This window comes from Erinaceus europaeus, chromosome 12 (genome assembly GCF_950295315.1).
Source record: "Erinaceus europaeus chromosome 12, mEriEur2.1, whole genome shotgun sequence".
Taxonomy (NCBI): domain Eukaryota; kingdom Metazoa; phylum Chordata; class Mammalia; order Eulipotyphla; family Erinaceidae; genus Erinaceus; species Erinaceus europaeus.
In genome coordinates, this window is record NC_080173.1 from 32,066,770 (window position 1) to 32,310,562 (window position 243,793).

The window sequence follows — 243,793 nt, forward strand, 5'->3', positions numbered from 1 at the left end:
AAGTCTCAAGTTTAATAATTTAGGAAAGCAATTATATGAATCTATATAAGCCCACATTTCTTAAAAAGCACCTAAAAAACCACTATATATATATATATATATATATATATATATATATATATATGAAACACCAAAATAAAACAAAGTTATTTACTGCTTGTCACTTCCAGTAACAATGATTAAACTATCCCCCCCCCCCAAAAAAAAAACAGCTTACTATTCATCTATTCATTAAAAAGCCTTAAGGGAAAATACTGAATTAATTAAACTGTATCTCTAAACTTCCATGGAGATGTTTAGATTCAGCAAGGGAAAAAAATAAAACACCAGGAAGTTTCCAGGCTATCTATCCAAGAGCTGGATAATCAGCTTCTGAATTGATGACTATTATGAAGATCTCTGCAACAGAGAAGAAGAATGGTATTAAACATAACCCAACAGTTTCCAGAATGGTTGCAGTCTCTTCTACTAAATCATTTCCCAGAGCTGTTAACAATTAGAAAATGATTCATCTGCTTTTCATCTTCTCCTCCTTCTGGCACAGTCTTCGGTACAGAGTCTAATGAGGAGTTAAATGACCACAAGACAGGCAGCAGGAGGAAGATCTTAAAAGAGGGCACCGAATGGACCTGTTTGTCTTGAGGAAGACAAAGAAAAATTGCCAGGAAGGACAATTACGAGGGTAACAAAGGAGGGGGGAATTCCTTTAAAGTAACTTTCTTCCTGAAAGATCATTTTAAACAACAGTGACCAGTGGTTCCACCAACCCTATGAAATCAGCTCACCTGAAAACATCCAACTGTTGGTGCCAGTGAAATTCATGTTAGAAACAAGTGGCTGATTCAGAGAAATTTATCCACGTTTAAGTTTCAAGGATTATTTATGACTAGTATAGATTCTGACAATATACTGCTACCAGACAGTTCTGGAAAATTCTCATAGGAGCCAGGGAAGTGGCTTGCAGTAGAACACATGGAAAGTATACATAAAGTCCTGGGTCTGGCCCTTCTGCCCCTTGATCGTTGGTGATGTATACGCCAGAGAATTACTGCTACTCTCTCATGTGCATTTTCTCTCTCATAAAAATAAATTAGTATTTTAAATAGTATGTGTAAAAATTACATTCTAGAGAATTCAACAGTCTTAAAAGAAATGACTGAGAGTATTCTAAAGTAGAAAATCCAAAAGTAGCACACTGCAGCTCTTGATAATAACATCAAGAATAAGCAAAGAACCCCGCAAATCATTTTCTCCTCTCCCCTGAAGGACTGCAGTTAAGAGGTTTATGGTTGCAATGAACTAATTTAACATAAATACTCTGAGTTTTCCATTTCTGCTAAAGACTAAGAATTCTCCTGGGCATACATCCTACTCCAGTGTAACAGCCAATACACTGCAATACACACCTCCAAACTTAAATAAATAATAATAACCTTTAACTACTGCCATCCCAGTGTTTCCATGAAACCCTGGCGGGGGGGGGGGGGGGGGGCACGACCTTTTTACTGAAATTTTTATATCTGGCATTCAAAAAAAAAAAAAAACCTCAACAAATCCTACCTACACATACCTTTGAAATTATCTTTATACTGAATTTCTCTACTCTTGAAATGTGGGAGTTTAAAAATGAAATACTTTTTATAGTAACTAGTTTAGTGACAGCTACAGGAGTCATTTAGGTTAACATTATAGGCTAGCTCAAGAAGCCAGGCACAGAGGAGAAAGTAACTGTGGTATTAGGTTAACCTTAATCACAACACCGCAGAAATGAATTGGTTTGGTTGTTTGTTTTTGTTTTTTCTAGAAACAAATTTTCTTCTCCTTCTTTTACCCACTGGCCTAGAAGGAAGGTACTCAAGACTGAAAAGTGACCAGAATACTAAAGAAGTATCATCAGGAGTCATGAAGTCATAAAATTTCTTGTAGCTAGATTTTCTACAAGATAAAACATGATACTTCCCAAGACTGATTATACTACTTAGACACAACACAAAGGCAGCAAACTGACCTGCAAGGAAAGAGATCAGCAGGTTGCTGATGTCACATGCAGGGTAGGGCAAAGGCTAGCTAGTCGGGTCTGTACTCCAATTAACTTTTTTTTTCTTTTCTTTCTTTCTCTCTTTTTTTTTTTTTTTTTTTTTTGCCAACAGAGTTATTGCTGGGGCACTGGGCCTGAGTGATCTGCTTTTGCAGAAATATATATATATATATATATATATAATACAGGGTAAGACAGAGGAGAGACACCACAGCACTGCAGCACCACTCATGAAGCTTCTCTGTGCAGGTGCTCCCAGGTGGTAGCCAGGAACTCAAACCTGGATCCTCCTAAATGCTAAAATTGTGTACTCTGCCTGTGTGAGCCATAGAGTAAATCATTTGTACTGCCCAGCTTCCTCTTTATGAAAAAGGAGAAAATGATCAAGATCATCCACATTTGTAAACTGGCAAGTATTTAAAACATGTGAAAATACTTGCGGCAGCGGCATAAACAAAATTTCTGTGGCAAGTGGAGAAATTTAAAAGTGTGAACACAAGTCCTTTAGAGCCCTGGCATGAAATCAAGGCAAACATGGAAGACACGCTTTTCTAATGTGCTTCCAGGCTCCCCAGGTCCTGCTTCCCCCGGCACCCCAGCAGGGAGAAACTACAGGTAAAGGGGAGCCCTCAGCCTTTCTATAAATTGCCAGACATCCGTGCTCTTAATCAGAAGGAACTTCTCTAAAGCATGACTCATGATTCTCTCCAAGGGAAAGCCATATCCTAATAAATAGGTGTGCTCTGTGTTAAACAGGATGCAAATTATCAAAATCCAAAACACCCACGGAGGGAAAGCATGGAGGGTCCCCCCCAACCCCCCCTTAAGGACTCCTTTCTCTAGCAATGCTTCGGTTCAAATGGGGCTTGTGAACACTGAAACCACACAAGCACGCCTGGCCCTCCTGTCCACTGTCCTTGACATCTACATCGATGGCATCAGGCAAAATGAAGCGCCAGTGTGGACATCTGGTGCTCCAGCGGAGAGATGCAAGTTCTCCCACTGCCAGCCCGCAGCCTTCCCCTTCCTTCCCGGCCACACATTGGCTCATCTGCGCACATTTCACTCTCGGGCTCAGGCCTTGTGCTCGAGGTTGTCGTCCCCGGCTTTCCCGCCAGACCTGGGATCCCTCGTGCCACTGCAGCACGGGTGACAGCGAGAGCCTGACCCCACCCGGGGGCACCCCCCACCCCGCCCCAATATTCTCGGGCAAACCAGGTCACCTCGAGTCTTCACCACTCACACTTCTTCTACCATCAAGTCCTGAAATTTGGATGTGATCAACTTGGTTTGGAGCAGGCACAGGACAACTTCAGCAAGAGAGCCTGGCGCTTCCCCGTCACCCCAACCCCCACCCCCGTGCTGCCCAGCAGGTGCCTCGGGGGCTCGCAGGACCACCGCCATGGCCGCCCTCTGACAGCAAGCGGAGACGGACTGGACCCCGAGCCTCGGAGCGCCCAGAACCCGGCCGCAGGCTGAGTCGGCAGGCAGCTCCCTCCCCGCCGGCGAAGTTCCCCTCCCCGAGGCGCCCCGAGCGCCGCGGCAGATGCCCGCGGCCGGGCTGGGCGCGCGCCGCAGCTGGGAAGCCGAGCGCTGAGCCCCCGCCCGACCCGGCCCGGCCAGGCCAGGCCCGGCCCGACCCCTCGGCCGCGGGCACTGCGCCGCCGGCTCGTGCCAGCCCCGGAGCGCGCCGCCGGGCTCCCGCCGGCCCCTCTGCGCGCCGCCGCCGCCTCCATTCTCCTCAGCCCGGCTCCTCCGGCCGCCCCGCGCCGGCTTCTCCCGCCGCCCGGCCCTCCCCAGTCCCCGGCCCCCAGCTCCGGGCCCGCCCCCACTCACTGCACGGCGGCGGCGGCCGGGAGACGCGGGCGGCCAGAGAGCGCGAGCGCGAGGACTAGCGAGCCCGCGCCCGGCAGTGGCGGCTGCAGCGAAGGGGACGACTGAGCCCGCGCCCGGAGTTGCGACTCCTGCCGCCTAGCGCGGGCGGTGCCTCCCCAGCACCACCGCGGCGCCGCGAGTGCGGGCACCCCCTACCGGTAGCCCGGGCGGAGCCGGGAGGGCAAAAGTGTCCAGAGGACCGCAGGCGGGCGCAGCCTGGGCGGCGCGGTCTCACCCACTAGGCAGAAGCGCTGCAGCCCCGCCCTGAAGCCTCAGGCCCGCCCCACAGGCCCCGCCCCTAAATTCCGAGGCCCCGCCCCGCAGCCCTCTCCCGCGACTTCCTCGGCAACCTAGTGCACCAGCTGGCTCAGGGTTGAGTTCCTGGGCTGAATGTTAAACTATCATGCTCAGACAAAAATTACTGAAGTCATGGGCCCCTAGAAACATACCTATAATAGACTTCCTAGATTACCACCCTAAAGTCCCTATTCTCATTTGTTCTAGCCCTACTTTATGGCTCCTATTTATTTTTAATTTTATTTATTTATTTATTTTCCCTTTTGTTGCCCTTGTTGTCTTTTTTTATTGTTGTTGTAGTTATTATTGTTGTTGTTATTGATGTGGTTGTTATTGGATAGGACAGAGAGAAATGGAGAGAGGAGGGGAAGACAGAGGGGGAGAGAAAGATAGACACCTGCAGACCTGCTTCACCGCCTGTGAAGCGACTCCCCTGCAGGTGGGGAGCCGGAGGCTGGAACCCGGATCCTTACGCCGGTCCTTGCGCTTTGCGCCACCTGCGCTTAACCCACTGCGCTACCGCCCGACTCCGGCTCCTATTTATTAAACATTGTGTCCTGCCTCATAATTTAATGCCTTTCAGACACCAAGTTACAGATGCTGCTATGATTCCATCCTGAACTCCATGGGCAGATGACCTCACCAACGTGCCCCAGAACCTCACCTCTCCAGAGACCTACTCCACTACAGAAAGAGAAACAGGCTAGGGGTGTGGATCGACCTGCCAATGCCCATGTCTAATAGAGAAGCAATTACAGAAGCCATAACTCCCACCTTCTGCACCCCATAAAGAATTTCTCCCAGAGAGGGAGAAATGATAGGAGATGATCAGAGGGCTCCTAAACCCAATTCCATCAGGACCCAGAGAAAGGAGAGGAAAAAACGACAGACTTATTCGCAAGTTCCTAGACTGAGGTGCCTCTCTGCTGTTTCTCCTGTGATTTCACAAATATGCATAGGACCCGACCATATGGCAGCCCTGAGGGGTGTCCACCAGCCACCAAGACAGTGAAGGGTCCTTATGACAGAAGAGACCCAAGGAAGCAGACAACGCAAGGACAAGTTTTGCTCACGTGCTGCCAGAGATGCAATTAAAGGAAGAATACAAGAAGACGACCTCTGCTTCTATGCCTTGTGCTAGGGAAGCCACCAGGGCTGCCGCCACAGCATCTCCTAGCCTAGCACCCCCCCCCCCCCCACACACACACACACACACACACACACAGTAATGGCTGCAATGCCACCTATTTCATGATCTTGTTAGAAAGGGGAGAGAAAGACAGGGTAGGTCTTAGGGCCAGTGTCGACAGAAAGAGAAGGGGGGAGCTGACTTGAGCCGAAAAAGTGGCCCCAGCAAAGGTTCTGTTACCTGCAGGATGCTTGCTGGTCCTTGCTGAGGCTGGTAGGAAGACTGTCCTGGATTCACCAAGACTTCAGAAGACTGTATTTACCTACAGTCTCCAAGCACAAGCCTTTTCCAAAACCTTTGGCTTTCTGCTAAGCGAGCAGAGTGTTATTCCCTCCCAGATGGAGCATGATGGTGGCTTTTGCCATTTTCCCCTGCTCCATCAGGGTAAGCACTAGCCTTAGAAAATCACCTGCAGGGGAGGGGAGGGGATACAGAGTTCCGGTGGTGGGAATTGTGTGAAATTGTCCCCCTCTTATCCTATGGTTTTGTCAATGTTTCCTTTTTATAAATAAAAATAAAAAGTTAAGAAAAAAAACAAAAGAAAATCACCTGCAGGGGCCAGGCAGTGGTGCACCTGGTTAAGTGTACACATTATAGTGTGCAAGGTTGCAGGTTCAAGCCCCTGGTCCCCACCTGCAGAGGGAAAGCTTCATAAGCTGTGGAGCAGGGCTGTAGGTGTCTCTGTCTTTCTCCCTCTCTGTCTCCCCCTCCCCTCTCAATTTCTCTCTGTCTCTATCCAATAATAAATAAATAAAAACAAGGAATAAAAGAAAAAGAAAAATCACCTGCGTGCAGACATCTATTGTGGAAAGATGAGAAATTGTACCCATGTGTCAACAGCATCACTATAAATCATTAACCTCCAAAGAAAGAAAGAAAAGGAGAAAGAGAAGAAAGAGAGCAAGAAAGAAAATCACCTGCACTGGGTCCATAAAATATTGGGTTGTCATAAAAGTCATGACACAACTTTGCATAGAAAAATATGTCATGCCTTTTCCAACAACCCAATAGTTCACTTGAATAGTGCGCTGCTTTGTCATGTGAGTGACCCAGGGTTAAGCCCAGCCCCCATCCCATCTCTTTCTCTCTCTCTTTCTCTCTCTCTCTCTCTCCCCCTTCTTTGTCTCTACTAAAAATAAAGAAACAAATAATCACCTGCAGTATGTGAGCTGAGCTGAGGAGACTCTGGAATATAACTTTGATCAGCTTGATCATCATCGTCTTATCTGGGTTTCTGGTTGGCTGGAGTTTTTTGTTATTGTTTTACCTTTGCAGAGGTTTCACCACACTGGTCAACTTTTTCAGATATATATATGGAAAGAGAATGACACTTGAGCTACAAAGCTTGTCATAGTACTCCCATGTGCACTGAACCTGGTTTGTCCACCTTACAAAGTAGGCACCCTCCCAAGTAAGCTATCTCACTGCCGCCTGCAGACATACCTGATAACTGGTTTTTCTCTGAAAGCTCAAGTGGATAGATTAAATAAATTTTACATGGCCAGATGGGCGCACATGTTGCAGTGTGCAAGAACCCAAGTTTGAGCCCCAGCCCCCAGTCCCCACATGCAAGGGTAAGGCTTTGCAAGGGGTGAAGGAATGTGGCAGGTGTCTCTTGGTCTCTCATCCTTCTCTATCTCCCCCTTCCCTCTCAATTTCTGACCATCTCTACCCAATAAATAAATAAAGATAATAAGGCATCTAAAATAAATTTAACAAATATTTCAACATAACAGTCCCATGTAAAATAGTCAAAAAGATTAGGTGAACTCAGGGAAATGTATGTGAAAATAAGCAGTACACAAAGTGGCTTGGCATTATCCTCAATTTTTCCCCTGAATTTATGTTTTTTCCCCTCAATTTATGTTTTACAGCATACATTTACATAGACAGTGGGGGGTAATTTTTATTACATTTATTTATTGGTTACATTTTTTATTTCTTTATTGGGAGATTGTTTTTCAGTCGACAGTAAATACAATAATTTGTACATGTATAACATTTCTCAGTTTTCCACATAACAATACAGATCCCACTAGATCCTCTGTCATCCTTTTCCAGGACCTGTACTCTCCCCACCCACCCACCCCAGAGTCTTTTACTTTGATGCAATACACAAATTCCAGTTCGGGTTCTACTTGTGTTTTCTCTTCTGATCTTGTTTTTCAACTTCTGCCTGAGAGTGAGATCATCCCATATTCATCCTTCTGTTTCTGACTTATTTCACTTAACATGATTTCTTCAAGCTCCATCCAAGAAGGGCTGAAAACAGTGAAATCACTATTTTTAGTAGCTGAGTAGTACTCCATTGTGTATATATACCACAGCTTGCTCAGCCACTCATCTCTTGTTGGACACCTGGGTTGCTGCCAGATTTTGGCTATTACAAATTGTGCTGCCAAGAACATTATGTGTACACAGATCTTTTTGGATGGGTGTGTTGGGTTCCTTAGGATATATCCCCAGGAGAGGAATTGCAGGATCCTAGGGTAGGTCCATTTCTAGCCTTCTGAGAGTTCTCCACAGAGGCTGGACCAATTGACATTCCCAGCAGCAGTGTAGGAGGCTTCCTTTGACCCCACAGCCTCTCTAGCATTTGCTGCTGCTACCTTTTCTGATATATGATATTCTCACAGGAGTGAAGTGGTATCTCATTGTTGTCTTCCTCAATTGCTATGGAACAGGCCATGGCCGGTGCGCCGCTATGTTCCATCGCTGGGGAGCCAGAGACACCTGAACTGCCCCTGCGGCTACAGACAGACTATGACCCACATAGTCAACGACTGCCACCTCTCCAGATTCAAAGGAGGTCTCGAAACTTTACATCAGGCTCAACCTGACGCTGTTGACTGGCTACGGAAGAAGGGCAAACGCTAGAAGAAGAATTGTTGTCTTTATTTGCATTTCTCTGCAAATCAAAGACTTGGAATTTTTTTTATGTGTTTCTCTGCCTTTTGGATCTCTTCTGTGGTGGATATTCTGTCCATGCCCTCTCCCCATTTTTGGATGGGGTCATTTGTTTTCTTGTTGTTGAGTTTGACAAGATCTTTATAGATTTTGGTTATTAAACTCTTGTCTGATGTATGGCATGTAAAGATCTTCTTCCATTCTATAAGAGGTCTCTTGGTTTGGGTAATGGTTTCTTTTGCTGTGAAGAAGCTTTCTAATTTGATGTAGTTCCACAGGTTTATACTTGCCTTAGTCTTCTTTGTAACTGGTTTCCTTTCACTGAAAATGCCTTTAAAATTTATGTGGAGAAGAGTTCTGCCAATATTTTCCTCTATATCCAGGTTCTTGATCCACTTGGAATTTATTTTTGTGTTTGGTGAAAGATAGTGGTTCAGTTTCATCCTTCTGCATGTTTCAACTCATTTTTTCCAACACCATTTGTTGAAGAGACTCACCTTTCCCCCATCTAATAGTCTGGGCCCCTTTGCCAAAGATCAGATGTCCATAGGTATGGGAGCTTACTTCTGGGCTCTCAATTATATTTCACTGGTCAGTGTGTCTATTCATTGTCCCAGTACCAAGCAGTTTTGATGACAGTGACCCTCTAATACAATTTGAGACCTGGGAGTGTGATGACTCCAGTTCTGTTCTTTTTTCTCAAGATTGTTTTGGCAATTCTAGGTATTTTCTGGTTCCAGATAAACATTTGTAGCATTTGTTCTATTCTCCTAAAAAATGTGGTTGGGTTCTTGATGGGGATAGCATTAAATTTGCAGATGGCTCTGGGTAGTCTATTCATTTTGATGATGTTAATTATTCCAACCCATGAACATGGAATATCTTTCCACTTCTTTGTGTCTTTTTCAATTTCCTTAAGTAGTGACTCATAATTTTCAGTATACAAGTCTTTTTTGGTTATGTTTATTCATAGATAATTTATCATTTTTTGTTGTTATAGTAAAAGGAACTGATTTCTGGATTTCATCTTCTTCTAACTTAATGTTTGCATAGAGGAATGCCACTTACTTTCAAATGTTAATTTTGTAGCTTGACACCTTACTGTATTGCCTGATGATCTCCAAAAGCTTCTTGTTGGATTCTTTTTTTATATATATAAAAAGGAAACACTTAAAAAAACCATAGGATAAGAGGGTACAGCTCCACACCATTCCCACCACAAAAACTCCGTATTCTATCCCCTCCCTTGATAGCTTTCCTATTCTTTAACCCTCTGGGAGTATGGACCCAAGTCATTGCGGGTGCAGAAGGTGGAAGGTCTGACTTCTATAATTGCTTCCCCGCTGAACATGGGCATTGACAGGTCAACCCATATTCCCAGTCTGCCTCTCTCTTTCCCTAGTGGGGCAGGGTTCTGGGGAATCAGAGCTCCAGGACACATTGGTAGGGTTGTCTGACCAGGGAAGTCTGGTTGGCATCATGGTAGCATCGGGAACCTGGTGGCTGAAAAGAGAGTTAACATATAAAGCCAAACAAATCGTTGACCAATCATGAACCTAAAGGCTGGAATAGTGCAGATGAAGAATTGGGGGCGGGGGGGGGGTGTCTCTGTTCTGTAGATAGCTAGTAGGCATATTTTAGTTATATTCCAAAGGGCCTGTGGCTATACTAGTTTTTTGTGTGTGTTTTTTTCTTTTTTTTTCCCCCTGAGCCTGAAATCTGATATGAAGGTGTATCCAAGTTACTGTCTAGAGAGATAGTGACATAGATGGAAAAAGGACCAGAAAGCTGGATCAGGGAAGAGAGTAGCTCCCTAATACAGGAAAGGGGTATAAATATTGTTGACTGTAAAACCCATCAATTTGATGTGATCTGGGACCCATATTCAGCTTAGGAGCCTATGTGACCTCTGCATCCCTATAGATCTGAGCTCACACTGTGTGGTCATGAGTAGGAACATTCCAAGATGCCCCAATTTCAGGACCCATCTTCCTCAGGTGTAGCATAGAGTATGTTGTCCAGTCTTCCTTTGTAGGATGGAACATTCTCTACCGTTGTTGATCCAATTTGAGGGCAAGGTCTTATGGGGGCCCACAAAGGGTTCTATTCTGTTGTTCCTGATAGAGATGACTGGTAACATTGGGGAGAGGGATTTATTTGAGATCTAGGTCTGTCATGTCTGTTTGGGAATCTCAGGACTCCCCGACTAGGGCCCCTGTTGATGGGGTGGCCTGATAATGACTAAAGAGTTATCATTAAAGTATGCCAGTCTCTTGCCCTTATTCAGCTTTTGCAGTCCTTGCTTTGATAAGGTTAGCTTTGGAGTGAGGGAAGTGTAATAGGAAGTAGATGAGGAGGGTATCTAAGTCTAAGTAGACACTATTTCATTATGAACTTTATACTGACTCACTGCAGACTATTGTGCACTTTTGCTTTCAGGTATATATTTTGCCCTAGTTTATGGATACATGTGAACATATGCTCTGTCTCATGGGACCTGGTCTATATCTAGGTTTTGGGACTTTGTTAGGAAGTGAACCACCTGGAATGGAATTAGAGAATCCCATGAAAGGAAAGGTCTCCCCAGTAATGAGGCTGAAGGGTTGACACTCCATGCCTGATGTCTCTGGACACTGTCTGAAGTGAAGCATGCTAAGGTGGTACTGGTTTTATTAATAAGGTTGGGATCAGCAGATGTAATATCATTTGGTATGTACTGAGAGAAGCATGCAGGAAAGTGAACCCCACTTAGAGGTTCCAGTACTGGGGGAAATATAGGCTCTATAGTGGAAGCAGGAGGTTACTGCTATCTTAGGGTTTACGAAGACAGTAGATAGTTATTGCTATAATCACATTATTTGGCAATTGGGTTAACTTTGAAATATCCCTTTGTCAGGATTTGCTATATCGTACACAACATCACCATAATTTATGTCCTTTGACATTATTTGTATATAGCTGTGCCACCAGTTGATTCTTTTCTCCCTGCTCTAATCTTTTAAGAGAGTCAACATATCAAAGACTCAGCCTATAGTCTGTCCATTAAAAAGTTTGAGACATTCAATTAATTTTCCCCTTGCATATTAAGTAGTGATTTATATGACTACAAATTAGTAGGAGTGTATATAAACATCATTCCCACCACCAAAAGTCTATGTCCCATCGCATCCTCTTCTTTTCCCCCCCGCCACCAAAAGCCAAACACCCACCCTCACCCTCAACCCAGGGTTTTTACTTTGGTGCCTTATTCCAAATTCAGTCAAATCCTGCTTTGAGTTTCCCTTTCTGTTCTTCTTTCTCAACTTCTGTCTATGAGTAGGATCATTCCATACTAGTCTTTATCTTTCTGACTTAGATCACTTAACATAATCCCTTCTAGCTCCATCCAAGATGGGTCAGAGAAGGTAGGTTCATTGTTCTTAATAGCTGTGTAGTTTCTTGCTGGATTCTTTAGGTTTTTCTATGGATACTATCATATCATCTGCAAGTAGGGAGAGTACTTCTTCTCTTCCAATCTGTATCCCTTTAATTCCTTGCTCCTGACTGATTGCTATGGCAAGAACTTCCAACACTATGTTGAATAGTAATGGTGACAGTGGGCATCCCTGTCTAGTACCTGATCTGAGGGGAAATGCTTCCAGATTTTCACCATTGAATATGATGTTGGCTGTAACTCTGCTATATATGGACTCCACTATCTTGAGGAATTTTCCATCTATTCCCATTTTTTGTAGTGTTTTGATCATAAAGGGATGTTGTAGTTTGTCAAAGGTTTTCTCTGCATCTATTGATATGACCATGTGGTTTTTGGTCTTGCTTTTATTGATGTGGTGGATCACGTTGAATGATTTACATATATTAAACCAACCTTGCATGCCTGGGATAAACCCCACTTGGTCATGATGAACAATCTTTTTAATATACTGCTGTATCCGGTTGGCTAGAATTTTGTTCGATATTTTAGTATCTATGTTCATTATAGATATTGGTCTGTTGTTTTCTTTTGTTGGATACATTTTAATATTTTTACTTATTATTGGATAGAGACAGAAAGATCGAGAAAGGAAGAGGATATAGAAAGGGAGAGAGATAGGGAGACACCTGCAGCCCTGATCCACCTCTTGTGATGCTTTCACCCTGCAGGTGGGGACCAGGGGCTTGAACCTGCCACCCTGCACACTGCAATGTGCACTTAACCAGTTGCACCACCGCCTGACCCCCTATTTATTAGATACAGACAATAGAAATAGAAAGGAAAGGGGAGATACAGAGGAAGAGAGACACCTGCAGCACTGCTTCACCACTCACAAAGCTTTCCCTCTGCACGAGGGGACCAGGGGCTCAAGCCTGGGTCCTTATCTATAGTGATATGTGTGTTCAACCAGGTGTGCTACCACCTGGCCCTCAACAGCAGATTTTTAAGGAAAGACACTATATCAACAGTCATAGCTCCACACAGTGAAGTGGGAATATTAGTCACCTAGTCTCTTTTTTAAACTGATTTTCTTTTTTTTTTTTGCTAACATCTTTTCTGTACTTTATATCTAACTTTCTATAATAATAGCATTGGATTAAATATTTTGAAGGTAATTGATCAAGTTATACTGTGTTTATTATGGGCCAGGGGAGACTAGAAAAACATTCAAAATCCTCAAAGATAGAAACTGCCAAATAATAGTAGTATGTCTTGCAAGTCTTTTAAGATTCCATATACAAGTGATAGCATGTAGTATTAGTTCTGTCTGACTTAGTCTACCAGAGGAACACCCTACAGTTTTATCCAAATTGTTTACATAACATTATTTCTTTTGTGTTTAGTCTGAATAATATTATATTATGCATGTGAAAAATGAAAAAAAGTCACATTTTCTTTACCCTTTAAAGTATATGGGTTCTTTTTATATATTATCACAAATAATGTTGCAATAAGCATATGAGTACAACTATCTCATGAAATACTGACTCTATATCATTTCTATTTTTAATTTCTTTAGTAAACTCCATGTAGTTTTTGTAGTACCTATACCAGTTTACATTCCCTCCTGGTAGTGTTATTGGGTTCCTTTTTTTTTTTTTATAACTCTACCCCTATTTGTCTCATCTTATACTTCAAATAGTAACCATCAATGATAAAATGTTTTTTTTTATTTATTTTTTAATTTTTTTATTTAAGAAAGGATTAATTAACAAAACCATAGGGTAGGAGGGGTACAACTCCACACAATTCCCACCACCTAATCTCCATATCCCACCCCCTCCCCCGATAGTTTTCCCATTCTCTATCCCTCTGGGAGCATGGACCCAGGGTTATTGTGGGTTGCAGAAGGTAGAAGGTCTGGCTTCTGTAATTGCTTCCCCGCTGAACATGGGCGTTGACTGGTCGGTCCATACTCCCAGTCTGCCTCTCTCTTTCCCTAGTAGGGTGGGTCTCTGGGGAAGCTGAGCTCTAGAACATATTGGTGGGGTCTTCAATCCAGGGAAGTCTGGCCGGCATCCTGATGACACCTGGAACCTGGTGACTGAAAAGAGAGTTAACATACAAAGCCAAACAAATTGTTGAGCAATCATGGACCCAAAGCTTGGAAAAGTGGAGAGGAAATATTAGGGAGGTACTCACTGCAAACTCTAGTATACTTCTGCTTTCTTACTTTGGTGCCATACTCCAAACTCAGTCAATTTCTGCTTTGCGTTTCTACTTCTTCTTCCTTTTTTTTTTTTTTACATGCATAACATTCCCCAGATTCCCATTTAACAATACAACCCCCACTATTTCATTCATCATTTTTCATGGACCTGTATTCTCCCCACCCACCCACCCCAGAGTCTTTTACTTTGGTGTAATACTCCAATTCCATTTCAGGTTCAACTTGTGTTTTCTTTTCTAATCTTGTTTTTCAACTTCGGCCTGAGAGTGAGATCATCCCGTATTCATCCTTCTGTTCCTGACTTATTTCACTCAACATGATTTTTTCAAGGTCCATCCAAGATCGGCTGAAAACGGTGAAGTCACCATTTTTTACAGCTGAGTAGTATTCCATTGTGTATATATACCACAACTTGCTCAGCCACTCATCTGTTGTTGGACACCTGGGTTGCTTCCAGGTTTTGGCTATGACAAATTGTGCTGCCAAGAACATATGTGTACACAGATCTTTTTGGATGGATGTGTTGGGTTCCTTAGGATATATCCCCAGGAGGGGAATTGCAGGGTCATAGGGTAGGTCCATTTCTAGCCTTCTGAGAGTTCTCCAGACTGTTCTCCACAGAGGTTGGACCAATTGACATTCCCACCAGCAGTGCAGGAGGGTTCCTTTGACCCCACACCCTCTCCAGCAATTGCTCCTATTACCTTTTCTGATGTGTGACATTCTCACAGGAGTGAAGTAATATCTCATTGTTGTCTTGATTTGCATTTCTCTGACAATCAGAGACTTGGAGCATTTTTTCATGTGTTTCTCGGCCTTTTGGATCTCTTCTGTGGTGAATATTCTGTCCATGTCCTCCTCCCATTTTTGGATGGGGTTATTTGTTGTCTTGTTGTTGAGTCTGGCAAGCTCTTTATATATGCCACCAAGCTAGAGAACCTGGAAGAAATGAATGATTTCCTAGATACCTACCAACTTCCAAAACTAAGTAAAGAGGAAGTGGATAACATGAACAGGCCCATCACAGCTAATGAAATTGAAACAGTTATCAAAAATCTTCCCAAAAATAAAAGTCCTGGACCAGATGGTTTTACAAATGAATTCTACAAAACTTTCAAAGAAGAGCTAATACCTCTACTTTTAAAAGTCTTCCAGAAGATTGAAGACACTGGAATACTCCCTGCCAGCTTCTATGAAGCCAACATCACTCTGATACCAAAAGCAGACAGGGACACAACCAAAAAAGAAAACTACAGACCAATATCTCTGATGAACATAGAGGTGAAAATATTGAACAAAATTCTAGCCAACCGGATACAGCAGTATATCAAAAAAATTGTTCATCATGACCAAGTGGGGTTTATCCCAGGCATGCAAGGTTGGTTTAATATACGTAAATCAATCAATGTGATCCACCACATCAACAAAAGCAAGACCAAAAACCACATGGTCATATCAATAGATGCAGAGAAAGCCTTTGACAAAATACAACATCCCTTTATGATCAAAACACTACAAAAAATGGGAATAGATGGAAAATTCCTGAAGATAGTGGAGTCTATATATAGCAAACCTACAGCCAACATCATACTCAATGGTGAAAAACTGGAAGCATTTCCCCTCAGATCAGGTACTAGACAGGGCTGCCCACTATCACCATTACTATTCAACATAGTGTTGGAAGTTCTTGCCATAGCAATCAGGCAGGAGCAAGGAATTAAAGGCATACAGATTGGAAGAGAAGAAGTCAAACTCTCCTTATTTGCAGATGACATGATAGTATACATGGAAAAACCTAAGGAATCCAGCAAGAAGCTTTTGGAAATCATCAGGCAATACAGTAATGTGTCAGGCTATAAAATTAACATTCAAAAGTCAGTGGCATTCCTCTATGCAAACACTAAGTTAGAAGAAATTGAAATCCAGAAATCAGTTCCTTTTTCTATAGCAACAAAAACAATAAAATATCTAGGAATAAACCTAACCAAAGAAGTGAAAGACTTGTATACTGAAAATTATGAGTCACTACTCAAAGAAATTGAAAAAGACACAAAGAAGTGGAAAGATATTCCATGTTCATGGGTTGGAAAAATTAACATCATCAAAATGAATATATTACCCAGAGCCATCTACAAATTTAATGCTATCCCCATCAAGATCCCAAGCACATTTTTTAGGAGAATAGAAAAAATGCTACAAATGTTTATCTGGAACCAGAAAAGACCTAGAATTGCCAAAACAATCTTGAGAAAAAAGAACAGAACCGGAGGCATCACACTGCCAGATCTCAAACTGTATTATAGGGCCATTGTCATCAAAACTGCTTGGTACTGGAATATGAACAGACACACTGACCAGTGGAATAGAATTGAGAGCCCAGAAATGAGGCCCCACACATATGGACATCTAATCTTTGACAAAGGGGCCCAGACTATTATATGGGGGAAGCAGAGTCTCTTCAACAAATGGTGTTGGAAACAATGGGTTGAAACATGCAGAAGAATGAAACTGAATCACTGTATTTCACCAAATACAAAAGTAAATTCCAAGTGGATCAAGGACTTGGATGTTAGACCAGAAACTATCAGATACTTAGAGGAAAATATTGGCAGAACTTTTTTCCGCATAAATTTTAAAGACATTTTCAATGAAACGAATCCAATTACAAGGAAGACTAAGGCAAGTATAAACCTATGGGACTACATCAAATTAAAAAGCTTCTTCACAGCAAAAGAAACCACTACCCAAATCAAGAGACCCCTCACAGAATGGGAGAAGATCTTTACATGCCATACATCAGATAAGAGTTTAAACTGATTTTCAAAAATATTTTATTTCATTTATTTATTTTGAATACAGACAGAAAGAAACTGAGGGGGAGAGAGAGGGAGACAGAGAAGGGAAGGGAAAGAGAGACACCTGCTTCAGCACTGCTTCACCACTAGTAAAATTTCCCCCTGCAGGTAGGGACTAGAGGCTTAAACCCCAGTCCCAACATGTCATAACAAATGCACTCAACCCAGTGTGCCACTACCCAACCTGTAAATTGATTTTTATTGAGGAGATGTTTTATGAGGCCATTGTTACATTCCTTCTTCTCTTTCTCCCCCTCCTCTTCTTCCTCTTCCTTCTTCTCCTTCTCTTCCTCCTTCTCCTCCTCCTCCTTCTCCTTCTTCTCCACCTCCCTTCTTGCAAGAGCACTACTCAGCACTGGCATATAGTGATGCTGGAGACTGAACCAGAGTCATTAGAGCCTCAGGCATGAAAACTGTTTGCATAACCACTATGCTATCTCCCCAGATAGAACCTTTTTTTTTTTAATATCCTTTATAACTTCTATATTTTGTATAATACATGAATATTGACATTAGAATCATAGAAAACACACTTTTTTTTTGTCCCTACAGAAAGATAATGCTGAAGTTTCTCAGCACTGTCTTCTGCAGAATTTGATGCCACTGACCACACAGAGCTGCCCTAGCCTCCAAGGTACCTTGGGAGAGTCTGTTCCCTGGGGGTTGCTATTCCCTCCACGGGAACTAAAAGATAACCATTTGATCAGTAGTTTTCGCGTAACTATTTATTCATGTCTCTGAGAAGTTGGTATTGTTGGGGGGCTGGGTGGTGGCACATCCACTGAGCCCTCAAATTACTATGACTATGGACCCTGGTTCAATCTCCTAGTCTCCACCTGCAGGGGAGAAGTTTCAAGACTGGTGAACCAGTGCTTCAGAGGTGTCTCTCTTTATCCCTCCCTTTGTATTTTCCCTCTCCTCTCAGTTTCTCTCTGTTCCATCAAATAAAAAATATATTTTTAAATATATAAAAAAATAAAAGGATATTGCTGTTGTGAACTGTATTTCAGATTTATAGATTATAATGTATTGGGGCCTTATTGAGAGGTGGTTGGCATTATATAATGCTGTTACAACAATTCTTGGTAAACAGTTGGAGCATCTGTGAGTAATGACAGTTTGGTGTCTTCCTGTGAAGTCTGTGTCTGATTTCCATTCCCTTGTCTCCCTGCACTGAAACTTCCAGCATGATGTTGAATAGCAGTGATGATAGTGGGTGTTGTCATTTTGTTTGTTTGGTTTGTTTTGCTTTAATTGTGAAAGACAGACTAGAACACTGTTCCACCATTTATGACACTCCATTTGGTTTCTTTTAAAACAAAAAGAGAGAGAGAGAGAGAAAGAGAGACTAACTTATGAAAGTGAGAACTAGAGTATCACTCTGGCACATGTAAGGCCAGGGATCAAGCCAAGCCTGTGACATGGGAGGGCAGATCACAAGGACAGGGACAAAGAAAAGGACATGCAGACTCTCACCTCACACCCACAACAAGGCTGGGATCAAATACTCCATTCCTTGGGGCAGAGGAGAAAAGTCAGAACAAGGAGAGGTAGTCATTGAATCCAGCTCTGCCTGACTGCCCCCCCCCCCCCCAAAGTTGCCTGCTCCTTCTCTATCCTAGATGGTCCAGCACCAGCCTCCTCCCATCAGCTGTGTGCAAGCTGGGGGCTCTCTTGCCTCAGTGCCACCCCCAAAGTTCCCAAGTCCCAAGCTCAGCTCACAAATGATGCCACCATTCTCCCATCTGTCCAGAGCAGAAGCTTTGAGTCATGCCCGCCCCCTCACTTCCCAGTGCCAGCAAGCTCAGCCCTGCCAAATCCTCCTCCTCTGTTCAATCCCAATCCATTTCCCCTTTCCTCTTCGTTCACCTCCACCACCAAACTACCTGGCTTGGCCAGTCCAGGTCCCTTCATGGGTCTCCCTGATTCCATCTACCTCTTCACTAGACAGAACCACTTGCAGCTCTAGTGAGAGCCACCTCAAAAAGAGCGAACACAGTGCTAGTTGTATCTCCCTGTCGGCTTTCACATCCTTCAGAGGCACCCATAGCCTTGGCCATCCAGGCCAAGTTCTCACCACCTTTTTCTAGCCTCATCTCTCTCCTTCTCTCCCTCCCTCGCCACCTCTCTCTCTCTCTCTCTCTCTCTCTCTCTCTCTCTCCCTCCCCCTCCCTCCCTCCCAGTTCCTTCAACTACATTCTCATTTCTAGGACCCATGCACTTTTTTTAAATATTTATTTTTTATTTTTATGTATTTTTTATATTTTACTATAATGAAAAAGCAAGATACAGAAAGAAAAGTAAGTGCTTATTTCTAGTTTTTCACATATAGGTATACACATTTTTATTAAGTGCTTATTTCTAGTTTTTCACATATAGGTATACACATTTTTATTAAGTGCTTATTTCTAGTTTTTCGCATATAGGTATACACATTTTTCCAGTTTAAATAAAGGCTTTTCTTCCCTTAAGAAAAAAACATACAATTTTCTTTTTTTGTTTTGTTTTTTTGGTGGGGGAAAAAGATTTTTTTTAGTACTATTTTTTTATTGGGGAATTAATGTTTTACATTCAACACTAAGTACAATAGTTTGTACATGCATAACATTCCCCAGATTCCCATATAACAGTACAACCCTCACTAGGTCCTCTGAATCCTTCTTGGACCTATATTCTCCCCACCCACCCACACCCACCCCAGAGGCTTTTACTTTGGTGCAATATGCCAATTCCAGTACAGGTTCTACTTCTGTTTTCTTTTCTGATCTTGTTTTTCAACTTCTACCTGAGAGTGAGACCATCCCATATTCATCCTTCTGTTTCTGACTTATTTCACTCAACATGATTTTTTCAAGGTTCATCCAATATTGGCTGAAAACAGTGAAGTCACCATTTTTAACAGCTGAGTAGTATTCCATTGTGTATATATACCACAGCTGGCTCAGCCACTCATCTGTTGTTGGACACCTGGGTTGCTGCCAGGTTTTGGCTATTACAAATTGTGCTGCCAAGAACATATGTGTACACAGATCTTTTTGTATGGATGTGTTGGGGTCCTTAGGCTATATGCCCAGGAGAGGAATTGCAGGATCCTAGGGTAGATCCATTTCTAGCCTTCTGAGAGTTCTCCAGACTGCTCTCCACAGAGGTTGGACCAATTGACATTCCCAGCAGCAGTGTAGGAGGCTTCCTTTGACCCCACACCCTCTCCAGCATTTGCTGCTGTTACTTTTTCTGATGTATGACATTCTCATACATTCTCAGTGAAGTAGTATCTCGTTGTTGTCTTTATTTGCATTTCTCTAACAATCAGAGACTTGGAGCATTTTTTCATGTGTTTCTTGGCCTTTTGGATCTCTTCTGTGGTGAATATTCTGTCCATGTCCTCCCCCCATTTTTGGATGGGGTCATTTGTTTTCTTGTTATTGAGTTTGGCAAGCTCTTTATATATTCTGGTTATTAGCCTCTTATCTGATGTATGGCATGTAAAGATCTCCCATTCTGTGAGGGGTCTCTTGGTTTGGGTAGTGGTTTCTTTTGCTGTGAAGAAGCTTTTTAATTTGATGTAGTCCCATAGGTTTATACTTGCCTTAGTCTTCTTTGTAATTGGATTTGTTTCATTGAAGATGTCTTTGAAATTTATGCAGAAAAGAGTTCTGCCAATATTTTCTTCTAAGCATATGATAGTTTGTGGTCTAACATCCAAGTCCTTGATCCACTTGTAATTTACTTTTGTATTTGGTGAAATATAGTGGTTCAGTTTCATTCTTCTGCATGTTTCAACCCGTTGTTTCCAGCACCATTTGTTGAAGAGACTCTGCTTTCCCCATTTAATAGTCTGAGCCCCTTTGTCAAAGATTAGATGTCCATAGGTGTGGGGGAATTTCTGCATATTTTAACAGATGTTCTGTTTATAAAACTGCAAATGGATTTAGGGGATTTTGACTAAAGCCAGGAGACCCTGGAAAAAAAAAAGATTGGGATTCGGGCAGTAGCACAGTGGGTTGAGCGCATGTGGCACAAAGTGCAAGGACCAGAATAAGGATCCCCGTTCGAGTCCCTGACTCCCCACCTGCAGTGGAGTCGCTCACAAGCAGTGAAGCAGGTCTGCAGATGTCTATCTTTCTCTCCCCCTCTCTGTCTTCCCCTCCTCTCTCCATTTCATTCTGTCCTATCTAACAACAACAACATCAATAACAACAACAAGAATAACTACCAGTACAATTAAAAAAAAGACAACAAGGGCAACAAAAGAGAAAATAAATTAAAAATAAATAAAGATTAGCATCAGACTTCTCCACACAAACATTAAAGGCCAAAAGAGAATGGCAAGATATTTATCGAGTGCTCAATGAGAAAGGCTTTCAACCAAGACTACTGTATCCTGCTAGACTGTCATTCAGACTAGATGGAGGCATCAAAACCTTCTCAGACAAGCAACAGTTGAAGGAATAGACTATCACCAAGCCTGCCTTTAAAGAAGTTCTGAAAAGTCTCCTATAAACAGTCAGACCACCAAAATAGGCCATATATCAGAACACTCTAAAACTCTACAAGAATGGAATTAAAATATCTTCAATCTTTGATATCAATAAATGTCAATAGCCTGAATTCACCTATTTCTTCTTCTAGCATTTGCCCTTCTTCTGTAGCTAGTCAACAGCATCAGGTTGAGCCTGATGTAAAGTTTTGAGACCTCCTTTGAATCTGGAGAGGTCGCAGTCATTGACTATGTGGGTCATAGTCTGTCTGGAGCCGCAGGGGCAGTTCGGGTCGTCTCTGGCTCCCCAGTGATGGAATATAGTGGCACACCGGCCATGGCCTGTTCGATAGTGATTGAGGAGGGCCCAATCATAACGTGCTAGGTCAAAGCCAGGTTGACGCTTGCAGAGGTCTGTGATGAGGTGTTTGTTCTTTACCTCAGCTGACTGCCAACTCTGTTTCCAAGAGTCTGGAACAGACAAGTTCAGTGTAGGCGTAGGGGACCAGATTGGATGATGAGACGTCAAGCGTTGGACAGGGTGGGCGAAGATATCCGCGTATATTGGCAGGTCCGGTCGAGCATAGACGTGGGAAATGAACTTAGATGATGCCGCATCCCAACAAATATCTGGCTGGGCGATGTTGCTAAGAACTGGCAGCCATGGAACCGGGGTGGAACGGATGGTTCCAGAAATGATCCTCATGGAGGAATATAATTTGGAATCGACCAAGTGGACATGGGGGCTACGGAACCATACTGGGGCACAGTATTCTGCAGTGGAATAGCATAATGCCAGAGATGATGATCATAGTGTGGAAGCGCTTGCACCCCATGAGGAGCTGGCCAGTCTTGCAATGATGTTATTCCTCGTGCCCACCTTTGCTGCAGTTTTTATGAGATGTTTGTGAAATGACAGGGTGCAATCGAGAGTAACGCCAAGATAGACTGGCTGGGCTTCATGCCGGATTCTTATATCGCCAAGCTGCACATTAAGCTCATGCGAGGCCGAGGCATGGTGTAGATGGAAAACAGATGATACCGTTTTTGCAGTGCTAGGGATTAGTCGCCATTTTTTACAGTAATCAGATATCAGAGACATGTCTTTCGTGAGTGTTTCCTCGAGGATGTCGAACTTTGATGCCTGAGTTGCACAGCAGATGTCATTGGCGTAGGTGAACTTCCTTGAAGAAGTTTCTGGGAGGTCATTGATGTAAATATTAAATAGCGTAGGAGCCAGAACAGAGCCCCGGGGGAGGCCACTTGAGACAGGTCTCCATCTGCTAGACTTGTCACCCAGATGCACCCAGAATCTTCTGTTTTGGAGAAGAAACGATATAGTGTTGGCCACCCATGGAGGCAGGCATCTTGAGATCTTGAACCACGTGCCAGACCGTGTCATAGGCTGCTGTGAGATCAACAAAGACAGAACCCGTTTTTAAATTCTTCTGGAATCCATTTTCAATGTAAGTTGAGAGGGCCAGGGCTTGTTCGCAGGTAGATCTTCCTGGGCGGAAACCAGCTTGGGCAGGTGATACGAATTTCTCTGTAAGAGGAGAAATATGTGACAGAAGCAGCCTCTCAAGGAGTTTGTAACACACAGAGAGGAGAGAAATTGGTCTATAGCTGGCGGCCAGTGTTGGGTCTTTCTTTGGTTTCAAAACCACTATAATCTTCGCACGACGCCAAACTTTGGGCATAGACTCAGATTCCAAGATGTGGGACAGGAATGAAGCGAGCCACTTCTTTGCCGCGGGACCCAGGTTAAGAATGAGTTCTGGGATGATGTTATCATAGCCAGCAGCTGTTCCCGGTTTAACCCTCTTCAAAGCGTCTTCCAGTTCAGACAGTGTAAAGGGAGAGAGTTTTGGAGATGGACAAGATAAACGGAAGTGGGATGACCACTCATGGGAAATTTCTCTTTTCCAAACTGGGTCGATCTTAGCACGTCCAACTTGAGTTAGGTGACTGGCCACTGAGTTTGGAGATACGGGAGGATGGGAGACGGGAGGGGCGTGGCTACCGGCACCCAGTCTGTGAAGAAGCTTCCAGGCCTTCCTACTTGAGTGGGTGAAGTTCAGACTTTCCGTGAGTTGTTGCCAGCGGGCTTGGCGTGCTGCATCCAGGGAGGCAATGAGATGGTCAGCCACATCTGGGTCGCCCGACTCATCATACTGCTTTAGTAGTTGCTCACATTCAGCATCAAGACAAGGCATATAGTTAGCACGTCTCCCACGAGGAATGGCTTGGGAAGCTGCTTTGAAGATGGCTTGGCGGAAGCGCCTGTAGGAATCTTCAGAGGGGATAGAGTTAATTGGAATTGCAGGAATAAATTTGTTGGTAAGATCACTGAACAGACGCCAGTTTGCTTTCCGAAAGTTCTATCTTAGTTTCTCCGAGCACAGAATCAGTGGGAACTGGAGACCAATGTGGATGATAGCTGGGCGGTGATGACTGTGTGGGAAAATCTTGAGAACTTGTCTCATAGCAGGAAAGGCTTGGCCGTTGACTGTGCTAATCCAGCACAGGTCGGGTGATGAGTCTTTATTCCATCTAGCACTGTGAAAAGAGCCTGGCTGTTTGGGATCATATAATAGGGAGAGGTCATTCACTGAAGCCCAGTCGGCTAAGATAGAGCCGTCAGCACGAGTGGAGGAATATCCCCAGTCTTGGTGATGACTATTAAAGTCTCCAACGTAAACGGCTGGGTGATTCGGGCTAGGCAGGACCTCATTATCCCATGAGGCACTGGGAGGCTTATATACGTTGACGAGCTGAATAGTTCCAATAGTAATAGAGTCGTAGAAGGTCGAAGAGGCCGTGTGGTAAACGTCCATAAGACACGATTTGGTGTAGATGGCTCGGCCGTGTTTAGGATGGAGATTATAGCATATTAAATCGAATCCACTGATGGTGAATCGAGCAGCTTCATCGACTGATATATGTCTCTGATATCTGATTACTGTAAAAAATGGCGACTAATCCCTAGCACTGCAAAAACGGTATCATCTGTTTTCCATCTACACCATGCCTCGGCCTCGCGTGAGCTTAATGTGCAGCTTGGCGATATAAGAATCCGGCATGAAGCCCAGCCAGTCTATCTTGGCGTTACTCTCGATCGCACTCTGTCATTTCACAAACATCTCATAAAAACTGCAGCAAAGGTGGGCACGAGGAATAACATCATTGCAAGACTGGCCAGCTCCTCATGGGGTGCAAGCACTTCCACACTATGATCATCATCTCTGGCATTATGCTATTCCACTGCAGAATACTGTGCCCCAGTATGGTTCCGTAGCCCCCATGTCCACTTGGTCGATTCCAAATTATATTCCTCCATGAGGATCATTTCTGGAACCATCCATTCCACCCCGGTTCCATGGCTGCCAGTTCTTAGCAACATCGCCCAGCCAGATATTTGTTGGGATGCGGCATCATCTAAGTTCATTTCCCATGTCTATGCTCGACCAGACCTGCCAATATACGCGGATATCTTCGCCCACCCTGTCCAACACTTGACGTCTCGTCACCCAATCTGGTCCCCTACGCCTACACTGAACTTCTCTGATCCAGTCTCTTGGAAACAGAGTTGACAGTCAGCTGAGGTAAAGAACAAACACCTCATCACAGACCCCTGCAAGCGTCAACCCGGCTTTGACCTAGCACGTTATGATTGGGCCCTCCTCAATCGCTATCGAACAGGCCATGGCCAGTGCGCCGCTATATTCCATCGCTGGGGAGCCAGAGACGACCTGAATTGCCCCTGCGGCTACAGACAGACTATGACCCACATAGTCAATGACTGCGACCTCTCCAGATTCAAAGGAGGTCTCGAAACTTTACATCAGGCTCAACCTGACGCTGTTGACTGGCTACGGAAGAAGGGCAAACACTAGAATAAGAAGAACTCAGTGATGCGGGAGAGGAACAAGGAACTCTCGTGGCTGAGAAAGCAATGCAATGCCTTAACTGATCAGAGAAAAATGCCTTTATATCTTCTGAAGTGGAAGTGACAGGTCGGAAAAGCAAACGCCTAGGCGAGGGGGTGGAGTGGAAAAAAGAGCACAAAGGTAGCAAGCTTCCATCTAAGCAGTGGTGATTAAACCAATGCCCTGCAGGCAGGGCGGGTCTCAGTCAAAACAATGATTATGTAAATAGACCACAGCGTTAAGCAATGCAGGGGGCCTGGCATAATGACCAACAGGGTGGGTGGGTGGGGAGAATACAGATCCAAGAAGGTTGACAGAGGACCTAGTGGGGGTTGTATTGTTATATGGAAAACTGGGAAATATTATGCATGTACAAACTGTTGTATTTAATGTCGAATGTAAAGCATTAATTCCCCAAAAATGAAATTAAAAAAGAAAAAGAGCAAACACAAGTACAACCTGAACTGGAATTGGCATGTTGCACCAAAGTAAAAGACTCTGGGGGTGGGGGGGAGAATACAGGTCCTTCAGAGGACCTAGTGAGGTTGTATTGTTTTATGGAAAACTGAGAAACGTTATGCATGTACAAACTATTGTATTCACTGTTGAGTGTAAAACATTAATTTCCCAATAAAGAAATTTTAAAAAAAGAATGACATCTGATTCTTTCTCTCTCTCTCTCTGTCTCTGTCTCTCTCTTTCTCTCTCTCCTCCTCCTATCTCTCCTAAATAAATTAAATATTTAAAAATATTTAAAAATAAATTAAATATTTTAAAAAATCGAGAGATGCTTTTCATTCACAAATACAGTACACTTGACTCAATATGAATTTCAGATGTACAACAAATATCTTTTGTATATGCCTGTCTCAAATATTGTATTATTACATTATCTTTGATGTATACACAGTATATACCATAAAAAAGGCATTTGGTATTTCATATTTTACTCATTTACTTATTTATTTATTTATTTATTTATTTTACTTTATTGGCTAGAGACAGAGAAATCAAGAGGGGGAGGGAAGATAGAAAGGGAGAGAGACACTTATAGCACTGTTCTACCACTCCTGAAGCTTTCCCCTTGCAGGCAGGAACAAGGGGCTCAAACCAGGGTGCTTGCACATGGTATGTACGCTCAACTGGGAATGCTACTACCTGGCCTGGCATTCTGTATTTCACCTGGGAACTCTAGCAGGAACTCACACCACACCCCCATCCCTTTGTGAGGTCTCCTGGCCTCCCCCCACACCTCCATAGATGTGTTCACTCCCCAGCCCTAGTCTCCTAGACATCCCCCTGCCTGCCCCAACTGAATACAATTGCTCACTCAGTTTTGAACTTGAACATGTCCATGGTAACCACAGTGTTTCCTTGTTGACAAAGAGGACTGGGCCTCAATCTATAGTTTCTTTTTGCCTGGGACAAGCTTAGGCCCCAGGAATTCTCTGGAACGCTTACCATTTACCTCAGGAGAAATGAAAGAGACAGCATAGGAGAGAAGAAAGGAAGGAAGCTGGGGAAGTCAATAAAGCTTGGCCTCCAAAGTCCCTGGGGTGCCTACTTGCAGTAAGAGTTCCCCTCCTCCTTACTTCGGGGAGTCCTTGGAATAGGGGAGCAGGGTGCAAAATAATGATAAGGTCTGTGTCCCTTGGGGATTCCCAAAGCAGCCTCTGGTGCTTTAAGAGGAAAGGCCTTTTTGGGAACAGGTGGGAGTTTAAATCTAAGTTACAGATTAGAAAGAGGTAGTAAGGATCCCCTGAGAGAAGGAGGAACTCCCAAACTTGGGGGGGGGCATACTGGAGGGAAGGGGCTCAGGCTGCCCTACTACTAAGAGAGCCATCAAGTCCATATAGGTCATCTGGGAACCTGGGGAAGAACACACCTGTAGCTCATTACCTGGGGATGAACACACCTGTAGCTCATTACCTCCCATAACCCCTCCCAAACTGGGGGCAGGGGGGGAGGGGAAGAAAGGGGGGCAAGCAGCAGGAGACTCCAAAGCATGAAGCTACATTGATTTGCTGGCCCCAAGTCCTTAATGACATCCTTTTTTTTTTTTTTTGCATTTTTGCATTTTAGTTTTTATTCTTCATTTTAATTCTTTTTTAATTTTATTTATTTTATTTTAATGAGATAGAGACACAGATAGAAAGACCAGAGCACTGATCACTCTGGCTTATGGTGATGTTGGGGATTGAAACTGAGATCTTGGAACCTCAGACAAAAAAGTCTTTTGCAGAACCATTATGCTATCTCCCCAGCCCATTGGCATCCTTTAATTTCATTAAGCATACTGAACAGTGGAGAGCCAGGCCACAAGAGCCCCGTGGGTGGGAGCTTCTGTCATTTCCATTTGTCTTTCTCTTGTCCCTACCCCCACTATCTTCAGTCCCACTGATCTTTGTGTCACTAACTGAGGTTTTCTTGTGGCACATAAAAGGCCTTTCCTAGCTTTTCACTCACTAGCCATTCCATATAGGAAAGGTTTTGGAGGGGTTTTGTTCATTGTTTTTTGTTTTTACCAGAGCATATAGTGGTGACATATGGTGGTGCTGGGCATTGAATCTAGAACCTCTGAGGCCTCAGACCTGAAAGTCTGGTGCGTCACCGTTGAGCTATTACCCCTCCCCTGAAACTCAAGAAACACATTTCTGAGCCATCTCCTCCCTCCATCCTTAGGGACCAACCTCCACTTTCGTGCCCAGCCCCAGGGCCATGGTGCTGGCACACGCAGCCCTAACAACCAGCCATGCCCAGCACCTCCCCCATTTCCAGCCACAGAGACTCCTTGGTAAGGTTGACAGAGCATTTTCCCTTTTTTAAAAGATTTATAATTACCCATTATTTCTGATCTTTCTCTTTAATCAGCTTCCAGCACTCTGTAGGGAGCCACAGCACCAGGGGGAAGAATCTAGTTCTACCAGAAGGTGAGAGAGCTGCCCAGGGATTCCTGTCCTTGTCACCATTCTGATGCTGTAATGACTGAACATGACTCTCACGTGCCATCAGCCTCCCCCTCCTGGTCCTTCCTGCCTTCACTCCCAGGAGTGTCTCAGCATGCACATCAGAAATGTTGGTGGGCTTCCAGGGTCCCGAGATGTCAGATAGGAAAGAGGCTACAGGATTGTCACATCACCAATGCGACAGATCCATCCTGGATTCCTATCCACCCTAACAGCTCAGGTCCCCAAGTTCTTGGCAACAACATGGTCCAGGCCTGGGCTGTCCTACCCTGAACTCCTGCTTGCGTTTGCTTTTGTAGCTTCTGCCTGAACCCTCCCAGGCTGAGTCTCTCATTCCTAACATTTCCAAGGCCTTTGTTTCTAGACATCCCCCTACCTTGATGCCCAATCCCTCTCTCAACCCAACTGAAGAGGCACAGGTGCATTCCTCACCAACTCCACCCCAACTGAACCCACTCAAAAGCACAGCTTGTGCAAGTAGCTCTGCAGGCCCCTCTCTGAACTCTAGATGCACTACCTCTGTAGAGCTGCCTCATTTGACACAAGGTACAAGTGAGCCTGTTTTCTTTGTAAAGCTGCCAACTACAGGATCTGCAAATGTTCCAGGGGCTTCTGAAATAAAAGGTGTGATTAAAAGGAAGAGGTGTTACCTTTAAAACCTGTGAAATTGCCCCTTGAGTTTCACAGTGGTGGTTGGGTTCAAGACACCTCAGTGGCTAACAGTAGATCCATTATCATCATCGTGAAAATAATAATAATAATAATAATTTAAATATCTAGAGCTTCATAAAGAAAAGTAACTATAGTAACCGTGTGACAAGCCGTGTTTGGGGGTTCAGGAATTATGTGACATGTGTCACTTCCTGTTGCTGGTGACAGGTCTTGAGACTAACAAAGTTGCCTGGGTGGGTCCCCCACTGCTTCTCAGACACAGACCAGGATGTCCTCAGGAACCCCACAGCCTCAGTTTCCTTAACTATCAAATGGAAGGAGACAATTCTTTTGCAGGGGTGTTGTGACAATGAAATAAGACAATTAAAAGTATGAGAGACTCTGATAAGGCAGTGCCTGGCATGAAGTCAGCACACAATAAGCTGGAGGCTCCTATTATAATAACTAATTGCTGCCCTGCTGATTTGAAAAGATAAATATAGAATTGGCACTCTGGCAGGCAACAGGAGAACTGGGCTGAAAGGGGGCCTGGTGGAGACTGATTGGATTGTTCCATCAAGGCCTCTTGAAACATCCATTTATTTTGGTTGCTAGTTGAATATTGTCCACCTTGCTAATTGCTGGGAACACTTAAGGAACACTAACTTCCACTTGCATTCTCCCAGCCCTTGTGTGATTAGCTAAATATATCTTTTGATAACCCTTATGTTAAGACACATGAACTCTTAACAATGTGAAACACAGTGGGCAAGGTGAAGTAATTATTATAAAATAATAAACAGGAAAGTAATAATTATTACTTGGAAAGAAATGGTATCACCATATTGGGTGTTTTTTTTTAAGTATCTTTTGTTACTGAGGAATAAGGTACATATAGCAATATGACCAGAGCCTAAATGAATGCCTTGATGAATTTCCACAAAGTGAGCATATTTTTATAACTAACAGAACAAGAAACAAGATTGGGCCAGCAAAACTGCTCACTTTGATAATGTGCTGCTTTGCCATGTACACAACCCAGGTTCAAGCCCGGTCCCCACTGCACTGAAGGAAGGTTTCATGTTGTGGTCTCTTCCATTCTCTCTCTGTCTCTATCTTAAAAATAAAAAAGAAAGGAGAAAAAACAATCACCAGATTTCAGAAAAACCCTCACTTCTCTGCCTGTATGACAGTGGTGCCAGGACTTGAGCCTGGGACCTTGGAGCCTCAGGCATGAAAGTCCATTGTGTAAACCATTATACTATCTCCCGGTTGACTTTTTTTTTTTCTTCTTCCTTTCTCCCTCTCCCTTTTTGAGCTACAATTTACTGGACATCAAATATGTACATTTTAAAGATAAAATCTTTGATGCTTTCCCCCTTAACTTGATACCAGCATCTATGTCCAGTTTTAGAATGCTTCCATCTCATCAAAAAGCTCCCAGGTGCCTGCTCAAGGTCAGCCCCCACTTCCATCTTTAGCCCCAGGCAACCACTGATCTGCTTTCCAACTGAAGAGTTTTGCCTTCATGGAAAAGCTTCTTATTAATGGAAGTACACAGTGGTAGGCATACAACAGTAATCTTTTCTGTTGTGACCTGTTCTTTGTCATAAAATATGGAGATACAAGATTAGAATTTTCTGAATGTAAATATGAGATAACTTAAGGTTATTATATTTTAAGCACAGAGATTTTGATTTTTTTAATTATCTTTATTTATTTGGATAGAGACAGCCAGAAATCGAGAGGGAAGGGGGTGATAGAGAGGAGAGAGACAGAGAGACACCTACAGCACTGCTTCACCACTTGTGAAGCTTTCCCCCTGCAGGTGGGGGTGGGGGCTCGAACCCAGGTCCTTGTGCACTATAACATGTGCACTCAACCAGGTACGCCACCACCTGGTCCCAGATTTTGATATTTTAATTGTATATTTCTTCTAAGACACATGGAAATAACTAGCACAGCAAGCTCCTGGTGCTACAGATACTATATACTTGGATCTAGAATAGGTTAGAGGCTTGAGAGGTGGCACAGTGGATGAAGTGCTGGACTCCTGTGCATGAGGTCCTACGTTCAAACCCCCCCCCCCACACTGTATATGCCAGTTTATAGTTTTTCCCTCTCCCTCTCCCTCTCCCTCTCCCTCTCTCTCTTTCTCTCTCTCTCTCATAAATAAATAAACAGAATAGGTAAGAAAACTCATCAATTTAAGGAAACACACTAATAATAGTAACTAAAAATTGCAGATATTTAAAAAATTGTTAAGACTATAAAAATGACTAAAACCAATTTTGAAAAGTGACTTAGGATAAGAAAGAAAAATCAGGGAGTCGGGTGGTAGCACAGCGGGTTAAGCGGGTGGCGCAAAGCGCAAGGACCAGTTTAAGGATCCCGGTTTGAGCCCTTGGCTCCCCACCTGCAGGGGAGTCGTTTCACAAGCAGTGAAGCAGGTCTGCAGGTGTCTATCTTTCTCTCCCCCTCTCTGTCTTCCCCTCCTCTCTCCATTTCTCTCTGTCCTATCCAACAACAACGACATCAAAAACAACAATAATAACTACAACAATAAAACAACAAGGGCAACAAAAGGGAATAAATAAATAAATATTTTTAAAAAGAAAGAAAGAGAAATCATTTGTGTGAATCTTGAAATTTTCTACATATCTATGAATATTCAACCTTTTAAAAATAATAGATAGATACACAGATAGATAGCATAATGGTTATGCAAAGAGACTTTCTCATGCCTGAACCTCTTATGCAGGTTCAATCCCCTGCATAAACCTTAAGCCAGAACTGAGCAGTACTTTGGTAATAAATAACTTAATCAATTAATAATATTCAGGCAACCCAGGAAGTTGCACAGAGGACAGAGTATCAGGTCCTGAGTTCTGGCACTACATATGCCAGTGTCAGAGTGATGCTCTATTTTCTCTATCTCTTTCTCTCCCCCCTTTCTTGTGTTAATAAATAAGTCTTATAATAATGTGGCTAGGTGACGAAGCACCAGGTTGAAAGCACACATAATCACGTGCAAGGATCCAGGTTAGAGGCCCCACTCCCCATCAACAGGGCGGAAGATTCATGAGTGGTAAAGCAGATCTGTAGGTCTCTCTCTCACACACACACACTCCCTCTCTACCAGTCCCCTCTTAATTTCTTTCTTTCCTATCAAATAAAGCAGAAAAAAATCAAAAATAATAAATATATAAATACGGTATTCAGAATTATAAAATCATTCTGGTGTTTTGTTGACCATCTTGTCACCTTATGAAGGGCCTTCTACATGCTAGATGCTAGATAAATCTTTGTTTAGTGAGTCTAGCTAAACTGCCTTTTTAATTTACATCAGAAGTATGTTGAAAGGACTTAAGTGATCTACACTGTCAGAAAATCTCTACAGAGCCTCAGGAGCTTGATAAGTTGTTCTCCTCTCCATAATAGAGGAGATGTGAGGGCGTCAAGGAAGAGCCCTGACCCTCAGAGAGTTCACGATGAGGTTGATGAGAAAAAGATGCAAATGAGGTGAGAAATGACAGTTAAAAGTGAATTAATGGTCCCCCAGGATGCAGCTGACACAGTGTGTGGCTCGACATTCACACAGCAGTTGCCACAATGAGTCCTGGCTGACAAGAAGAGCCAGCATGCAGGGAAGAGAGGGTAGAAAAGCTTGAATGGTGAGGAATTCAACTTAAAGGAGAGTAGAGTTTAGACAAGGAAGGGAGGGTGAAAGAGATAACATGATGGTTATGCAAAGGACTTTTATGACTGGGGCTCTAAAGTCCCAGGTTCAATCCCTAGCACCATCATAAGCCAGAACCGAGCAGTGCTCTGGTAAAATAAGTAAGATGATTCAGACAGAGAAGAGAGACTGAATCCAGCAGAAGCAGAGTTGAAAATAATCAGATTCTAGACCCTATTCTATTAATAGACTCTACTGCTTTAGACCAGCTTTGAGAAGAGGGGAGAGTTGATGACCAGACTGGAAGGATAATGAGTGCTGACCACTCACAAATAATTATGAGCTGGATACCATAACAGGAAGAAGATATGTTTATGTTGCCTCAACCCTTTGTGATAGGCACAGAGGATCGGTGGGTGGGTAGGTAGGTGAATGGATAGACAACCTTAGGGGACTTAGGTAAACGGTCACCTCACCCATAGTTCAGAACTAAACCCTAGATGTTTTAATTCTGTGTTAGGTCCCACTGGACTCTAGCAAATGACCCAGTGAAATGTGAGGACATATTTGATGGGAGATTTCTGAAATACTGTGAGGAGTGGCTCCTTATTCATTGACAAATTTGTCGCCTAGGTTTTAGGAATGGAACCCCGTCACTGAGGACTACCTGCAATGTGTTTTCTAGTCATTCATGTAATTTTGGGGTTAGCATTTCTTTCCTTGCAACTGAGAACATCTTGTAAACACACTGTTATTTTATTTTATTTGTCTTTGGCTAAGTTTTTCAGACAGAGAGACTGAGGGAAAGAGGAAAAGACACCTCAGCTTGGAAACTTCCCCCAGTGCAGTGGGAGACAGACTATAAACTGAACTACATGTACAGTATAGCAGGGCCCTCCCAGATGAGTTATCTTAACTGCCCAAGGCACTTTTTTTTTTTTTTTCCTTACCAGAGCATGTTCAACTCTGGCTTGGGCAATTAAGACTTTGGAGCATGTGAATATGTCAATTTTTCTTTCTTTCTTTCTTTCTTTCTTTCTTTCTTTCTTTCTTTCTTTCTTTCTCTCTTACTTTCTTTTTTACCAGAGCACTGCTCAGCTCTGGTTTATGGTGGTGCAGGGGATTGAACCTTAGACTTTGGAGCCTCAGGCATGAAAGTCTCTTTGCGTAACTATTATGTTATCTACAATCCTATTTAAGCCATGTGGGTGAATTCAAGTTCCTAAAGACAACCAAAAGGATGGCACTCTTCATTTACTGAGTTTTCAGAAGGGTCTAACATGGGACATTCAAATCAATAGAATACTTTGATGAGGTGACTTCACTGGCAACAAGAATTAGGACTGCCTCCCCTGTACTCTTGTCACATCCCCCAGGGCCAGTTTATTATTGCTTTCTTTTATGACCATTTTATGGAGGCTCAGAGAGGCATATGACCCCCGAGGACACACAAAATGAACCAGATTTAAAAGCCAGGCCTGTCTGTCTTGCTGACCCCTGCAGGGCATCCCACCCTCCCTGAGTCTGGGAAACCCAAAGGAAGAAAAATTAAAGGATTCTCAGTAGATAATGATTTGGGGTTTTGTTGTTTGTTTGTTTTTTAAGCAGAACTACAAGGATCTTTTGCTTCTTCTTCTTTTTTTTTTTTTCTAAAGAGATGACAAAGCCACTAGCATCCTCTCACTTTTTTCTAAACCAGACTGCAAGTAGCTCAAAGTGCAAAATTCTCTGTAAGAAGCGCAATCAATCAGTCAGCAAGTGTGGAGTGACTGTAACACGGCTCAGCTGCTGCAGCAATGCTGGGTACTGCTTCAAAGGTCCCCCTGAGAGAGAAAACAGGCCACAGCAGGAGCTACATAAAAAATGAAATTTTAAAATGCTACACTGGGATAAGGGTTCTGGTGTTTTTAAGCTGTCACTGAGCTCTGCTTACAAGAAAGAACTTGGATGCCAGTGCCAGGAAGGTTGGAATTCAAACTCCTTGTTACTTGTTCTGTGACCTTGGGCGAGTTCTTGATCTCAGCCAGCCTCAGTTTTCTGATCTATACAATGGAAAGAATAACAGTCCTTCAAAAGGCAATTGTGGGTTGTTGGAAAACAGCAAAGTGGTTTATGCAATATGTTTTCATACCTGAGGCACCAGGGGTCCCAGGTTCAATCCCCAGAGTCAGCCTAAGCCAGAGCTAAACAGTGCTTTGCATTGGGGTAGGGGCTGGTGGCAACTGAGTTGATTAAATCAAGGTATGCCTGATTCAGCTTATACTCAAAAGACATTAGAGAATATCACTTTCTAGGGGGCCAGACAGTGGCACACCTGGTTGAACACATATGTTACAATGTGCAAGGACCTGGGTTCAAGCTCCTGGTCCCCACCTGCAGGAGGAAAGCTTCACAAGTGGTGAAGCAGGGCTGCAGGTGTCTCTCTGTCTCTCTCTCCTCTCTATCTTCCCCTTCCTCTCAATTTCTGGCTATTTCTACCCAATAAATAAGATAGTAACGATAATAAAGAGAATATTCTTTTCTTTTAAAAAGTCATTCTATTATTATTTTTGAAAAAGCAATGCCTGTAATATTCTGAGGTGAAGCACAGAGCTGGAGAGAAGCTGGTTTCCATTATGCTGGAGAGTGCTAACTCACACTGTTGGGTCTTTCTTTCCCTTCTCTAGTCCTCCCTTTCAAGAGGGAAGCTACAAGCTCTGAGAACCCTGTTTGGAGTCTGGAAGCCTGTGGCAGGTGACACCACCAGGAACAGAAACCACAGCAGACAGAGTCTCAGGGATCCCAGAAGCAGGGAAGCAGCAGCCCTGGCACCAAGGGGCCACATGGCACGGCCTACAGACCCCTCAACCAACTGCATGGACTGATGACACAGGGTCAAACTATCCACTCCCATGCCTGGGTCTTGCTTAGCTCCCTGGGTACTGTATAATACTCAGTATGTATGTGTTTGTGTATGGGGGGGGGGGGCAACATGGGGAATCTTCCTAAGAAAAGCTACAGTTGGAGGTCTCACCCACACCTCCAACTATAAGTTGAGTACAAGAAAAACTGAGTACAAGAAAAGAGAGCTTTCTGGTCTACCTGAGGTAACCTGAGACTCAGATCAGTTACCACCTCTGGTTGCACTGCTCCCGGGAGACTAGGGAGGAAAACAAGTTCACAGGTGCTAGCAAGGAGTAGGAGAGGAAGTGAACCTCCTGTAGCACCCACTATAACCCTCCCCTGGCCCCCCACATCCCCTCCCTAGGAGAGCCAGTGGAGGCCAGTGTCCAGAGGCATTGGTTCTGGGTTTGAGCACAGACCAGGAAGACAGCTGGGGGGGGGGGGGGGAGGGAAGGCACAGATGAACACACCCGTGGAGAGCAGCCACTGTTTACAGGCTTTCATGCCCAATTCTTACTCAGTCTAGAGCTTTGGGTTTGCGGCTGAGGCAATTAAAACTGTTAGGTGGCGACACCTTTCCCGGTTAAAGGATTAGCAGGCCTGTGAATCTGTGGATTATTGACACCGCAGCCTTCTGTTCAAACATCTGACAGGCTCAGGGCCCCTCCAGGAGGCAAGAAGCCAGCTCAGGTTTCCCCATTAGCCCCTGGGCCCTGCTGGGAATGTCAGAAGCAAATGGAACTACCAGATCCCTTTAAATCAGTGCTGACAGCCTAAACCGGGTTTATGAAATCTCAGGCCACAGAAGGGGCTGCCTGCTCCATGGTTGAGCCCACAAAGGGGCCTGGGGTTGGGGGTGGTGGGGGTGGGAGGAGGGGCAGCTCTGATGCAAACAGGTCAGAGTCTAGATTGCACTATTTTCATCATCTTAACATTTACATTCCTTGAGCCTTGGGGGAAAGGATCTTTAAGACACAGAGTATTAACCTTTGCAAGAGCAAAGTCTTGACTCTTTCCAAACTCCAAGCAAAAAAAAAAAAAAGATTTCTTAGCTCTAGCCTCCAGCCTACTGGAAAGGTCACAGCATAAGAGGGGCTCTGACAGCGAGGGAAATCTCTGGAAATCATAGAGCTCACAGGGCCTGCAGTGATCACCTAAGTTCACTCTGGCATTTGCTGCGTAAGTAAATCCTGCCTGAGCAGAAATGAGGAAACTTTGGCAAAGTCACACTGCTGCCTGCTCAGTGAGCTGTAGCTACAGCCCCCATTCCCTGCCACAGCCTGCACTTTCACTATAAAGAACATGCCGGTTCCTATTTGGAGACCTCTGCTGATGTGGGTCAACTGAGGCCCCAGTTTACCCTGCAGAAACCAGGGACCCAGGGGCAGAGCGGGGTGGGGGTACATAGCACAATGGTCATTCAAAGAGTCTTTTATGCCTAAGGCTCCAAAGTCCCAGGTCCAAACCCCCCCCCCCCCGGCCGACCATAAGCCAGAGCTGAGTTAAAAACCAGACCCCCTGAATCTCTCTACCTCCTAGAAGACCGACACACAGAGAGAGAATCTCAGCCTAGACTCAGCCAAACACACACTCCCATCCAAGCCCACTTCAATGTCCATTCTACCAAACTTCCCATGTTGGCTCTGCTCAAGGAAATGCTACTCTGGGCAGACTCACATAATTAACTTATTTAGCAAATGGTTCATCCATTAATGTATATAATGAACTATATGTAGTTCAAGCTTATTCTGAATATTCTTGCACTCATTCAGCTGCCACTCTCCCTCTCTCTCTCTCTCTTTTGGAGTGGGAAAAGTGCATCTTTTGGAGTATTTGTAAAGAATTACTGTCTCTTATTGAAGCAGTAACCTCCTAGAGACAGAGCTACCTACCGTGGTTGACACATTGGGTTAGGCAAACAATAACAACCCTCTGTTTACAGGAACTGTTGTTCTTGTTTTCTTTCAGAAACAAGGAAAACCTACTATAATTCCTAAGGGCAGATCACTCTATGGCCTGAAGACTCACTCTTGCTCTTGTTCCTGACTCTTTCTTTCTCTCTATCTCTTCTTTCTTTTTCTAATTTATGATTAATAGTAGTTTACAGGATTATAAGGTCACAGTATATACACACCACACCCTGTGTCCACACCCTCCCATCTCCCATAGATAACCACCACACTGCTCACAAACCTTAGAAACAGTTTCCTTGCTTCTGTTTTGTTGTTTGTTTATTTTCCTAGTTCATGTGTATCAGTTCTCTAGATTCCATAAATGAAGGAAACTATACAGAAGTGGTCTTTCATCTCTCATTTCACTAAGCATAATCACCTCCAGTTCTATCAATTTTATCCCAAAGAACACAATATCATCTTTTTTTATTGTTCCTGTTTCCCTTTTTGTCTTCAAGGTAAGCAGTTGAAGGAGCCCTATTCAAAGCCTGGTTCTTTTCATCACCAAACTCTCTATTTATGAAGAAATAGATGCGTTAGACATTCCCAGTTCCTCCTCTTAGCTGTATGAATGTTCTCTAAAACAAAACAACAGGTAGACTGAACTGAGCACCTCTGTGGCCTCCATTGCATATTTGAGTGGCAATAAAGGGTTTTCCCTTCTTGCAGAAACTGGTGTGATAGTGTTTGGCATTCTGTGGCACCAGGCTTCATAATCACTTTTTTCCTTGCTAAATGTTGTGCTTCAAATAAAGCCTTTATTAAATGTGTGAGATTGCTATTTATTTATTTATTTATTTATTTATTTATTATTGGATAGAGACAGAGAGAAATTGAGAGGGGAGGGGAAGATACAGAGGGACAGACACAGAGAGATGCCTGCAGCCCTGCTTCACCACTCCTGAAGCTTCCCCCACAGGTGGGGACTAGGGGCTTGAACCTGGATCCTTGCGCATTGTATTGTGTGTGCTTAACCAAGTGCACCACCACCTGGTCCCAGATTGCCATTTTTTTTTTTTTTTTTTTTTTGCCTCTAGGGTTATTTCTGGGACTCGGTGCCAGCACTACAAATCCACTGCTCCTAGAGGCTATTTTTCCCATTTTGTTGCCCTTGTTGTTGCCCTTGTAGTTGTTGCTGTTGTTGTTGTTGTTGGATATGACAGAGAGAAATGGAGAGAGGAGAGGAAGACAGAGAGGGGGAGAGAAAGACAGACACCTGCAGACCTGCTTCACCTCTTGTAAAGTGACTCCCCTGCAGTGGGGAGGTAGGGGCTTGAACCCCTATCCTTCCGCTGATCCTTGCGCTTTGTGCCTCATGCACTTAACCCACTGCACTACTGCCCAGCTCCCAAGATTGCTCTTTATTGTTGAAGGAGTTTTGCTAATATATGAACCTTGAAATCCACCACTTCCAACAGCCTTTCTCTTTCCTTTTTTTTTACTTTCTTTTCTCCTTTCCTCCTTCCCTCCCTCCCTCCCTTCTTTCCTTTTTTATTTGATAGAACAGAAATAAATCAAAAGGGAAGGGGGAAATAGAAAGGGAGAGAGAAATAGAGACATCTGCAGCACTGCTTCACCACTTGTGAAGTTTCCCCCTTGTGGGTGGGGACAGGGAGTTTGAAGCCAGGTCCTTGTACATGATAACATGCATGCTCTAACAGATGCACCACTGCCTGGCCCTGAAAAATGTATTTTTTTGTGCAGGTGTTTTTTTAAATAATTTATTTATTTATTCATGAGAAAGACAGGAGGAGAGAAAGAACCAGATATCACTCTGGTACATGTGCTGCTGGGGATCGAACTCAGGACCTCATGGTTGAGAATCCAATGTTTTATCCACTGTGCCACGTCCTGGACAACTTTGTGCAGGTTTTTATAAAGATTCTTCAAAAAGTCTCACATTTATGATAAGAAGCCTTAACTGAATTTGATATTTGACATTTAGGTTCAGAAATTCATCCTAGGGCTTAAATACAAAATGAACACCACTAGTCAGCAAATAATTGACGTCAGCAATGAGATGACACTGTTGCTAACTCTGGGTTCTCAGATGCAATAAGACTATTCAGTCATGAGATATAAAAAGGTCTGCATATGAAAGATAAGAATACAGAACAGTAAGGTGGCTACTCTCTTCAGGGAGGGAAAGCACTAGGTATGTGTGCAAAGTGGATTTACACAGAGTTGGGGACAGTTGAGAGAGGAAGCTGGAAGGCTCCTTTGAACTGTGTTCAACTTGGGAGTTCTTCTCCCTTCTGGCTACCAGCATTATCCTAGTCATGTCACATGAGTGGAAATGTGTGCTAGAGGCTTGGGATGCTTTGATTCTCCTGGTTCTGCAAGTTCTGCAAATTCCTTCCTATCTGTTCCTCTTATCTTGTGTCTGGAGAAGTCTTGACAACAGGACATTGCTCAGCTGAATCTTCCTTAATTATTTTACATGCTCACAGCTACAAGCACCTCTAGTGAATTTAGAGTGTTAGTCAAAATGGTAAAGCCCCCCCTCTCCTTCTCTCTCTCGTCTCTTTTTCTTCCTTCCTTCTTTTCTTGTAATTAAATTTTTAAAACTGTATATATTTATTTTATTTGATAGGACAGAAAGAGATTGCAAGGGAAGGGGAAAAGATGGAGAGAGAGAGAGAGAGAGAGCGAGAGAGAGAGAGAGAGAGAGACCTATTTGCACTTGTAAAGCTCCCCCCCACACCCACAGGTAGAGTGGGGGCTTGAACCCTGGACCTTGTGCATGGTAACACATGCATTTAACCAGGTGTGGCACTGTCCAGCCCCTCTTTTTTTTTTGTTTTTGTATTAGTGATTTAATACTAATTTACAAAATTATAAGATGTTGGAGGGAGTAGATCGAATAATGGTTATGTAAAGAGACTCTCATGCCTGAAGCTTCAAAGTCCCAGGTTCAATCCCCCACAGAACCACCCCCTAAGTCAGAGCTGATAAATGTTCTGGAATAAAAAAGAGGGGAAGCACACTGAGTTAAGCTACACAGTATGAAGCGTAAGGACTCAAGGATCCCAGTTTGAGCCTCCAGCTCCCTACCTGCAGGGTGGTTACTTCACAAGTGGTGTAGCAGGTCTGCTGGTGTCTATCTTTCTCCCTTTCTATCTTCGCTTCCTCTCTCAATTCCTCTCTGTTCTATCCAAAAAAAATTGGGGGGGGGGGGAGGCCATAGTGTTGTTAAAATTTCGGAGGCTCTAGCTGGCCGGGCTAGCTTCACGGGCAGGTAACAGAGATGCGGAGACAACGGCTGGGCAGGGAAGCTGTATTTCTTTATTCAAGAACAACAATTCATAAACTAAGACAAACTAATCACCAAACAGAACTCTGCTGTCTCTTTTCGGCGCAAGCACTCTCTCATACTCTGCAACTCAGGAACCCTGGCGGGGTTCTTAGGGGCGGGGCCAAGGGGCCTGCGAAACTAACTGGACTGATCCAATTCTCTTGGCGGGGGAGAACTACCCAATGTAAAGCATACAACACCATAGGATCAGTGGATTCGTAGTACAGGCACTGAGCCCCAGTGATAACCCTGAAGGGGAAAAAATATTATAAGATATCAGGGATACAGTTCCATGCTACACCCACTATTAAAGTTCTGTCACCCCCAGTAAGGTGGTGAGTTTTCAAGAGCCTTACACATATCCTACAACTCTGACTTTCTGAAATAATTCCTTTTCTTTATTTAGTATCATGACTCTCCTGTGTTCCTCATCTGTCCAGCTAGCTTGACTCTAGACCAGCACTGCCTCTATCCAAAAATAAATAATAAAAACGTTTTATTTATTTATTGCCAGCAGTGTTATCACTGGGATGTGGTGTCAGCACCACAAATCTACTGCTCCTAGAGGCCTTTTTTTTTTTTTCTCTCTCTCTCATTTCTATATTATTAGCTAGGACAGAGAAAAATTAAGAGAGAAAGGACAGAGAGAAAGGCAGACACCTCTCCTACACCTATGGACACCTAATTTTTGATAAGGGGGCTCAAACAATTAAATGGAGGAAGGAGGCTCTCTTCAATAAATGGTGCTGGAAAAACTGGGTTGAAACATGCAGAAGAATGAAACTGAACCACTTTACCTCACCAGAAACAAAAGTCAACTCCAAATGGATCAAGGGCATGGATTTTAGACCAGAAATTATCAACTACTTAGAGGAAAATATTGCCAGAATATTTACCCATCTAAACCTCAAGGGCATCTTTGATGACACAAACCTAACTTCAAGGAAGACTAAATCAAAAACAAATCAATGGGACTTCATCAAGTTGAAAGCTTCTGCACAGCAAAAGAAACCACCACCCAAACAAAGAGACCCCTCACAGAATGGGAGAAGATCTTCACATGCCATACACCAGACAAGAGGCTAATAACCAAAATATATAAAGAGCTCACCAAACTCAGTGTCAAAAAGCAAATGACCCAATCCAAAAGGGGGAGAGGATATGAGTAGAATATTCACTATGGAAGAGATTCAAAAGGCCAACAGACATATGAAGAATTGCTCCAGTTCACTGATTATCAGAGAAATGCAAATAAAAACAACAATGAAATACCACTTCAGCCCTGTGAGAATGTCATACATCAGAAAAGGTAGCAGCAACAAATGCTGGAGAGATTGTGGGGACAAAGGAACCCTCCTGCACTGCTGGTGGGAATGTAAATTAGTCTAACTCCTGTGGAGAACAGTCTAGAGAACCCTCAGAAAGCTAGAAATGGGCCTACCCTATGACCCTGCAATTCCTCTCCTGGGGATATATCCTAAGGACACAATCACACCATCCAAAAAGATATATGTACTGATGTATTGCACCAAAGTAAAAGACTCTCAGGGTCAGGGGGGGGGGGGGAGAGTACAGGCCCAAAAAGGATGTCAGAGGACTTAGTAGGGGTTGTATTGTTATGTGGAAAACTGAGAAATGTTATGCATGTACAAACTATTGTATTTACTGTCGAATGTAAAATGTTAACCCCCCAGTAAAGAAAATTTTTAAAAAGCACACACACACAAAAAGATATATGTACATCTGTGTTCATAGCAGCACAATTCATAATAGCCAAAACCTGGAAGCAACCCAGGTGCCCAACAACAGATGAGTGGCTGAGAAATATATGGTCAAAGGTTACTGCTCAGCTATCAAGAATAATGAACCCACCTTCTCTGACCCATCTTGAATGGAGCTAGAAGGAATTATATTAAGTGAGGTAAATCAGAAAGAGAAAGATGAGTATGGGACGATCCCACTCATAAACTGAAATTAAGAGGAACAGACAGAGGAAAACAAAACAATTTGACTGAGTTTGGAGTGTTTCACCAAAGTAAAAAACTCTGGGTGGGGAGAGAGGGTAGATTTTCAGTTTCACTATAGGTGGGTGGGGGTGACACAGACCTTTGGTGGCAGGATTGGTGTTAATACACACCCCCATTACCTTATAATCTTATAATTAAATCACCTATAATCTTAGATCAGGGAGACCAGAAGCAATTGCTTGTGTCACTATATAAGATATACCTATATGTAAATAGCATTAAATGGCATAAAATCACAGTAAGGTCTTGTATGAAACAGAAAATCCTAACCATGGGATTTTCAAGGTAAACCAAATTCCCTAATAACTTGGTTACAATAATAACTATCAATTGCCTTCTTAAACTCCACAGCAGGAATTCTCCCCTTTCTCTATAAAACCCACACTTCTCCCAGTCCTATAAACTCTGGGGCATGGCTTGTCTTCCTGCATGCTTCACTTGATACATACCATTTGATAATGCATCTACTGAGCTTAACCAAACCAAGGCAACCAAAGGCACAGAATAGGAAGATGGATCAGAAAACACAACCCAACAATATGTTGTCTACAGGAAACCCACCTAACTCAACAAGACAAACACAGACTCAAAGTGAAAGGATAGAAAATTATCCTGCAAGCCAATGGCCAATAAAGCCAATAAAGGGACAAATAAAGGAACAGTTATTCTGATATCTGGCACGATAGACTTTAAAATAAATTAAATAAATAAAATTTAAAAAGATAAGGTTGAACACTACATAGTGCTCAGTGGATCAGTCAATCAAGAGGACTCAAGAATTATTAACATCTATGGACCCAATGAGAAGCCATCTAAATACATCAAACATCTACTGAAAGAGCTACAGCTATATATTAACAGCAACACAGTCATAGTAGAGGACTTTGACATCCCACTCTCTCAACTTGACAGATCATCCAGGCAGAAAATCAATAAAGACATAAGGGAGCTAAATGAAGAGATAGATAAACTAGAACTGTTGGACATTATCAGAGTCATTCATCCCAAGAAACTGGAATACACATTTTACTCAAGTCCACATGGGTCATTCTCAAAGATAGACCATATGTTAGGCCACAAAGACAGCATCAGCAAATTCAAGAGCATTGAAATCATCCCAAGCAACATCTCAGACCACAGTGGAATTAAACTAACATTTAACAATCAACAAAAGATTAGTAATAGTCCCAAAATGTGGAAGCTCAACAGTACACTCCTTAACAACTACTGGGTCAAAGAGGAAATAAAGGAAGAAATGAAAATGTTTTGAGAGTTCAATGAAAATGAAGACACAAGCTACCAAAATATTTGTGACATAGCTAAGGCAGTACTGAGAGGGAAGTTCATAGCTATACAAGCACACATTAGGAAACAAGAAAAAGCACAAATAAACAGCCTGATTGCACATCTTAAAGACCTAGAAGAAGAACAACAAAGAAACCCTAAAGCAACCAGAAGGACAGAAATCACTAAAGTTAGGGCAGAAATAAATAACACTGAAAATAAGAAAACCATACAAAAGATCAATGAAAGTAAATGTTGGTTCTTCAAAAGAGTGAACAAAATCGACAAACCTTTAGCCAGACTCACAAAACAAAAAAGGGAGAAGACCCAAGTAAATCAGATCATAAATAAAAGAGGAGATACCACAACAGACACCACAGAAATTCAACATATCATGCAAGGTTTCTATGAACAACTATATGCCACCAAGCTAGAGAACCTGGAAGAAATGGACAATTTCCTAGATACCTACCAACTTCCAAAACTAAGTAAAGAGGAACTAGATAGCATGAGCAGGCCCATCACAGCTAATGAAATTGAAACAGTTATCAAAAACCTTCCCAGGAATAAAAGTCCTGGAACAGATGGTTTTATAAATGAATTCTACAAAACCTTCAAAGAAGAACTAATACCTCTACATTTAAAAGTATTCCAGGGGAGTTGGGCAGTAGCGCAGCGAGTTAAGTGCATGTGTCGCAAAGTACAAGGACCTGCATGCATAAGGATCCTGGTTTGACCCCTTGGCTCCCCACATGCAGGGGAGTCGCTTCACAAGTGGTGAAGCAGGTCTGCAGGTGTCTGTCTTTCTCTCCCACTCTCTGTCTTCCCCTCCTCTCTCCATTTCTCTCTGTCCTATCCAACAACATCAACAACAACAACAATAATAACTATAAGAACAATAAAACAACAAGGGCAACAAAAGGGAATAAATAAATAAATATAAAAAAATTTTAAAGTCTTCCAGAAGATTGAAGACACTGGAATACTCCCTGCCAGCTTCTATGAAGCCAACATCACTTTGATACCAAAAGCAGACAGGGACACAACCAAAAAAGAAAACTACAGACCAATATCTCTGATGAAGATAGATGCTAAAATATTGAACAAAATTCTAGCCAACTGGATACAGCAGTATATTAAAAAAAGATTGTTCATCATGAAGAAGTGGGGTTTATCCCAGGCATGCAAGGTTGGTTTAATATATGTAAGTCAATCAATGTGATCTACCACATCAACAAAAGCAAGACCAAAAACCACATGGTCATATCAGTAGATGCAGAGAACGCCTTTCACAAAATACAACATCCCTTTATGATCAAAACACTACAAAAATGTGAATAGATGGAAAATTCTTCAAGATAGTGGAGTCTATATATAGCAAACTTACAGCCAACATCATACTCAATGGTGAAAAACTGGAGGCATTTCCACTCAGATCAGGTACTAGACAGGACTGCCCACTATCACCATTACTATGCAATATAGTGTTGGAAATTCTTGCCATAGCAGTCAGGCAGGAGCAAGGAATTAAAGGCATACATATTGAAGAGAAGAAGTCAAACTCTCCCTATTTGCAGATGACATGATAGTCTACATAGAAAAACCTAAGGAATCCAGCAAGAAGTTTTGGGAATCATCAGGCAATACAGTAAGGTGTCAGGCTACAAAATTAACATTCAAAAGTAAGTGGCATTCCTGTATTCAAACACTAAGGTAGAAGAAGTTGAAATCCAGAAATCAATTTCTTTTACTATAGCAACAAAAATAATAAAATATCTAGGAGTAAACCTAACCAAAAAAGTGAAAGACTTGTATACTGAAAATTATGAGTCACTACTCAAGGAAATTGAAAAAGACACAAACAAGTTGAAAAATATTCCATGTTCATGGGTTGGTAGAATTAACATCACCAAAATGAATATACTACCCAGAGCTATACACAAATTTAATGCTATCCCCATCAAGATCCCAACCACATATTTTAGGAGAATAGAACAAATGCTACAAATGTTTATCTGGAACCTGAAAAGACCTAGAATTACCAAAACAATCTTGAGAAGAAAGAATAGAACTGCGGGCATCACACTCCCAGATCTCAAATAGTATCATAGTGCCACTGTCATCAAGACTGCTTGGTACTGGAACATGAATAGACACACTGACCAGTGGAATAGAATTGAGAGCCCAGAAGTAAGCCCCACACCTATGGACATCTGATCTTTGACAAAGACTACTAAATGGGGAAAGGTGAGTCTCTTCTACAAATGGTGTTAGAAAGAATGGGTTGAAACATGCAGATGAATGAAATTGAACCACTCTACTTCACAAAATACAAAAGTAAATTCCAAGTGGATCAAGGACTTGCATGTTAGACCAGAAACTATCAGATACTTAGAAGAAAATATTGGCAGAACTCTTTTCCACATACATTTTAAAGACATCTGCAATGAATCAAATCCAATTACAAAGAAGACGAAGGCAAGTATAAACCTATGGGACTACATCAAATTAAAAAGCTTCTGCACAGCAAAAGAAACCACTACCCAAACCAAGAGACCCCTCACAGAATGGGAGAAGATCTTCACATGCCATACATCAGATAAGAGTTTAATAACCAACATACATAAAGAGCTTGCCAAATTCAACAACAAGACAACAAATAACCCCATCCAAAAATAGGGGGGAGGACATGGACAGAATATTCTCCACAGAAGAGATCCAAAAGGCTGAGAAACACATGAAAAAATGCTCCAAGTCTCTGATTGTCAGAGAAATGCAAATCAAGACAACAATGAGATACCACTTCACTCCTGTGAGAATGTCATACATCAGAAAAGGTAACAGCAGCAAATGCTGGAGAGGGTGTGGGGTCAAAGGAACCCTCCTGCACTGCTGGTGGGAATGTCAATTGGTCCAACCTCTGTGGAGAACAGTCTGGAGAACTCTCAGAAGGCTAGAAATGGACCTACCCTAGGATCCTGCAATTCCTCTCCTGGGGATATATCCTAAGGAACCCAACACATCCATACAAAAAGATCTGTGTACACATAATGTTCTTGGCAGCACAATTTGTAATAGCCAAAACCTGGCAGCAACCCAGGTGTCCAACAACAGATGAGTGGCTGAGCCAGCTGTGGTATATATACACAATGGAGTACTACTCAGCTGTTAAAAATCGTGACTTCACCGTTTTCAGCCGATCTTGGATGGACCTTGAAAAAATCATGTTGAGTGAAATAAGTCAGAAACAGAAGGATGAATATGGGATGATCTCACTCTCAGGCAGAAGTTGAAAAACAAGATGAGAAGAGCAAACACAATTAGAACCTGTACTGGAATTGGTGTATTGCACCAAATAAAAGACTCTGTGTGGGTGTGGGGGAGAATACAGATCCAAGAAAGATGATAGAGGACGTAGTGGGGGTTGAGTAGTTATATGAAAAACTGGGAAATGTTATGCAGGTACAAACTATTGTATTTACTGTCAAATGTAAAACATTAATTCCCTAATAAATAATTTTTTTTTAAAAAAGGGAGACACCTGCAGCCCTGCTTCACCACTCGTGAAGCTTCCCCCTGCTGGTAGGGAACAAGGGCTCAATCCTGGGCCTTTTCGCATTGTAACATGTGCACTCAACCAGGTAAACCACCACCTTATCCCACTTTTCTCTTACTTGGGAGCTACTCTCTGCCCTGAGCCTGCTCTCTATTCTTACTTCCAACTCTGACACCATCTCCCCAAACACTTTTGGTCCGCTTGCATGTTAGCTGTCATGCTCAGGCAAAAATAAATAAAGTCACAGGCCCTTGGAGTAAACATAAAATAGACCTACTAGCTTTTTCCAAAATGGAGATTCCAAAATTCCTCTGCTATATTCTTGCCTTAAGGTTAATAACTAGTCAACAATTTGTTTTGCTTTATATCTTAATGCTTTTTCAGTCACCAAGTTGCAGATGTTGCCATGATGCCAACCTGACTTCCCCTGACAGAGGATACCAATGTACACTAGAACCCCACCTCTCTAGAGCCCTGCCCCACTAGGAAACTATAAGGACAGGCTGGGAGTATGGATCAACCTGCCAATGTCAGGTCGATATGTTCAGTGGAGAAGCAATTACAGAAGTCAGACCTTTCACCTTCTGTACCCCATAATGACCCTGGGTCCATGCTCCCAGAGGGATAAAAACTAGGAAAGCTTTCAAGGGAGGCGATGAGATACGAAACTCTAGTGGTGGAAATTATGTGAAATTGTACCACTCTTATCCTATGGCCTTGTTGATAATTTTTATTTTATAAATACATTAATAACAATTTTAAAAAACAAATTAAAACAAAACAACCACAAAAAAAGATAGACACCTGCAGACCTGCTTCACTGCTTGTAAAGTGCCCCCCTACAAGTGAGGAGGTGGGCTTGAACCTGGGTCCTCTCACAAGGTAATTTGTGCCCTTAACTTGGTGTGCCTCGAGTTTATACATATACATACACATATACATATTTTTTCCTATTTTTTACCAGAGTACTACTCAGCTCTGGCATGTGGTAGTGCTGGGAATTGAACCTGAAACTTTGTACCCTCAGGTATGAGAGTTGTTTGCCTAACTATTATGCTATCTCCCCAGCCCAAAATATACTTTTTTAAAGCCTAACTACAATGGATAAGAATCTGCTAGCCTCTGGAGAAGGAACTTGTGTTACCTTAACTGACCCCTCCTTTCTTTCTCTTCCATATTTCTTATGCTAGAAGGCTTTTTAGATAGATGCCTAAGGCCCATGGATAAGAATTCTCAGAAGCCATATTTTATATCCAAAATATAATTTTAAATATGTTAATTTATTTTGGATAAAGACAGAGAGAAGTTCAGAGGAATGGAAAGATGGTAGATAGATAGATAGATAGATAGACAGACAGACAGACAGACAGACACTTGCAGTACTGCTTCACCACTCATGAAACTCCATAGGATTTTTTTTTTTTTTTACCAGTGCTCTGCTCAACTCAGCTTATGGCGGTGTAGGGGATTGAACCTGGAACTTTGGAGCCTCAGGCATGAGAACCATTATGCAATCTATTCCTGCCCGGGACTTTTCTATATGTTCATGAGACGCACATGGTAAATAATAATTTTCTATCTGAAGGTCTGTTTCACATTTGTTGGACTATTTGCTAAGCATCTGAGGCAGTACAGGATGATTTCTCTCTCCCCACACCTCCATCCTGCAAGGCAGGTAAGGTACTCAGGACCTCTGCTGGGAGTCTATAGCTAGAATTTACTCTTGGTGAAGTCAGGAGAACAATCAAGAAACCAGGCCAGAAAAATAGCCTCAGTAGACAAGGAATTGGCTAAATCTGTTGAGTATGACATAGGAAAAACTACAATATGATAGTCACACACTTTTGACATTGATAGTTCCTTAACTCTGAACCCAGAACAGCAATATATGTCCTGACTCATTAACTGGACATGTTCGCCTCTTGGACAATTTACACTTCTCAAACCTTGGAATCAGATTGTACACTGCCATCCTAGTTTGCTATTCCACATGGTTTCCCACGTGACATTGATTTTATTATAGCAGTGACTGAAACCAATATCCCAAAGATGTGATGTCATTGAAAGGAATGGCATACAGTGTTCAAACTGCAGTACCTACTATATTGCTCCCCTTAAAGATAGAAACCATCCCAGAACACTACAACTGGGAGTTTTTAGTGGGAGTGCATTTTGAGAACTGCATTAAGAGGGTTTTAAGCTAGGGCACCAAAGTTAAAACCCTGGGGTGAGGGTGAGAGTGGATGTTCGGCTTCCCGGGGCAGGGTAGGGGGTGGTGGAATAGGACACAGTCTTTTGGTGGTGGGAATGGTGTTTATGTACACTTCTATAAACTTGCAGTCATATAAATCACTAATTAATATGAGAGAGGAAAAATTCATTGAATGTCTCAAACTTTTTAAAGCAAAGTCTTTTTAATACATAGGCTGAGTCTTTGATATGTTGACTCTCTTAAAAGCTTAGACTAGGGAGAACAGAAGCAACCAGTGGCACAGCTATATACAAATAATGTCAAAGGACATAAATTATGGTGATTATGGTACAATACAGCAAATCCTGAAAAAGGGATATTTCAAAGTTAACCCAATTGCCAAATAATGTGATTATAGCAATAACTATCTATTGTCTTTGTAAACCCTAAGATAGCAGGAAACTCCTGCTTCCTCTATAGAGCCTATATTTCCCCCAGTACTGGAACCTCTAAGGTGGGGTTCACTTTCCTGCATGCTTCTCTCAATTCATACCAAATGATATTACATCTGCTGATCCCAACCTGATCAACACAACAAGTACGACCTAAGCATGCTTCACTTCAGACAGTGTCCAGAGACATCAGGCATGGAGTGTCAACCCTTCAGCCCCATTACTGGGGAGACCTTTCCTTTCATGGGATTCTCTAATTCCATTCCAGGTGGTTCACTTCCTAACAAAGTCCCAAAACCTAGATATAGACCAGGTCCCATGAGATAGAGCATATATGTTCACACGTATCCATAAACTAGGGCAAAATATATACCTGAAAGCAAAAGTGCACAATAGTCTGCAGTGAGTCAGTATAAAGTTCATAATGAAACAGTGTCTACTTAGACTTAGATACCCTCCTCACCAACTTCCTATTACACTTCCCTCACTCCAAAGCTAACCTTATCAAAGCAAGGACTGCAAAAGCTGAATAAGGGCAAGAGACTAGCATGCTCTTTAGTCACTATCAGGCCACCTCATCAACTGGGGCCCTAGCTGGGGAGTCCTGAGATTCCCAAACAAACATGATGGGCCTAGACCTCAAATAAATCCCTCTCCCCAATGTTACCAGTCATCTCTATCAGGAACAACAGAATAGAACCCTTTGTGGGCCCCCATAAGACCTTGCCCTCAACTTGGATCAACAATGGTAGAAGATGGACAACATACTCTATGCTACACCTGAGGAAGATGGGTCCTGATATTGAGGCAGCTTGGAACATTCCTATTCATGACCACAGAATGTGAGCTCAGATCTACAGGGATACAGAGGTCACATAGGCTCCTAAGTTGAATATGGGCCCCAGATCACATCAAATCGATGGGGTTTACAGTCAACAATATTTATACCCCTTTCCCATATTAGGGAGCTACTCTCTTCCCTGATCCAGCTTTCTGGTCCTTTTTCCAGCCATGACATCATCTCCCCAGACAATAATTTGGATACACCTGCATATCATATTTCAGGCTCAGGGGGAAAAAAAAGAAAAAAAAACAAAAAAAAAAACCTAGTATAGCCACAGGCTATTTGGAATATAACTATAATATGCCTACTAGCTGTCTACAGAACAGAGCCCCCCCCCCCCGCCAAATCTTCATCTGCACTATTCCAGCCTTTAGGTTCATGATTAGTCAACAATTTATTTGGCTTTATATGTTAACTCTCTTTTCAGCCACCAGGTTCCAGATGCTAGCAGGATGCCAACCAGACTTCCCTCGACAGACAACCCCACCAATGTGTCCTGGAGCTCCAATTCTCCAGTGCCCCACCCCACTAGGGAAACAGAGAGACAGGCTGGGAGTATGGATTGATCTGTCAATACCCATGTTCAGCGGGGAAGCAATTACAGAAGCCAGACCTTCCACCTTCTACACCTCACAATGACCTTGGGTCCACACTCCCAGAGGGTTAAAGAATAGGAAAGCTATGAAGGGAGGGGCTGGAATATGGAGTTCTGGTGGTGGGAAATGTGGGGAGCTGTACTCTCTTATCCTATGGTTTTGTCAATATTTCCTTTTTATAAATAAAAAGAAAAAAGGGGGGAAGAAGGTGTTTTTTTTTAAATTTTTATTTAAGAAAGGATTAGTGAACAAAAACATAAGGTAGGAGGGGTACAACTCCACACAATTCCCACCACCCAATCCCCATAACCCACCCCCTCCCATGGTAGCTTTCCCATTCTCTAGCCTTCTGGGAGCATGGACCCAGGGTCGTTGAGGGTTGCAGAAGGTAGAAGGTCTGGCTTCTGTAATTGCTTCCCCGCTGAACATGGGCGTTGACTGGTCGGTCCATACTCCCAGTCTGCCTCTCTCTTTCCCTAGTAAGGTGTGTCTCTGGGGAAGCTGAGCTCCAGGACACATTGGTGGGGTCTTCAATCCAGGGAAGCCTAGCCAGCATCCTGGTGGCATCTGGAACCTGGTGATTGAAAAGAGAGTTAACATATGAAGCCAAACAATTTGTTGAGCAATCATGGATCCCAAGCTTGGAATAGTGGAGAGGAAGTGTTAGGGAGGTACTCACTGCAAACTCTAGTGTACTTCTGCCTTCAGGTATATATTTTGCAGTAGTTTATGGATACGTGTGAACATAAGCTCTCTCTCACAGAAACTGGTGTATATCTAGATTATGGGACTTTGTTAGAAAGTGAACTACCTGAGATGAAATTAGAGTGTACTATAAAAGGAAAGGTCTCACCCGAGTAATGAAGTTGAAGGGTTGTCATTCCACACGTGAAGTCTCTGGATACAGTCTGAGGTGAAGCATGTTGAGGTGGCAATCGTTGCGTTGGTTAGGTTGTGATCGGCGGATGCAATATTATTTGGTTTGGGTTGGGAGATGCATACGGGAAAGTGGGCCCTATCCAAGGGTTCCAGGACTGGGGGAAGTAGGGGCTCCTATAGTGAAGATGTGAGGTTCCTGCTGTCTTAGGGTTCAAAAAGACAATCGATAGTTAATATTATCACATTATTTGTTAATTGGGTTAACTTTGAAAAGTCCCTTTGTTACGGTTTGCTGGGTCACAGTCCTTTGGTGGTGGGAATGGTGTTTATGTACACTCCTGGCAAAATGTAGACATATAAATCAGTAGTTAATTAATATGAGAGGGGGAAATCAATTGTATGTCTCAAAGTTTCTCAAAAGACAAACTGAATCTTTTTAATATATAGGCTGTGTATTTGATATGCGGACTCTCTCAAAAGCCTAGACCAAGTAGATTAGAAGCATCCAATAGCACAGCTATATACAAGATACTGGGTACTGTACAACAAACCATAACGGAAGAAGGTTTTAAGCAAAACAATCGTATATTCAGTCTGCATTTTGGAACAATGAAATGGGGGGTGGTGAATTCAGAAGCTACTGTAGTGGAGGGTGTAGAAATGAGGGCTTAGAAAATTACTAGTATAAAGGAATTTTTGTGCATGGATGTGTGAATACTGTTTAGCACAAAAGTGATCAAGGGACCTGCGAAATAACTCACTTGGAATCCAGGTTTAAGTTGGGCTGCCCAGTAAATTAGGGAGGAAGCTTTGGTGCTTTTGTCTTTTTCACTCTCTCTCTCTCTCTCTTTTAATTATTATTTTTTTTTTTTCCTCCTCCAGGGTTATTGCTGGGCTCAGTGCCTGCACCATGAATCCACCGCTCCTGGAGGCCATTTTTTCCCCCTTTTGTTGCCCTTGTTGTAGCTTCGTTGTGGTTGTTATTATTGCCCTTGTTGACACAATTCGTTGTTGGATAGGACAGAGAGAAACGGAGAGAGGAGGGGAAGACAGAGAAGGGGAGAGAAAGATAGACACCTGCAGACCTGCTTCACCGCCTGTGAAGCGACTCCCCTGCAGGTGGGGAGCCGGGGGCTCGAACCGGGATCCTTACGCCGGTCCCTGCGCTTTGCGCCACATCCGCTTAACCCACTGCGCCACCGCCCGACCCCTTAATTATTATCTTTACTTATTGGATAGAGATAGACAGAAATAGAGAGGGTAGGGGGAGATAGAAAGGGAGAGAAACCGAGAGACACCTGCAACACTGCTTCACCACTCATGAAATTTCCCCTCTGCAGGTGGGAACCAGGGGCTCGGATCTGGGTCCTTGCGCATTGTAACAAGTGTACTCAACCAGATGAGCCACCACCCAGCCCCTCTCTAGCTCTCAGATAAAGATAAAAACTAAAAGGGAGGGAGTCGGGCGGTAGTGCAGCGGGTTAAGTGCATGTGGCACAAAGTGCAAGGACCAGGGGAAGGATCTCGGTTGGAGCCCCGGCTCCCCACCTGCAGAGGAGTCACTTCACAGGCGGTGAAGCAGGTCTGCAGGTGTCTATTTTTCTCTACCCTTCTCTGTCTCCCCTTCCTCTCTCAATTTCTCTCTGTCCTATCCAACAACGACATCAACAATAATAATAACCACAACAAGGCTGAAACAAGGGCAACAAAAGAGGGGAAAAAATAACCTCCAGGAGCAGTGGATTCACAGTGCAGTCACTGAGCCCCAGCAATAACCCTGGAGGCAAAAAAAAAAAACTAAAAGGGAGAAATGGGGTGGGGGAGAAGAAGGGAGAGAAAGAGAGATAGGAGTGATCAAAGCACAAAGTTTAGCTCTAGAGTGAATTAATGGAAGGTAACAAATTTGGGCCTAGAATTTTTTATTTAGAATATAATATTTTGATGTGGTCTGGGAAGTGGCACAGTGGATAAAGTGTTGGACTCTCAAGCATGAAGTTCTGAGTTCAATCCCCGACAGCACATGTGCCAGAAAAATGTCTGGTTCTTTCTCTCTCTCCTCCTATCTGTCTCATTATTAAATAAATAAAATATTAAAAATATATAATGTTTTGGAAATATTTTGGAATAAAAATTGCTTGAATTAAAAAAAAAAAGTCTGCTAGAATAAATCTGGGGCATTGGGTTCACAGTCCATCGAAGTCCACAAACAAAAATCAAGTTTGACTATAATGCAACTCAAAGGCTGCCATGTGTCAAAGGTTGGCCTGGGCCTACACTTATATTACCATTTCTTTTGGTTGTGCCTGCTGAAGGCAGCATTTCCTTTTTTTTTTTTTTTTCCTACCACTGGCTCCTCATCCAGCCCAAAGTAGATGATCTGCCAAATAACAGATTGATCCTGTTAGCTGGCACTGATGCAATCAATTGTGTTCAAGTGAGGAAATTCACCCTCAGGAGTCCTTACTGATCCCAGGATGCCAGGAAAGACAATGTGAGCCTGGAGCCTGCAATCCAAATAGAGATGAGTGTGGCCCAGTACACTAATAATGAAAGCCTGGGTAGCGGGAGGCAAACAGTTTTTTTTTTTTTAAAGCAATCAGCACATGAGTAACTTTTTAAACAAATTTTTTATTATATTTATTTATTTTCCCTTTTGTTGCCCTTATTGTTTTTATTGTTGTTGTTATCGATGTCATCATTGTTGGATAGGACAGAGAGAAATGGAGAGAGGAGGGGAAGACAGAGAGGGGGAAAGAAAGATAGACACCTGCAGGCCTGCTTCACCACTTGTGAAGTTACTCCCCTGCAGGTGGGAGCTGGGGGCTCGAACCAGGATCCTTTGGCGGGTCCTTGTACTTTGCACCACGTGCGCTTAACCGCTGCGCTACCGCCCAACTTCCAGCAGATAGTTTTAATGCTCTTTGGTGCTGGGGCTAAGCTTGTGTAGGTTCCTAGGAGAGGATGGTTTTTGAAATGACTCTGCAAATAACTCCTGCTGGAAGAAGAACATTCCATAGCTAGCCCAAGCTTCACAGGAAACTCTGGAGCAGAATATAAGCAGGGGTCAGAGGTCAGAGGTCACCCAGGTAATCAGAAGAATGTGTTATAGCTTTCCAACACAAGGCTACCTTGATGATGAGGCAAGAATCATGGGCTGGGCCATACTGCATCCCTACCAGTGAAGCAGTGCTGTAGGTGTCTCTCTTTTTCTCCTTTCCCCCTTATCAGTTTCTCTCTGTCCGATGAAAGAAGTGAATAATATTTTAAGAATCATTTTAGGGATTTAGTGGGTCAACCAAAAGATGAATTTTCATGCATCCCCCCCTTTATATAATGTATATTAAATTTTCTCTAGAAAATAGAAATGCCAGGGGACCAGGTAGTGGTGCACCTGGTTGAGTGCACATGTTACAATGTTCAAGCCCCCAGTCCCGACCTACAGGGGGAAAGATTCAAGAGTGGGGAATCAGTGTTGCAGATGTCTCTCTGTCTCTCTCCCTCTCTATGTCCCCCTTCCTCTCAGTTTCTGGCTGTCTTTATCCAATAAATAAATTAAGATAATTTTTTTTTGTTTCCAGGGTTATTGCTGGGGCTCAGTGCCTGCACTATGAATCTACTGCTCCTGGAGACTATTTTTTTCCCTTTTGTTGTCCTTGTTGTTTAAAATAAAGATATATTTTTTAAAAGACTTAAAAAGAAAAGAAAATAGCAATGTTGGGCTATTATGCTATGTAGATAGCATAATGGTTATGCAAAAAGACTCTCATATCTGAGGCTCTAAAATCCAATCTCCTGATCACCGTAAACCAGAGCTGAGCAGGGTTCTGGCTAAAATATATATATGCCGGGTGGTGGCACCTGGTTGAACGCACATGTTACAGTGTACAAGGACCCAGGTTGAAGCTTTGCAAGTGGTGAAGCAGGGATGCAGGTGTCTTTCTTTCTCCTTCTCTGTCTTGACTTCTGGTTGTCTCTATCCAATAAATAAATATAATTTTTAAATTAAAAATAAATAAATAAAAATAGAAATGTCTCAGTATCTCATATGCCTTTGGCCTAGTGCCATTGTTCTAACAGTAGTCAATAACAATCCACATAAAAAGAAAACTGTGGTTAAAGATGTAAAATGGTACAGCACTCTGGAATAACTTGGCAGTTTCTTAGAAAAATTAAGCACACACTTCTATAACACAGCAACTCCAGTCCTGGGCATGCATCCCAGAGAAATGAAAGCTTCTGTTCATACAAAAACCTGGGCATGACTGTTCATAGCTGCATTAGCCCTAAACTGGAAACTACACCAAGGTCCTACAACAGGTGAATGGTTAAACAAATAGTAGTGCATGCCAAGAAATACTCCCAGACAATTAAAAACAAAAAGAATACGAATGCAGGCAACAGCTTGAATGGCTTTTTAAGGGCTATACTATACTAAACGGAAAAGCTCATCTCATACTGTGTGGTTCCACTTATATAATATTCTCAAAATGACAAGCTTGCAGTCTGGGAGGTGGTGCAGTAAATCAGGCACTCTCGAGGAGGTTCTGAATTTGATCCTTGATATCACATTATGTGCCAGACTGATGCTCTGGCTCTTGTCTCCTCCTCTTCCTCCTCCTCCTCTTCTTCTCCCTCCTCCCCCTCCTCTCATAAATAAATACATAAATCATAGGAAGTATGGAAGGAAGGGAAAAAGGAAGGGAGGAAAGGAAGGAAGGAGGGAGGGAGGGAGGAAGAGAGGGAGGGAGGAGAGTCAGGTGGTGGCACACTTGGGAAAACACATATTTCCATGCACACGGACCTCAGTTCAAGCCCCTGGTCCCACCTGCAGGGGAAAAACTTTACAAGTGGTGGAGCAGTGCTACATGTCTCTCTCCCTTTCTATCTTCTCTATCTCCTTCTTCCCTCTCAATTTTTCTCTATCAAAAGAAAAGAAGGAAGGGGTGGAAGGAGGGAGATAGAGGAAGGAGGGAGGAAGGAAAGGAGGGAGGGAGGGAGGAATGGTGGGTCATAGAGATGAAGATCTGACTGGTGATGGTTTGGGGCAGGAGCTGCAGGGATTAGGCAATGTGACCATGACAAAGCAGTTTCCCGGAGAGCATTGTGGTGATGGAGTAATTCTGTATCCAACTGGGAACATGGATACTTGACTCAATCCAAGTCCTAGTGTGTGACTATGGTTCTCTGAGTTATAACCATTGAGGAAGGGTGCAGGGACCATTCTGTACTGCCTTTGCAACTCTCTTTAAAAAAACTTTTAAAGTAATTTCTAAAGACAGTTTTTAGGGGGGCAGGCAGTAGCACAACTGGCTAAGTGCACACACTACAGTGTGTAGGAACACGGGTTCAAGCTCCTGGTCCGCATTTGTAGGGGGAAAGCTTCACGAGTAATGAAGTAGAGCTGCAGGTGTCTGTCTCTCCCCTCTCTATCTCTTCCTCCCCTCCCAATTTCTGTTTGTCTCTATCCAATAATAAATTAAATTAAAAATAAAATACTTTTTTATATTTTATTTATTTAGTTTGAACAGAGAGAAATTGAGAGGGAAGGGGAGCTAGAAAGAGAGAGGGCAGGGAGAGATAACATAATGGTGATGCAAAGAGACTCTCATGATTGAGGCTCCAAAGTCCCAAGTTCAATCCCTGCACCACCTTCAGCCAGAGCTCAACAGTAGGGGTGGGGGGTGAGGGAGAAAGAGACACCTGGAGCACTGTTTTACCAACAGTGAAGTTTCCCCTGCAAGTGATGACCAGGCTCTTGAATTCAGGTCTTTACACACCGTAATGTGTTCACTCTATGAGGTGTACTGCCATTCAGCCTCCCAGAACTTTTAAAGTAAAATAGTGATCAGGGGGCTGGGCGGTAGCCAGAGCTTTAAGTGCACCTGGCGCAAAACACAAGGACTGGCATAAGATTCTCGGTTCGAGACCCCGGCTCCCCACCTGCATGGGGGGGGGGGTTGTTTGCTTCACAAGCAGTGAAGTAGGTCTGCAGGTATCTATCTTTCTCTCCCCCTCCCTGTCTCCTCTCCTCTCTCAATTTCTCTCTGAGGACAGAGAGATCAACAATGGCAACAATAATGACAACAAGGGTAACAACAAGAGCAACAAAAAAATGCGAAAAATGGCCTCCAGGAGCAGTGGATTTGCAGTGCAGGCAGGCACTGAGCCCAGCAAAAACCATGGAGGCAAAATAATTAAATAGATGTATAGTGATCAAAAGTACTGCCTGATTTCCTAAGCCTCCCTTTATAATCATTCTAACATTTTTTCAGTAAAATGGAAAGAAAGCATTGCCTCTCATTTATAAAAACGCATTAATTTATTTTACGGATTCATAAAAATCTCATTTCATGACTGCATCATATTCATTTATATTTTTTTAATCCAGACCCTTAGCTGTAAAATATTTTGATTGTTTTCATCTTATGCCACTGTCCATTGTTCCTAGAAACACGACTGCAGGTAGCTACTATGAATGGCCTTATATCCATCCTCCCCACGCCCTTTTTTTTTTTCTTTTAACCAAAGCACTACTCAGCTCTGACCTTTAGTGATTCTGGAAATTTAACCTGGAACCTCAAAGCCTAACAAATTAATCCAATGGAAATGCTGTCAGGACCAGGTGGTGGCGTACCTGGTTGAGCACACACGTTACGGTGCACAAGGTTTAAGCACCTGGTCTCCAACTGCCAGGGGGAAAGCTTCACAAGTAGTTAAACAGGACTGCAGATGTCTTTCTGTCCCTTTCCCTCTGTCTCCTCCTTCCTCTCAATTTCTGGCTGTGTCTATCAAGTAAATAGCGATAATAAAGGCCATATGTTAGTCTCTTATCTCTTGTTGATGCATGTTTACATTTTTTAAAGTTATACACTATTGTGTCTGGGGGAGGTAGGAGTAAATAAAGGCTGTGGACAATAACACAAATCCCCTGGTATCACATATGCCAAAGTGATGCTCTGATTCATGTTCTCTTTCCCTCTTTCAAAAATCTTTTAAAAAACAAACAAAAAAAAAGAAACCATATCCTACTATAACACAATTCACCTGCCACAAAGGCAGAGATGATGTGGTTAAATCTTGTCTCCCCAAATATAGTAACTGTGCATAGAGTAAGATGGGCATTATTAATTCAGATATAGTCCAACCCCTGAGATACAGATAAGTTCTTTCTTTATTTATTTATTTTCTTTTTGTTGCCCTTGTTGTTTTATTGTTGTAGTTATTATTGTTGTTACTGATGTAAGACAGAGAGAAATGGAGAGAGATGGGGAAGACAGAGAGGAGGAGAGAAAGCCAGACACCTGTAGACCTGCTTCACCACCTGTGAAGCGACTCCCCTGCAGGTGAGGAACCGGGCTAGAACCAGGATCCTTAAGCTGGTCCTTGCACTTTGCGCCACGTGCACTTAACCCTTGCACTACCACCCGACTCCCACAGATAAGTTCTAATGTATTAAACTGTTTCCTTAACAATAATAAAAATATTATTAGTAGTGGTGAAATAGTCAGCCTCGAAGTTACAAAGTGTCTGCCATATAGAGCTGGGCATTTCATCCAGCCTCTAAAGGTCAGGGTGGGTGCCAGAGTGATGTGTGTGGGTGCAGTTTTCTGGACAACCTTTTCCTCTTTTTGCCTTTGTTGCTGTGAAGCCAAAATGTGGGCTCTGAGCCTGAGTTTTTCAACCCACAAAAAATGTGGTGAAGGCCAGAAAACAGAAGTATTTATATTTTGGAGGCCCCACATTTCTTGAGTCACAAGGCAGCAGACTGGCCTCAATGGTTCTATTACCTTCTGCTTTTAACAGTCCCAAGGCCGGTGGAGAGGGCGCCCTCTGGCGGTAGGCCTGGAGAATACTACGGTCACCTGGGAAGATCTGCTTTTCTAAAACTTTCTTGAGGTCTATGGAAATTTCCATAATGGCTATGGAAAAAGACTTCAGTGCTGGGGCCAGGCGGTGGCGCACCTGGTCAAGTGCCCGAAGACCAGAGTTCAAGTTCCTGCAGGGGGAAAGCTTTACCAGTGGCAGAGCACTCTTTCCCTCTCTATCTCTTTCTCCTCACTCAATTTCTCTGTCCCTATCCAATAAATAAATATATATGTAAAATATATATATATATATATATATATATATATATAAGATTCGACTTCCGGAGGCGGAGCTATGAGCAGCAGATCGCTTTCAATCCTCTCCTCTCCTCTCCCGGATCAACTAGGAATACCAAAGGAGACCACCTGGGACCGAAACAAGACAGGACTAGAATGACCACAGGAACCCAGTAGATCACCCGTGAGTACAAACACATGTGGCTGGTGACAGAGAGGAGAGAGGGGCCTAACGAGAGATTAAGTGACTGCTAACAGTCCAGCAGTTTATCAGTTGAGACACCACCTCCAGTCTGCTCCACCAACAAGGGGACAGCTGAAGGGAGGAGAGGACTCCCCAGAGACTCACCAAGTGCAACTCTGAGTCTTCATTGCTACTACCCTCAGAATATGGAGTAGCGACAGGAAGGGACACCAGGGGACAGAGATCTAACCAGGAAACTCAGAAGACCTATACCTCTGTGGCATAGCTGAGGGACTGTGAAAGTCTCTTTGCATAACCACTGGATTATCTCTGCCACACCCTGCTTTATCTCTTGGTCAGGAGTCAGTGATTAAGCTGAAGCCTATTGATAGTTTAAAAGCCCTCAGGCTCCCATAGCCTACAGGAAAGAAAAAAAAAAGAGGCTTTTAAACCACTGAGCTCCAACTCAGAGATTTAAATACTATTGAAAAAACTGTTAACTTCCACCACTGTGAACCCTTTAATTAACTTACTTAGACACAAGTCAATCCAGGCAATAGTGATCAATAATTTGAAAAGTACTGATAAAGGGAACTCATAACATAATATATAAAATGGTTAAAACAACAAGAAAAAATATTGGAGAATTGAACCAGGACAAGAGTCCAGCTAAAAGTCCTCCAGAGGGTGAAGCACAAAATAACGAGTTCAACATCCAAACATTAGCTAAGGAAATAATAACAGGAGTGAGTAAAGAATTTGAAAAAATTGTAATCAGAAATGCAGGAACAACAAATGAGAATATGGAAGAAAATACTAATTATCTCATGGTTATTAGAGAGCTGAAAGCTGAAATCACTGAGCTAAGAATGCAACTAGCTGAACAAGCTAAAACAGTATCAGAGCAGGGCAACAAAATAGATGAACTCCAGAAAACAGTAGAGGGCAGAGAGAATAGAATCAATGAGGCTGAAGACAGAATTAGCAAGATTGAGGATGAATTAGAAACAACTAAAAAAGAAGTAAAAGATCTCAAAAAGAGATTAAGAGATGCTGAAAACAACAACAGAGTACTATGAGATGACTTCAAAAGAAACAATATACGCATTATTGGCATACCAAAGGAAGAAAGAGAAGGGGAGGAAGAAAGCATTTTCCAGGCCATAGTACCTGAAAACTTCTCTAGTCTAGACAACATCAAAGATAGAAAAATTCAAGAAGCACAGAGGGTCCCAAACAGAATTAACCCAGACCTAAAGACACCAAGACATATCATACTTATAATGGAAAGGAATAAGGATAAAGAAAGGATCCTGAAGGCTGCAAGAGAAAAACAAAGAGTCACCTACAAAGGAAAACCCATAAGATTAGCAGCAGACTTCTCCATACAAACACTACAGGCCTGAAGAGAATGGCAAGATATCTATCGAGTGCTCAATGAGAAAGGCTTTCAGCCAAGAATACTATATCCTGCTAGACTGTCATTCAGACTAGAGGGAGGCATCAAAACCTTCTCAGACAAGCAACAGTTGAAGGAATCAACCATCGCCAAGCCTGCCCTGAAAGAAGTTCTGAAAGGTCTCCTATAAACAACCAGACCACCACAAATAGGACATATATCAAAACACTCTAAAACTCTACAAGAATGGCATTAAAATATCTTTAATCTTTGATATCAATAAATGTCAATGGCCTGAAATCACCTATTAAAAGACACAGAATAGGAAGATGAATCAGAAAATACAACCCAATAATATGCTGTCTACAGGAAACCCACCTAACTCAACAAGACAAACACAGACTTAAAGTGAAAGGATGGAAAACTATCATACAAGCCAATGGCCCACAAAAAAGGGCAGGGACAGCTATTCTCATATCTGACATGATAGACTTTAAAATAGATAAGATTAAAAAAGATAGGAATGGACACTACTTAATGCTCAGAGGATCAGTCAATCAAGAGGACTTAACAATTATTAACATCTATGCACCCAATGAGAAGCCATCTAAATACATCAAAGGTCTACTGAAAGAGCTACAGCAATATATTAACAGTAACACAATCATAGTAGGGGACTTCAACACCCTACTCTCTCAAACTGACAGATCATCCAGGCAGAAAATCAGTAAAGACATGAGGGAGCTAAATGAAGAGATAGATAAACTAGAACTGTTGGACATTTTCAGAGTCATTCATCCCAAGAAACTGGAATACACATTTTACTCAAGTCCACATGGGTCATTCTCAAAGATAGACCATATGTTAGGCCACAAAGACAGCATCAGCAAATTCAAGAGCATTGAAATCATCCCAAGCAACATCTCAGACCACAGTGGAATTAAACTAACATTTAACAATCAACAAAAGATTAGTAATAGTCCCAAAATGTGGAAGCTCAACAGTACACTCCTTAACAACTACTGGGTCAAAGAGGAAATAAAGGAAGAAATGAAAATGTTTTGAGAGTTCAATGAAAATGAAGACACAAGCTACCAAAATATTTGTGACATAGCTAAGGCAGTACTGAGAGGGAAGTTCATAGCTATACAAGCACACATTAGGAAACAAGAAAAAGCACAAATAAACAGCCTGATTGCACAACTTAAAGATCTAGAAGAAGAACAACAAAGGAACCCTAAAGCAACCAGAAGGACAGAAATCACTAAAGATAGGGCAGAAATAAATAACATTGAGAATAGGAAAACCATACAAAAGATCAACGAAAGTAAATGCTGGTTCTTCAAAAGAGTAAACAAAATCGACAAACCTTTAGCCAGACTCACAAAACAAAAAAGGGAGAAGACCCAAATAAATCGGATAGTAAATGAAAGAGGAGATATCACAACAGACATTGCAGAAATTCAACATATCATGCGAGGCTTCTATGAACAACTATATGCCACCAAGCTAGAGAACCTGGAAGAAATGGACAATTTCCTAGATACCTACCAACTTCCAAAACTAAGTCAAGAGGAAGTGGATAACATGAACAGGCCCATCACAGCTAATGAAATTGAAACAGTTATCAAAAATCTTCCCAAAAATAAAAGTCCTGGACCAGATGGTTTTACAAATGAATTCTACAAAACCTTCAAAGAAGAACTAATACCTCTACTTTTAAAAGTCTTCCAGAAGATTGAAGACACTGGAATACTCCCTGCCAGCTTCTATGAAGCCAACATCACCCTGATACCAAAAGCAGACAGGGACACAACCAAAAAAGAAAACTACAGACCAATATCTCTGATGAACATAGATGCGAAAATATTGAACAAAATTCTAGCCAACCGGATACAACAATATATCAAAAAGATTGTTCATCATGACCAAGTGGGATTTATCCCAGCCATGCAAGGTTGGTTTAATATACGTAAATCAATCAATGTGATCCACCACATCAACAAAAACAAGACCAAAAACCACATGGTCATATCAATAGATGCAGAGAAAGCCTTTGACAAAATACAACATCCCTTTATGATCAAAACACTACAAAAAATGGGAATAGATGGAAAGTTCCTGAAGATAGTGGAGTCTATATATAGCAAACCTACAGCCAACATCATACTCAATGGTGAAAAACTGGAAGCATTTCCCCTCAGATCAGGTACTAGACAGGGCTGCCCACTATCACCATTACTATTCAACATAGTGTTGGAAGTTCTTGCCATAGCAATCAGACAGGAGCAAGGAATTAAAGGCATACAGATTGGAAGAGAAGAAGTCAAACTCTCCTTATTTGCAGATGACATGATAGTATACATGTAAAATCCTAAGGAATCCAGCAAGAAGCTTTTGGAAATCATCAGGCAATACAGTAAGGTGTCAGGCTACAAAATTAACATTCAAAAGTCAGTGGCATTCCTCTATGCAAACACTAAGTTAGAAGAAATTGAAATCCAGAAATCAATTCCTTTTACTATAGCAACAAAAACAATAAAATATCTAGGAGTAAACCTAACCAAAGAAGTGAAAGACTTGTATACTGAAAATTATGAGTCACTACTCAAAGAAATTGAAAAAGACACAAAGAAGTGGAAAGATATTCCATGTTCATGGGTTGGAAGAATTAACATCATCAAAATGAATATATTACCCAGAGCCATCTACAAATTTAATGCTATCCCCATCAAGATCCCAAGCACATTTTTAGGAGAATAGAAAAAATGCTACAAATGTTTATCTGGAACCAGAAAAGACCTAAAATTGCCAAAACAATCTTGAGAAAAAAGAACAGAACCGGAGGTATCGCACTCCCAGATCTCAAACTGTATTATAGGGCCATTCTCATCAAAACTGCTTGGTACTGGAATATGAATAGACACACTGACCAATAGAATAGAATTGAAAGCCCAGAAATGAGGCCTCACAACTATGGACATCTAATCTTTGACAAAGGGGCTCAGACTATTACATGGAAATAGAGGAAATAGGGGAAAGCAGAGTCTCTTCAACAAATGGTGTTGGAAACAATGGGTTGAAACATGCAGAAGAATGAAACTGAATCACTGTATTTCACCAAATACAAAAGTAAATTCCAAGTGGATCAAGGACTTGGATGTTAGACCACAAACTATCAAATACTTAGAGGAAAATATTGGCAGAACTTTTTTCTGCATAAATTTTAAAGACATTTTCAATGAAACGAATCCAATTACAAAGAAGACTAAGGCAAGTATAAACCTATGGGACTACATCAAATTAAAAAGCTTCTTCACAGCAAAAGAAACCACTACCCAAACCAAGAGACCCCTCACAGAATGGGAGAAGATCTTTACATGTCATACATCAGGTAAGAGTTTAATAACCAACATATATAAAGAGCTTTCCAGACTCAACAACAAGACAACAAATAACCCCATCCAAAAATGAGGGGAGGACTTGGACAGAACATTCACCACAGAAGAGATCCAAAAGGCCAAGAAACACATGAAAAAATGCTCCAAGTCTCTGATTGTCAGAGAAATGCAAATCAAGACAACAATGAGATATCACTTCACTCCTGTGAGAATGTCATACATCAGAAAAGGTAACAGCAGCAAATGCTGGAGAGGGTGTGGGGTCAAAGGAACCCTCCTGCACTGCTGGTGGGAATGTCAATTGGTCCAACCTCTGTGGAGAGCAGTCTGGAGAACTCTCAGAAGGCTAGAAATGGACCTACCCTATGACCCTGCAATCCCTCTCCTGGGTATATATCCTGAGGAACCCAACACATCCATCCAAAAAGATCTGTGTACACATATGTTCTTGGCAGCACAATTTGTAATAGCCAAAACCTGGCAGCAACCCAGGTGTCCAACAACAGATGAGTGGCTGAGCAAGCTGTGGTATATATACACAATGGAATACTACTAAGCTGTAAAAAATGGTGACTTCACCGTTTTCAGCCGATCTGGGATAGACCTTGAAAAAATCATGTTGAGTGAAATAAGTCAGAAACAGAAGGATGAATATGGGATGGTCTCACTCTCAGGCAGAAATTGAAAAACAAGATCAGAAAAGAAAACACAAGTAGAACCTGAAATGGAATTGGCATATTGCCCCCAAGTAAAAGACTCTGGGGTGGGTGGGTGGGGAGAATACAGGTCCATGAAGGACGATAAATGACATAGTGGGGATTGTATTGTTAAATGGGAAACTGGGGAATGTTATGCATGTACAAACTATTGTATTTACTGTTGAATGTAAAACATTAATTCCCCAATAAAGAAATAAATTTTTTTAAAAAGAAAAAAATACACACAAAAAAAATATATATATATATTGCGCCTCCAGGGTTATTGCTGAGGTTCGGTGCCTGCACTACAAATCCACTGCTCCTGGAGGCCATGTTTCTCCTTTTGTTGCTCTTGTTGTCTAGCGTTGTTGTGGTTATTATTGTTGTCGTTGTTGGATAGGAGAAAGAGAAATGGAGGGGAAGACATAGAGGGGGAGAGAAAGGTTGTCACCTGCAGACCTGCTTCACCGCCTGTGAAGCGACCCTCGAACCTGTATCCCTACGCAGGTCCTTGCGCTTTGTGCCACATGCACTTAACCCGCTGCGCTACCGCCCAGCCCCCATAAATAAACATTTTTAAAAGACCTCAGTGCCTGAGGCTCTGATGTCCCAGGTTCAATTTCAGCACCCCAAAAGCCACAGCTGAACAGTGCTCTAGTAAATAATAATAATGATACTTTTCAAAACCTGAATTCCATCAATGTGGTGCCTAATATACTGAAGGATTCACTAGAGAAACCTCCTGGTCTGGGGAGATAATATAATAGTTATGCAAAAAGACTTTCATGCCTGAGGCACCAAAGATTCCAGGTTCAACCCTCCATAGCACCATAAGGCAAAGCTGAGCAATGCTCTGGTGAAGGAAGGGAGGAAGGGAGGAAGGGAGGAAGGGAGGAAAAATAGAAAAAGAAACCTCATAAGGGAAATCACCGCATATGGGATATCAGAAGAGGAAGGAAGTTCCCTTTCTCTACCCCAAAATTTACAATGAAAAATTTTCAAGCATTCAGAAATGCTGAAAGAATGAATGAATGTGTTCCTGCATACTCACTGCCTGTGTTCTGGGTGTTTGACCTGCTCCTAAAGAGAAGTCCCCCTGGAAGCAACCCAGGTGTCCAACAACAGATGAGTGGCTGAGCAAGCTGTGGTATATATACACAATGGAATACTACTCAGCTGTAAAGAATGGTGACGTCACCGTTTTCAGCCAATCTTGGATGGACCTTGAAAAATTCATGTTATGTGAAATAAGTCAGAAACAGAAGGATGAATATGGGATGATCTCACTCTCAGGCAGAAGTTGAAAAACAAGATCAGAAAAGAAAACACAAGTAGAACCTGAAATGGAATTGGCATATTGCCCCCAAGTAAAAGACTCTGGGGTGGGTGGGTGGGGAGAATACAGGTCCATGAAGGACGATAAATGACATAGTGGGGGTTGTATTGTTAAATGGGAAACTGGGGAATGTTATGCATGTACAAACTATTGTATTTACTGTTGAATGTAAAACATTAATTCCCCAATAAAGAAATAAATTTTTTTAAAAAAAGAGAAGTCCCTGCTTATGATCCTCAGGCCTGCGTATTACAGCTACCCAATGTGGAAGGATCCACAGAGAAAATCAGGAACACCCTAACAGGAGTAACAGTTGGCATTTACTGAGTATTTACTGTGTACCAGGCACTGTGCAAAACTGAACATGATGGAGACCAGGTGGTAGCGCACCAGTTGAGCGCACACATTTACCATGTACAAGGACCCGGGTTCGAGCCTCCACTCCCCACCTGCAGGAGGAAGTTTCACGAGCTGTGAAGCAGTGCTGCAGGTGTCTGTTTTTCTCTCCCTTTCTATCTCCCTCTTCCCCCCTCAATTGCTCTCTGTCCTATCAAATAAAAATAATAAAGAGAAAAATGGACACTGGAAGCAGTGGATGGGTAGTGTGGGTACTATACTCCAGCACTAACCCTGGTGGCAAAAAAAAAAAAAAACTGCATATGACAATCGGTGCAAAGTTCATCTCAATCTTCAACCTCTCTCCAAGGCAGGCAGAAGCCATGCTCTTTCAGTAAGGTCTTATTGGAAGTCCTTAATTCACTTTATTTTAATTTGGTTGTGTGTGTGTGTGTGTGTGTGTGTGTGTGTAGCTAGGACCTCACATATGTGAGATTTCATTACTCCGGGGCCAGCTATTTATTTGTTTTAATTTTAGATAGAGATGAAGAGACAGAGAGAATGACTGAGCTGGGCAGAGGTAGATAGCATAATGGTTATGCAGAGACTTTCATGCCTGAGGCTCCAAAGTTCCAGGTTCAATCCCCTGCACCATCATTATCCAAAGCTGATGGTAAGAGAGAGAGAGAGATATGTTGAGACCTGAGACCATAATAGCACCAAAGCTCCCTCCAATGTGGTGAGGGTCGGGTTAGGATCTGGGTCAGGCACATGACAAAGCAGCACACTATCCAAGTGTGCTATTTCACCACCTCCACCCCTTGCCACTTCCCCCCTTTAATTCAGGTAGAGAGACACCATAGTACTGGCCCTTCCCCAGTGTTACATCACTCCTATGTGGTGCCAGGCTTCAAACCAGGGCCTTGTGCATGGCTGGGCATACACCTGACCCAGTGAGCTATCTTCCAGTTCTATAATAATGGACACTTAAACTTACTATGGCAGGCTCTGCTCTGGGTAAGTTTAGAAACATTAACTCACTTAGCAGCATCACAGTCATATGAGATAGGAACTACTATTATCCCCACTGCAATGGATTGGACTCCCTTCTTTCCTGCCTGCCCCCCAACACACACACACACACACACACACACACACACACACACACACACGTTGAAAGCTACCCACAATATGATGCTGTTTAGATATAGAGTCCTTGGAAAGCGGGTATCAGCACCCTTATTAAAACAGCCCCAGAGATTCCATCATCCCTTCTGCCAGAACAGGACTCTGAGAAGAGAGCCAGAACCAGGAAGCAGACTCTGACCAGAAGAGATACAGAATCATATGGCACCTCCATCTGGGTAGTTTAAGACTCTAGAACACTAAGAAATAAATGTCTGTTGTGGGCCAGCAAGAGAGCTCACTCAGAAACATGCCTGCCTTGTCATGCACACAACCCAGATACCCCACTCAGCCTCCACTGCACTGGGAAACTTCAGTGCATGGTCTCTCTGTCTCTGTTTTTCTGTCTGCAAAAGTCTACTCAGAGTGGTGAAATGGTGAGGACAAAAATAGTTTAATTTTTATTTATTTTTAAAAGATTTATTTATGAGGCTGGGTGGTGGCACACCTAGTTGAGTGCACATGTTACCATGTGCAAATACATAGTTCAAGACCCTGGTCCCCACCTGACAAAACCAGGGGGTTGCTTCATAAGTGGTGAAGCAGTGTAGCAAATCTCTCTCTCTCTCTTTCTCTCTCCCTTTCTGTCTCTCTCTACCTTTTCAATTTCTCTATATCCTATCAAAATAAAAGGGAAAAATGACTTCTTGGGGCAGTGAATTCATTGTGCAGGTACCAAGCTCCTTGGTAACAATAAAAATAAATAAATAATAAGATTTATTTATGGGAGTTGGGCTGTAGCGCAGGGGGTTCAGTGCACGTAGCATGAAGTGCAAGGACTGGTGTAAGGATCCCAGTTTGAGCCCCCGGCTCCCCACCCTCCTCTCTCCATTTCTCTCTGTTCTATCTAACAACGATGCCATCAATTACAAAAGCAATAATAACTACAACAATAATAAAAAACAACAAGGACAACAAAAGGGAAAATAAATAAATAAATAAATAAATTTTTAAAGATTTATTTATCAACAGAGAAATAAGAGACCAGATTACTGCTCAACTCTAGCATAAGGTAGTGGTGGAGGGGTGGGGGAGATAGCACAATGGTTATGCAAAGAGACTCTCATGCCTGAGGCTCCAAAGTCCCAGGTTCAATCCCCTGCAACACCACAAACCGGAGCTGAGCAATGCAATGCTCTGGTTTGAAAAATATACATATACACATACATATTAGGTTGTCAGAAAAGCTATGACACATTTTTGCACAAAGAAACATAGGATAGTGACTTTTCTGACAACTGTATCTATACATATAGATAGAGAGATAGACAGACAGACAGATAGATATAGTGCTGGGAATTAAACCTGGGACCTCTCTGGGGCCTCAAGCATGAAAGTTGGTGCTCTGGCAGTCTGAGCTACCTCCCTACTCCTCAGTTGTTGTTTGTTTGTTTGTTTGTTTGTTTGTTTACTGAGGCCAGATAGTGGTGCACCTGGTTAAGCACATTACAGTGATCCCAACCTTATCAATGCAACCAGTACCACCTTAGCATGCTTCACTTCAGACCGTGTCCAGAGACAGACATCAGGCATGGAATGTCAACCCTTCAGCCTCATTACTCGGGTGAGACCTTTCCTTTCATGGGATTCTCTAATTCCATTCCAGGTGGTTCACTTCCTAACAAAGTCCCAAAACCTAGATATAGACCAGGTCCCATGAGATAGAGCATATATGTTCACACGTATCCATAAACTAGGGCAAAATATATACCTGAAAGCAAAAGTGCACAAGTCTGCAGTGAGTCAGTATAAAGTTCATAATGAAACAGTGTCTACTTAGACTTAGATACCCTCCTCACCAACTTCCTATTACACTTCCCTCACTCCAAAGCTAACCTTATCAAAGCAAGGACTGCAAAAGCTGGAAAGGGCAAGAGACTGGCATACTTTAATGATGACTCTTTAGTTACTATCAGGCCACCCCATCAACTGGGGCCCTAGTCGGGGAGTCCTGAGATTCCCAAACAGACATGATGGGCCTAGAATTTAATTAATTAATTAATTAATTAACCTAGAATAAATCCCTCTCCCCAATGTTTATCAGTCATTTCTATCAGGAACAACACAATAGGACCCTTTGTGGGTCCCCATAGGACCTTGCCCTCAGCTTGGATCAACAACAGTAGAGGATGGACAACATACTCTATGCTGAACCTGAGGAAGATGGGTCCTGATATTGAGGCAGCTTGGAACATTCCTATTCATGACCACAGAATGTGAGCTCAGATCTATAGGGATGCAGAGGTCACATAGGCTCCTAAGTTGAATATGGGCCCCAGATCACATCAAATCGATGGGGTTTACAGTCAACAATATTTATACCCCTTTCCCATATTAGGGAGCTACTCTCTTCCCTGATCCAGCTTTCTGGTCCTTTTTCCAGCCATGACATCATCTCCCCAGACAATAATTTGGATACACCTGCATGTCAGATTTCAGGCTCAGGGAAAAAAAAAAACTAGTATAGTCATGGGTCCTTTAGAATATAACTAACATATGCCTACTAGCTATCTACAAAAGTGAGACCCCCCCACACACACTCCTTTTCTGCACCATTCCAGCCTTTAGGTTCATGATTAGTCAACAACTTGTTTGTCTTTATATGCTAACTCTTTTCAACCACCAGGTTCCAGATGCTACCATGATGCCAAACAGATTTCCCTGGACAGACAACCCCACCAATGTGTCCTGGAGCTCCGATTCCCCAGAGTCCTGCCCCACTAGGGAAAGAGCGAGACAGGCTGGGAGTATGAATCGACCTGTCAACACCCATGTTCAGCGGGGAAGCAATTACAGAAGCCAGACCTTCCACCTTCTGCACCCCACAATGACCTTGGGTCCATACTCCCAGAGGAATAAAGAGTAGAAACGGTATAAGGGGAAGGAATGGGATACAAAGTTCTGGTGGTGGGAACTGTGTAGAGTTGGAGTTGTACCCCTCATATCCTATGGTTTTGTTAATGTTTCCTTTTTGTAAATAAAAAATTTAAAAAAAACAAAAAACCTGGATTCAAGCCCTTCGTCCCCACCTGCAGGGAGGGGGGATAGCTTCATGAGTGGTCAAGTAGAGCTGCAGGTGTCTTCCTCTGTCTCTATCTTCCCATCCCCTCTCAATTTCCTGCTGTCTCTATCCAATAATAAATAAATAAATAAACATTTCTTAAATATTTATTTTATTTATCTCACCAGAGAGAGCAGCCAGAGCATTACTCTGGCATATGCAGTGGCAGGGATTAAATTTAGGATTCCATAATGGTACAGAAGAGAATTTCTTTCTATCCTGTTTTTTTTTTAAAGAAAAAGCAAGGAAGTGGCACAGTACTCTGCATAACTGGCATACATGTCCCCACCAGAAAATGAGAGCAAGAATTCAGAGAGGTATCTGTATACTAATGTTCAAAGCTGCATATCTGGAAATCTAAATGGTGGAAGCAACATACATGTCCATCAACAGATAAATGAAAAAAAAAACAGTGCTATATACAATAAATAATATACTAGTCCTGGGGGAGAAAATATGACACTTGCTACAATGTGGATGAGTCCTGAAAGACATTAAGCTAAGTGAAGAAAGTGAGCACTGAAAGGCAATGATTGCATGATCCCACTTACATGAGGCAGAGTAGTCCAATTTACAGGGTAGAAAATGGAAGATGGCTTCCACAGCAAGGGAGAAAGGAGACTGGGAAGTTGCTGTTTAAAGGCTATAGAGCACGGGGATGGTAGTATAGTGGATAAGGTGCTGGACTCTCAAGCATCAGGTCCCAAGTTCCATCCCTGGTATTGCATGTGCCAGAGTGATGCTCTGGTTCTCCCTCTCCCTCATTAACAAGAATAAACAAAAAGAAAGAGGACAGTGGGAAGCAAGGAAGTGGGAAGCAAGTAATGATACTTAAGTAATGATTTTAAAGTAATGATACTTAAAAATAATAAATAAGGGGCCAGTAGGTGGCGCACCCAATTGAGAACATGTTATAATCTGCAATGACCAGGGTTCAAACCCCTGGTCCTCACCTGCAGAAGGGATGCTTCACAAGCAGTGAAGTAGTACCGCAGATGTCTCTCTTCTCTTATTCATTTCCCCCTCCTCTCCTTTCTGTCTTACCAAATATAAGAAAAATAAAATAAATTAAAATAAGGGGGCTGGGCAGTGAAACACCCAGTTCAGCATACATAATACTAAGCACAAAAGACCTGTACAAGGATCTGGGTTCAAGCCCCCAACTCCCTACTTGCAGGGGGATGCTTCACAAGCAGGTCTGGTCTATAGGTATCTCTCTTTCTCTTTTTTTATTTTTTAAAATTATTTTATTTTCTTATTATTGGATAGAGACTGAAAGAAATCAAGAGGGGAAAGGGAGATAGAGAGAAATAGAGACACCTGCAGCACTGCTTCACCACTCATGAAGATTTCCCCCTGCAGATGGAGACCAAGGGCTTGAACCTGGATCCTTGCACATTATAATGTGACTGTTTAACCAGGTGCACCACTAGCCCCAATGTCTCTTTTTCTCTATCCTTCTCTATCTCCTACTCTCAATTTCTCTCTGTCCTACCAAATAAAATGAAAAAAATGACTGCCAGGAGCAGTAGACTCGTAATGCTGGCAGTGAGTCCCAGTGATAACCCTGCAGACAAAATAAATAAATAAAATAATAAGTAAGGGGCCGGGTGGTGGCACACTTGGTTGAGTGCACATGTTATAGTGTGTAAGGACCCAGGTTTGAGCCCCCAGTCCCCACCTGCAGGGGGAAAGCTTCATGAGTAGTGAAGCAGCGATGCAGGTGTCTCTGTCTCTTTTCCCTCTTTCCTCTCAATTTCTGGCTGTCTCTATCCAATAAATAAATATATTAGAAGAAGAACTAGGAGAACCCAAACTCCAAAAATTAAAAATAAAAATAAAATAAAACAATAAGTAAAAGCTATAGAGTTCTACTTGGAAGCTGAAAAAAATGTAGAAGCAAGTGGTGGTGGTGGTGGTGGCTGAAAGGCAATGTGAACATACTGACACTTAAGACCACTAATCCGGGGAGTCAGGCAGTAGCGCAGGGGGTTAAGCTCAGGTGGCACAAAGCACAAGGACCAGCGAAAGGATCCCGGTTTGAGCCCCCAGCTCAAACTGTGAAGGGGAGTCACTTCACAAGCAGTGAAGCAGGTCTGCAGGTGTCTGTCTTTCTCTCCCCCTCTCTATCTTCCCCTCCTCTCTCCATTTCTCTTTGTCCTGTCCAATAACGATAACAACAACAATAACTACAACAAGGGCAACAAAAGGAAATAAATAAACATTTTTTTAAAAAACCACTAAACTGTACACTGAAAAATGATTAGAAAAGGTTAATTGGTGGTCTGGGAGGTAGCGCAGTGGATAAAGCAGCAGACTCTCAAGCATGAGGTCCTGAGTTCAATCCCTGGGAGCACATGTACCAGAGTGATGTCTAGCTCTTTCTCTCTCCTCCTATGTTTCTCATTAATAAATAAATAAAATCTTTTTTTAAAAAAAGGTTGTTTGCTATGTATATTATATAACAAAAACCATCTACTGCCATATTCAGTAGAAGTGGTGAGAGTGGATAATCTTATCTTGTTCTTGACTGTACAGGATTTGCATGCCCAAGGCTTCTGGTTTGATTCATGTACTGTTCTGTCTTTGGTTTTAGGATAATGCTTATAAAATGTACTTTGAAGTGTTTCTTTTTCTTTTCTTTTCTTTGTATTTTTTAAAACTTTAAAAAAATTTTATTTATAAAAAGGAAACACTGACAAAAACCACAGGATAAGAGGGGTACAACGCCACACAATTCCCACCACCAGAATTCTGTATTCCATCCCCTCCCCTAATAGCTTTCCTATTCTTTATCCCTCTGGGACATGATGCCAACCGGACTTTTTTTTTTTTTCTACCAGAGCACTGCTCAACTCTGGTTTATGGTGGTGCTGGGGATTAAAACCTCAGACATGAGTCTCTTTGCATAAAGATTATGCTATCTACTCCTACCCCTTCAAAGTGTTTCTTTTTGATACTATGTTATTGTTGTCATTGCTGAAGCCTAGCTGCTCCTAGCTAACTTTTTCAATTAGAAAGCACCAAAGGCATCCTCCATTGTCATAGTACTCCCAAGGGCTGTGCCAGGGGCTCAAGCCTGGGTTATACATATGGCAATGCAGGCACCCTTCCAAGTGAGCTATCTCATCAGCCCACTGCTTTGACATTTTTAAGTTTTCCTCATACTGGTAATGCCTTCTGGTCCAGAGCTTTTGTTTTGGGGAGAGCTTTCTTTTCTAAGTCACTGTTTTTATTTCCATACTTCTGATTGGTTTACTTGGGTTTTCTGATTCTTCTTGGTAGGCAATATTTTTCCAAAAATCTATTCTTTTTTTTTCAATTATCAAATTTGTTGCAGATATTGTTCATGGTGTTCTCTTAAAATTCTTTAAAAAAAAAAAAAAACACAAGTAGAACCTGAAATGGAATTGGCATATCACAACAAAGTAAAAGACTCTGGGGTGGGTGGGTGGGGAGATTACAGGTCCAAGAAGGATGACAGAGGACCTAGTGGGGGTTGTATTGTTATATGGGAAACTGGGGAATATTATGCCTGTAGAAACTATTGTATTTACTATTTCATGTAAAACATTAATACCCCAATAAAGAAATTTTAAAAATTCTTTTTTTAATCTTTATTTATTTTATAGAGACCACCAGAAATTGAGAGGAAGGGGGAGATAGAGAGAAGAGACAGAGAGATACCTGCAGCACTGCTTCACCACTTGTGAAGCTTTCCTCCTGCAGGTGGGGACTGGGGGCTCAAACCCGGGTCCTGGAACACTATAACATCAACCAGGTGTGCAACCATCTGGCCCCAAATTCTTTGTATTTCTATGGCATGTATTGCCATTTCTCTTCTTTCATTTCTGGTTCTATTCATTAGCCTTTCTTTCTCTTTCTTTAAAAGGCTTTTTAAAGAAGGTTTTTTATATTTTATTTATCAAAAAACTAAGTTTTATTGATCTTTCATATTTTGTTTGTTCCCATTTTATGTATTTTGCTCTGATTTTTATTTCCTTCCTCCTGCTAAGTTTTTGCCTTATCTATTGTTCTCTTACCAGTGGCTTTAAGCATAAGGCTATGTTGTTTCTTTGTGGATTTTCTTGTTTTGCTACAAAGACCTGTATTGTTACTAACTTCTTTCTTAGTGTCAATTACTTTACATCACACAGGTTCTGATACCTTCTTTGCATTTTCATTTGTCTCTGAGAATTTTTTTAAATGTCTGCTTGAAACAAAATAAATAAATAAATAAATTTTCTTCTCTGACCCAGTGGTTGCTAAGAAGAATGTTATGCTGTTTCCACATGGCTGAGGTTTTCCCAGATTTCTTTTTGTGATGGAGTACTAATTTTATAATGTTGGGGTTAAAAAAAAAAACTTGAATAATTTTAACCCTAAATTTAGTGATACCTTTTGTGTATACTAGTATAAGGTCTAACCTTAAAAATATTCTGTGCAGGAAGTCGGGGGTAGTGCAGCGGGTTAAGCACACATGGCGCAAAGCGTAAGGATCCCAGTTGGAGCCCCCAGCTCCCCACCTGCAGGGGAGTTGCTGTACAGACAGTGAAGCAGGTCTGCAGGTGTCTGTCTTTCTCTCTCCCTCTGTCTTCCCCTCCTCTCTCCATATCTCTTTGTCCTATCTAACGACCACGACATCAATAACTACAACATTTTTTTAAAAAGAGCAACAAAAGGGAAAGTAAATAAATATAAAAAAATTAAAAATATTCTGTGCAGACTTGAGAAAAATGCAACTACTGTGGGGAGGAATGTTCTGTAATGTCTATTAAGCTATCTGACATCCCACCTCCTTATTTATTGCTCAGTTGATCTGTCTGTAGTTGTAATAGAGTGTTAAAAGTTCCTACTACGTGGTCTGGGAGGTGGCACAGTGGATAAGGCTTTGGACTCTCAAGCATGAGGCCCTGAGTTCAATCCCTGGCACAGCACATGTACCAGAGTGATGTCTGGTTCTTACCCCATCTCTCTCTCCTATCATTTCTCATGAATAAATAAAATCTTTGGGCGGAGGGTAGATCATGGTTATGCAAAACAGACTCTCATGCCTGATGCTTTGAAGTCCGAGGTTCAGTCCCCTGCACCACCATAAGCCAGAGTTGAACAGTGCTCTGGTAATCAATGAATTAGTCAATCAATAAAATCTTTTTAAAAAACGTTCCTACTACAATTGTGTTGCTGTCTATATCACTCTTTATAGTATTTTAATGTTTCATTCTTCCACTCTAAGTCTTTTAACTGACATTCAGATCATTAATGTTAAAGTTAATTATAGAAATGTAAGTATTTGGGTGAGGGTAAATGGCATAGTGGTTGTGCCAAGAGACTCTCATGCTGGAGGCTCCTAAATCCCAGGTTCAACTCCACATACACAGCCATAAGTCAGAGCTAAGCAGGTCTCTGGAGGGAAAAAAAAAAAAAAAAGCTCTGACATCATCTCACCAGACTATACCTTTAGCCCACCTGCATGTTAGCTGTTGGACTCAGGTGAAAATTAGTAAAGTCATGGGCCTTTGGGAAATACACAAAATAGACTTCCCAACTTTTCCCAAAATGGAGAACCCAAATCTCATCTGCTATAGTTTTACCTTTAGGTTCCTGATTATTAAACAATTTGTTCTGCTTTATATCCTAGTGATTTTTCAGCCACCAAGCAGCAGATGTTACCATGACGCCAACCTGACTTCCCTGGGCAGACAATCTCATCAATGTGTTCTGGAACCCCACCTCTCCAGAGCCCTACCCCACTAGGGAAATACAGAGACAGGATGGGAATACAGATTGACCTGCCAACACCCATGTCCAGCAAAGAAGCAATTACAGAAGTCAGACCTTCCGCCTCCTGCACCCAATAATGATCCTGGGTCCAAACTCCTAGAGGGATAAAGAATAGGAAAACTGGGGCTATGTGGTAGTGCACCTGGTTGAGCATACATGTTACAATGTGCAAGGACCCAGGTTCTAGCCCCCAGCCCCCAGTCCCCACTTGCAGGGGGAAGCTTTGCAAGTGGTGAAGCAGTGCTACATGTGTCTCTCTGTCTCTCCCTATCACCCCCTCCCCTCAAGGTTTCTGCCTGTCTCTATCCAATAAATAAAATACAAAGATAATTAAAAAAATAATAATAAAGTAAAAAAAAGGATAGGAAAGCTTCCAGTGGAGGGGATGGGACGCAGAACGCTGGTGGTGGAAATTGTGTGGAATTGTACCCCTCTTACCCAATGGACTTGTTGCTCAGAATTAAATTTTTAAAAGTAAGTATTTACTTCATTATATTGTGGTTTTTAGGTATGTCTTGATTTATTATTTTCTCCTTCTCAGAGTCAGGATCTCAAACATATGTGATTTACCCACTGCTAGCTCCTTATTTCATTCATATACAGAAACAGAGAGAAATCATAGCTCTGGAGCTTCCCCTGGTGCCATAGCAGCTGCCAGATGGTGCTGGGATTTAAAGCTGGGCCACTTGCATTGCAAAATATCTGCCTAATGTAAAAGTTATCTCTCTGATCCTGTTCCTTTTTTTCCCCTATTTTCTACTCTTTAGTATAATTTTTGTTTTAGAAGGTTTGTTTATTTATTTATTATTTTGCCTCCAGGGTTATTGCTGGGGCTCTGTGCCTGTACCACAAGTCCACTGCTCCTGGAGGCTATTTTTCTTCCCTTTTGTTGCCTTTGTTGTTTTATCATTGCTGTGGTTATTATTATCATTGTCATTAATGTCATTGTTATTTGATAGGACAGAGATAAATAGAGAGAGGAGGGGAAGACAGAGAGGGGGAGAGAAAGATAGACACCTGAAGACCTGCTTCACTGCTCATGAAGCAACCCCCCTGCAGGTGGGGTGTCGGGGGCTCGAACCGGGATCCTTTCACTTCGTGCCATGTGCATTAACCAGCTGCACTACTGCTGCCCGACTCCCGTTTTAGAAGTTTTAATCAGAGAAATTAGACAGCCATTAAAAGGAAATACACTGGTCTGAGAGGTGACACAGTGGATAAAGTGTGGGACTTTCAAACATGAGTTCCCCAGTTCAATGTTTCTCTCTATCTCAATTTTACTTATGAATAAGAAAATAAGAGGAGAGAAAGGACCAGACATCACTCTGGTACATGTGCTGCCCGGATTAAACTTGAGACCTTATACTTGAGAGAATAGAATGCCTTATCCACTGCACCACCTCCTGGACCACCCTAGTTGAATCTTCAGCAGTGCATGTACAAGAGAAATGTCTGAAAAGATCTTTACATGCCATACATCAGACAAGAGTTTAATAACCAAAATCTATAAAGAGCTTGCCAAACTCAACAACTGTTGGTATGCTTCTAAAAACCCCTTCTGTTTCATTAGTTTAATCCCCCCTGCTTAACACTATTCTATTTACATAACCACTTCATTCTATTTACATAACCTCTGTTAACAAGCACCACCTTCCCTCCAGGGCATTGGTGGTTTAGTGGTAGAATTCTCACCTGCTCCGCCCCCTCTCCTTGTCATACCCTGATTTTCACCAGTCACTTTTCTCTCCACCCTCTCTATGTCACATCCTGTTCACACCCTACTGGGCTAGTATATTTATAAGGACAAGATTGTAGTTTTTAGTTTAGTTTAGTTTAGCTCTGCTTAGATTGTGCTGCGTCCTACATGAGTAAAGAGATACTGCGTACAGCTCAGCCATGAGTCCCTGGTTGTCTCTTACCCGCCTGTGAAGCCAGCCCGGTGAAAACAACAAGAAAACAAATGACCCCATCCAAAAATAGGGAGAGAACATGGACAGAATATTCACCACAGAAGAGATCCAAAAGGCCAAGAAACACATGAAAAAATGTTCCAAGTTTTTGATTGACAGAGAAATGAAAATAAAGACAACAGTGAGATACCACTTCACTCCTGTGAGAATGTCATACTTCATAAAAGGTAGCAGCAGCAAATGCTGGAGAGGTTGTGGGGTCAAAGAAACCCTCTTGCACTGCTGGTGGGAATGCCAATTGGTCCAACCTTTGTGGAGAACAGACTGGAGAACTCTCAGAAGGCTAGAAATGGACCTACCCTATGATCCTGCAATTCCCCTCCTGGGGATATATCCTAAGGAACCCAACACACTCATCCAAAAAGATCTGTGTACACATAATGTTCTTGGCAGCACAATTTGTAATAGCCAAAACCTGGCAGCAACCCAGGTGTCCAACAAGAGATGAGTGGCTGAGCAAGCTGTGGTATATATACACAATGGAGTACTACTCAGCTATTAAAAATAGTGGTTTCACTGTTTTCAGCCCTTCTAGGATGGAGCTTGAAGAAATCATGTTAAGTGAAATAAGTCAGACACAGAAGGATGAATATGGGATGATCTCACTCTCAGGCAGAAGTTGGAAAACAAGATCAGAAGAGAAAACACAAGTAGAACCTGAACTGGAGTTTGTGTATTGTGTCAAAGTAAAAGACTCTGGGGTGGGTGGGGGGAGTACAGGTCCTGGAAGAGTATAACAGAGGACCTAGTGGGGGCTGTATTGTTATGTGGAAAACTGAGAAATGTACAAACTATTATATTAACTGTCAAATGTAAAACATTAATCCTCCAATAAAGAAATAAAATTTAAAAAAAGGTTCAAGTAGCCCAGAAGGACCCAAACAGAATTAACAGAGACTTAAATACATCAAAACACATCATATTTAGAATGGAAAGGAATAAGGATAAAGAAAGGCTACTGAGGGAGTCATGCAGTAGCGCAACAGGTTAAGTGCAGGTGGTGCAAAGCACAAGGACCGGCTTAAGGATCCCAGTTCAAGCCCCCACCTCCCCACCAGCAGGGAAGTCACTTCACAGGTGGTGAAGCAGGTCTGCAGGTGTCTCTTTCTCTCCCCCTCTCTGTCTTCCCCTCCTCTCTCCATTTTCTCTGTCTATCCAACAACAACGACATCAATAATAACTACAAGGGTAACAATAATTTATAACAATAAAACAAGGGTAACAAAAGGGAATACATAAATATTTTAAATAAACAAATAAATATAAATAAATAAAATAACCTCATTTAAAAAACAAAAATAAAAAAGAAAGGATACTGAAGGCTGCAAGAGAAAAACAAAGAGTCAAAAAAAGAAATAGTAATGTCTGATTCTCTTTTCTCGCTCCTCCTATCTCTTTCATTAAATAAATAAAAAAGAAATATTTGAAAAATAAAATGAAATTAAGGTCTGATGTCCCATTTAAAAGATTAAAAATAAGTAAAAGGTGGTTGGGCCATGGTGTAGTGGGTTAAATGCACATGGTGCAAAGCTCCAGGACGAGCATAAGGATCTTGGTTCAAGCCCCCAGCTCCCCACTTGCAGGGGGATCACTTCACGAGCGGTGAAACAGGTCTGTCGGTATCTCTCTCTCCTCCTTTCTGTCTTCCCCTCCTCTTTTGATTTCTCTTTGTCCTATCCAACAACAATGACATCAATAACAACAGTAATAATAACTACAACAACAATAAAAAAAACAGTGCAACAAAAGGGAAAAAATAAGCAAAAGAAAAATATTATCTAGGTATACACAGATATAAGTAAGAACACCATCATCGTGGTCTGGGAGGTGGCTCGAAGGATAAAGCATCAGACTCTCTAGGATGAGGTCCTGAGTTCAATCCCTGGCAGTATATGTACCAGAGTGATGTCTGGCTCTTTCTCTCTCCTCCTATGCTTCTCATTAATAAATAAATAGAATATTAAAAAAAAAAAAAGAACACCATCATCACAAAAATCAGTATAGCAGTTGCTTTGAGATATGAAACTGAATATGGGAGCAGGACAGATAAAATACAGCTACTGGTAAAGGCAATAAACTGAATATCTATCTCCTCCCCAAATTCTTATCAATTTTCTTTGATTTGGCCTGGCTTAACTTGTTTTGGGGAGGATAAAGATGAAATATGAAACATAAGACTGGAAGTAATAGGATCTTAACAAATAAATTTTTCCAACTTGCAGTTTTCAGACTTTTAAAACATTTTTTAGGGCTGGGGAGACAGCATAAAAAGCCTTTCAAGCCTGAGGCTCTGAGGTTTGAGGTTCAATCCCCAGCACCACCATAAGTCAGAACTGAGCAGTGTTCTGGTAAAAAAAAAATTAATTAATTAATTAAAAAAAAAGAACACAAAGAATAAAGCATTGGACTCTCAACCATGAGATCCAAGTTCAATTCCCAGCATCACAGAGTAATGTTTGGTTCTCTCTCTCTCTCTCTCTCTCTGTCTCCCTCTGTCTCTCTCTCCTATCTTTCTCATTACTATGTAAATGAAACTAAAAAATAATAATAATAATAATGCAGGGAGCTGGGCGGTAGCGCAGAGGGTTAAGCGCACATGGCACAAAGCGCAAGGGCGGGTCTAAAGTTCCAGGTTCGAGTCCCCAGCTCCCCACCTGCAGGGGTCAATTCACAAGCAGTGAAGCAGGTCTGCAGGTGTCTCTCTCTCCCCCTTTCTGTCTTCCCCTCCTCTCTCCATTTCTCTGTCCTTTTTTTTACATATTTATTTAATTTATTTATTCCCTTTTGTTGCCCTTGTTTATTGTTGTAGTTATTAGTGTTGTCGTTGGATAGGACAGAGAGAAATGGAGAAAAGAGGGGAAGACAGAGGGGGAGAGAAAGACAGACACCCGCAGACCTGCTTCACCACTTGTGAAGCCACACCCCTGCAGGTGGGGAGCGGGGGCGGGGCTAGAACTGGGATCCTTGGCATGTCCTTGTGCTTTGCACTGCCTGCGCTTAACCCTCTGCGCTACCACCAGACTCCCCATTTCTCTCTGTCCTATCCAACGACAACAATAACAACTACAACAATAAAACAACAAGGGCAACAAAATGAGGAAAATGGCCTCCAGGAGCAGTGGATTCTTAGTGCTAGCACTGAGCCCCAGCAACGATAACCCTGGAGGCAAAAAAAAAAAAGCATTGAAATACAACTTGAGTTAACCTTAGGGCATTAGGATGAGTGACAAGAATTAATTCATGCATTCTTGGGGGTAATAGACAGCTTATTGTTTTTGCAGAGATTTTCATACTTGACCTCCAAAGTCCTATGCTTAATCCCTGGCACCACTGTAAACCAGAAATGAGCAGTGCTCTAGTAAAAATAAATAAATATAGGAAGTCCAGTCGGGCGGTAGCACAGTGGTTTAAGCGTACACGGCTCAAAGCGCAAGGGCCAGCATAAAGATCCTGGTTGGAGTCCCTGGCTCCCCACCTGCAGGGCAGTCGCTTCACAAGCGGTGAAACAGGTCTGCAGGTGTTTATCTTTCTCTTCCCTCTCTATCTTCCCCTCCTCTCTCCATTTCTCACTGTCCTAACAACTACTACATCAATAACAACAACAATAATAACTACAACAACAATAACGACAAGGGCAACAAAAGGGAATTTTTTTTTTTTTAGTTTAAAATAAATAAATAAATAAATACAATTAATCTTGGCATGACAAACTACAGTGATTATAAGAGACCAGCGGTTGCCAAGAGATACCATAAGGGATGGTATAACATGAGAGTTTATTTTTGGTGATGGAACAATTCTGCTCTCTGATGAAGTCTATGTTTGCATGAACTTGTATTTATCATTCAATTCTATAGCACCACATACCTGAATTTACATAGCATTTACATTTACATACCTGAATTCATAGCATTATCTCAACATCAATTTCTGGGTTTTAACAATGTCCTGTGGTTATATGAGATATTATCATGTGTTAACAAGTGTACTGTAAGCCATCCCTACAATAAAATGGGTACAAAGAGATTATCACTAGTCAAGGATGTTGTATTGTAAAATTGTAAGGTTTTTGCCAGGCTGACAGTTCAGAGGTAAGCCAGTGAAAACCCCAGGCTTCTCTCCCAGATGCTGGCCAGAAGAAGGCAAAATGTCTTCATCTGGGGGCCATGTAGGGTTGTTTCTCAGACTTTTCCCTGTCCTTCTATCATGCCTGTTCTCAACTTTCAACCCCCATTCTCTCTGCTACAAGTTTTCCTGAGTTGCTGCTGACCTGTTACTGCTATGAAATTGGCTGAATGAACCCTATATTCTGTAAGTCATCCCGAACAGGGGGAGAGAAACTGGTAGTTTAAATTATAAATGGCTAGCTCACTATTGTATATTTTATTTAGTTATTCAAGATGTAAGGTCAACAGTCCTTTCTGTTCATATACATTTCTTTAATTTCTTTTAAGATTTTTTATTATCTTTATTTATTTATATTTTTTAATGTTTTATTTATTTATTAATGATAATAATAGGAGAGAAAGAACCAGACATCACAGTGGTACATGTGCTGCCGGGAGTTGAACTCAAGACCTCGTGCTTGAGAGTTCAGTGCTCTATCCATTGCGCCACCTCCCGGATCACATATTATCTTTATTTATTTATTGGATACAGACAGCCAGAAATTGAGGGGAAGGGGGAAGGAGAGAGAGACATAGAGAGACAGAGAGACACCTGGCAGTATTGCTTCACCACACATGAAGCTTTCCCCCTGCAAGTGGGGACCGGGGGCTTGAACCTGGGTCCCTGGGTATTGTAACACATGCGCTCAACCAGGTGTGCCACCACCTGGCCCCCATATACATTTTTTATCCTTTAAAATATGTGTCAGGGCAGGGTAGATAGCATAATGCTTATGCAAAAAGACTCTCATGCCTGAGGCCTGAAGGTCCCAGATACAATCCCCTGCACCACTTTATGCCAGAGCTCAACAGTGTTCTGGTAAAAGAATAATAATAATAACAAATAAATAAATAAATAAATGAAATTAAGTATGTGCCTCAGGGCTGGGAGGTGGTACACCTGGTTGAGTGCACATGTTAAAATGCACAAGGACTCAAATCCGAGCCCCCAGTGCCCACCTGCTTTGCAAGGGAAAGATTTGCGAGTGGTGAAGCAATGCTGCATGTGTCTGTCTCTCTCCTTCTCTATCATCCTTTTCCCTCTTGATTTCTGGCTGTGTCTATTCAATAAATAAAGATTAAAAGATTAAAATGTGTCTAATATACTAAATGTAACTAGGTTTTGTTTCTAGTCTTCGTCATTTTAAAATGTTTGTCACTTTTGTTAAATAAGTAGATTGATGTAAAGTTGACTGTTAGGTTCCAATCTCTCCCTTCAGAGATGGGAGATTCTAAAGTAGTATTACTTGGTGGGCAAAAAATATATCAAGGAACATGTCAGTGCCTAAAACATTATCTACACACCTGTTTATTAATAAAAATATTCCAGATTTGTGTAAAGCTTGTTAAAAGGTCAAATATGTTATGGTCAATTTCTTTCTTTCTTTTCTTTTCTTTTCTTTTCTTTTCTTTTCTCTTCTTTTCTTTTCTTTTAATAGAGCACTACTCAGCTCTGGCTTATGGTGGGGCAGGGATTGAACCTGGGACTTTAGAGCCACAGGGATGAGTGTCTTTTTGCATAACCATTGTGCTATCTCCTCCACCCTGTTGTGGTCAATTCTAAATTAGATTGTTGAATACAAGTAAGCTTTTAAGTAACCTGGATAATATTAATAACTTCAATTATGGTCATTTTAAAGTTCCATATATGGCTATTTTCTGAAAACTGTTTCTCTTTGGAGCATCCGCTCCCCTCATGTCCCAGAATAGTGCCCTGGGACTTTCCATTTCTGTCTCTTAATGTCTCCTCAATCTCTCTTGCAGCTGTGCCACCTCTGCTGGCCATGGCTTAATTGTCATTACATCTGCCATTGTACCAAGCCATGATGTCAATTTCTCCTGCTGCTGCCACCATGTCTTTGCTGTACTGTGCTTCCTTTGCTGGTGAATGCCTTCCTGACATTAGGGATGAGTTCAGACTTGGCTTTCATGTTCTCCAGCAAGTTTCCAGTCTTACAGTCCTGATTTTGAGTGGGTACTAAATCCAGGGTCTGGCTCACTCCTAGATGGAGACTAGAATCTGTGGCTTTGTGTCCAGATACCAGGTCTATGACAGGTTTCAGGGTTCTAGGTGGGAGGATGCTTTCTTACCTGTAGAACTGCTCCTTCTTTCTTGGCCACAATAAAGGACGCTTTTTCTGTCAGGGTTTCTTTGCACAGCTTCATCCTTGTATCTAACATGTGTTCTCACCATTGGGTTGTATTTTAAAATTACATGATAGTCATCTATAATCATACTCAGTACAAACTTGGCAGCCAGGCAGCAAGGCCTAAAGCATCATCATAATTTTAGTCTTAGATATCTTTGCCACTCCAGTTCTTTAACTAATCAACTGCCTATGAGAGTGATAATAAATATTAGTATGCACAAGCTCTAGGTAAGATTCAGGGTGAAAAAAAACTGATATTTTTATATAAGAGCCACTCTTTCTAATCTAACCCAGCTCTCAGGTTCCTCCTCACTTAAATAGTAGGGCAACCTTCATCCAGTTATTTTAGCCCATTCCATGTTCTTGGCCTCAATCAAATTATTCCACTAGTACACTTACACACATGCCTTTAATAATAAGTTATAGAACAAAATGTCTCTTCAACCTGTGATGGACAGGAGTCTATGTCCTCCTGGAAAACCTCTACTGAAGTCAAACTTCAAGAATATCCTTCCTGGATCCACTTTCCAAGAGAGACAAGTTGACGCTGTCATCTGATTATGCTCCTTCCTCTGAACCCAACTATACTAGGACCTGAAAACCCATCATGGCTACTATTACAAGTGCTATATTATCCATTAGCCCCTTTGTATTCCTATCTGCTTTATTCTTGCTCTCCATGTTTCCTATTCCCTTAGCATGTACTCACTATGGCTAAGAGGGGTGGGGATATGTCTGTGTGGGTACCTGTGCCTTTACTAAACTTTGCCTCTACTAAAACAAAACATTGTCACGAGGACCCAGGTTCAAGTCTCAGGCCCCCACCTGTGGGGTGTGGGGGAGCTTCACAAGTGGGAAGCAGGGCTGCAGGTGTCTCTCTGCCTCCCTCTCTATCTCCCCTGTCACTTTCTCTCTGTCTCTGTCCAGTAATAATAAGTAAATATGTAACATTGCAGGGGGGCTAGGTGGTGGCATACCTGGTTGAACACACATGTTACAATGCACAAGGACCCAGGTTGGAGCCTCAGGTCCCCACCTGCAGGGGGAAAGCCTTCTGAGTGGTGAGGCAGGGCTACAGGTATCTCTCTGTCTCCCTCCCACTTTATCTCCCCCTTCCCTCTCGATTTCTGGCTGTCTCTATCCAATAAATAAATAAAGGACAGTAAAAAAAAAAAAAACAATTGCAGATTCAGTCCCCTGCACCACCATAAACCAGAGCTTAGCAGTGCTCTGGTTAGAAAAAAAATAATAAAATAGTGGTCCGAGAGGTGGCGCAGTGATAAAGCTTTGGACTCTTAAGAATGAGGTCCCAAGTTCAATCCCTGGCAGCACATGTGCCAGAGTGATGTCTGGTTCTTTCTCTCTCCTCCTATCTTTCTCATAAATAAAATCTTTAAAAATATATTTAAATTAATAAAATAATAAATAAATAAATAAACATTGTGTATCAACCTTTTTTTCCCCCACCAGGGTTATCACTGGGGCTCAGTGCTGGCACTACAAATCCACTGCTCCTGGGGGTCATTTTTTCCATTTTATTGGATAGGACAGAGAGAAACTGAGAGAGGAGGGGAAGATAGAGAAGAGACAATGGGAGTAGATAGTATAATGTTTATGCAAAGAGACTCTCATGCCTGAGGCTCCGAAGTTCCAGGTTCAATTCCCCACACAGAGGGGAACATAAGACAGAGCTGAACAGTGCTCTGGTAAAAAAAAAAAAAAAAAAAAAAGAGAGAGAGAGAGAAGAGACAGACAGACAGACATCTGTAGACCTGCTTCATCACTTGTGACATGACCCCCTTGCAGGTGGATAACTGGAGGCTTGTACCATGATCCTTGAGCAAATCTTTGTGCTTCCTACTATGTGTGCTTAACCTGGTGCACTACCATCTGGCTTCCTCTGATTTTTTTTCAATCAAAATTTCTCCTCCCTCCTTCAAAAAATGAAATTGCCTGTACAAGCAATGAGAGACAATAACCCCATCACCTTCACTGACTGACTCAGCTCCTGGTTCAGAGATCCAAGGACCTGGAGGAAAAGCTTCTCACTAACCTGGCCATCATTCTTACCCTGGGACTTTTACACATGCTGTGTGTGACCCCACTGCAGTGTTTACTTCCTTATGTTTACATGGTCTACCACCTAAGTACATACCCCATATCCATTCCCAAACAGTCATTCGGCCATCTAGTAGTGAACTGGACATTTGGAGGGCAGCCTCCCATCTTAAACATGGCAATATGATAAGTAGGTGCATCTCTATTGTCCATATGCCAGCACTGAAAGCAGTTATAGAAGAGAGTGTCATCCATTTTCAATGATTTTCATTGTAATCTCTCAGAGTAGAAAATATTGTATCATAAAGTTATAAGACTTTGACCAGGCTGGCTGTTCAGAGGTAGGTCAGTGAAAATCCTCAGGTTTGGGATTATAAGACTTTGGCCAGGCTGGCTGCTCAGAGGTAGGTCAGTGAAAATCCTCAGGCTTGGGAGTCGGTCGGTAGTGCAGGGTAGTACAGTGGGTTAAGCACAGGTGGCACAAAGCACAAGGACTGGTGTATGGATCCCGGTTTGAGCCTCTGGCTCCCCACCTGCAGGGGGTTGGGTTCGCTTCACAGGCAGTGAAGCAGGTCTGCAGGTGACTATCTTTCTCTCCCCCTCTCTGTCTTCCCCTCCTCTCTCCATTTCTCTCTGTCCTATCCAGCAATGACGACATCAATAACTACAACAACACTGAAAAAACAACAAGGGCAACAAAAGGGAAAATAAATAAAATAAAATAAATAAAAGAGGAAAATCCTCAGGCTTAAGATATTTACAAGTGGGAGTCAGGCGGTAGCACAGCGAATTAAGTGCAGTTGGTGCAAAGCACGAGGACAGCCTTAAGGATCCCAGTTTGAGCCTCTGGCTCCCCAGCTGCAGGGGAGTTGCTTCACAAGAGGTGAAGCAGGTCTACAGGTGTCTGTCTTTCTCTCCCCCTCTCTGTCTTCCCCTCCTCTCTCCGTTTCTCTCTGTCCTATCCAACGACGACGACAACAACAATAATAACTACAACAATAAAACAACAAGGGACCTATATCCTAAGGAACCCAACACATCCATCCAAAAAGATCTGTGTACACATAATGTTCTTGGCAGCACAATTTGTAATAGCCAAAACCTGGAAGCAACCCAGGTGTCCAACAACAGATGAGTGGCTGAGCAAGTTGTGGTATATATACACAATGGAATACTACTCAGCTATAAAAAATGGCGACTTCACCGTTTTCAGCCGATCTTGGATGGACCTTGAAAAATTCATGTAATTGAAGTAAGTCAGAAACAGAAGGATGAATATGGGATGATCTCACTCTCGGCAGAAGTTGAAAAACAAGATCAGAAAAGAAAACACAAGTAGAACCTGAACTGGAATTTGCATATTGCACCAAAATAAAGACTCTGGGGTGAGTGGGTGGGGAGAATACAGATCCAAGAAGGTTGACAGAGGACCTAGTGGGGGTTGTATTGTTATATGGAAAACTGGGAAATGTTATGCATGTACAAACTATTGTATTTACTGTCAAATGTAAAACATTAATTCCCTAATAGAGAAATAAAAAAAAAATAGGGAAGTTTCCAATGGAGGGAATGGGATACTAAACTCTGGTGGTGGGAACTGTATGGAATTGTACCCCTATTATCTTACAATCTTGTTAATCATCATTAAATCAATTAAAAAAATAAAAGTAAAATTTACAACTAAAAAAAGTCAAATCCATAAAGAGAGAAAACTTTTTATAAAGGTCTTTTGGATCATTGACAAAGAACCCAAAGTAACTTGAGGGCAAATATTCCTGTAACTTTTAATCAGATGAAAAAGTGGCTTAGTTAAATGATTCCTTTCTGTGAAATCTAGTGAATATATGAATGTGTATTTTGAAAAAATTATGGTGGGGCAATCAATGATTTACCTGGTTGAACACACACGTTACAATGTTTATGGATCCAGGTTTAAGCCCTGGGCCCCCATCTACAAGAGGAAAGCTTCATGAGCAGTGAAGCAGTCCTGCAGGTGAATGTCTCCTCTCCCCACACACATACACTTACCTCTTCTTCCTCCTCTCAATTTCTCATTCTTTTCCTTTTTTAAAATTATATACAAATATATTTATTTATATTGGATAGAGACATCGAGAAATTGAGAAGTAGAGAGGGAAGGAGATAGAAACACCTGCAGCAGTGCTTCACCACTCATGAAGCTTTCCCCGTAGGTGGAGCCTTTTGTTAGGTTTGTGTAATACTAAAAAGACCCAGAAAGAGAAGCTATATCCTTAGTCCCTCTTAGGTTTTAGCACCAAAGTGTTAGAACTGCAAGGTGCAAAGTAAGTAGAGTCAAGAGTGCAGACAAAGGAAAATGTAATATAGTAGTCAAAGGCAGGGGGTGAGGGGGAGGAGTCCCAGTCAAAATGGAGAGCCCAATCTGGGGGGAGCTAGAACCTGAAGTGGGGCCTGCTGTTTAGTCCTTATATAGAGTCCTATTGCTTTGTCTGGCATGGGAAGGGTCATGGCCTGGATCATAAGACATATGATTCATTTCTGGCTGGAGATGTCCAGTGCAAGCAGGGGTAAACCTTCCTGTGTGGGTGAAGGGTCTGCTTAGTCTCAACACATCACCTCCAGTCTGTTTCAGTAAGATAAGTCCTTCCTGTGAGAGTAGGGGGTCAGGCCTCAGCATCTTTACTTCATCTTGAATGTGGGTTCTTGTGTACTGTAATGTGTGCTTAGCCAGGGGCGCCACAATTTCTCATTATTCCAAAAGAAAATTCTGAGTGATCCAGGAGGTGGTACAGTGGAAATGTTGGACTCTCAAGCATGAGGACCCAAGTTTCATCCCTGACAGATCATGTTTTAATTTTTTAAATGATCTTTATTTATTTATTGGATAGAAATAGCCAGAAATTGAGAGTATGGGTGAGATAGACAGGGAGAGAGACAGAGAGACAACTGCAGTCCTACTTCACCGCTTGTGAAGATTTCTCCCTTCAGGTGGAGACCGGGGGCTCAAACACAGGTCTTTGCACACTGTAACATGTGCCCTCAACCAGGTGCACCCCCAACAGCTCATGTATCAGAATGATATCTGTTTCTCTTTCTTGTACTCCTCCCATTTCTCTCATTAATAAATAAGCAAAACCTTTGAAAAAGAAAGAAAGAGGAGTCAGGTGGTGGCGCAGCGGGTTAAGTGCAGGTGGCACAAAGCGCAAGGACCGGCATAAGAATCCCAGTTCGAGCCCCTGGCTCCCCACCTGCAGGGGAGTCGCTTCACAAGCGGTGAAGCAGGTCGGCAGGTGTCTATCTTTCTCTCCCCCTCTCTGTCTTCCCCTCCTATCTCCATTTCTCTCTGACCTATCCAACAACAACGACATCAATAATAACTACAACAATAAAAAAACAAGAGAAACAAAAGGGAATAAATAAATAAATAATAATAAAAAAGAAAAAGAAAATTCTAGGCTGAGACAAGTTGAATCCTGTGCAGTTATACTGATTTCCTGACTGAACTGACCTAGTAAGATGTTCCAGGCTCAAAAAAATAATAGTAGTAGTAGTAATATTAGTATTTTTTTTCTTAGCTTGGTGACACTTCATTATATTCTTTCCTTTTGAACTTTACAAACTGACCATATATCTGCTTCCCCCCACCCCTTTTTATTTTGATAAGCCAGAGGAACCGAGAGGGAAGGACTCCTCTCTACTGAGAGGTAGAGAGACATCGCAACACTGCTTTACCACTTTACCTGCAGGTGGGGACTGGGGTGCTTACACCAGATCCTTGCGCTTGGTAATATGCACTTAACTGGATACATTACTGCCTGCCCCACTTAACTGCTTTTGAAAAACAGCTTTAGTGGCTGGGTGGTGGTGCACCTGGTTGAGCACATAAGTTGCTATGCGCAGGGACTTGGGTTCAAGCTTCCAGTCCCCACCTGCAGGGGGCGGGTGTGGGAGTGGAAAGTTGTAGGAGTGGTGAAGGAGGGCTGCAGGTGTTTCTCTCCCCGCCCCACAAAGTCACCTCTCTAGCGATCTATTGTCAGCTTTTGTATTTTATCTACAAAACATTTGCTTTTTTTTAGCATATAGTTAAATTTTTTTATTAACGCAGGGAGAATACTTAGACTAGGAAGTCAACAGTAATGGGAATAACCATCATTCTGAGAGTGACAGAATTTTCCAGAAAGAGGCCTATAGTGCTTTTAACTAGTTACATGTATCAATTTTCAAGGTCATATTAGTATTTTTACGAGAGCACTGCTCAACTCTGGCTTATCATAGTACTAGGGATTGAACCTGGGACCTTTGGTGCCTCAGTCGTGAAAATCTTTTTGCATAACCATTTTTAAAATTATTTATTTATTTATTATTGGATAGAGACAGAGAGAAATTGAAAGGGGAGGGGAAGATAGAAAGGGAGAGAGAAAGAGAGACATCTACAGCCCTGCTTCACTACTCGTGAAGCTTTCCTCCTGAAGGTGGGGACCAGGGGCTTGAACTCAGAACTCTGTGCACTGTAGTTGTGTATGCTTAACCAAGTGCGCCAACCACCTGGCACAACCATTTCTTCCTTCCTTCCTTTCTTGCTTTCTATCATCTCTGTGTAAACATAGCCCAAGAATCCCACCCTTTGTCTAGGCCACAGTGAAGATCCTGGCTTCTCTTTGAGTTCCTTCACCAGGAGATCTCCTTTTGCCTAGTAACTTTACCCTGAAATCTCAAGTGTTGGATGATGAGAGAGTTGCCTCACGTTTTCATTCTAAGCAGAAACACGGACTCCCTGAGACCCGACTTCTCAAACCCAGGGTTTTCTTATGGATACAGTGGCTATGTGAGGAATGCTGGGGTTTCCTGCCAAGACCTGAAGGTCTAGATGAGGGTGCTGGGTGAGAAAGCCCTGCATGGACTTGACTCCATACCTAGAGGCCATTTCTCCTTTTCCAAGATGATGAGGTGGAAGTTAAAGGCCATCTTTTTGTTTTTTAAGATTTTATTTGTTCATTCACATGAAAGATAGGAGGAGAAAGAGAGAAAGAGAACCAGACATTACTCTGGTACATGTGCTGCCAGGGATTCATCTCTAGACCTCATGCTTGAGAGTCCAATGTTTTATCCACTGTGCCACCTCCCAGACCAGTAAAGGCCATTTCTATGCAATCAGCAAATCAGCAGTCCCCAAATTTCTATCTCCATCCCTGGCTCAGCTCTGGCTCCAGGCTCCTGTGTCCAACTTGGGCATGGCCCCATCATCCATGCTCAGCCTGTTCAGAATGGACTCTTGTCCACTCTCCTAGGCATTTGCTCTTCCCCTTTTAACAGTGACCTTCCCAACTTCTTTAGTTTTCCCCCTTCCCTCAAAGATACCTTGATTCAAGTCCCATACAGATCTCACAGGCTACTGTCTAGGCCAGCTTTCTCTCTGCCAAAGATTCTTCTGGATTTTCTTGCCTTTGTTATTTCCCACACCTCTCATTCTTACTCACCTCCAGGCTAATTCCTGGGATCCACTACTGAGGTTCCCCAGAGGTATTTATTTATTTATTTTACCAGAGCACAGCACAGCTCTGGCTTATGGGAGTGGTGGTGGGGGATTAAACCTGGAACTTTGGAGCCTCAGGCATGACAGTCTCTTTGCATAACCACTATACTACCTACCCCTACCCCCCCCCCCAATAGAGCTTTTAAGCTAAACTCAGACTTTAAGCTTACAGACACAAAGGGGTTTGAGAGGGTGGGGCTGAAGACTTCTTCAGTAGCCCCAAGGATCATACTGTCTACTGAGAATTAAGTGTTCAGCCACTACCCCTCCTCCAGTCCGGTCACATAAGGTCATTGTCTCTCACTTAAAGTTATTGTATGGAATGTAAACCCCTTCCAAGAATGATACCAACTCTAAGAGGTAAAGAGCAAAAACTATCCTTTAGAGGGAGTCCTGGGTTGGGGAGATAACATAATAGCTATGCAAGAAGACTTTCATGCCTTGGATACCAAAGAATCCAGATTCAGTCCCCAGTACTACCATAAACCAGAACTGAGCAATGCTCTGGTAGAATAAAGGGGCAGGGTGGTGGATCCCCTGGTTAAGTGCACACATTACTATACTACCTACCCCTACCCCCCCCCCCCCCACTAGAGCTTTTAAGCTAAACTCAGACTTTAAGCTTACAGACACAAAGGGGTTTGAGAGGGTGGGGCTGAAGACTTCTTCAGTAGCCCCAAGGATCAAGTAGCGTGCAAGGATCTGGGTTCAAGTCCCCGACTTCCACTTGCAGGGGCGAAGCTTCACAAGCAGTAAAGCAGGTATGCAGGTGTCTCCCTCCCTATCTCCCTCTTTCTTCTAAATTTCTCGTCGTATCAAATAAAGTTAAAAACAAATTATAACAAATGAATAAATAAAGGGTATCCTGCGTGTAAATTCTGGCTCATTTAACCAGTCTCTCTATCTAGTTGCGAAGTGTAGGAAATAATGTGACACGACTTAACTGAGAAGGTGCACACAATAGGTGCTTAAGGCTCATTGGAAAGTTCTTGCTCGCATTCTATGGAACCTACACTAGCCTCACGCTTTTCAGATAAGTTTTCCATCCCTAGAGAGTGTGCAAGCGTTATCTTGATACCCAGGACATTTCCGTGACTAGAGACTGTATTAATTCTTAAATTAGCTTCTAGCCCCAGTGAGGATCCTAGGTGCCTGCAGTACTAGGAAAACCAGTCAGGAACGCTCTGGCCCATATTCCCCCCGCCCCGCGTTCTCGACAGAGCTGATTGGTGGTGACCCCGGCAGAAAGGTAGGACCACTCTACGCGCCACTTTGGTCCCGCCCCCTGCCCCTCAAGCCAAGGAGGGAATGGGCGGGACACGCAGGCATCGCGCCCTCCCATTGGTCCGCCTGGCTGAGAAGGCAGGGCCTTATACGTCTGCACGCTGCTGTGTTGTCATTCGCAGTGGGTAGAGGACGCGGTCAAGATGGCGGCAGTGTCTGGTCTGGTGCGGAGACCCCTCCAGCAGGTAAGCGGCGGCACGCGGGCCCTGTGACCCTGTTGGATTCTTACCCATCCTGCGACTCCTCTGAGCAACTTCTCTGTCTCTTCCTGACAGGTCTCTGGGATTCTAAGGAGGTGTTTCCATCGGACGGCGCCGGCGGCCCTGCAGGTAAGTGACCAGGACTAGAGACTGTTTGACGGGGCGTCCAGCCCTGCTCGCAGGCCGGGAGTGCGCCTGCGCCATGGTGGCCTGTGGGCACCCCAGGAAGTGTGAGAGCGTGAGTGGGTGAGTGAGTCGGATGAGGAGCCTGCAAGCAGTGGGCTACTGCGTGAGTCTGGTGCTGCCACAGTCGGGGCCTCATCTCCTGTCACCTGGTTGTAACCAATCCCCGCAGGGCTTGTTCAAATGGGAGCTATGAGAAACCCGATTCTTCTCAACCCACGTCCACATAGATTTCTTTATTGTGTATAAAGTGAACTTACAGCTTTCCACTTGGAAGTGCATATTCATTGACATTGAGTATATTCACTGTCTTGTGCAACCACCACCTCTCCCATTCATCTCCTTGATTTTATCTTTATCCCGAAATTTGTGCCAGTCGAGTAGTCGGTCCCCATATCCTCGTGTTCACTAAGACCCTAGTGACCTCTATTGTAATTTCTGTATCTACGATTTTTACGTATTAACAATGCAGGTGCCTCCCATAAGGATAATCATGCATTTGTCCTTTTGTGTCAGGCTTGCTTCACCGGGTCGCAGTGTTTTCAATGCCCCTTTGTGTTGTTGTATGTGTTGTAGTATTTCATTCCTTTGTAGGTGGAATAATATTACAAGTTTGTATGTGCCAGATTTTATCCAGTCATCTGTTGATGGACATGTAGGTTGTTCCTGTCTTTTTGAATTGAGAATGAAATTGCTGTGAACATTGTTATTCGGTGCAGGGAAAATAGATAACATAATGGTTATACAAATACTCTCATGCCTGAGGCTCCACAGTCCCAGGTTCAATCCCCTGTACCACTATAAGCCAGACCTGAGCAGAGCTCTGGTTAAAAAATAGAAATTGGGCAGGGGTAGATAGCATAATGGTTATGTAAACAGACTCTCATGCCTGAGGCTCTGAAGTCCCAGGTTCAATCCCCTGCACCACCATAAGCCAGAGCTGTTCTCTGGTTTAAAAAAAAAAAATTTTTTTAATAGAATTGGTTTTTTTTTTTTTCCCTTTTTTTACAGAGCACTGTTCAGCTCCAGCTTGTGGGGGAGATTGAATCTGAGACTTCAGAGCCTCAGCCATCAGAGCTTTTACATAACCATTATGCTATCTCATCCACCCTTAATTTGATTTTTTTGAGTTGATTTTGGTGAGATATCAGAACCACTCAGATCTGGTATATGTAGTTCTTATCATTTGTCACTATCAGGATTTCCAGTAACTTTGAGAAACCTTTAAGAAAAAAAGATGTGGGGAGTCGGGTGGTAGCGCAGGGGTTAAGCGCACGTAGTGCAAAGCGCAAGGATTGGAGTAAGGATCCGGGTTCGAGCCCCCAGCGCCTCACCTGCAGGGGAGTCGCTTCATAGGCGGTGAAGCAGGTCTGCAGGTGTCTCTCTTTTTCTTCCCCCTCTCTGTCTTCCCCTCCTCCCTCCATTTCTCTCTGTCCTATCCAACAACGACGACAACAATAACAACAACAATAAAACAACAAGGGCAGGAGTCGGGTGGTAGCGCAGCAGGTTAAGCACAGGTGGCGCGAAGCGCAGTGCCCGGAGTGAGCCCCCGGCTCCCCACCTGTAGGGGAGTCGCTTCACAGGCAGTGAAGCAGGTCTGCAGGTGTCTTTCTTTCTCTCCCCCTCTGTCTTCCCTTCCTCTCTCCATTTCTCTCTGTCCTATCTAACAACGATGACAACAATAATAATTACAACAATATAAACAACGGCAACAAAAGGGAAAATAAATAAAATTTAAAAAATTTTTTTAAATGTTTAAAAAAACAACAAGGGCAACAAAAGGGAATAAATAAGTAAATAAATAAATATTTTTTTTAAAAGATGTGGCATATATGGTGGTGCTAAAGATTGAACCTGGGGCCTGTAGGGCCAGAAACAAAAGTTCTGGGGACTATCTACCAGAGCCACCTTTCCCCCCCCCCCCCCTTTTAACTAGAGGAGTCTACCCGTCTGTGTGGTAACAGCTAGATAACTAGATCATTAAGGCAAAGTGTTTGGAAGTGCCTGGCACTTAGTGAGTGCTGAATATGTAGTAGTATTACTTAGGCTTCCTTGACAGTTCTTTTCCCTCCCCCCCACCCCCCAGTGTGGAAAGCTTTATTTTTTGCCACCTGGGTTTCTGTTGGCATTTTGTGCCACTCTACCACTCTCAGCTGCCTTTTCTCCCTCCTTTTCTGATAGAGACAAAAATAGGGGGGAGAGAGACCTGCAGCACTGCTCCACAGTATTTTATTTTATCTTGTTTATTTATTTATTTGCCTCCAGGGTTATCTCAGGGGCTCAAATCCACTGCTCCTGGAGGCCATTTTTCCCATTTTTGTTGTTATTATTATTGTTATTGCTGTTGTTGTTGGACAGGACAGAGAGCAGAGAGAAATTGAGAGAGGGGGAGAGAAAGACACCTGCAGACCTGCATCACCACTTGTGATGTGACCCCACCACCACCACCACCACCTTGCAGGTGGGGAGCCAGGGTCTCAAACCGGAATCCTTACGTTCTGCTGTGTGCTCTTAACCTGCTGGGTTACTGCCCGGCCCCTTGTTTATTTATTTACTGTATAAGTACTGAGCACTAACCCATTGCACCACTGGAGCTCCTATTTACTTAATTACCAGAGCACTGCTCTGCTCTGGTTTATGGTGGTACAGAGGATTGAACCTGGGATTTATGAGCCTCAGACATGACAGTCTCTTTGCATAACCATTATGCTATCTACTCCCATCCCAGTATATATATTATAAAAAATATTTATTCCCTTTTGTTGCCCTTGTGTTTTATTGTTGTAGTTATTGTTGTTATTGATGTCGTCATTGTTGGATAGGACAGAGAGAAATGGAGAGAGGAGGAGGAGACCGAGGGGGAGAGAAAGACACCTGCCGACCTGCTTCACTGCTTGTGAAGTGACTCCCCTGTAGGTGGGGAGGCAGGGCCTCAAACCAGGATCTTTGCACTGGTCCTGGTGCTTTGCTCCACATGCGCTTAACCCTCTGCATTATTAGAAAAGTAGGAGGAAAGAACCAGACATCACTCTGGTACATGCTGCCAGGGATTGAACTCAGGACCTCATGCTTGAGAATCTAATGCTTTATCCACTGCGCCACCTCCCAGACCACATTTTGTTTTGTTTTGTTTTTGTTGTTTATTTTTTAATTTAAAATACTTTTACTTTATTGTATAGAGATAAGAGAAATCAAGAGGGAAAGGGGAGAGAGATACCTACAATACTGCTTCACCACTTGTGAAGCTTTCTCTTGTGAGGGCTTGAACACTGGTTTTTGTGCACGGTAATGTGTGCACTTAACAAGGTGTGCCACCTGCCCAACCCCTACAATATTTTAATGAGAGAAATATAAGGACACTGTTAAGCTCTGGCTTATGGTGGTGCTAAAGACTGAGGGAACCTCTGGGCCTCAGGCATTAAAGTCTTGACATCTAGGCCGGGGAAAAATAGCACAGCAGTTTATGATACAAGTCTCTCAGTGTTTACAGAAGAAGTTCCAGGTTCATTCCCCAGGACTACCATAAGCTAGAGCTGAGCAGTGCTGTAGTTAAAAGGGGGGGGGGGGGGGCGAGCGGGTTGAGTGCATGTGGTGCAAAGCGCGAGGATTGGTGTAAGAATCTCAGTTCTAACCCCCGGCTCCCCGCCTGCGGGTGTGGGGGGGGTATCCTTCACAAGCAGTGAAGGTCTGCAGGTGTCTTTCTCTCCCCCTCTCTGTCTTCCCCTCCTCTCTTGATTTCTCTCTGTCCTGTCCAACAACATCAGTGGTAACAATAATGACAACAAGGGCAACAAAATGAGAAAAAATGGCCTCCAGGAGCAGTGGATTTGTAGTGCAGGCACTGAGTCCCAGCAGTAACCCTGGAGGCAAAACAAAAACAGTTGCTGTGTTCTCTCCCTAGCCCCTCAGTATTTTCTTTTTTTTTTTTTAAACATTTTAATTTATTTTTATTATTGGCTATAAACAGGAATTTACAGGGGAGGGAGGAGATGGAGAGAGGAAGAGGCAGAGAGACACCTGCAGCCCTGCTTCCCCCCTCCTGATGCTTTCTCCCTGCAGGTTGGTTGGACCTGGACCCTTGCACAGTGGTGTGTGCACTTAACCTGGTGTGCCACCGCCTTGCCCCCCTCAGTATTATTTCTAATAAAAAATGTTTAGGACTGGGGAAATAACATAGTGGGTTTCTACAAAAGATTTTCATGTTCAAGGCACTAGAAACCCCAGGTTCAGTCCTCAGCACTACCACAAACCAGAGCTGATCTATGTTCTGGTAGGGAAAAAAAAAGAATGTCTGTGAGTTAGTCTAACTAGCACACAGATTTCAGAAACTTAGGTGAACATCATAAAAAGTATTCCATCCAAGACTGGCTATGTGTGATTTTTAACATTTAAAGGCTTTACTAAGATTCATAATTAAAAACAAAAGATAAGTCACATATTTTAAATCTCATGGTATATTAAAGTCTTTTTGCTGTTATATGATTTTAGGGGGATTACCTCCAATATTTTATTGAGGAAATGACAATTTACAGAATTTTTGTTGTCACAAAGGTACATTTCTACATATCCCCAAGATGTGGTAGTTTTTTTTAAAAATATTTTATTAGTTATTGGATAGCAATGAGGGTGCCACTGTGGCACATGCAGTAGCAGGAATGGACCTGATGCATGCAAGTCCTGTGCAGCCTCCACAGCATCTAGTGCTTCTGTATTCTTTTTTTTTTTTTTAACATTTATTTATTTATTCCCTTTTGTTGCCCTTGTAGTTATTATTGTTGTTACTGATGTTGTTGTTGTTGGATAGGACAGAGAAATGGAAAGAGGAGGGGAAGACAGAGAGGGGAAGAGAAAGAGAGACACCTGCAGATCTGCTTCATCACCTGTGAAGCGACTTCCCTGAAGGTGGGGAGCCAGGGGCTTGAACCGGGATCCTTACACTGGTCCTTGCACTTTACGCCACCTGCACTTAACCCACTGCGCTACCGCCCAACTCCCAATGCTTCTGTATTCTATAGGGAGCCCTAGGTAATTAATAAAAGGAGAGAATATCACATATACCCTGACCTTATAGTTTGCTATTTTTCCATACTTATGGCAGGTGACAGTTCGTGATGCCATAAATCAAGGTATGGATGAGGAGCTGGAAAGAGATGAGAAGGTATTTCTGCTTGGGGAAGAAGTTGCTCAGTATGATGGTGCATACAAGGTAATAACCAGAATATGTGAAACCTATATAAAATTGAGATAATATTTACCTTTGGGTTTATTTAAAAGTAATGAGGCCAATGCTTAATTGTAGGTTAGTCGAGGCCTTTGGAAGAAATATGGAGATAAGAGGATCATAGACACTCCCATATCTGAGGTAAGCCTAACATCAAGAAGCAGACCTTTAAAGACTGTCAGAGTGTACATTAATCTAATCTTAGAGATTTGTCACTTACTTTTTGCTTTTTACTTTACAGATGGGCTTTACTGGAATTGCTGTTGGTGCAGCTATGGTAAGTCACCTTTGTGCAGCTTATCCAGAGAAGCAGCTTTCAACCTGACCTTTAAAAAACTTTGACTAGTTGGCTGGGGAGATAGCATTAATGGGTATTTAAAAGGCTTTTTACGCCTGAGGCACCCCGAAGGTCTCAGGAATATTGATGCCAGGGGGATTGGGTGATTATGTGCAACTTTTTGTTGCTGTTCTTAGTTTTGTTTTGTTTTTCTGTTTAACATCCACTTCTGATTTCACAGGCTGGGTTGCGGCCTATTTGTGAATTTATGACCTTCAACTTCTCCATGCAAGCCATTGACCAAGTTATAAACTCAGCTGCCAAGACCTACTACATGTCAGGGGGCCTTCAGAGTGTGCCCATAGTCTTTAGGGGCCCCAATGGTGCTTCAGCAGGTGTAGCTGCTCAACACTCACAGTGCTTTGCTGCCTGGTATGGGCACTGCCCAGGCTTAAAGGTGGTCAGCCCCTGGAATTCAGAGGATGCCAAGGGACTTATTAAATCAGCCATTCGAGATAACAATCCAGGTCAGCACTCATTCTTGTGTCTCTCTTGAACATTAAAGAACTAAGATGGGTGCAGAGTGCAAGGATTGATATAAGGATCCCGATTTGAGCCCCCAGCTCCCCACCTGCAGGGAAGTCCCTTCACAGGCAGTGAAGCAGGTCTTCAGGTGTCTATCTTTCTCTCCCCCTGTCTTCCCCTCCTCCATTTCTCTCTGTCCTATTCAACAACGACGGCATCAATAATAACTACAACAATAAAACAAGGGCAACAATAAGGAATATATAAATAAATAAATAGAACTAAAATGGAATCCTGCTGAGAGAACTATGAAAGTCTCCTAGGTAGACTTAAGGTATATCTTACAAAATATTAATGACTTAGAGATACAGTAAAGGTAGTGAAAATATATTTTCTTGTTTCTGTTTATGAAGGGTAAAGACATTTACTATATGCCTATAATACTGATTTAACCTCAGTAGATAAAATGAAGATTGACTAGAATATGAATGTCAAGTATCTAAGCCCCCCTCATGGATACTAGACATAACGGATATGAATCTTCATGATCATTAGAGTGAAGCTTTTCACAAAATGAGTGATAATTGTTGTACTTATTGTTACTCAAGTTCCTTTTGTTTAAATGTATTTTATAGTGGTGATGTTAGAGAATGAATTGATGTATGGTGTTCCTTTTGAACTGTCCTCGGAAGCTCAGTCAAAAGATTTTCTGGTTCCTATTGGAAAAGCCAAAATAGAAAGGCCAGGTAAGAAAACTTCATTTAAATGTCATTTGTGATCCAGCCCTGCTTATGTTGGTCAGATACAATCTTGAAGTTACTGTCCTGCATGTGCCAAGTCTTCATTGCTTATACACCTTTTAAAATCTAAGTCTGCTTCTCTAAATCTTAGTCCAGTGGACTTGTGCTTTGATTTTGGGAAGTTTGTGAGGCACATTCACTGGGATGAATTAGAGTTGAACATTTTCACAAATAACTAGGAGTCCCAGCTGATTATGGAGCAGGATAGCATCTTTAGTTTCAATTTGATCTTCTTCTTCTTCTTCTTCTAGCGTTTGCCCATCTTCCGTAGCCAGTCAACAGCGTCAGGTTGAGCCTGATGTAAAGTTTCAAGACCTCCTTTGAATCTGGAGAGGTGGCAGTCGTTGACTATGTGGGTCATAGTCTGTCTGGAGCCGCAGGGGCAGTTCGGGTCGTCTCTGGCTCCCAGTGATGGAATATAGCGGCGCACCGGCCATGGCCTGTTCGATAGCGATTGAGGAGGGCCCAATCATAACGTGCTAGGTCAAAGCCGGGTTGACGCTTGCAGGGGTCTGTGATGAGGTGTTTGTTCTTTACCTCAGCTGACTGTCAACTCTGTTTCCAAGAGACTGGAACAGAGAAGTTCAGTGTAGGCATAGGGGACCAGATTGGGTGACGAGACGTCAAGCGTTGGACAGGGTGGGCGAAGATATCCGCGTATATTGGCAGGTCCGGTCGAGCATAGACATGGGAAATGAACTTAGATGATGCCGCATCCCGACGAATATCTGGCGGGGCGATGTTGCTAAGAACTGGCAGCCATGGAACTGGGGTGGAACAGATGGTTCCAGAAATGATCCTCATGGAGGAATATAATTTGGAATCGACCAAGTGGACATGGGGGCTACGGAACCATACTGGGGCACAGTATTCTGCAGTGGAATAGCATAATGCCAGAGATGATGATCGTAGTGTGGAAGTGCTCGCGCCCCATGAGGAGCTGGCCAGTCTTGCAATAATGTTATTCCTCGCGCCCACCTTTGCTGCAGTTTTTATGAGATGTTCGTGAAATGACAGAGTGCGATCGAGAGTAACGCCAAGATAGACTGGCTGGGCTTCATGCCGGATTCTCGTATGGCCAAGCTGCACATTAAGCTCACGTGAGGCCGAGGCATGGTGTAGATGGAAAACAGATGATACCGTTTTTGCAGTGCTAGGGATTAGTCGCCATTTTTTACAGTGATCAGATATCAGAGACATGTCTTTCATGAGTGTTTCCTCGAGGATGTCGAACTTTGATGTCATTTGATCATTTGATCTCATCTGTGACAACTCTTTTTTCAGGGATAAATGTAACTGTTGTTTCCCATTCAAGACCTGTGGGCCACTGCTTAGAAGCTGCAACAGTACTATCTAAAGAGGGGATTGAATGTGAGGTAAGTGGACACTCACTTTTTGTTAGTTTTTGTTAATCTTTATTTATTGGGTAGAGATGGCCAGAAATCGAGACAGAAGGGGAGAGAGAGAAAGGGAAAGAGAGAGAAAGACATCTGCAACACTGCTTCACCATTCGCAGAGCTTTCTGCCTGAAGGTGGGGGTCAGAGGCTTAAACCCAGGTCCTTGTACATTTAACATGTGCCTGGAACCAGATGCACCACCACCTGGCTCCATACTCACTTGTTCTTAGAGTCAGAAACTGAAAACCCAGAAATAGGAGTTTGGGGTATTTAACAGTTTATTTTATGTAAAATCTCTTGAGTTCTGCCTCTATTTGAGGATGGAAACCTTTTTAATAACTTAGCTTTTTTTTTTTTTTTCTTATTAGGGGATTAATGTTTTCCAGTCTATGGTAAATACAAAAGTTTGTACATGCATAACATTTCCAGTTTTCCACATAACAATACAAACCCCCCCACTAGGTCCTCTGCCATCGTGTTCCAGGACCTGAACCCTCCCACCCCAGTAACTTAGCTTTTAAGGGTCAGGTGGCATGGTGCACATGGTTAACTACGCATATTACAGTACACAATGAACTGGGTTCATACCCCTGTCCCCATCTACAGGGGGGACGTAGTGGATCAGTGCTGCAGGTCTCTTTGTGTCCCCTTCCCTCTCAATTTTTCTTTCTCTATCCAAAATAAATAAAAGCATTCCAAATACTTAGATTTTGACCATCTACGTTCTACATTTGTTATAAAATGAGGATGATGCATTTTCTGTCACATCAGGGTAGATGTAAGAGTTACACTTGTATATTGTCTGGCACACAATAGACACATGTTATTTTGATGAGAAGGAAGTTAAAACCAGGGAACTAATAGTTAAATTCTGCTCTACTACATACAGAGTTGCTTATAATGGTAGTTGAGATAGACTTAATTGTAACTTTCCCTTTTGTACTTAGTTCATAAGCAGATTAGACTTTCCTTTTTGCCTCCAGGACTATTGCTGGGGCTGGGTGCTAGCACTACAAATCCACTGTTCCTGGCAGCCATTTTTTCCATTTTATTGGATAGAACAGAGAAATTGAGAAGGGGGGGGGAGAGATAGAGAAGGAAAGAGAATGAGATATCTACAGATCTGCTTTGCCACTTGTGAAGCATCCCTCTGCAGATGGGGAGCCAGGGGCTCGAACCCAGATCCTTGTGTGTGGGTTCTTGTGCCTAGTACTATGTGCGCCTAATTGGGGGTGCCAGCGCCTGGCCCCCAGATTAGACTTTCTTAGACTCAGATTAACATTAGGAAGTAAACAGGATGTACTTTGGAGAAATGACTTTGTGATGCAAAAGCTCTTACTTATACTGTCTGTTCAGGTGATAAATATGCGTACCATCAGACCACTGGACATGGAAACAATAGAAACCAGCGTCATGAAAACAAATCATCTTGTAACTGTGGAGGGAGGCTGGCCACAGTTTGGAGTAGGAGCTGAAATTTGTGCCCGGATTATGGAAGGTATTTCCATGGTTCTAAAATAAGCAAGCTGCCAATAAACATTGTGGGACTAGGGAGCTAGCATAATGGTAATAATGGAAAAGTCTTCCCTGCCTGAGGCACCATCGTTCCAGGTCCAGTCCACAGCACCACCATAAGCTAGAGCTGATCAGGGCTCTGGGGAAAGAAAAAAAAAAAAACTGAAATAATAGTATAAGTAAATAATGAGACTAAACAGTATATATCTGGATAAAAAAGATCAAAAGCTGGGGGTGGGGCAAATGATTTGAACTTTAAACTTGTCAGCTTGCATTATTTCCTTTTAAAAAGTAAAACCAGACCCATATTCCCAAATTAGGTTCCCTTTAGATTTTGTTGTTGAATAGTCACTTGGCAACTTCTTGGGCCATGGTGTTGGTGCTCAGCTGGCTTTTCTTGCCTTTCACTTGATCTTTCTCTCCCCTAGGTCCTGCATTCAACTTCCTGGATGCTCCTGTAGTTCGTGTCACTGGTGCTGATGTCCCTATGCCTTATGCAAAGATCCTAGAAGACAACTGTGTACCTCAGGTTAAAGACATCATATTTGCAATTAAGAAAACATTAAATATGTAATTTAGATGTTCAAGTCATTGGGATTTACTTAAAATATATGCTGACTCTACCTGGATTATACTGTAAGACCTTGTAATTCGTAAAGTTATCTTTAAAGCAACAACACAGCAGTTTTTGTATTGGGAAGAAGTTTAAATGTGCATATCTGTGGAAAAACTCTCCAATCCTACCCTCAGCCCCATTTTTTTTTTTTAATGTTACAGTTGCCATGCTCTTTGAATAAGACTAATGTTAAAACTTGACTCTCTTATTAGGACAAGAATATGGCATTCTTGACAAAAGATAACTTATATGTAAAAAATAAAAAGCTTATAATACACTTACTGTTAAATTGTATAAATAAGGAATTTCTGACTAATTGCGTTATTTTGTTACCGGTGCACTGATCAACTCTGGTTTACAGTGGTGGGTGGGGGGATTGAACCTAGAACTTCAGAGCCTCAGGCATGAGACTCTCTGTATAACCATTATGCTCTCTACCCCCATCCACCACCCCCAACTGTAAATTGTATTGCTGATGTTGCTGCTGTTGTATAGAGAGAAGTTGAAAGAGATGGGGAAGATGGGAAGAGAAAGACACCTGCAGTTCTGCTTCACCGCTTATGAAGCAACCCCCCACACACACACACAAGTGGGAAACCAGGGGCTCAAACCGGGATATTTATGCCAGTACTTGTACTTTGCACTATATGTGTTTAACCCAGTGCACTACCACCCAGCCCCGTTTTCTTTTTACCAGAGCACTGTTCAGCTCTGACTTATTATGGTGCAGGAGCTTGAACCCCTGGGACTTTGGAGCCTCAGACTCTTTGCATAACCATCATGCTATCTATACCCCCCCCCCCCATTTCCTGAACACAGAACAACTCTGAAAAAATATTAAAGGAAAATTCATGTCAGGTCCTTTTCCCATTGTCAAAAGACCATGCATTCTGTCTGTATACTGCCTTCTTCAGAAGCATCGATGATGGCAAGGTTTAAATTATTGAAAAATAATTTAGAGTACAGGGTTTATAAGCATTTGATCCTGAGTTCTCTGATATCACAAATACTTCTGGGTTGTCAGAAAAGTCATGACATATTTTTCTGCCTTATTTATTTATTCCCTTTTGTTGCCCTTGTTTTTATTGTAGTTATTGCTGTTGTTATTGATGTTATTAGATAGAACAGAGAGAAATGGAGAGAGGAAAGGAAGACAGAGGGGGAGAGAAAGATAGGCACCTGCAGACCTGCTTCACTGCTTGTGAAATGACTCCCCCTACAGGTGGGGAGCCAGGGGCTCAAACTGGGATCCTTACACTATCCTTGCATTTTGTGTCATGTGCGCTTAACCTGCTGTGCTACTGCCTGATCCCCCCCTTTTTTAAAAATCTTTTTATGCATTTGTTATTGGATAGAGACAGAGAAATAGAGAGGGGAGGGGAAGATAGAAGGAAAGAGATAAAGACACCTGCAGCCCTGCTTTACCACTCATGAAGCTTTCTCCCTGCAGATGGGGACCAGAGGCTTGTTGAACCTGGGTCCTTGTGAACTGTAATGTGTGTGCTTAACCGGGTGTACCGCCATCTGGCCCCTATTTTTCTATGCAAAAATTCATCATGACTTTTCCAACAACCCAATAGTATGCTCTGGTTCTCTTGTTGCTCTTATAAAGAAAGCATGCATGAGTGAAGTCACAATTCAGGGGGAAAAGGAAAAAATAACACAAAAGTAAATAGCAATAGGGTAGGTAGGAAAGGAACTTTAGAAATACTCTGACTTGAGAGTCAGGAGGTAGTGCAGTGGGTTAAGTGCATGTGGCGCAAAGCGCAAGGACCTTGGCTCTCCACCTGCAGGAGAGTCGCTTCACAAGCAGTAAAGCAGGTCTGCAGGTATCTATCTTTCCTCCTCTCTGTCTTCCCCTCCTCTCTCTAGTTCTGTCCTATCCAACAACTACATCAATAACAATAAAACAAGGGCAACAAAAGGGAGTAAATATAAAAAAAAAAAAAAAAGAAATACTCTGACTCCTTCATGTTTACAGCAGATGTTACAAAAGTTCTTGCTAGAAGTATTCAGCAAAACCAAAGACAACATGTTTTCCTTGATATGGTTTATTTTAATAAAAAATACAGCTGAACATTTATCACATAACATGAAACTACACACACTGACATTCTCTCTGCATAGTAACCAACACTGATGTGTGTATTTGATTTTTAAATGGATTTATAATCCTTTAAAGTGCAATTTGTTTATGGGTTTAAGCAAATCATAAGATAAAGGACCTTTGTTATAAATGAGTAACATTTAGGAAGGTGATGTATTTGGATAAATAAAAATCAAATGCTCTTTATAGATAGCAAAATTATTTCTGTTGTAATAATTCCCTTTAACCCCCAAATTTGACTTAAGTGCTGAAGATTAAGGAGAGCCATTAATTGGCAAGAATGTTTCTTCTGATGTTAACCTTTATTTTTTTTTCTGTTTAATACATTCAAACTAAAAGGAACTGTGAATCTAGAGTAATTGCCCTGGCAGCCCTGAGTCCTTATCACCACAATAGTATTTCCTGTTTAAATATGGAGAATGTTAGGGGCGTCCCCTCTCTACTGGAGGGGAGGGAGAATGAAGAACTCAGCTAGCTGCTTCTCTGGCTCTTACATAACTATGCTTTGGGTTGCAGTGTTAATGTCTAAGATGAAAGTATGGTAGTGAAAAAGGTAGTTATCTAAGAAATAACCAGGGAATGTCTTGGAACAGAGAAAACAACTATGAGAAGAACATTTCCAGGAGCTATCTGATGGGATGGAAGGGACTGCAACACAGGCCATCCACTGCTGTGACAGAATATTGTCGTGGCTTTTGTAATTTTGTTTCCCTCAGTTGGTATAATGTTGATTTTATTATGCTGCTGCATGCCCCTCCCCTATGGTGCCCACTAGAGGAGGAAAAAGATGCCTTTAATATGGTCATAAAGTAGCAAAATATTTCTTAAGGCAGCAGTGCCAACCTGACTATCTTCTACTTGAAGAATATTTCCCTTTTGAAAGCCTCTAGCTGCAAAATAGTATGTGGCTGTACTGGCTCAGCAATTATTTATCCAGAATAAGGGTACTTTCGAGGTCGGAGGTGAGGGGGATTTTTTCCCCCCTCCAAATGTAAACACACATCTTTAGCCAATTTTAGGAGCACTATGATCACAGGTTTCAGCTTTCCTCAGAGTTCCTTTCTGGAAATTCTGGATGGAGCTGAGTAAGGCCCCTCGGCTCACGCCATTGACAGCTTGGGATAGGAGCTGTGTGGGCGCCTCTGTGCTTGCAGGAGGCAAGGGGGCTGCTGGTGGTGGAGGTGGAGGTGGTGGTGGGGGAGAAGGAGGTAATGTAGATAGCCCTGTGGAAGAAAAGGGACACAAATCATTCTTCTAAACACTGCTCACATGCTACTGTTAGTCTTGGCAGAATGCACTTTAGTGATATAGCAAATATTTTTCCATAAGCAGACCAAGATACTCTGCTTTTTTTCTTTTCTCTTTTTTGAGATACTGAAGAAAGCTAGCAGCACCAAAGGAGAATTAAAGGTTGCCATTGCCATTTTCCCACCAAATGAGTCATGTGAGAAAACACTGAACAAAGGAGAAACAGGTTACAGGGATATATGCAGTGATGTTTTTTCTGTATAGATGAGGCTCTAACTCCATTTCCAAATTTTAATCTTGGTCCCCTCCCTCACCCCCACCCCCTAGACAATTTCATTATGATCTCCAGGTCCTAGGCAGTTCCATTTACCCAAGCTAGCAATTAAACACTGACCTGTAAGCAAAGTTGTGCTGCCTGAATATCAATTACTCCTCCAACACAATACTTTTAAAGCATGTGACTTAATATGAAGTAACAAACTATACAGGATTCTTGGCAAGGAACCAGTGCCTGCTGGGTTATAGGTTCCCCTGGGTTGTCTGTCTTGATTAATCATTTCCTAGTAGACTGACTTTTCCTTCCTTAGCATTTCATACTTTTTTAATGCAAAGTCAGGGGAGCAAAAAACTTTTCCTCCTGCTTTGGTATTCTCAGGGCCCAGAATGGAGCCCTGCTAACCCTGCATCTCTGCTGTAGCATCCAAAGAGGAAAAAAGCTGAACTAGGATAGAGGCTTTGCCCTAGCTCCCAGGCACATGGTACTTGAATTTCTTTATTCTAAATCATTGGATGAATTATTCTCTTAGGACAAAATGAAGTACAGAAAAAAGGTCTGCATTAAGACTTGACAGTGTTGCCATGGTGAGTTGTCTCTGCAAACCTTGTAGTTCTGAGTGACCACCTGATTTGGGCTTTACCCTCTCCCCACACTAGGGCTGTGCCAGGAGACATTCTAACACCCCCCCCCCCAAACTGTTATGGAGCTGTGGCGATAACACACATATCAATCACTACTTGAATTTATATGAATGGGCTGAATTCAGGTCACCAATACAAGACTTAGGATTGTGCATTTTTTTTCTTTTTACTAAAAATTGATGGGCAAAGGGTAAGTTCTAGTATTTCATAGGAAACCACTTACCTCCCTTTACCTCTTTTACCCAAACCCAAGGCAGCTGAAATTAAAGAATCACATAGATATATACATTCATGCTCTTTTAACAGTGTAGTGAATACATATTAAATATAGACAGATGACTAGAGTGAAATGTTCACTGGTTCTACACGATAAAAAAAAAAAAGGAATGAATATTATGGTCTACACCACAGTGAATTGTGGGAGAATGTTCCTGGTTTTATAAGACATGGTCACAAAGATTTAGAAAAAAAGGAATTTTAAACCTGAAATGACTGGTGGGGAGAAGAGCGAGGAGAATAAGTGTGTAGTACAAGCGTGTCTCTGGAGGGGGTGGGTATCTGATGAGGGCCCATGGAATATGAGGACAGGGCTGCTTCTGGAGGCTCTGGGAACTCAGCTACCACAACACAAAGACCAGATGAGTGGGTGCCAGTACTTTCTACCCCCACACTTCCCACCACTCTGCACTCCCACCCAAAGGCCAGAGAAAGGCAGCAGGATCTGAACTTGAGATTCCAGGCCTAGTGTGTACCAGTGCAGGCTCTAGTGTTTCTGCCTCCCAGATATGTGCTTGGACCCCATCCAGCAGGAGCTGAAAGGACAGGCTGAAAGGGGACTCACATTCTAACAGAGGCCTCGAGCCACCCAACTAGGTCCTGGCTACCCCATGAGCAGAGATTCTGAGAAGCTAGAGATGAGCTTTGAGTACAGTCTGCTGTCTCAGAGTAAAACTACACTATCCTGGCCTCTGAACACATCAGCTGGCACTGAGGTGAAAAATGCCAGCTTGCTGTCAGAGTCTGGACCTGGAAATGGCATATTTATTTTCCAAGGCAAGACTGAAGGGCAACCATGTTCAATGTAACTGTGTGGATAGTAGAAGAAAGTTGTGTCCAGGGGGGTCCTGGGTAATCTGTGCCTGCACACAGCTGGGCAGGCTGCTGGGGGATGTGGGAAGGAGAGTCACCCCATTCACAGAGGCTGCAATGATCCCAAAGGAACCATGAGCCAGGAGGCTCACTCTCCCCCATGTGTGACAATGAGGTCAGATGTTGATATCTGTGGTCAGGGCAAAGGAGGGCAAACGCTAGAAGAAGAAGGGCAAAGGAGGCCAGAACTCAACAGCATGGCAAACTAGAAGGGACAAGGGGGCCTGGGAGTCAGGACCTGGACTCACAAATGTCACTACAGGCCCCATCTGATAATTGTGCTTTTCCTTTTTGTCTTTTCTATGAACTAGTTTCCTATAAGTGTTTGTGAGTTCTTCCACTCTTCAACTCTTAACCATGAGGTCCTTAGTTCTAATAAATCTCTCCTCTTTCTCCTCTCTCCCCCCTATATTTATTCATTTTGGATAGATTTCTTTCCCCCACGAGGCAAACATAAGCCCTGACACTCAGCAAGCTGAGATGCCCATACAAGACCGGACAGATCCTATTTGAGAGTGACTGCTAACTGAACTCACCCAGCTTTGAAAACTACTGGCTTGGTGGTCTGGGAGGTGGTGTAGTGGATAGAGCATTGGATTCTCAACCACGAGGTTCTGAGTTCAGTCCCTGGCAGCACATGTACCAGAGTGGTGTCTGGCTCTTTCTCTCTCTCCTTTCTCATGAATAAATTCTTAGAAAAGAGTTTAAAAATAAATAATAACTAAATAAATGAAAACTACTGGCTTGCAACAACCCAGGAGTGCTGCTCCCAAACTGCTTTTCTGTAATTACAGTTAGGTCAGTCCTGAGCTCTCCAATCTCACTTTCTCTTAGACTGTGACCTGAGAGCTAACTACTCCACCTACCCCAGGACCCCATCCTCCACACCAAATGGAGCCTGGCAGTAGGCCACTGACTTGTGACAAGAATACAGGTGACGTCCAGGGAGGAAAGCCTCTCAAAGAAAGGACACCGGACAGTTCTCTTTCCTGGAGCCACCTTGAGCACCAGGCAAGCTGTCCACACACAGGCAAGGAGACCATGTGACAACAGAGCCCCCTAGCTACCCTAGAGTAGGGAATGGAGAGAGTAGTGCCTGGGGACAGGTAGCCCAGCTCTTGGAAACTATACAGCTTGGGAAGGTGGTGCAGTGGATAAAGCACTGGACTCTGAAGCATGAGGTCCCAAGTTTAATTCCAGGGCATTGTGGATAACAGAGTGATGCTCTGGTTCTCTCTCCCTGAGCCCTCCTGCTCACTAATAAATAAACAAATACATAAATAAGTTAAAAGAAACTGTCTTCACCTTTTGCCTCGAATGAAGAGGCTGCATTCATGCCTCAAAGTTCAAGAATGATAGGTGTTAAAACCAAACAAAAACCTTTTTTTTTTTTTACTATCACAAAATTATAAAAGCCAGTATACTGTCTCCCTCTAGCCAAGAATCCAACTGCCTGACACTCTTTTCTCTTCATCACCACAGAAACTACTTTGTTTTTACAGCAACAAAACTCTGAGAGTCTAGTTTCCAATATGAAGACACACCAGTGTTGTCAAAGTTTGGGGCGTCAGTATGCCAGACTAGCTTCGCGGCGGTAGACAGAGACCCAGGGACACATGGCTCACCAGAATGAGTGGGGGGCAGACAGCATACTAGTTATACAGAAAGACTTTCATGCCTGGGATGGGTGGTGGCACACCAGGTTGAATAGATACATTATAGTGTGCAATCACCCAGGTTCAACCTCCGGGTCCCCAGCTGCAGGGGGGAAGCTTCACAAGTGGTGAAGCAGTGCTGCAGCTCGCTGTCTCCCCCTCCTTTACTCTCAATTTTTCTCTGCCAAAATAAAAAATCTTAAAAACAAAAAGATTTTCATGTCTGAGGTTCCAAAATCCATCTTCAACCCTCTGCACCACCAGCTCACCACTGCAAAGCAGTGCTCTTGTTAAAAAATAAATGACTATAGTTTTTTTTCCCCCTGAGACCAGCCCCCCCAACTCTTCATCTGCACTACTCCAGCCTTTAGATTCATAAAGTCAACAACTTGTTTGGCTTTATGTTTGTTTATTTATTTATTTTTACCAGAGCACTGTCTAGCTCTGGCTGATGGTGGTGATGTGGGGGATTGAACCTAAGACTTCCGAGCCTCAGGCAGGAGAGTTTTGCAAAACCACTATGCTGTCTCCACAGCCCTTGTTTGGCTTTATATGTTAACTTTTTTTTCAACCACCAGGTTCCAGATGCTAGCATGATGCCAACCAGACTTCCCCAGACAGACAACCCTACCAATGTGTCCTGGAGCTCCAATTCCTCAGAACCCCACCCCACTAGGGAAAGAGAGAGGCAGACTGGGAGTATGGATTGACCTGTCAACACCCATGTTCAGCAGGGAAGCAATTATAGAAACCAGACCTTCCACCTTCTGTATCCCACAATGACCTTGGGTCCATATTCCCAGAGGGTTAAAGAATAAGAAAGCTATCAAGGGAGGGGATGAAATACGGACTTCTGGTGGTGGGAATTGTGTGGAGCTATACTCCTCTCATCCTATGGTTTTGTCAGTGTTTCCTTTTTATAAATGAATAAATTATAAATAAATAAATAAATGAGATCATAAAAATAACCCAAAATACCACACAGTTGATGATCAGGTTTTAGAGCTGTATTTTACAATGAAAATCAAAGTGTGAACATGAAGATTCTGAAGGTCATGCTGGAAATGAAATGGATATAAATGAAGTAATGTGTGTGCTTTTTAAAGATGCTATATTTCATTGACATGTTCAGATTCTGGAATCTGCTGCCCCACTGGTTCATCACACTTCAGTGGTCTAGGCACACTGGGGCCCTTTTCACATATAGAAATAGAGCATCTTTAAAGTCAGAGAAATCAGTATAGCTTACTTTACCGAAAAGTCACGTTCAAAATGGTGCATGCTCTACTGAAGTCAGCAAAGAGAGAGAAGAGACACAATTATCAGATTTTATTGTCATTTAATCCAATAGAAAGAGACCATAAAATATTAACCTAAATCACATGGTGTTTACTCTTACTGCCAATCTGGGCTAAACTTATGTTAACCACAGGAGACACTGATTTGTAAACAACTGTGACCTTTTTTAGAACAAGGAAAGGTGTTAACAGAATAACCAATGAGTCACTTTCTTCACCACCATTCTTTTTTTTTTTTCTTTGAGTCAGTGAGATGCTATTTTTATTTACATACAAGTATGACACTCATTTCAGAAAACCTATGAAGGTTTTTAACATTTATTTATTTATTTATTTTCCTTTGTTTTTTATTGTTGTTGTACTTATTATTGTTGTTGTTATTTATGTCGTTAGATAGGACAGAGAGAAATGGAGAGAAGAGGGGAAGACTGAGAGGGGGAGAAAAAGATTGACACCTGCAGACCTGCTTCACCACCTGTGAAGCGACTCCCCTGCAGGTGGGGAGCTGGGGGCTCGAGACTTATGAAGGTTTTAACCTCTCCTGAAAGGTAGAATGGGTAATGGGAGTGTACTTAGTTCTATCACTAAATAAGTTCACTGAAAGGAAAGAAAAATTAGAATTCATCACCCCACCCCCCACCCCAAGCACATGCTCTGGGGTCTGAAATGGTGACTTGCCTTTTTTAAAATTCAGAAGAGCAAAAGCACAACGCATGTGGGAGGTGAAGCTGGGGCAGGAGATGTGGAGCCTCCCCTGCAGGCCACCAGGGGGTAGAGGCTGAATCAGGTACGAGTGGCTTTCACTTATTTAAGGCTATAAAATCATTAAAACTTAAGGGTGAGGGGGGGGAAGCAGGCAAAGATATTAAGATTCTGGATTAAATGTGAAGGATGAAACTTAATGAACCAGCCTCCAATATGACCCCGATGAAAAGCCCTTCTCTGGGAAGAAGCAGGGAAATGAGATCCGAGTGGGGACCTGTTCCAGCCTGCCCTCTTCTCATGCCACCAAGGGCTCAGGAAGGGGCTCATGCACAGGGCTGGAAACTGGGGAGGAGGCGGCTCTGAGCAGCATCAACACACTCTTCAGGGCAGACGTGTAGGCCCCAAAGATGGCTACTGCTTTGTGGAGGTCTTGAGGGAAAGAGGCAGATCTTAGTGCGAGAGGCACTGCTTTTACGCCCAGGATGGGTTTCAGATTTTGACTGGGCTAGACAGATTGTGGGAGATCCAGCATGCTAGGTAAACCAACCTCACTCTGTGCTTTATTTCTTCTACCCTCTCCCTTTCTCTAAGCTCTTTGTTACTCTGTCCCTACAAGGCTATGTCTTTCTGTCTCTGCTTCACCACACTGGAAGTACTTACTCCTTTCTCTCCATTGACTCTTACAGACTAGGTTTTCTACAAACTAGTCTGTATATAAATTACTGTTTTCAAAACTACTACTTAAAACTATCAACTGCAAGCAAGAAGGGCCAGAAGTCTTCTGAAGGACATTCAGTTTATACTTGATAGTATTCTACTACTTAGGAAACTTTGTGTGTATTAACTACCTTATAAAAATCAAGATTGCTTTGAGAAGACAGCTTTAAAAACTGGCAATCACTTGATGGAAAAAGTGGTTCTTTTTCTGCCAGTGAGGAGAGCTGGTAATAGCACAGAAGCTCAGTAAGAACTGCTGGGTTTCCACTGACTATTAATGAACAAAGTCAAAACCAAGTTGGCATTCTGGTGCTAACATTCCCCCCCACACACACACACACACATTTTGTGACCTTGGTCAAAATCTTTTAACCCCACAAGAGTTTCAGTTTACCTGTAAGAGGGAGCTGTGAGTAGAAGCCAAGCTTACTGGCTAGGGCGGTATTTGTGAGTAAATACAATAGTGACTGTCAGTCACCTAGAAAAGTGTCTGGTACAAAGTAAGTGTTTCACACAGGTCAAACACGATTACTGGAAAACAAACATCCAGAGTCTCCTGCTTACTTAGCTTTGTCAAAATATTCTTTTAAAAAACATTTTTGTTTTTCAGCATGAGGACCTAATTTGTGCCTGACTGCTGGGCTTTTTTTTTCTTTTTAATTTTTTTTAAATTATCTTTTTATTTATTGGATAGAGACAGCCAGAAATTATGAGGGTAAGGGAGATAGAGAGGGAGAGAGACACCTGCAGCACTGCCTCACCACTTTCAAAGCTTTCCCCCTGCAGGTGGGGAACAGGGGCTTGAACTTGGGTCTTTGAGCACATATGCGCCCAATCAGGTGCGCCACCACCCATTCCTCCAATTTTTCTCATTCATTCATTCTTCTGAAAAAATATAATTTGCTTATTTATTGGATAGAGACAGAGAAATGGAGAGTGAAGGGGAAGACAAAGAGGGAGAGAGAAAGAGACACCTGGAGCACTGCTTTATCACTCATGAAGCTTTCTCCCCTGCAGGTGGAGACTGAGGGCTTGAACTCGGGTCCTTAAACAAGGTAACGTGTGTGCTCAACCAGGTGCACCACCAGCCCCATTTTTCATTCTTTCTATTCCAAACAGATCAATAGAGATGCCATAGCACTGCTGCACAACTGGTAGAGCCCCATTCATTCACTCCCAAGCAGCGGTGCTCCTACATGGTACCAAGGCTTGAACCCACGGCCCTGCACTTGGTTGGTACACATCCTACTGGGTAAGTTATATGCCAGCACCATACGACCCATTTTTTTTCTTAAAAATAATTTTCATTATTAGTGATTTAACAGAGAATTGCAAAATTATAATATTTTAGGGATATATTTTCACATCCATATTGCCAGTATGTGCAGTCAGCCATACCACCACACCTCTCTGATAATCATAGTTCTCACAAAGTCTAGTCTAAGAGATAATTTGGTCACTCTGTATAAAAACCTGTATTCTGAAAGACATAACTGTGACCTACGAGGTGGCACAGTGACTGAAATGTTGTAGTCTCAAGCACGAGAGGTCTGATGTTTAGGACTGATGATGCTCTGGCTCTTCTCTCCCCCTCTCTCTGTCTCATTAATAAAGCTTTTTAAAAAAGAGAGAGAAAAAAAGGGAGGAAAATAAATAGCCAACACAATAGAATGACATGGCTTTGATATCCTCAAAGGGTGAGTGGAAGGGAGCATAAACGGGAATTTTCTGAGCCACTGGACTCTGAATCCAGAGTGTAAACACTAGTCAGTGACATTTACCAAGAAGTCAGGATGAAGCATTTTAAAGTTCTTGAAAGAGTGACCTTCTAGAGGCAGGAAACATGACCTTTAAGCAGAAAAGAAAGTGTTAGGGATATTCACACAGGAAAAGTGAGTTTTAGAGACTCCCACCCCTCCTGATGGGATCGCCAGACATCGCAGTACTTGAAAAGGACCTTGAGCAGAGTCCCCACTGCAGGAAGGCACCTCAGAAATGGGGGAGGCACTAGCCCCACACTGTCTCAAGACAGTAAGATCCCTTCACCAGAAAATGTACTTCGTTTCTGTTCTATCCATACAGAAACTAAGCTGAAGACTACTGTCAGCTGCTTTAAGTATGCTCAAAGCAAAAGGCAAGGTATCAAACTGAAGCTGTTTAAATGGACATACTGCTCAGCAAACTGCACAGGGCAGGATCCAAGATGGGTGAGAGTATGCTGGATTAGGAGAACCTTTAAAGGGCGGAGGAGATAACATTGTGGCTATGCAAAAAGACTTTCGTACCTGAGCCCAGAGGTTCCAGGGTCAATACTTAGCATCACTATAAACCAGAGCTGAGTGGTGCTCTGGTTTAAAAAAGAAGGAAAAGAAAAGAAGGACTAAAGGGACTTCAAGCTGACCCCCTTTTGCTGTTTTGTTTGTTTGTTTTATTGTTGTAGTTATTATTGTTGTTGTTATTGATGTCACCGTTGTTGTACAGGACAGAGAGAAATGGAGAGAGGAGGGGAAGACAGAGAGGAGGAGAGAAAGATAGACACCTGCAGACCTGCTTCACCACCTGTGAAGCGAATCCCCTGCAGGTGGGGAGCCGGAGGCTTGAACCAGGATCCTTTTGCTGGTCCTTGTGCTTTGTGCCACCTGCGCTTAACCGCTGCGCTACTGCCAGACTCCCGTTTGTTTGTTTTTTAAGATAAAAACACAGAGAGAAAAAGACCACAGGGCCAAAGCTTCCTTCAGTGTAGTGGGAGGATAGGCTCAAACCTGGACCACACACATGGCAAAGCTATGCATTATCCAAGTGAACTATTTCTTGGTCCCCTTTTCACCTTTTAAACATGGAGTAGATAACAGAAACCTGGAGAGTAGAAGGGACTCATTTAAGGTCTGCAGATACAATCCCTAGCACATCCATAAATCAGAGCTGAGCAGTGTTCTGGAACTTCTCTCTGTGTGTAAATGAGACTCCACATCAGCTGGAGCCTTGTCTGTCTGTGTGTCTAGCTCTTGGCACATTACATTTTAGGGATTCTGAGTAACTGACTAAGTACACTTGCCATGGTGCCTCACTTGATGCTAGGTTGACAGATAAGTGTGAGCTAGTTATCTTATGAGATACATTATAGTAAAGGCTCAGATGAAGCAGAAGTCTAGGGGTGGGGAAGAGGGTTTGTTTAATCAACAGTTTCTTTCTTTTTAGCAGAGCACTGCTCAGCTCTGGCTTATGGTGGGGCAGGGGTTTGAACTTAGAACTTTGGAGCCTCAGGCATGAGAGTCTCTTTGCATAACCATTATGCTATCTCCCTTCCGAGAAACAACAGTTTCATCAACAAAACATTAAAAGAGTAAAAGGGAAAGAAGGAGCCTGGTCTCAGCCAGGCACAGTGTATCGGGCCTGACATAGGTTTCCTAACCACAGGCTCCTTCCAACTCCCCCTCAGGAGAGGAAAGATCAGAGCCCAGGACGTCCCTACCACTCCCACTCACATCAGGCAAAGCTTTCCCAACACTGACTCTGTTTTTAAAACAATCCCTTTCTTCCCTTTCCTCTCCCAACTTGCTGCTGGATGACATGGTTTCGACTCTAAACACAGGCAAATCAGATGACTCAAACATAATCTGAATAGATTGTGAATTCCCGAAAGCATTTAAAATGAAAACTGATGGTTAATTTTCTAGGGCCACCTCTAGTTCACACAGTGAGCTGCTCTGTAATACACAATCTCATTTGTTAAAGGAGTTTATGGATTCCTATTATTTTTAATGTATGCATTTATTATGAGAGAGACAACAAAGCACTGCCCAGCTCTGGCATATGGCAGTACTGGAGATTGAACCTGGGCCTTCAGGCATTCAAGTGTTGCACCCTACTGAGGTTATCTCCCTAGTACTTAATTCTCACCCTTAATTCTCTCCAATGTCCTTAGTATGTCTAAGGAGTGTGAAATTAATATCCTAAAATGGCTCACCATGATCTGGGCAGTGAATCTCCAGAAATTTCTGGTTAGCCTACATAAGTTCCCCCTATAAAAAGTTTTTTTTTAAATATTTATTTATTTATAAATATAATAATATAATATTGTTATATTATTATAAAGAGTAAAAGGGAAAGAAGAAACCTGTTATATTAAATTATATAGTAATTATTGTATTATTATATAAATTATAAATATAAAATATAATTTAAAAAAATTATTTATTTTGTATAGAGACAGAGAGAAATTGAGAGGGAAAGGAAGGTTGAGAGGAAAAGAGGAAGAGAGATACCTGTAACACTGCTTCACTACTTGTGTAGCTTCCTCCCTGCAGGTAGGGAATGGAGCTTGAACCCAGGTCCTTGGGCATGGAAACCTGTGCACTCTACTGGGTGTGCCACCACTCAGCCCCAAAAGGCCATTTTATGTCCTGTTCTATCTGTAGGGATTTCCTTGTAAAATCTGCTGACAAAGTCCCAGGAAAAAGAGTATCACCTCCATGAGGCTGAGACTCACAATTCTGCCCCAGGCCCACAATACTCCGCAAGGAGCCATAGCCTTAAGAGGAGACACCTAGACGATTCGACTTCCGGAGGCGGAGCTACGAGCAGCAGATCGCTTTCTCTCCTCTCCTCTCCTCTCCTCTCCCGGATCAACTAGGAATACCAAAGGAGACCACCCGGACCGAAACAAGACAGGACTAGAATGACCACAGAAACCCAGTAAATCACCCGTGAGTACAAACACGCGTGGCTGGTGACAGAGAGGAGAGAGGGGCATAAGGAGAGATTAAGTGACTGCTAACAGTTCGACAGTTTGTCAGTGGAGACACCACCTCCAGTCTGCTCCACCAACAAGGGGACAGCTGAAGGGAGGAAAGGACTCCCCAGAGACTCACCAAGTACAACTCTGAGTCTCCATTGCTACTACCCTCAGAATCTGGAGCAGCAACAGGGAGGGACACCAGGGCACAGAGATCTAACCGGGAAACTCAGGAGAAGACCTATACCTCGGTGGCATAGCTGAAGGGCTGTGAAAGTCTCTTTGCATAACCACTGGATTATCTCTGCCACACCCTGCTTTATCTCTTGGTCAGGAGTCATTGATTAAGCCAAGAAGCCTATTGATAGTTTAAAAGCCCTCAGGCTACCATAGCCTACAGGGGAAAAAAAAAAAGGCTTTTACACCACTGAACTCCAACTCAGGGATTGAAAAAACTGTTAACTTATATAAAATGGTTAAAACAACAAGAAAAAATAATGGAGACTCGAACCAGGACAAGAGTCCAGCTAAAAGTCCTCCAGAGGGCGAAGCACAAAACAACGAGTTCAACATCCAAACATTAGCTAAGGAAATAATAACAGGAGTGAGTAAAGAATTTGAAAAAATTGTAATCAGAACTGCAGGAACAACAAATGAGAATATGGAAGAAAATTCTAATAATCGCATGGTTATTAGAGAGCTGAAAGCTGAAATTGCTGAGCTAAGAAGGCAACTAGCTGAACAAGCTAAAACAGTATCAGAGCAGGGCAACAAAATAGATGAACTCCAGAAAGCAGTAGAGGGCAGAGAGAATAGAATCAATGAGGCTGAAGACAGAATTAGCAAGATTGAGGATGAATTAGAAACAACTAAAAAAGAAGTAAGAGATCTCAAAAAGAGATTAAGAGATGCTGAAAACAACAACAGAGTCCTATGGGATGACTTCAAAAGAAACAATATACGCATTATTGGCTTACCAGAGGAAGAAAGAGAAGGAGAGGAAGAAAGCGTTCTCCAGGCCATAATAGCTGAAAATTTCTCTAGTCTAGACAACACCAAAGACATAAAGATTCAAGAAGCCCAGAGGGTCCCAAACAGAATTAACCCAGACCTAAAGACACCAAGACATGTCATACTTAGATTGGAAAGGAATAAGGATAAAGAAAGGATCCTCAAGGCTGCAAGAGAAAAACAAAGAGTCACCTACAAAGGAAAACCCATAAGATTAGCAGCGGACTTCTCCATACAAACACTACAGGCCAGAAGAGAATGGCAAGATATCTATCGAGTGCTCAATGAGAAAGGCTTTCAGCCAAGAATACTATATCCTGCTAGATTGTCATTCAGACTAGATGGAAGCATCAAAACCTTCTCAGACAAGCAACAGTTGAAGGAAGCAACCATCACCAAGCCTGCCTTGAAAGAAGTTCTGAAAGGTTTCCTATAAACAACCAGACCACCACAAATAGAACATATATCAAAACACTCTAAAGCTCTACAAGAATGGCGTTAAAATATCTTCAATCTTTGATATCAATAAATGTGAATGGCCTGAATTCACCTATTAAAAGACACAGAGTAGGAAGATGGATCAGAAAACACAACCCAACAATATGTTGTCTACAGGAAACTCACCTAACGCAACAAGACAAACACAGACTTAAAGTGAAAGGATGGAAAACTATCATTCAAGCCAATGGCCCACAAAAAAGGGCAGGAACAGCTATTCTCATCTGACATGATAGACTTTAAAATAGATAAGATTAAAAAAGATAGGAATGGACACTACTTAATGCTCAGAGGATCAGTCAATCAAGAGGACTTAACAATTATTAATATCTATGCACCCAATGAGAAGCCATCTAAATACATCAAACTTCTACTGAAAGAGCTACAGCAATATATTAACAGTAACACAATCATAGTAGGGGACTTCAACACCCCACTATCTCAACTTGACAGATCATCCAGGCAGAAAATCAGTAAAGACATAAGGGAGCTAAATGAAGAGATAGATAAACTAGAACTATTGGACATTTTCAGAGTCATTCATCCCAAGAAACCGGAATACACATTTTACTCAAATCCACATGGATCATTCTCAAGGATAGACCATATGTTAGGCCACAAAGACAGCATCAGCCTATTCAAGAGCACTGAAATCATCCCAAGCATCTTCTCAGACCACAGTGGAATTAAACTAACACTTAACAATCAACAAAAGATTAGTAACAGTGCCAAAATGTGGAAGCTCAACAGTACACTTCTTAACAACTTCTGGGTCAAAGAGGAAATCAAGGAAGAAATCAAAATGTTTCGAGAGTTCAATGAAAATGAAGAGACAAGCTATCAAAATATTTGGGACACAGCTAAAGCAGTCCTAAGAGGGAAGTTCATAGCTATACAAGCACACATTAGGAAACAAGAAAAGGCACAAATAAACAGCCTGATTGCACATCTTAAAGACCTAGAAGAAGAACAAAAAAGGAACCCTAAAGCAACCAGAAGGACAGAAATTACTAAAGTTAGGGCAGAAATAAATAACATTGAGAATAGGAAAACCATACAAAAGATCAATGAAAGTAAATGTTGGTTCTTCGAAAGAGTAAACAAAATCGACAAACCTTTAGCCAGACTCACAAAACAAAAAAGGGAGAAGACCCAAATAAATCGGATAGTAAATGAAAGAGGAGATATCACAACAGACACTGCAGAAATTCAACATATCATGCGAGGCTTCTATGAACAACTATATGCCACCAAGCTAGAGAACCTGGAAGAAATGGACAATTTCCTAGATACCTACCAACTTCCAAAACTAAGTAAAGAGGAAGTGGATAACATGAACAGGCCCATCACAGCTAATGAAATTGAAACAGTTATCAAAAATCTTCCCAAAAATAAAAGTCCTGGACCAGATGGTTTTACAAATGAATTCTACAAAACTTTCAAAGAAGAACTAATACCTCTACTTTTAAAAGTCTTCCAGAAGATTGAAGACACTGGAATACTCCCTGCCAGCTTCTATGAAGCCAACATCACCCTGATACCAAAAGCAGACAGGGACACAACCAAAAAAGAAAACTACAGACCAATATCTCTGATGAACATAGATGCGAAAATATTGAACAAAATTCTAGCCAACCGGATACAGCAGTATATCAAAAAGATTGTCCATCATGACCAAGTGGGGTTTATCCCAGGCATGCAAGGTTGGTTTAATATACGTAAATCAATCAACGGGATCTACCACATCAACAAAAGCAAGACCAAAAACCACATGGTCATATCAATAGATGCAGAGAAAGCCTTTGACAAAATACAACATCCCTTTATGATCAAAACACTACAAAAAATGGGAATAGATGGAAAATTCCTGAAGATAGTGGAGTCTATATATAGCAAACCTACAGCCAACATCATACTCAATGGTGAAAAACTGGAAGCATTTCCCCTCAGATCAGGTACTAGACAGGGCTGCCCACTATCACCATTACTATTCAACATAGTGTTGGAAGTTCTTGCCATAGCAATCAGGCAGGAGCAAGGAATTAAAGGCATACAGATTGGAAGAGAAGAAGTCAAACTCTCCTTATTTGCAGATGACATGATAGTATATATGGAAAAACCTAAGGAATCTAGCAAGAAGCTTTTGGAAATCATCAGGCAATACAGTAATGTGTCAGGTTATAAAATTAACATTCAAAAGTCAGTGGCATTCCTCTATGCAAACACTAAGTTAGAAGAAATTGAAATCCAGAAATCAGTTCCTTTTTCTATAGCAACAAAAACAATAAAATATCTAGGAATAAACCTAACCAAAGAAGTGAAAGACTTGTATACTGAAAATTATGAGTCACTACTCAAAGAAATTGAAAAAGACACAAAGAAATGGAAAGATATTCCATGCTCATGGGTTGGAAGAATTAACATCATCAAAATGAATATATTACCCAGAGCCATCTACAAATTTAATGCTATCCCCATCAAGATCCCAAGCACATTTTCTAGGAGAATAGAACAAATGCTACAAATGTTTATCTGGAACCAGAAAAGACCTAGAATTGCCAAAACAATCTTGAGAAAAAAGAACAGAACCGGAGGCATCACACTGCCAGATCTCAAACTATATTATAGGGCCATTGTCATCAAAACTGCTTGGTACTGGAACATGAACAGACACACTGACCAATAGAATAGAATTGAGAGCCCAGAAATGAGGCCCCACACCTATGGACATCTAATCTTTGACAAAGGGGCCCAGACTATTACATGGGGAAAGCAGAGTCTCTTCAACAAATGGTGTTGGAAACAATGGGTTGAAACATGCAGAAGATTGAAGCTGAATCACTGTATTTCACCAAATACAAAAGTAAATTCCAAGTGGATCAAGGACTTGGATGTTAGACCAGAAACTATCAGATACTTAGAGGAAAATATTGGAAGAACTTTTTTCCGCATAAATTTTAAAGACATTTTCAATGAAACGAATCCAATTACAAGGAAGACTAAGGCAAGTATAAACCTATGGGACTACATCAAATTAAAAAGCTTCTTCACAGCAAAAGAAACCACTACCCAAATCAAGAGACCCCTCACAGAATGGGAGAAGATCTTTACATGCCATACATCAGATAAGAGTTTAATAACCAACATATATAAAGAGCTTACCAGACTCAACAACAAGACAACAAATAACCCCATCAAAAAATGGGGGGAGGACTTGGACAGAATATTCACCACAGAAGAGATCCAAAAGGCCGAGAAACACATGAAAAAATGCTCCAAGTCTCTGACTGTCAGAGAAATGCAAATCAAGACAACAATGAGATATCACTTCACTCCTGTGAGAATGTCACACATCAGAAAAGGTAACAGCAGCAAATGCTGGAGAGGGTGTGGGGTCAAAGGAACCCTCCTGCACTGCTGGTGGGAATGTCAATTGGTCCAACCTCTGTGGAGAACAGTCTGGAGAACTGTCAGAAGGCTAGAAATAGACCTACCCTATGACCCTGCAATTCCCCTCCTGGGGATATATCCTAAGGAACCCAACACATCCATCCAAAAAGATCTGTGTACACATATGTTCTTGGCAGCACAATTTGTAATAGCCAAAACCTGGAAACAACCCAGGTGTCCAACAACAGATGAGTGGCTGAGCAAGTTGTGGTATATATACACAATGGAATACTACTCAGCTGTAAAAAATGGTGACTTCACCGTTTTCAGCCGATCTTGGATGGACCTTGAAAAAATCATGTTGAGTGAAATAAGTCAGAAACAGAAGGATGAATATGGGATGATCTCACTCTCAGGCCGAAGTTGAAAAACAAGATTAGAAAAGAAAACACAAGTCGAACCTGAAATGGAATTGGAGTATTACACCAAAGTAAAAGACTCTGGGGTGGGTGGGTGGGTGGGGAGAATACAGGTCCATGAAAAATGATGAATGAAATAGTGGGGGTTGTATTGCTAAATGGGAATCTGGGGAATGTTATGCATGTAAAAAAAAAAAGAAGTAGAAACACAAAGCAGAAATTGACTGAGTTTGGAGTATGGCACCAAAGTAAGAAAGCAGAAGTATACTAGAGTTTGCAGTGAGTACCTCCCTAATACTTCCTCTCCACTTTTCCAAGCTTTGGGTCCATGATTGCTCAACAATTTGTTTGGCTTTGTATGTTAACTCTCTTTTTAGTCACCAGGTTCCAGGTGTCATCAGGATGCCGGCCAGACTTCCCTGGATTGAAGACACCACCAATGTGTCCTGGAGCTCAGCTTCCCCAGAGACCCATCCTACTAGGGAAAGAGAGAGGCAGACTGGGAGTATGGACCGACCAGTCAACGCCCATGTTCAGCGAGGAAGCAATTACAGAAGCCAGACCTTCTACCTTCTGCAACCCTCAATGACCCTGGGTCCATGCTCCCAGAGGGATAGAGAATGGGAAAGCTATCGGGGGAGGGAGTGGGATATGGAGATTGGGTGGTGGGAATTGTGTGGAGTTGTACCCCTCCTACCCTATGGTTTTGTTAATTAATCCTTTCTTAAATAAAAAAAAAAATAAATAAATAAAATAAAAATAAATAAATAAAAAGAGGAGACACCTAGTGGCCAGAACAAGCAGTAGTCCCTTTCTATTTGCCTGTTCTTTCAGGAAGGTTAGGAGTTAGGAGCAGTCTGTTAATGCTAGGTGCAGCCTTAAATCTCCCCCACCTCCAGTGTTATTGCTGGGGCTCAGTGCTGGCATTATAAATCCACTGCTCATGGAGGCCATTTTCTTACTTATTTTATTTGATAGGACAGAGATAAATTGAGAGGGGTGGGAGAGGTAGAGAGGGAGAGAGAAAGGTAGATGCCTACAGACCTGCTTCACTTCTCATGAAACATCTGTCCTGCAAATGGGAAGTGGGGGCTCAAATCCAGGTTCTTGTACATAGTACTATGTGCAATTAACTGGGTGTGCCACCACCTGGCCCACAGCCTTAAAAAAAAGGTGATTCTCACAGATTAACCCCAGCTAATGACTCTCCCAACAGAAGGCTGTGGTCACTCTTCCCAGTACAGCCAACAACCTGAATGGGCTTCTTTGGCATCCAGCACATCGACTTTATGCAACGGAAGGAGTTATGGGTGCTTTCAGTGTGTGTGTGTTCGGGGGGGGGGGGGGGGGCTTGCAAAAACAGGAGGGAGATGTTAATTCAAAAAAGAAGGAAGCAAAGATAGCATCATCAGGCCACTCCACATAATTTAGGTGTTATTTTTATAAGTATTTCCTTGCATTTTTCAAAGACAGATAAAGTACTTCACAAAAGTAAAGCAAACACTAGACACACACACGCAAATTTCAAAAGTGTTTCACAGAGCAGAAGAGAGTGCATCTAGTTATAAGGAAATCATGAAGCAGGGTGGTTATTTCTCTCCCACACCAGGACACTTCACTGGTTTTGCTCTGTGACATTACCAACACTGTGGTGGGGCTTCCTGAGGAGAGTGTGACAAGGAGGGGCCCCTGGGCAGTAGTTTATTTTAATTTCTGTTCAGTTGAGTGTGTACCCTGACAAATTCTGAGCTGATTAGCCCTGCAGGAGGCTTTTAGCAGGTGAGGAAGGGTAATTAGTGGTCCTGGAACCAACTACTCCATTCACTGTGAAATTGGAGTTTGGAAATCTAGACAGTCAGCTAATTTGCATTTCCCTCTGGTCTACTTAACTCCTGCAATGCTAGGACCAGGGTAGGAAAAAAAAGGTCCCTAAGGGGAGACATGGAGAAGGGAGGGAAGTAATTTTGCCTCTGTTACTAACCTGTTGTAGAGGGTGGAGTCGGCGATGAAGGGGATGTGAGTGGTGAGCTGGCCCCAGATCCTGCTAAGAGAAATGACAGAGAAACCCTCTGGGGTTAGAGCCCAAGCAGGGCCACCTGTTTCCTGAGATTCTCTCTGTGCCTGGCTGAATGTATAAGAATGTATGGGACAAAAAAAAAAAGAATGTATGGGACAGAGAGCACAGAGGCTGGTCCCAAAGCCATAGGCTTCCACTCTGGCCCAGGGAGGAAGTTCTGCCTTCTTCCAACCATGGAGGGCCAACAGTGCCCCTCTGCTCCCAACAGCCTACTAGTCTGAATTCAATTCTTTGCAGTCAACAATACCTTATGCAACTGGCTGTAGTATCTCTTCCTGACCCAAGCCCCGTCCCCTGGTAATGAACGACAGGTGGCATGGTCATAGCAATAAAGGGGACAGAGAGCTGCACCGCAGTCTGATGGAGGCCTGTCAAAGGAAGCAGGACTTCCCCACCCACTTCCCCACTCTTTATTGAAGGTCCATCCATTTTATCAAACAGGTCCAGCCTACCCAGTTTGTGGTTTCCCTAGGGCTTATCGAACCTGAAAATCAGTAAGTATATTCACTTAAATTAGAACAACATATATATTTCCATGTGTGGCAAGTTTTTTTCTGGACCTAGGTGACCTTGCTATCTTTCAAATATACCTAAGTTCTTCACAGCTCTCCACTTCTCCACTGCTTAGAAACTTCTAGAAACTATCCTTCTGGTCTCACACAGAAGTAGCCCAATGAACAGAGAGAGGTCCCTATGGGTACCCCCCGCCACACACACACACACACACAATGAAGACCTCTTTTGAGGTTAACCAGAACTCCAGGAAGTTACAATCAGACCCCTGTGAAGTCACTAGTTGTTCTGGGAACACCTCCAGTGCCTTCCCATGGCCACCAGACATGCTGGGCATAGCACAGACACTGGACACAAGGAGAAACATCCTGATTAAACCATACCTCTTGCCACTTGAACACTTTTCTACCATTTGTGACAAATGCTCACATCCCTATAAAATATAAGTAGCATCTTACTGGAACAAGAGGTACAACTCAAGCCGATGCTACCTTCCTACTGCTTTGTGGTGTTAACAGAAACTTTGATGGGGGAAAAGATCGAACTTGTGACTTCACAAGTCTGAAGATCACTTGTCTAGTCCCACCAACCACTATTTGCTTTCATAAACATCCTGAGGGCTACCTCAAAATCCTTAGAGTCACATCTAGCTAGATTTGGGAAAGAGTCTTACAAGCAAGCAGGAAAGTGGAGAATAGAATTCCTCTGCTTGATAAAGTTATCTGTGATACTTGACAGCCATGCCTACTGGCTGGAGACTTGAATCCCAGCTGATTGACGATAGGCTCATGTCTATCCATCCTAACCATCAGGGAAAAGTTGCGCTTTAACTCTGCAAGCACTGCATGGACACAATAGTCTCCTGCCCTCACCTCTCCTAGCCTCCAACCCCAAGGGTTCTCCCTCCATTTTGTCCTTTCTTGTTGCCCTTGAGCCTTTTCCTGACCTGGACTGGGGAGGAGGCAGTGATGTCAGCAGGACCTCCTCCTGGAGTACATGACCTTCCCCTATCCCAGCATTCCCCACTTCCAGCTCTGCCCACAACACCCACATCCTCAGGCTGCAGCTAGTGCAGCCATTAGGTCTGTGCACCCCTCACTGTTTTTCCTTGAGTCCCCACAGCCAACCTCCTCATTGACTTCACTGAGCAGTCCTGAGAAGACATGAGCTGTGGACATCCTCGACTTCCTTTCTTCCACTTCCTTCTATCTCTCCAGCCACCCGTTATCTCCCCTGAAGCACACGTGTATAGAAATGACCTTTCTACCTACCCTCTGCTCAGTGTTCATGTGATAGGAGGACATGCCCTCCTCTGTGGATTAAGGACAGGACTTGAGTGGGTGGGGAGGGTAAATTGTGTAAAGTGTAGGGTAAAGAATAACCCTAATGGCCACAGCCAGTGTGGTAGGTGAGGAACAGCCAGGTCAAGCAACCAGCTCAATGAGACAGTGCTTATCACAGTCATTATGGCTATTCTGGTCACTTCTACACATGTGTGCCTGACCAGAAGACAGGAAGGAGCCTTGTACTGTGAGCTGGGTGGGCTTTTCTTCTGTGGCTAGTGCTCATCTTTGAATGGTTGAGTCTTGGTACTAGACAAGAGATTGGGCCACCTGATAACCTCTGATCTCCTTTCCAGCACCTGAGTCCTGTGAGACCAGGAAAGCTATCACTTGGGACAAAGTTTTTTTTTTTAATATTTATTTATTATTCCCTTTTGTTGCCCTTGTTGTAGTTATTATTATTGTTGTTGATGATGTCGTCATTATTGGATAGGACAGAGAGAAATGAAGAAAGGAGGGGAAAACAGAGAGGGGGAGAGAAAGATAGACACCTGCAGACCTGCTTCACCACTTGTGAAGCGACTCTCCTGTGGGTGGGGAGCTGGGGGCTCGAACTGGGATCCTTACACCAGTCCTTTTGCTTTGCGCCACATGCGCTTAACCCGCTGCGCTACCACCCGACTCCTGGGACAAGGTTTTTATTTATTTATTTATTTATTTTTCTACATTCATTCCTGCCCTGCTCAGTGTTTTCCTGCCAGACTGTAAGAACTCTTCTCCCCTAGTCTTGGTCTTTAGGTGCCAGGTTCCATAAAACCTATGCCAGTTACCTGAATTATTAGAGTTGCTGTATTTTGCTGAATATTCTTCATTATATTCGATGGCAGATCGTTTTGACTTCTTCAAAAAAGGGGGGGAGGGACACACAAAGAATAAATACACTGATTCTGGAGTTAGAACAAAAACATTTCTAAGCATGCATTTAAACTAGCTACAAACAGGCCTGAACTGGCCTCATAGCTTAATACAATGAAGAAACCACAAGCAAAAACCAAAGGTGGGGTATAAAACCAAGAATGCTGGCTTTACTGTCTCAGACCACTTATTTCCCCAATTATGTTAGGCCACAATCAGCCCCACAATGTCCAACTCTGTGTTGATATTATATTGCTCTTTCATAAAAAAAATTTTTTTTTAAACTACAAACTGGTCATCTGGAAATCATTTTAACTTTCAAGGATATAGAGCACTAAACACATACCACTGGCTTAGAACTTTCTTCAGATAGTCAGGAGTTCACAGAAAGAATTCAGAGAGATGTCAGACTTACCTTTCGTGCTAAAATCTTTCTCTTTTTTCTTTCTTCCTCAGACCCATGGTGAGACTGTGCTCGCGTCAGCCTTCGATGCTGGTGAATCTTAAAGAGACCACAGTTCACCACCACAAATGTCAGCCTACCCTCCACTAATGAAAATTTCTAATGTGCTTTTGCTTTGCTAAACTATCTGGACCAAAAAAAAAAAATTTCTTATTGAGCCTGCGTGCCTTCAAGCCTGGATATCTGAGGACAGTATACTGGAGGAGAAAGACCTCCTCCTCACCCCCCCCACCCTAGTCCCTTCCCTAGTCTCTTCCTGCCTTCCTCCTGCTGTAGATGAGTTCAGTCCCTGGAATCTTCAGAGTCTGGGGCATGAGCACTTCCAATGCCACTCAGCCTGTCACTTTCTGCAAATGTGCCTGCTTTCCCCCTCAAGGCTGAGTTCCTGGAGGTCAGGACTCTCAGAGCATTGAGTCAGATTTACAACCAGTGTGTAGTGTTTATGGTATGAACAGTCAACAGTAAATCACCACAATTACCATAGATGAGGACAGATCAAAAGGCAAGGAGGAACTACTGGCAGTGTACCTGTTTCTGTTCTTCAATTAATCTCTTTTCTATACATTCTTTGGCAGTTCTCAACGCCTCTTTTAACTTTGTAGGAATCTGAAAGAAGAGATAGTACATAAATGTACGAAAAGGGCTGGAGGGTCTCTTCAGTTCTGCTTGTAATAAGTAGTTGGTTATCAAAAAGGAGAACACCTGGAATAAAATCAGTTCCAAGTTTATTCACACTAATCCTCTCCTGCCCACTTATGTTAGCCCTAACACACTTACTTAGCATTTTTAGCAGTGACTATATAAAACTGACACACAAGCAGACATGATCTATGGTTCAAGTACTTTAAGTGACTTTTTAAAAAATGTCTTTATTGGGGGATTAATGGTTTACAGTCAGCAGTAAAATACAATAGTTTGTACATGCATAACATTTCTACATAACAATACAACCCCCACAGGTCCTTGAACCCTCCTCCTCACCCCAGAGTCTTTAACTTTGGTGCAATACACCAATTCTAGTCCAGGTTTTACTAGTGTTTTCCCTTTTGATCTTGTTTTTCAACTTCTGCCTATGAGTGAGATCATCCCATACTCATCCTTCTGTTTCTGACTTACCTCACTTAACATGATATCTTTCAGCTGCATCCAAGATGAGCTGAAAATGGTGAAATCACCATGAACCTGAGACTTTAGAGCCTCAAGAATAAGAGTCTCTTTGCATAACCATTATGCCATCTATTCCTGTTCCTATTTCTCAGTTTTCCATATAACAATTCAACCCCCCTCTAGATCCTCCTCTGCCATAATGTTCTAGGACCTGAATTCTATCCCCTACCTGAGTCCTTTACTCTGGTGCAATACACCAAGCTTATTCACACCAATCTTCTCCTGCCCATTTCTGCTAGCCCTAACACAATTACTTCATTAGCATTTTAGCAGTGACTATATAAAACTGTGAGAAAAGCAGACACGATGTGTTTCAAGTACTTCAAGTAATTCTTTTTTTATCTTTATTTATTTGGATAAAGATAGCCAGAAATCAAGAGGAAGGGTGTGATAGAGAGGAAGAGACAGAGAGACACCTGCAGCCCTGCTTCACCACTTGTGAAGTTTTCCCCCTGCAGGTGGGGGTTGGGGGCTCGAACCCAGGTCCTTGCACACTGTAACATGTGTGCTTAACCAGGTTCGCCACCACCCGGCCCCTTCTTCAAGTAATTCTTAAGCTACCCTAAATCACAAAATAACTGTGAAGAAATAAAGTCAAAATTGGAGGCTTCAACTTCCTGACTGTGAAATCTATTACAAAGCTACAGTATCAATAAACAGTATGATGTTGAATTATACACCCCAGGTTCACTGCAGCATTATTTACAATGACCAAGATATGAAAGAAGTCAAGAAATGAATGGATAAGCAAAACATGATATGTGCATACAATGAAATGTTATTCAGCCATTAAAAAGGTGGGAAATCCTGTCACAAATTAACCTCTAAGACACTATATAGAGTGAAATAAGCTAGTCACAAAAGTATAAAGACTGTATGATCCTACTTATAGGAGATCTCTATATCAGTTGTAATCATGGAAGAAGAAAGCAGAATTTCGTCTTTCAAGGACTGGTTGGTATTGTCTGATGGATCTAGAGTTTCCGTCTGCAAGACTAAAAAGATTCTCAAACTCTGTTATACAATAATATGAATATGATTAACCTGGGGTGTATAATTTTTCCTCCTTCCTCAGATTCATGGTGAGACTATACTCACGTCAGCCTTCGATGCTGGTGATTCTTAAAGAAACCACAGTTCACCACCACAAATGTCAGCTTACCCTCCACTAATGAAAATTTCTAATGTGTTTTTGCTTTGTCAAACTATCTGGACAAAAAAAAAAATCATTTCTTATTGAGCCTGGCTGCCTGCCTCCAAGCCTGGATGTCTGAGGAGAATATAATGGAGGAAAAAGTATACTTAAAAATGACTAAGAGGTGGTCCGGGAGGTGGCACAGTGGATAAAGCATTGAATTCTCAACCATGAGGTCCCTAGTTCAATCCCCAGCAGCACATGTACCAGAGTGATGTCTGGTTCTTTCTCTCTCCTATCTTTCTCAAGAATAAATAAATTCTTAAAAAAAAAAAAAACACCAATCTTATAAAAAATGACTAAGAGGACAACTTTTACAACATGGTATTTTTTAAAATTTATTTATTTTTTGATAGCAACAGAGAGAAACTAAGAAAGGAAGAGATAGGGAGAGAAACAGACAGACACCTGGAGCACTGCTTCACTATTTGCAAAGTTATCCCCCCGCAGGTGGGGACCAGGGGTTTGAACCTGGGTCCTTGCGAACTATAATGTAAGCATTTAACCAGGTATGGTCTAACCAGTGTTTAACAAGCGGGTTTTTTTTTTTTTTTTTGCCTCCAGGGTTATTGCTGGGGTTCAGTGCCTGCACCATGAATCCACTGCTCCTGGAGGCCACTCCCCCCCATTTTGTTGATGTACCAGAGTGATGTCTGGTTCTTTCTCTCTCTCCTCTTATATTTCTCATTAATAATTAAATAAATTTTAAAAAATGTTTAAATGTTGGTTTTTAAAGTCATATTGTCTTTATTGCACAGAGACTCTGAGTTAGGGGGAAGCAGGAGGTCTGATCATAATACCTGAGCTGAACTATCAGGGTTAGAAGACAGAATGTTTACTTATAAGGCTGAATACATTTCCTGAGGTGTTTGGAAGAAGAGATGGATTTAAGTGTTTTTTCCTTCCCACTTCAGTTTCAAAGAAGCTATTCTAGCCAGAACTCTTCTACTTGACAAACCAAGGAAAAGTTCTCTCTCACCTACACAATTTCCTGACTTCACTGTGTGCCCCCCCACACACTTAATTTATTCACAACAGTACTACATGCTGTTTTGTAATACAGAGAGGACCACCCCATCAGCTGGGGCCCTAATTGGGGAGTTCTGAGATTTCCAAACAGACATGATGGGCCTAAGACCTAGAATAAATCCCTCTCTCCATTGTTACTAGTCACTTCTATCAGGAACAACACAATAGACCCCTTTGTGGGCCCTCATAGGACATTATCCTCAACTTGGATCAACAATGGTAGAGAATGTTCCATCCTATGAAGGGAGGCTGGACAACATACTCTATGCTACACCTGAGGAAGATGGGTCCTGATATTGGGGCATCTTGGAACATTCCTACTCATGACCACAGAATGCGAGCTCAGATCTAGAGGGATGCAGAGGTCACATAGGCTCCTAAGCTGAATATGGGCCCCAGATCACATCAAATCGATGGGGTTTACAGTCAACAATATTTATACCACTTTCCCATATTAGAGAGTGTCTCTTCCCTGATCCAGCTTTCTGGTCCTTTTTCCAGCCATGACATCTCCCCAGACAATAACTTGGATCCACCTGCATATCAGATTTCAGGCTCAGGGAAAAAAAAAACTAGTATAGTCATGGGTCCTTTGGAATATAACTAAATTATGCCTACTAGCTATCTATAAAATAATAGATAACTCTTCATCTGCACTATTCCAGCCGTTAGGTCCATGATTGGTCAACAATTTGTTTGGCTTTGTATGTTAACTCTCTTTTCAACCACCAGGTTCCAGATGCTAGCATGATGCCAGACTTCCCTGGACAGACAACCCCACCAATGTGTCCTGGAGCTCCACTTCCCCAGAGCCCTTCCCCACTAGGGAAAGAGAGAGACAGGTTGGGAGTATGGATCAATCTGTCAAGGCCCATGTTCAGTGGGGAAGCAATTACAGAAGCCAGATGTTTCACCTTCTGCATCCCACAATGACCTTGGGTCCATACTCCCAGAGGGTTAAAGAATAGGAAAGCTATCAGGAGAGGGGATGGGATATGGAGTTCTGGTGGTGGGAATTGTATGGAGTTGTACCGCTCTTATCCCATGGTTTAGTTAATGTTTCCTTTTTATAAATGAAAAATTAAATTAAAAAAAAAAAAAAGAAATACAGAGAGGAGAAAGCCATTCATTTTACTACCCAAAGTGGTATAGTTGAGTATTGATTAGTGCACTGAATATCTCACACACATCACCTCAACTGTCCAACCACAAACAGCTTAACTCACCACTCTAGACACTTCTGGGTATATATCAAAAGGAAATGAAACACTGACTCAGAAAGATACTTGTATTCCCATGTTCACTGCAGCACTATTTACAGCAGCTAACACATGACAACAACATAAATGTCCATTAATAAATGAATGTATAAGGTGCCTGGTGGGGAGTCGGGCTGTAGTGCAGCGGGTTAAGCGCAGGTGGCGCAAAGCACAAGGACGGGCATAAGGATCCCGGTTCGAACCCCGGCTCCCCACCTGCAGGGGAGTCGCTTCACAGGCGGTGAAGCAGGTCTGCAGGTGTCTATCTTTCTCTCCCCCTCTCTGTCTTCCCCTCCCCTCTCCATTTCTCTCTGTCCTATCCAACAACAACGACAACAACAATAATAACTACAACAATAAAACAACAAGGGCAACAAAAGGGAATAAATAAATAAAAATAAAATATTTTAAAAAATAATAATAAAATTTAAAAAAAAGGTGCCTGGTGGTGGTACACATGGTTGAGTGCACATGATAAAATGCACAAGGACTTAGGTTTGAGCCTCCAGTCCCCACCTGTAGGGGGTAAGTTTTACGAGTGGTGAAGCAGTGCCACAGGTATCTCTCTATCTCCTTCTCTATCTTCCCTCCCCTCTTGATTTCTTTCTTTCTTCCTGTCTTTTTTCTTTTTAACTCCAGGGTATGGCTGTGGCTTGGTGCCTGCACTATGAGCACTACAAATCTACTGATTCTAGCAGCTTTTTTTTTTTTTTAATTGGGTATGACAGAGAGAAATTGAGAGGGAAGGTGAGATAGATAGGGAGAGAGAAAGATAGACCTGAATCACCGCTTGTGAACTGACTCCCCTGCATGTGGGATCCTTTTGCTGGTCCTTGCACTTCGTACTATGTGAACTTAACCTAGTGCACCACCACCTGACCCCCTCTCGATTTCTGACTGTCTCTATCTCACAAATAAATAACAATAATTAAAAAGAAAAAAATTAAATTATAAATGAATGGATAAATACGTTGTGGTACATATATAAAAGACTATTATCCCATCAAATGAAAAAAGAGAAAGCCTGGCTTTTTTGTATGCACTTGATGGCACTATGGTAAATGAAATAAAGTTAGAGACATACACACATCCCTATGAGCTCACTTTCACATGAAATCTAAAACTGAAAATCTTGAGTTCTTAGAGACAGAAAAGAGACTGGTGGTTGCTGAGGGGGCAAAAAGCCACACACTTTGCACCAAAGTAAAAGACTCTGGGGTAGGGGGAGGGTTCCGGTCCTGGATCATGATGGCAGAGGACCTGGTGGGGGTTGAATTGTTACATGAAAAACTGGAAAATGTTATGCGTATACAAACTATTGTATTTTACTGTCAACTGTAAACCATAAATCCCCCAATAAAGACATTTTTAAGAAGTTACAAATTTTCCATTATAAAATAAGTAAGTAGTAGGGTATAATGCACAGCATGATGAATGAAATGAACAGCATGGTGACTATAATAAATAATACTACATTGAAAATTTGAAGGTTCCTAAGAAAGTCAATCTTAAAAGCTCTTGTCACAGGAAAAAAAAAGTTAACTGAGGCATGCCATATAGTGTACTGTGGTGGGTGTCAAACCTACGCTGGTGATCGTGTCATGGTGGTGATCATCACATACAAATACATCAAAACATTGTTTTGTACTATGTACTGTGTACCTGAAGCTAGTGAGTTATATCTCAAGAAAAAAAAATAATTTTTAAAATCAACTTAAATCAACTCCCCAAATTACATGTTTGCTTTACCTTAAACTGTGGCTTTTCAGAAGTGGTTAGTAAAACATCACTGAATAATCTGTAAAGAAACAAAACAAAAAAAATCTTTCTTAAAGCAGGTTCTTCTTCTTCTAGCGTTTGCCCTTAAAGCAGGTGTATTTTCAGAACAAGATCAAAGCATAATGAGGCATCCTGAGGCCATGAAGTCCCCACCATTTCATGGTCAGCAACAAACTCAAAGGGGTTTATAAACTTAAAGAGGTTTATAGTATGATCTGAACAACCACAACCACCCCACCCATTGTCAACTACCACAAAGTGACCCTGGAGAAGTGTCTGGGAGTGTTGGTGTCAGCTCTGCACTAGAGGGTTATTCCCCCACCTCAGGGCAAGAGTTCTCTCATATTATGTAGTGATTTAATGAGGATTTTGAAAAAATATACATATTTGCAAATTATTATTTACATTTATATGTTTAAAAATTATTTTTAAGTCTATATTTGCAGTAATATGTACAATATATTGTCATTAAACATAGTAACTGATTTTTCTTTTTTCTTTTTATTGGCCTCCAGGGTTATTGCTGGGGCTTGGTGCCTGCACCACGAATCAACTGCTCCTAGAGGCTATTTTTCCCCCTTTTGTTGCCCTTGTTGTTTTATAGTTGTTGTGGTTATTAATATTATTGTTGTTGTTGATGTTGTTGTTGGATAGGACAGAGAGAAATGGAGAGAGGAGGGGAAGGCAGAGAGAGGGAGATAAAGATAGACACCTGCAGACCTGCTTCACTACCTGTGAAGCAACTCCCCTACAGGTGGGGAGCCAGGGTCTTGAACCAGGATCCTTGCACCAGTCCTTGTGCTTTGCGCCATGTGCAATTAACCCGCTGTGCCACCGCCCGACTCCCAATTTTTCTTTTTTCTATCCCCAGAGGATAAAATTTATTCTGGATCTCGATAAAATAAAAATAGACAAGTCAGAGAAAAATGTCTGATTAAAATCTAGTAAGGAAATTATTTCCTGCTAAGAAAAGTTGTGTTTCTTGTGCACTATTAAAAAGAAGTAGCTGCTTCTTAGAGTATGTCAATTTTCTCTCCAAAAGTCTGTCATTAAAAACAATAGCAATGAGGAATTCTGAATTGCTTTGGCTGAAACAGGTCAGAGAAGTTCAGATGGCTGCTTCAGCAATGCCCAAATGCCTGCAAGTGAGACTTTCCTGAAAGAGTCCTTTCTGAAACACAGGAAATGATAAGGTTAACTTTCCCCCCACAGAGTTCTCTGGATGGTGCTGAAGGTGGAGACAAAACTGTCCCCTTTCAGGGTCAAGGGTCCATTTTCTTCCAGACAATCCATTTTCACTGAAAGTAGGTCAGACCCTCCCAACTGCTCTTCTCAAGGCTAGCACACACAGGGTTGAAAAGCTTAAGTGAAAGGAACCTGGTGGTGACAGACCTGTTACCATGCACAAGGAGTCAAGTTCAAACCTCCAGACCCCATCTTTGGAGGGAAGCTTCATATAAAGTAAAGTTGTGCTGCAGGTGTCTCTTTATTGCTCCTTCTCTCTCTCTTTTTCTGTTGCTATCCAATAAATGAATTTTAAAAAATTAAGAAAGGCTTCAGTGAAGAAAAATTACTTGCATTTGTTTTAGAACTAGAACACTGGGAGAAAAGCAAGACACTGGAGGTGAGGAGTGAGAATACAGATTGATGTGGCCATATCATCCCTTGACCACACATGCATTTTCCTCCAAGTGTCTGTGGGAGCCAGTTTTATTTCCCTAACTGGACCTATTAGTCCATATTCACATTATTATTATTGACCGGTTTAGAGAGGAGTGTGCCACAGTACCAGCTGAGCATTTGAATGTCACATCCAGGAGCAGGGGCTCAGGCTGCCCTGTCTACCATGGCTTCCCTGGCATCTAACGAAATGTCTGGGCTACTTCAGACCCTTTCTCAACACAAGTTATCACACCTCCTCTGAACCTTGATTTTTATGCCTTGTTTCCTGAACTTGTCTATCACATAAGGGACTAGTATGTACAAAACCCTGGGTCCATGCATAGCACTGACATTCACCAAACAGAAGCTGAATCAGTATTACTAAGCTCTCTTAACAACCCCTTAAGGAGGAGGTGATAACTATCCCCATTTTACAGTTGAGGAAACTCAGTTTCCAGAGGCTGAGAAACTTGCCTATGGTCACAACTACCCAAGAAGTGGTAAAGCTGGGGGGCGGATGGACATGCGCGCGTGCGCGCGCGCACGCGCGCGCGCACACACACACACACACACACACACACACACACACACACACACACAGTATCTAACCTTAGATACACCTTAATAACTATGTTGTCTCTGTGGGAAACAACAGAAACTTTACCTAAAGCTCTATCACAACTGTCTTGGTTAACTATTCACAAGCCTGCTTAAGGGAGAATGTCTTCTAGCTCTAAGCTCCTAGGACAGTGTTTAGGACATGCTAGATGTTTAAGAAACATCACCCAGGGCTAGCAAAATAATTCACCTGGGTCATGTGCACTGGAGGGAACTTTGGTGCTATGGTTTCTTTCCCTCTCTCTCTGTACCTAAAAAGGCTGGTTCAGAGCAGTGAAGCCTCAACAATGAATGAAACAGTGAGTAAATGAATAAATTCATGGGAAGCCAGACACACTACGCTTCACCTAGTGGGTAGATGCTGTGAATCAGTTACAACTGTGAGTCAGCTGGCCTGTTGGGACAGGATCTAAGGGTGGGCACATGTACAGGCACAAAGTTCTAATGTAGACAGGGAGAGGGACGGGTGAAAGGACACAGACGGTACAGGAGAGTAGTCAGACTGGTCCATGAGAAAAGATCAATATCATGCTGCAAGTGACCATCAGCAAGCAAGTTGTTCCAACTCCCTGTAAGAGCCACACACACCCAAATCTTAACTGTGGTCCCAGGCACTTGGGCTAGTGGTCCAGCACTCAACACACAGTGATGAAACGCACAATCGAGGCATATGCTTGACTTACGGCATCTGTAAGAGCCGGGAGACGGTAGGCATGCCATTTTTACAGGCTTCACAAGACAGCGTAGACTCCAACACGGCCACTTGAAATGAACAGATACACGTTTTTAGTACTACAGAGCACTCTGGCAGATCCACTCGGTGATGAAAAGTTTGACACTGCTTTGCAACAACTGCAGGCTAATCAGGACAGTGTCAAAACTCTTCACACACAGACAGATGGCATGTGTGAGGGAGGGGGCACACTGGCACCACTGACAGTTCCCTGAGGCACCAACCACTCAGAAACTACATGCCGACAGAAAGCTAGGTCTTTTTCAAAGAGAGGCGGAGGCTGGATGGGAGCTATCATTCAGAAAAGTGTTTGCTGTCTTAGGAGGGAAGTAAACACTTCACATGAGTGAGTAAACTTGAACGGCACTTTGCTGCCAGCTTGTTTGTTTGGATTTTTTTTTTTTTTTTTTTTTTTGCTGCCAGTGTTATTGCTGGGGCTTGGTGCCTGAACTATGAATCCACTGTTCCTAGAGGCTGTTTTTTTCCCATTTTGTTGCCCTTGTCACTGTTGTTGTTTTGATATTGTTGCTATTGCTGCTGCTGTTGTTGGAAAGGACAGAGAGAAACTGAGAGAGGAGAGGAAGACAGAGAGAGAGAAAAAAAGATAGATACCTGCAGACCTGCTTTCACCACTCATAAAGTAACCCCCCTGCAGGTGGGGAGCCAGGGCCTTGAACCGGATCCTTATGCTGGTCCTTGTGCTTCACACCATAAGCGCTTAACCTGCTGCACTACCACCCAACCCCCGCCAGCTTGCTTTTAAACCAGATCTGTGTACAGAATGCCAGTTGTTGATATCTTATCACCCGGAACCCTGGAGGACAGAAACACAGCAGGCAGGTTTGGCTATTCCCAGGTCACTGTTTGAGCACAGCAAAGAGCAGACTCAGGACCTATTCTCTTAAATAATCTCACTTGACATGGAACAAACACTTGGTGGAGGTGTGGCTTTAATACTTTGAAGGCACAGGATCCAAGAGCTACCCTGCCCTCCCCTCTCTCAAAAAAATGCTGAGCTGACTACTGAGGGAAGGAAAGGGCCCTAGTATGAGTCTGCATCAGATTCTGTGCTCTATGAGAGGTGCCTCCTGCCTGCCCCCGGGTTCTTCAGCTCCTTAAGCCATGCTGGGAGGGCTTCTGGACCCTGCTAGCCAGGTGTCTGCCATCCCTGACTTTGGGCCTGCTAGGCTCCAGTCTCCCAGGTGTCTGACCCAGTGCTCCACTGTTCCTTGCAGGCCCCACTCCAGTCTTGGTACGCCACCTGCCCAGTGCCTGTGTCTGCAAGCCCTGCTTCAAGTAGCCCTGTCCTGGCTTCTGCTTCTATACGATCCAACCATGCTTCTCTACATCCTCAGCTTCTGAAACTAGGAGGCACTGCACATTTTTTTTTTTTTTTTTTGGCCTCCAGGGTTATTGCTAGGGCTCAGTGCCTGCACCATGAATCCACTGCTCCTGGAGGCTATTTTTCCCCTTTTGTTGCCCTAGTTTTTCATCATTGTTGTGGTTATTATTATTGTCATTGTTGAATAGGACTGAGAGAGAAATGGAGAGAGGACAGGAAGACAGATGGGGAGAGAAAGATAGTCACCTGTAGAACTGCTTCACGGCCTGTGAAGCGACCCACCCCCCCCCCCCCAGCCAGGGAGCTGGGGGCTCAAACCGGAATTCTCTATGCTGGTCCTTGCGCTTTGCGCCACAAGCGCTTAACCCACTGCACTACCACCCACACAAATTTTTTTAGGCTTCAGAGAGCCTAAAAAATGGGCAAGCTTTCTGCATTTTCAGCAAAGCACACTGAAGTACATCACTCAGATCTGATTTCTATTTAACTTGGATAAGGATTTGAATTGTTGAGCACTACCACTTCCTCGATACTTCCTAGACTCTAGAAAGGAGGTGAGTAGTTCTGCTGACTATCAGGGCCCAGAACATCCCTCTGAGCCCCATACTGACCCACAGCCATGGATGGTGCAGGAGGGAAGGTGTCCACAGGCACTGAGTCTGGTGGTCGTCCGTAAGTCATTTCATACAGTAAGTGGCCAAAGCAGTGGACGTCCACACTTTCTAATGTCTGTGGAAAAAGAGCAGAGTCATGTTCACCTTTCAGTCTGGCTGTGGGAATCCCAATGTTCCTGCCACCAGCTTCCACTGAGAAAACAGGGGCAACCTGTTATTGGTGGTGAACAAATAACTCCAACTGTATACCATTACCTATGTAGAGCGTATTTCTTTTTTTTATATTTATTTTATTTATTTATTCTCTTTTGTTGCCCTTGTTGTTTTATTGTTGTTGTAGTTATTGTTGTTGTTATTGATGTCATCATTGTTGGATAGAACAGAGAGAAATGGAGAGAGGAAGGGAAGACAGAGAGGGGGAGAGAAAGATAGACACCTGCAGACCTGCTTCACCACTTGTGAAACAACTCCCCTGCAGGTGGGGAGCCAGGGCTTGAACTGGGATCCTTACACTGGTCCTTGTGCTTTGCGCCACATGCGCTTAACCCGCTACGCTACCACCCGACTCCCTGTAGAGCGTATTTCTTATATAGGCCAGTCACCAGTCCTGCTGTGGAGATGGTTTATACCTAAGATAAAGGTGCATTATTTAGTAACTTACATTGATTTTCCTGAACTGTGTGAAATAAGACCGGTAGAAAGAAGGGAGGCCGAGTAAGGAATTTTCAAGGTCCAGTAGCCGGCAAGTGTCCCCATCTAGCATCACATTGGAGGCGTGAAGGTGCCCGTAAGGGAAACCTTTATCATGAAGAAACTTTAGTACCTGTTAAAAATGTGTATTAGTTATAGCATTATTTGAACTATTCAGATATAAGACAGATTAAACTTTGTGGATTTTAAAAAAGTATTTACTTATTTTTAAAATTGTGTTTTATTTATTTTCAAGGGGCAAATTTAGTGAGAGAGAGAGACCAGAACACTGCCCAGCTCTGGTTCATAGTGGCATCCTGGATTGAACCTGGGGTCTTGGAGTTTCAAGCATGAAAGCCTTTTGCAGAACCATTATGGGGTCTCTAAGCCCAAACTATTTTTTTTTTTTAAATACCAGAGCACTGCTCATCTCTAGTTTATGGTGTATGGGAGACTGAACTTGGGACCTTGGAGCCTGATGCATGACAATCTGTTTGCATATCTGTTATGCAGTTTCCTGTGCTCAAACTTAGTTTTTCCTTCTGGGTTTTGGGCAGGTGCAGGGCCTTGCATAAGTGATCTTATCACCTCTAGGTCACCTTTCCCCTTCTTTTTTTATTCCAGATAAGGAAAGAAGTGACAGAGAGAGAAAGAGAGAGACAGACTACAACAGCAGAGTTTCCCCCAGTGGAGTGATACTCCCATAAGCTGTAAAGGCTCAAACCTGGACCATGTGCATGACAAGGCTAAGCCTACCAGGTGAGCTATCATCTGGCCCTCAACTTTGTTACTGTTGTTTTTTCAATTAATGTATTTGGAATAAAGTTCAAACAGGTCACTGGGGGAACTGGGGGAGACTCCTAAAGCATAATGCCACCACATAATTTCTCTGGAAAAGGGAGGGATGAAGGGAGAGAGAAGAAAGGAGAAAGGGAGGAATGGAGAGTTGTGCAGCTGTGGGACATGCTCCCTCTTTCCAGACAACAGCCGCCACATCTATATGGGATTAATGGTTTTGATGCCAAAAGGCTCTAGTCAGCAGTTTCTGATCCCAACAAGCTCACTCTCTAAAGGACAAAGTTTTGCTTCTCCTGCAAAGATGGGTGAAGTTTTTCATGTCAGGGCTTTGGCCAGTTCATCAGGGAAAGGGATTGGGTTGAAAATATCTCCACTAAAACAAAACAAAACAAAATAAGCAAAGAAAATCTCCAGACTACTCTCTCTTCAGAATATCTTTGGCTGCTTATCAACAGAAATATGTGGCAGGTTCTCACAAAAAGAAGCAAACTTTGCAGTGGCCATCTAATAAAAAAGTAAGACACAGAAATGTGGGGTACAGCCCAGCAAAGACTCAGAGCAGTGCTCAAGAAATAGAGGGCCCAGGGTAGCCCACTGCAGACCCGAAGAAAATACAGCAACCTCTTTATTTATTTTTATTTTAAAAAATTTATTCTTTCTGGGGTTGGGCAGTAGTGCAACGGGTTAAGTGAACATGGCGCGAAGCACAAGGACCGGCATAAGGATCCCGGTTTGAACCCCTGGCTCCCCACCTGCAGGGGTGTTGTGTAACAAGTGGTAAAGCAGGTCTGCAGGTGTCTATCTTTCTCTCCTCCTCTCTCCACTTCTCTCTGTCCTATCCAATAACAATTACATCAATAACAACAATAATAACCACAACAACATTAAACAAGAAGGGCAACAAAAGGGGAAAAAACAGCCTCCAGGAGCAGTGGATTCGTGGTACAGGCATCAAGCCCCAGCAATAACCCTGGAGGCAAAAAATAAATAAATATTTATTTATTTTTTAAATAAATAAATATTCTCTCTTTTTTCTTTTTTTCTTTCTTAATAGCACACATGTGAGATATAATATATATGCATATATACATATATATATATATGTAAATAGATATAGCACTAAGGAGCTTTGCCTGTGTTGTTCTTATTGATAGGGCTGCACAGTCAAGAAGTTTGGAGGTTACTGCTCAGTGATGTAAAAAAAGCTTTTAAAAAAATTTCCTATTATCTTTATTTATTGGAGACAGCCAGAAATCAAGAGGGAAGTGGGTGATAGAGAGGAAGTGAGACAGAGAGACATCTGCAGTCCTGCTTCACCACTGGGAAAGCTTCCCCTCTGCAGGTGGGGACTGGAGGCTCGTACCCGGGTCCTTGCACATAGTAATAGGTGTACTCAACCAGGTGCACCACCACCCGGCCCTGAGAAAGCTTTTCATGCTAGCTACACTTCTGTAGCCATTTGATTATGCATATGATATAACAAATCAAGAATGCTGGCACATAATGATAAGCCAAGGATAATTAAAAAGTTGGTATCCACACTGCAATGTTTTTAAAAACCAGACTCTCTGAACATAGGTATACACAGATCTCTTTAGATAGAACCCTAGGAGAGAAATTGCTGGATCATTTCTTTTTTCTTTTTTTAAAAATATTTATTTATTTGTTCCCTTTTGTTGCCCTTGTTGTTTTATTGTTGTAGTTCTTATTGTTGTTGTTACTGATGTCGTTTGTTGGAAGGGACAGAGAGAAATGAAGAGAGATGGGGAAGACAGAGAGGGGGAGAGAAAGATAGACACCTGTAGACCTGCTTCACTGCCTGTGAAGCGATTCCCCTACAGGTGGGGAACCGGGGGCTTGAACTGGGATCCTTCTGCCAGTCCTTGCACTTTGCGCTTTAACCCACTGCACCACTGCCCAACTCCCAGCTGCATCATTTCTTTCATAGGCTAATTTCCAATACTCTAAGAAATCTCTAGAGTGTTTTCCACAGGGGCTAACTCAATTTACATTCACACCAGCAGGGTAGAAGGGTTCCTTTTCCTCCATATCCTCACCAGCACTTGTTGTTTCTGTCCTTGTTAATGTATGACATTCACACAGGTGTGAAATGGTATCTAGTTGTCTTGATTTACATTTCTCTTATAATCAGTGACCTTGAACTTTTTTTTTTAATATGTCTGTTAACCTTCTGAGTATCTTCTTTGGCTACTCCTCAGCGTTTTGGATAACAGCCTGTTCATAATCTCTCTCCATTTTTAATGTAGTTGTTTGGGTTCTTGTTTTGTTGCTGAGTTATATAAACTCTTTATATATAGGAACATTATTTGGAGTAGCCAAAATGTGGGAACAACTCAAATGTCCAATGACAGACAAGTGGTTAAGAATGTTGTACCCAGAAATATCCAAGACTGCCCAGGAGGTAGCATAGTGGATAAAATAATGAGTTTGAAAACATGAGATCCTGAGTTTGATACCTGGTACCACATATGCCAGAGCAATATTCTATTCTCTCTCCCTTTCTCAATAAACAAAATAAAATAAAATTTTGAAGAAAGTTATGGTATGTATACACAATACTACCCAATTTTAAGAATTTCTCGTTTGCTACATCTTGGATGGAAATTGAAGAACTCAGGTTAAGTGAGTTAAACCAGAAACAGAAAGATGAATACCAGATGATGTCACCCATGGGTGGGATTTAAGAATCAAAGAAATAGAAAAACACAAGATGAAACTTAGACAGGCTATGGTCTATTGCAACAGATCCAAGGAGTCTGCAGGGGAGAAGTGGGAGGAAGCTATGAGGTGACTGGGGAATGTTAATGTGCCCTAAAGTAGAGGAAGATGGTGGTGGGCATTGTGTGCAGAGACCATCACAGTGAGATAATATACTGTGATAACTGTCATCCAAATCATTATCCCATCCTCCCCCATACAGTGATTTAAAAAACTGGACGCTAAATTCCAATAGCTGTTAGGCTTTTGGAATTTTGTAGATCTAATTAAGCGAGTACCTTAGTTGAGACAAATACTTGCATTTTTTTTTTAGAATAAAATATGACAATGCCATTACTTTATAAGGGATCAGACAACTTAATATTATTTAGGCTATTGTCTGAGAACTTTTCCAAAATAATAACGTAGTGGTGGGTAAAAATCTAGTGCAACTTTAGCAAAAAGTAAATACCTCTAATATTTGCCGCCCATATGTCTTTATCTGCTGAAGTCCAAGGCCTTGGATCTTCTTAGGGTTGCAGTACTTTTTCAGGAACGGGTCTTTCGGTTTTGCCTTAGGAAAAGAACAAAGAGGACATAAGAAAGTGACGGGGGGGGGGGGGGGGGTTGCTGTGTGGACCACCCCCTGGGGAGGTAAAAAAATCTACAGATGCTGGGGACACCAATCAAGGCAGCCTACTGGAAGTGGCTTCCTAAAATCCAACAGTTTGTACAGCTAATAGAAAGAGGCTGACCTAGATTCTGTCCCTTCTCTGACCCAATGAAGCTGTGCCTGATCTTAGCCTTGGCAGATCTCACAATCTTAGATAACACTAGAATCTTCAGTACAGGACAGGGGAGATAGCATAGTGATTATGCAAAAGACTTTCATGCTTGGGGCTACCAGGTCCCAGGTTCAATCCTCAGCATCAACATAAGCCAGAGCTGAGCTCTGGACTCTTTCTCATTCTCTGTGTATCCTTCCATTTAAAAAATTTAGGGGTCAGGTGATAACATACCAGGTTAAGTGCACATGGCACAAAGCACAAGGACCAGCTTAAGGATCCTGGAATGAACCCCTGGCTCCCCACCTGCGGGGGGGGGGGTCACTTCACAAGCGATGAAGCAGGTCTGCAGGTGTCTATCTCTTTCTCCCCACCTCTTTTTTTAAAAGTGATCTACAGATTCTTTTTATTTTTTTAACTTATTACTAGATAGAGACAGAGAGAAACTGAGAGGGGAGGGTTTAAAGAGAGAGAGACAGAGAGACACCTGCAGTCCTACTTCACCACTGGTGAAGCTTTCCTCTTGCAGGTGGGGACCAGGGGGTTGAACCTGGGTCCTTGTGCACTGTAACGTGAGAACTTAACCAAGTGCACCATCACCTGGCCCCTCTCTCCCCTTCTGTCTTCCCTTCTTCTCTAAATTTCTCTCTATCCTGTCCAACAACAATAATAATAATTAAATAGCCTCTAGGAGCGATGGATTCGTATAGAGCAGGCACTGAGCCCCAGCGATAACCCTGGAGGCAAAAAATAAATAAATAAATAAATTTTAAAATGCATATTAAAAAATTTCTTGGGGCCGGGTGGTGGCACAACTGGTTGAGTGCACATGTTACCATGTACAAGGACCCAAGTTCAAGTACCTGGTCCCCACCTGCAGGGGGAAAGCTTCATGAGTGGTGAAACGGGGCTACAGGTGTCTCTCTGTATCTCACCCTCTCTATCTCCCCCTTCCCTCTTGATTTCTGGCTGTCTCTATCCAATAAATATATAATTAATTAATAATAGAAAATCTTTTTTTAAAATTCTTCAGTATTTAACCCTCCCAATTATGAGATAGTTCAGTATTGCTTTGTTTAGTAAAAAACACAAACTTTATTTTAATTAATTTATTTTATCTTATTTCATTTTATTTTTATCAGAGCACTGTTCAGCTCTTATTTATGGTGGTTCTGGGGACTGAACCTGGGACTTCAGAGCCTCAGGCATAAAAGTCTTTTGCACAGTCATTCTGCTATCTTCCCACCCCAAGACACAAACTTTAAAACCTACCCAAGAGAGTAGCCTACAAAGTAATGGACACTAAAGATGGAAGATGAGGAAGAAGAGGAGGGAGAAGAAGAGGAAGAGGAGAAAGAGGAGGAGGAAGAGGACAACGACGATAATGATGATGACATACACTCAACAGGGTACAGCTAAGCAGTTAAAAAAAAGACCATATTGTGTCATTTGGGACAAAATGGATGGAATTGGCAAGGGTCATGCTTAATGAAGTAAGAAAGTGATGGACAACTACAGATGATTTCACTAGTTGTGGAATATAGAGAACTGAAACAAATAAACTTTGGGAAAAATATATATATAGTCAACTCATATTTGTGACCTTGGGAGAACTGTGGTAGTTACCACTGGAAGAGAACTGTGGTAGTTACCACAGAACTTTGGTGGTGGGAGTGTTGTACAATTATCCCTTTATTAGCTTATAATCTTATAATCACTATTAAATTACTAATAAAAAGAAAAACCAAAGTAGTGGACATAATCAACCTTTCTTCATGTGGGAAAATGAAGAATTTTCATTTTCAATGCCCATGTTCAGCGGGGAAGCAATTACAGAAGCCAGACCTTCTACCTTCTGCAACCCTCAATGACCCTGGGTCCATGCTCCCAGAGGGATAGAGAATGGGAAAGCTATCAGGGGAGGGGGTGGGATATGGAGATTGGGTGGTGGGAATTGTGTGGAGTTGTACCCCTCCTACCCTATGGTTTTGTTAATTAATCCTTTCTTAAATAAAAAAAATTTTAAAAAAAGAATAGATTCTAAAGGGACTTGAGAACTTCTCTAGAACCATGAACTAGCACCACAGGTTACCTTGTAGATAAGGTCCTTCAAAGTTCCTTTTTCATTAAACATCCTAATTAATAATGCTGAAGACTCATTAGCCGTGGCAAAGGTAACTCGGTAGATATAAGGGTGCTGCCAAAACAAAAAAACAAATTCACATTAATTTGCATCAGCATCAGTCCATATACATACATATAATATATACATATACACACATATATGTATGCTTCTTATTTTGAGGGTTTTTTTTATTAGAGAGAGGAATTGAGAGGGAAGGAGGAACTAGAGATAGGGGAGAAAAAGGGACATCTGTAGCACTGCTTTACCACTCATAAATCTTCCCCTCATAAGTGGGGACCAAGGGCTTGAACCTGGGTCCCTGTGTATAGTAACATATGTGCTCTACCAAGTGCACCACTACACAGCCCCTACTTAAAAGTTTTTATCTGTGGTCCAGGAGGTGGCACAATGGATAAAGCACTGGACCCTTAAGCATGAGGTCCCGAGTTCAATCCTCGGCATCACATGTACTAGAGCAATGTCTGGTTCTTTCTCTCCTGCTATCTTTCTCATTAATAAATAAACAATATCTTCAAAAAAAGTTTTTATCCACCTATCCACCAGCAGAGCTGGGACATAATATATGATTTAACCACTCCTGTACTGACTTTCCTCATGGGGAGGGGAGTGAGACCACAGTACCAGAGCTTCTCTCAGTGCCTCTATGAGGGAGATTCCTTGAATACATGACTTTTAAAAACTATTAGATGTCTAGATAGTACCTCATTCTTTAATATATATATATATATATACATATATATATGTGTATATATATATATATATATATATATATATATTCTTGAGAGAGAAAGAGAAGTCACTTTGGCATATGGAGCATCAGATCCCAAGTTCAAAAACCCACACTTGCCAATCCTGCATGCTACCTGCTGTGTTGCCAGTACCTCCTCCATTAGAAGAGAGAAGGGACACAACTAAACCATATTGATGAAAGGAAGCAGATAACTGGCACCATAGACTCTGCATGTGAGAATATGCGCTTTTGGATGTGGAAGAGTGTGGTGGAAGAGAAGGAAGGACTGAATTTTTGGAATATCTTTTAATATTCTGCTTCTGTAGACTGGTAAAAAGTACAAACCGGGGGTAGGGTGGGTGGTGGCACAGTGGGTTAAACGCACATGGTATAAAGCGCAAGGACCAGCCTAAGGATCCCAGTTTGAGCCCCCAGCTCCCCACCTGCAGGGGGGTTGCATCAGATAGGTGTCAAACAGGTCTACAGGTGTCTATCTTTCTCTCCCCCTCTGTCTTCCCCTCATCTCTCCATTACTCTCTGTCCTATCCAACAACAACGAGAGCGATAACAATGAGAGCAATAACAACAACGATAATCAACAAGAGCAACAAAAGGGAAAAAATAGCCTCTAGGAGCAGTGGATTTCTAGTGCAGGCATTGAGTCCCAGCAATAACCCTGGGGTCAAAAAAAAAAATACAGCCAGATCCTACAAGGAGAAGTGTGCCTTCACTCTTAGCTTTGCCTGACATTTCACACCAATATCCAGTGCCAAGTCAGGGAATATGACTTCCAGAAATAAGCAGAAGTAGCATCTTTGGGCAGCCTGGCCCCTTTCCAAAGCAATGATCATGAGTCTTCCTGTCCTTCTACATGAGTATGTACTATGATGATTCAATATATTTGCTGCTAATATTGTAACATATGCCGGGATAGCCTGAGGGTGCTTCTTCCCGAGCTAGTGCTCTCTGGGTTGGAGAGAACTCAACTGGAGCCGATCTAGGCTGTTGCGTGGGAGAGGGATCAGGAACTCGTGCCGCACTAACTTCGCAGGAGATACATTCTGGAACTCTCGAAGCCAGAAAGCAATTCCCAAGTGTCTTTAATCAGAAGAGCAGCTGTTTTCATACTCTCCAAGTAGGGTGGAAACAGGATGTGACATAGAGAGGGTGGAGCAAAAAGTGACTGGTGGAAGATCAGTGTGTGACAAGGAGAGGATCAGGGTGTGACAAGGAGAGGGGGTGGAGCAGGTGAGAATTCTACCACTAAACCACCAATGCCCTGGAGGGAGTGTGATGCTTTATGTAAATGTAAAAGTGATTTATGTAAATAGACCAAAGCTTTGAATGGGATCAAATCAATCCCTATATAGGCATATGGTTAAGCAGAAGCCAGGGGGAGCTGGCATACTACCCAACAAATATATATTGAAATATACTTCACAAAAGATTACAATTCACCTAATGAAAAAATACAATTCACCCCACACCTGTGGACAACTAATTTTTGACAAGGGTGCCCAAATACAAATGGAAAATGGAGGGTTTTGGGGTTTTTTTTTATTCAACAAACAGTGTTGAGGAAAACTCAGTTGAAATGTGCAGAGAAGGGGCCAGGTGGTGGTGCACCTGGTTAAGTGCACACATTACAGTGTGCAAGGGCCCAGGTTCAAGCCCCTGGTCCCCACCTACAGGGTGAAAGCTCACAAGTGATGAAGCAGGGCTGCAGGTATCTTTTTTGTCTCTTTCCTTCTCTATCTCCCCCTCCCATCTTAATTTCTCCCTAAATATATACAGTAATAAATAAAATAATTATAAAAGAAATATGCAGAAAAATAAAATTGAGTCACTACATATTACCATGCACAAAAGTCAACTCTAAATGGATCAAAGACATGGATGTTAGACCAGAAACTATCAAATGCATAGAAGAAAACAGTGGCAGAACACTCTAAGAAGTTTGCTTCAGAAACATCTTTGAAGAATCAAGTCCAACAGTAAGAAAAACAAACACAAAAATAAACCTATGGGACTACATCAAAGTGAAAAGCTACGGCACAGCAAAAGGAACCACCATCAAAGCAGAGAACCTCCCTACAGAACAGGAAATCTTTACATGCCACACATCAGACAAAGATAATAACCAAAGTATACAAAGAACTCACTAAACTAGCAACAACAACAACAACAACAAAATAAACCCATAAAAAGTGGAGAGAGGACATGAACAGAATCTTCACCAGAGAAGAAATCCAAAGGGTCAAAAGACATATGGAAAAAAATGCTCAAAGTCACTGATTATCAGTGAGATGCAAATAAAGACAGCAACGACATAATACTTTACATCAGTGAGAATGTTATACATTAGGAAGAATAGTAACAGCAAGCATTGGCCAGGATGTGGGGGAAAAGGGACCCATCTATACTGGTGGTACATTGGTCCAACCTCTGTAGAAGAGTTTCTCCCTCATATTATCTTTATTAATTTATTGCATAGAGACAGCCAGAAATAGAGAGGGAAGGGGGATTTAGAGAGGAAGAGAGACAGAGAGACCCCTGTAGCACTGCTTCACCACTTGCAAAGCTTTCCCCCTTCAAGTGGGGGCTGGGGGCTTGAACCTGGATCTTTGAGCATTGTAACATATGCACTCAACCTGGTGCGCCACCATCCAGCCCTAAGACTCTCTTTACTTAATTTATTTATTATTGGATAGAGATAGAAATTGAGAGGGGAGGGAGAGGCAGAAATACACCTGCAACTTTACTTCACCACTCGTGAAGCTTTCTTCTGCAAGTGGGGACCAGGGGCTTGAACCCAGGTCTTACACACTGTAGTGTGTGCACTTAGCCAGGTGCACCACCACCTGACCCTGAAGACAGTCTCTCTTAAATGAACTTGCCAACCCAACTGGACAGGTCAGCATAAATATGTTCAGTCTATGAGTGACTCATTCTGGGGTCCTCTTCTTGTAGACCACAGATAAAAAACATCAAAACTAATTCAACTTCTTGGTTAGATTAATCTTCTCCTGAAGATACTCTGCATATATTTCAAAATACATACTGATGTACTTCTTTCCCTTGAAAGTTTTGAACTAAATTTATGCATGAGCACCAATAATACCAGGCTTTCTGACAGACCAACTAGTTAGCCTGGGAGAGTAGGGACTCAACTTGACCTGAAAATGGGATATTTTACCCTTCCCTTACCCAGCTTAACAAATCATTCCATTCCTTGATCACTAAGAACAAAAGACTGAGAGAAATTACTGCTTTCCTGCTCTATTATTTGCTTAATATACCATAACAACATTTAACACCTATAGTTGTGGGTGGCATGGATGACACTAATAGTTTCATTCTGCTCAATGGGAATAGCCACATAGTTTGTCTGAAGTAGAACTTCACCGTGCTTCTCCCTTTTCATGAACTAGTAGAGTGCTTATAGCTCTTCTGTGTATGCACACATACACACACAGAAAAAGAAAGAAAAAAAGAAAAACCACTGTAAATCTTTCTGACTAATACCAAGAATAACAGAAGGAGTTGTACTCACCAAACAGGAAGGCAAAAGTTTTATTAAACACTGAAAATCTTTATCTGATAGATACTTGTCAGGGCCAAGGTCAGCCTGAAAACATAGAAGGAACTCATCAGAGTGTTGTCTTGATCATCAAAAGAAAAAATCCTTATAATGTTTTCCTTTGTGTTATCTGTAAAAATACAGGACTGTAAACCAAATATGAAAACCACACTGCTAAATGGCTTGAGGTCTTTCTGGAGCAGCACTATATAAACACATAAAACTAGGACTTGGCTATAAATGTATCTAGTTCTATCAACCAAAGATAATACTGTAACTTCCAACATAAAAGATAAAATAATGCTCAAGTATTTTATTTCAAACAAGCTATAAAAGCACCAATCCAATCCTACAGGGATTTCAGAAAGAGATATTCAATATATCTTTCCAAATATTTGCTCTCTGATCCAATATCATCACATGGATGTAACCAAATGCAAAACCAAAATGATTCCCCTCTTATGAAGAAATGAGGACACCTTTATAACATCACCCAGGAATTAATACATTTTCCTAATTATCTGTTTTCATAAAGCCATCTGACGTTCTTAAAAAGAGACTAGGGGGTCAGGCGGTAGTGTAGCGGGTTAGGCGCATGTGGTGTGTTGGTATGCATGAGACCCCTTCTGTTTCATTTGGTTTAAATCCCCCCTGCTTAACACTATTCTATTTACATAACCACTTCATTCTATTTACATAACCGCTGTTAACAAGCACCTCCCTCCAGGGCATTGGTTCAATCCCCACTGTTTCATGATATGTTTTTGCTCCACCCCCCCTCCTTGTCACACCCTGATCCCCTCTTTGTCACACTCTGATTTTCACCAGTCACTTTTCTCTCCACCCTCTCTACATCACATCCTGTTTCCACCCTACTTGGGAAGTATATATAAAGACAGCATTGTGAGTTTTAGAGTACTTTACCTTTAGTTTAGCTCAGCTCGGCTTAGATTGTGCTGCATCCTGCATGAATAAAGAGATACTGCCTACAGCTCAACTATGAGTCCCTGGTCGTCTGTTACCTGCCCGTGAAGCCAGCCCGGCGAAAACAACATAGCCCGTCGAAAACAACAGTGGTGCAAAGCACAAGGACCAGCGTAAGGATCCCAGTTCAAGCCTCTGGATCCCCACATGCAGGGAGTTGCTTCAGAGGCAGTGAAGCAGGTCTAAAGGTGTGTTTTTCTCTCCCCCTCTCTGTCTTCCCCTCCTCTCTCCATTTCTCTCTGTCCTATCCAACAACGAACGACATCAACAATAACAACAATAACCACAACAAGGCTACAACAACAAAGGCAACAAAAAAAGGGGGGAAATGGCTTCCAGGAGCAGTGGATTCATGGTGCAGGAACTGCGCCCCAGTAATAATCCTGGAGGCAAAAAAAAAAAAAAAGAGGCTGAAGCAAAAGCAAACACAAAAAAGACACTTACCCAATTTAACACTAGCCGTTCCTTTGGCTGATTTTTAATCTTCATCAAGAAATATTTCTTTCTTATTCTCCAACCTGTCACAAAAGCAGATATATGTTTATGGCTACAAAATTTTTATGCCAAATGACACTAATTTTTTTGAAAACTTTCAATATTTTATTTTTGACTGCAGCTGTTTACAGAAATACAGTTGCGATTATAAATATTTTTTATTTCAAGTACTATTTCTATATTTTTTTCTTTTGACACCTGAAGACCTGCTTCACTGCTTGTGAAGCGACTCCCCTGCAGGTGGGGCACTGGGGACTCAAACCAGGATCCTTATGCTGGTCCTGTACTTTGTGCCACGTGCGCTTAGCCTGCTGCACTACCCCCGACTCTGACACTAAGTTTTACTGACTAGGTAATTTATTTTATTTGGCATAGAAAAAGAGACAAATTGAGAGGGGAGGAGGAGACAGAGAAAAAAGAGAGATAGAGAGACAGAGAGATACCTGCAGTACTGTTTTGCCACTCATAAAACTTCCCTCCCTGCAGGTGGGATCTGGGGGTTTGAACCAGGATCCTAGCATACTGCAATGTGTGTACTCAATGTGTGTAATCCACCAGCCAGACCCCAAATAATTAAGTTTTTTAAAATTCAGTTTGGGAGCAAAGTGTAAGAGTCAATGGTATAGCATATGTCTCTCACACACGAGGTCCGGGATTTGAAAACTTAACTTAAAAAATTAAAAATTAAGTGTAACAAGATGACCCACAACTATATAGGTTTCAGTAAAACAACTATTTGGTAAAGTTGATGGCAAAGGCTGCACTAAAAAAAGAAATGACTCAGGGGTGGGCAGTGGTGCACCCAGTTAAGTGCACATCACCATGCGTTAAGACCCAGGTTGAAGCCCCCACTCAATGCTTCATGAGAATTGAAGCAGGTCTGCAGGTGTCTCTCTTCCCCACTCTATTTCCCCTCCCCTCTCAGTTTCTCTGTCTTGTCAATTAAAAATAGAAAGGAAAATTTTTAAAAAAGAATAAGAGAAAAGAAATGACTCTATTTACAGAAAAACACACTCCAGTTTAGATTTAGTGAAAAAGACAGGTAAGAAATGAATGATGTGGGAGTTGGGCAGTAGCGCAGTGGGTTAAGCGCAGGTAGCGCAAAGTGCAAGGACAGGCTAAAGGATCCCCCTTCGAGCCCCCAGATCCCCACCTGCAGTGGAGTCCTTTCACAGGAGGTGAAGCAGGTCTGTAGGTATCTATCTTTCTCTCCCCCTCTATGTCACCCCTCCTCCCTCCATTTCTCTCTGTCCTATCCAACAACAATGATGACATCAATAATAATAACGACTACAACAATAAAACAACAAAGGCAATGAACGGGAATAAATAAATAAATAAACAACAACAACAGTAATAACTACCACAATAAAACAACAAGAGCAACAAACTGGAATAAATAAATAAGAAATGAATGATGCTTCCAAAATTATAAATAACTGCCATCCAAACCCTCAGACAAGGTTTTAGCAATGAGTCATCACACATTCAAAATTAAAGACTGCATCCTCAAACAGTATGGAGGCAAAAAGAAAAACCACCTGGAGGCTAAGAGATGGCTCAGCAGGAAAAGCATATGCCTCACTTACATGAGACCCTGAGTTCTATCCCTGGCACCACACAGGAGCACCATGGATAGCACCAAGAGATGGCTATGGATGGTGGAGTGGTGCTTTACTGTCGGTTGTTCTTCCCCGTCTCTTCCTCCCTTCTGTCTGTCTCTCGAAAAATACAGAACAGAAATTGGGCAGGGAGACCATTCAGCAGTATAGCACATGCATGAGGCTCTGGGTTTGTTCCACAGCATTACAAAATAAAAATAAAATCATCTGTATGTAAAAGCTTTCTTGGGATACAGGAAACTATGACAAAGAATCCAGAATGACAGAATCCAGTCAGTCTCTCACCTATGTCTTTCAATGGTTCTACCACCTCCCATTTAGGCTCAGATCGAAAGAACATGGAAACATGCTGTAAGGCAATCTCTGAAAAGAAATTTTAGAAACTCATTAGTTACACATATCAGTTTAACATGTTATTCTTGAAAATGACGTGCTTATTTATGGTCTATTATCATCTTGAAAAATGAGCACAGACTAAATGCAGTGTAGGCATGGACAACTAATAAAATCTGTAGTGAATAATAATGTACCCCTGGACCAGTGAAATAGCTCACTTTGCCATGTGCACAACCCAGATTCAAGCCTGGCCCCCATCACACTGAAGGGAGCTTCAGTGCTATGGACTCTTTCATGTTCTCCCTATGCTTGTCTCTATCTAAAAAATAATAATACTATGAACAACTATATGCCACCAAGCTAGAGAACCTGGAAGAAATGGACAATTTCCTAGATACCTACCAACTTCCAAAACTAAGTAAAAAGGAAGTAGATAACATGAACAGGCCCATCACAGCTAATGAAATTGAAACAGTTATCAAAAATCTTCCCAAAAATAAAAGTCCTGGACCAGATGGTTTTACAAATGAATTCTTCAAAACCTTCAAAGAAGAAATAATACCTCTACTTTTAAAAGTCTTCCAGAAGATTGAAGACACGGGAATACTCGCTTCCAGCTTCTATGAAGTCAACATCACTCTGATGCCAAAAGCAGACAGGAACACAACCAAAAAAGAAAACTACAGACCAATATCTATAATGAACATAGATGCTAAAATACTGAACAAAATTCTAGCTAACCGGATACAGCAGTATATTAAAAAGACTGTTCATCATGACCAAGTGGGGTTTATTCCAGGCATGCAAGGTTGGTATAATACACGTAAATCAATCAACGGGATCCACCACATCAACAAAAGCAAGACCAAAAACCACATGGTCATATCAATAGATGCAGAGAAAGCCTTTGACAAAATACAACGTCCCTTTATGATCAAAACACTACAAAAATGGGAATAGATGAAAAATTCCTGAAGACAGTGGAGTCTATATATAGCAAACCTACAGCCAACATCATACTCAATGGTGAAAATCTGGAAGCATTTCCCCTCAGATCAATTACTAGACAGGGATGCCCACTATCACCATTACTATTCAACATAGTGTTGGAAGTTCTTGCCATAGCAGTCAGGCAGGAACAAGGAATTAAAGGGATACGATTGGAAGAGAAGAAGTCAAACTCTCTCTATTTGCAGATGACATGATAGTATACACAGAAAAACTTAAGGAATCCAGGAAGAAGCTTTTGGAAATCATCAGGCAGTACAGTAAGGTGTCAGACTATAAAATTAACATTCAAAAGTCAGTGGCATTCCTCTATGCAAACACTAAGTTAGAAGACATTGAAATCCTGAAATCAATTCCTTTTACTATAGCAACAAAAACAATAAAATATCTAGGAATAAACCTTACCAAAGAAGTGAAAATCTTGTATACTGAAAATTCTTAGTCACTACTCATGAAACTGAAAAAGACACAAAGAAGTAGAAAGATATTCCATGTTCATGGGTTGGAAGAATTAACATCATCAAAATAAATAGACTACCCACAGACATATACAAATTTAATGCTATCCCCATCAAGATCCCATGCACGTTTTTTAGGAGAATAGAACAAATGCTACAGATGTTTATCTGGAACCAGAAAAGACCTAGAATTGCCAAAACAATCTTGAGAAAAAAGAACAGAACCAGAGGCATCACACTCCCAGATCTCAAATTGTATTATAGGGCCATTGTCATCAAAACTGCTTGGTACTGGAACACGAATAGACATATTAACCATTGGAATAGAACTGAGAGCCCAGAAGTAAGCCTCCACACCTATGGACATCTAATCTTTGACAAAGAGGCCCAGACTATTCAATGGGGAAAGCAGAGTCTCTTCAACAAATGGTGTTGGAAACAATGGGTTGAAACATGCAGAAGAATGAAACTGAACCACTGTATTTCACCAAATACAAAAGTAAATTCCAAGTGGATCAAGGACTTGGATGTTAGATCACAAACTATCAGATATTTAGAAGAAAACATTGGCAGAACTCTTTTCCGCATAAATTTCAAAGACATCTTCAATGAAACGAATCCAATTACAAAGAAGACTAAGGCAAGCATAAACCTATGGGACTACATCAAATTAAAAAGCTTCTGTACAGCTAAAGAAACTACTACCCAAACCAAGAGACCCCTCACAGAATGGGAGAAGATCTTTACATGCCATACATCAGACAAGAGGCTAATAACCAGAATATATAAAGAACTTGCAAATCTCAACAACAAGACAACAAATAACCCCATCCAAAAATGGGAGGAGGACATGGACAGAATATTCACTACAGAAGAGATCCAAAAGGCCGAGAAACACATGAAAAAATGCTCCAAGTCTCTGATTGTCTGAGAAATGCAAAGACAACAATGAGATACCACTTCACTCCTGTGAGAATGTCATACATCAGAAAAGATAACAGCAGCAAATGCTGGAGAGGTTGTGGGGTCAAAGGAAGCCTCCTACACTGCTGGTGAGAATGTCAATTGGTCCAACCTCTGTGGAGAACAGTCTGTAGAACTCTCAGAAGGCTAGAAATGAACCTACCCTAGGATCCTGCAATTCCTCTCCTGGGGATATATCCTAAGGAACTCAACACACCCATCCAAAAAGATCTGTGTACACATATGTTCTTGGCAGCACAATTTGTAATAGCCAAAACCTGGAAGCAACCCAGGTGTCCAACAACAGATGGAGTGGCTGAGCAAGTTGTGGTATACACATACAATGGAATACTACTCAGCTATAAAAAATGGTGACCTCACCGTTTTCAGCCGATCTTGGATGGACCTTGAAAAATCCATGTTAAGTGAAATAAGTCAGAAACAGAAGGATGAATATGGGATGATCTCACTCTCAGGCTGAAGTTGAAAAACAAGATCAGAAAAGAAAACACAAGTAGAACCTGAACTGGAATTTGCGTATTGCACCAAAGTAAAGACTCTGGGGTGAGTGGGTGGGGAGAATACAGATCCAAGAAGGTTGACAGAGGACCTAGTGGGGGTTGTATTGTTATATGGAAAACTGGGAAATGTTATGCATGTACAAACTATTGTATTTACTGTTGAATGTAAAACATTAATTCCCCAATAAAGAAATTAATAATAATAATGATAATAATAATAATGTACTTATATCAATTTCTTAGCCGTGACAAATGTGCTATGGCTATATAAAGTATTGACATTGTTTTATTTTTGTATTATTCATACAGAAAGAAAGATAGAAACCACAGCACTGCTCAGGTCTGGTTTATGGTGGTTCTGGAGACTGAACCTGGGACTTTGGAGCCTCAGTCAGGAAAGTCTTTTTTGTATAACCATCATGCCATCTCACCAGCTCTTGAAATGTATTCTTTTTTTTTTCCTTGAAATGTTTTCTAAGGTCAGCATGAATGGGCATTTAATATTGCACTAAGTGATACTTATTCCATCTTCATTCCTCACGGAATTATAGATTTTGCCAACAAAGAAGTGATTAGCCTTAAGTACATATTGGAAATATAATCCAGTGTTTTAGGAAAAAAAAATCTATGTACAGCAGCAACACAGCTCTGTTGTGGGAAGTCACCATATGTCTGTTTACTGGAAGAAAAAAAAAGCCTGTCCTTTTTGTGCTCATTTATCATGAGAATATTTCCTCCTTTTAAGAAGACAAAGAGGAAGTTCTTTCAAGCTCTCTGTATTAAGAAATTACCAGAATAACTGTGCTTTTACATTTCCTGCAAAAAGTAACATCTATAATTCGCCACTTCCCTTCAGTGCAATGAGTACATGAAACCAATCCAGATCCCTGAGAAGAGACAGCAATCCTGCAGACTCACTGTGGAATTTCACCTTTGCCTTGAGTTAATTACGTCCCAGGCAGACTGGGGAGGCATGAAAGATTTGGCAGAAGCTCTCCCTATATAGCAAAATGACCCTGTCTGGAATTACCATGCCATGAGCTTGGCAAACATTTTATTTTGATCTATTCTACTGTTGATTGTGTGTAAAGAGATTTGGGTAAGGGAACAATATACTAGCTATCTGTTTACCAACTCAATGTGAATGTACTGATCTAGCCACACTGAAGAAAGCATGAGATGGCCAAGCAGGACCTGACGACTCCATTTACACTTGTGCTAACCACCCCAAGGTGATAAACAAGTTGGAGGGGCTGCGTGTGGTAAAAATATATCTATTTTCATCATCCATGCTGGGAATTCTGTACCTCTTCTTCACAATGAATAGTTATTTCAAAATTTATTTTATTAATTGGTGAATGGGGGATGAGAACCTATAGGGGGTATGCTTCATAAATGGTGAAGCAAGTCTGCAGGTGTCTATTTTTCTCTCTCCCTCTCTTCCTCCCCTCTCAATTTCTCTCCATCCTATTGAAAAACAACTGGAAAGGGAAAATAAAAAGAGAGAAAGAAAAAAAGGCCACTGAGAGGGATAGATTTGTAGTGGCAGCTCTGAGTGTTGGCAATAAAATTAAGAAAGGAAGGGGGAGAAGTCTACTGCTTTACCTACTGTGTCACCTCCTAGGGGGTCTCAGGAGATAATGTGGATATATCAGTGCAAAGGGCTGGGTTGGTGCTGGGGTTGAGTTAATATCAAGCATGTCATGAATGACAGTTCTAGGAACAATTTAGGTAAAATGAAGACCAAGAGAAATGCTACTTGGCTAGAATGCTCAGGGAGTCTCAGCCCTGTGATGTCCCTTTCCACTAAGTGAACAAAAAAGACAGCAGTGTGGGCACAGGGGGGCAATGAAGGCCTTGTAACAATTCAGTGTTCAACTTCACAACTTAGAATAAATGTGAATTTGAATAAACTTTCCTTTGCTTGGTTGTGTCCTGGAAAAATATTTTTCTTACTCCTGCAACACTGCCAACAGAAGAAGTCAGGCACATTTCAAAACTTCTCAAACTTTTTTTTTTTTCAAACTTTACTTTTTATACAAGTTATCTAGGATCCTTGTCACACTCAGGTCCTGATCATCAGACTAGAATGGGGCCTGAATTCTGCCTTTTTTTTTTTTTCACCATGCCCAGTGTCACCAATGCTGCCTATTAGGGGACTACTCAGGTAAGAAGGATCCAGAGCTGAGACTTTCTTTTTTATTTATTATTTACTGGATAGAGACAGGGAAATCAGGCAGGAAGGGGGAGACAGAAAGGGAGAGAGAAAGAGAGACACATGCAGCACTGCTTCACTGCTCATGAAGCTTCCCCCTTGCAGGTAGGGACAGGAGACATGACCCTCTGTCCTGTGCACTGTAACATGTGAGCTAAATCAAGTGCATCAGCCCCCCTTCCCTCCAAAGTTGTGACTGTCAAGCTCCTCTGTATATTATAATCTCTTGGGAAGCTATAAACCATGAGCCCCAATATTATGATTTCTCCTCAGATCATATATATCTTTCTCCGTTTAGAAACTCCCCACCAACAAAGATTGAGATTTAACTATAGAACAGGAATTTTTCTTTTCTCTTTCTCTCCTTCCACCCTCCCTCCCTTCCTTCCTGCTTTTCTCCCTCCCTCCCTCTCTTCCTTCCTTCCTTCAACCTATTTTATCTCTTTCTTTCTCACTCCCTTCTCTTTTTGCACTAGGATTTTTTAAAGCTTCCCAGGTGATTCTGTTATGCAGAAGTTTAGTGCTTGACAAGTAGGCTTCTATTTCCCTCTCCCTAAATATAAATAAAAGTACCTTCCCCCACGCTACCCCACTCTGCAAACAATCGTTCTTATAACAAGGAAACCAGCTTATGAGGGATGCCTAGAGTTCTGTTTATAAAAACTCCAAGCATGGCTTAGCATAAGCAAACAGCTGAATCCAGTGACTAGTTCAGTTCTATGAGTTTCTCTTAGTCTCTTGAAAGTTGCCCTACAGTGCATTAAACATGCAATTACTCTTTCTGCTCTGTATGGAGTCTGGACTGGAAGGGAAGCCCATTCCACCTGTGTCTCCTGGCTGCTGCTCTGAGGGAAGGTTGTAAAACATCTACCTCCTTCCTAGGCATCAAATGCATCTCAGGGCAAACTGCCAAGATACAGAATGGGCCTTTCTTTTTTGTCGTGTCAAAAGTAATTCCAGGGGAGTCAGGAGGTAGTGCAGCAGGTTAAGTGCATGTGGTGCAAAGCGCAAGGACAAGCGTAAGGATCCTGGTTCAAGCCCCTGGCTCCCCACCTGCAGGGAAGTTGCTTCACAGGCGGTGAAGCAGGTCTTCAGGTAGCTATCTTTCTCTCCCCCTGTCCATCTTCCCCTCCTCTCTCGATTTCTCTCTGTCCTAACAATGACAACATCAATAACCACAGTAACTACAACAATAAAAACAAAGGGCAACAAGAGGGAATAAATATTTTAAAAAGAAAGGAAGAGAAAAAGAAAGAAAGAAAGGAAGGAAGGAAGGAAGGAAGGAAGGAAGAAAGAAAGAAAGAAAGAAAGAAAGAAAGAAAGAAAGAAAGAAAGAAAGAAAGAAATTCCAATATCCCCAACCTCTGCAGGGGAAAAAAAAAAGACATTACATGTACCCTAAATATAAAAACAGAGCCAAATGCAAAGCAAATTGAGATGACTAGTTTGATTACTGTGGAATATTTACTCTCTCATCTGGCACAGAAGATAATGCAAACAAGACTGTATGTACATAGACACAATAACCTTTCTTCCATATCTTCCTGTGTGGATATGAGGAATATTATAAATTACAATAAGGCATCAGTAAATGAATAATACCTTATGAAGTAGTTTCCTCCACATGCATTATCTCCAATAAAGAACAGAATCTCTTTAGCTCTGTGACCACAGACATAAGACAGATTTCTGTACTTACCAGTGTAGTTTGAAGAATAGCCATTCGGATCTAAAAACTTTTTAACCAGTTCGCAATTAGATAAGATGTGATTGGTGGTGATAACGTTGAGATAGTTCTGAAGACCTTTCTGCCTTTCAGCTATGAATTCACGATCCATGTTACCAATCAGTTTCTTGGGAGGAAGAGGTAGACTGAGGCCTGAAATCTTTTATATATATAAAAAAAAGAGTCTTTTTAATATATAGGCTGTGTATTTGATATGCGAACTCTCTCAAAAGCCTAGACCAAGTAGATCAGAAGCAACCAGTGGCACAGCTACATACAAGATACTGGGTACTATACAGCAAACCCTAACAAAAGGACTTTTCAAAGTTAACCCAATTACCAAATAATGTGATGATAACATTAACTATCCACTGTCTTTTTGAACCCTAAGACAGCAGGAACCTCACATCTCCACTATAGAGCCTATATTTCCCCCAGTCCTGGAACCTTAGGATAGGGCCCACTTTCCCACATGCCTCTCCCAATCTATATCAAATAATACTGCATCTGCCGATCGCAACCTAATCAATGCAACGATTGCCACCTCAACATGCTTCAGCTCAGACTGTGTCCAGAGACTTCACGTGTGGAATGACAACCCTTCAGCTTCATTACTCGGGTGAGACCTTTCCTTTCATAGTATTCTCTAATTCCATTCCAGGTGGTTCACTTTCTAACAAAGTCCCAAAATCTAGATATACAAAATCTAGATAGTTTCTGTGAGAGAGAGCATATGTTCACACATATCCATAAACTAGTGGAAAATATATACCTGAAAGCAAAAGTACACTAGAGTTTGCAGTGAGTACCCCCCCCCCCCCAACACTTCCTCTCCACTATTCCATCCTTTGGGTCCATGATTGCTCAACAATTGGTTTGGCTTCGTATGTTAACTCTCTTTTCAGCCACCAAGTTCCAGATGCCATCAGGATGCTGGCCAGGCTTCCCTGGACTGAAGACCCCACCAATATGTCCTGGAGCTCCGCTTCCCCAGAGACCCACCCTACTAGGGAAAGAGAGAGGTAGACTGGGAGTATGAACCGACCAGTCAACATCCATGTTCAGCGGGGAAGCAATTACAGAAGCCAGACCTTCCACCCTCTGAAACCCACAATGACCCTGGGTCCATGCTCCCAGAGGGATAGAGAATGGGAAAGCTATCAGGGGAGGGGGTGGGATATGGAGATTGAGTGGTGGGAATTGTGTGGAGTTGTACCCCTCCTACCCTATGGTTTTGTTAATTTATCCTTTCTTAAATAAAAAATAAATTTAAAAAATTTTTTTAAAAGAATAATTTTTTTTTTCTGGTGGGCTGAAGAGATCGCTAACTAACTAGGTAGGGTGGCAATGGAGGACAAGCCATTGTTGTGTCTCCTTCTTTCTCTGTGTTTCTGTTTTTATCTCACTGACTGAATGAAAAAGTGCCTTGGAGCAGTAAAACTGTTCATGTATGAGTACTTGGTCCTACAAAAAAATAACTTTTTTTTTGAGACATTCCATTTATATTTCAGTCCTTCTAAGGACTACTGATTTTAGCTTAGCCTTGTCCCTTATGCTGTTAGTTGCTAATCACTCTGTGAAACTTCTGTTATAAATTAGGGCCCAAGAGGATTATCCAACTCCTGCCCCTCTTTTTCAGATTTCTGTCTTTTTTAATACATATTTTATTTATTTTATTTTTGAGAGAGAAACAGAGGCAGACAGACAGACAGAAACACTAGAATACTGCTCAGCTCTGGCTTAAGGTGGTTCGGGGAATTGAATCTGGGACTTTGGAGCCTCAGGCAGCAAAGTCTCTTTGCATAACCGCTGTGCTATCTACCTCCACCGGAATTCTGCCCTTTATCTGCTTAATTGGTTAACTTTCATCAACTAGATCTCAGCTTCAAATGTTTTGTTGGGTCCCCCCCTTCTATGTGTCCAGAGAGAAAGAAGATAATATCAGCTTACTATTGTTTCAGAGTGGCTTTGAGAGGAAAATAAATGCATGTACTCAAGTTACTGTCATTTTCCAGATCATTAAAAAAATTTGAGCCTGAAGAAAAAAAAATTTGAGTCTATTTTTAATTTTATCTTGTCTATTTTTTAAACGTGAAAAATAAGTATCAAGGGGCTAAGTGGTAGAGCACCTGGTTGAGTGCACGTTACAATGTGCAAGGACCTAGGTTCGAGCCGCCAGTACACCTGCAGGGGGAAAGCTTCACAAGTGGTGAAGCAATGCTGCATGTGTCTTTCTCTCACCCTCTCTATCCTTCCCTCACGATTTCTGTCTCTATCCAATAAATAAATAAATATAAAAATTAAAAAAAATTTTAAAAAAAGAAAAACAAGCATCAGACTGCTATCTTACTGAGCAAAACCACTTACAAAAATTCTGTCTTTGTGCTTGGGTTAGAGCAATTCAAGATGCACATGTATTGACCAAGAGGAAGGGCTAAAGAGAACGGTGTCTTGCATTCAGAAAAGGTTGTAATCTAAACCACCCATGTGGGCAAACGTCACTCACTGTGTTCCATTCTGTTATACCTCAGGCAACAGTGGAGACCTTGAACTTGATACTGGACAAGATGAAAAGGTGTTGGCCAACAATACTAAACTGCCTCTCTAACCAAATTATGAAAATATGTCAGACCATCCACCAGAATAATTCACTATTAAAGAAGACACTTACATTTCAGGTCATTTCCTCAGTCACACTATAAGACTTTACCTAACAGCAGTTTCTTTACTTAGTAAAAAGCATACTTATGAAGAAAACACATGACTCAGTTACTCTGTAGCAAAGCCAAACACTTTCCTATTTTGTGGTTGCTCAGTAGTACTGGAAGTGTAGGGCTGACAAAGGTAATATATTACTGCAATCATAATTATCTCTTTCTGAAACTCTCTTACAAAGGGGTCAAGGATGCATTCAACACTAGCAAATTCAAACTTTGCTAGGGCTAGTTTTTACTTGTTTAAGGGATATGAGAATGAATTTGCTAATACGGTATGTTTCAAACTTCATGCTTCATGAAGTTCTGCATGCTTCAACCAATATGTTTTCAAGCTTCATTTTCCTTTAGAAAAGTGTCCTGATCAACCCTGATATCCTGCTGGATCTTCCAAATCATCCTGTCGGGGGTCAGGCAGTAGCACAGCAGGTTAAGCACACATGGTGCAAAGCGCAAGGACCAGCGTAAGGATCCCGGTTCAAGCCCCCAGCTCCCCACCTGCAAGCGAGTCGCTTCAAAAGCGATGAAGCAGATCCACAGGTGTCTATCTTTTTCTCCCTGTCTTTCCCTCCTCTCTCCATTTCTCTCTGTCCTATCCAACAACAATGATATCAATAACAACAATAATAACTACAACAACAATAAAAACAACAAGGGCAACAAAAGGGGAAAGAAAAAAAAAAGACCAAATCATCCTGTGAAATCCAAGAGTTCTTTTTTTGCCTGTAGCTGATATCATAGCGTCTCTGCATGTGAGTCTGCCAGACAGCATGGAAGTGCTTTCCTGCCTGGGCTAAGATCTCACAACATATATTCCAAGAAGTGTTAAAGCATGTGATGCTAGTTTTATTTCAAAAATCTTGCCTTTTGAAAAAAAAAATAGGCTAGCACTCAAGAAACACTTAATTTCTCTTTTAGCTCCCTCCTAGGACTTACCTCTAAAAAACTTATCAGTCACAAAATACATATTGAGAGAAGGGAGGGAAAGAGAAAATACTAGTGTATAAAGTGATAAATCAGTAGGCCAATGATTCCTTGGATCTCTTTGCATTGACTACTTAAAGCATGACATCACCACTGCATTTTCATAGCTTCCATCTTTAGTATGACCTGTGGAATCTCTTCTTGAGTGTCTTGCATAAGAGAAAGAACAGAGTGTCAGCAGAGAAATCATAGAACTGCAGAATGACAGCACTGAAGAAGTAAAGTAGCCAGAGTGAGATCTAGAAGCCATGACCAGGCTTGCTGGCCCAGCAGACACCTTTGCATTGTGTGACAAAAGCTATCACTGGCAGGGCCGGGTGGTGGTGCACCTGGTTGAGCGCACATGTTACAGTGCGTAAAGAAAGACCTGGGTTCGAGCCCCTGGCTCCCACCTGCAGGGGGAAAGCTTCACAAGTGGTGAAGCAGGGCTGCAGGTGTCTATGTCTTTCTCCCTCTCTATCACCCCCTTCCCTCTCGATTTCTGGCTGTCTCTATCCAAATAAATAAGGAAAAATAATTTTTTTTTAAATTTTTTTAAGAAGTCATCACTGGTCCAAGAAAAGCTGCTTTGGTCTGGAGGGAAAACCCTTCAGTCTGCAGCTTTCATTTCTATAAGCAGATCTTAATAACCTGTAAAGGGCATTCAGCCCTATTCCAGTGAGCATTCTAGGGAGTTCCAAATGCTCAAAAAAAAAAAATCCCTTTTTTTTTTTGTCTCTCACACACCCACCCTGTGAACACTAAATTCTCTCCTACATCAATAATGACCAGTAACATTCAAATCACAAAACATCTGTGCTGTCACAGACCAGGCCACCTGGATCAACTACCATGTTTCAGATGGGGACAATAAGAATAGACAAAGACCACTGATTCAAGTTCTCAAGGCTGGGAAGGGGTGAAGGGGGGGGGTTCTTTCTTTTTTATATATTTATTTATTTATTCCCTTTTGTTGTCCTTGTTGTTTTATTGTTGTAGTTATTATTGTTGTTGTCATCGTTGTTGGAGAGGACAGAGAGAAATGGAGAGAGATGGGGGAAGATAGAGATGGGGAGAGAAAGATAGACAGACACCTGCAGACTTTCTTCACCGCTCGTGAAGCGACTCCCATGCAGGTGGGGAGCTGGGGGCTTGAACCAGGATCCTTCTGCTGGTTGTTGCACTTTGTGCCACCTGCGCTTAACCAGATGAGCAACAGCCTGAATCCCTGGGGGGGGGGGGGTCTTTCTAAGGATGCTGAGGATTCTGTCCAGTTCCTGTGATTTCAACTCCCACTTTTTTTTTTTCTTTTGCTGTATGCTGTCTCCCTATATGGTTACTAAGGTGATGCTGTCCTTTTAAAAAAAATATTTTGTTATTTATTTATTTTGGATTGAGAAGGGAGGGAGAGACACCTACAGGACTGCTTCATTGCTTGTAAAGCTTTCCACTTGCAAGTAGGGACCATGGACTTGAACCTAGGTCCTTGAGCACTATAATGTGAGCACTCAACAAGGTGTGCTACCACCTGGCCCTGTGATGCTGTCTTTACAATCAGAGAGTGATTCTTCTTCACTGTTACCACTGATAAAAAACCAAGATAGTGCACTTTTGTTCCTGCAAGTTTATATGTGCTTGTCTGTAGAGAATTTGGAAAGTTCAGAACAGTACAAAAAATAAATAGATAAATAAACCATAGTTCTGCAACTTAGGGCCCACTATTGTTAACATTTTGGCAGATTTCCTCCCAGTCGTTCCTTCTCAACATTTCATGTAATTATACTATACAGCACATATAATTTTACATCCGGCTTTTTTTCCCTCCCCATTTAGGCATTTTTCCTATTGGACTTGAGGCAACTCTGGGTGTGTGTATTGTATTTCTCTTTCTTCAGCAGGAACTCATTTATCTGTAGAAGGGGAATCAGACACCAAAAAATCCTGGTCACAATGCTAGCCTGGTGGTTTGGAAAGCTTCAGAGTCTGTTTTTGCAGAGGTTGTTTGGAAATTCTTTGTTGCCAGAAAGGCTGTATGTACTTTCTTCTGTTTGTTTGCGTGAACCCAGAAAATCCTCTGAAATGATGGTTGGCCACATCCTGCCTAGCACAATCCACATGGCGATTTGCATCTGAAATAAGATGCACACGGAAAGTGGCTGCTTTCAAAGGGAAAATTACACTAAAGCCAAAATAAAATTCTATTCTGTTAAGGAGATCAGAACTGATTAGTCATGGAGATCGGACAGATATCCCCAAAGCAAGAGCACACAGAAGACAAACCTTCCCACCCTCCTACCCTGGAAGCTGAGTCTTAGGGGATTTCTACTTAAGGAATATTTTTCCTGGGTAGAAGAACAGCATAATGTTTATACAAAAAGACCTTCATGCCTGAGGCTCCAAGGTTCAATCCCTGGCAATATCATAAGCCAGAATTTAGCAGTGCTCTGGTAAAACAATAATAATAACAACAACAAAATTAGTATTTCCCTTATGAGTCTTTTTTTTTAAGTTATATATATATATATATATTCCCTCTTGTTGCCCTTGTTGTTGTTGTTTTTATTGTTGTTATTATTGTTGTTATTGATGTCATCCTTAGATAGGACAGGGAGAAATCGAGAGAGGAGAGGAAGACAGAGAGGGGGAGAGAAAGACACCTGCATACCTGCTTCACCGGGATCCTTACGCTGGTCCTTGCGCTTCGTGCCACGTGCTACCACCTGACTGCCCCCCCCCCATGATTCTTATCTAGCCCTAGCTGGACAATATCATACAAAGATCACTCACCCTTCTGTAAAATTGGGCAGGAGTCAGGGAGTGGTTCTTTGCTACAGCAGCTACTTCAAATGCACAGGGCCAGGTGGTGGCACACCTGGTTGAGTGCACATATTACAATGCACAAGGACCCAGGTTTGAGCCCTCAGTCCCCACCTGCAGTGGGAAAGCTTCATAAGTAGTGAAGCAGGGCTGCAGGTGTCTCTCTGTCTCTCTCCCTCTCTATCACCCCCTTCCCTCTTGATTTCTGGCTGACTACCCAATAAATAAAGATAATTTAAAAATTTTTTTTTTAAATGCACAGGGGTCTGGGTGAGATGCCTAGACCAACCACATGGAAGCAGCACCTACTCACAGCAGCATTTAGCAACACTCTCCTCTCTTTCCTTCCTTTCTTCCACCTCCCACCTGCCCTCTCTCTTTCTTACTAGATAGGACAGAGAGAAATTGAGATAGGACAGAGGGGAGGAGAAAGAGGGACACCTGCAGAGAGAGAGAGACAGAAAGAGAGAGACCTGCAGTCCTGTTTCATATAACATGAAGCTTCACCCCCCCCAACCCCAACTGTTGGGGAGTGAGGGCTCAAACCAGGGTCCCTGCACATGGTAAAATGTGTGCTCAATCAGGTGCTCTACTGCCTGGCCCCATATGTTCTCTTTCTTAATAGCTATCTCTCACTCTCATCATAGAAAACAGAAAACTGTGGGCCAGCAAAACAGCTCACTTGGATAGTGTGCTGCTTAGCCATGTGCATGACCCAGGTGATAGTCCAGCCCCTACTGCACTGATGGAAGCTTTGGTGGGCGTTCCCTTTCATTCTCAGCCTCTCAGTCGCTATCTGAGAGAAAGGAAAAATAAAAAGAGAGAGAGAAAGGAGGAGAGAGAGAAAGAAAGGGAAGACAGAAAGAGGAGGAAAGAAAAAGAAAGAAAGAAAGAAAGAAAGAAAGAAAGAAAGAAAGAAAGAAAGAAAGAAAGAGGGGGAAAGGAAGGGAGGGAAAAAGAAAAATGTTGGACTAGGATATGATTCAGTAGTAATGCACATGTATAAGACTTCATTTGATCACCAGCACCACATTAAAATAAGAAATAAATATTGGACAAATGTTCATTTGTGCACACCTACTACACCCAAAATTAACCTCCAACTTTTCACGTCGTATGATAATGCCTGAAGGGACTTGTGGAGAAAAATCTGCTGCTGGAATAAACCAAACATTTGTGTTTTATCAATAGTGTTATCAGAGGCCCAGCTTTTGTCTAAATAGGAAGAATATGGCATCAAAATGCACAAATGAAACCAGCTAAACTCATCTGTTCAGAGAGTTTGATCTCTGCCAGTATTCTCTCTGGAGATTTAGATTGGTCATGCTATAATTACATTTAAAAGGACAACATGTGTCAAATGCATGGCACCGTGGCAATTAGATAATGGCATGCAGATATTTGGGCCAATTCTATCAGAAGGAAAATAAGGCACTCTTGCTTTTGACAGTGTTGTCAGCGATGTGAAAGTGTGGTCTCTAAAGATGCTGTTTTCCAAAGCCCGATGAGTAAAGCATGGCTTTCTGAGGGGAAGAAAGAACTATGCTTCCTCCTAGTCAGTAGTTCTCTTGGCCTTTGTGAACAGAATCTGAGTTCATTTACTCAATCACTTATGACAGGCAGCTCACCAATGCAGGGGAAAGTCCTTCTTCACCTGGGGGTCAGGTGGTGGCACACCTAGTTAAGTGCACACAGTACTAAGCCCAAGGACCTGTGCAAGGTTCCAGGTTCAAAGCACAGCTTCCCGCCTGCAGGGGGGATGGTTCACAAGCTACAAAGCAGGTCTGCAGGTGTCTATCTTTCTCTCTTCCCCCCTTTCTCTCCCTAGCTAACAAAATGGAGGGGAAAATGTCTTCCAGGACATGCATGGAAGTCTGGGAACTCCACAGGGTTCATCACCACACAGCACCCAGCACCAAGCAAAGGCTCTCAAATCTCCTTTTTCCTTGAAGGGGTTTGAACAGTGCAGGAGATTAAAAGAGACTGACCTATGGGACGGGGGGAGGGGGAGAGCAAAGCCAGAACTCCAGGACCCATCTGCCTTTGAGGCTACCCCCTTCCCAGGCAACCTGGCACCTAAGCCATGCTAGCCTGGTGCTCTGCTCAGTGAATGCTGTCTCTTGCCTCTTTCTAGCTCCTGGGAAGGAAGCTTCCAAGAACAGATCCTGCAGGTGTCTAGCTTTTTCTCTCCCCCTTTCCTCTCAATTTCTCTCTGTCCTACCCAATACAAATGGAAAAAATGGCCTCCAGCAGTGGATTCATAGTGCCAGCACCAAAGTCTCAGCAATAACCCTGCAGGCAAAAAAAAAAAAAGAAAGAAAAGTTCTTCACCTCCCAATGGCTCTAGCTCAGTACTGGTATTGCCACTTTCCTTCTTTCCTTCCTTCCTTCCTTTTTTGTTAGTGTCTTTTAAAAAATATCCTTATTTATTTATTGGATAGAGACAGCCAGAAATAGAGAGGGAAGGGATTGACAGAGAGGGAGAGAAACAAAGAGACTCTTGCAGTCCTACTTCATCATTCATGAAGCATTCCCCATGCAGGTGGGGACTGGGTGATTGAACCCAGGTCCATGTGCATTGTAAGATGTGTGCTCAACCAGGTGTGCTACCACCCAGCCCCCCAAATGTCTTTTTTTTTAAAAAAAAAAAAAACAGCTTTTATTTTTTAAATTATCTTTGTTTATTTATTGGATAGAAAAAGTTAGAAATGGAGAGGAAAGAGGGAGAGAAACAAAGAGACACCTGCAGCCCTGCTTTACCACTTGCAAAGTTTTCCCCCTGCAGGGGCTCAGACTGGGGGCTCGAACCCAGATCTTTCCACACTGTAACATGTACTCTCAACCAGGTGTGCCTGGCCTTTTGCCAGTACTTTCTATGGTACTAGTGTCCCCCTCAGGGTCATTGAGTCATTATCAGCATCTGCTGTGTTCCCATAGAAAGTAAGAAAATATTTAAGGGAGCTGGGTGGGTGGTATGACTGGTTGAGAACACACATTACCATGCAAAGTAATGCTGCAAGTCTCTCTCTCTCTCTCCCTCTCCCTCTCTCTCTCTCCCTCTCTATCTCCCCCTTCCCTCTCAATTCTTAACCCCCCCACCGCCACACACAAAAAAAGGTCATCATGGCTGGTTAGATTCACTGAGCAGGCATTGAGCACCAATGATAACCCTGGTAAGAAAGAAAGAGATAAAGGTATTTTCTTTTAAGTTTTCTTGTTTTTAAAATATTTATTTATTTTGAATGAATGAGATCTGGAAGGTGGCACAGGGGAGAAAGCATTGGACTCTCAAGCATGAGGTTCCGAGTTCAATCCCCGGCAGCACATGTACCAGAGTGATATCTGGTTCTTTCTCTCCTATCTTTCTCATTAATAAATAAAATCTGAAAGAAAGAAAGAAAGAAAGAAAGAAAGAAAGAAAGAAAGAAAGAAAGAAAGAGATAAAGATACATACAGATAGAAAGACCAGAGCACTATTCATATATCTTGGCATATGGTGGTGCTGGGGACTGAAACTGGAACCTCAGAGCCTCAGGCATGAAACTCTTTTACACAATCATTATGCTGTATCCCAAGCTCAATAAAGATGTATTTAAGAGAAAAAAAAGTTACACTAAAAAAGTATCTCTAGTTTAGTGGAGTTTCTGGGAGATAGATCCATCTAAGTGAACAATCTAGCGCTCCATTTAATCATTCCTAATCTGTGCAGGGAAGGCAGTGCCAGGCATTCCTTTGTATTCAATACAAAGGAATCTAGTTGCAAGGTGAATGTTAATTACAAATCACATGGTTGTGTCCAAAGGTATATTTTTGAGTCGTACATCATTTGTTTAAAGTATGAGTTTATCAGGGCCAGAAAGGTGGCACAGTGTGTAGGGTGCTAAACTTAGAAGTGATCCCTGGTATTTCATGTGCCAGATTAATGCTCTAGTTCTTTCTCTCTCTCTTGCTATCTTGTGTTCATATATAAATGAAATCTCAAAACAAAAAAACAAACAAAAAAGCTTTAAAATAAGTAAGAGAGTATTGTTATGTGGAAAACTGAGAACTGTTATGCATGTACAAACTATTGTATTTACTGTCGAATGATTAAAACATTAATCCCCCAATAAGGGAAAATAAATAAATAAATAAATAAAATAAGTAAGAGCTTATCTTCTTCACCAGGGTAATTTGCTAATTCCTATTACTAAAATTTGCTAATATGAGAGAGAGAACTCGAGTATCACTCTGGTAAATACAATGGTGGGGCTCAAACTGGGGACTTGTGGCATGTAGTTCAGGACTTGTATTACCTCCCAGGTCACTTGTTGCTGTTTTCCTTTTTTTAAATTTAGTGCCAGGAAATGAGCCAAAGGCCTTCTGCATGTGTAATACAGTGTAGTGGTTTCCCCAACTGAATTTTATTCATTTATATGTACATGGGGGGACGCAGAGAGGAATGGAAGAGATACCAAGTTCTACTCCACCAGACATGGAGTTTCTTTGGTGTTGATCCTCAGTGTTTCCATGTAGTGCTGGAGAACCCAGAGCCTCTCTCTTGGTGTTAGGACATGAGTGTAATTAGCATACGGCTGACGTCAGCCTGGTAAGTATAAGTTATTTAAACAAGTGTCTGCTGGAAATAGCTCTCTGTTCCTGTGCTCACTCATTCCAGACAGCAGTTCCAGCTCTGGGTTCTTGTGGCCCTTGCTTCTCTCCTTCGCCCTGGGACCACTATGTTCCTGTACCTTCCTCCGTGCCTGTTCTCCTCCCCATGACCCAGTATACTGCTTCCCCCAGAGCCTTAACATGTGTAGCCAAGCTCTGGTAACCAGCTTATAGGTTCATGGCTCTCCGCCATCATGACTAGCCAATCTCTGCCCCTTTGCCTGTTTTGCTGTACCTAAATAACTACAGTGTAATAAATCTCGTTTGTTTAAACCCCAGACAAAGCTGTGTGAAAGCTTTTTATGTTTTTAATTACTATAGTGTGGCAAGATGGGTGCTCTACCAGCTGAGCTAACTCCTGATCCCAATTTCTCATTCTTATTATTGCCATTTCCAACAAGTGTCTAAGATACTTAAACAATTAATGTGTATCATGGGTGTTTCAAAACATTTACCTGCAAGCTGTTGTTTAGCAAGTCAAAGTCACTGTATCTTCTCACAATCTGTAAGAGACAAGTCAGTGTTTTGATTCAGTAAATATCTTTTCATTTTGTAAGTATGTCTTTAAATTTTTTTATCTTTATTATTGGATAGAGACAGAGCGGAATTGGGGGAGGGGGAATAGAGAGGGAAAGAGACAGAGAGACACCTGCAGCCCTGCCTCACCACTTGTGAGACTTTCCTCCTACAGGAGCTTGAACCTGGGTCCTTGTGCACTGTAATGTATGCACTCAACCAGGTGCGTCATTACCTGGCCCTTTCATTTTTTAATTTAATATTTATCAGCATTTTAGAGCCAAGGCACTTGTCCTTATGATTGTAGAGTTTATCATACCTGGTGCTTATCTTGACTGATGGAGAAAATAGACCTAGTAGCACCCTAGAGTGGGCTGGGCCAATAGGAAACTAGCTAATGCCAGCCAAATCATAGGATGCTGATGGACAAGAAAGAAATAACAATGTACTCATTTTCTTTCTCCCTTTCTTTCTTTCTTTCTTTCTTTCTTTCTTTCTTTCTTTTTTTTTTTTTTGCCTCCATGGTTATTGCTGGGGTTCTGTGCCTGTACCACAAATCCACTGCTCCTGGAGGACATTTTTTTTCCTATTTTGTTGTCCTTGTTGCCTTGTAGTTGTTATTTCCATTGTTGCCATTGATGTTGTTGTTGGATAGGACAGAAGGATAGAGAAAGATAGACACCTGCAGACCTGCTTCACTGCCTGTGAAGCGACTCCCCTGCAGGTGGGGAGCCGGGGCTTGAACCGGGATCCTTATGCTGGTCCTTGCGCTTTGCACCATGTGCGCTTAACCCACTGTGCAGTATACTTCCAGACCCCCTCAAATATCTTTCTTATTTGTTACAGTTTTGCTAATAGATAGCAGTACAAATGTGACTTACACACACACACACACACACACATTATTAAATAACTACTATGATAATTTTAGTTAACATTCTCAAATATATTTCTTGCCAACCAGGTACCTGGAAAGGGAAGTTAGTAGTTTTATGTTTGTTTGTTGTGTTTTTGTTTTTTATGTCTTAGTGGGCATGAAACCAAAGCAAAAGGAGGAAGACAGTTCTGTGGTCATTTCATCCTTGTCCCAGGTAAAACTTATGCCAGTGGAGAGGCCATACTGTCTTTGGTGTCCCCCTGCTGCCCTCTGAAAGAGGGTCCACTTACCATCATCCACAGTTTCCTTCTGAGTTATGTTGATGCCATAGCCAAACTCCACTAGCTTTACAGACTCTGGAGCAGGGAGTTGTTTTGCTTTTGATTTTAACCTTTACTAATGATTCTTGAATGTTAGCGTGCAGAAGAATTACCTGGAGGCCACCAAAGACCCAACCAAGCAGAGTCTAATTAGTGGGCTGAGGGTGGGGTCAAAAAACCTACTTTTTCATTAAGTGTCCTCCCTGATTCTAAAGCACTGGCTATATGATCACAGCACAAAGAGTTATTTTTCTAGTTGTGCATTGCTGTTGGTCCTGTCCTATCAAATATACATCAAAAAGCTAAGTGCATAGGAACAAATGATAACACAGCAGCTAGCCACAGAGAACACTCAAATTTTAACCCTGTTCTAACATTGACTTGAGTGTAGCTTTTGACCAGTTACTTAGCTTTTAAATGTAAACTGGGGTTAATAACTATTGCTTTTAACCAACACACTTGAACCAGTCAGTGCCAGACACCTTTTAAGAGCGCCAATAGACATTAAATATTGAATTATTCAAACAATAATCAGTTTGGAATTTTAAGCAAGGAGAATTATATACAACCGTAGTCAATGGCTGCTTGGGGGGCGGGGGAGACAGCATAATGGTTATGCAAACAGACTCTCATGCCTGAGGCTCCTAAGTCCCAGGTTCAATCCCCTGCACCACCATAAGCCAGAGCTGAGCAGTGCTCTGGTATTTCTCTGTGTGTGTGCGTGTGTCTCACTCTCTGGATCTCTCTCAAAAATAAAATTAATAAAAAAAAATTTTTTAATGGCTGCTTGGGGTCAGAGGGAGGAATCAAGCTGGGCTGTGAAGAGGGAAAGATTACTGGAATATGGAAGGAGAGGAGAATAGTTATAATTACTCAACCAGGAAGGAAATAATCCCTGCATGGAATTCAGCCACTTTCTGCAAGTCAGCTGGGATGGGAAGGACCTAGAGCTATGCAGGAAGCCATGCTTCTCTGAGGTCACCAGGAAACAGCAGTGTCTCTATATGTGGAGTCAGTGAGGGAGCTAATAAAACATGTTGCACATGACTGGGCTTGAGAGTTCATGAAGCTTAGTATTCTGGACTGTATAACGTCTAGGGCACTTTCTTGTCATTCTACCTGGTGGGCTGACCTCTTACGCTCCTCCACCCAAACCACAGCCACAGGGGAGGAGTTTGACTTTCTGGGGGCAAACAGGTTATCTGGCTTATTTTCCGCCAAGCTAGAGAACAAATCTGAGGTACTGTCCACTATAACACCATGCACGGATCTAACTAAACAAGCAGGAACTGAAAACCCTTTTGTAACATATATCTTACAGTTAAAGGTTTACATGTAAGAGAAATATAAATTGCATTTATGCATGTTCTGATTTTTCTACCATTCTATATGTACCAGAATTTTCTTTAAACATTTTTTTAGAAAAAAGAATGCTGGGAGTCAGGTGGTAGCGCAGTGGGTTAAGCACATGTGGCACAAAGTGCAAGGACCGGCGTAAGGATCCTGGTTCAAGCCCCCGGCTCCCCACCTGCAGGGTAGTCACTTCACAGGCGGTGAAGCAGGTTTGAAGGTGTCTATCTGTCTCTCCCCCTCTGTCTTCCCCTCCTCTCTCCATTTCTCTCTGTCCTATCCAACAATGACAACATCAATAATAACTACAACAATAATAACTATAACAACAATAAAACAAGGCCAACAAAAGGGAAAAACAAAACAAACCAAAATAAAAAATTTTTAAGTAAAATTTATAAAAAAAAAAAAAAGCTTACCTGCCAGCTGTTTTCTACTGAAATTCCTCTTTGCACCCGAATGATATACTCCTAAAATAAAAAACAGTGGAAGTCTCAATTATAAATTCCACAAATTATAGGACCAAAATTAAAGGAAACTATCAGACAAAGAATATGTTAAATCAAGGAAAACAATTAGAGATATTATATAAAAGGACAATCTATGAGGAAGAAATAGCAATTTTAAATGTAGACACACAAAACACCAGTGCTATGAAATTTGTAAAACAAAAAAAAATGATAGAGCTGAAACAGAGAAACAGTGGTAGACGACTGGGGGTAGATAGGATAAAGGTTATTCAAAGAGACTCTTGTGTCTAATAGTCCAGAATCTCCAGTTCAATATCCCATACCACTACAAACCAGAGCTTAGCAAAGCTCTGGTGAAAAAATAATACTAAATAGAGAGGGAACTAGTGATAGATAAATCAATGATTATACTTGGAAACTTCAACATCCTTTTTTTTTTTAATCAACTAATCAAATAGAAAACCACTAAGGATAAAGGAAAACTCAATAAAACCATCAACAGACAGTAGACATTTATAGAACACTCTATTCAACAATAGAATATATTTTGTCTTCAAGAGGACAAAGTTGGCAAATAAACACATGAAAAAAATGTTCAACATCAGGGGCCGGGTAGTGGCGTTCCTGGTTGAGCGTACATGTTACAGTGCTCAAAGACCTGGGTTCAAGCCCCTGGTCCCCACCTGCAAAGGGAAAGCTTTGTGAGTGGTGAAGCAGGGCTGCAGATGTCTCTCTCCCCTCCTATCAACCCCTTCCCTCTCAATTTTTGGCTGTCTCCATCCAATAAATAAATAAAGATTTAAAAAAAGAAAGAAAAATATTTAACATCAAACGTCTCCTATTCAAGGAAATATAAATTAAGATCACAATGACAGGGGTGGGGCAAAGCTATGACACCAAGCACTGGCTAAAATATAGAGAAACTAGGAGATGCACACATTGTCAGTAGGAGTGTGAAATGGTATAGCCACTCTGGTATTTCCATTTAAACTAAACACGACAAGACCAGTGAAATAGCACACTTGGAATGTGCGCTGTTTTGCCACTTCCTCAACCCAGGTTTGAGCCCAGCCTCCACCACAAATGAAGGAAGAAGCTTTGGTGCTGTGGTGTCTCTATTTCTCTCTGCCTCTCTGTTTTCATTGTATCTTAAAGTGAAGAAGAAGGAAGAGGAGGAGAGGGAGGAGGAAAAACCACTCAGATGTCCTTCAAAAGGTAAATGGTTCAGTTCTGCTATATCTACACTATGGAACACTACTCAGCAACAAAAAGGGAGTAAATTCTTAAAATACACAACTTGCATGCATCTTCTGAGATTATGGTGAGTGAAAAGGAGAATCCCAAAAGATTATACATTGTGTGACTCCACTGGTATAACATTCAGAAGTGACAAAATTATAGATATAGAGAACACATTAATGGTTGCCAGGAGGCTGGAGTATTGGAGTAATGGTTGCTGGAGGCTGGAGTAAAGAGTGTGTGTGTGTGCACTGGGGGTGGGGGGACAGCGGAGGTAAGGAAGACAAAGTGAGGGGTTATAGTTGGAATGTTTGTATCTCCCCCAAATTCTTGTGTGGAAATTCCCCAGAGTTCACAGTATTTGGAGGTGGGGCCTTAGGTCACAGAAGGAAGACACCGTGAATGGGATTAGTGCTTTAGAAAAGGGGATTTGTATGGATCGCCTGCCCTTCCACCAGGTAAAGACAATTTGAGAAGATGACAGTTATGAACAAGGAGGAGGACCCTCACTAGAAGATGACCACATGGCACGAAGCACAAGGACCCATAAGGATCCTGGTTTACGCCCCCAGCTCCCCACCTGGAGGGGAGTCACTTCACAAGCGGTGAAGCAAGTCTGCAGGTGTCTTAACTTTCTCTCCCCCTGTATTCCCCATATCTCTCCATTTCTCTGTCCTATCCAACAACAGTGACATCAATAACTACAACAATAAAACAAGGGCAACAAAAGGAAATAAATAAAAATAAATTTTTTAAAAAGATTTAAAAAAATGACCAAAACATCACCTTGATCTTGGACTTCCAGCATAATAATTATAAGGCACCCAATTTTGTTATAGAAAACCAAATGGCCTATGAGAGATGACTGAAGAAAATGGTCTATATGTTGACTGTATTAATGATACTGTCTTGCTTATGATATGTATTATAGTTTTATATGATATTTCCGTGGCAAGCAGGGGAGACAGCACCATAGTTAAGCAATAAGACTTTCATGCTTGAGGCTCTGAGGTTGCAGGTTCAATCCCTCACACTACCATATACCAGAGCTGACCAGTACTCTGGCATATCTCTCTCCTCTCCCTCCTCTCTCATTGAAATAAATAAAATATTTTAAAAATATATTGCCATGGGGAATATTATACATGTACAAACTATTGTACTTACTGTTGAATGTAAAACATTAATTCCCCAATAAAAAATAAAAATAAAAAGATTTACAAATCAAAATATATATATATATATATATATATATATATTGCCATGGATATATGAGATCTTTGTGTGTTAATTCTTATAATTACAAGTGAATCTACAAATATCACAAGTTAAAAAAATTGAACTTGGGCATTCAAAAGTAATTATAATAGCAGGCCTGTAATTTTGAGTTCAAATTTTGCATTTTATATACTTTTTAATTTTTTACCAGAGCACAGCTCAGCTCAGGCTTATAGTGGTGTGGGGGACTGAACCTGGGACTTTAGAGCCTCGGGTATGAGAGTATCTCTGCATACCATTATGCTATCTACCCCCACCCTGAATTTTATATACTTAATCAAGTAGAAACAGACAAGATTAAAAGTAAATAAATGAGTGAGTGACCAGGGTGGTGGCTTAATGGTTGGATACAGAACCTTATTTACATGTGTAAGGTCCCAAGTTTGAGTTCTGGCACTGCATATGCTGGAGTGATACTCTGGATGCCCCTCCCTTTCTCAAATAAATATATATCTTTACAGAAAAGATATTATTTTTCTAAGAACCCAAATCCAGTCTCAAATTTGCCTGACCTGACAGATTACAATCACCAAGAAGCAAGAGATGAAAGGATGGATGGGGAACAGGAGGGCGTTAGAAAGGGTGCTAAAATATATATTCCCGGGTGAGGGAGATAGCATAATGGTTACATAAATAGATCCTAATATGAGGTTCCCAGGTTCAATCTCCATACCACCATAAGTCAGAGCTGAGCAGTGCTCTGGGAAAAAAAAAAAAAAAAGATATATATTCTCTGAACACCTATGTCCATTGTAGCACTATTTGTAATAGCCAAGATTTGGAAACAACCCAAATTTCCAATGACAGTTAAAGAAATTGAGGGGGATTCAACTTCCGGAGGTGGAGCTACAAGCAGCAGATCTCTTTCTCTCCTCTCCTCTCCTCTCCCGGATCAACTAGGAATACCCAGACCAAAACAAGACAGGACTAGAATGACCACAGGAACCCAGTAAATCACACGTGAGTACAAACACGCGGGGCTGGTGACAGAGAGGAGAGAGGGGCCTAAGGAGAGATTAAGTGACTGCTAACAGTTCAGCAGTTTATCAGTGGAGACACCACCTCCAGTCTGCTCCACAACAAGGGGACAGCTGAAGGGAGGAAAGGACTCCCCAGAGACTCACCAAGTGCAACTCTGAGTCTCCATTGCTACTACCCTCAGAATCTGGAGCAGCAACAGGGAGGGACACCAGGGGACAGAGATCTAACCGGAAAATTCAGGAGAAGACCTATATCTCCATGGCATAGCTGAGGGGCTGTGAAAGTCTCTTTGCATAACCACTGGATTATCTCTGCCACACCCTGCTTTATCTCTTGGTCAGGAGTCAGTGATTAAGCGAAAAAGCCTATTGACAGTTTAAAAGCCCTCAGGCTCCCATAGCCTACAGGAAAGAAAAAAAAAAGGCTTTTACACCACTGAGCTCCAACTCAGGGATTGAAAAAACTGTTAACTTTCACCACGGTAAACCCTTTAATTAAATTGCTTAGACACAAGTCAATCCAGGCAATAGTGATCAATAATTTGAAAAGTACTGATAAAGGGAACTCATAACATAATATATAAAATGGTTAAAACAACAAGAAAAAATATTGGAGACTCGAACCAGGACAAGAGTCCAGCTAAAAGTCCTCCAAAGGGTGAAGCACAAAACGAGTTCAACATTCAAACATTAGCTAAGGAAATAATAACAAGAGTGAGTAAAGAATTTGAAAAAATTGTAATCAGAAATGCAGGAACAACAAATGAGAATATGGAAGAAAATTCTAATTATCTCATGGTTATTAGAGAGCTGAAAGCTGAAATCGCTGAGCTAAGAAGGCAACTAGCTGAACAAGCTAAAACAGTATCAGAGCAGGGCAACAAAATAGATGAACTCCAGAAAGCAGTAGAGGGCAGAGAGAATAGAATCAATGAGGCTGAAGACAGAATTAGCAAGATTGAGGATGAATTAGAGACAACTAAAAAAGAAGTAAGAGATCTCAAAAAGAGATTAAGACATGCTGAAAACAACAACAGAGTCCTATGGGATGACTTCAAAAGAAACAATATACGCATTATTGGCTTACCAGAGGAAGAAAGAGAAGGAGAGGAAGAAAGCATTCTCCAGGCCATAATAGCTGAAAATTTCTCTAGTCTAGACAACACCAAAGACATAAAGATTCAAGAAGCCCAGAGGGTCCCAAACAGAATTAACCCAGACCTAAAGACACCAAGACATGTCATACTTAGAATGGAAAGGAATAAGGATAAAGAAAGGATCCTCAAGGCTGCAAGAGAAAAACAAAGAGTCACCTACAAAGGAAAACCCATAAGATTAGCAGCGGACTTCTCCATACAAACACTACAGGCCAGAAGAGAATGTCAAGATATCTATTGAGTGCTCAATGAGAAAGGCTTTCAGCCAAGAATACTATATCCTGCTAGACTGTCATTCAGACTAGATGGAGGCATCAAAACCTTCTCAGACAAGCAACAGTTGAAGGAAGCAACCATCACCAAGCCTGCCCTGAAAGAAGTTCTGAAAGGTCTCCTATAAACAACCAGACCACCACAAATAGGACATATATCAAAACACTCTAAAACTCTACAAGAATGGCGTTAAAATATCTTCAATCTTTGATATCAATAAATGTCAATGGCCTGAATTCACCTATTAAAAGACACAGAGTAGGAAGATGGATCAGAAAACACAACCCAACAATATGTTGTCTACAGGAAACTCACCTAACTCAACAAGACAAACACAGACTTAAAGTGAAAGGATGGAAAACTATCATACAAGCCAATGGCCCACAAAAAAGGGCAGGAACAGCTATTCTCATATCTGACATGATAGACTTTAAAATAGAAAGATTAAAAAAGATAGGAATGGACACGACTTAATGCTCAGAGGATTAAGTCAATCAAGAGGACTTAACAATTATTAATATCTATGCACCCAATGAGAAGCCATCTAAATACATCAAACTTCTACTGAAAGAGCTACAGCAATATATTAACAGTAACACAATCATAGTAGGGGACTTCAATACCCCACTATCTCAACTTGACAGATCATCCAGGAAGAAAATCAGTAAAGACATAAGGGAGCTAAATGAAGAGATAGATAAACTAGAACTATTGGACATTTTCAGAGTCATTCATCCCAAGAAACTGGAATACACATTTTACTCAAATCCACATGGATCATTCTCAAGGATAGACCATATGTTAGGCCACAAAGACAGCATCAGTCAATTCAAGAGCACTGAAATCATCCCAAGCATCTTCTCAGACCACAGTGGAATTAAACTAATACTTAACAATCAACAAAAGATTAGTAACAGTCCCAAAATGTGGAAGCTCAACAGTACACTTCTTAACAACTTCTGGGTCAAAGAGGAAATCAAGGAAGAGATCAAAATGTTTCGAGAGTTCAAAGAAAATGAAGACACAAGCTACCAAAATATTTGGGACACAGCTAAAGCAGTCCTAAGAGGGAAGTTCATAGCTATACAAGCACACATTAGGACACAAGAAAAGGCACAAATAAACAGCCTGATTGCACATCTTAAAGACCTAGAAGAACAACAACAAAGGAATCCTAAAGCAACCAGAAGGACAGAAATCACTAAAGTTAGGGCAGAAATAAATAACATTGAGAATAGGAAAACCATACAAAAGATCAACGAAAGTAAATGTTGGTTCTTCGAAAGAGTAAACAAAATTGACAAAACAAAACAAAAAAGGGAGAAGACCCAAATAAATCAGATAGTAAATGAAAGAGGAGATATCACAACAGACACCACAGAAATTCAACATATCATGCGAGGCTTCTATGAACAACTATATGCCACCAAGCTAGAGAACCTGGAAGAAATGGACGATTTCCTAGATACCTACCAACTTCCAAAACTAAGTAAAGAGGAAGTGGATAACATGAACAGGCCTATCACAGCTAATGAAATTGAAACAATTATCAAAAATCTCCCCAAAAATAAAAGTCCTAGACCAGATGGTTTTACAAATGAATTCTACAAAACCTTCAAAGAAGAACTAATACCTCTATTTTTAAAAGTCTTCCAGAAGATTGAAGACATTGGAATACTCCCTGCCAGCTTCTATGAAGCCAACATTACCCTGATACCAAAAGCAGACAGGGACACAACCAAAAAAGAAAATTACAAACCAATATCTCTGATGAACATAGATGCGAAAATATTGAACAAAATTCTAGCCAACCGAATACAGCAGTATATCAAAAAGATTGTTCATCATGACCAAGTGGGGTTTATCCCAGCCATGCAAGGTTGGTTTAATATACGTAAATCAATCAACGGGATCCACCACATCAACAAAAGCAAGACCAAAACCACATGGTCATATCAATAGATGCAGAGAAAGCCTTTGACAAAATACAACATCCCTTTATGATCAAAACACTACAAAAAATGGGAATAGATGGAAAATTCCTGTAGATAGTGGAGTCTATATATAGCAAACCTACAGACAACATCATACTCAATGGTGAAAAACTGGAAGCATTTCCACTCAGATCAGGTACTAGACAGGGCTGCCCACTATCACCATTACTATTCAACATAGTGTTGGAAGTTCTTGCCATAGCAATCAGGCAGGAGCAAGGAATTAAAGGCATACAGATTGGAAGAGAAGAAGTCAAACTCTCCTTATTTGCAGATGACATGATAGTATACATAGAAAAACCTAAGGAATCCAGCAAGAAGCTTTTGGAAATCATCAGGCAATACAGTAAGGTGCCAGGCTATAAAATTAACATTCAAAAGTCAGTGGCATTCCTCTATGCAAACACGAAGTGAGAAGAAATTGAAATCCTGAAATCAGTTCCTTTTTCTATAGCAACAAAAACAATAAAATATCTAGGAGTAAACCTAACCAAAGAAGTGAAAGACTTGTACACTGAAAATTATGAGTCACTACTCAAAGAAATTGAAAAAGACACAAAGAAGTGGAAAGATATTCCATGTTCATGGGTTGGAAGAATTAACATCATCAAAATGAATATATTACCCAGAGCCATCTACAAATTTAATGCTATCCCCATCAAGATCCCAAGCACATTTTTTAGGAGAATAGAAAAAATGCTACAAATGTTTATCTGGAACCAGAAAAGACCTAGAATTGCCAAAACAATCTTGAGAAAAAAGAACAGAACCGGAGGCATCACACTGCCAGATCTCAAACTGTATTATAGGGCCATTGTCATCAAAACTGCTTGGTACTGGAACATGAACAGACACACTGACCAGTGGAATAGAATTGAGAGCCCAGAAATGAGGCCCCACACCTATGGACATCTAATCTTTTTACAAAGGTGCCCAGACTATTACATGGGGAAAGCAGAGTCTCTTCAACAAATGGTGTTGGAAACAATGGGTTGAAACATGCAGAACAATGAAACTGAATCACTGTATTTCATCAAATACAAAAGTAAATTCCAAGTGAATCAAGGACTTGGATGTTAGACCACAAACTATCAGATACTTAGAGGAAAATATTGGCAGAACTTTTTTCCGCATAAATTTTAAAGACATTTTCAATGAAACGAATCCAATTACAAGGAAGACTAAGGCAAGTATAAACCTATGGGACTACATCAAATTGGAAAGCTTCTTCACAGCAAAAGAAACCACTACTCAAACCAAGAGACCCCTCACAGAGTGGGAGAAGATCTTTACATGCCAAACATCAGATAAGAGTTTAATAACCAACATATATAAAGAGCTTGCCAGAGTCAACAACAAGACAACAAATAACCCCATCCAAAAATGGGGGGAGGACTTGGACAGAATTTTCACCACAGAAGAGATCCAAAAGGCCGAGAAACGCATGAAAAAATGCTCTAAGTCTCTGATTGTCAGAGAAATGCAAATCAAGTCAACAATGAGATACTACTTCACTCCTGTGAGAATGTCATACATCAGAAAAGGTAACAGCAGCAAATGCTGGAGAGGGTGTGGGGTCAAAGGAACCCTCTTACACTGCTGGTGGGAATGTCAATTGGTCCAACCTCTGTGGAGAACAGTCTGGAGAACTCTCAGAAGGCTAGAAATGGACCTACCCTATGACCCCGCAATTCCCCTCCTGGGGATATATCCTGAGGAACCCAACACATCCATCCAAAAAGATCTGTGTACACATATGTTCTTGGCAGCACAATTTGTAATAGCCAAAACCTGGAAGCAACCCAGGTGTCCAACAACAGATGAGTGGCTGAGCAAGTTGTGGTATATATACACAATGGAATACTACTCAGCTGTAAAAAATGGTGACTTCACCGTTTTTAGCCAATCTTGTATGGACCTTGAAAAAATCATGTTGAGTGAAATAAGTCAGAAACAGAAGGATGAATATGGGATGATCTCACTCTCAGGCAGAAGTTGAAAAACAAGATTAGAAAAGAAAACACAAGTCGAACCTGAAATGAAATTGGAGTATTACACCAAAGTAAAAGACTCTGGGGTGGATGGGTGGGTGGGGAGAATACAGGTCCATGAAAGATGATGAATGACATAGTGGGGGTTGTATTGTTAAATGGGAATCTGGGGAATGTTATGCATGTACAAACTATTGTATTTACTGTTGAATGTAAAACATTAATTCCCCAATAAAGAAATAATTTATTTAAAAAAAAAAAGAAAATGAAGACACAAGCTATCAAAATGTTTGGGACACAGCTAAGGCAGTACTGAGAGGGAAGTTCATAGCTATACAAGCACATATTAGGAAACAAGAAAAAGCACAAATAAACAGCCTGATTACACATCTTAAAGACCTAGAAGAAGAAGAACAAAGGAACCCTAAAGCAACCAGAAGGACAGAAATCACTAAAATTAGGGCAGAAATAAATAACATTGCGAATAAGAAAACCATACAAAAGATCAACAAAAGTAAATGTTGGTTCTTCGAAAGAGTGAACATAATCGACAAACCTTTAGCCAGACTCACAAAACGGAAAAGGGATAAGAACCAAATAAATCGAATAGTAAAGGAAAGAGGAGATACCACAACAGACACTGCAGAAATTCAACATATCATGCAAGGCTTATAAAAGAAAAAAAAAGAAGTTGAACAGTTAAGAAACCTGTGATCTATATACACAATGGATACTACTCAATTATGAGAAATGATGAAATCTTTTCCTTTGCTACAACTTCAGTAGAACAGGAAGGAACCATGCTAAGTGACATAAGCTAGAAGGAGAAGAACAAATATCAGATGACCTCACTCATAGTTGGGACTTAAGAAATAAAGATGGCGCAAAACGGAAGGACTGGCGGCATAAGGATCCCAGTTCAAGCCCCTGGCTCCCTACCTGCAGGGGAGATGCTTCACAGGTGGTGAAACAGGTCTGCAGGTATCTGTCTTTCTCTTCCCCTCTCTGTCTTCCTCTCCTCTCTCCATTTCTTTCTATCCTATCTAACAACAATGATGTTGATAACTACAATAATAATAACTACAACAATAAATAACAAGAACAACAAAAGGGAATAAATAAATATTAAAAATATTAAAAAATAAAGGGAAAATAAAGGTGAAGCTTTAATTAGCTATGGTTTATTTATTACAGCAGACCTAGAGATTTTAAAGGAGAAAATGCTGGGAGGGATTGAAAGGGGAGTGAGCAGCCAGAGTCTTGTGATGGAGAAAGATGACAAGTGATGATGGGTAAGGTGTGCTGGCAACTCTCATGGGAAGATTTGAAATTATACATCTGTGACAGTAACAGTCTTATAAATCATTTCCTCCCAATAAAATGATAAAAAAAAAACATACATTCCTAGATCTTGTACCAGACCTACTAAATCAGAATATCTAGGACAGTAATGTAGGTATTAGAAGATTAAATAGCTTCACCAAGTAATATGTAAGCAGGAAACATAGACCTAGTGTAGCCCATTTTCTCTCAAATGTTCAGAACTGTTTTAATATCTGTCTTATTTATTTTCTTATCACTGCTTTTTAACAGAGCCCGGCTCAGCTCTGGCTTATGATGGTGGTGGGGATTGAAAACTGGGCATGAAAGTATCTTTGTATAACCATTATGCTGTCTCCCCAGTCTTTTAATATCCCTGAATGGTATAAGTTAGGTATTATTCATAGTCACTACTCAATAAATGTTTACTTACAGGGTACTCAACAAATACTCTCTGCTAGACTGATTCCAATTTAAACAGGTTATTTAGAAAACAAGACTAAATAAGCAGTGCTAACTTGCTAGCTGAACTTTAAACTGGATCATATTTACTACACTGTCATTCATTTTCATTCTGTTTACTTAGTGAAGGCTGGCAAAGCCAGCTCAAGTAGGGCCTCCTCACTCTCTGGACTTTGTTCATTCATAATACTCATTCAGTTGTAAGTAAATCAACTTTGTATCCAACACCAGGCTTAGTTGGCTTCGACTGGAGTTATAAATATTTGAGAACTCATTTATACAGTATGGCAAATCTGTTAAGCAATATGCTAATGTAATTATTTCTGAATATGTAAACTTTTAAGTAGAAAAATTCTTAAAACATCTGACATTCTTATATTTTTGGAATTAGTCTTTTGGCTTTAAAGTTGTCTTCTCAGAATTATCTTACTAGTGGGGCTGAAATTAGCACACTGAGAAAGTAATTCCAAACAAATATGCATCAATAAGTGTTTTCTTTTTTTATGTTTAAAGTTGGGAGGGAAAGTTAATTCTTAAAAATCACACAGCAGGGAAGTTCATAGCTATACAAGCACACATTAGGAAACAAGAAAAAGCACAAATAAACAGCCTGATTGCACATCTTACAGACCTAGAAGAAGAACAACAAAGGAACCCTAAAGCAACGAGAAGGTCAGAAATCATTAAAGTTAGGGCAGAAATAAATAACATTGAGAATAGGAAAACCATACAAAAGATCAACGAAAGTAAATGTTGGTTCTTCGAAAGAGTAAACAAAATCGACAAACCTTTAGCCAGACTCACAAAACAAAAAAGGGAGAAGACCCAAATAAATCAGATAGTAAATGAAAGAGGAGATATCACAACAGACACCACAGAAATTCAACATATCATGTGAGGCTTCTATGAACAACTATATGCCACCAAGCTAGAGAACCTGGAAGAAATGGACGATTTCCTAGATACCTACCAACTTCCAAAACTAAGTAAAGAGGAAGTAGATAACATGAACAGGCCTATCACAGCTAATGAAATTGAAACAATTATCAAAAATCTCCCCAAAAATAAAAGTCCTAGACCAGATGGTTTTACAAATGAATTCTACAAAACCTTCAAAGAAGAACTAATACCTCTATTTTTAAAAGTCTTCCAGAAGATTGAAGACATTGGAATACTCCCTGCCAGCTTCTATGAAGCCAACATTACCCTGATACCAAAAGCAGACAGGGACACAACCAAAAAAGAAAATTACAAACCAATATCTCTGATGAACATAGATGCGAAAATATTGAACAAAATTCTAGCCAACCGAATACAGCAGTATATCAAAAAGATTGTTCATCATGACCAAGTGGGGTTTATCCCAGCCATGCAAGGTTGGTTTAATATACGTAAATCAATCAACGGGATCCACCACATCAACAAAAGCAAGACCAAAACCACATGGTCATATCAATAGATGCAGAGAAAGCCTTTGACAAAATACAACATCCCTTTATGATCAAAACACTACAAAAAATGGGAATAGATGGAAAATTCCTGTAGATAGTGGAGTCTATATATAGCAAACCTACAGACAACATCATACTCAATGGTGAAAAACTGGAAGCATTTCCACTCAGATCAGGTACTAGACAGGGCTGCCCACTATCACCATTACTATTCAACATAGTGTTGGAAGTTCTTGCCATAGCAATCAGGCAGGAGCAAGGAATTAAAGGCATACAGATTGGAAGAGAAGAAGTCAAACTCTCCTTATTTGCAGATGACATGATAGTATACATAGAAAAACCTAAGGAATCCAGCAAGAAGCTTTTGGAAATCATCAGGCAATACAGTAAGGTGCCAGGCTATAAAATTAACATTCAAAAGTCAGTGGCATTCCTCTATGCAAACACGAAGTGAGAAGAAATTGAAATCCTGAAATCAGTTCCTTTTTCTATAGCAACAAAAACAATAAAATATCTAGGAGTAAACCTAACCAAAGAAGTGAAAGACTTGTACACTGAAAATTATGAGTCACTACTCAAAGAAATTGAAAAAGACACAAAGAAGTGGAAAGATATTCCATGTTCATGGGTTGGAAGAATTAACATCATCAAAATGAATATATTACCCAGAGCCATCTACAAATTTAATGCTATCCCCATCAAGATCCCAAGCACATTTTTTAGGAGAATAGAAAAAATGCTACAAATGTTTATCTGGAACCAGAAAAGACCTAGAATTGCCAAAACAATCTTGAGAAAAAAGAACAGAACCGGAGGCATCACACTGCCAGATCTCAAACTGTATTATAGGGCCATTGTCATCAAAACTGCTTGGTACTGGAACATGAACAGACACACTGACCAGTGGAATAGAATTGAGAGCCCAGAAATGAGGCCCCACACCTATGGACATCTAATCTTTTTACAAAGGTGCCCAGACTATTACATGGGGAAAGCAGAGTCTCTTCAACAAATGGTGTTGGAAACAATGGGTTGAAACATGCAGAACAATGAAACTGAATCACTGTATTTCATCAAATACAAAAGTAAATTCCAAGTGAATCAAGGACTTGGATGTTAGACCACAAACTATCAGATACTTAGAGGAAAATATTGGCAGAACTTTTTTCCGCATAAATTTTAAAGACATTTTCAATGAAACGAATCCAATTACAAGGAAGACTAAGGCAAGTATAAACCTATGGGACTACATCAAATTGGAAAGCTTCTTCACAGCAAAAGAAACCACTACTCAAACCAAGAGACCCCTCACAGAGTGGGAGAAGATCTTTACATGCCAAACATCAGATAAGAGTTTAATAACCAACATATATAAAGAGCTTGCCAGAGTCAACAACAAGACAACAAATAACCCCATCCAAAAATGGGGGGAGGACTTGGACAGAATTTTCACCACAGAAGAGATCCAAAAGGCCGAGAAACGCATGAAAAAATGCTCTAAGTCTCTGATTGTCAGAGAAATGCAAATCAAGTCAACAATGAGATACTACTTCACTCCTGTGAGAATGTCATACATCAGAAAAGGTAACAGCAGCAAATGCTGGAGAGGGTGTGGGGTCAAAGGAACCCTCTTACACTGCTGGTGGGAATGTCAATTGGTCCAACCTCTGTGGAGAACAGTCTGGAGAACTCTCAGAAGGCTAGAAATGGACCTACCCTATGACCCCGCAATTCCCCTCCTGGGGATATATCCTGAGGAACCCAACACATCCATCCAAAAAGATCTGTGTACACATATGTTCTTGGCAGCACAATTTGTAATAGCCAAAACCTGGAAGCAACCCAGGTGTCCAACAACAGATGAGTGGCTGAGCAAGTTGTGGTATATATACACAATGGAATACTACTCAGCTGTAAAAAATGGTGACTTCACCGTTTTTAGCCAATCTTGTATGGACCTTGAAAAAATCATGTTGAGTGAAATAAGTCAGAAACAGAAGGATGAATATGGGATGATCTCACTCTCAGGCAGAAGTTGAAAAACAAGATTAGAAAAGAAAACACAAGTCGAACCTGAAATGAAATTGGAGTATTACACCAAAGTAAAAGACTCTGGGGTGGATGGGTGGGTGGGGAGAATACAGGTCCATAAAAGATGATGAATGACATAGTGGGGGTTGTATTGTTAAATGGGAATCTGGGGAATGTTATGCATGTACAAACTATTGTATTTACTGTTGAATGTAAAACATTAATTCCCCAATAAAGAAATAATTTATTTAAAAAAAAAAAGAAAATGAAGACACAAGCTATCAAAATGTTTGGGACACAGCTAAGGCAGTACTGAGAGGGAAGTTCATAGCTATACAAGCACATATTAGGAAACAAGAAAAAGCACAAATAAACAGCCTGATTACACATCTTAAAGACCTAGAAGAAGAAGAACAAAGGAACCCTAAAGCAACCAGAAGGACAGAAATCACTAAAATTAGGGCAGAAATAAATAACATTGCGAATAAGAAAACCATACAAAAGATCAACAAAAGTAAATGTTGGTTCTTCGAAAGAGTGAACATAATCGACAAACCTTTAGCCAGACTCACAAAACGGAAAAGGGATAAGAACCAAATAAATCGAATAGTAAAGGAAAGAGGAGATACCACAACAGACACTGCAGAAATTCAACATATCATGCAAGGCTTATAAAAGAAAAAAAAAGAAGTTGAACAGTTAAGAAACCTGTGATCTATATACACAATGGATACTACTCAATTATGAGAAATGATGAAATCTTTTCCTTTGCTACAACTTCAGTAGAACAGGAAGGAACCATGCTAAGTGACATAAGCTAGAAGGAGAAGAACAAATATCAGATGACCTCACTCATAGTTGGGACTTAAGAAATAAAGATGGCGCAAAACGGAAGGACTGGCGGCATAAGGATCCCAGTTCAAGCCCCTGGCTCCCTACCTGCAGGGGAGATGCTTCACAGGTGGTGAAACAGGTCTGCAGGTATCTGTCTTTCTCTTCCCCTCTCTGTCTTCCTCTCCTCTCTCCATTTCTTTCTATCCTATCTAACAACAATGATGTTGATAACTACAATAATAATAACTACAACAATAAATAACAAGAACAACAAAAGGGAATAAATAAATATTAAAAATATTAAAAAATAAAGGGAAAATAAAGGTGAAGCTTTAATTAGCTATGGTTTATTTATTACAGCAGACCTAGAGATTTTAAAGGAGAAAATGCTGGGAGGGATTGAAAGGGGAGTGAGCAGCCAGAGTCTTGTGATGGAGAAAGATGACAAGTGATGATGGGTAAGGTGTGCTGGCAACTCTCATGGGAAGATTTGAAATTATACATCTGTGACAGTAACAGTCTTATAAATCATTTCCTCCCAATAAAATGATAAAAAAAAAACATACATTCCTAGATCTTGTACCAGACCTACTAAATCAGAATATCTAGGACAGTAATGTAGGTATTAGAAGATTAAATAGCTTCACCAAGTAATATGTAAGCAGGAAACATAGACCTAGTGTAGCCCATTTTCTCTCAAATGTTCAGAACTGTTTTAATATCTGTCTTATTTATTTTCTTATCACTGCTTTTTAACAGAGCCCGGCTCAGCTCTGGCTTATGATGGTGGTGGGGATTGAAAACTGGGCATGAAAGTATCTTTGTATAACCATTATGCTGTCTCCCCAGTCTTTTAATATCCCTGAATGGTATAAGTTAGGTATTATTCATAGTCACTACTCAATAAATGTTTACTTACAGGGTACTCAACAAATACTCTCTGCTAGACTGATTCCAATTTAAACAGGTTATTTAGAAAACAAGACTAAATAAGCAGTGCTAACTTGCTAGCTGAACTTTAAACTGGATCATATTTACTACACTGTCATTCATTTTCATTCTGTTTACTTAGTGAAGGCTGGCAAAGCCAGCTCAAGTAGGGCCTCCTCACTCTCTGGACTTTGTTCATTCATAATACTCATTCAGTTGTAAGTAAATCAACTTTGTATCCAACACCAGGCTTAGTTGGCTTCGACTGGAGTTATAAATATTTGAGAACTCATTTATACAGTATGGCAAATCTGTTAAGCAATATGCTAATGTAATTATTTCTGAATATGTAAACTTTTAAGTAGAAAAATTCTTAAAACATCTGACATTCTTATATTTTTGGAATTAGTCTTTTGGCTTTAAAGTTGTCTTCTCAGAATTATCTTACTAGTGGGGCTGAAATTAGCACACTGAGAAAGTAATTCCAAACAAATATGCATCAATAAGTGTTTTCTTTTTTTATGTTTAAAGTTGGGAGGGAAAGTTAATTCTTAAAAATCACACAGCAGGGAAGTTCATAGCTATACAAGCACACATTAGGAAACAAGAAAAAGCACAAATAAACAGCCTGATTGCACATCTTACAGACCTAGAAGAAGAACAACAAAGGAACCCTAAAGCAACGAGAAGGTCAGAAATCATTAAAGTTAGGGCAGAAATAAATAACATTGAGAATAGGAAAACCATACAAAAGATCAACGAAAGTAAATGTTGGTTCTTCGAAAGAGTAAACAAAATCGACAAACCTTTAGCCAGACTCACAAAACAAAAAAGGGAGAAGACCCAAATAAATCAGATAGTAAATGAAAGAGGAGATATCACAACAGACACCACAGAAATTCAACATATCATGTGAGGCTTCTATGAACAACTATATGCCACCAAGCTAGAGAACCTGGAAGAAATGGACGATTTCCTAGATACCTACCAACTTCCAAAACTAAGTAAAGAGGAAGTGGATAACATGAACAGGCCTATCACAGCTAATGAAATTGAAACAATTATCAAAAATCTCCCCAAAAATAAAAGTCCTAGACCAGATGGTTTTACAAATGAATTCTACAAAACCTTCAAAGAAGAACTAATACCTCTATTTTTAAAAGTCTTCCAGAAGATTGAAGACATTGGAATACTCCCTGCCAGCTTCTATGAAGCCAACATTACCCTGATACCAAAAGCAGACAGGGACACAACCAAAAAAGAAAATTACAAACCAATATCTCTGATGAACATAGATGCGAAAATATTGAACAAAATTCTAGCCAACCGAATACAGCAGTATATCAAAAAGATTGTTCATCATGACCAAGTGGGGTTTATCCCAGCCATGCAAGGTTGGTTTAATATACGTAAATCAATCAACGGGATCCACCACATCAACAAAAGCAAGACCAAAACCACATGGTCATATCAATAGATGCAGAGAAAGCCTTTGACAAAATACAACATCCCTTTATGATCAAAACACTACAAAAAATGGGAATAGATGGAAAATTCCTGTAGATAGTGGAGTCTATATATAGCAAACCTACAGACAACATCATACTCAATGGTGAAAAACTGGAAGCATTTCCACTCAGATCAGGTACTAGACAGGGCTGCCCACTATCACCATTACTATTCAACATAGTGTTGGAAGTTCTTGCCATAGCAATCAGGCAGGAGCAAGGAATTAAAGGCATACAGATTGGAAGAGAAGAAGTCAAACTCTCCTTATTTGCAGATGACATGATAGTATACATAGAAAAACCTAAGGAATCCAGCAAGAAGCTTTTGGAAATCATCAGGCAATACAGTAAGGTGCCAGGCTATAAAATTAACATTCAAAAGTCAGTGGCATTCCTCTATGCAAACACGAAGTGAGAAGAAATTGAAATCCTGAAATCAGTTCCTTTTTCTATAGCAACAAAAACAATAAAATATCTAGGAGTAAACCTAACCAAAGAAGTGAAAGACTTGTACACTGAAAATTATGAGTCACTACTCAAAGAAATTGAAAAAGACACAAAGAAGTGGAAAGATATTCCATGTTCATGGGTTGGAAGAATTAACATCATCAAAATGAATATATTACCCAGAGCCATCTACAAATTTAATGCTATCCCCATCAAGATCCCAAGCACATTTTTTAGGAGAATAGAAAAAATGCTACAAATGTTTATCTGGAACCAGAAAAGACCTAGAATTGCCAAAACAATCTTGAGAAAAAAGAACAGAACCGGAGGCATCACACTGCCAGATCTCAAACTGTATTATAGGGCCATTGTCATCAAAACTGCTTGGTACTGGAACATGAACAGACACACTGACCAGTGGAATAGAATTGAGAGCCCAGAAATGAGGCCCCACACCTATGGACATCTAATCTTTTTACAAAGGTGCCCAGACTATTACATGGGGAAAGCAGAGTCTCTTCAACAAATGGTGTTGGAAACAATGGGTTGAAACATGCAGAACAATGAAACTGAATCACTGTATTTCATCAAATACAAAAGTAAATTCCAAGTGAATCAAGGACTTGGATGTTAGACCACAAACTATCAGATACTTAGAGGAAAATATTGGCAGAACTTTTTTCCGCATAAATTTTAAAGACATTTTCAATGAAACGAATCCAATTACAAGGAAGACTAAGGCAAGTATAAACCTATGGGACTACATCAAATTGGAAAGCTTCTTCACAGCAAAAGAAACCACTACTCAAACCAAGAGACCCCTCACAGAGTGGGAGAAGATCTTTACATGCCAAACATCAGATAAGAGTTTAATAACCAACATATATAAAGAGCTTGCCAGAGTCAACAACAAGACAACAAATAACCCCATCCAAAAATGGGGGGAGGACTTGGACAGAATTTTCACCACAGAAGAGATCCAAAAGGCCGAGAAACGCATGAAAAAATGCTCTAAGTCTCTGATTGTCAGAGAAATGCAAATCAAGTCAACAATGAGATACTACTTCACTCCTGTGAGAATGTCATACATCAGAAAAGGTAACAGCAGCAAATGCTGGAGAGGGTGTGGGGTCAAAGGAACCCTCTTACACTGCTGGTGGGAATGTCAATTGGTCCAACCTCTGTGGAGAACAGTCTGGAGAACTCTCAGAAGGCTAGAAATGGACCTACCCTATGACCCCGCAATTCCCCTCCTGGGGATATATCCTGAGGAACCCAACACATCCATCCAAAAAGATCTGTGTACACATATGTTCTTGGCAGCACAATTTGTAATAGCCAAAACCTGGAAGCAACCCAGGTGTCCAACAACAGATGAGTGGCTGAGCAAGTTGTGGTATATATACACAATGGAATACTACTCAGCTGTAAAAAATGGTGACTTCACCGTTTTTAGCCAATCTTGTATGGACCTTGAAAAAATCATGTTGAGTGAAATAAGTCAGAAACAGAAGGATGAATATGGGATGATCTCACTCTCAGGCAGAAGTTGAAAAACAAGATTAGAAAAGAAAACACAAGTCGAACCTGAAATGAAATTGGAGTATTACACCAAAGTAAAAGACTCTGGGGTGGATGGGTGGGTGGGGAGAATACAGGTCCATAAAAGATGATGAATGACATAGTGGGGGTTGTATTGTTAAATGGGAATCTGGGGAATGTTATGCATGTACAAACTATTGTATTTACTGTTGAATGTAAAACATTAATTCCCCAATAAAGAAATAATTTATTTAAAAAAAAAAAGAAAATGAAGACACAAGCTATCAAAATGTTTGGGACACAGCTAAGGCAGTACTGAGAGGGAAGTTCATAGCTATACAAGCACATATTAGGAAACAAGAAAAAGCACAAATAAACAGCCTGATTACACATCTTAAAGACCTAGAAGAAGAAGAACAAAGGAACCCTAAAGCAACCAGAAGGACAGAAATCACTAAAATTAGGGCAGAAATAAATAACATTGCGAATAAGAAAACCATACAAAAGATCAACAAAAGTAAATGTTGGTTCTTCGAAAGAGTGAACATAATCGACAAACCTTTAGCCAGACTCACAAAACGGAAAAGGGATAAGAACCAAATAAATCGAATAGTAAAGGAAAGAGGAGATACCACAACAGACACTGCAGAAATTCAACATATCATGCAAGGCTTATAAAAGAAAAAAAAAGAAGTTGAACAGTTAAGAAACCTGTGATCTATATACACAATGGATACTACTCAATTATGAGAAATGATGAAATCTTTTCCTTTGCTACAACTTCAGTAGAACAGGAAGGAACCATGCTAAGTGACATAAGCTAGAAGGAGAAGAACAAATATCAGATGACCTCACTCATAGTTGGGACTTAAGAAATAAAGATGGCGCAAAACGGAAGGACTGGCGGCATAAGGATCCCAGTTCAAGCCCCTGGCTCCCTACCTGCAGGGGAGATGCTTCACAGGTGGTGAAACAGGTCTGCAGGTATCTGTCTTTCTCTTCCCCTCTCTGTCTTCCTCTCCTCTCTCCATTTCTTTCTATCCTATCTAACAACAATGATGTTGATAACTACAATAATAATAACTACAACAATAAATAACAAGAACAACAAAAGGGAATAAATAAATATTAAAAATATTAAAAAATAAAGGGAAAATAAAGGTGAAGCTTTAATTAGCTATGGTTTATTTATTACAGCAGACCTAGAGATTTTAAAGGAGAAAATGCTGGGAGGGATTGAAAGGGGAGTGAGCAGCCAGAGTCTTGTGATGGAGAAAGATGACAAGTGATGATGGGTAAGGTGTGCTGGCAACTCTCATGGGAAGATTTGAAATTATACATCTGTGACAGTAACAGTCTTATAAATCATTTCCTCCCAATAAAATGATAAAAAAAAACATACATTCCTAGATCTTGTACCAGACCTACTAAATCAGAATATCTAGGACAGTAATGTAGGTATTAGAAGATTAAATAGCTTCACCAAGTAATATGTAAGCAGGAAACATAGACCTAGTGTAGCCCATTTTCTCTCAAATGTTCAGAACTGTTTTAATATCTGTCTTATTTATTTTCTTATCACTGCTTTTTAACAGAGCCCGGCTCAGCTCTGGCTTATGATGGTGGTGGGGATTGAAAACTGGGCATGAAAGTATCTTTGTATAACCATTATGCTGTCTCCCCAGTCTTTTAATATCCCTGAATGGTATAAGTTAGGTATTATTCATAGTCACTACTCAATAAATGTTTACTTACAGGGTACTCAACAAATACTCTCTGCTAGACTGATTCCAATTTAAACAGGTTATTTAGAAAACAAGACTAAATAAGCAGTGCTAACTTGCTAGCTGAACTTTAAACTGGATCATATTTACTACACTGTCATTCATTTTCATTCTGTTTACTTAGTGAAGGCTGGCAAAGCCAGCTCAAGTAGGGCCTCCTCACTCTCTGGACTTTGTTCATTCATAATACTCATTCAGCTGTAAGTAAATCAACTTTGTATCCAACACCAGGCTTAGTTGGCTTCGACTGGAGTTATAAATATTTGAGAACTCATTTATACAGTATGGCAAATCTGTTAAGCAATATGCTAATGTAATTATTTCTGAATATGTAAACTTTTAAGTAGAAAAATTCTTAAAACATCTGACATTCTTATATTTTTGGAATTAGTCTTTTGGCTTTAAAGTTGTCTTCTCAGAATTATCTTACTAGTGGGGCTGAAATTAGCACACTGAGAAAGTAATTCCAAACAAATATGCATCAATAAGTGTTTTCTTTTTTTATGTTTAAAGTTGGGAGGGAAAGTTAATTCTTAAAAATCACACAGCAGGGAAGTTCATAGCTATACAAGCACACATTAGGAAACAAGAAAAAGCACAAATAAACAGCCTGATTGCACATCTTACAGACCTAGAAGAAGAACAACAAAGGAACCCTAAAGCAACGAGAAGGTCAGAAATCATTAAAGTTAGGGCAGAAATAAATAACATTGAGAATAGGAAAACCATACAAAAGATCAACGAAAGTAAATGTTGGTTCTTCGAAAGAGTAAACAAAATCGACAAACCTTTAGCCAGACTCACAAAACAAAAAAGGGAGAAGACCCAAATAAATCAGATAGTAAATGAAAGAGGAGATATCACAACAGACACCACAGAAATTCAACATATCATGTGAGGCTTCTATGAACAACTATATGCCACCAAGCTAGAGAACCTGGAAGAAATGGACGATTTCCTAGATACCTACCAACTTCCAAAACTAAGTAAAGAGGAAGTAGATAACATGAACAGGCCTATCACAGCTAATGAAATTGAAACAATTATCAAAAATCTCCCCAAAAATAAAAGTCCTAGACCAGATGGTTTTACAAATGAATTCTACAAAACCTTCAAAGAAGAACTAATACCTCTATTTTTAAAAGTCTTCCAGAAGATTGAAGACATTGGAATACTCCCTGCCAGCTTCTATGAAGCCAACATTACCCTGATACCAAAAGCAGACAGGGACACAACCAAAAAAGAAAATTACAAACCAATATCTCTGATGAACATAGATGCGAAAATATTGAACAAAATTCTAGCCAACCGAATACAGCAGTATATCAAAAAGATTGTTCATCATGACCAAGTGGGGTTTATCCCAGCCATGCAAGGTTGGTTTAATATACGTAAATCAATCAACGGGATCCACCACATCAACAAAAGCAAGACCAAAACCACATGGTCATATCAATAGATGCAGAGAAAGCCTTTGACAAAATACAACATCCCTTTATGATCAAAACACTACAAAAAATGGGAATAGATGGAAAATTCCTGTAGATAGTGGAGTCTATATATAGCAAACCTACAGACAACATCATACTCAATGGTGAAAAACTGGAAGCATTTCCACTCAGATCAGGTACTAGACAGGGCTGCCCACTATCACCATTACTATTCAACATAGTGTTGGAAGTTCTTGCCATAGCAATCAGGCAGGAGCAAGGAATTAAAGGCATACAGATAGGAAGAGAAGAAGTCAAACTCTTCCTATTTGCAGATGACATGATAGTATACATAGAAAAACCTAAAGAATCCAGCAAGAAGCTTTTGGAAATCATCAGGCAATACAGTAATGTGTCAGGCTATAAAATTAACATTCAAAAGTCAGTGGCATTCCTCTATGCAAACACGAAGTGAGAAGAAATTGAAATCCTGAAATCAATTCCTTTTACTATAGCAACAAAAACAATAAAATATCTAGGAGTAAATCTAACCAAGGAAGTGAAAGACTTGTACACTGAAAATTATGAGTCACTACTCAAAGAAATTGAAAAAGACACAAAGAAGTGGAAAGATATTCCATGTTCATGGGTTGGAAGAATTAACATCATCAAAATGAATATATTACCCAGAGCCATCTACAAATTTAATGCTATCCCCATCAAGATCCCAAGCACATTTTTTTTAGGAGAATAGAACAAATGCTACAAATGTTTATCTGGAACCAGAAAAGACCTAGAATTGCCAAAACAATCTTGAGAAAAAAGAACAGAACCGGAGGCATCACACTGCCAGATCTCAAACTGTATTATAGGGCCATTGTCATCAAAACTGCTTGGTACTGGAACATGAATAGACACACTGACCAGTGGAATAGAATTGAGAGCCCAGAAATGAGGTCCCACACCTATGGACATCTAATCTTTGACAAAGGTGCCCAGACTATTCAATGGGGAAAGCAGTCTCTCTTCAACAAATGGTGTTGGAAACAATGGGTTGAAACATGCAGAACAATGAAACTGAATCACTGTATTTCATCAAATACAAAAGTAAATTCCAAGTGAATCAAGGACTTGGATGTTAGACCACAAACTATCAGATACTTAGAAGAAAATATTGGCAGAACTCTTTGCCACATAAATTTCAAAGACATCTTCAATGAAACAAATCCAATTACAAGGAAGACTAAGGCAAGTATAAGCCTATGGGACTACATCAAATTAGAAAGCTTCTTCACAGCAAAAGAAACCACTACCCAAACCAAGAGACCCCTCACAGAATGGGAGAAGATCTTTACATGCCATACATCAGATAAGAGTTTAATAACCAACATATATAAAGAGCTTGCTAGACTCAACAACAAGACAACAAATAACCCCATCAAAAAATGGGGGGAGGACTTGGACAGAATATTCTTCACAGAAGAGATCCAAAAGGCCGAGAAACACATGAAAAAATGCTCCAAGTCTCTGATTGTCAGACAAATGCAAATCAAGACAACAATGAGATACCACTTCACTCCTGTGAGAATGTCATACATCAGAAAAGGTAACAGCAGCAAATGCTGGAGAGGGTGTGGGGTCAAAGGAACCCTCTTACACTGCTGGTGGGAATGTCAATTGGTCCAACCTCTGTGGAGAACAGTCTGGAGAACTCTCAGAAGGCTAGAAATGGACCTACCCTAGGATCCTGCAATTCCTCTCCTGGGCATATAGCCTAAGGAACCCAACACATCCATCCAAAACAATCTGTGTACACATATGTTCTTGGCAGCACAATTTGTAATAGCCAAAACCTGGAAGCAACCCAGGTGTCCAACAACAGATGAGTGGCTTAGCAAGTTGTGGTATATATACACAATGGAATACTATTCAGCTGTAAAAAATGGTGACTTCACCGTTTTCAGCCGATCTTGGATGGACCTTGAAAAAATCATGTTGAGTGAAATAAGTCAGAAACAGAAGGATGAATATGGGATGATCTCACTCTCAGGCAGAAGTTAAAAAACAAGATCAGAAAAGAAAACACAAGTAGAACCTGAAATGGAATTGGCATATTGCATCAAAGTAAAAGACTCTGGGGTGGGTGGGTGGGGAGAATACAGGTCCATGAAGGATTATAAATGACATAGTGGGGGTTGTATTGTTAAATGGGAATCTGGGGAATGTTATGCATGTACAAACTATTGTATTTACTGTTGAATGTAAAACATTAATTCCCCAATAAAGAAATAAATTTAAAAAATAATAAATAAATAAATAAATAAATAAATCACACAGCACCCAGGGAAGTTGCTCCATGGTAGAGCAGAGGACTTGTATGTTTGAGGTCCTGGGCTCGATCCTCCACAGTTCTGCATATACCAGGTAGTACTAGTTTGTCTGTCTCTTTCCCATATTAATGAATGTATCCTTAAAAAAAATCATGTCACACATCCATTACTTCATGTGACTTAACCAAAGAATACCATTAATTAAAAAACCAACCAGAGGGGTTGGGCGGTAGCACAGAAGGTTAAGTGCACATGGTGCAAAGCGCAAGGATTAGCATAAGGATCCCAGTTCGAGCCCCCGGCTCCCCACCTGTAGAGGAGTTGCTTCACAAGCGGTGAAGCAGGTCTTCAGGTGTCTATCTTTCTCTCCCTCTCTCTATCTTCCCCTCCTCTCTATAATCACCACAAGAGGGCTACAATAAGGGCAACAAAGGGGGGAAAATGGCCTCCAGGAGCAGTGGATTCATGGTACAGGCACAGAGCCCTAGCAATAACCCGGGAGGCAAAAAAAAACCAACCAGGAGGCCAGGTGGTAGTGCAGCAGGTTAAGCATACATGGCACAAAGTGCAAGGACCGGCATAAGGATCCTGGTTTGAGCCCCCAGTTCCCCACCTGCAGGGGGGTTGCTTCACAAGCGGTAAAGCAGGTCTGCAGGTGTCTTTCTCTCCCTCTCTCTGTTCTCCCTTCGTCTCTTGATTTTCTCTCTGTCCTATCCAACAACAATAACAACAACATTAATAAGAACAACAAGGGCAACAAAAGGGAAAAAATAGCCTCCAAGAGCCGTGGATTCATAGTGCAGTCACTGAGCCCCTGCGATAAACATGGAGGCAAAAAAGAAAAAAAAAAAAACCTATAGGGCCAGAAAGGTAGTTCACCAAGTAGGGTGTGTGCTTTGCCAAGCATACAGCCCAGTTTCAAGCATCAGCATCACATGGGAGGTACTATGGCACTGGAGGAAGCTCTGATGCTGTGTTGTCTCTCCCCCTTTATTCAAATGAAAAAGGGGCCCTAAGAGGTAAAATCAAGTATGTGCAAGGCTCTAACTCCACAATCAATCAATCAATACAACTCAGAGGTCAGAGAGGTGGCTCAGCAGGTAGAGTTCAGAGCCTACATGCTTGAGGCCCCAGATTCAATTCCCACCACTAAAACACGCTGGACAGATGAGAGGATAGATGTGTGGGTGTGGGTATGGGCATAGGCGTGGGCATGCAGGAGCATGCACACACACACACTTTACAGCTCAGTGACTCAGGATATAGTTCAGTATGATAAAGACAAGTATAAAGTCCAGAGTTTCATCCCTTGACAGACAGGAAGCAGTAGCTATACAAGATAGTGTCTGAGTTGTGACGTCAGACTGTGGTATCCCAAAATGACTCCCTAACTTGTGTTTCTGCCAATATACTCAATACCTTCAGGTAAGTGTTCTCCTAGGGGTGAGGAGATTCTGTTCCCAGAGAGACAACTGACTGGAGAAAGCTTTCAGGAGGTGTGCAACAGGCTTCTGACATAGGTCCCTTTTAATGCACAGGACAATCCCCACAGCAAAGAACTACCTGGCCTCACATAATCTAACAAAGTTACAGATACTAGATACTAGGGTACTGGGTACAGTTGTACATGTATCCATAAGCAAGGGGGTAATTATCTAACTCAAAGTTAAAGTGCTTAAAAGCCCTCTGTGATTAGACTTAGACCTAGTAAGCGTGAGAACCTAATAGAAAGGTTTAAAGAAGGCATCATAAATTCTCTAATTGATCAGACTCAGACAAAATAAGCTTGGCCTATGCAGCTATCAAAAACAATGAACCCACCTTCTCTGACCCATCTTGGACAGAGCTAGAAGGAATTATGTTAAGTAAACTAAGTCAGAAAGATAAAGATGAATATGGGATGATCCCACTCATCAACAGAAGTTGATTAAGAAGATCTGAAAGGGAAACTAAAAGCAGGACCTGATCAAACTGTAAGTAGGGCACCAAAGTAAAAACCCAGTGGTGAAGGGTAGACATGCAGCTTCCTGGGCCAGTGGGGGGTGGGGGTGGGCGGGAGGGATGGGTCACAGTCCTTTGGTGGTGGGAATGGTGTTTATGTACACTCCTAGCAAAATGTAGACATAAAAATCAGTAGTTAATTAATATGAGAGGGGGGAAATCAATTGTATGTCTCAAAGTTTCTCAAAACACAAACTGAATCTTTTTAATATATAGGCTGTGTATTTGATATGCGGACTCTCTCAAAAGCCTAGACCAAGTAGATTAGAAGCATCCAATAGCACAGCTATATACAAGATACTGGATACTGTACAGCAAACCATAACAAAAGGACTTTTCAAAGTTAACCCAATTAACAAATAATGTGATGATAACATTAACTATCGATTGTCTTTTTGAACCCTAAGACAGCAGGAACCTCACATCTCCACTATAGAGCCCCTTCTTCCCCCAGTCCTGGAACCCTTGGATAGGGCCCACTTTCCCGTATGCATCTCCCAATCCAAACCAAATAATATTGCATCCGCCGATCACAACCTAACCAAAGCAACGATTGCCACCTCAACATGCTTCACCTCAGACTGTATCCAGAGACTTCACGTGTGGAATGACAACCCTTCAGCTTCATTACTCGGGTGAGACCTTTCCTTTAATAGTACACTCTAATTTCATCTCAGGTAGTTCACTTTCTAACAAAGTCCCATAACCTAGATATACACCAGTTTCTGTGAGAGAGAGCTTATGTTCACACGTATCCATAAACTACTGCAAAATATATACTTGAAAGCAGTAGTACACTAGAGTTTGCAGTGAGTACCTCCCTAACACTTCCTCTCCACTATTCCAAGCTTGGGATCCATGATTGCTCAACAAACTGTTTGGCTTCGTATGTTAACTCTCTTTTCAATCACCAGGTTCCAGATGCCACCAGGATGCTGGCCAGGCTTCCTTGGATTGAAGACCCCACCAATGTGTCCTGGAGCTCAGCTTCCCCAGAGACACACCTTACTAGGGAAAGAGAGAGGCAGACTGGGAGTATGGACCGACCAGTCAACGCCCATGTTCAGCGGGGAAGCAATTACAGAAGCCAGACCTTCTACCTTCTGCAACCCTCAACGACCCTGGGTCCATGCTCCCAGAGGGCTAGAGAATGGGAAAGCTATCATGGGAGGGGGTGGGTTATGGAGATTGGGTGGTGGGAATTGTGTTGTACCCCTCCTATCTTATGTTTTTGTTCATTAATCCTTTCTTAAATAAAAAATAAAATAAAATAAAATAAATAATAAGCTTGGCAATCTAGTAGAAATGCCTAAAGAAGGCAGATGCCATAAACCTAATATTGATTGGATACAACAAAAGGCATTCAGCACTTTAAAAACTGGGAGAAAGTTTAGGCTTGTCAGATAAAGAAAGGATAAGGGCAAGAGATTGGTTCACATAATAATGGCCTTGTTGGTCAATACCAGGCCACCCCATCTGAGGCCCTAGTTAGGGAATCCTTGGATTCCCACACAGATACAATGAGCCTAGACTTCTAACAGATCCCTCTCTCCACCATCACTGGTCACTTCTATCAGGAACATCACCATAAGCCCTCTTGTGAGCCTCTCTAGGACTCTGTCCTTGCTGTAAAGCAGCAATGGTAGAGACTGCCCAAAGGGTGGCTGGGTCATCCTACTCTGCCAGTCAAGGAAGACGGTCCTGAAATGATAGCAGTCTAGAATGTTCCTAGCTGTGATCATGAACTGTGAGCTCAGACTGACAGGGATTCAAAGGTTACACAGGCTCCTGTGCTAAATGTGAATATATGTGGGCCCTGGGTTAGACTAATGGGATAAACAGTTAATTGTATTTATATAATTCAAGTTTGGGAGCTGCTCTCTGCCCTAATCCAACTTTCTAGCCCTATTCTCAACTCTGACACCATCTTCTCAGACAAAATTTTTGTCCAATTTCATGTTAGCTATCAAATTCAAACAAAAACTATAAAAGTCATAGGCCCCTAGAAACATACCTAAAATAGACTCCCTCACTTCTTTCTTCCCTAAGATCACTATTCTCATCTGTTATATTCCTACTTTTTGATTCCTGATCATTAATAATTTTGTCCTGCTGTATATCTCACTGCCTTTCAACCTCCAAGTTGCAGATGCTATCATGATTCCATCCTGACTTCCCTAGGCAGACAACTTCACCAATGTGTCCCAGAAACTCACCTCTCCAGATCCCTACCCCACTAGGGAAAAAATAGAAACAGACTGTGGGTAAATATAGACTTTCCAATGCCCATGTCCAGCAGAGAAGCAATTACAGAAGCTAGAACTCCCACCTTCTGCACCCCAAGAATAATTTTGGTTCATACTTCCAGAGGGGGAGAAATGATAAGGGGAAGATGACCAGAGGGGTATGAACTTCAATTTCATCAGGACCTGAGGACAGAAGAGGAAAAAAGAAAGGACATTCAGAAGTAGTAATAGATGCTGGTGTGACTTGGATAAGAAGACAGAACCACAAAAAAAGGGGGGGCAAATATGTGTAAGTACAGACAGATAGTTGTAGAAATAATAGTTAACCTATATCTGCAACCTTGGGAGAACTGCTGTAGCTTCCAGTGAGGGAGATGGGGACACAGAACTCTGGTGGTGAGAAGAGTGCAGAATTATACTCATTATCTTATAATTTTGTAAATCAACATTAAATCACTAAAATAAATAAATAAATAAATATAAAATTAAATAATAATAATAAAGAACTACCTGACCTCAAATGTCAATAGCAGTAAGGGTGAAAAACCTAGGTTCAAGGGCAAAGTACAACCAGTCAGCCAGGTCAAGGAGGCACGGACAAAGGCAGGGTTTCTTCTGTCATCTGTCTTAACAGTACCACAGGCACCTCCCCCCTCACCCTTCCCCCACACAACATCATTTGCAACAGGTGCACAACCAACTACAGGGCGCATTTAGTTGCTGGAGGCCACCCACTGTGCTTTCCCTATAAAGAGACATTGAGAATTGGGCCCAGTGTAGCCTCCATTTGCCAACAGTCATATGACTACAGATATAGAAACAGAATAGTAGTGGACCCAGTTGAGCACACACATTATCATCTGCAAGGATGAGGACTCAAGCCCCCAGGGGTGAAACTTCACAAGTAGTGAAGCAGTACTGCAGGTGTCTCTTTCTATCTCCTTCTCTATCTTCCCTTTCCCTCTCCATTTCTGTCTCTATCCAAAATAAACTAGGGCAGGATAGATAGCATAATGGTTAAGCAAAGAGATTCTCATGCCTGAGTCCCAATTTCAATTCCCCACACCACCATAAACCAGAGCTGAATAGTACTCTGGTAAAAGTTTAAAAAATATATATATAATTTAATATATAATTATATGCAATATATCATTTATATTATATATAATTTAATTAATTTTTTAAGAGAGAAAGAAATAGAGGGACCAGGTGGTGGTGCATCTGGTTGAGCACACACATTACAGTGCACAAGAACCAAGGTTCAAGCCCCCAATCCCCACCTGCAGTGGAGAAGCTTCGCAAGTGGTGAAGCAGTGACACAGGTCGGTCTCTCTCTCTCTCTTTCATTCCCTCTTTCTCTCTTCCTCTCTCTCTCTCTCTCCCTCCTTCCCCATTCCCTCTCAATATGTCTCAATTAAAAATAAATAAATAAAGCAAAGCAGGTGCACTATCCAGATGAGCTACTGTGCCAACCCAACATTTGATTACTTTCAAGATTTTGTTTTGTTTTGTTTTATTGCCACCAGGGTTATCGCTGGGGCTTGATGCCAGCAATATGAATCTTTTTTTTTTTCCTTTCTTGTTTTATTTGACAGGACAGAGAGAAATTTCTAGAGGAGGGGAAATGAACAGGGAGAGAAAAAGACACCTGCAGATCTGTTTTATCTCTTGTGAAGTGCCCCCCTACAGGTGGGGAAGGGAAGTTCGTGGTACATGGAACATGGTAGTAAGCACATTTAACTAGGTGTGCCACCACCTGGCCCCCAGCAAGATTTATTTTTTGTTTATTATATACGAGAGCATCCTGCATGAGACAGACAGTAAAATAAAGAACAGACAGAGGTCAGAGCATCACTCAGGTCCACACAGCACTGAGCAGAGAACTTCAAGCCTTAAGTATGCAAGTCCAAAGCTCTACCAGTTGAGTTATTTTCCTGGAAGCTTGCTTGGACCTTTTTTTGGTTCACTGGATAACACCATGCATCTGACAGAAAATAAGTAACTTTCACCTCAAACTTCCAGTGCTGGAAACTCACATAACAACTGCCCACTGCTTATAGGCAGATTGAGGCCCTCTTTAGAGCAAAGAGAAGGAAACGCTGGAGACTGACAGCAAACCAACCTCTGAAGTTGGGCCTCCTCCCACAGAGCTGGAGTCAGCAGCCAGAATCCTCAAGCCAACCATTCCATCTGTGCCACCCTCTCTGCTGGGGAGCAGAAAGTGCTCGCAGTATAAGAGGGACAATGAACCACCAAGGCCTGTTGGACACAGGAAGAAGAACAAAACACCCGCAGCCCGAGTCACAAGAACCTGTGCCTGCTGCCAAGCCCTGCCATCTGATGCCATTTCCCTAAAAAGCCTTCCCCTGTTCCACAGCAGGGCACCACACCCCGAGATGGAGCCGCATGGCTTTCTGTCCAGCCCAAGTACGCAAGCGCTTTGGCACGTCAGTGTGGTCTGGTGCTGAAGTTCTCCAAACTGGAGAGGCACCAGCACCCTGTGGTTTCTGGCTTAAATGAGGGAAAAGTCCAAGAGAGATTGAGTATGCAGTGAGCACAGATCTTGTGCCAAGGGCTCTACTGAGCCCTCAGACACATGCTTCTCATTCAAGTCTCACAGCCACCAAGGAAGGAAGGGATCCCAGCTGGCTCAGCACAGTGAAGTGAGCCCGCCGAGGTTGTGCAGGTCGGGAGCAGCCCATCGCAAGCTGGAACAAGGCACCTTTTCCTGAGCCCTTCCACTTGTCATGCAGTCGGCAATCCCCAGTGATCTGGGTCCTTACAAAGGCCTAGCTCTCTGTACCCAGAAAGATGGGTCCTTGCTAGTCTGTGGAACATGGGTGGTTAACCCCTAACTATGTATTGTCCCTTATCCTGGGGGAGTGGGCAGGGGAGGTCATCTCCACAGCTGTTGATTAAAATCTTTTACTGAGAAAAAAATTATTTTTATAACTTTATTTATTTATTAGAGGCAGAGAGAAATTGAGAGGGGAGGGGGAAAGAGAGAAAGAGAGAGAGAGAGAGAAACCTGCAACCCAAGTCCTTGTGCACTGTAATGTGTGCACTTAACCAGGTGCACCACTGACTGGCCTGTTGAGAAAGAATTCTCACTGTTGGATAGTATGCCAGCTCCCCCTGGCTTCTGCTTAACCATATGCCTATATAGGGATAGATTTAATCCCATTCAAAGCTTTGGTCTATTTACATAAATCACTTTTACATAAAGCACTCCCTCCAGGGCATTGGTGGTTCAGTGATAGGATTCTCGCCTGCTCCGCCCCCTCTTTGTCACACTCTGATTTTTACCAGTCACTTTTCTCTCCACCCTACTTGGCAAGTATATATAAAGACAGCATTGTGAGTTTTACAGTACTTGAGTTTAGCTTAGCTCGTCTTAGATTGTGCTGTGTCCTGCATGAATAAAGAGATACTGCCTACAGCTCAACCATGAGTCCCTGGTCATCTGTTACCCGCCCGTGAAGCCAGCCCGGCGAAAACAACATAGCCTGTCGAAAACAACATCTCACTAGCATTGTGTGTTTTCTGAGTCTCCAGAAAGGCATCTAATACTTGACTGAGCAATGGCTGGTATTCAAAGATATCTTGCTCTGATGCAATTTTAGGAAAATGAAGAAGAAAAATGTCTTTGGAGTCTGTCTGCACCCCACTGACTTAGGAGAGGTTACAAACACAGAACACTTTGAAAGAAAAGTGCTAAGGAGCTAAAGTTGAAACTTCAAACCTGCCTAATCCTCCTCTCTTCTTTGTTGGGGCAATGATCAGCTTAATTCTAAAACTCCAAGTTCAGAAAGACAAGGGCAGCTGTCCAGAGCTATTTGACACATTAGACCAGACTTCATCCCTCTCAACCATCAAAGTAGAGGGCCTCACCCTGCTGTGTTCTAGAATCACCTGCTGAACTTAGAGAGAGAGAGAGAGAGACTTATGCTTTGACCTTACTTCCCAGAAATTCTGATTTAGTTTATCTGAACTGGGCATAGGCATTAGTGGGTCTTAAGAATTCCTCATGTTGTTCTACTTGTACAGCCAGGGGCAAGAATCATGGCTTTAAGACCTCTTCAATAGGAAGTGAGGTCACACTATAAAAATAAAACCCCTCTCACAAGAGGAAGGAAACAAATGAACCAAGTATCCACTGAACTTCACAATCTACTTTGCCTAGCCCAGCCCAGCCCCTCAATGGCTCTTGGTAAGGCCTCAGCTCTTCTCTCTCCTGGGGCATAGTGGCACCTATCTTGAGCCTTCTAGGGCTGCCCTGACCCAGGTCCTGCAGTGATGGCTTCCATTGGCACTGCATGTACTACCTGCCAATGGCCCATTGGAAGGAGCAAGGAGGAACCACCCATCTCACTGAAAAGCTGGGCAAGGATGAGTCCTTAAGAAGACACATACCAAAGGTTACTGGCCCAAGTCCCCGACTGGGCACACCACTCCTCTGGGTTCTAAACCTGCTTCCTCCTGGCACTTCCCATCCCAAGAAGGCATGTACAGAATGCTTGGAACAAGTGACCAAGCTCTACAGCCAACATTAGGATTCTTCCCTGCTCAGGAATCTCCCAAGGCCACAGCAGCAAGTCCAAATCCTTGTACCTGGCGTCTGTACTTTTATATCACCTGACTAAGTTGGCCCAACCTTTGCTTTCCACTCAAGTCCACCTCAAACACTCAAACTGCAGCCAAAATCACCTCTTACTCACTCCCCTCCTGCTGTACCTACTCAGGACCTGGGAGAGTTGGGTCATGGTGATAGCATAATGGTTATACAAAAAAGTTTCCACGCTTTTCTGAGGTCTCAGATGCAATTCCTACCACTGCTACAAGCTAGAGCTGAGCAGTGCTCTGATCTCTTTGTATCTCTCACTAAAAATAAATAATAGTGGTCCAGGAGCCGGCACAGTGGATAAAGCACCGTATTCTCAAGCACGAGGTCCAGAGTTCAATCCCCGGCAGCACATGTACCACTGATGTCTGGTTCTTTCTCTCTCTCCTTCTTTTTTTTTTTTAATATTTATTTTATTTATTTATTCCATTTTGTTGCCCTTGTTGTTTTATTGTTGTAGTTATTATTGTTGTTGTCGTTGTTGGATAGGACAGAGAGAAATGGAGAGAGGAGGGGAAGACAGAGAGGAGGAGAGAAAGACAGACACCTGCAGACCTGCTTTACCGCCTGTGAAGAGACTCCCCTGCAGGTGGGGAGCCGGGGCTCGAACTGGGATCCTTATGCCAGTCCTTGTGCTTTGCGCCACCTGTGCTTAACCCGCTGCGCTACAGCCCGACTCCCTCTCTCTCTCCTTCTATCTTCATGAATAAATAAGTAAAATATTTTAAATAATAAAATAATGATAATAAAATAAAAAACTGGGAGGTTCAACTTTTTTTTATTCCCTTTTGTTGCCCTTGTTTCATTGTTGTAGTTATTGTTGTCCTTGTTGGATAGGACAGAGAGAAATGGAGAGAGGAGAGGAAGACAGGGGAGAGAAAGGTAGACACCTGCAGACCTGCTTCACCGCTTGTGAAGTGACTCTCCTGCAGGTGGGGAGCCGGGGGCTCAAACCAGGATCCTCATGCCGGTCCTTGCGCTTAGCGCCACATGTGTGTGCTTAACCTACTGCGCTACCGCTCGACTCCCTAGGTTCAACTTTTTAATCAAAAGTCACTCCTACTTTTTTCCTCTGGCTAGCTATGTGTGGGGAGGAGAGCTCCCCAACTGGATCAAGTGCTTCAAGGACTAGAATCTGATTTTTTTTCAAGTTATTTTATTGGGGGCTTAATGGATTACAGTATGGTTGCTGACATATGGATACAATTTCTCATCTCTCTATGATAGGTGTCTGCAAAACATTCTCACCCCCTTTTCCACCATCATGCACCAGGACCCCAGCATCTTCCCCGCCTCCTCCCTCCCTCTCCTTTCCCAGAGTCCTTTGCTTTGGAGCTCATGCAGCACAAGGCTGGGCCAATCAGGAAAGTACAGCAAAGACTGGTGGCTGACTAATGGCTCATGCCTACTGTTCTTTTTCACATGTGCCTCTGTCCAACTAAGCCTCTCAAGAAAATCTCCCAGTGCTCTCTCCTGAGCCCTCAAACTGACTACCTCTTCTTATTGATTTATTTTGGATAGAGACAAAGAGAAATTGAGAGGGAAGGAAGAGGTAGAGATAAAGAGAGAGGGACACCTGCAGCACAGCTTCACCCTTTATGAAACTTCCCCCCTGCAGAAAGGATCAAGGGCTTGAACCTGGGTCCCTGAGCACTGTAATGTGTTCACTTAGCCAGCTGTGCCACCCCCCAGCTCCATGGCCATCTTTTTCTCACACTAGTCTTCAACCCCACAATGCCACACAGCATGGCAGCCATAGCATCTGAAGACCACATGGTATCTAATGAAACTGAGTTACAGGCCTTCTACAGAGCCTGCTGGCTATCTGCCTGGTTACATACAATCCTGAATATTTCCCATAGCATTAATGATTACCCCCTTGTGCTACTAAACATTCATTATTTATGGAGGTTCCATCTGTAGACTTTCAGTGCTAAAAGGTATCTGTTTTAATTGCTTTGTGATCCAACTGTGTGCAAAACCTGCATCCAGATAAGCATTGAGGGTTTCAATAAGGAACTGGGGGCAGAGGAAGAAACTCAGTGGAAAAGCACAGGACTTATGTGTGTGAGGTCCCAGGTTCAATCCCATTACTATATGTGCTAGAATGAGTGCCACGGTACACACACGTTCATTCTCTGCACCCCCTCAGCAAATAAATACATTTTTCAAAAAGAAAGATAAAATTCAGTTATTTTGGACTGGAAAAATTACTGACTTGACAGTATGCTGCCTTGTCAAGAGCATGGTCCAAATTCAGGTCTGACCCCATCACAGTGAAGGAAACTTCAGTGCTGTGGTCTCTTTTACTTTCATTCACTCTGTCTCTATCAAAAAAAAAAAAACTTTTATTTTTAAAAGAAAGGCATCTGAAGAACCACCACTGTCCTAACTTTTGGCACATGAGGGAAGCCAAGTGTATTTCCTTTCCAGTTGAGTGAAATAAATTTCACTTTAAGTCTAACTGACTGAATCAGGAAGGACGCGCTCTAACTTTATGCAAAACAGGTCCTCTGGTTTCTACTCAGGGCTCTCAGGAGGGACAGGAGCAGGCTTTGATGCCAGCAGTGAGGTGCCTCTGCAGCAGTGGTCCTTTCCCTGAGTCTTTTGAAGAGGAAGCACTCCTCCACAGATGTTCTCCTGCCTGGCCCGTCTCCACACTGACTTCAAACAGCCACTGTTCCTGCTAGGGGCAAGGCTGCAGAGCGGCCGCTCAAAAATCCTTTGGGCCTCAGACACAACTCCAGACTGGGGAAAGCATTTGAAACGGCAGTTTCTGCAGCCTTCTCTAGTACAGTGGCCCTTACCTGAGGCCAAAGCAAATGACAGATCTGCTCAGGTGGTCACCCAGTCATTCTAACATGGGGGGTGGGGAGTAGAGGGTGGGGGAGACACACAAGACAAAACAAAACAAAACAAAAAAACTCTCAATTTTGTAGATAGCTAGTAGGCCTATTTTAGTTATATTCCAAAGGGCCCATGACTATACTAGTTTTTTTTTTTCCTCCTGAGCCTAACATCTGATATGCAGGTGGATCCCTTACAGAAGCCAGACCTTCCATCTTCTGCACCCCATAATGACCCTGGGTCCATACTCCCAGAGGGATAAAGAATAAGAAAGCTATCAGGGGAGGGGATGGGATACAGATTTGTGGTGGTGGGAACTGTGTGGAGTTGTATCCCTCTTATCCTGTGGTTTTTTGTCAATGTTTCCTTTTTATAAATAAAAATTGAAAAAAAATAAATAAACTCTCAAAAACCAGTGGAGGCTCCATTAACTCACAATTAAAGCCAATGTATAACTTTCACTTACTCTTAGACAGACACCCTAAAAAAACAGAAACACTGGTGTACTTCACCAAAGTAAAAGACTCTGGGGGGGGAGGTAGTTGGGGGAGAGTGTTCCAGTCCTGGAACATGATGGCAGAGGGCCTAGGTTGGGGGGGAGCTAGATTGTTATGTGGAAAACTGAGAAATGTTACACACATACAAACTACTATATTTTACTGTTGACTGTAAACCATTAACTCTCCCAATCCCCCCCAAATAAAACAAGAAACACGGGCTGACAAGACAGGTTATAGTAGAGACAGAGAGGAGAAAGTCCACTCTACTGCTCTACCTTTGTTGGTGCTTCCACAATACTGTCCATAGTGCTCTCATGTGGCACTGAGACTTGAACCCAAGCATGTGACTAGGTTTGCACTCTACTGGGTGAGCTATCTCCTGTCAATAATTTTTTTTTTTGCCTCCAGGGTTATTGCTGGGGCTCCATACCTGCACCATGAATCCACTGCTCCTAGAGGCTATTTTTTTCTTTTGTTGCCCTTGTTGTTTTCTCATTATTATAGTTGTTGTTGTTATTGATGTCGTTGTTGGATAAGACAGAGAGAAATGGAGAGAGGAGGGGAAGACAGAGAGGGGTAGAGAAAGACAGACACCTGCAGACCTGCTTCACTGCTTGCGAAGCGACCCCCCTGCAGGTAGGGAACCAGGGGCTCGAACCAGGATCCTTACACCAGTCCTTGTCCTTGTTGTAGTTATTACTGTTGTAGTTAATGACGTCATTGTTGTTGGATAGGATAGAGAGAAATGGAGAGAGGAGGGGAAGACAGAGGGGAAGAGAAAGACAAGACACCTGCAAACCTGCTTTACCGTTCGTGAAGCAACCCCCTTAGAGATGGGGAGCCAGGGGCTCAAACCAGGATCATTGCGCGAGTCCTTGCGCTTTGCACCATTGTGGTTAACCCACTGCGCTACTGCCCAACCTCCTCCTGTAAATATTTTTATGGTGCAGGGGAGACTGGGGAAACAAGGAGAAAGTCAAATAAAATGAACTCATCTACTTAAAAAAAATTGAATCATGTGTGAGAGAGAGTAAAACAGAGTACCACTCTGGTACATGCAGTGCCAGGGACTGAACTAGGAGCCTTAGGCATGCAAGTCCTATGCTCTACCAGTTGAGCTATTTTCTAGGCCAGAACTTATCTACTCATTTCAGGGATGGTAAAACACTTGGCAGGTTGCTTCCAGGTTTTGGCTATTACAAATTGTGCTGCCAAGAACACAGATGTGTACACAGATCTTTTTGGATGGATGTGTTGGGTTCCTTAGGATATATGTGTACACAGATCTTTTTGGATGGATGTGTTGGGTTCCTTAGGATATATCCCCAGGAGAGGAATTGCAAGGTCATAGGGTAGGTCCATTTCTAGCCTTCTGAGAGTTCTCCAGACTGTTCTCCACAGAGGTTGGACCAATTGACATTCCCAGCAGCAGTGTAGGAGCTTCCTTTGACCCCACACCCTCTCCAGCATTTGCTGCTGTTACCTTTTCTGATGTATGACATTCTCACAGGAGTGAAGTAGTATCTCATTGTTGTCTTTAGAGTTGCCAACAACAGATGAGTGGCCGAGCAAGTTGTGGTATATATACACAATGGAATACTACTCAGCTGTAAAAAATGGTGACTTCACCGTTTTCAGCCGATCTTGGATGGACCTTGAAAAATTCATGTTATGTGAAATAAGTCAGAAACAGAAGGATGAATATGGGATGATCTCACTCTCAGGCAGAAGCTGAAAAACAAGATCAGAAAAGAAAACACAAGTAGAACCTGAAATGTAATTGGCATATCGCACCAAAGTAAAAGACTCTGGGGTGTGTGGGTGGGGAGAATACAGGTCCATGGAGGATGATAAATGACATAGTGGGGGTTGTATTGTTAAATGGGAAACTGGGGAATGTTATGCATGTACAAACTATTGTATTTACTGTTGAATGTAAAACATTAATTCCCCAATAAAGAAATAAATTTTAAAAAAAAACACTTGGTAGGAAAGACGCTTAAAACTATGAATCAGGGAGTCAGGCGGTAATGAAGCGGGTTAAGCACAGGTGGCCTGAAGCACAAGGGCTGGCTTAAGAATCCTGTTCGAGCCCCCGGCTCCCCACCTGCAGGGGAGTCACTTCACAAGCAGTGAAGCAGGTCTGCAGGTGTTATCTTTCTCTCTCCGTCTTCCCCTCCTCACTCCATTTCTCTCTTTCCCATCTAACGAAGACATCAATAACAGTAATAACTACAACAACAATAAAAACAAGGGCAACAAAAGGGAAAATAAATAAATACATAAATAAATAAATAATTTGGGGCCAGGCGGTGGCGCACCTGGTTAAGTGCACACATTATAGTGCACAAGGATCCAGGTGGGGATCCCTGGTCCCCACCTGCATGGGGAAAGCTTCATGAGTGGTGAAGCAGTGTTGCAGGTGTCTCTCTGTCTCTGTCTCTCTCCCTCTCTATCTCCCCCTCCCTTCTCAATTTCTCATTGTCTCTATCCAATAATAAATAACTAAATTAAAAAAATTAAAATAATTTTTAAAAACTATGAATCAAAGTCAAGCTAGATACATCTATATTGGTTTTAATCATTTATAGTGGGACCACTGGTTTTATTACACCTACACTTTTTCTTCTTATGTTTTTTAATATATTTATTTTTCCTTTTGTTGCCCTTGTTTTTTATTGTTGTTGTGGTTATTATTGTTGTTGTTACTGACATCATTGTTGTTGGATAGGACAGAGAGAAATGGAGAGAGGACAGGAGACAGAGAGGGGCAGAGAAAGATAGACAGCTGCAGACCTGCTTCACCACTTGTGAAGTGACTCACCTGCAGGTGGGGAGCCAGAGGCCCAAACCGGAATCCTTACACAGGTCCTTGCGCTTTGCACCACATGCACTTAAGCTGCTGTGCTACCGTCCAACCCCCACATTTATTTTTTAAAGATTTATTTATTAGTGAGAAGGAGAGAGGGAGAGAGACAGAATGAACCAAAGTATCACTCTGGCATATATGATGCCAGGGATTGAATGCAGGATCTTAAACCTGAGAGTCCAATGCTTTATCCAGTGTACCACTGCACTGCTACACATACATTTATTCTGTCCTGCCTAAAATTGTTATTGTGTTCTCCTAAGACACAAATTCCAATTCATAAGCAATTATATAACTGACAAGATTGGTCATGCTTCTCTGTATGTCTAGAGAACTGAATATAATAACTGCTATATTTATAGCAGTTCCTCTGTGCCTTGGTCCTTCTCTCAACAAAGCTTGGAGACAAGCTCTTTTACTACCAGGCTCAGAGGGCAATGTCTTACACAGGCACACAGCCAGAAAGTAATAAAAATGGTGGGGGGGTGGCGCACCTGGTAGCACACATGTTACAATGCACAATGACCCAGGTTTGAACCCCAAATCCCCACCTGCAGGGGGAAAGCTTTACAAGTGGTGAAGCAGTGCTGCAGGGGCGTGTGTGTGTGTGTGTGTGTGTGTGTGTGTGTGTGTGTGTGTGTCTCCTCTCTTGATTACTGACTGGCCTTGAACAGAATGCGTTTTCTTTCTCTCTCCTTCTCTCTCTCTTTCCACCCCCCCTCCCCCTCAGATTTATTTATTTCGTGAGTCAAAGAAGCATTCTAGATGAGCTGGAAATTGAACCCAGGACCTCAGACTCCCAAACCCAAAACTCTTAAGTTGAACTACCTCCCAGGTGGGTGCTAAGAATGTTTTCTAATTTTAAACCCTGTCATTCTGCTGAAAAAAGAGGTCAGTTGAACAGGCAAAACCAGTCCATCAAGTCAGAGAGCAAGGAGAGAAGGGCAGAATAAGGATAGGAGGCCTGGCCTGGGTAATAGGAGTCCAGTGAGATCTAGAGATTTCAGGCCATGCGGCCCACAATCTCCTGACTTTTAAATCCCTGCACTTTGCAGCTCGCCTGCTAGATGCACAGAAACTGCTGTCTGCAAATCTAGGCAGAATGTAATCTGAGTGGTCCTGGAGGTGGCGCAGTGGTAAAGCTTTGGACTCTCAAGAATGAAGTCCCGAGTTCAATCCCCGGCAGCACATGTGCCAGAGTGATGTCTGGTTATTCCTCTCTCCTCCTATCTTTCTCATAAATAAATAAAATCTTTTAAAAAAATAAGTTTTGCGCAGGTGGCGCAAAGCACAAAGACCGGCATAAGGATCCCGGTTCGAACCCCGGCTCCCCACCTGCAGGGGAGTCGCTTCACAGGCGGTGAAGCAGGTCTACAGGTGTCTATCTTTCTCTCCTCCTCTCTGTCTTCCCCTCCCTCTCTCCATTTCTCTGTCCTATCCAACAACAACAACAATAATAACTACAACAATAAAACAAGGGCAATAAAAGGAAAAAATAAATAAAATAAATATTTAAAAAATTTTTTAAAAATAAGTTTTAAAAAAATAATAATGTAATCTGAGCAGTGAAGAGAAGCTGTGTGTGAGGAAGAAAGGGGTCCTCAAGATAAAACATTAAGCAGCAAGGAGTTGGGCAGTAGCGCAGCAGGTTAAATGCACATGGCGCAAAGCAAAAGGACCTGCATAAGGATCCCGGTTCGAGCCCCCAGCTCCCCACCTCCAGGGGAGTCATTTCACAGGCGGTGAAGCAGGTCTGCAGGTGTCTATCTTTCTCTCCCCTCTCTGTCTTCCTGTCCTCTCTCCATTTCTCTCTGTCCTATCCAACAATGACATCAATAACAACTAGAATAATAACTATAACAACAATGAAAACAAGGGCAACAAAAGGGGAAATAAATAAATAAAAATTAAAAGTATATATATTAAGGAGCCTCACCATGGACATTAGGAAGGCTGAAGGAGTAGGAAGGAGCTCTTCCTTTCTTCCTTCCTTTCTCTCTTTCTCTTTTTCTTAATTGTCACCATGGTTATCGCTTAGGCAGTGCCTACACAGCGAATCTACTGCTCCTAAAGGACATTTTTTTCCCTTTCACTTACTTTTAATAGGACAGACAGAAATTGAGAGGAGAAAGGGTGAGAGAGAAAGAGGTACCTGCAGCATTGCTTTCCTGCTTGTAAAGCTTCCTCTCTGCAGGTGGGGACTGGGGGTTAGAACTTGGGTCCCTGAGCATGCTAATGTGTGAGCTCACGCAGGTGACTATACCCTAGTCTTGGAAGGAGCACTTTCCATGAACAGGTCTAAAGGGGACACTGAGTATACAGAGTACTCAGCAATTTCAATGGCAGTTACCTTCAGTTCTGCCAAGATGGGACAAGGTCTCTCACTAAGCTGTTTTGTTTCCACACCATGTAGCAATGGCTACACAAAAGGCAGGGCCCACATTTGTCTTACTTAAATCCACAGCCCAAGTGCCTACAAAGACATCAGGAGCACAGAGACATACAGCAATATCTGCTGAATGAAGTAACTTCTGAAGTCTAAAGGTCCAATCTTAGCCTCAGAAAAGACAGTTGGTCATTCTTCAGTTTTTTTCAGTTTTACTGAGTAAAAAGAGAGTAGCAGTCTATCTTTTATATGGTGCTAGGGATCAAGCCCAGGGTCTCATGCATGCAAGGCATGTGCTCTACAACTGCAGGACTCATTCTTTAGTTTTATTTTATTTTATTTTTTTCCTCTAGAGTTATTGCTGGGCTGGGTGCCTGCACCATGAATCCACTGCTCCTGGAGGCCTTTTCCTTCCTTTGTTGCCCCTGTTGTGCAGCTGTGGTCACCATTATTGCCATTGTTGATGTTGTTCACTGCTGGACAAGACAGAGAGAAATGGAGAGAGGAGGGGAAGACAGAGAGGGGGAGAGAAAGATAAACACCTGCAGACCTGCTTCACCACCTGTGAAGCGACTCCCCTGCAGGTGGGGAGCTGGGGCTCTAACCGGGATCATTACACTGGTCCTTGCGCCTTGCACCACCGCCCAACCCACTGCACCACCACCCACCCCCCTAGTTTTATTTTTTTTAAGATTTTATTTATTTATGAGAAAGATAAGAGGAGAGAGAAAGAACCAGACAGCACTCTGGCACATGTGCTGCCGGGGATTGAACTCGGGACCTCATGCTTGAAAGTCCAAAGCTTTACCACTGCACCACCTCCCGGACCACTCATTCTTTAGTTTTAAAACTAACATCCTAGGGGGTAGATAGCATAATGATTATGCAAACAGACTCTCAAGCCTAAAGCTCCAAAGTCCTGGGTTCAATCTTCTCCACCACTCTCCCCTCCCTACTACTATAAGCCAGAGCTGAGCAGTGCTCTGGTGAAATAAATAAATATATAAATAAATAAAATAAAAATCATTGAGACCAAGGCCCTAGACTGCAGAGATAGCACACAGATTCTCATACCTGAGGTTCTGTGGTCCCAGGTTCAATCCTCCACACCACCGTAAACCAGAGCTGAGCAGTGCTCTGGTAAAAATAAAACAAAATAAAACCAAGACCCTTCTGGTATATTAGTAAAAGTTCAAAGTTAGTCAAATAACTAGAGTCCCTGGAAAGTATTTCAGGAATTGAGTGTTAAGACTGAGGTTTCTGTTTCTGTTTCTATTTTTGAAAGGTTTATTTATTAATGATAGAGAGACAGAACCAAAGTATCACTCTGGCATGTGTGATGCAAGGATCAAACTTAGAACCTCAAGTTAAGTTCAAATACAGGTTAACAGGAAATACATCATACAAAAAATTCTGCAAGTTGTCTAAAGATGCTTGTTACCAGTATCATAAATTGCATTCACCTTATCATATTTCTTACTATCTCTAAGACCCCGGGATCTAGCATAGTAGTAGTGCACAGAATTTGAATGTAGGGACTCAGGCAGTAGCACAGCAGATTAAGTGCACATGGCGCAAAGTGCAAGGACCGGCATAAGGATCCCAGTTAGAGCCCCTGGTTCCCCACCTGCAGGGGAGTCGCTTCACAGGCAGTGAAGCAGGTCTTTCTCTCCCCTCTCTGTATTCCCCTCCTCTCTCCATTTCTCTGTCCTATCCAACAATGATGACAACAATAATAACAACAATAAAACAAGGGCAACAAATGATAATAAATAAATAAATATTAAAAAAAAATAATTTGAATGTAAGAGGTACCAGGGTCCAATCTCTGGCACCATCAATTGTCAGAGCTTGGCAGTACACTGGTTAAAAAAAAAAAATTATTTTTATTTTTTTTGGCAGGATAAGTTGTCTCAGTAGAGTGTATGCTTTACAATACAAGAGGCTCTGGGTTTGAGCCCTAGCACCACAGCACTGGGGAAAGCTCCACAATGGTAGAGCTGCGCTGTGGTCTTTTTTCTCCCAAATAAAGAGTGAAAAAGTCAGCCCAACTGCTGAGGAACTATACTGTCTCTAATATTTCAAGACTCCGTATCATTACACTAATAGGCATTTTTAATCTTTTTTTAATTATTTGAAAGAAAAGAGAGGAAGAGAGGAGATAAAGAGAGACAACTACAGCACCCTTTTATTGCCAACTAGTGAAGATTCTCCCCTGCACTTAGGGACTGGGGGTTTAAGGCCAGAAGGCCAGGTCCTTGAGCATAGTAATGTGTGGGCTCACCATGTATGCTACTGCTAAGCCCCACAAATATCATTTTATTTGTTGATTTATTGATTGCCACCAGGGTTATCATCACTGGGGTTCAGTATCAACATGACGAATCCACCACTCCTGGTGGTTTGTTTTTTTTTTCCTTTTTTTTCTTTCCATTTTATTTGATAGGACAAAGAGGGGGATGTAGATGGACAGAAAAAGAGACACCTGCAGACCTGCTTCACTACTAGTGAAGCATCCTTTCTGCAGGTGGGGAGCAGGGGCTCGAACCTGGATCCATGCACTCAGTAAGGGTAACGTGTTCAACTGGTTGTGTCACTGCCCAGCCCCTCACAAATACAATTTTTAATAATGCACAAGTCTCAATAAAATGTTCCTTTAATTTAAAATCACTGGGGGGGTGTCCTACAATTCAGTATTATTACAAAAGTAGCTTAAAAGTTTTAAAAAAATATGCCTGAGGAGCACTGACTTAGACCATGTTCTCATAAGTCTGTTCAGTCCTCTTCCTAGTTCTCCAAACCCCAGGAGGACCTGCATGGGGCCACTCCCCTGCTCTCTCCCTCCAGGCACCTTATTCACTTCTGCTCCCCACTTCTGCCACTCCCCAAGGACAGTGTCAGGCACACAGAAGTCCCTTCCACACTCCACTCCCAAGAACCCAGTGCTTCCCACACCTTACAGGCCTTCTGCACCAGCAGAGTGCTTCCGGGTGTGAAGTGCACATAGGCCTGATGGCTGATGCCTCTTTTCTGGGAAGAAAGGAAGTCAAATGGGGAGTGGAGGCTGTAAGTTTCTTTCTCAGGAAGAAGGGCTCTGAAGTTGCCGTCCCCCATCCCCACCCACCTCCCAGTGAATGGCGGCTGAGGAGGGGAAGTGGCAAAGGAATGAGCAGAGCTGAGGACTTTCTGCTTGATTTTTTGGCCCTGCTGCCAGAAGTCAGATGTGAGTAATCAGATGCTGGAACTCTCTGGTGATGAGCAATATCTGGGATGAGAAGAGCCACTGGGATGTGCATCTGCCAAGAGCCTCCACCCTTTAGCCCTGGCCTCTGGGGACTCATCTGCCAGTGAGTGACTGATCTTGGGGTCCTGCCCACTCACCTCTTGGACCCCTCTGAACATCAGCAGCCAGGCAGGCCCTATAGGGAGGACTTGAGCCTAGTTATCAAAATGGTTCTCCAGAGGAAAAAGGGGGGAAAGTTGGAAGAGTTGCTCTCTCAAGTCTCACTGAGTTTAGTTGTTTTCTGGGTTCTGGTGGTTTTTATTTGTTGTTATTTTGTTTTTCCCTTCATTGTAACCAATGTAGTTAGTAAGTAGATAAACTATTTTAAAATTTACTTTAATGAGAGAGAAGAGGGGGAGAAAGAGAGACAGAACAAAGCACTGCTAAGCTCTGGTTTATGGTGGTGCTAGGGACAGAACCTGGGATCTCAGAGCCTCAGGCATCAAAATCTTTAGCATAACTATTATGTTGTCTCCCCAGCCCAATAAACAAACTTTTAAGTAGTTTCTCTTTTCACATTCAATACACTTGGGCCAGGTGGTGGCACACCTGATTAAGCGCTGGCATTACATTCAATACTCTTAAGTGCCATAAACAGTTGTCAGAGTTCAGGCAAATGCAAGGGTGAGAAGCAACACAGGCTCACATCACAGCAACAGCCCTACCTCACTCTCACTGTTCCCCTGTTCTGCAGATAAGAGATTGCAAAAAAAAAAAAATGTGTCCACTGCCTCCTCTTCTAGCTATTTACAGTTTGACCTCTGTTGAAGGGGGAGGGTGGCCAGAAACCAGGGTGGGAAGAAGTAATAGGTGTGTGGCTGACAAGATAGCTCACCTGGATGGAGTGCTTGCTTTGTCCAGGTCGAGTTTGGGCCTCACAGTATTGGAGGGAGCTTTGGTTCTTTTCTCTCTGTCTGAAAAGGGAAGCCCTGGTGATAATGAAAACTAACTAAATAAATAAATCTAATAAGTCACAAGTGTGTAAAATGCTTGCACCTTTTTGCCAGATAAAGCCATATGGGCCCACCTGCGGTAGGGGAAAGCTTCACAAGTGGGGAAGCAGGTCTACAGACGTCTCTCTTTCCCTCTACCTCCTTTTCTTTTTAAAATTTATTTTTATTTATTTTCCCTTTTGTTGCCCTTGTTTTTTGTTGTAGTAGTTGTTACTGTTGTTGTTACTGATGTTGTCATTGTTGGATAGGACAGAGAGAAATAGGAGGGGAAGATAGAGAAGGGGAGAGAAAGTCAGACACCGCTTGGGAAGCTACTCCCCTGCAGGTGGGGAGTTGGGCTCAAACCGGGATCCTTATGCCTATCCTTGCACTTTGGGCAATGTGCGCTTAGCCCGCTGTGCTACCACCCGACTCCCTCTCCCTTTTTTTAAATTTTTTTAAAAAAATTTTAAAAATATTTATTCCCTTTTGTTGCCGTTGTTTTATTGTTGTAGTTATTGCTGTTGTTGTTGTTGGATAGGACAGAAAGAAATGGAGAGAGAAAAAGACGGGGGGGGGGGGGGGGAAGCAGACACCTGCAAACCTGCTTCACCGCCTGTGAAGGGACTCCCTTGCAGGTGGGGAGCCGGGCTCGAACTGGGGGCTCGAACAGGGATCCTTACACCGGTCCTTGAGCTTTGGGGCACCTGCTCTTAACCTACTGCGCTATGGCCTGACTCCCCGTCTTCCTCCTATTTTAGGCTTTTAAAAATTTGTTCTTTATCTGTTTATTGGATAGGGACAGCCAGAAATTGAGAGGGGGGAGTCAGGCAGTAGTTAAGCGCACATGGCTCAAAGTGCTAGAATCAGCAGCTTAAGGATCCTGTTTCAAGCCTCAGGCTCCCCACCTGCAGGGGAGTGGCTTCACAAGCAGTAAAGCAGGTGTGCAGGTGTCTTTCTTTCCCCCTCTCTGACTTCTCTTCCTCTCTCCATTTCTCTGTCCTATCCAACAATGACAACATCAATAACAACAATAAAGCAACAAGGGCAGCAAAAGGTAAAATAAATAAATATTTAAAAAAAAGAAATTGGGAGTCGGGCTGTTGTGCAGCGGGTTAAGCGCAGGTGGCGCAAAGCACAAGTACCGGCGTAAGGATCCCGGTTCGAGCCCCCGGATCCCCACCTCCAGGGGATTCGCTTCACAGGCGGTGAAGCAGGTCTGCAGGTGTCTATCTTTCTCTCCCCCTCTGTCTTCCCCTCCTCTCTCCATTTCTCTCTGTCCTATCCAACAACGACATCAATAACAACAACAATAATAACTACAACAATAAAACAACAAGGGCAACAGAAGGGAATAAATAAACAAATATTTTTTTTTTAAAAATTGAGAGAGAAGGGGTGGTAGGGAAAGAGACCAACACCTGCAGCACTGCTTCACCACTTGTGAAGCCTTTCCCCTGCAGGTGGGGACCAGGGGCTCAAACCTGGGTCCTTGTGCACTGTAACATGTGCACTCAACCAGGTGCACCACCACCCGGCCCCTTCACTCTCCCTCTCTATCTTCCCCCTTCCCTCTTAACTTCTCTCTGTCCTACCAAACATAAGAAGAATAAAATAAGGGAGGCTGGGCACATCCAGTGGAGTGCACAAAGACCCAGGTTTGAGCCCTTGGTCCCCACCTGCAGGTGGAAAGCTTCACAAATGGTGAAGCAGTGCTGCAGGTGTCTCTCTGTCTGTCTGTCTCTCTCTCTCTCTCTCTACCACCCTTTCCTTCTCAAAATGGTCAAGCTGTGTTGCAGGAGTCTCTCTCCCTTCCTACTCCCCCTATCTTCTCGATGTCTGTCTCTATCCAATAAATAATAAATAAAATATTAAAAGAAAGAAAAAGAAAATAAGGGGAAAAAGAAAAAGCTTCAAAGACTATTGAAAGAAAGGAAAAGTATAGCCATCTTGATAGGAAGGCTGTCCACAGGAAAGGTTTCCCAAGCTGCACTTCAAAGTAAATGTATGTGCGGTTCAACTATTAGTGCAGTGGATAAGGAGATGGACCCTCAAGCATGAAGTTCCCAGTTCAATCCTTAGCATCACATGTGCCAGATTAATGTTCTGGTTCTTGTCCCCCCTCCTCCCTCTCTCTCTCTCTCTTTCATTAATACATAAATCTTTAAAAAATAATAATAACTGCACACACTCAGCAAATTCACTTGTTCAACAAATACTAAATGCTTACCACATGTGCCCAGGTCCTATACTAGATTGAATAGAATGGAGTCATAATAGCAGTGACTTAACACTGTGTATGGGGAAGAAACCAAAACCCTGAAATCTTATTACTTTGTGAAATACTGTTAAAATACTAATAATGAAAATTAATTTTAAAAAGAACAACATGTAGCCTGGGAGGTGGCACTGTGTGTAAAGTGTTGTACTCTCAAGCATGAGGTCTTCTTTTTCTGGGACGGCGTGAGGGGGGAGTACAGGTCCTGGAAAAGGATGACAGAGGACCTAGTATGGGCTATATTGTTATATGGAAAACTGAGAAATGTTATACATGTACAAACTATTGTAATAAAATGAGGTCTTTTTTTATTAAACCAGAGCACTGCTCCCCTCTGGTTTATGGTGGTGCTGAGGATTGAACCTGAGACTTCAGAGCCTCAAGCATGAGTCTCTTTGCATTACAATTATGCTATCTACCCCCACCTGCATGAAGTCTCTAGCTCAGTTCCTGGCATTACATGTGCCAGAGTGATGTTCAGGTACTTTCCTCTTTCTCATTAATTAATACATAAATATTTTTTCTTTCTTTTTTTATTATCTTTATTTATTTATTGAATAGAGACAGCCAGAAATCAAGAGTGACGGGGATGATAGAAAGGGAGAGAAATGCCTGCAGCACTGCTTCACCACTAGCAAAGCTTTCCCCTTTCATGTGGGGACTGGGGGCTCAAACCCGATCTTTGTCCACTGTAACATGTGTGCTCATCCAGATGTCCCACCACCCAGCCCCAATCAATAGTCTTAAAAATAGTAATACATAGACTGGATTTTTCTTTAAATATTTTATTTATTTATTAATGAGAAAGATAGGAGAAGAGAGAGAAAGAACCAGGCATCACTCTGGTATGTGTGAAGCCGGGAACTGAACTCGAAACCTCATGCTTGAGAACCCAGTGCTTTATCCACTGTGCTACCTCCCAGACCACTGGATTTTTTTTTTTTAATTGAGCAGCCTGGGATGTGGTACAGTGGCTAAGGTGCTGAGCTCTCAAGCATGAGGTCCCAAGTTCCATCCCCATTGTCACATGTGCCAGAATGAGGCTCTGGTTCCCTCTCTCCAATCTCTCTTAACAAATAAGTAAATTCTTAATAGCTATTTCTGAAAGAGAAAAACTTTGACTGAGGCATGCACTAACATATAAGGAGTAGAAGGGGCAGAGATGTGTCCTCTGCACACAGACCCACCATTCACAGCCTGCGAGCTCCCAGCAGGACCTGTTTAGCAGAGTCAGAGGGAATGAGTGAATGTGAAGCTATAGGTCCTGTGATCTCCCAGGTCACATGAGAGAGGCCTACAGCAGGGCAATGTGCCACTGGCCTGCCCAGTGCTCTGTGGGTCAGTGGGAGCTGTGCACTGGCCACAGGCTAGAGGCTGCCAGTAGCAGGCCCTCTTCCGGCTTCACTACCCTCATTTCTGCAAAGAGGGAAGCATGCAGGGCCAAAGTGCAGTGTGTCCCTGCCCAGGAATCTCTGTCACCTGGAGGGAGGGCAGGCTCAAAGTGAGGCCCTGGGGACAAAGCTGTCTTCCCACCCCATCTCCCCCTGCCCAGGTATTCCCAGACTTCAGACTCAGGGTTCTCTCAGAAGGGCATTCCAATCCTACCTCAAACAAACCTCAACTGCATGAAAGAAGACAAGAACCTGTGTCTGGTGAGCCATGCCAGAGAAATGTGGCCAGCCTTGTTGAGATTTCATAAATGGAGAACTGGGGTGGCAAAAGCATCCTGCCTTTTGGCACAGAGCCCTTCCCATTTCCCCAACTACTCTATCTAATAAGTCATCTAGAAACATACAAGCGCATGCACACACACACACACACACACACACACACACACACACAGTAATTCACTTACTGTTCTAAACACATGGTCTCCTAAAAGAATAGTATACATGGCAATAGAGTATGTTTTTAGATTAATGTATCTCACCAGCTAAAAGTAAGTAATTCTCCAAGCTTATATTTTCTAGAAAATATCTTCCTTCCAACAGTGATTCTTACCTTAACATTCACAGTCTAAGGACAGGCTTTAGTCAGGTTCTGAGAGATTATGTAAACATGTGCATGAGCATGGAGAATGTGTCCCTCTGAAATAATTTTCTTAAAGGAGTTGGACCCAAAAAGCTAAAGAAATTGTGCTTGGTGGGGGCCAGGTGGTCGTGCACCTGGTTGAGTGCACATGTTACAATGTACAAGGACCCGGTTTGAGCCCCTGGTCCCCACAGGCAGGAGGAAAGCTTCATGAGTAGTGAAGCAGGGCTGCAAGTGTTTCTCTGTCTCTCTTTCCCTCTCTATCACCCCCTTCCTTCTCAATTTCCGGTGGTCTCTACTCAATAAACAAAGATTTAAATTTTAAAAAGAAAAAGAAAAAAAGAAAAGTGTGGGTTGGGCAGTAGCACAGCGGGTAAGTGCACATGGCGCAAAGCGCAAGAACTGGCTAACGGTCCCAGTTCAAGCCCCCGACTCCCCACCTGCAGGGGGGTCTCCTCACAAGCAGTGAAGCAGGTCTGCAGGTGTCTATCTTTCTCTCCCCCTCTCTGTCTTCCCCTCCTCTCTCCATTTCTCTCTGTCCTATCCAACAATGACAGCAATAAGAACAACAATAACAACAACAATGATGAACAACAAGGATGAGAGTTGGGCGGTAGCACATCAGGTTAAGTGCAGGCGACGCAAAGCGCGAAGAGCAGCATAAGGATCCCGGTTGGAGCCCCCGGCTCTCCGCCTGCAGGGGAGTCGCTTCACAGGCGGCGAAGCAGGTCTGCAGGTGTCTGTCTTTCTCTCTCCCTCTCTGTCTTCCCTCCTCTCTCCATTTCTTTCTATCCTACCCAACAACAACGACATCAATAACAACAACAATAACTACAGCAATAAAAAACAAGAGCAACAAAAGGGGGAAAAATACCCTCCAGAAGCAGTGGATTCTAGTGCAGGCACCGAGCCCCAGCAATAACCCTGGAGGCAAAAAGAAAGAAAGAAAGAAAGAAAGAAAGAAAGAAAGAAAGAAAGAAAGAAAGAAAGAAAGAAAGAAAGAAAGGGAAAGGAAAGGAAGGAAAGGAAAGGAAAGGAAAGGAAAGGAAAGGAAAGGAAAGGAAAGGAAAGGAAAGGAAAGGAAAGGAAAGGAAAAAATCGTGTTTGGTGCAACCTGGGAGGTGGTGCAGTGGATAAAGGGTTGGACTCACAAGAGTGGGATCCTGAGTTCAATTCCTGGTATTGCATGTGCTCTGGTTCTCTATCGACGATAAATAAAGCTGGCACAGTGGATAAGGCATTGCATTCTCAACCATGAGGTCCTTAGTTAAATTCCCGGCAGCGCATGTGCCAGAGTGATATCTGGTTCTTTCTCTCTCCTGTCTTTCTCATGAACAAATAAATAAATTCTTTTTTAAAAAAGTTGTACTTGTGAAAACATAAGAGTTTAACATTCTACAAAATAAGTCATGGGGTGCAGGGCTTCTTTTCAGTGTACTGTAATTATGGTGACAGGTAAAACAATTCACACCACTGAGCTGCAGGCTTTCAATGGGTAAGTTGCATGGTATACGAGTTATTTAAAATGGTTACAATAAGCAAAACAGTTCTCCAGGAAGACTCCTGTTACTTTGTAATAGAGTCCCGAAACTACCATTGTGTTCACAAAATAAGAGAGTGCCTGCTTAGTCACCAAGAAAAAAACTACTTAATTACTGAGAACAACAATGACAATGGAATTCCATTTTGGTACTCAATGGTACTCCTGCAGCAAACAGGAGGATCTGTTTTTCCCCACAAAGATTTATGTGTTTGTTTATCTTTTCTTTTTTTAATATTTTATTCATTTTTAAAAAATATTTATTTTATTTATTTATTCCCTTTTGTTGCCCTTGTTGTTTTATTGTTGTAGTTATTATTGTTGTTGTCGTTGTTGGATAGGACAGAGAGAAATGGAGAGAGGAGGGGAAGACAGAGAGGAGGAGAGAAAGATAGACACCTGCAGACCTGCTTCACCGCCTGTGAAGCGACTCCCCTGCAGGTGGAGAGCCGGGGTTCGAACCGGGATCCTTATGCTTTGTCCTTGTGCTTTGCGCCACCTGCGCTTAACCGGCTGCACTACAGCCCGACTCCCTGTGTTTGTTTATCTTAAGAGAGAGAAACAGAGAAACCAAGATAAGAGCATTGCTCTGGTACATGCAGTATTAGGACTGAGTCTGGGGTTCCATGCACATAAATCCTGTGTGCTCCCCACATTCACCCACCTCCCTAGACAGGAGAGTTAATTAAGTAAAATTGCATATTAATAGTCTTTTCAATGCCCTTGAAATCTACAGGATATTGAAGACCCACATATAGCCAAGTAGAAAGAAAACATAACAAGATTTAATCAGACAGTGACCCTCTGCTAGTTTTTTATGTTGTTCTTTGCTTTTTATTGAGGAGATTAATGGGTTTACACGAGTGCAGTTTCATTAATGGACCAGAACTCCTAAGTTCTGGAAGAGACATTTCTTAGCTTGATTTTCATCTAGAAATAGCTAGACTTAGCCCCAATTTGGAAATCAGCAAGGTCAGTTGAAGACTAAATGGACAATCTATACAATGTGTATGTGTGTGTGTGGGGGGGGTCTTTCCCTACTAAGGTCCATGAACTTATCTAAGATAAAGTCTTTTAGCCAACAGTTTCAAACTGGCAGGCTGGGAGGTAGGTAGTACAGTGACTGGAGCATTGAACTTTCAGGCAGGAGGTCCTGATTTCAATCCCTGGCATCAAATGTACCAAAGTGATGCTCTTGTTCTGTCTCTCATAAGTAAACAAAAGACTTTCAAATGGGTGGTATGGGAGGTAGCCCAATGAATTCTCAAACCTGAAATCCTAAATTAAATTCCCAGTAGCACATGTACCAAAGTATTGATCTAGTTGTCTCGCTCCCTAATAAAGTGTTAAAAACTTTTTTTTAACTTTCAAATGGAAAAATAAAGACCCGTAGGGAGCTGGGCAGTGGCACACCCTATTAAGTGCACATTGTACTAAACACAAGGACCTACACAAGGATCCAAGTTCCAGCAGCAAAGCAGATCTGCAGGTGTCTCTGTTTCTCTATCTCCTCCTCGTCTCTCAATTTTTCTCTGTCTTATCCAATAAAATGGAAAAGGTGGCTGCCAGGAGCAGTGGATTTGTAATGCAGGCACCAAGCCCCAGTGATAATCCTGGAACCAACCAAAAAAAAAAATTACCTTTTTTTTTTTAAGGTTTTAGCATATTGATTTTATTTATTAGGAGTGAGTCATGTCTTTATTTTATTTTTTTTTATTTCTTTACTGGGGGATTAATGCTTTACATTCAACAGTAAATACAAGAGTTTGTACATGCATAACATTCCCCAGATTCCCATTTAACAATACAACCCCCACTATGTCATTCATCATCTTTCATGGACCTGTATTCTCCCCACCCACCGACCCACCCCAGAGTCTTTTACTTTGGTGTAATACTCCAATTCCATTTCAGGTTCGACTTGTGTTTTCTTTTCTAATCTTGTTTTTCAACTTCGGCCTGTGAGTGAGATCATCCCATATTCATCCTTCTATTTCTGACTTATTTCACTCAACATGATTTTTTCAAGGTCCATCCAAGATCGGCTGAAAATGGTGAAGTGACCATTTTTTACAGCTGAGTAGTATTCCATTGTGTATATATACCACAACTTGCTCTGAATGACTCTGAAAATGTCTCTTGCAGCCTTCAGGATCCTTTCTTTATCCTTATTCCTTTCCATTCTAAGTATGACATGTCTTGGTGTCTTTAGGTCTGGGTTAATTCTGTTTGGGACCCTCTGGGCTTCTTGAATCTTTATGTCTTTGGTGTTGTCTAGATTAGAGAAATTTTCAGCTATTATGGCCTGGAGAATGCTTTCTTCCTCTCCTTCTCTTTCTTCCTCTGGTAAGCCAATAATGTGTATATTGTTTCTTTTGAAGTCATCCCATAGGACTCTGTTGTTGTTTTCAGCATCTCTTAATCTCTTTTTTGAGATCTCTTACTTCTTTTTTAGTTGTCTCTAATTCATCCTCAATCTTGCTAATTCTGCTTTCAGCCTCATAGATTCTATTCTCTCTGCCCTCTACTGCTTTCTGGAGTTCATCTATTTTGTTGCCCTGCTCTGATACTGTTTTAGCTTGTTCAGCTAGTTGCCTTCTTAGCTGAGCGATTTCAGCTTTCAGCTCTCTAATAACCATGAGATAATTAGAATTTTCTTCCATATTCTCATTTGTTGTTCCTGCATTTCTGATTACAATTTTTTCAAATTCTTTACTCACTCCTGTTATTATTTCCTTAGCTAATGTTTGGATGTTGAACTCGTTGTTTTGTGCTTCACCCTCTGGAGGACTTTTAGCTGGACTCTTGTCCTGGTTGGATTCTCCAATATTTTTTCTTGTTGTTTTAACTATTTTATATATTATGTTATGAGTTCCCTTTATTAGTACTTTTCAAATTATCGATTACTATTGCCTGGATTGACTTGTGTCTAAGTAATTTAATTAAAGGGTTTACCGTGGTGGAAGTTAACAGTTTTTTCAATCCCTGAGTTGGAGTTCGGTGTTGTAAAAGCCTCTTTTTTTTTTCTTCCCTGTAGGCTATGGGAGCCTGAGGGCTTTTAAACTGTCAATAGGCTTCTTAGCTTAATCACTGTCTCCTGACCAAGAGATAAAGCAGGGTGTGGCAGAGATAATCCAGTGGTTATGCAAAGAGACTTTCACAGCCCCTCAGCTATGCCACGGAGGTATAGGTCTTCTCCTGAGTTTCCCGGTGAGATCTCTGTCCCCTGGTGTCCCTCCCTGTTGCTGCTCCAGATTCTGAGGGTAGTAGCAATGGAGACTCAGAGTTGCACTTGGTGAGTCTCTGGGGAGTCCTTTCCTCCCTTCAGCTGTCCCCTTGTTGTGGAGCAGACTGGAGGTGGTGTCTCCACTGATAAACTGTTGAACTGTTAGCAGTCACTTAATCTCTCCTTAGGCCCCTCTCTCCTCTCTGTCACCAGCCACGTGTGTTTGTACTCACGTGTGATTTACTGGGTTCCTGTGGTCATTCTAGTCCTGTCTTGTTTCGGTCCGGGTGGTCTCCTTTGGTATTCCTAGTTGATCGAGGAGAGGAGAGGAGAGGAGAGGAGAGGAGAGGAGAGGAGAGGAGAGGAGAGGAGAGGAGAGGAGAGGAGAGGAGAGGAGAGGAGAGGAGGAGATCTGCTGCTCGTAGCTCCGCCTCCGGAAGTCGAATCCTTTTTTTTTTTTTTTTTAACCAGAGCATTGCTCAGCTCTGTTTTATGGTGGTGTGGGGGCATGAAACTGGAACCTTGGAGATTCAAGCATGAGAGTCTCTGAGCCTCTCTGCATAACCATTAGGCTATCTACCCTTTCACCAAAAAAATTAAAATAAATAAATAGTTAAGTGCACATAGTACAAAATGCAAGGACCTGCACAAGGATCCTTGTTCAAGTGCTGGAGGGGGGTAGGGGGAGGGGGAGGAACTCCACTACAAAAGTGGTAAAGCAGGTCCGCATATGTCTTTCTCTCCCCCATCTTCCCCTTCTCTCTCAATTTCTCTCTGTCCTATGCAATAAAACAGAAAAAAGTGGCAACCAGGAGCAGTGGATTAGTAGTACCAGCACTGAGCCCCAGCAATAATCCTGGTGGCAAAAAAAAACTATCCATTCCTCGCACAACACCCATAACCACTGAAGAATTTAGGTATTCTGAATTGGGGAGACAGCATAATGGTTATGCAAATGGCTCTCATACCTGAGGCTGCAAAGTCTCAGATTCAATCCCCAACACCACCATAAACCACAACTGAGCAGTATTCTGGTAAAATAAATAAGTAGGGGGTTGGGCGGCGCAAAGCACAAGGAATGGTGTAAGAATCCCAGCTCGAGCCCCGGCTCCCCACCTGCAGGGGAGTCGCTTCACAGGTGGTGAAGCAGGTCTGCAGGTGTCTGTCTTTCTCTCCCCCTCTCTGTCTTCCCCTCCTCTCCATTTCTCTCTGTCCTATCCAACAACAAACAACAACAATTGGGCGCCCTTTGTTGTTAAATTTTTCGGAGGCTCTTGCCGGCCGGGCTGGCTTCACAGCGGGTAACAGAGACGCGGAGACAACGGCTGGGCAGGGAAGCTGTATTTCTTTATTCAGGAACAACGATTCATAAACTAAGACAAACTAATCACCAAACAGAACTCTGCTGTCTCTTTGCGGCAGCACAAGCACTCTCTCTTACTCTTGAACTCAGGAACCCAGGAACTCTGTCACTCTCGAACTCAGGAACCCTCTCTCCCTTACTCTCGAACTCAGGAACTCAGCAACTCTGGTACTCTGGAACTCTGGTACTTGAGAGCCCTCTGAAACTTTGGCCCACTGGAACTCTCTCTTACTCTGTAACCCTGAAACTCTCGAACTCAGGAACTCAGGAACTCTGGCACTCTCGAACTCAGGAACCCTCTCCCGGGGTTCCCTGGGGCGGGGCCAAGCAGGCCCGCGAAATTAATAGGACTGATCCAATTCTCTTGGCGGGGGGAGGGCTAGAACAAACCAATGTAAAGCATACGACAAATAATAACCACAACAAGGCTACAACAACAAGGGCAACAAAAGGGGGGGAAATGGCCTCCAGGAGCAATGGATTCATGGTGCAGGCACTGAGCCCCAGCAATTACCCTGGAGGCAAGAAAATATATATATAATTAAATAATAATTAATGAGAGAGAGCTTATAAGAGCATTACTCTGGTACATCTAAGGCTAGAGATTGAACTCAGAACCTCTACCTACTGCACCACCTCCCAAACCACTAGAAATAATTGTTTTCTAATCCTAGCAGTCTGTCTACAGCCTTATCACTCTGAACATACCCAATCACATCTGATCTCTAGTTCTAGGAGTCATAGATAGTTTGCTGGGTAGGGTACATGCCTTGCCATGCTCCTGGCCAGGTTCAAGCAATGGTAGACACTACGGCACTACAGGAAACTCTGGTCCTGAGGTTATGTCTCCCCCTCTCTCACACACTCTTTCTGGTTCTCTACCTGAATGAAGGGGCCTGCTCAGAGTGGTAACATATGAGAGGCTCCAGCTCAAGGAAAATTTTTTAAAAATCTGGTTGGCTCATATATGCCTTGGGAAACAGTCTTCTGTTTTGTTCTGTTGGTTGTTTTCTTCAGAACAAAAACTCTTTGGAATCAAGAGCTGTCTAGTTCCCTACCACAAACCCAGCACATGGTAGGCACTTAACACATTTTTGTTGAGTGCATAAGTCTGGGTGGATAAATAAATCACACTGGAATGCAGCAAAAGTCAAAGGCTCAAGGAAAGACCCATTTCCAGTAAAGATTTTAATATGCAATATTATATTTTCCAGATTCAAAAAAAATGCTATGCCTCAAATATCACTTTTGTTTTTCAAGAGCAAAATGCTGAGTAAATGGATTAGAAGAATATTTTAAAAGACGAAAACAGATTAGGAGCTATCACTATGGCATGCAGACCAGCAGAATCGGATATGCATATTTGATAACAACCATCTGCAAAAGTTGGTGATTTCCTCTGGTTTCTATTTCATAGAGGCAAGCATTTTTTCTCCCAGTCTGTTGACTCTGAAAGTCTTTCCTTCCATGCATCAAGAACTTCTATTTCCCTGGTCTGCTGTTAAATCTTCCCAAACTTTTTTGCAATTCACTTGTGCAACTTTTTCTACCACAATTCCTCCAGTTTGAAAAGCCCGTCCTTCCCCTCTGAGCCCACACTGAAAGTATGCTCTTCCTAAAAGCAATGTCCTTTCTGATTATATGGATGTTTTATTTCCTTGGGCTGGAAGCCTGGTCTAGTGCCTGAAGCCAAGTTCACTGTGCTCTATCAGAGTGAAAATAAAAATTAAAAAAAAAAAATTTTTTTTAATTTATCCATTCATGAGAAAGATAGGAGGAGAGAAAGAACCAGACATCACTCTGGTACATGTGCTGCCAAGGATCGAACTCAGGACCTCATGGTTGAGAATCCAATACTTTATCCACTGTGCCACCTCTCGGACCACTGAAAATAAAATCTTTCAAACCTCAGTCACCAGGTACAATATCACCTACCAAGTGGTGGGTGTCTTCTCTGCCAGTAGGTCACCCAAGCATGCCTTTCTAGGGGTGCTGTGTCTGTGTTCCCTCATCTTTCTAGCGTCTGTAGTTTTCAGTCCACAGAATGTTTCCTTAAAAGTTCATAAATTTGGGAGTCGGGCTGTAGCGCAGTGGGTTAAGCGCAGATGGCACAAAGCACAAGGACAAAGCATAATGATCCCGGTTCGAACCCCAGCTCCCCACCTGCAGGGGAGTCGCTCCACAGGCGGTGAAGCAGGTCTGCAGGTGTCTATCTTTCTCTCCTCCTCTCTGTCTTCCCCTCCTCTCTCCATTTCTCTCTGTCCTATCCAACAACGACAACAACAATAATAACTACAACAATAAAACAACAAGGGCAACAAAAGAGAATAAATAAAATAAATATTTTTTTTAAAAGTTCATAAATTTATTTATTTATGTGACAGAGGGAGAAGAGGCGAGAGAACCAGAGCATCATTGTGGCACAAGTGATACCAGGAACTGAAACTGGGGATATTAAACTTGAAAGTTCAACACTTCAAACACTGCCACCTCCTGGGCCGTTTAATTCCATAAATTCTAAAATATATGATACTAACAATTTCTTGCTATAAATTTTGTGTCCCAAGGGCAGATGCATTGATAAGTAAAAATGCTATGGCCAGAAATTACTTTACTTGCAAAAATAACTGTTGAAGGGGTCGGGCGGTAGCACAAGGGGCAGCGCAGGTGGCTCAAAGCGCAAGGACAGGGATAAGAATCCACTTCTGTTCCTGGTTTCGCCCTCTTTTCTCTCCCGCATCCTGACCTGGAGAAGGGCTGGCATGCAGAGTGGGAGGCGGCCATTGCAGTTTGGCGCCACGTGGCTTAACCCGCTGTGCTCACTCAGGACTCTGGGGCTCCCGCATTAATAAAGATTTGTATTGCTACCACCACTGAGCTTGGTTCCTGTATCCTCTCTCTCTCCCGCAAAACTAGCCCAGCAGTATGCTGCCAGAGTGATGCTCTGGTTCACTGTCTCTCTGTCTCTGTATCTCTCATTAATAAATAAACAAACAAATCTTAAAAAAGAAAATCTTTAAAAAGTTGAGTGCAAATGCTACAATGTTCAAGGATCCAGATACAAGCCCCTGGTCCCCAAATGCAGTGGGGACACTTCATGAGCAGTGAAGTAATGCTACAGGTGTCTATCTCCCCCTTCCATCTTGACTTCTGTCTCTATCCAATAAATAAATAAAATAAGCAGCCAGGTGGTGGCACACCTGGTTGAGCACATATATTATCATGCTCAAGGACCTGGGTTCAAGCCCCCACCTGCAGGGGGGAAATTTCGCAAGCAGTGAAGGGGGACTGCAAGTGTCTCTCTGTCTCTCTCCCTCCCTGTCCTCCCCTCTCAATTTCTCTGTCCCTATCCAATAAAGCAATAAGAAATTTGTTTTAAAAAATAAAATAAAAACCTTTTATTTAAAGTATAAAGTTGGGAGTCAGGCGGTCGCACAGCAGGTTAAGTGCACATGGCAGACCAGTGGAAGAATCCTGGTTCGAGCCCCGGCTCCCCACCTGCAGGGGGGGGTCGCTTCACAGGTGGTGAAGCAGGTCTGCAGGTGTCTGTCTTTCTCTCCCGCTCTGTCTTCCCCTCCTCTCTCCATTTCTCTCTGTCCTGTCTAACAATGACAACATCAATAACAACAACAATAATAACTACAACAACAAAGGCAACAAAAGGGAAAAATAAATAAATATACAAAAATTTTAAAGTATAACATTAAGCGATTTGGCTGACCAGTGTCACATGAGTAGTAGAAGTGTCAGCCCAAACCCATAAGTAGATTTTACCTCTTCCAACCCAAAAGCTATCTACTACAGGTTCTCTTGTTTTAGTCTTCAAAGAGGAACTTCCTAGAAATTTAGCATTTCAAAAGGAGATCAGACCTCTGGCTTCTCTGGTAGCCTCCTTTCAACTAACAAGCTGGGAAACCATCTTCAACCTTCCCTTAAAGAAAACAGTGTCTTTCTGATAATTACTTGTTTCCACGATAATTTCCAACAGTTCTGGTTTAAAGGGACTTACTCATATGGCATGAAGAGTGCAAAAAGTTTGTATCAGCATAATTCTCTCAATAAAATTCAAGGCTGATGCAACACTTCTCAGTCTCAACCATTACAACTAAGATAATAAGAACACCAACCATAAAAAAAAAAAAATTATGCAAGACAGTGGTGCCTTTTTTTCCTTTACTCCGCATCTGCCTCTATGGATCCCCTGTGAGTCACTGTCTTTTATGCTCAGTCATCTTTACAGGAATTGTCATTCTCAGAATTATTTTTACTTAGCTTCTTCCCAAAGAAAATCCCTACAGTCAAAATGGAATTCTAGTCCATATTTCACCACTTGGCTAAAACACTGATTCCTTAACTCAGCACCTCAGGTCATTGTTCCAATTCTCATCACTTACTATTGTACACAGGCAAAAAGGGGCAAAGTAAGGTTGCAATTCATTTATTCACTGAAGAAACACGTATGAAATGATATCAGATGCCAGGGACTGGACCCCAAAATAAACAAAGTGTCTTTCCTCTCACAACCTGATGAGCTTATGTATGCATCTATTCCCTATAAATTATAATGTATAGTGTGTCTTTAAGGAGAAAAACTAAAGTAATTACAGCCTGGGAGGTAGTGTAGTCGTTAAGGTATTGGGTTCGAAAGCATGAGATCCTGAGTTTGATCCATGGCATCACATGTGCCAGAGTGACGCTCTGGCCCTCTCTCCCAATCTCTAATTAGTAAATAAATCATTTAAAAAATAATAAAGCAATCACTCAAGAGTAAACGGTTCAAAGTTAAAGGGGAAGTGAGCCCATGGCTTGGGGCATTCGTGGAATGCTTACTGGAGTAAGCAGTCCCAGAACATTCACAAACATCTCTCTTTACTTTCAGTACGAAATAAACCTGCAAGACTCAGCTCCCCTCCTTGCAAGGTTATAATTGCTAAAACTGAAGTTTAAAAAAAAAATCTAATTTACTAAAATTTATTCTTGACTCTTTGCCCTAAATTTCAACTCTCAACCCAGACTCTCCCTCAGGCACATCTCACAGAGGCTTTAACAAGATCTGACCCACACAGTGCCTCAGTGCCTTCTCACAGGCCTACAGGATTCAAGACACACTCCCTGAAATAAAATACACTTTAAAACTACAGTCCTTTTTCCAACTGGAAATAGACCCTTTGAACAACCCAAGTCCTACAGAGCATGGCTGTCAGAAGAGGAAACTGAGGTTCAAAAAGTCCCACTTTAATACAACAGAATTAAAAGGTCTCTTTGAAGTCCCCAGAACAGCCTGGACAAAACTAGAAACAGAAGTCTATTGTGGAGCTTAAGCCTCCAGATGATGAACCCCAAACACACTGCCATGGTAAACAAACAAGCCTCTGAACTGGGATCTGATTTGGTGAACCAATAAAACATTACAATTTCAGGAATCTCACCCTCCCCATTCACTATTTCTCCAACATAATCCCATTAGCTGGCCGATCTTGGGGTTTGTTTGTTGCTTTTGCTGGTTTTTGGATTTACTGCTTGTAAGTTACAAGTTCTAGCATGCTTTTAAAAAAAGACAGGCAAATGAAAATAACCAGGGTTGGGCGGGATTTGGGGTCCTAGTGCATGATAGTGGAAAAAGACCTAAGTTGGAGGTTTTGCAGACACCATCATGGGGGAGATGGGAAATTGTACCCATGTGTCAACAGCTGTACTGTAAACCACTAACCCCACCAATATAATGATAATAATAATAATAAGATAAAATAAAATAAAGCCCCAGGGCTATTTTTTTAAGTCCAAGTGAGAGAATATGTGGAACCGACGTGAACTCTGCGTGTGTTTACTATGGAGGTACTGTATTACTCCTTGATGCTACCGCAGTGGACTTCCCACTCCAGTGGAGGCCACCACTGCCCACTAACGAGCAGGTGAGAGGAAGGAAACCAGGGGCATCTGCACACCTGCGTGGCAGGGCCCCCGCTCCCCAAGCAGCGGACCTGCAAAAGGGGCTGCAGACCCGGGCGCCCCCAGTCTTCTCCCCACTTGCCCCGGCACAGCAACTTGCCCCCCCCCCAACCCCCCAGCGACAGGGGAGGAAGCTCAGCGCCCCTGGAGGCTGGCGGCGGCCAGCACAAGTGGACCACAGGGTACCGAGAGGCGGGCCCAGGAAGCCGGCCCGAGCTCGGAGTCACTCTGCAGGGCACCAACGAGCCACCCGGGCCTGGGGGCTGCGGCTCCCCACGCACCTCCCGCCCGCCCCGACCCCGGCCCACCCGCCCCGCGGGCCGCGCACCGTGTGGGACTGCAGGGTCTGGCTCGCCTCGATGGCGGCTGTCAGCGGCACCGTGTCGTCCAGCAGCACCTTGCCGGCCGGCGGCTTCTCCATAAAGGCCATCCCCGGACGCCGTCGGACGCCGCCTCGGCTCCCAGCGCAGGAACCCGATGCGCCGACTCCCGCCGCCCGCTGGCTCTGCCGCCGCCGCTGTCAACACGCGCCGCCCCACGCGTCGCAGCAGCCCGCGGGGTCCTAGCGCCATTCTCCCCAACCGCACGGCCGGTGCCTGCAGGGTCCTAGCGCCGACCTCGGAAAACTCCGACCCAGGCACGTGCCATCTCACAGGTCCCCAGGGCCCCTGTGTCCTGAACGCTGCAGTTCAAATCCAGAGTCTGTCTCTTTCTCAATCTCTCTCGATCACTCTTTAAAAAATTTTTTTTTTTAATTATTGGCTAGAGACAGAAATTGAAAGAGGAGGGGGAGATAGGGAGAAAGACAAAGAAACACCTGCAGCCCAGCTTCACGGAACACTTGCTAAGCTTTCCACCTGCAGGTGAGAACTAGGGACCTGAACTCTATCACACTGTAATGTGAGTGCTTGACCAGATGTGCCACCACCTCACTCTCTCTCTCTTTCTTTCTTTCTTTCTTCCTTCCTTCCTTCCTTTCTTTCTTCCTTTCTTAGTTATTTTTTGTTAGTTATTTAATATCGATTTACAAAATTCTAAGATAACAGAGGTAAAAGTCCTCATCGTTTCCGCCACCAGAGTTCTGTGCCCATATTCCCCCCATTGGAAACTACAGTAATTCTCCCAAGGTCGCAGATATGGGTTGACTATTATTTCTGTAACTATATATCTATATTTTTATATATTTGACCTTTTTTTCCTCCTATGGTCTTGCCTTCTCTCCCTTTCTAAGTCATGCCTCCACCTATTGCTACTTCCCAAAAATCCTTCCTTTTTTCATCTTCTCTCTCCGGTTCCCGATGGAGTTGGAGTTCAGAGCCCTCTGATCATCTTCCCCTAATATTTCTCCCTCTCTGGGGGTATGGACCAAAATTCTTTATGGGGTGCAGAAGGTGGGGAATCTGGCTTCTGTAATAGCTTCTCTGCTGAAAATCCAGAAGTTTTCAAACCAAATCTTTTCTGGTCTGCTTTTACTCTCACAGGTGGGGGCTGCTACAGGAGACTTCACACCTTCACCTATCCCCAGGCCCAAGGACCCTGAGATCTCTAAGCCTAAAGACTTTCTAAATTCAGCCGCTCAGATCCAGGTTTCTTTTGCTTTGTTTTGTTGCATAAGAGAAGCAGGGAGAGACCAGAGCACTGCTCAGCTCTGGCACACAGTGGTGACAGGGATTGAACCTGGGAACTTTGGAGCCTTAGGCATGAATGTCAGGTGTGCTCTGTCTGTGCTGTGTCCCTGGCCTCAGACTCAGTTTTTTATTAAAGATTTTTATTTCTTTGTTTGCTTTTGGTCATATCCTGGGCTTCACTGATCTAGGATGACTTTTTCAGATAGACACAGAGAGAAAGAGGAAAGGAAACCATGGCACTGAAGCTTCCTCAAGTGGTAGGGGCCAGGCCTGAACCTCAGTTGTATGAAGCAGCACACTATCCAAGTGAGCTACTTTACTGAACCT

The 243,793-nt window shown here is 42.0% G+C and overlaps 4 protein-coding genes across 15 annotated transcripts in view; 2 read left to right on the forward strand and 2 right to left on the reverse strand.

Moving 5' to 3' along the window:
• The window catches only part of ACOX2 (acyl-CoA oxidase 2), a 55,616-nt gene extending 53,227 nt beyond the window's left edge, over positions 1-2,389 (forward strand). The window contains exon 15 of the mRNA XM_060203011.1: positions 1,805-2,389. Coding sequence (XP_060058994.1) covers positions 1,805-1,843 — 39 coding nt within the window. The 3' untranslated portion in view covers positions 1,844-2,389. The remainder of the gene's footprint in view (positions 1-1,804) is intronic.
• Positions 1-4,183, reverse strand: part of KCTD6 (potassium channel tetramerization domain containing 6) — a 14,927-nt gene extending 10,744 nt beyond the window's left edge. The window contains exon 1 of one of the 3 annotated variants that reach the window (XM_060203013.1): positions 4,070-4,183. The gene's annotated coding sequence lies outside the window, so the exon portion shown is untranslated. The other 2 variants (XM_016194476.2, XM_060203014.1) reach the window with 2 other exon arrangements.
• A 90,980-nt stretch (positions 4,184-95,163) lies between these two features.
• On the forward strand, positions 95,164-106,111 carry PDHB (pyruvate dehydrogenase E1 subunit beta). Its single transcript, XM_007537469.3, has 10 exons — positions 95,164-95,281; positions 95,372-95,425; positions 100,581-100,688; positions 100,782-100,844; positions 100,945-100,980; positions 101,222-101,507; positions 102,141-102,251; positions 103,590-103,681; positions 105,060-105,201; positions 105,647-106,111. The coding sequence occupies exons 1-10, from the start codon at positions 95,240-95,242 to the stop codon at positions 105,790-105,792; spliced, it is 1,080 nt and encodes a 359-aa protein (XP_007537531.1). The 5' UTR covers positions 95,164-95,239; the 3' UTR covers positions 105,793-106,111.
• Positions 106,112-107,869: 1,758 nt separating this feature from the next.
• PXK (PX domain containing serine/threonine kinase like) lies at positions 107,870-242,416 on the reverse strand. Of its 10 annotated transcripts, none has more exons than XM_060203018.1 (20): positions 242,167-242,415; positions 178,735-178,785; positions 175,708-175,755; positions 164,082-164,268; positions 157,167-157,244; positions 155,209-155,282; positions 153,754-153,828; positions 149,417-149,521; positions 147,012-147,113; positions 142,995-143,156; positions 142,331-142,448; positions 140,328-140,406; positions 137,335-137,383; positions 131,464-131,541; positions 130,888-130,974; positions 130,388-130,457; positions 127,666-127,728; positions 114,166-114,198; positions 110,331-110,364; positions 109,144-109,164 (listed from the first exon to the last, which is right to left on the reverse strand). In XM_060203018.1, exons 1-18 carry the CDS (start codon positions 242,266-242,268, stop codon positions 114,179-114,181), a joined length of 1,548 nt encoding a protein of 515 aa, XP_060059001.1. In that variant the 5' UTR covers positions 242,269-242,415; the 3' UTR covers positions 109,144-109,164; positions 110,331-110,364; positions 114,166-114,178. The 10 variants fall into 10 exon arrangements, 6 of the variants coding, with proteins under 6 accessions (XP_060058998.1, XP_060058999.1, XP_060059003.1 ...); XM_060203019.1 differs by having other exon boundaries at positions 109,147-109,164; positions 114,166-114,195; XR_009552973.1 differs by lacking the exon at positions 109,144-109,164 and having other exon boundaries at positions 110,330-111,414; positions 111,446-114,195.
• Positions 242,417-243,793: the final 1,377 nt, after the last annotated feature.

What these genes read in the sequence shown, in the direction of transcription:
- PXK (XM_060203015.1), bottom strand. Translation starts at nt 242,268, where the DNA reads ATGGCCTTTATGGAGAAGCCGCCGGCCGGCAAGGTGCTGCTGGACGAC. An exon ending in AGAACCATTGAAAGACATAG is followed by an intron (nt 155,283 to 157,166) that starts GTGAGAGACTGA and finishes CTTTTGTGACAG; the next exon opens with GTTGGAGAATAAGAAAGAAA. An exon ending in GACTCCACCCTCTACAACAG is followed by an intron (nt 109,165 to 127,665) that starts GTTAGTAACAGA and finishes TTTCTTCCACAG; the next exon opens with GGCTATCTACATTACCTCCT.
- PDHB (XM_007537469.3), top strand. Translation starts at nt 95,240, where the DNA reads ATGGCGGCAGTGTCTGGTCTGGTGCGGAGACCCCTCCAGCAG. An exon ending in AGTATGATGGTGCATACAAG is followed by an intron (nt 100,689 to 100,781) that starts GTAATAACCAGA and finishes GCTTAATTGTAG; the next exon opens with GTTAGTCGAGGCCTTTGGAA. An exon ending in AGCCAAAATAGAAAGGCCAG is followed by an intron (nt 102,252 to 103,589) that starts GTAAGAAAACTT and finishes CTCTTTTTTCAG; the next exon opens with GGATAAATGTAACTGTTGTT.